Source organism: Anolis carolinensis, chromosome 5 (assembly GCF_035594765.1).
Source record: "Anolis carolinensis isolate JA03-04 chromosome 5, rAnoCar3.1.pri, whole genome shotgun sequence".
In the NCBI taxonomy this organism is placed as follows: Eukaryota; Metazoa; Chordata; class Lepidosauria; order Squamata; family Dactyloidae; genus Anolis; species Anolis carolinensis.
Window position 1 is genome coordinate 27,398,114 of NC_085845.1, and position 288,358 is coordinate 27,686,471.

Here is a 288,358-nt window from a genome sequence, read left to right on the forward strand (position 1 = left end):
ACTACAGATGTCTCACAAGTGCCAGAAAAATGACTGGGTTAATTAAAGACTAAGGATTAACAAAAGGTATTTTAAAGGGTGGGAACTAACCAAATCAAGGGTAGTTTATATGGAGGTGAGTAAGCTGAACCTTCGCAAATTCTTTGGGCTCTACAATAACGTGTGTTCCTATATCCCCCTGGATACTGAAGGATTTGTTATTGTAGTTAATATTCACAATTACCTTCAGAAGAAAGATTTATTGTACTACTTTTGTGCTCCCTGGCGCCAGAGTTATGTTCAAAATCCAGAAACAAGATAAAATTTCTCCCTGAAGTGGTGCATGAGAAAAGGTGGAGCTATGACTCACACTGGAATCAGCTTACTGTGGTAATGCCAGGTAAATACATATTCAGAACAAAAAACTTGTCCTTGACAGCTGATGAAACACGCTTCAGAATACCTAGAGGGTAAAAGGGACTCCCAGCACTCTGTCTATCTCTCCACCCACTGCATATCCATCTCTACGCTTGAGCTTTTTAGGAACTAAGATAAAAAAAACTGAATGGATACCAGGCAACAAATACACAGTGTTGAAAAATGCACTGCAATTCTAGGAACCAACCTTATCTTTTTCAATATTTTTGTCCACAAAAAATTAAAGGTGAATTATGCAATATAATCATGATCATGATAAGATATCCAACTGCTTTCACATGCCGTTTTCCTAAAATTCTGGTTCGGTTGCCAATACATAGATTTAGTTACACTTAGAGTAAGCTATTGAAATCAATGGGATTTAAATCACCCATGACTGACAATCTCATTGATTTCAGGGGTCTATTTCATTATGACTAGGGGCAAACCTTAAGCCAAGGAGCAATTTTTTGGCACCAAACTATTGGGGTTCTAGCTGGTTTTCATAGGAGCTATGTACTTCCTTTTAGCTGCTCTCCTCACCTTCCATTCTCCGTCATTTCTCTATATTGCTTTGGAAGAAGGGATTAGATCAGTGGTTCTCAACTTGTGGGTCCCCAGGTGTTTTGGCCTACAACTCCAAGAAATCCCAACCAGTTTACCAGCTGTTAGGATTTCTTGGAGTTGAAGGCCAAAACATCTGGGGACACACAAGTTGAGAACCATTGGATTAGATAAAGGGAGAATTTAGTTTGTTTTCATTTGAATGCAATAAGGTTATAAGCATGATGAGCTACTGAGTGTTCTATTGGTTAGGTAATGAGCATATGATGATCCAAAAACCTAAACCCATTTGATACATTTTTTAAAATCTTTACAATATTTGGCATGTGGGTAACCTATACACTTTGGAAAAGCATTTCTAAAAATGGGGGAAGAGGAATGTTAAACTAGACTCCAGTTCTGTTGACAAAATACTCCATGCACTATTTTTAATGTAAGCTTTACTTTTAACTTAAGCAGTGGACATTTAGCAGGACCAAATTGCTCCCACACTCTGAGCCATCTACATGTTTGTTTCAATAGGTCTCTAAACTTGTTAACCACAGATACTCTATAGGAGCATTAGTTTGCAAAAGGGCATTTTAATTACATTACCATTCACAATACAAAATCCTAGCCTTTTAATCAGTTACTTAAGTGCACAGGATATACATTTCATCCACATCTTCTAAGTTGCAAAGGTGTTGCAATCTGTACATTATAAGAGAACAAGATATTAATTCTTCACTCATCCTTCATATGAAATAAACTCTAGATGTTTGCTATTTCCACTAAATAGTTGAATATTGCTTGAAGCACTTTGCCTTTAAAAAAACCCAACAAAGCAAAAAAGTGTCAAGCTCTAAATCAATCAATCAATAATGTAAATCAATTATTTGATTGAGACATTTGCACTTCTGTTTTTCTTCATGGCACAATTACATCCCATTATTTTGTTCACTCTGTAACATCTTACCACTGAAATAGTTCATGAAATTTCAAACTGATTAATTTGAACAGAATATATACAAAGTATAAAATCTGCTCAACTTCACTGGTTTATTGCTAGATGGGTGATGTAAAGTGAAGTGGCAAAAGTCTTGATGGGATGACACCTTACCAAAGTTCATGTTCATTGAGTGAAATGGAACCTTTCCCCCCTGCAAAACCATTCTGCAGAAATCATAATGCAAGTACTATAATGCCCTTATCGGTTTTCTCATATAATTAATACAGACTTCAAGTTTCTGGCTCATATTTGTGGAGAAGGAACTGTCAGCAGACCAGTTGGCTTGATTTTGTTTATGCCTCCATCCAAAATGCAGACCCTTGGATATTTGATTTTCACTAGATGAGCTGCAAACTGAAGCAGAAAGATTCAGTCAGAAAATTACATGAAATCAATATATGCACATATATTTTAAATCTTATATTGGAGAAAATATAAAGAAAATAGTGGTTCTGCAAAGTGGTTGAGGGATTTGCTGATAAAGTTTTTTATGGCTATTTTAAGCTCTGTTAAACAAACAACTAAACTAGATCCATTATATCTTTTATTATCTCTACATTTGGAAACTGAAGTTCATGTGTGTTATAAAGATTACATCTTTATTAGCAATTCTTTGTATGCAAATGACAACAACAAGAAAAAGCAAAACCGACTCAGATTTGTAATCTTTTCTGGGATCATGCACAAGCTGAAATGTGTACAAAATTTTCTCAATATGAAAAGGAAAGTTAGCAGCTCAGTTTTCTTAAAACTTGATTCCATTTGGCATTACAGGTAAACAGAATGGTAGAGGCTCTACTCCACTATTATTTCACTTATCTTTCTGCATTAAACATGGGCTATCAAGTTCTTATTATGTTGGGAACAAGATATAGCTAGGTGGCAGGGAGCATGCATTGTGGGCAGAAGGTGCCAGTTTTAATCTTTGTCTCCCTCCCCCCAAAGTGTGTGTGTTTGTGTGTGGGTGTGGGGGGGGGGGGGGGAGATCAGGTGCAACTTGGGAATATGACTGTGAAAAAATATTTGATGGGCAATACCTAACCAAGTAGATACATTTTCTGAACTGAGATTGTAACTACTGCAAGCCACAGTGCATAGAAGTGTAGGGTGATGTTGGCACTGCTAGTTACCATTATGATTTCAACCATGGTTTATCAATATTTTCTCTTCTGAAAATGTAAACAGTCATTCTCCTCTGTTCTTCAGCTCTGAGTATTCCTTGCCTAAGTAAAACTTATAGGGTTGAACTGAGATGACAAGCAACTTGAAGACATACACAATATTCACAGATAAAATGGGGATTTGGATGTACAACTTGAAATATTCATTTTTTTTCTAGTCAGTAAGTTTTGTGAACCTACACAAACCCGTCTTATGTTTTTCATGTTGAAGATAGAAGTTTAGTACATGATCTAGCTTCATTTTATCTGTACAGACAGTAACACTATTTTGTAATGTCATTGTCTATAAAGAATGTTTAAGTCTTACATGAACAATTTTAATGAATACCAAGGTCAAACAAGAATGTGCATGTCTCCCCATCCAAGTTGGTGCCAAATTAATACAAGCTGGAGAGGAAGATCCTGACTAGTGAGACAACTAGAATAGTAGAGTTGGAAGAGACCTCATGGGCCATCCAGTCCAGCTAAGAAGCAGGAAATCGCATTCAAAGCACCCCCGACATATGGCCATCCAGCCTTTATAGTCTTATACAGAAGGAGGCCAATATGTATGGGCAAGGAACATTCTTCTCTTCTCTTTGGGAAAAACTCTACAAACTTTGCCTTCATATTTATGCTTTCCTATCTCCAGAACTTCTCATTCTTACTGGTGTGGCTAAACTATACCTTTTCCTGTCTATTGTTGGATTCCTTGTTCCTACTCTCATAGCTTGCTATGATCATCTTAAAAATATTGTTTCTCGATTTTTCTGTCCTAATGTATCTTGTCCGTGACCCTCGGTCCTCTAGTTCCATCATTATTGGGCATCTCCTTCTCCCTTGCTGGGAGCTGTTTCCAAAAACATCTACATGAAGCCACCTCTTGTCTTTGCCACAAAATTTTTGACAAAAACCATGAATCCTCATATCTCAGCATAATGTATCCTGAAGCATCTATAATTAAAAATAAAATCATTTTTTCAGCCATTAATTTCTTCCCATTCTTCCAGTGTTGCATTAGAGACATAACAGCAAGAGCACATTGCAGGTGGATTGATTCAATGGAGGAAGCCATAACCTTGGGTTTCTAAGATTTGAGCAAAGCTGTTGTTGTTGGGGGCTCCTGCAGGTTACTCATTGATAGGGTCACCATTAAGTCAAAGGTGATTTTATGGCACAAAACAGAAAAACTCCTTCAGGAAGGAAGGGAGCTCTTGCTCTCTGTATAACATCACACACACAGAGGGTGCTAAATAAGTAAATAACATTTGAGTATATCATTTTACCTAATTACCAATGTGATAGGACAGTAAGTAATATGGTACATTTATTGAAAATATTTCTGTAGCAATCCATATCCCCATGTAGTTACAGTACTAATGTCATGAAATAGTAGGGGCATCACTAGGAAGCTGCTGCCAAGTCGCTGCATTTCGGTAGATGAAGATTTCTCCCCCCAGAAACAGAGAGAAAAAGAGATAAGTGCTTATTAATAACCTTCACGTGAAATGCCAACACCCACTCTGCATTGTACTTCAGAAAATATTGTACAACTATGGCTCTGAATTCCATTTATCCAAAAAGCAACATTTTGCTTGTTGCAATATTCACTTCTAACTCAAAAGCTTTAAATCTTGTGCCGCCTTGTTCTGTTGCAATGCCTAAGTCATCACAACATAGTAAAACAAGACTTTCATTTAAACTTTTGACAAATGGCCCCTTTAAACTTCTTGATAGGACTGAGAGGCTATTACTATTGTCATGCAGGGAGAGCCATAGCAACGCAGCTGGAGAGGATCTATGACGACGTCTAAAATAGTAGAGAAATAACAGTGATTTGGATGAATTGTTTCTAGTTTGCTAGCTGGGTGGTCTGGGGCAGCAAAGGATGCTAAAGAGATACCAAATGGCTTAAACTGAAAAGGGACAGAGTAGGAAAAGTGGCATTGAAGTAGGGGGTCTTGTAAATAAAATTTGGGAAGACATTTACTGATAGAAAAAGAAGACAGCTAAAATAAAACACAAAGACATATGCATACCTCCTTCTAACCAGGGAAAGCATTGGATAAAACAAAAGAGGAAGAATGTAAAATATCAATCAACTTTATCCCAGCCCAAATGCAACCACAATTCTGTGTTTCATCTAGTGTATTATGCAATTGCACCAAAATAGATAGGTAAGGTACTATTTGACATATCAAATTTCACAAAATGATCTGTCTTCTGTTTAGGAAATCACCTGCATCCTATGTGCAGCAGCAGTGTGTAAATCCAATGAATGAACAAGCAGACATTTATTACAGCATGCATGCCAGTTATTTAGTGAATATGACATTACTTTGAACTAAGGCATTCTTGAAAGTAAAGTCTGGAAAAAATTACTTTTGGATCAGAACTTCCAGAACCCCCCACTAGTCATGTTTGTTAGGGACTGGGGAGAAAAGGTTCAAACGCTTTGAAATTCTGTTTCAAAATTAAATGCTGATGGAATGAATTTGAACTGATCATACAGCAGATATTAATTATACAACACATACAACACACATTACAGTTTATACAGAAGAACACCTAATCGGCTCCAAGTGTTTTAACAACTTAAAAGTTATCACAGGGAAAACAAAAGCAGAAAGGAAGTTGAGAGAACAATAAACAAGGGAGGAAAAACGTGCTTATTTCAGCTACATGTACTTAAGCTTAGTTACTTTTGGGAATGAAAAATACAGAGTTGTGCCAAAGGCTGTATTTTTTATTTACTTTTTACCCATGATACTAAATTACAGTCACCAGTATTATCTTAATATTTTTGGCAAGTTAAACATCAACAGAAACATGTAATTAACATGCAGAGACTAAAATCGGAACTCAGCTAAGATGTTTTCTAGTGTTGCCTGATTTCTTATCCACAAAGCCACAATCTATGACAGTTACAGCAAGCCTTTTTTAAAAAAAGAAAAAGGTTAAAGGTTACTTTTGGTATGTATATGGCTTGAGGGAAAGAGAAAGAACAGCCACTGCAAATATTTACAAGGATTTCTGAAAGGTTCTTTTGCAATGGGGGTATGCCATGAAATCAGCTTTGGAAAAATGTGCTCTCAGTTTCACCATAAATTGGAAAAATGAAAAATGTTGAAAGAATGATATAGATATAAAATGATTGTGACTAGTGATAATTTTATCGATTTGAATTTTAGAGGCTCATTATACAAAGATATATATATTTTAAGATTATTTTTTCCAGTCAGTATTTCAATTCTACTGAAGACAGAGGCTTTCAAAGTTATTGTGTATTTGATGATGTTAACTACTTGCATGTTTAGTTTGATAGTTTCTCCACGCCATGAACCTCCCATTACCAACTACTATACCTCCAAGATATTATTTCTGAAAATATTCTTAGATAAGAAAGTATCTATTTATTTACAGTGTGTGTGTAGGTTGCCCATGGTGTAATAGAAAGATGAATGTGAGTGCAACATAGAAAAAAAATAAAACAAAGAAAAAATGAGAGTAAAATGAACAAACATTACAAATGAATTATTTTTGTCATCCTTCTCTTATTGTTTCATCCATCAGATGAAAACAGTAGTTTAATTCACACACATGCACACTTCAAACTGAGCAAAAATAAAGTTTATAAGAGTATGGCAGCACAAAATCATTCCAAAACTTCTTGCCTTAAATATACTTGTCTGGCTGTGAATTTATAGCTCAGCTCTGACTATTTATATTATACTCATGTATCAGAAGCTAAAATCCCTTGTTTACAGTTCGACTGTCAGCCTTCATGTTCCTTGAAAGGTGATTTGCCAGATTATGTTTATGCCAGACCACCGACAGCAGCAAAACCCCACATCTTTCAAGTGTGTTAGTATATTACACACATCATGCTCTCAGTTTGTATACAATTGAGATTCCATTAAGAGAGAGAAAAAATCCTGTTCAGCAGTTAATGGACTAAAGCCAAGTCCTTATGTTTAATTTCTCATGCAGACAAGTGTACAGCCATAAAAACAAAAGATCTTGAAAGAGGGCTGGTAAAAATGCATGGACACAACATGCATATATAGCATGCATTTGGCCTTAGGGTTTAATTACTTTTTACATTAATTAACTCAGTAATAATGCATACTGTATGCTGGTGAGATATAATCTTCATGCAAACAGTTCAGAATGAAATCAACACATCTCTCCTTATTGTACCATCATTAAATCCTATCTTTGAAATTCTCAAAAGTTCGCTGAAAAGAGCTGAAAGTAGGAGGTACTTGCTGGATTTTTCCCATTAAAACATTATAAAACCTTATTCCAATTGAATAACTTTAAACGTTGTATTTCCTATTCTGATAGGTAATCCTTTGGTCATGGAGAAAGAACAAATGTCCACAGCTATCATGGTCCAAAATAAAGGATAATTGGCATTGAAGTCCAACTGAAACTGGGAGTCTAAGGATAGCTTGTTAAGATAATGATTACGGTGATGATTATTTTACATAAGACTGTTCAAAAATGTTGGACAGCAAAGCTCCACTGACAAGTAAACATAGAATAATCCCAAAGGTTTTTTTAAACTGTGATTTATTGCTTAGAATAAAACCACCCCTGAAATATCAGAGCAGAGATAGGATAAAGTGCTATGGAACTTTATGGAGTAGGTCAAAAACACATTTCTGTTCACCCAAGATCAAGGGAAAATTCCTTACATACTCAGCTAGTAAGGAATGTACACATTCCACTCCATAATTTCAAGTAGAAATGATAGGTACGAGAGTCTAACACACAAGAAGTTTAAAGATCCCATTAATCTAGGCAGATGGAAAATATAAGAAATAAGGCTACCATGCTCAGCCTGCATCAAGATACAGCTTTCCTATATCAATCATCTTATATTTAATTCACATTATAACCCACATCCATTATTTCTAAATAAAATTATAAAAGGAATTATTAAACATTTTTTCCAGCTGTCTGAAGTGGAAAAAGTCCAAAGACTGCCTAGAAATTGCTACAAGAAATGATGTGTGCATGTAATATTCTGTGTTCCAGCTAGTGAATTTACAGGGTCTTTTTCTAAATCAAACAAAAGATCACTTGTTATCAGAAGGACAAATGTTATATATATGTGAGTGCAACATTAGTACCTGCTTCCTTCTTATCATCTGGCACAAACAATGATCTCTATGTGAAATGTACATCAAAATTATGACAAAAATATTACATCATTTCTAAATCAAAGAAAGACATCCAATTGCAAATGTGTAAAAAGGAATCTGACAATAAAGACCCAAATCTTCTTGAAAATGGAATGATTTATGGGTGCTTCTCTTTCAATATTTCTGTTTGCTTTAGAGGTGGAAGGGGGCTAACTTTTGCCAAAATATAGTCACTTGCCACTAAACAGTAAAAGCACAGTAGAACAAACATTTGATTGGCATTTTCAAATGAAAAGCACCTGTGGCAAGGCACAGGACGGTAATAAAATACCACCCCACTTCTTGATTCCAGAGATAAAGAACAATTTTGGAAAACCTTTTGAGCAGAAAACGATGGCCCCATGGGGCAGAGTTAAGCTGTCTTTGGGGTCTGGTATTCATCTCTTTCTAATCTCAGCTTTCTGAGGTTAACATTCCTGTTGAGAAAGTTGCCTGCATCCCAGAGTGTGATTTCCAGATTAGCCTGCATCTACTGTAATCAGTAATTCAAGTGACTGTGTTGAAAATGTGTTCCAACACTAGTTTCCTGGTGCTGTGAACTAAGATATTTTCTTTCGCTGTCAGCCAGAGGAACAGTTCCCACATGGAAGGGTCACCATGAACGTTTGGAAACATGTCAGTTTCCTAAGGGGAAGAGACACTTTCTCAGGCCAAGAATGTGTCACACTGCTTACTGCTTTGCAAGAAGTCAATGAAATCTCACACGAAATCATGAACTGACTTTTTGTCTGGAGATGACTGGCTATCTTTCTTCTGGCTAATTTCGCATTGTCCATTATGGTACAGTTGCACGCATGGAATATTTTGAATACCTTTCAGACAATGAGACAGTAACATTTCAGTGACTTTCACAAGTCAAAATAATTTGGTGTGATGATACAGAGTTCGCTCGCCCATAACCATGGACAGCTATAAAAACACAATAGGGTAAAAAGTTCATTTAGTGTCATAATCACCTTTTCTGGCCCAAGTTTCCAAAATTATGGCCAAGAAAATGTTTTTCCCCCAGAGTAACTGAGAAGGGAATGTTATTGCTGTCAACAGGTTAATGAAGTTAATAAAAGTTATGCCAGATCTTTTTCTTTCACATTAAGAGGATTGCTTCTGTTTCACAGAAAAACAATGATATCATTTTCATAGAATCATGGAGTTTGAAGAGACCACATGGGCCATCCAGTCCAGCCTCCTGCCATTCAGGAACACACATCCAAAGCACCCCCAAAAGATGGCCATCCAGCTTCTGCTTAAACACTTTCAGGGATAGGGACTCCGGCACATGCAGAGGCAGCATTCTCCACTGCTGAACAGCTCTTACAGTCAGGAAGTTCTTCCTAATGTTTAGGTGGAATCTTTTTTCCTGCAATTTGAATCCATTGCTCTGTGTCCAGAGCAGCAGAAAACAATCTTGCCCTCTCCTCAATGTGACATCATTTCAAATATTTAAACATGTCTCCTCTCATCCTTTTTTTTCTCCAAGCTGAACATACCCAGCTCTCTAAGATGCTCTTATATGGTTTGACTTCCAGATCTTTGACCACTTTGGTCACCCTCTGGACATGCTCTAGCTTGTCAATATCCTTCTTAAATTGTGCTACCCAGAATGGGACATAGTATTCTAGGTGAGATCTGACCAAAGCAGAATAGAGTTGGACTATGACTTTTCTCGATTTTGACATTATACTCCTATTGATGCAGCCTAGAAGCTGCTGCATCCCACTTTTGCTTCAAGTTCAGCTTGTGTTCTACTAAGACTTCAAGATTCCTTTCATATGTACTGTTTTTAAGTCAGGTGTCATTCATTTCAGGTTACATTGTGTCCTCACGTGCACTACACTTATTAAAAGGTGGCAAGGTTTCAGAATAAGCTTGCTTTGTAAATACAATTAAATGAACATGTATTCCAGGTTTGGGGCACCTGTAACCTATTAGCCCTAGTCAGCCAAATCAATGGTGAGTTATAATGGGTTTATTTATACATAGATGGATGAAGTCTTATAATTGCTATAGTCAGTAGTATAGCCAGTTCTAAAAAACTGGCTGTCCACCATATCAATTTCGGCAGTCTCAAAGGCCGAGCTTTCCTTGTGTTTTTGATATTGTGAAAGTTGTTTAACTACTTCAAAAGACATTCTCTTGATAACCGTCCACACACACGCATCAGGCTGTTCTGTACTGCTTTTATCATTATGGAACGTATCCAATTCAATTGTCCTAGTAAATGCAGTGTCCTAACTAGAGAGCATACAGGAAAGAAAAAGGAGATTGGAGACACTGCTCACCATCATAAACTGGCTGTTTGATAGCTATAAAAAACCATGTGCTTTTAGAGAATAGCAAAATAAGTCTAAACATTCTGTAGTTTTAAGTAGGTACCTAAATACAAATCGTGCCAGACAATATTTGAATGCCAATGTTGAAACCACCCTGAGAAATCAATAAAACCTTCACGACCACTGAAACAAGTTAGTCCTACTCATATTGCTGAGTGTTATTGCTGTTGATCTATTTAAGACATACTTACTTAAAAAATTATGCTAAGCCTCAATTAAACATTTCCAGAGCAGTTTACAATATCTCATAAAACACTAATGCTACACAATTAAAAACAGGAGTAATCAATATAGGGTTAATAAGAATGCATTAAAATAACCACAAGAAAAAATTAAAAATGATGCCAGTTGAATATTCTGCTCTGTGTGTTTCAAAGAAGAAGAAGAAAAAAAAGCAGCAGCCAATCTCTCCAACGTATTACTACTAACATCAACTTTAGTATAGTCTTCAGTGTCCATAATGGAGCTGGTTTATATAAATCAGCATTTTAACAGCTTTCCAGGGCTGCAGCTCTGTGTGTGGTGGATCTGTTATGGATGTGCACACATTGTATTTTGTACAAATATTTCAACAGCAGAAAATATTCTACCAGACCTCATCTATGTATTCCAGAGACTATTACTGGGCCTGGTTATCTGCAGAATCATACTCCTTGCATATGTGTTGAGATCTTATGGGGAGACATTTATCTCTGTCCCTCCAACATCAGAGATACACCTAGTTGGAACATAAAATTGACTTCTTGTTGGCTGCTATAGGCTCTGGAACTCATTTCCTAAAAAGGTTAGACTGAAAACATCACTGTTATCCGTAGGCAGATATAGCTATATTTGTTTCAGCCGACATTTGAAGGCTTATTGCTCAGAAGAGAAGGATCATCATGTGTTATCTTATTTATTTGTGGTTTTCTTTTTAATAGCAATGCCTTTAACCATTTCTAATTATATTCTCTGTTCATCACAATTAAAAATGGGCTTTGGGATTATATTAGAACTTGGAAAAGTCCAAAGTTAAAGATACATTCCCAAGCTTTGGGTTGCACATCTTTAGTTTTCCACAATGCAATGTGTTCTGCTTTCATGCTTTGTCCAGAAGATGACAGAGCCCTGTGCTACCTCCTGATTGTTACTGTCCTGAACAAGATGTATGACACCACATGCACTTACCGATGCGGCATTCTTTGCTACGTGTCCAACAATCACCACTACTCTCCCTTTAAAACTCTGAAGCATAGAAGTAGCCGGACACTGGATGAGCTCTCCTTCAGCAGTGAATGCTGATCCAAATGGGATATTGATGCTGCCCGATATATGCCCTCGATTAAAACTGGGCAAGAAGAGGACCAGTTAAGGAAAGTAATTGGAATGTAGGAAAAGGCACATTTCGCACCATCGTAGTGTGATACATGATAGGTTTCTTGCACAATAGGAAACACTGAAGATGTCTCCCTCCCACATTCTGATAAGACACCGTAAAAATCTCCCTTCCATTTACATCACCTTGCTGCCAAAAGTCTATTTTTCTTCAGCCGTATTCACTATCTTCCTAGTACTGATGTTGCCAGAAAAGTATCCAACTAGAGAGAGGATGAGGAGGAAGGATGAGATGGGTAGGCATAAAAAGACTTTGTAAAAAGAACCTCCTTTTCAGAGGCTTTGTTCGTTGATCTATGACTGTATTGTCAATAACTATATGCCTATTAAAATTGGCTTTTCCAAACCTTTAGCTGGTTTTGCTGTGAGCATGGGGATGATTCTTCACAGATAAATACAATAAATGAAAAAAGCATACTGAAAAAAGCATATTTGTTTTTACTATTCAAGGACATGAATTTCAATATCAATTTTGAGGTACATCAGTACACCATACCCAGTTAAATGAGGTTCTGAAGGATAAAGCTCATAGAATAATAGAGTTAGAAGACCTCAAGAGCCATCAAGTCCAACCTTATTCTGCAATGCAAGAATACACTATCAGATTACTCCTGATAGATGGCCATTCAGCCTCTATTTACAAACCTCCAGAGAAGGAGACTCCACCACACTTTGGGGCAGCGTATTCCACTATCAAATAGCTCTTTTCTATGAAATTGGGTTGTCTCATCCGGTGTACATAAAGAGGCGTTCAAGAAACGTCTTGCCCAGAATCAAGTTGTTACGTTTCACTGAAGCTGCTGTGAAGCTAAGATAGATTTTAGGATCTTGTATGAATCACTTCTGAAAGGCTTAAAGCTAATCTAAAAGTAATGCTACCAATTATTTCTTTTGAAATAATTCATGTGAACAATTCCATTTGGATGACAGTCAAAAGTACACTGTGGGAAATATAAGGGCTTGTGCATCTTAAGTTGTGTGCACACATGTTTGTGCACATTCACGTTCTTTTACACACACACACAAACTACCATCGGAAATCGTTCACTAATTTCCTCTAACATGAAAGAACAATTTCTTGTGCTGTAAAACATACAAATCAATAACTCTTATTATGACTTGATTATAAGTATTACAGTATGGCACAGAAACTGTAAAAAAGAGCTCTTTATGACCTCTGCCTGAATGACGTAACGTTAATAAGAAGGAATAAAGGTATTTTTAATTAAATGAGCTGCCTTAGTTATAACTATGAACACTTACATAATCCTTTGTATTCTTTCTAATCTTAAATGACCATCTTAACCATTCTACTGCTGATATGATTATAAGAACTAGACATTTATTCAAGGTCTTAAAGGATGACAGGTTTGCTAAGGTTTTCATTAAAGGATTGAAACACTCCCAGAACCAAGTATTTCCTAGTTACCGTTGAATTGCAAAGCATCACTAGATGTTATTTTTACTTTTTTACTTTTTTTCCTTACAAAATTTCTTGGAGAAAGAAAAGTCACTAGACCTTACACTTTAGTGTGACACCAGACTATACATCAGTATCTCCTTAGCTTGTAAATAGTTTTACATGGAAACTGTCATGAAAAATGAAAGTAAAAGATGAATGAATCAAGCTTTAAAATATTAATGTGTTTCAGGACAAAAAGCCTCAAATGACTGAATAGTGATGAATCGAACGCTTTAGACAATGAAGCCTCTGATTGACTGAAAGCCTCCAATGGTGCATGAAATTAATAAACATACAGAAAAAATAATTATACTTGTTTCTTTAATCACTTTTTGTTTTAGACAGCATAGCATGTTGAGGTTTTGCATTTTTTCAAGCTCTAACAGGTCTGTTTTATAGATGTGTCTATATATGAATAAAATTCTATCTTAAAAATATTTAAATATTAGTTATTTAAATATTAAAGGTATCCTCAAAGATTGATGTAGATAGCTGTTAATTTTTAGGGTTCCTGGACATTTAAGAATAATTTCCAATGTTTACGCTGATAAGAAAATAATGACACAGATCACTTGTAGTTTTGGAGACAGATGTCAGTCAATTCTATAGATTTCGAATGAGTCCTGAGCCAATATTTAGCGATGATAAAAGGTAAAGGTAAAGGTTTGCCCTGACGTTAAGTCCAGTCATGTCTGACTCTGGGGGTTGGTGCTCATCTCCATTTCTAAGCCGAAGAGCCGGCGTTGTCCGTAGACACCTCATGTGGCCGGCATGACTGCATGGAGCGCCTTTACCTTCCCACTGGAGCGGTACCTATTGATCTACTCACATTGGCATGTTTTTTAATTGCTAGGTTGGCAGAAGCTGGAGCTAACAGCGGGTGCTCATTCCGCTCCCGGGATTTGAACCTGGGAACCTGCAATTTCAGCAGCTCAGTGCTTTAACACACTTCACCACCTGGGCTCCTTAGGGAGCCAAGAGCTAAAACTTGATCTAGAAAAGCCCATTCACTTGAATGTCATATAAATTCTCATGCAACTTAATCCAATTAAATAAAAAAGGGCTCCTTAGGAGAATGCAGCTATTGCCAAAAGTATCTTCCATCTTTGGCAACTAGAGACATTTCTGTATTTTCTGCATATGCCTGATCTTGCCTACTCCTTGTCCAAGTTTGTTTTCTATCACATATCTTAATAGGAGTATCCTTGCATTGTTGTGTTATCATTTTAACTATTTCCATCATACTTTGGTTAACAATGTTACTTTCTGTGCTTATCCGTATATGACTGCTATTAAATTGTGTTGTTGGTTTCAAACTGTAGCCACTTTTGGAAATGCTTCAAATACTATTATAATCAATATAAATAATAAACAAACATGCTAAAATTATTGAGTTACTTTCTAACAATATCACTCACAGAATGAAACATTGATCTAATATATGGAGGAGACAAATTTTAAGTTACTATAAAAAGACCATTCACTGGGGAGAAGATATTATTGAAAAATGAACACAGTCTATATCACTTGCTGTACTTTTATATCTGTTAGCAATGCAGCTTGCTTCTTAAATCAGGCAAAGACCAGCCAGTCATGCGTTAACACAGACTATCCCAGGCCATGCTGGACCCTATTGCCTGAACAGGAAGAAGAATTCACAAATACTTGGATGGCCATAGATCCCCCAGCTCTGGTATCAGGAGATGCAAACCCAGGTATAAAGATACCTCCAGATATTTTTGAACTACTACTGCCAATATCTTTAACCACTGGCTAGCATTTAAGAGTCTGATGCAGGCATGGGCAACCTTTGGCCCTCCAGGTTTTCGACTTCAACTCCCACAGTTTCTAATAATTGGTAGGCTATTAGGAATTGTGGGAGTTGAAGTCCAAAACACCTGGATGGCTTGGTCTGATGGACACTGGAAATCTTATCAAGAATCTGTCCTGGTTTGCTCTGAACTATTATTTTCTGCCATACTACTTTGTATGGGAATTTCTACAAAACCATGCAACTTATACCCATTTTCACTTGGGCGCAGTTTAAAACTCCAAACAATCAGCAACTCTTCACAATCCATACTTCTTGCCTTCTTTCTCATCTTTGGAGAAAGCCTAGCCAAGTAATCACAACTGTATTATTACTTCACTACTTATTGGAGGTGTTACACTATTACAAAATCCTGATCCCTCAGTAAATGTAGGCCTTGTTATATCTCAAAAATGTTGTCCCATATTTGAAAAAAGGGAGTGGGCAGACTGAAACATGACAGGTTCCTCTTAAACAAGAGACTGCTGGTTTTTGATAATGAGGAATTAGTTTGGATCAAGTCCTCTTGAAAACGCTATTAATTTTTTTCATGTTTTTAGGACCATGTTCTACTTCAGCCGGTGAATGTCAAATTCTCTGCAGGCAGGGGGTTCAGGAGAATATTTTTTTTCTGCACATAGAAAAGTCAGTCTCAGGTGGATGGCCAATTTTCTACGTGCAGGATTTTAAAAATCAATTTGTATAGATGTGCATATAGTTATGTGTCCCCATCTGAAGTTGTTCATATCAACACAGTTTACATTTCTTTCTATCACTGTAGTACTTGTATCTAAAAGAGAAAATGGCAGAAAAATAAGTAAGTTAAGACTTATTCAATTTTATGGAAACAGAAAATCATAGAGACCACAAGGCCCATCCAGTAAAACCCTCTTTGGAAGGATACTCCTCACTGTTACGGATGTCAACAATAAGCAACTTTGGCTTGCTGGATTTTGTTTTCTTGGTTGGGGTCTTGAAGTGGCTGGGTCCTGACAGGTCACATAGGTCAATCAAATCTTCAGCTGAGATCCTTGGTGACACTTCTGACTTCAGATCATTCAGCTTGATGGAATCCCTAGACTTTTAAATAGAGAGAAAAACAAAGAGATTTTCTTTGTTCCTTGCTATAAATATTAAGATGTCAAAATATATTAATAAAACATTCTTTCCTCAATAAACCTCATTCTTTTTTATATTCACAAAGTTATGCATCATTACAAATCAGTATAAGGCATATGTGTTGATGAATGAGTGCAATATTTGATATTTAAAATTGCCTTGCCCAATTTATATTTCAAAGCAGGTCATATATGTTGATTTGCAAGCTGAAATATACTTTTTAATTGCTTATTGAAATTATGTGGTCTAAACCATGACTTCTATAGCAGCTTCACCAAAACCTCATGTGAAACCTATGCAGTAACCAAACAGACAGGGTCATGGCTAGTGCTGTGTGTTTCCCAAAGGAAGGAAGCAAAAGCATGGCATAAGTAGACATTCTTAGGGCAAAACGTGTCTCCATTCTGAACAGCACATACAGTCACTACCAGTGACTAAGACTGCAATCAGAAATATGCAACTGTGTAGGATCAACATAGTGTACACACAAATACTTTAAACCCCCCAATAATATTGGGCACAAACCATTCTTTGTACAGGAGGTGCACAAACTGTCTCACAAGACTTCTGAGATATGATGGGACAATTTTAAGAACAAAACATTTGGGCATATGTGGAGGAAGCTGTCCTGTAACCTCCAGGATTCATCTTGCTGAAACTTCCTAATCCCTGACAGCTTCCCATTTCCCATTCTCCATACAGTCATACATCATGATGATTGTAGTTGGTTTGTTCTGAGATCCAGGACTGTGAAAAATCACAGCTCTCTTTAGCCGAAGAAGTTTGGTGAGAGAAAAAGCTGTATCTAGTATGTAAAACAAGATTCCAGATCTAAAGTCATTTGAAGTAACTTTATGTGACTACAAACAGAAGTAGCTCTAAATCTCCATACACATGGATAAGCATATTGAGAATCCTCAGTTACTACAGGTTAGCCACTTCTCGGCGCTGTAAGAAATAAAATCCCCAATTGCAAAACTTCAATGGTTCAATTGCTCTTATGCACACACATCCAAAACAGGCCAATAAAGAAAAAGTGGAAAGGGAAATGTGGCAACCAAGGGGATTAGAACAAAACAAATACCTTCATTAGTCTAGCTCAGTTTATACCAGTGGCTAGACTCCTCAGTTTGATATGCATTACTTCCATTGGGAAAAATGAACAATTATCACACAAGGAATAAGGGAAGTCAGAGCATAACCACTACAGAGCTTTACTTGTTCAGTATTGCTAACAGCATAGAGATCTAATATATCTACCTAATAGACAACCCTTGAGGATTATTTCTATTCTAGATATGAAATTTGAGACTCACTCTAAGGCTACTTTTACTCTCCTAAAGATGAAGTATACTTTCTTGGTGGTAAAATATATAGCTTTTTTAGTGAGGCATGACATAAAACAGTAACACTTCTGAAACAACACTATATATAGTTTCCTGCACTATATATAACTTCTTGCTGCCAAAAGATCTGTTTCCACTAGCCACATTTTTCACCTAATACCAATCAAATGTTTAAAGAGAAAGTAAGACTACTAAGGTATATCTTCTACTTTAGATTGTCTCTGAAACAAAAAACAGAGAGCTAGATGATTCGGGCCATTTCAACAACATAGAATTTAATATTTAATAGAGTATTAATAGAATATTCTCCCTACAATTAGGTAGAATCAGCTATCTTTGATGGCTGATGCTAGATACAGGACGAAGCTCTTTGCCATATTTGAATCCCCAACTCGGTTTGCTGAATCCCAAACTGGAGCAGAGACAACCATACTGAAGAACCAAAATAGTTGAATTATATACAAGAAATGGGGGTTGTTGTCATCTTGTTCCTTTGCATCAGATAGTCATTTTAGGGGAGCAAGCTTAAGTCTTTTGCTCCATATTTCATTCACTATCTTTTCAAACTGTTGGTACCAACCTGCAGGTTGGTCCAGATTACTTGTTGAGAAAAATGAGGACTTCCCCTGTCCATTTCTCACCACCCCCTTTTCCTTGTGCTATCAGGACATGATTACTGTCACGTGTCTCCTTCAAGGAATGGCAATCTTCATTTTCTCAATGTATGATGCTTACATTCTACTCATACATTCACTCTTATATGTATTATTATTACTCTTAAAATGAAAATCAAATGTTAACCATGGGTGTGATATTCTTCTAGCTTCTATTTCAACAGACTAAAAAACAGACACATGGATGCTAAAGACCTCACTTAAAAAGTTAAAATATAGTTAAACTATCAAAGAATTGGAACCTTCTAAAACCAGCAATTTAAAAAAAAACAGCAAAAAGAAAATCCAGCACACTATGCAAGACTTATTACTTCTAGACAACTAGTCCTGAAAGGTTTGCTGATATATATAAAAATCTTCATCTGCTTCCTGAAATATGGTAGCCAGGAGTTTTCCAATCTAGCACCTCTAGGAAGGGAGTTCTAGAGCTTAGGAGCAATTACTGAGAAAGTCCTTTCCCATGTTCCATCAGATGTCTCTGGTGGGATTGAGAGAAAATTCCTTTAAGAAGATCCCAAAATAAAGATTCATCAAAGAGAATATGGTACCTCAACTGATCTGGACCTGAGATGTTATAGGTTATAACAAGCACTTTGAGCTGTTTATGGAAATGGACTTGAAGTTATTGCAGCAGTTGCAACAAGGGAATTGTCTGCTTTCTACAGCTAGCCCAAATTAACAACCTGGTTGCATCTTTTTGGATGAGTTTCTGAATACTTTCAAAAGCAGCTAATGTAGAGTGTGCTATGTTAATCCAAAGGTAATACCTATACTACCATATTGTTAGTTATATATATACATGTGTGTGTGTGTGTGTATATATATATGTGTGTGTGTGTGTTTTATATATATAATAATTATAACATATTGTATATACATATAATATTCATAATATTATATTGTAATATGATATAATACTAATAGTACAATATAATAATATTAATTATATATTATATTTTACATGTAATATTACTAATAATATTACAATATATTAATACAGTACAATATAGTAATTTATTACCAGTATTGTACTACGCTAATATAATATTGTATGTAAATTTAATTTGTAAGCCGCTCTGAGTCCCCTATAAATGTAGTAAATAAATAAATAGTTTGCTTAGCGTTTTATAAATCTCGATAGAAGGTTTATGTGCACTTTTAAGGAATGAAAAGAAGAATAGCAGTAAAGTTCTTGCAATATGGTACTCATTTATTTTATATGAAAGCAGTAAACCTGAAAGGCTTTATATCCTGGACTCCCACATTAATTTCAGGAAGTAATGACAGACTGAACTACAAAGGGGTAGAATTCAATATGAAGTACTATCATATTCCTCTCTTTGGAGGGACCATGTCACATATCATCTGATGTTAATTGGTGTGTTTTTTAAAAAATTAATAAAGATTGCTGATTATTTTAAAGAACTATAGCGGTAAGAGGCAAAACACATACTTCGCACGGGCCGTGGTAGAGGCTCCTTCTTTGGAGGCTTTTAAACAGAGGCTGGATGGCCATCTGTCAGGGGTGCTTTGAATGCGATTTCCTGCTTCTTAGCAGGGGGTTGGACTGGATGGCCCATGAGGTCTCTTCCAACTCCACTATTCTATGATTCTATGATTCTATATTCAATTGACAGTGCAGCTAATTTATAAGGAATTTGAACATAAGTTCCTTGAAGATCCTTCAAAATTGTTGCCATTCAGAGTAATAAGTGTAGAAATAGTATCAAAAATGGATGGGAAGTAAGACTGTTGGGATTGTGTCCAACGGACAAAGTAGCCAAAGAAGAGCTATAGCTGCATCAGAATACCAAAGGAACACAGATCAAAATTTTGTACAGGGCTTTTTTTGGCACTGGGGAGAAATAGTTATGTAAATAACTCAGAAGCCCACAGTTTAAGAACAACAGTAAGTCTGTTTATTCTTCCCTACATGTATGTTTTGCCGCAGTAAACTGATAACTTATAGTGGGGCCTCATAAGCCTCAGTTATTTCCCTCTTGAAAAGAAACGAAGCCACTTCAAGCACACTTTTCTAGGTACGGCATGTGCTAGGATGAAAAAAAACACACACTCAATAAAGCAAAACAGAAAAAGAGTCCCATTGCTGGAAGTGTGTTTGTTTTGTATAACATACCACTGACATTTGCTTTGCACTGTGATAATGGGCTTCAGGAGTTTACTTTAGGAAATGACCAGCACACAGAGGGGAAATGCTGCTCATGGCATGAAAAGAATTACAATATATAAATAAGACATCTGATGTCAAGTTGGTCAAATTCAAAGTTTGTTGGGGTGTGAAGGGAACCATGGAATACCAAAGGAGTTCTGCTGATAAGGCGGCTATTTGGCTCAGAAAGTATAAACTTTTCATCTCTGCAATATTTGCAGACTCTTGTTTACTAATTCCACACATTTCTACTGATACTGCAACTCCACAAAGGAATAGCAGTAATTGCTCATAAAAAGAATGTCTTATCCACTTCTTTTTCTGGTAAAAGAATATATGTATATATTCCTTTAAAAAATATCTAAACATTGCATTTTGAAGATCATATCTCAGACCTTTATGTAAAAACACAAGGCAGCGAACATGACAACAATCAAATAAATTTCAAGGGGAGACATAAAATGTCACTGAATTAAAACTCACACAAGAAAACAAATCTGTTAAAGGAACAATTTCTGAATTTTTGTAGTGCTAGCTATATATCTTTCACCAATATTTTATTGTAGGTTCCTCAGGGAAGCTGAAGTTGTGGTTTTCTTTTTTTACATTAAATATAAATTATAGCTTAATGTTCACTTTTGCCAGTGTCAAATAACTACTGAAAACAACATAGACAATAAAGACAAAGTAATTATGCTCTCAGTATGCTATTCCATGCTACTGTTATAAGATCAAGCAAAACCAATTCCAAAGATGACAGTCAGAAAGTACTTTTAAACTTCTTGTCAAAATATTTAAAGTAGTTTTCAAAGTTAATATATTCCTAGGGTAATGTAGATAAAGCTCCAAAATGTTATCTGGTTTCATCTCATTTCCTTGACCATCATCCACAAGAAATTCTTTTTACACATATACAAGCTTTCTTCAAAATATGTTTCTATAAGTACATACAGTACACAGAGATTATGTGCTTATAGAACTGGCATATATTTTTTCTGTGTATGTGATAAGTCTTCCTTTATAGTACATTTCACAAATTTCATGGGAAAGGAAAATTAATTCTTTCCCACTATGATTTTTCAGTGGATAGAAGGTTTACCAAGCAGCTCTGCGACTAGTCTTTCCTAATCTCAGTTACAGAAATAAAAGGCCACGCTCAACAGAAACAGTTGGAGAATAGAATTGGGGAGAAGCCCTGGCACAAGATGAAATACTTCCATTGGCACATTCTTCAGAGCAATTTTAGGATCAAAATAGTATTGGAACACAAATAAAGGTCACGTGGCTATCAAACCACAGAAGAGCTCAAAGTTCAAAATAATTGAGGAGTCAGTGAAGATAGAAAAAAGGTATTATTTCCTAGAGTAGTCAGCTTATTAAAATAGACTGTTCATTCAGGACAAAGAAACAGTTCAAGCTCTAAAGAATTAATACTTGAAAGACATAGACAAAGAAAGTGAGTCATAACCATCCTGCATAAAACTACATATTAAGAGTAACATTAAGAGATAGCAACACTAACAAACACTTCTTAAATAAAGTTTCTCTTGACAATTTAGATCTGTTTACACACATTCTACAGGAGACGAGATGGAAACTGTGATGACCCCCATATTGTTGAACTACAATTTCCAACTACCTTGCTATGATAATTGGTCTGCTGGTAGCTGGAATCCAATATCTAGAAGTTCAATTTTTCCCCATTTCTGTGTTATACACAACTAGAATCCAATAAATCACAAATTGAGTCTAAAGTGCTCCTCAGTGATTATATTCTAAACCAGAATTCTCAACTAGGTATGGGCGTTTTGAGTTTGTCCCTCAACAGCACCCTAAATTAAATGCCTACTCTTGATTGATTGTATGTTAAGGTATCAAATGCACCCTTATGCTGGCAGGACTGCTGACCTGAAGGTTGCCAGTTCGAATCTGGAAGGAGTGAGGATGAGCTCTCTCTGTCAGCTTCAGTTCCCCATGCGGGGACATGAGAGAAGCCTTCCCTAATGATGGTAAAAACCATCAAAACATCCAGGTGTCCCTTGGGTAACGTCCTTGCAGAAGGCCAATTCTCTCACACCAGAAACGACTTTCAGTTTCTCAAGTCACTTCTGGTATGAAAATAAACATGGCAATATCCCATGCAGTGTTTTTCAACCTGTGGGTCCCCAGATGTTTTGGCCTTCAATTCCCAGAAATCCTAACAGCTGGTAAACTGGCTGGGATTTCTGGGAGTTATAGGCCAAAACACCTGGGGAACCACAGGTTAAGAACCACGATCTTATGGAATCCTGGGGTTGGTAGCTCAATGAGGCACTAGAGCTCTCTGGCTGATAACTTTAAATGGTCCTCTCTAAACTGCAAGTTCCAGAATTTCACAAGATGTTGCCATGGCAGTTAACAGGTTCAGTACACCCACTTGTTCCAAGAACTCATTGAATGCTATTTTCTTTACATGGAAAGAGCTTTGAACATCATAGAATTGCAAAGGGGGACCTAATGATACATAGAGAAGTATTCTCTCTAGATCTTCAGTGTGAGTCTATGGCCATCCTCTTCAGGAAGTTCTGCCAGATGTTGACACGGAATTGTACCAGAGGCTGAGAGAGAATACTTCTCTGGGCATTGTAGGTCCCCCAGTGCAGTTCTATGGTATACTTTGGCTGGAAATCCAAAGTATGTTCATCTATATATATAATAAAAGTGAATGTTTGTATGTTTGTATCAGCGTTTTGATTGGTCGGGCGGTGTATGTGCTCGCGTTTTGATTGGCCTGGCAGAATATGGGTCAGCTTTCTGATTGGCTGGGCGGAATGTGCCAGCTTTCTGATTGGCCGCCACTTTCATAGGCCACTGGGATCGCTGAGGGAAAAACTACTACCAACTGGCTTCGTTCGGCCTACTTCTCTCCTCAGAACGACGCTAGCTTTGGGACAGTTAACAGCTTTCGGCCTACACTTTGGTAATCCAAAACACCACTGCCACCACCAGAAAGGCCGGACCTGGACCAAACTTGACACACATCACCCCATGAACCCACTGACAACGGATGGCCCCCTTTGGCCCCTCTGCTGACATGTTTAAGGCCTTCCAGGCTGGCCCCATGCTGCTAGGCCCAAAAGGAGGACGCCATCTTGCCTCAGCTTTCAACTTCTTTGTAAGGCCCTACTTTCCTCAAAAGACAGCAGAGAACATTGTTATTATCTTTTTAACGATATGCTTATGAACACTTCTAGCCCCCAAAGCCCCAATCCAAGCCTCCCTTGATCATTTTGCTAACACGTTTCAGGCCTTGCAGCCTGGCTCCATTGTGCTAGGCCGCCAAAGAGGCAGCCATCTTCCCTGTTCCAAACAGGGCAGCTTTTGCCTGGGTCTTTTGGATACAGCACTCTCCTTCAACAAGGTCAGGAGGCAGTACGTAAATAGGTTGATCTTGGGCTGATGGAAGTAGCACCACATCAAGTAGGAAATAAGGTACCACTTATAAAGTGGGGAGGCAAATTTAACTAATTTACGACATTGGAATGAGGAAGTGCCGTCACAGTGGATGATGAAGCAGCTGTTCTCCCCTGTGGCCAGAATCGAACATCCCCTCAGGAGAAGGTTAAATTGCCTCTGCGTCTGTGTCTATCTCGGTTCTGTGTGTATATGGGCATTGAATGTTTGCCCTATATGTATATAATGTGATCTTTTTATATATACAGTAGAGTCTCACTTATCCAACACTCGCTTATCCAACGTTCTGGATTATCCAATGCATGTTTGTAGTCAATGTTTTCAATATATCGTGATATTTTGATGCTAAATTCATAAATACAGTAATAACTACATAGCATTACTGCGTATTGAACTACTTTTTCTGCCAAATTTGTTGTCTAACATGATGTTTTGGTGCTTCATTTGTAAAATCATAACCTAATTTGATGTTTAATAGGCTTTTCCTTAATGCCTCCTTATTATCCAACATATTCGCTTATCCAACATTCTGCCGGCCCGTTTATGTTGGATAAGTGAGACTCTACTGTATATAAATGGTTCTGTTTATATGGTTATGCATTTTCTAATAGCTTTATTCTTAAAATCCAAAATCCAAAAATGCATATTTCTAATATATATCCTTACCAAATGAACCCAGGCAACATCAGGTACTTAGGCAACATTATTTATTTATTTATTTATTTATTTACAGTATTTATATTCTGCCCTTCTCACCCTGAAGAGGACTCAGGGCAGATCACATTATATACATATACACATAGAACCGAGAGATCATCCACTGTGACGGCACTTCCTCATTCCAATGTCGTAAATTAGTTAAATTTGCCTCCCCATTTTATAAGTGGTACCTTATTTCCTACTTGATAGATGCAACTATCTTTTGGGTTGCTAGGTCCTTTGGCTCTGGGAGTTGTACTTCACCCTTATATAGTTAGCACTGAACCCAGCCAACTTCGGATCTGGACCAAACTTGGCACACTGCCTCATCATGTCCAACTGAGCATACAGGCAGGGTTTCGGGGTGATTCTCCTTTGGCTCTGGGAGTTGTAGTTCACCCTTATATAGTTAGTACTAAACCCAGCCGACTTCGGATCTGGACCAAACTTGGCACACTGCCTCATCATGTCCAACTGAGCATACAGGCAGGGTTTCGGGGTGATTCTCATTTGGCTCTGGGAGTTGTAGTTCACCCTTATATAGACAGCACTGAACCCAGCTGACTTTGGATCTGGACCAAACTTGGCACAATGCCTCATCATGCCCAACTGAGCATACAGGCAGGGTTTCGGGGTGATTCTCCTTTGGCTCTGGGAGTTGTAGTTCACCCTTATATAGTTAGCACTGAACCCAGCTGACTTCGGATCTGGACCAAACTTGGCACACAGCCCTATCATGCCGAACTGTGCATACAGGCATGGTTTTGGGGTGATTGATCTTTGGCTCTGGGAGTTGTAGTTCACCCTTATACAGACAGCACTGAACCCAGCCAACTTCGGATCTGGACCAAACTTAAGTGATATTTCCTCACATCCCCAAACAACTCAATGCCGTCTACTAATAACCCGGGCACCGCCGGGACCCCAAGCTAGTTTCAAATATAGTAGAGTCTCACTTATCCAAGATAAATGGGCCGACAGAATATTGGATATGCGAAAATCTTGGATAATAAGGAGGGATTAAGAAAAAAGCCTATTAAACATAAAATTACATTATGATTTTACAAATTAAGCACCAAAATATTATGTTTTACAAGAAATTGACAGAAAAAAGCAGTTCAATACATAGTAATGTTATGTAGTAATTACTGTATTTATGAATTTAGCACGAAAACATTACAACATTTACTACAAAAACAATGGCTACTAAAAGGCAGACTGCCTTGGATAATACAGAACCTTGGATAAGTGAAGCTTAGATAAGTGAGACTCTACTGTAAGACAAATTGGCTTCCAGGTTATATTGTACTAGCTGTGCCCGGCCATGCGTTGCTGTGGCGTTGTCTGGTGGTGTCTGTATTTTATAGGCAATGTGGAAGAGGCCTAAGTGAGGCCTAACTTTGCCTGTCCCCTGGGCTGAGTGGGTTGCTAGGAGACCAAGTGGGCAAAGCTTAGCCTTCTAACTGGCAGCAATTGGATAAAAACAATTATTCCTCTCCCTCTAATTAGTACTTTATTTTTCTTTTCTTTTTGTTGCATCAACCTAGAAGCGTGAATGAGGGGTTGTGCTGTCAATTTTCGAGGTTGTGGGGTGTTTAGTTTTATTGTTTTGTCAGTCGCCAGGATTCCATCACTCTTATATATATATAGATTTATTATATTTATTTATACCCTGCCTTTCTCCCCACAGGGACTCAAGGTGGCTAACAATCTCACACTAGACATGTTTTAAAAGTGCAATACAAAATTTAAAAAAACCCAATTAAATAGTAACAGTGTGGTAAAATCAGAATTAAAATACAATAAATACCCTTAAAATAGCCTTTAAAACTCATACCCTCCTCTCATGTTAAATCATATTACATAAAGGGTCCTGAAACAGCTTCCTTGCATAATACATGGGCCTATTGTGGTGTGAAAGGATGTTGGGGTTTCTACTAAATAAAAAATCAAGTATTATTTTTTAAAACCACTCACCAGGTCACTTCTTGGTGCATCTTGATAGTCCGATGAGAAACAGGACATTAAGCTTCTTGTACAGGTTGCCTCACTGGTATGCTTAGGATGCTGTGCAAACTGTCTGTAAGTAGCACTTTTAGGGGTCCAACAGAAAAGATTGATTGATTCACGGACACAACGTTCTATGTCAATTTCTGAAGAAAGAAGAGAAGAAGATGGAAATTAGAGAGGTAAAAAAGTGGACATTTGTGAAGTCACAGCTAAATTGTGGTCAAGAGGCAGTATATGTTTTTAGTAAGCACATAACTATAGAAGGAATTAATTTAAATTTAAGTCTACTCTTGTTGGTTTGTAGTTAAGCAATCTATCTGGACATAAACAATACTTCTTTCCTCTACCAATATGCAATCAAGTGGAAATTTCAAATGATAATTACAGAGCAGTAAAAGTCATATTAAGGTTATACAACAAATTCAAGTGAAGGTTATGTTTTCAGCTGCAAACTCTAATTACAGTGTGCAATTTGCAAATGTAAAATGTGGCAAAAAAATCAGGACAAATGGTGATAAAGCCTGAATGTCAGGCATGGTATTTTGTAGCAAGATGAGAGTAGTACATTTGTCATAGTTACAGTTGCTAAAGGAAACTGACAGACTTGGAAAATCAACTAGTGAAACAAAAGTTCATGAATGTGAACTTTAGAGGCCTGCTGCTGCTTTTACCAAAACTTCGCAATTGCTGCTGGAAAACAAGAACAAAATGTGCAAACTATGAAACAATTGATATAAAAAGACTTGAAGCTTTTATCTTCATTTTAGCTGAAATCCCATTCCGAATAGCCAGAAGCTGTTACTCCCATTTTTATGACAAACAATGGCCAAATCCAGAAGTTCTGTTTTAAGAGGCTTAGGTTTCAACTGAACTCCTATTCAAGTGCCCAATTCCTTGGCAATCAATGATCCAGTCCAGTGCTTAACATTATGAAGGACATGTGAAAATTGAAGGTGCTTACTAATAAGAAAGTGCATCCTAAATTAAAATACTCAATTAAATCATCAGTGCTAATTAATTGTATTCAAGCTATGAAACCAGCATGATGCATTTTGGTATTGGACCAAATTCTTGCTCTGCCATGGAAATCCACTGGGTGACCTTCAGCACATCACTCTCTCTCAATCTCAGAGGAAGACAAGTGCTAACCATGACTGCCACAAAACCCCTAGACAGGTTCACCTTAGGGCTGCCTAAGAAATTACTTGCACATGACACAGCAAAACTATGGTCATCCCTTTAGAACAGGGGTTGCCAAACTAAGGCCCGTAGGCCAGATGTGGCCCTCCAAAATCATTTACCTGGCCCCTGTCCTAAACTTTAGACTTAGGGTTGACCTAAGTCTGAAACTATTTGAAGGCACACAACAACAACAATCCTAATTTTGGACTATTTCATCATAGTCCGGCCCTCCAACAGTCTGAGGGACCATGAACCCGCCCTCCACTTAAAAAGTTTGAGGACCCCTGTTTTAGAGCAACGGTTCTCAAACCTTTTCAGCCACTGAGCCTTTTTGAAGCAAAACTTTCTTGTGGAGCACCAAGAAATGTTTATATATTATATTACATATTGTATTATATGTAATGTATATATAAATCAGGCATGGTCCAGGCCAGTGGCAGACGGATGGAAAGTGTTTGTGTGAACTAATTCACAAGGTACAAAAAATAGGAAAGAAAGAACAATACAATATTTAAAATGAAGAACAATTTTCACCAACATAAACTTAACAGTATTTCAGTGGAAGATCCCCAGGGCCATCCAGTCCAACCCCCTGCTGCCATTTTTTTTTCGTGTCAGGAGCAACTTAATCAAAGCACCCCCTAAGCAGTGGGAGGGAAATGGGGTTTTGGAAGCAAAGAAAGCGGGGGGGGGGGGGGGATTGCTGGGTGGCAAGGAATAGAGTTTGGGTGGTGGAGGAGGCGGGGGAGAAAAGGTTTTGCCCAGGCAGAATGTTGCTACTGCTGCTGTTGTGTTGTTTCTGACAGCTCAAAATTTTAAATTCCCCGCATTTCTCAAGAGGAAAGAGGAAGAGGCGGAATGCAGCATGGTGCCCCAATGTGATGTCTCATGGGCCATGTAGTCCCGTTCCTAGTACTATTGTGGCAGACGAAGAGGAAAACTTTGGTTTCCCACCGATTCAGCCAGAATCGGAGCCCCTGCACCTGCAGGATGTTTGCCCTCAAGAAGTCAGCCAAACAAGCCTTGGGCAGAATTCTCCCCCGTTCTCTCGCCGGGATAATTATAATCAAGATAGAGGCGCTAGGGAGGCGAATCGCCGAAGCGCCAGAATCGCTGCCAGACAATTAGCTGATTAAGCCTGTTTTCCTTGGGAAATCTTAAGGAGTCATGCATCTGGACACAGCTTGGGTTTCACTTCTTGTTCCCCAGGGAAAGTGTTCCTTGGCGGGAAAACAAGATCCTATATAGCTGTTTTACCGCAAGGAGATCCTTGCGGAGTCAATTCGTCAGCTTCGGGAGTAAGATCGTGTGTGGACTACGCAACTCCAGTTCCTTGTTTCCAGGACCTTGTTCTAGTTCCAAGCCTGCCTTGTTCTTCGGACCTCGCCACGGACCTTGTTCTTGCTTCTTGCTTCTTGTTGCCTCGTATCAAGTCTTGTTTGCCAAGAATCTAGTTTGTTTTCCAGCCTTGTTGTCAAGCTCCATTGGACTAAAGGACCTTGTCATTTCCCCACACTTTGCTTGGCAAAGTGTGTGTTTCGGTTATTGGATTATAACTTTGAACTCTAATATCACATATTGGACATTGCTTTTCTGGACTATATTTGACCTTTCCTGAAAGGTCTACTTCTGAACTTCATTCTTCACTTGTTTTTATTGACTTTATATATTCCTTTAATAAAGATATTAAATAGAATCTGGCCTCTGCGCATGGTTATTGGTGCTCCGTAGCCTGGGTCTTGACAGTTTGACTCCGCCACCCTAAGCACCAATTAACCTAAGGCCAGGATGTCTACAGGAACCGGGGCGGAAGCCCAACCACTCAGCTACACCATTTCCAAGGATGAATTAGACAGAATCCGTGATACACTCTATACGCAGGAGGGAGAAATACGGGGCTTGAAGGAACGAGGTATCCGGCTCCCTGGCCTGGCACTTCCAACCAAGTTTTCTGGAGAAGCCTCCAAGGTTCATGTTTTCCGTCGCCAATGCCAGGCATACATAGAAGCCCGTCAAGCCGAATTTCCCCAAGAAGATGTCAAGGTGGCGTGGATTTATAGTCTCCTAGAAGGGCCAGCGGCCAATTGGGCGATGGCGCTATTTGATGCGGGCTCCATGCACCTAAGTTCTGCGCAAAACTTCTTGAATCACCTTAAAGCGACCTGGGGGATCGAGGACAACGAGCAGGCGGCCGGCCATAAACTCCGGCGCCTCTTCCAAGGAGACAGGCCGTTGTCCCAGTACATAGCCGAGTTCCGGGTGCTGGCCCAAAACACCGGTTGGAACGATATAGCCCTCAGAGGACAGTTTCGTGAGGGTCTCAACATCGAGATGCAGGAAGAAATCTCCAAGGTGGATCCTCCAAATTCTCTTGAGAGACTTATCAACCATTGTTTACGAGCCGAAGTCCTGCTTGCCAACAAAAAACAGTGGCTCCGAGGCCAAAGTGGAAGAGCAGGAGTGAAACCCCCTGCTTCCGCCAGTATTCAGCCACGTCCAGTGTGGAGACCCCCACCACCAGCCCCATACCCCAGGGGAAGCGAGGAAGAGCCGATGCAGTTGGGCAATGTGCGCCCCAGAATAGATGTAGCTGAAAAGGCCCGCCGCCAACGGTTAAACCTCTGCTGGTACTGCGGGAACGGGGGCCACTTCGCCAGAGAATGTCCAGCCAAGAGAAAGCCCGCCGCTCGCCTGGCGGCGGCGTCCTCCGCGGAGACGGAGACGGCCGAGGCGGCTGGAGCCAAGCCGGCGGGGGAAGCCAGCGACCGGGCGTAGAGAGGCTCGCAAACCCGGTCAAAAACCCCACTCAAGAGCTGCAAACCGGGGTCCTATTTCTCCTAGTGGTCACGTTGTGGTCAGCGAAAAAAGGACCCGTCATGATCCATGCCATGATAGACTCAGGAGCAACAAACAATTTCATCGACAGAGAGTATGCCAACTCTCTGGGATTACAATATCACGATTTCAAGAACGCCCGGGTGGTGCAGACTATAGATGGCCGTCCCCTAAAGACGGGTCCAGTAAGCCAATGGACTGAGCCCACCAGAATGTGGATAAGGGAACACATGGAAGAGATTTCCTTCTTTGTTACCGAGGTCCCCCACTTCCCTGTGATTTTGGGAATTCCATGGCTGACACTCCACGACCCAAACATCTCCTGGACCAACAGAGAACTGCAGTTTGCTTCTAAATATTGCCAAAACCATTGTCTTGTAGCCAAGGTCTGCCATGCCACAGACGCTGAACCCATCATCACCTTGCCCAAGAAATACTCAGACTTTTGGGATGTTTTCAATGAAAAAGAAGCCGAGAAACTACCCCCGCATAGACCCTACGATTGTGCCATTGACTTGGCGGAGGGGGCCCCGATCCCGCGAGGACACCTCTACTCCCTGACTGAACCAGAGCAAGAAGCTCTCAGGGAGTTCATAGAGTCAAATCTTCGCAAGGGATTCATCAGACCCTCTCAATCCCCAGCTGCCTCCCCGGTGATGTTTGTGAAAAAGAAGTCAGGGGACTTACGCTTGGTTGTGGACTATAGAGCATTGAACAATATCACGAAGCGGAACCGCTACCCCCTGCCTTTGATCTCGGACCTATTAGACCGACTTCGAGGGGCCAAGGTTTACACCAAGCTGGATCTCCGGGGGGCTTACAATCTAGTTCGCATCAGGGAGGGGGACGAATGGAAAACCACTTTCCAGACCAAATTCGGATTATTCGAGTCCCTAGTCATGAATTACGGATTATCCGGAGCTCCCGCAACGTTCCAGCATTTTGTCAACGATATCTTCCAGGATTATCTAGATCGGTTCTTGATCATTTACTTGGACGTTTTTTTGGTGTTTTCTAGATCACAATCGGAGCATGAGAAGCACGTCAGGATGGTGCTACAACGATTGCGGGATCATGGACTATATGCCAAGTTGGAAAAGTGCGCTTTTGACCTACAAGAGGTAGACTTCCTGGGATACCGTGTCTCGCCACAAGGGCTCTCCATGGACCCGGCAAAGGTTTCAGCAGTATTGGATTGGCGGGCGCCAACCAACAAGAAAGAAGTGCAACGTTTCTTGGGGTTCGCGAACTACTACCGCAAATTCATCCCAGACTTTGCCCGCTGGTCTGACCCAATCACCAGCTGCATCCGTGGGAAACAGCCTTTCCGCTGGACGGAGCAAGCAGAGAAAGGGTTCCAGCAATTAAAGAAGTTGTTCACGTCCCAACCAATTCTACAGCACCCTGATCCTAAAACCCCTTTCGTTGTGCAGGCTGACGCCTCCGATGTGGCAATTGGGGCTGTACTCATGCAACCAGTGGGAGAACATCTTTATCCTTGTGCCTTTTACTCCCGTCAACTAACAGCCCCAGAGAGAAATTATACTATTTGGGAGAAGGAACTTTTGGCCATAAAGGCAGCCTTTGAAAATTGGAGGCATTGGTTAGAAGGGGCCAAATTTCCCATTTAGGTTCATACTGATCATCGTAATTTGGAACATCTAAGAACTGCCCGCAAGCTAAATCAGAGGCAGCAGCGCTGGGCTTTATTCTTTGAGCGTTTTGACTTCCAGATCCATTATGTAACCCCAGCTCAGACCAAGCAAGCAGATGCTCTATCACGAAAACCAGAGTATGCTGCAGGACGCAGAGAGACCTTCGAATCCCAATTGCTGCAACCCGAGAACTTTGCCACGCTCACAGTGGGAAACACCAAATCCACTCCAATTGAATCAACTCCTTCTAACCCAGAACCCCTTTGCGCTCAAGAGATTAGAGCCAGTCAACAGGCAGATGCCTGGGCTCAAGAACAGATTCGCCAAGGACTACGTTTCCCTTTCTCACTTAAGGATGGGCTACTGTGCTACAGGAATCATGTTTACATCCCTCCAGGCCCCGGCAGAGAAAAGACACTTCGTCTGTGCCATGACAGCAAGCCAGCAGGGCATTTTGGACTTTTCAAAACCATGCATTTGATCCTATGAGATTTCTGGTGGCCCAAGATCCGCAAGGATGTGGAGAAATATGTCAATACCTGCCCGGTATGCCAGCACTCCAAGATAAGAAGGGAGAAGCCCTCAGGGCTACTGCATCCCCTTCCTACTCCATCTCGCCCATGGGAGATAATTTCTGCAGATTTTATCACTGACCTACCACCTTCCCTTGGATATACCACGATCCTAGTGGTGGTGGACCTTTTTACCAAGTTGGCCCATTTCATTCCCTGCAATGGTCTCCCCACGGCCAAAGAGACTGCAGATTTATTCCTTCAGCATGTTTTCAGACTACATGGATTGCCCAAGAGTTTAGTCACGGACCGTGGATCTCAATTCACCTCTCGTTTTTGGAAGGCACTACAGAAACTATTGGGCATAGACTCTCGTTTATCTTCAGCTCATCATCCCCAAACGGATGGGCAAACTGAGCGCACCAATGCCACTTTGGAACAATACCTTCGCTGTTATGTAAACTACCAGCAGGACAATTGGGCTTCCCTGTTATCTCTATCAGAATTTGCTTACAACAATGGTGTCCAGGCTTCAACTAAAGAAACCCCGTTCTTTGCAAACTATGGTTTCCATCCACGTTTCTTCCCTTCTGTCATTGAAACCTCAGAAGTCCCTGCAGCGGAGGACTGGCTGCAAGAACTCACAGCGGTGCAACAACTCTTGCACCAGCAACTGGATCAAGCCAAGGAGGACTATAAACGCCACGCTGACGGCCATCGCCAGCCCGGCCCCGAGATCAAGGTAGGAGATCGGGTCCTATTGTCCACTCGCTTTTTGCCCTCCCACCGTCCCTGCCGGAAGCTAGATGCCCGTTTCATTGGTCCCTACCCAGTGGTGGCGCAGCTTAACCCCGTGACTTTCAAACTCCAACTTCCGCACTCTATGCGCATTCATCCAGTGTTTCATCGTTCCCTGCTCCTTCCGGCGGATGGGGTACGCCCCGATGTGGACCAGCTGGCCCCCGCCCCTGTTTTGGTGGACGGGGAGGAGGAATTCGAGGTTCAGGACATTTTGGATTCTCGCTTTCATCGCCGCTGCCTTCAGTATCTCATTGACTGGGTGGGTTTTGGCCCCGAAGAACGCTCTTGGAAAGACGCTTCCACAGTCCATGCCCCCGACTTAGTCCGCCGCTTCCATCAGGCCTACCCTGCCAAGCCGCGGCCCCGCACCTCGGGAAGAGGGCCCATTTTTGAGCGGGGCCTTGAGGAGGGGGATAGTGTGATGTCTCATGGGCCATGTAGTCCCGTTCCTAGTACTATTGTGGCAGACGAAGAGGAAAACTTTGGTTTCCCACCGATTCAGCCAGAATCGGAGCCCCTGCACCTGCAGGATGTTTGCCCTCAAGAAGTCAGCCAAACAAGCCTTGGGCAGAATTCTCCCCCGTTCTCTCGCCGGGATAATTATAATCGAGATAGAGGCGCTAGGGAGGCGAATCGCCAGAATCGCTGCCAGACAATTAGCTGATTAAGCCTGTTTCCCTTGGGAAATCTTAAGGAGTCATGCATCTGGACACAGCTTGGGTTTCACTTCTTGTTCCCCAGGGAAAGTGTTCCTTGGCGGGAAAACAAGATCCTATATAGCTGTTTTACCGCAAGGAGATCCTTGCGGAGTCAATTCGTCAGCTTCGGGAGTAAGATCGTGTGTGGACTACGCAACTCCAGTTCCTTGTTTCCAGGACCTTGTTCTAGTTCCAAGCCTGCCTTGTTCTTCGGACCTCGCCACGGACCTTCTTCTTGCTTCTTGCTTCTTGTTGCCTCGTATCAAGTCTTGTTTGCCAAGAATCTAGTTTGTTTTCCAGCCTTGTTGTCAAGCTCCATTGGACTAAAGGACCTTGTCATTTCCCCACACTTTGCTTGGCAAAGTGTGTGTTTCGGTTATTGGATTATAACTTTGAACTCTAATATCACATATTGGACATTGCTTTTCTGGACTATATTTGACCTTTCCTGAAAGGTCTACTTCTGAACTTCATTCTTCACTTGTTTTTATTGACTTTATATATTCCTTTAATAAAGATATTAAATAGAATCTGGCCTCTGCGCATGGTTATTGGTGCTCCGTAGCCTGGGTCTTGACAACCAAGGGCTCCACGGAGCACAGTATGAGAACCCCTGGTATAGAGGTGCCTCTATGGCAAAAGGACCAACATTTCTTTTTTGGTACCGAAGTAACCTGTCCTTGTTTTCAGAGCGTTCTTATCTACAATGGATTGTAGTATTGCATGGTATCAATGGGCTGGTAAATTTGCTCTGAGATTCTGTTTGAATTTCCATTGAGGCACCTCAGCTGTTGAAGTATGGATAACTCTTTTAAAGTTTAGACTAAACCATGCAATGATTTCAAACCTCCTGGTATAGGAGTTACCAGATGATGCTTAATTTAGGTTCTCCTAAGACAGACTAAGCCCTCACTTTCCACAACTCCAGTCAATCATAGTTGAGTTCATACCACACACCATAGCTCTAGACACCCTGACAGTTTTCAGTTACTGGAGTATATAGAGTTTCTACAATCAAATCTGTTACACAAACATCTTGCCAGTATGAGAATTGCATGTGTAAAATAGCTGTATCATGTGCAACACCCTGAGCTCTTTGAAAGAAGGACATCATAAAACATGGTAACAGATCATATTATTGGAAAAGGTTTAGAATGAAAGTTCAGTCAAGTCTTTTTCCATTTCTCAAATCACCGCCATCTAGGGAATCATCTAAAGGCTATTCATTAAAATCAAACAAGTCTGGTTAATAAACTTATTTCCTGCAGGCTTAATGACAGGAAAAAGGAATTTGCTATGCAAACGATGGCAAACTGGGTGGCTGTCTTTTTCAACAGAAAACCAATAATTAATCTTCTTGATTTGATAAAATTGTTACACATGGATGGAGAGACTATTAGAGGCAGGAGCAACTGGAAATGCCAGACAGCAACTCACAGTCACGTATTGCATTCCTAAAAGCCTTGTCATAATATAACTGACAAACATCCGTGCCATACTGACTTCAGAGAAATTCCATAATCTCAGCAGCCATTTTAAACATTTAGTCTGTATTTTACAGGGATGGTAGAAAGAGCACATAAAGCACTAAGTTAAGATGACATGCAGGTGACAACCAAGGGGTTATTTCACTGCAAAGTACTTGTGAGAGCCTGTCTGCAAAGACAGTTCAGAAGAAGAAAAAAGTGTGGATGAAATGAATTATTACTGAGTTGAATTTTTTTCTAAAACTTATAGTCAAAAGAATATATGGGTGAGCTCATTTCTGTATCGTTTAATCCATATCAGAAACCTGTTCCTTTCAAACAAACCTGAACCTCAAGAGGAAATGTAATTGCTCTGAATGAATGGGAACAGCATTGGCGTAACCTCTTCCCAACTATCCCATTTACTAACCTATACAACTAGCTTCAGACAAACAATCCAACACTTTCAGGTGTGGTTGGGGAAAAGAGGGAACACACATTCCCTGCAGAAGTTCTTCTTATTTTAACATCTTCTTGCCCATCAAAGAACATCAGAGCTGTGGTTTTTGCTCTACTCTTCCAAAATGTTGATATATTCCTTGAATTTTTAAACCAAATAAGTAAAGTTGTTGGGCTGAGGTAGAATATTTTAAAATACAAACAATAAATAAGTAACTGAACACAATCTGAATAAAACCAGTAGCAAAGAATAAAAATATCACGATTGAAACCACAAGAAACCTTATATTTTCTATACTCTACTTAGGCCTTATCTCTTGTAAAAAAGTAATTTATTCCACATTCAATAATTAAGTGTTCTCTGGGTGGTGTATTAACAAAAACAACAACTTCAAAAACTAAATTATTTATTTATTTTGTGTCAAAAGCATTGCATAATAAACAAGCTTAAAAGTGATAAAATAAAGGACTCACAAGCAGCTAAATAGTTTTAGACCAAAACCGGGCAACAGCGACCGCATTGTCCGTAGCTTTAAACAATTCCTCCTCCGTACATGAGACAAGAAATTGTGGGCAAGCATACATATATGGAGTTGTTTGTTCTGCTCCACAGTCACACAAGGTGGAGGATTCCTCCAGGTAGTGCCATCTTGCCAGGTTGTCTTTTGATCTGCTCACTCTGCTTCTGAGTCTGTTTAGGGACTTCCAAGTTGCCCATTCTTGGTTTGCCCCTGGAGGCAGACCCCTCATGGGGGGCCATCCAATTGGGATTGCCTGGTTTAGCTGCCCAGAGAGATACTTTTGCTGTTGCTGGAGGAACATTAAGAGGAGTGGTAGTTCTCATGAAGCTTTTCCTTGATTTGAGTCTACTGGGAAGAGGCTGATAGTTGTGCAGTGTGTGGCTTTCACAATGTTTGACCTTATTTCTCTCACAGTTAGCAGCAACTTCCTGTCGCACATCACCTAATTTAGAGAGTTTATCAACAGGTGTAGGTTTAAGGCATCCTGTGATTATTCTGCATGTTTTGTTCAGTGCTATGTCCACCTGCTTCGCATGGGCAGACTTGTGCCAGATAGGACAGGCGTACTCAGCAGTTGAGTAAGACAAGGCCAGGGCTGATGTTCTTATTAATTGTGGGTCTGCACCTCATGTACTGTCAGTAAGTTTCTGCAGGATGTTGTTGTGTGCAGCTACTTTGTGCTTGGTGTTCATGCACAAGCTTTAACTGTGTGAAGGCCCTCCCAGCCACTGCCAACCTCTGAGTATCAAGCATTAGCATTGAGTCCAGGAGGATCCCCAGACTGTGGACCTGCGTCCTCAGGGGGAATGTAACCACAATGAGAACAGATTACTACCCTATACCCCCATCAACCTCATGATTGATCAGGGAGACCTCTGTCTTGTCTGGATTAAGCTTCAGCTTGTTAGCCCTCATCCAGTACATCACTGCTATCAGGCACTGGTCAAGGAGCCGGGGGGGGGGGGGGGCTTCCTTGGAATTTGGTGGAAAGGAGTAATAGAGTTGAGTGTCATCTGCATACAGATCTCATCAAACTCCAAAATTCCAGATGACCTTACTCAGCGGTTTCATGTAGATGTTAAAAAGCATGGGAGATAGAATGTAACCTTGCAGGGCTCCACAGGTCAATGACCAGGAGTCCGAGCAGATGTCCTCCAGCTTCACCAACTTTACCATAACTGAAAGCAATAACTGATGTGCTGGCACGCCCGAGCCTTTGGGAAAACTATAGTGTCTGGCTTTACTCAGTATACCTTCTATTAAGAGCGAGACCCTTGACATACAGAGGCACATTAGGCAAGATGAAGAGAGAACCAAAACAAATTTACTGAAAACAGGAAGAACAAAGGGCTAACTCCATCTGGGACTAATGTAAGATAACTTAAAACAATACATTACAAAAGATTTTGCTGATTGCAGTCATCTTTCTGGGATCTTTGAAAGTCTTTTGCCTCTGATGTAAAGCGATGGATTATAAACTGGTGCTTATAAGCTGTCTTGGTCTTCTACTTTGGGAAACTTGGGCTGACAAGCTTCTGTTGTCTCTGGGACTGATGATATATGAATACTGCTAAATGCAGTGTCTATAGTGCTAAGGATGCCTGTTTGGATTGCTAAGCTTAAGACTTCTAGACAAAAACCAGGCCTGTAGTCTCTATAGCTCTACTGCAGAAAAAGGAAGAGTCTAGCAAAGGAGCTCTATACAGGCAAATGGATTAGACCAACTAAGGCTAGCCTCTAGGGGGCTTTTATGCTCCACCCCAAAACTAATACAAATGGAGGCATCATCACTATTGGGGAAACCTAAACAGAGGGAACTAAAGCAAAGGAGCAGAAAAGGCAGAGCCAAGACTTCACAACTGAAGATAGCACAAAGCCAAGATAAAACTAACCTTAAAGAATGAATACATCAAAATGTCTGAGACTGGAATAAAACCAGCAATAAAATAAAACTAATACAATCACTAAAGGCAGTTCTTAAAAATCTTAGAAGAATAAAAGCTGAAATATTATGCCACTCTCCACCTGACATCTGAATGTTTTCCAGAAAATTCTTCAAACTTTTGTCAATCGCATTGCATATACACTTCAGAATTGCATAGAAATTCTAATAAAGTGATTATTTTAAATATGACAATTGTATCTATTTTTCAATCTTTTGCTAGTAATTATATTTAAAATATGTTTTAAGTGCATTCAATTGTCTTTAAAATAGTATTGTTATTTAATTATTTTTTTCAATTTTGTAAACTAATGATTTTGACTAATCTTAAAAGTTGTTTTAAGCTGCCTTGAATTCCATCTTGAGAGAAAGATGAGATACACATTCAGTAAGTAATTAAGTAAATAATAGTGTGCTTTGGGTGATGGTGAAGAAGAGGTAAGAGTTTATTTCTACTAGTTTAACCTGTGGTGCCATCTCCCATGTTGTTCCAATTGGACAATCATCCAAGCATTTTGTCGGGAAAGTGGTAAAATAGCTGGAGGGACATCACTAAATACAAACCTATATAAACAACTGCCAAAGACCAGTAATAAAAACATACAGGAGATCCACTGTGGGTTTCTCATATTTATCATATTAAAAATAATTAATAACTAAGGTAAAGTAAAGGTAAAGGTTTCCCCTGACGTTAAGTCCAGTCATGTCTCACTCTGGGGGGTTGGTGCTTATATCCATTTCTAAGCCGAAGAGCTGGTGTTGTCCGTAGACACCTCCAAGGTCATGTGGCCAGCATGACTGCATGGAGCGCCGTTACCTTCCCGCCGGAGCGGTACCTATTGATCTACTTACATTGGCATGTTTCGAACTGCTAGGTTGGCAGGAGCTGGAGCTAACAGCAGCCACTCCTGCCGCTCCTGGCGTTTGAACCTGGGACCTTTCGGTCTCCAGCTCAGTGCTTTAATGCACTTCGCCACCGGGGCTCCTAACTAAACATTAGGTAAATACAAGTCAATTAAAGGATTCTCAGCTTTAGGTAAAATGACATTAATCCTTTAGAACGTGACATTATAAAACATCATTGGTAAGCAGGTATATGCTAAGAAATCACTTTCCTTCTGTACCAAAGCCAATTCTTGATCCAATTCTTGGCTGAGAACTATTAAATATTGGCAGCTATGCATAGCTTCTGTTTCACAAATACCATTATTCACCTTTGATGAATTTCTGAGAACTGTTTTATAAACACATCTGCCTCTGGTTCCTCAACAAAGTCATCAAACATAAATGATTCGAGACTAGGCAGGGACAAAAAAAGAAATCCTTCCATAAACAGGCAGCTCTTATGTCTTTTTCTTGGAATAGGAAGAGCAATGCACCCACATCCCTGAGAGAGACGAAGCGGGGCAAATCAAGCATTCGACACTCTGCCAGGTTTTCCTGCCTGGAGGGACAATTTCTGGAAAAACTGTCTGTTTTGAAAAGGGTGAACTCCTTCCCATATCATCTGCCTAACATGTAGCTCAGCATCTACTTTTTAGTATGTTTTCTAAAGTTTTCAGATGTGCTGCCATCTGTTGATATTTTCTAATGCAACTACTGATTCCAGATCCTACCTTAGCTGTTTGTTACTGGGACATAGATTGCACCCAATAATAGTTCAATGTTCTGCTCAGAATAACAAAAAGTCTGCATAGCTGTACATTCAAAAACTTCTGAACTCAGCTAGATCTTTTGGTGGAAGCCTTGCTCCCTCCCTAATGCACCTGTTTCTGTCTGCTTCCAGAATATTCTCTTCAGTTCGTCTGCTGCATGTGCAATCAAACTAAACTAAAGTAAGGTGGGATTATATGGTGGGGAGGAAGGTGCAGCTCACAGGTGATCATATTTGATGAACCACAGTTACAGGTAAGCAACTTGCCTTTCTTCATCATGGTCTCCGTGACTCACACATAAGATGAATAGCAAGCTAACACAAAAATAGGAATGGGGCAGTATCAAACATAGTAGAAATAGTTGCCCTAGAATCAATAAATGAATCAGTAAACACTTACTGAATCTTTTGAGGCCAACAGTTTGTTCATTGGACACATGGTTCAACCCAATATGTGACTGTATATATGGACATCACCTTACAGCCAACATAGGAATCAAATACAGGACATAATTGGATGACGAAGAAGGAGAAACACACTTTACAGCCAAAAACAAAAAGGAGTTTCAATGGATAACAGATAAAAGCAAAAAGGATAGAAGATGGCAGAAACAGAGTCAGAACCCTGAATTCAAATGTTGAGTGACTTGTGTGCATGGAATAAAGAGAACTAATATAATTATCAATGTAGAGGCACAGAAGTAGAACACGAAAAAGGAAGAACAAGATTTGAGAAATCAAGGAGAAGTTTAAAGAAATGTCAGAAGTTCAAGCTAGGCTCAGGAAAGGAAGAAGTACTAAGGATCATTTTGCAAACTTATACTGACAGTGGAGCTTCTTTGATTATAGCAAAGCTTTTGATTATATTGATCACATAAAGCTATAGATTGGTTTTCCAAAATATGTGTGTGTCACATCACTTGATTGTCATAATGCATAACCTGTACTCAGGACAAAAGGCTACTGGTGGGACAAAATACAAAAAGATTTAATAATTACAATTGGCAAGGGATCAGGCAGGGCTGCATTTTATCATCTGTTTGATAAAATTGGAGGAAGAGAAAATTGAAGGGACATCAAGAATTTAAGATATGTAGATGACACCATGCTACTAGCAGAGACATATAAGAGCATTCCTAAAGTAATCCCAGTAAGAGCTCATTGGCCAGGATTAATAACTGATTTTATTACTTTTCCTAGGATATATTTCTGAGGTAATAACTTCCTCATATTCATATAGCTTCAAGTCCACATTTCCTTTCATATGTGTGGTTTCTGAGAAACATGTCTTACAGTATTCTGCTGGGCTTATCTCCTTTTGTTTGACTGAAGTCTGAGCTTCAAATAGGAAACACGAGTTATTATGATTTATGAGACACAACAAGCAATTTTTAACATGGGCTGACAGTGACAAAGATAAATGGAAAGCACCAACACAGTTATATGCATAGTTTGGGCCACGAAATTCATTCATTTCAATTTCAAGGAAACAATCTCTATGACAAAGCAAGGCAATTTGTGGCTTCCCTGATGTTAAGCTACAACTCCAATGAGCCAAGCCAATTGAGTCAGTAGCAATGCATGATGAAAGTTGCAGTACAACATATGGAAGGCTATACATTCTTCAGACGTTCACTATAAAAAGTCATAATTACTAGCACTAGGACTATATATTGCTTGAAGATTAGCATTAGCTTTTGCAAGCTTCGTTCAGGAACAAGGTACTGCTAAATTTTAACAGCATATAGAGATCTACATATGTGGAAGGCTTTGTTGCTGGTAAAACATATATGTTTGCTAGAATCTTCCCCAGACCTTGTTTCTCTAAACTCTAGAGAAAAAGCACAAAAAACGATCCGATTCCAGTTTAGAGATTTTGTCCTTGATCTAATATTGAAAATCCAATACATGGAATAAGATTATGATATATCAAAGCAGCTCAAAGAACAACACATGTTGGCCAAACCAAGAGCTACTTCAAGAAGATCCAGAGTTCAGAATGTGTGCTTCTGAATTGTGTGGGGTAAATAGTGTGAGAAAAAGAAACCCCAGTCCTCTTTGGGAACCTGGAGGTCAAAGTGGGCTAAGCAACAGTATCATTGCTTCAGTTGAACTGCACTCTTTGGAGGATCTTAGGGTTATTCAAAAGCCATGCCCAAGACAGATGAGTCCCAGCTGGCTTGTTCAGTTTGGTGCAGGGCAGTGGAATGACGCCTGCTACCACAGTGCACTGCTATAATACTATGAATACCTCCAAATACAGTGCAGCTGATGTGATAATCCACATTCCTCTAACTCAATCTTAAGAAGAAGAATGGGTGTTAAGTTCATCACATTGCATTTCAATATAGTTAGAACATGTCAGAAGTGCAATACAGTTATGTACAGTGGAGATACCCATTCCAGTGTCAATGTCTGCAGGAAAGTTAGGACACATTGTACTTGTCAGATGGCTGGATACTTGCTTCAGCAAGCATAACTGAAGAACTCTGTCAGCAAAGCTTATTCTAATCTCTATTAGAAGTTGTGTGGTCCTATATTTTTGCATGTCCACATTTGATTTAGTTTTCTCGTGTTCTTAAACTTGTATAACTTACCTAATTTGTCTCCCAATGTTTAAATAAATGCCTCCCACAACTAATTTGATATCTTGTCAGAGTAGCAAAACAGCCTATTTGTACCAATTATTTTAATCTCCCTACTGACACCTTATTTATACAAAAACAAAAAAATAAATTCACTTCAGAAAACATTGCGTCCAACATAGAAATGGGAAAAATAAAGATAGATCATAATACCTGGCAAATCAGAAAAGAGCAAAATGCATTCGTTGAACCCATTAGAGAGAAGTCGGTCTCTCAGCTGCTGAAGAATAGCCACTCCAATACAGAATGGGAAGGAAGAATTCCCAAGTAGCAATGTATCCCACAGATGAAAAATTTTGTGCAAAGGAAAGACATCTGCAAGGTGGGAAAAAATAAATTAGAACAGCAATGTCATTTTTAATGATCTGGCAAGACAAAAATCCTTACTATTAGTAGTATAATCAAGAAATCCTATTGATCATATACTTAGAAAGGGTTCTGTGTTCAACTGGATCAGTTGCTGTAGAACAAAGAGTAGTGTGTGCAACAGAGGAAAACATAACAAACAAAACAAAGGAAGTTCAAAAGATAGTGTACTACAACCCAAAAGTCTCCTCTTCTATTGTTCATGGTCAGTTAGTGAGCAAAACATTGCCAGCAGTGGTGAATTGCAATTTGCATAAACCATGTCTGTAAAAATCTTGGTAGCTTCTTTGTATCAAGTATCAACTACCTTCAAATGGATTACACCAGTGGTTCTCAATCTGTGGGTCCTCATATGTTTTGACCTTCACCTCCCAGAAATCCTAACAGTTGGTAAACTGGCTGGGATTTCTGGGAGTGGTAGAGCAAAACACCTGGGGACCCACAGGTTGAGAACCACTGGATTACAGGCATACTTCTGTTAACAATGCCTCTGACAAAAGAAGATCCTCTTTACACATTCCTATCTAACTAGAACATTTTTAGTAGAATCAACATTAGGAGCATAGTGAAAGATAGCTGGAGGAACACATATTTTCAGTGTCTGTAGCAAACAGTGTAATGAAGCTTAATTTTTCAGTTTAGCAGAGACACTATTTTTGCTGCAAAATCAGGCTTATATTTTTAAAACAAAATAAATCCATGTGAACTTTCATGACCACTGTCATGATTAAAGGACTATTGGTCTGAAGTTCAAAGGAAAATGACAGAATAAACAACAACATTTGTGATGTGGACTCTAAGCAGCACAGGTCAGAGCAGAACATAAAATGATTAAGCAGCAGAATGGGCATCTCACGAGGAAAGCAACAAATCATCAACATTCTAAAAAACCCCAAAACCCATGTATTTTTTAATATTGGGTCTCCAAATGTCATTGTGTTTTAGCTCAGATGATAAGAAGCTTTTAGATGTCCATTATCTGAGCTAGATGGTTGAACCAGAATACCATATTGTGGTTCAACTTTCTCCAATCAAGTACTTTCCACATGTGTTGAATTACAGTTAGCATGTTTCACTTTTGTTGTCTCTAAGAGATTATGAGAATATTAACCAAATATGTGTTAGATACAAGGTTAGGAAAGGTCAACTTTGATATCTGACTATCATCATAATCATAATCATCATCTCTTAGATGTTAATCATCTCTTCATCAATTTAGGTAGGGAACAACAACAAACACATCACTAAACGTATCTTAAAATGCTACTAAAATCCATCAATGAATACTTTGAAAATCACAAAATTATCTGAATGGGCCTGCCAGAAAAGACAGGTCTTTAGTGCCGATTTAAATACAGACAACATCTCAAGATGATAAATATCGTCTAGCAGGATATTCCATAGTCTGGAGGGGACCAAAGAAAATGTCCCCTGGGTAACAATCAGCCTAATTTGGGCTGACTGAAGCAGATGTCTCACAGAGGACATAGTGTACAGGGTCTATTATATAACAAAGGCAATTCTGTAGGTAATCTGGACTCAAATCAAAGGTAACAACCAACACTCTGTACTTTCCCAAACCCAACTGGCAACCAGTGGAATAATTTTTATTATTGATGTAATAATGTTATTTTTAGATGTACTAGTAGTCTGGCTGTCATGTCTTGAATTTACTGAAGATTGTCAACTTGGTACAGAGGAAATACAATGTACAGCACATTACAAAAGTCCAGTGTTGAAATTACCAGCCTTGAGGCAGTACCATCTTGAACCCCCTCACAGTCCCTTAACTCTCCTACATTATATGCATGAAATAATATATAGACCTAAACAGTAGGTCAAATAGAAAAATGTACATGATCTAACAATAATTAAATAGAAGCACACTTAATATAGAAAAAAAAGAAAATGTCATACTCACGTGTAAACATTGTCAGAAACCAAGGAATAGCATACAGCTATAAACATAACATAGGGACAGGGTAAAAGAAAAATATTGTTAAAACAAATCCTTGTGCATTTTCATCCACATAGTGTTTTGATTCTCCAGCCTTTCATAGTAATGAGCTTGAGAAATCTGCAGTTAAAATTTTTCCATCATTGTAATTATCTATCAAGACTACAATTTAGGTGCTGGAAACACACAGACTCACACAACCCTGATCAGCTCTACTTCGTAACTATTACACTTTTAAAATGTTATACATTCAATCATATAAGATGCTGGTCAAGGCACTAAAATCAGCAAATCAAGGAAAAGTATGCTCAGGTATGAGAGATAGGTATAATGCTGCTGGCTAGCACAGATACAAGTTACAGTTCTATCTCAATGACAGTTTATGTCTTTTATATATCTGCTCTGACAAAAACAACGTTCCGCAAGTATCTGCCTTCACTAAATTGTAGCCATCGATTTCTACTGCATAAGTAGAAATTGTACTTGTGGAAATAAATAAGTCACCATGGAGACTGCTCATCTAGTCCAGTTACAGATCCAATTGGAAGGGCACACTATACCTTAGGGAAAATTAGTAAATACACTTAAAAGTGGTATATTAATATCAGCAGCACCACCAAGGTCAAACTGGCTTTACCAGGAAAGGACACGATCATTAAGAGGAAAAAGCAAACAGTAAAGTCATCAAAACAAACTGGATTATAATCATTAATGCATCTTATTCCATCTGAAGGAGACAAAAATAGATGCAATTAGATCAAAAGAGAAAACACCAACAAATTTGGCAAAAAAACTGCTTCCCTGATTTATATTGAGGAAGAACCGCAACATGGAGCTGCATCAATGCGTTTCAAATTTATTCTTAGTACACATTGCCCCCACCTGCCTAGCTCGAGTATAACCAAGTAATAATTTCAATTCTTGCTGCAGTATTTCCTCAGTTTTGTTTTAATGGTGGAACATGAACGATGATCTGTGCTTGCTTTTAAAATTGCATATTGCTGTTTTTCTGGAACAATGAACCAAATACAAAGAGTTATGCTGAACACACAACCTCTGAGGATGCCTGCCATAGATGTGGGCAAAATGTCAGGAGAGAATACTTCTAGAACATTGTGATGACTCATGGGCCATGTAGTCCCATTCCTAGTGCTGTTGTGACTGACGAAGAGGAGAACTTGGGTTTTCCTCCATTTCAGCCAGAAAGGGAACCATTTCAGCCAGAAATTGAGCCTTTGCACCTGCAGGAGGCTTGTCTTCCAGAAATCTCCCAAACAAGCCCGGAGTCGAGTTCTCCCCCTTTTTCGCGCCGTAATTACATTCTCCAGCAGAAAGGAGTGCAACAGGCTAATCGCAGGAGTTTGAGAATAGCAGCAAAGCATTCAGATGATTAAGCCTGTTCCCATGAGAAATTTTAGGGAGTCATACATCTGGACACAGAGATTGACTTTCGTTTCTGGTTCCCCAGAGAAGTGTTCTCTGGTGGGGAAAACAAGGCCTATTTAGGTTCCTTGCTCCCGGAGGGATCTTGCGGAGTCAATTCGTCAGCAACTGGAGTAGTGTGTGTGGACAGCTACTCCGCTTCCAAGCCTTTGTTCCTGATTCAAGCCTTCGTTTTCCAGCCTTGTTCTTCCACGGATTTTGCCTTGCTTTCCAAGACCCAGCCTTGCCTTGTTTCCCGGATTTTGCCAAGTAAATACCACGGATCTTGTTCTTGTTCCTCGTTCCTTGCTGCCTTGTATTCAAGCCTTGTTATTCCGAGAGTCAAGTTACTTCCTAGCCTCGTTCAAGTTCATGGACTAAAGGACCTTGTCATCTCCCCTCACTTTGCCTGGCAAAGTGAGTGTTTCGGTTATTGGATTACAACTTTGGACCTTAATATTTCATATTGGACATTGTTTCTTTGGACTAATTTTGACCTTTCCTGAAAGGTCTAACTCTGGACTATTTTCTACACTTGTTTTTATTAACTTTATATACTCCTTCAATAAAGATATTAGATAGATTCTGGCCTCTGTGTATGGTTATTGGTGCCCTGCAGCCTGGGTCCTGACAGTTTGACTCCGCCACCCTAAGCACCAATTAACCTAGGCCAGAATGTCTACCGGAGTCGGACCGGGAGGCCAGCCGCTCAGCTACACCATCGACAAGGAGGAAGTGGACCGCATCCGTGATAAGCTCAATGCGCAGGAGGGAGAAATAAAGGGATTGAAGGAACGCGGAATCCGACTCCCGGCCCTGGCATTGCCAACCAAGTTTTCTGGAGAAGCTTCTAAGGTTCATGTTTTCCGTCGCCAATGCCAAGCTTATCTAGAGGCCCGCAATGCCGAGTTTCCCCAAGAAGACATCAAAGTGGCGTGGATCTATAGCCTTTTAGACGGGCCAGCGGCCAACTGGGCGACGGCACTGTTCGACCAAGTTTCCCCACACCTAAGATCAGCGCAACACTTCTTGGATCACATTAAGGCGACTTGGGGGATCGAAGACAATTTGGAGGCAGCCGGCCATAAACTCCGGCGCCTCTCTCAGGGGGACAGACCCCTGTCCCAGTATATAGCCGAGTTCCGAGTGCTGGCCCACAGCACCGGATGGAATGATATAGCCCTCAGAGGACAATTTCGGGAGGGTCTCAACATCGAGATGTTGGAAGAAATTTCCAAAGTGGATCCCCCTCACTCTCTTGAAGCACTCATTGATCAATGTTTACGGGCTGAAGTCATGCTGGCCAACAGAAAACAATGGGTCCGAGGCCAGAGCGGTAGAGCTGGGGTGAAACCTCCCGCTCCCACCAGCGTCCAGCCGCGTCCAGCATGGAGACCCCCACCACCAGCCCCATACCCCAGAGGGAGCGAGGAGGTGCCGATGCAGTTGGGCAATGTGCGTCCCAGGTTAGACGCCGCCGAGAAGGCCCGCCGCCAACGCCTAAATCTCTGTTGGTACTGCGGAAACGGGGGCCACTTCGCCAGAGAGTGCCCAGCCAAAGGGAAGCCCGCCGCCCGTCTGGCGGCGGCGTCCTCCACGGAGACGAAGACGTCTGAGGCGGCTGGCGCACAGCCGGCGGGGGAAGCCAGCGACCGGGCGTAGAGAGGCTCGCCAACCCGGTCAAAAAACCCATTCAAGAGCCACCAACTGGGGTCCTGTTTCTCCTAGTGGTCACCTTGTGGTCAGCAAAAAAAGGACCCGTCATGGTCCATGCCATGATAGACTCAGGAGCCACAAACAATTTCATTGATAGAGAGTATGCCGACTCTCTGGGATTACAATATCATGACTTCAAGAACGCCCGTGTGGTGCAAGCCATCGATGGCCGCCCCCTCAAGACGGGTCCCGTAAGTCAGTGGTCGGAACCCACCAGAATGTGGATAAGGGAACATATGGAAGAGATTTCCTTCTTTGTTACCGAGGTTCCCCATTTCCCTGTGATTTTGGGTATTCCATGGCTGACACTTCACGACCCAAGCATCTCCTGGTCCAACAGAGAACTGCAGTTTGCTTCAAAATATTGCCAAAACCATTGCCTTGTAGCCAAGATCTGCCATGCCACAGACACTGAACCCATTATCACCTTGCCCAAGAAGTACTCAGAATATTGGGATGTATTCAATGAAAAAGAGGCCGAGAGATTACCCCCACATAGACCTTATGACTGTGCCATTGACTTGGTGGAGGGGCCCCCGATCCCGCGAGGACATCTCTACTCCCTGACTGAACCGGAGCAAGAAGCTCTCAGGGAGTTCATAGAGTCAAACCTTCGCAAGGGATTCATCAGACCCTCTCAATCCCCAGCCGCTTCCCCAGTGATGTTTGTGAAAAAGAAGTCAGGGGAATTACGCTTGGTGGTGGACTATAGAGCATTGAACAATATCACTAAGCGGAACAGCTATCCCCTGCCCTTAATCTCGGACCTACTAGACCGACTTTGAGGAGCCAAGGTCTACACCAAGCTGGATCTTCGGGGAGCGTATAATCTAGTTCGCATCAGAGAAGGGGACGAGTGGAAGACCGCCTTCCAGACTAAATTCGGATTATTCGAGTCCCGAGTTATGAATTATGGATTATGTGGAGCTCCCGCAACGTTCCAGCATTTTGTCAATGACATCTTTCAGGATTATCTAGATCGGTTCTTGATCATCTACCTGGACGATTTTTTGGTGTTTTCTAGATCACAATCAGAACATGAGAACCACGTCAGAATGGTGTTACAACGATTGCGGGATCATGGACTTTATGCCAAGCTGGAAAAATGTGCTTTTGATCTACAAGAGGTAGATTTCCTGGGGTACCGCGTCTCGCCACTAGGGCTCTCCATGGACCCGGCAAAGGTTTCAGCAGTATTGGAATGGCGGGCGCCAACCAACAAAAAAGAGGTGCAACGATTCTTGGGGTTCGCGAACTATTACCGCAAGTTCATTCCAGATTTTGCCCGCTGGTCTGATCCAATCACCAGCTGCATCCGTGGGAAACAGCCCTTCCGCTGGACAGATCAAGCAGAGAAAGGGTTCCAGCAACTAAAGAAATTATTCACGTCCCAGCCAATCCTTCAGCACCCAGATCCTGAAACCCCTTTTGTTGTGCAGGCGGACGCCTCCGATGTAGCAATTGGGGCTGTACTCCTACAACCGGTGGGAGATCATCTTCATCCTTGTGCCTTTTATTCCCGTCAATTGACCGCACCAGAGAGAAACTACACCATTTGGGAAAAGGAACTATTGGCCATAAAGGCAGCCTTTGAAACTTGGAGACATTGGTTAGAAGGGGCCAAATTTCCCATTGAAGTCCATACTGATCATCGGAATCTAGAGCATCTAAGAACTGCCCGCAAGCTAAATCAGAGACAACAACGCTGGGCCTTATTCTTTGAACGTTTTAACTTCCAAATTCATTATGTAACCCCAGCCCAGACCAAGCAAGCAGATGCTCTGTCACGGAAACCGGAATACGCTGCAGGACGCAAGGAGACCTTTGAGTCCCAGCTGCTACAACCCGGGAACTTTGCCACGCTCACAGTGGGGAACACCAAATCCACTCCCATTGAATCAACTCCCTCTACTCCAGGGCCCCTTTGTGCTCAAGAAATCAGGGCTAGTCAGCAAGCAGATGCCTGGGCGCAGGATCAACTTCGCCAAGGACTACATTTCCCCTTTTCGCTTAAGGATGGGCTGCTTTGCTATAGAAATCATGTTTACATCCCCCCAGGACCGGGCAGGGAAAAGGCACTTCGTTTGTGTCATGACTGCAAGCCAGCAGGGCATTTCGGGCTATTCAAAACTATGCATTTGATCCTAAGAGATTTCTGGTGGCCCAAGATCCGCAAGGATGTAGAAAAATATGTCAACACCTGCCCAGTATGCCAGCGCTCCAAGACAAGAAGGGAAAAGCCCTCAGGGCTTCTGCATCCCCTTCCTACCCCATCTCGCCCATGGGAAATAATCTCTGCGGATTTTATAACTGATCTACCACCTTCCTGTGGATTCACCACGATCCTAGTGGTGGTGGACCTTTTTACCAAGTTAGCCCATTTTATTCCCTGTGATGGCCTTCCCACGGCCAAAGAGACTGCAGATCTATTTCTCCAACATGTTTTCAGATTGCATGGATTGCCCAAGAGTTTGGTCACTGACCGTGGGTCCCAATTCACCTCTCGCTTCTGGAAGGCACTACAAAAACTATTGGGCATAGACTCTCGTTTATCTTCGGCTCATCATCCTCAAACAGATGGGCAAACTGAGCGCACCAATGCCACTTTGGAACAGTACCTTCGCTGTTATGTAAACTACCAACAGGACAATTGGGCTTCTCTGTTACCACTGTCGGAGTTTGCCTACAATAATGGGGTCCAGGCTTCAATTAAGGAAACCCCGTTCTTTGCAAACTATGGCTTCCATCCACGTTTCTTTCCTCCTGTCATTGAAACCTCAGAAGTTCCCGCAGCAGAGGACTGGCTGCAGGAACTCACAGCAGTGCAGCAACTTTTGCTCCAGCAACTGGACCAAGCCAAGGAGGACTATAAACGCCACGCTGACAAGCATCGCCAGCCGGGCCCCGAAATCAAGGTAGGAGACCGGGTTCTTCTGTCCACTCGCTTTTTGCCCTCCCACCGTCCCTGCCGGAAGCTAGATGCCCGTTTCATTGGTCCCTATCCAGTGGTGGCGCAACTTAACCCCGTGACTTTCAAACTCCAACTTCCGCGCTCTATGCGCATTCATCCAGTGTTCCATCGCTCCCTGCTCCTTCCGGCGGATGGTGTGCGCCCTGATGCAGACCGGCCGGCCCCCGCCCCTGTTTTGGTGGACGGAGAAGAAGAGTTCGAGGTTCAGGACATTTTGGATTCTCGCTTTCACCGCCGCCGCCTACAATATCTCATTGACTGGGTGGGTTTTGGCCCCGAAGAGCGCTCTTGGGAAGACGCTTCCACGGTTCATGCTCCTGATCTAACCCGCCGCTTCCATCAGACCTATCCCGCCAAGCCGCGGCCTCGCGCCTCGGGGAGAGAGTCCCGGTTTGAGAGGGGGCTTGAGGAGGGGGATAGTGTGATGACTCATGGGCCATGTAGTCCCATTCCTAGTGCTGTTGTGACTGACGAAGAGGAGAACTTGGGTTTTCCTCCATTTCAGCCAGAAAGGGAACCATTTCAGCCAGAAATTGAGCCTTTGCACCTGCAGGAGGCTTGTCTTCCAGAAATCTCCCAAACAAGCCCGGAGTCGAGTTCTCCCCCTTTTTCGCGCCGTAATTACATTCTCCAGCAGAAAGGAGTGCAACAGGCTAATCGCAGGAGTTTGAGAATAGCAGCAAAGCATTCAGATGATTAAGCCTGTTCCCATGAGAAATTTTAGGGAGTCATACATCTGGACACAGAGATTGACTTTCGTTTCTGGTTCCCCAGAGAAGTGTTCTCTGGTGGGGAAAACAAGGCCTATTTAGGTTCCTTGCTCCCGGAGGGATCTTGCGGAGTCAATTCGTCAGCAACTGGAGTAGTGTGTGTGGACAGCTACTCCGCTTCCAAGCCTTTGTTCCTGATTCAAGCCTTCGTTTTCCAGCCTTGTTCTTCCACGGATTTTGCCTTGCTTTCCAAGACCCAGCCTTGCCTTGTTTCCCGGATTTTGCCAAGTAAATACCACGGATCTTGTTCTTGTTCCTCGTTCCTTGCTGCCTTGTATTCAAGCCTTGTTATTCCGAGAGTCAAGTTACTTCCTAGCCTCGTTCAAGTTCATGGACTAAAGGACCTTGTCATCTCCCCTCACTTTGCCTGGCAAAGTGAGTGTTTCGGTTATTGGATTACAACTTTGGACCTTAATATTTCATATTGGACATTGTTTCTTTGGACTAATTTTGACCTTTCCTGAAAGGTCTAACTCTGGACTATTTTCTACACTTGTTTTTATTAACTTTATATACTCCTTCAATAAAGATATTAGATAGATTCTGGCCTCTGTGTATGGTTATTGGTGCCCTGCAGCCTGGGTCCTGACAAACATGGTCATACAGCCTGGAAAACATACAACAACCCTTATGCTGAACTATTTTTCTCCAGTTGTTTCACTTTACGATGGTCATCCTCTTAACAATCATCTTTTTTGTCTTCATGATTTATTTCTTGACATAGTTCATGAAGTATTTGTGAGCTAATAAAATGCAACTGATGTTACTATCACATACAAGTTGTTTTCTATATCTACCTCATAGCACGGCTTACCAGCAATCATCATCATCATCATCATCATCATCATCATCATCTAAGTTTATCCCAGTCTTGGGCTCAAGGCTGCTTACAATGATTTTTTTTTATATCGATAGTTAAAAATGATCAAAACACAGCAGTTAAAGAGCAATTAGTCTACCATACACAAAAAATAAAATCAATTAAGGATTGAAGTTTTGGTGGAAGTGTCTTCATTAGTGTCAATTAGTTGTGGCAGTATTACACAAAAGCAATAATACCATTTATTTGTTTAATGCCTATCTTTAAGATAGGTCCAAAGTTTCCTGTAACAGGTAATAAAGGGTTTATGGTAGGACTGTAATAGCTAAATAGAGGATAAGAATTATAATTAATATGAAGATAGAAAGCTGTGACTTGTTTTCATAAAATGCAGGTGAAAGAAACCAGGAATAATTATAGATACAGCTTCTTCTTCTGGGTGAAAAAGGTCACTTTGTTTAGTGTTGACTTCTTCTCATGTTATAATGCTGACACACGTAGGACACTTTTGTAAGGTACAATAGCTTAAATTCTTAGAATATGCAAATGTATGCTTATTAAGATAGAAATTTCTCGTTCCCTCTCTTTCTGCAAGTTTGTCAAATGGTCCTTGAACATGACAGGAAATATTTTCTTTGTGTAGGAGGGGTGTGTGTTGATCCACTGGTAACATTTACTGCATTGAAGAAGGGCACTGTTTCATATTACTTTCTAATTTTTTATAGAATATAAGAGGATTTCAAAAATTCCATATTTCCCTACCAACCTGTGCTGCATAATATTCAATGCAGGTATTAAGACAACTGACAACACTCGCTGTTCAGTAATGTTCAATATTCTATGAGTTCTTTACTGTAAGAGTAATGGAAAAGTGCCAAGAAATAATCTCTTTCACAGCGGGAACCTGAAAGATTAATCAGCATCCGATTTGATAGGATTAGAACTCAAGCATGAAAATCTGGTCCGTATCATGGCTGAAGTGTGTATCTTTCACCTTGATAGATCCCACAGAGTCACAGGTACCGAAATATAATGCAGATTTTATTTTCCAAGAGACAAGTGGAACTCCTACTTAGATTTTGCATCAAGCTGCAAATCTATTTACATGGACAATACAGCTCTGCATATAACTTGGATTTCATATAGTTATATACTTGCTCATCACCTCTTTGCCAACTTCCAAAGCCCTTGAAAGCAAAGACTGTGTGTCTGAGCAAGTTTCTAAAAAGTTTCTAAAAAAGGAGTATTGATACTAACTTCAATGTATCTAAAGGCAATTCTAGATGGAAAGAGGGCCAGATTATCATTGATGATGTCTTCCATAACACCTATATGGACATATCTAGCTTCTGTTCATAGAAAATTGAACAGTTTTCTGGGCTCAAGAAGCATAGATGTCTGTGTATATAACAAATGGGAAAGGACTCCAAAAGATAACTATTTATGCCATCAAGGAACAGGTAACAGATATTGCTGATTTGATGGTTAGGGATTTCAGTACTATCAGAAAGCAGAGTTAGAAAGCAGGAAGCAGAACAATGGGACTCACTTTATTTTAACCTGCAAATGCATTTTGACTTCCAAAACCCACAAATAACACATTACAGTATACTGTAGCATGAGTGTAAGCTTCATAGGCAAGAAGACCTAACAAAAGAGTGGATCCCTAATCAAATTAATGGGATTTGCCTGTAATTTGCAAGTGAGTCGTCAAACACCAAGTCATCCAAAGGTGTGGGAAGTATGTGTTTGCAGCATACATATTGACTGGAATCCTATTTACTAGTCTCAACTGGAGTAGACTCAATTATTGAGAGATGAGTCAACACATAGGATGATTTCACTGATTCACCAGGTCTATTCTAGCCAGACCCAATAATAGGATATAGGCATGTTTGCAATGACCACAACCGTATGGCTAATTACTAAGATGTAAGGCTCAGTGAACCCAATGAGACTTTTTTCTACGTATACATGTATGGGATTATGCTATATGACAGGTAACAGTAGTAGCCCCATACAGGCAAGAGCAATATCAAGAAAGTTTGCCATATGTACAGTGGGCTTGGTATCTACTGGGGCTTGGTCCCAGAAGCCGCCATTGGTACCAAAATCTATGGATGCTCAAGCCATATTATATACAATGGCGAGTAAAATTGTATGCCTTGTGTAAAATGGCAAGTTCAAGGTTTGCCTTTTGGAATTTGAAAAAATTATGTTCAAACCAGTCATGGATTAATCTGTGACACAGAATCCTTGAAACTATTTGAAATCAATATCATATAAAGTGACACAGCTTTCAACAGATCAGTTTTTGAATTATATCACATTTACTTTAGATTGTGAAACAACACTTTCAACTGACCCTACTTTCTTCTTTTACAATCCAGAAAAAATGTATTAGAAGCATTTTCACTTACATCTGGAATGAAGCCAATTTCATTGAGATGGTTACTCAGCTCAGGGTCATGGAATGCAATCATCTGAGAGAACACTGTCAGGTATTCTGAAGAATGAGGAAAAGGAAGTGTCATTTCAGAACATCTTTCTTTAGGAGTTTCGTCCAAGGAAGAAAAGACAAAGGTATGTTTTCTGATAGTGCCAAAATAATAGTAATAGTAGTATGTAGTAGTAATTGTGATAACAACAACAACAACAACAACAACAATGATAATAACGATGAAATAACCTACAATACTCATTACAATAGATCCACAGCTGTACAAGAATTATGGTTCTTTTATTTTCTAACCCTGGTATATAACTACAAAGGAAACAAAATGAATGTGCTGCCTCACATAAAAATTCTGTTCTCTGAAATGATTTTTTTCTTCAGTTCCCAGATTTTTAACATTACAGTGAGTGAGACATTGAATTGCTTACACTCAAAATTCTTATATTCACAGCCTTACATTTTTCTTGCTAACTTTACCTGTCTTGCTTAACTGGGTGGATAGTGGATGCCCATATAGCTTTTCTAAATGGTCAATTGAAGTTTATGTTGTTTCGATTCTATAAATTTGGGTAATGAAGGAACATTTCATAGTGGTGACATAAGTCATAATAAGGACAATGAGCTTATTATTTTTAGCTAGAGCCTCTTTCTGCAGCTACATGCCTATTCTCAAGCAAATATTTTATTTTATCTATTTAGTTTATTTCCTCCTGATAGAGGCAAGATAGAGTGAAAATATTGTAGGAGATACATTTTTGGATATTTGTCCAGGGGGGCAAGGCAGAGTTGAATACTTTTATATGCCTTTAAACATTTTTTTTTCCAGTTACTAAAGAACAATTCACTTTCAGTGCCCTACCATGTACCATCTGCTGCTTCCATTTACTATCAATAAAATGTTAGGCAAAGGCAATGTGTGACAGAGTCCGGCACAAAAGGAACCCTGAAAGAGCCCAGAAACACAACCATTTCCAGATCAGTGTATCAAATCATATTTGAAATAAACTTTGATAGACCTCAGTCTACATCATACAATGGATCAGACTGTGGATGATCACATTTGAGAAAAAGAAGTTTGCTCCCACCATCAGCTCCCCTTCCAATATTACAACCCTTGCAAATGGACAGCTGGGGGTCCCCTCATTCAGAAACTTAAATCCTGCATAGTGTTCTTGATCCAGATCAAGGTTGAATATGAATGTTCTTGGATATATGAAAAAACAAAGTACAGCAGCAGCTGCACACTCTGTTTTTAATGTAACTTATAATTTGCCCTTTTCTTTCATTTAACAGAAACAGCTTTTGAGCCAGAATTCAGCATATAAGCTTTTAATTGGATATTTTAAATGGTTTTAAATTCTATAGGAAGTTTAATGGTGTTTTAAAGATACCGTTTGTGTTTACCTAATTTTGTTTTTTGTTTCCTTTCTTTTCCCCTTTCGGGAGATAAAGCGAGGTATAAATAATAATAATAATAATAATAATAATAATAATAATAATAATAATAACTACTTCCATCTTCTAAACCACCTTGAATTCCAGCTTTGAGAAAAGGTGTGTATGGAGAAAGCAATGCAATACAATGCAAGCTGCATTGAGAGCAAAGTAGAAGGAATATTAGATAAGTATTCCCTTCTATAATTTTAAATTTTGCCTTAAAGCTTCAACTAGAACTTTTATTCTATTATGAAAAGCCACATGATATTCTAAACTATGAAAAGGATCCATAATTTATTCAGCTTTCTTCACCTGCATTAACATATTTACGTTTCTAATACATTCACCATCCACAGGTAAAGTATTTAAATCCACTAATCACATAAACTCAGTGATGTGCTGATGAAAACAAATTTACAATTAGCGTTTTGAAAGCACATTTCTTTTTAAACAAGAGATTCGTGCTCACAGTGGTTCCACACGGATATGCTACACCTTGTTAAAATGTCATCTTTATTTGAATAGCTAGGCTCATAAAATATAATTGCTATGTGGGATTACATGGTTAATTAAGTGTCTACTGAAAGCACATATCCTCCCATGAAAAGCCTATCCGGTGGATCAGAGACAAACAGCACTGTCTCAGGTGATACAAATTAGTCCTTCATTTAATCTAGTATCCTGTAGGTATAAATCTTTCATTGGTCTTGCATTTTCACATATGAAAAGTTGGATTTCAAAGCCTACATTGTGACTCTTTGGAATGAAGTTTTGAAACTGGAAAAGAGATGGTGATTCCAAACTTAACGATTCCTACTCTATGGCCTGAACATTCAAGAGACTACAATTTCAGGAGTGCTAAAGATATTTCTCATGCATTGTCTTTGGTTCAGCTCCTGTTAAATTTTAACCTTTAAAAGGATCCAAAGTAGCAGATCAGGAAAACAGTTCATGTGCTTGAAAAAAATCTACTGCCAGAGTAGATTCGGAACCTGCAGCTCAGTCACTCCATAAAGCAACCCCAAGGCTTCAATCCAAAGGACTGATACAGGGTTCTTCCAAGAACTTTAGCACAAGATAGTAAACAACTTTTCACCCTGAAATGCCACAACATATGAATTACAATGTAAGAAACACAGATCTGGAGATTTCCTTCTGAACACTGAATAGTGTTCACATTCATGCCTCTATCCCTTTTGTTGACCTCCTTCGGTCTGGATTGAAAGGAGAGCCTTGGGAATGGTATCCTTTATAATACAAGACAGGGATGCCGAATATGGATTAAAGTCTGCATTTGTGGAAGGACACATTTTTCCATATACAAAAAAAATAGAATGTGGGCCACTGTAAATAAGACTGGTACATTCTGCAACAAGGTCTTGAAAAATACCCAGTATAATAATTGTATGTTTTCTGGTATTACCTTAATGTGTATATAATAAATTTAAAATTATATGCACATTAAGGTAAATTCCAATGTAAAGTCCTTTTGTGTTTATTAATTTTTGTGTGATTTGAACAGAAAACCTACCTTGAATCACATGTGAATTGTCTTTTAGAAAGAAATTATACAGGTATTTAGGAATAAAAGCAGACATACAGGCATAGGCCAGAGCTAAAAGAGAAGGAAAAAGAGAGTAATGAGTGCAACATCTATCAGGCTATCTATCTATCTATCTATCTATCTATCTATCTATCTATCTATCTATCTATCTATCTATCTGTCAAACTGCCATCTTCCAAAATACCCAAAGACCAAATATCAACAAATCAGGGTCTTACAGACTGAAGCTCTTTCACAGCAATCTTTTCTTTCTATTTCACTCTTCTCCCACCCCACCATATTTTGAAACAAATGTTTTATATAAAATAGATACAAGAAGCATAATTTCACAGGATTAGCACAAAATCCACTGTAATTAAAATGATTTAAACCAGGGCAGACAACTGTGACTTTTCAGATGTTGCTGGACTACTGCACCAGTTAGCCTAAGTGATAAGAGATACTGGGAAATGTAGTCCAAAAACATCTGGAGGGCCATGTTTGATTACTTCTCATCTAAGGGAAAAGTTTACCTTCATTGTTGAAATTTAAATATAAGAAAGGTGCACAAAGAGAGTCAAGACCTATAGAAAAAAAAACATTAACAACATTGATCAGGCATTAAAATCACAAAAAATTCAGAAGACACTCTGATAACTTGATGTATTATTTCTTCCTTGTAACACACAAACAAGTGTTCTTCACATATATCATACAGATATTTATTTCAGGATTCTAACACATAATTCAGTCCTGGGAAAAGAAAACTATAGGCATATTAAAATCTTAAAATTATAATTTGCATGGCAAATTATATAGAGCGTTCCAAGGAGTAAGACCAGTCCAGTGGGCCTCATTTCTTAATAGAATTGTGTAAGATGAATATATTAATCATAATTTTGTTGAGCTGCCGGTATCTAATTCTACACACCTAACCTAATTAGTTTTTCAAAATACAATAGGGAACAGAGGAGTAACCTTCCAACAATTTTTTAAGGAAGCCAGCAGAAAGAATTTAGAAGTATTATTACTGAATTCAGAACTATCAGAATTAAAATATACAGTAGTATGCCCACTGATATCCACAGATTGACATAGACATGCTACAAAAATATCTCCACCCCAAAATATTTATGGACTTCTCTAGGCCCTCTAGTGTAATTCTATGGTATGCTTCCAGACCAAGTAGTCAAATGATAGGGTTCACTACTATCCACTGTTTCCAATGTTCACTGGAGATCTTATAATATCTCCCTGATGAAAATACATGGCCTTTTATTGTAATAATAATTGTTTCGCACACTAAGCAGCACAACTAACCTTGCCAATATACAAGATCAGGATGGGAAACGACCCATGCTTTCAACACCCGTCTAAATTTTGCATGACCTTCAGGGGATGACAGCAACTCATCATACTGATGGCAGCGAGGAATGTCAACTTCAATCTACAAAACATGCAAGCACAGAGAAAGAGATCAGAATAAGCAAAACAGGAGGACACAGAAATGGACCGGAAGCTCTAGGTTTGTACAGCTCAAATGAGGCAGAAAAGCTCTCTCTTTTAGATGGTTGATTATTATTCCAGGAGGCATTTGTGGGAATCTGTGCAGTGCTTGGAAAAATGACTTTTTGGGACTCTATTTTCCATAGTTTCTCAGCAGTCTGCCCACTAACCATGCTGGTTTTGGGATTCTGGGAGATGTAGTCCAGAAAAGAGTTCTCCTAGCCCCTGAACCCTGATGGGGAAAATAAGGAAATGGGGAATATGGAAGTCCATTAAGAGAGTACTATGATGTTGATTACGGTATATTTCTAAGCTCTGGTTGCAGTGCATAGATGCAAACCAATTATTAGAATTTAATATCTGAAGTGTGCAGTATAATTCTCTCTTGATGGTAATGAGCCAAAAAGCAGTTTTGTTGTCTTTATAGGAACTGATCCAAATTCATGAGTGAGCATGAAGAAATGTTACAGAGGAAAACTATATCATAGAGAATATATGAGTTCTTTTGTCTTTTACATAGAATGCTCTATTTCAGGAAGATTAAAATCATGAGGATGAGGACACCACTACCATGAGCTGAGCTCTTTTTCACTTGTGTTTCCTCAAATCACATGTGGAGTCAACTGTAGATAGTATATGGATATATATTCTTTAATTGCACAAATAATTGTCTATCTCACCACCATGTTGTTAAAATGATGCTGGTAATAGCTTTTTCATGAAAGGTTATGAATCAAAATACAAACTGTGAAGCATTTTTATGCAGTAGAAATTCTATTTGATCATCTATCTGGTAGCTATGAAATCCAAGCAATTACTTCCCCAAAATAAAAGAAGAACCTTACTTGTCTGTCTGTAGGAATTGGAGTGTCCTTATCAATGGCATCATATTTTGCTTGAATGTCACCCTAAAATGCACAAGAAATTATAAATGTTTTGTTGATATACAGTAGAGTCTCACTTATCCAACGTTCTGGATTATCCAACACATTTTTGTAGTCAATGTTTTCAAAACATTGTGATATTTTGGTGCTAACTTCGTAATTACAGTAATTACTACATAGCATTACTGCGTATTGAACTACTGTTTCTGTCAAATTTGTTGTATAACATGATGATTTGGTGCTTAATTTGTAAAATCATAACCTAATTTGATGTTTAATAGGCTTTTCCTTAATCCCTCCTTATTATCCAACATATTCACTTATCCAATCTTCTGTCGGCCCGTTTATGTTGGATAAGTGAGACTCTACTGTATTTGTAAACACCATTGAGGTTGTTGTTGCATAAAGCCAAGCTCTAATATTAGAAATGACAGCAAAACCCATTTTCAGGAGCTCAGACAAGAGTTTTGTTCTGTGGATAGCCTCATGACAGGACAAAATACCCAGGTAAATTTTGGGAAATATAATTTTCTCAAGGACACACACTCAATATTCTACTTTTCTGACCTGGATAGCTCATATTAAAAGGACAAAATCTACCCACACCCCTAGTTCTTTGTGCAAACCACAACACCAAATATAACACCTAATGCATTGAAGTCTTGTATTTTAATAAAATTTGCCAACCAGTTCTGTATCTCTACATTCATGGGCTATATTTATGTGTTTTGACCTTGTGGGTGCCAAAGTTGGGGTTTGTCAAGGAAGTTCTTGCAGTTCTCCATGTGAATGGGGAGCAACTGTGATAAGGCATTAAGCCCTTCATCACATTCTCAGCATGCCAACTGATGGCATGTTGGGAACTTGTGTCTATTTTATTTGGGAGCAGTGATGTTATAAGAGAATAAAATGCTATGATTAATTATGTTTTCACAGACAACAGGGTTCAAGAAGGACAGGAAATGTTGTGGACTTTTCTTCAATTTACTCATGACAGACAGTTACATCTGATGCAGTTTCTTCCACCTATGGAAAACAGAACAATCACTTTTTCTTGGTCATCTTCATTGGCCATCCCTTTCTTCCACTGGAGCCTCTCTGAAAGGATGTGGGGTAGACAAAGATGGCTGAAGCAAAGGGCCCCTAGCTATCTCTTAAGTAAGTGTGACTAAATCAGACTCTAAATAAGGTCCAACAGTCTTTCTCCCCGGCTCCTGAAAGGCCCTTCTCCCCGACTTCAATGGGACTATTTTCACAGACATTCCCAAAGACTTTGCAAGTCAGCTTCACTAGAGTCAGCTCTGTCCTCATATCCTTTTACTGACCTGAAAGATATTTCCCATGAAGTATAGTAATCAATAAGCAACTGATCACCTTCAATACTATTCTCAGCTTCAGAAATGATTGAGACAAAAAGTGGATCACCAGAAGGCTGAAATGACTTAAAGGTACATTGTAAAAGCAAGAAATGACTATCCTTTCTTGTTCAAGAGAAAAAAGAAATCTGACTTACATTATTTGTCTACACTTTACTATATGGTTCTTAGAAAAAGAAACTATCTATTATAATGCAAATTGTCATCAATACCTCCTATTATATGCAATTGAAACTCTCCCTTTTATTCTTACCTCAACTCCAAGTAAGGCTGCCCAAGTTAAACCCCTCATCAGTGGAGGAATGTCAACTCTGGCTTCTTTCCAAATCTGATTTTTTTTATATGGATAGGCCTAAACACATGAAATATTAAGTGCATTAGAAATAGCATATCAGAAGTAATTACAATGAACAGCTAACATTTATATGTTACTTTTGTATGTTTTAAAACATATGTTTTAGTACATAATAATAATAATAATAATATTTATAACCCGCTTCCATCTCCCCGAAGGGACTCGGTTCACATGGGGACCGAGCCCAAGAATCAACAGATAAAAGCAGAACACAATAACAGCATATATAATTAAAACAATTAGCAATAAAATATACATTCATAAAATACATAATATACCATATTATGAAATATAACAAAGTCACTATATATTGATATATAGCTGAAAAAATTAACAAGTAAACCTTAAAAGGGTCCCTATGGATAATCAAGTCCAATTATCCTGCTCAATGCAGGATCTCCTATTAGAGCACTCAGAGAAGATAGCTATCCAGCCTCCTTTTGAAGTTGTTCAGAGAAGAAGACCCCACCAGTTCTCCATGTTATTGAGTCCAATGTGGAAGCCCTCTCATGATCAAGAGGTTCCCTTCTAATATTCAGTCAAAATTTACCTTCCTGTAACTCAAAACCATTATGCCTAGTTCTACCCTCCAAGGCAGCTGAGAACAAGTCAGGGCTCTTTTCTTTGTGTCAGATGTTAGGTATTTAGAGTGTGATTATGTCATCCCTCAGTCATCTCTTCACCAAACAGAACATGCTCAACTCCTTCAACCTCCCCTCATATGCCCCCCCCCCCAATGCCTCCTATCATCCTCACTGCCCTTTTCTGAATTGGCTTCAACTTGTCTATAACATTTTAAAATGGGGCTCCCAGAATTAAAAACAGTACTCCAAATGAAGCCTGACTAGCACAGAATATAGTGGGACTATTACTTCCTTTTACTTGGAAACTATACTTCTATTAATGCAGGCTAAGAAAGCATCAAATTGCTGCTTCATGTCAACTTATGATCAATAATAATCCCAAAGTTCCTTTTCATGTGTAGTAATGATGAGCCAGCTACCCTGCATCGTTTACCTATGCTTTTGGTTTTTTGTGGCTTAACAGTATAGATTTGTATTTGTCTCTATTGAATTTCACGTTATTGATTTCAGATGAATGAAACCTGCACCATATTTAATTGCAGGATTCATTCAGTGGCAAAATAGACAAAAACTTAAGAATCAGGATGCTATGGGAAACTGAACTAGTCTAGCTTTATTAGTGCTACTCACCTTTAGCAGTCTGTCAAACAGGACAATTCTGTTTAGCTGATATTCTGTGTCCCGCTCTCGGATAATAAGAGGAAGATTAGCAGCAGCAGATAATTCATTGCTGCTATTTGAATGGGGTACATTTGACTGGCTGGAACAGAACAAAGGAACTAGGTGTAAATAAGTATTACATTTTATACAGAGTGAAAAACTTTTGTGGATCTGCTCATAACTGCTGTAAAAGGAAGGCTGAAAAAGCTAATGTAACTGAATACTCCTCCTCCTGCAATAGAAACAGTCCTTAAAAAAAAAAGAAAAGCTCAGTTCATTCTAATCTCTTACTCCAAGAGGATTTTGAACAAAAGATAAATGTACAAAGTACTAAGAAGCTTCTGATATAAGGATAATGTTGGTGCTTTGGCTATTATCGAGTCAATTTATATGCCGCTAGTTCTGAACATCTTATCTGCTTACTCAGCCTTTTTGTATAAAACCCCAGAAGAAGAAATGGATGGATTCAGTAAAGCTCACTGATCTGATCCCTGTTCCATGTTAGGTTCATTTCACTTAGAGCCAAAAACAGATTACTGAATGCTACCAAACAGAGCTTTACCGATCATAAGCCTGGCCCATTATAAACAACATAAACATTTCATAAAACAAATTGATTTCCTTAAGTGAAAAACTACTTCTATTAACTTACTCATCTTCAAGCAAGGGATAAAAGGCTTCCCCAGCAACATCTTTCAGCCTCTATGAGAGATTATAAAATACAAAGAATTAGAAAGATAATCTGCATTTATAAAGACTTGTTAGGAAACAGGTAACAAAGTGGCTATAATATGTGTGTCTTCAAGTTGACTGCCAATTCATGGCAACCCCATGAACATCCTAGAGTTTCCTTGGGTAGGGTGGTTTTTCCAGTTCCTTCCTCTGAAATATAGCCTATAGCACCTGGTATTCACTTGCGGTCTCCCATCTAAGCACTAACCAGGGCTGACTCTGCATAGTTTCCAAGATGTGATCTGGTGCTTTTGGACTGGCTATAATCTACTTACTCTGAATTTGGATCAGTTTAGCAAACTGAAATGGTATTTCCATTCAACACTAGTGTAAATTGATTTCCTGTTTCCAGAAGGTAATCCTAAATTATTAAACTAGCGGAAGTCCACTTTACTTCGTCCTCTTATCACTCTTGCAAACAACTCACTTTACTCAAAAGAGAGTTGGGAAGATTATTAAAATAATTTATGCATTGCTTAATTATTACTAAAAGTAACACTATGATTTGTAACATATTATTTTCAAACTCTGATTTGGCTACTTATGTGATGAATCAGGCAGTAATAGCCACTTTCTTTTTGGAACAGTTCATGTTCTAAATTAAAACAATAACCGAAAAGATGTGCATTCCTATCCAAGAGTGGAAACCTTATTTAAATTTATCTTGTTATACGTATATTTATATTATTGGGCTTTTCTGAAGCCAATAATCAGACAGAACAAGAAAAAAATGATAGCCAATATGAAGAGAGATCTTTCAAAGTGTCAATGTTGAGGGCCTCTGAGTAGTTCTGCATCCTATGACTTGAAGGGTGACTTACTACGTCTTACTATTTTGTTGGATTATTCCCAATATGTTCTTAACATAGAAAACTAAGAATGCTAGCAAAAAACAAAACAAAACAAAACAAAACAAAACACTCAAGCACATGCAATCTAGGCTTAGACCCACTTCAAAACAAATAAATGAATGTTTTCTGTTCCAACCAATTAAGAACACCAAAAGCATCAAAGGTTTGTCACAATGTCAACGATCTTCCATTTGCAGTTTACGTACATGGTAAATATACATTTTATAATAGTGTGACATGGTGATTTGAGTGCTGGACTATGACTTTGGATACCCAAGTTCAATTCCCTGCTTAGTTATAGAAACTCACTGGAGGATCTGAAAAAGTTACACACTTTCAGCCTCAGAAAATCATGTGATAGATTTATCTTAGGCTTATCTTAGGGTAGCCATAAGCTGAAAACAAATTAAAGGCACACACAAAAAAATCTACTAAAATGATGAGAAAATTATCATTTTGAAGGCCTAATGTAATGGAAAAGTGGTGGGAGATAAGAGAGACACAATATACTCCAACATTTTGAATAATTAGTAGCTAAATATTTGCCATTAAGCTTTTATTCTCTATCAAAACACACAGTACAACTGTACACGTATATTTATAAATATTTCAGTATGTAGAAATATGTTTCTTCTTACATTTCTCAGCTGGCACAGAGAGAGTGTGACCGTTGTGTCATCCAAAAGGAAGCTTCTATCTCGCCCCTGTCCAAAGCTCTCTCCATCCTCCAACACAAAACTAGAAGAAGCATACAATACTTCAAATTAATGCACAGTATGCACAACTTTATATATTAAATCAGTGAGATGAACAAGCATAAAAGGCAAAACAATGTTGTAATTATTTCAGAGCTGAAATGGCTTTATTTTAATTTTAATAAAGCAGAATTGTTGGCAGGATAGAGAAAGGAGCAGAAGACCGTGTGGACCACTTTCTTCTTTTTGAAGGAAAACAATATAGATATAACAAATGAAGGGAAAAAAACAAAAGAAGTGTATCTGTCTCATATGGAAATAGACAACCTGGTTCTAATAAATAATCTTAAGTGATCCTGATCTCTTATATTAATCTGCCTCCTTAATTAAAAAAAAATAAAGTCAGCTTCTTGTGTTTCTTTCCTTGTAGAGAAACAAGAAGAAATGGATGCAGTATGTACTGACTTGTGGAAAATTGAGGACTTGGAAAGGGTTAAATCCAAAACAATATCAGCAGAGAAAAATCATAGGCTTCTCTAACTGCACAAGCAAAATTCTGCCATACACACTAAAAGTCCATTGGTTCTTCCAGTTGTACCAATGTGACATATTTAATTTTAATATTTCTGGAAATCACATTGTGCAACATCTTTTGCATCGGCATTCTCATACAGAGAACCAGTGAGAATTAACTTGGCTGTTTTCAACGTTTCATAAATTTCAAAAAAATCTGCTCTAGTAACCTGAGAGTTATTAGAAGTGTCTCTCTTGTGACATAAATGTTGTATGTGTGTGCGCGCGCGTATGTATGTATGTATGTGTGTGTGTGTGTGTATGTGTGTGTGTGTATGTGTGTGTGTGTGTGTGTGTGTGTGTGTGTATATATATATATATATATATATATATATATATATATATTCTGCCTTTCTCCCAAAACAGGAATTATGGCAAGATTACATTAAAAACTGAGGTCATAGATTTTGAAATGGCAACATTTAGCACAACACTAACAGTACATTGTCACATGATACTCAAAAGTGTTTTATAGAAAGTAGACATATATTTCCTCCTTTAAAATAGCTGCACAAATTAACTCTTTTCCTCCAGCTTCGATCCCCCAAAGCAGTTTTCCACTCCTTACATGGGAAGGGTACAGATGGGTGGCTTTGAACGAATGATTTCCTTGTTGACAAGCTCTTTTTCCAAGTCCCCTCCAGCCAAGCACCAGAGATAATAAACTTCTTCAATTGACCTTTCTGCTAGGTAATCAGAGTTTTCCTCTATCAACAGAAGCCAACAAATACAGCATTATAGACTTTCCAGAAACTCTTAAGATTTTTCCCAGAATTCAAAACACATATATCATTAGACATAAAATAACAGGAACAATTCCTCAAACAATGTTATTAGAGATAAACGATCTTCCCTTTGGAAGCACGAGAAGCAAAAAGGCAGCTGGACAAACTACAGGATTGCTCCATAGCAAGAGGGCTAACATAGCAACATCTCCATCTTGACTTCGTATTAGAAAAATGAAAATACAATAAATGCAACAGGGAACCATTTAATAAAAGTTTTATTTATTATTTAAAAGATACTTCTCATTTTCAGTTTAATGGGATGTGGTGGCAATAAATAACAGACTGTACGAAGCCCACCAAGTTTGCTTCAAATGCTTTCCCCTTATTCATATTTGAATGGCTAGCAAAATGTATTTTAATTGTCCTTCATTATTCCTGGCAACCTGCAAGTCATTATTATTTCCCATCAGCCTCAATCAGGAAGGTCATGAGCCAAATCCAATGTAGGTTGAAGTTAAGAATATCTAGAAGGCACCAGTTTGGGAAAAGCTTACTACATCACAATAAGTGAGACTCAACATAAAAATCTCTCCTTTGGAAACCATGAAACAACTAAACATGACCCCATCATTGAGTTCTAAGTGAAGGATTTGAATATATTGGTTTATGATTAACATTAACCACTGATGCATCTGCCCCAGTGTCAATTTGGTAGTAACTTACCAAGGCAACATTTCCCAACTTGATGCCTTCTGGAGATGCTAGAATATACCTCCCATAATCTACATTTTCATTATGGGACTTGTAGCCCAACATGTATTTGGATGGCATAAGGCTGGGGAAGCTCTGATTTAAGTTTTTAGCACAAGGTCCTCTTCAGTTCTACTGCATGAAACTCTTTAAGTTGAAAATGGCCTGACTCTTTGATTTTACAGGTCTCTGTTTTGCGGAGTTTACATTCCTAAACCTTCAAGAACTACTCTTATCTTGAAAGGCTAGAAAAATCCCATGTTGTGGCAAAGCAATCCCCCAGCATGAGTCACGGAAGTACAGTAGAGTCTCGCTTATCCAACCTTTGCTTATCCAATGTTCTGGATTATCCAATAGGCAGTCTGCCTATTACTAATCAATGTTTTTGTAGTCAATGGTTTCAATACACTGTGATGTTTTGGTGCTAAAGTCATAAATACAGTAATTACTACATAACATTATCGCGTATTGAACTGTTTTTTCTGTCAATTTGTTGTAAAACATGTTTTGGTGTTTAATTTGTAAAATCAGAACGTAATTTGACATTTCAGTCTTTTCCTTAATCCCTCCTTATTATCCTACATTTTTGCTTATCTAACGTTCTGCCAGCCCGTTTATGTTGGATAAGTGAGATTCTACTGTATAAGCAACAAAAGTCCTATTTCTGATCTTTCAAACTGTTGCTATTTATAAACACCAGTGAACTTTCTAATATGATGATCAATCACAGCTAAACAATCACATGACAAAGATACAAGCAGAAATTCACCAGTATTGTGACAGAAAAAGTCTGCCTAGGATGAAAAACATATGCTTTTGGAATCAGAAACTGGAGATACAGAATTTTAAAGAAACCATTGTCTGTTGTTATAGCTCCAATTCCCCTACCTCAAAGTAGTTATGAACCATTCCAGTTGTAATTTTAAAAATGAGACTTCATACAGTTAGAATTTTAAAACTAACTCTTTGCCTTCCCTGTTTCTCAACAGTAGAGAGAAGAGACTATTTTCAGTACTCAGGAAAAAAATCAGAATGGCATAAAATACTTTCTTTCACTTATCTTGTTGGTGACAGAATACCCATGTCAGAACGCATCAACAAGACACACAGAATGGAGTAAATGTAAAACATGTGATATTCTTCTTCTACCATTTAGTGAGGCCACATCTCCAGAACTATAAAAGTAACTTTGGTCACACCACATAAGGGCTGAAGGTACACCTAATTATAATTGTAATATTTATTCATTATTTATTTATTACAATATTTATATCCCACCCTTCTCATATAACCACCACATGACCTTGGAGGCGTCTACGGACAACGCCAGCTATTTGGCTTAGAAATGGAGATGAGCACCACTCCCCAGAGTCAGACACAACTAGACTTAATGTCAAGGGGAAACCTTTACCTTTACTTACTCCTTTATTACTGTTAAAACTCACCAGTTACTAGTAATGTGTACTTAATTGTTTTAAGCTGTTTTCTGATATTCGTTCTTGTCTCTTTTACCTTCAAACAGTTGACTAATATCCTCAGGAAGAGTTAAGTTGGCACATCTTAGAGTGGGTGAGAAAAGGCTGGCAGGTTTGTGGAAGGTTGGGTATAATGATGATATTTCACTGAAAATGGGATCATTCAGCAGTTTGTCAGGTGTAGGCCTTGAGTAACAGGGAAAAAAAAGATGGAATGTAAAATATCTGACCTTATGTAAAAAGTGAACTGCTTAAAAATGTACACAAAAAACTAGGTACAAAAACCGTATAAGTAACGAACTTTCTACATCTCTATCTATATATATAATAAAAGTGAATGTTTGTATGTTTGTATCAGCGTTTTGATTGGTCGGGTGGTGTATGTGCTCGCGTTTTGATTGGCCTGGCAGAATATGGGTCAGCTTTCTGATTGGCTGGGCGGAATGTGCCAGCTTTCTGATTGGCCGCCACTTTCATAGGCCACTGGGATCGCTGAGGGAAAAACTACTACCAACTGGCTTCGTTCTGCCTACTTCTCTCCTCAGAACGACGCTAGCTTTGGGACAGTTAACAGCTTTCGGCCTACACTTTGGTAATCCAAAACACCACTGCCACCACCAGAAAGGCCGGACCTGGACCAAACTTGACACACATCACCCCATGAACCCACTGACAACGGATGGCCCCCTTTGGCCCCTCTGCTGACATGTTTAAGGCCTTCCAGGCTGACCCCATGCTGCTAGGCCCAAAAGGAGGACGCCATCTTGCCTCAGCTTTCAACTTCTTTGTAAGGCCCTACTTTCCTCAAAAGATAGCAGAGAACATTGTTATTATCTTTTTAACGATATGCTTATGAACACTTCTAGCCCCCAAAGCCCCAATCCAAGCCTCCTTTGATCATTTTGCTAACACGTTTCAGGCCTTGCAGCCTGGCTCCATTGTGCTAGGCCGCCAAAGAGGCAGCTTTTGCCTGGGTCTTTTGGATACAGCACTCTCCTTCAACAAGGTCAGGAGGCAGTACGTAAATAGGTTGATCTTGGGCTGATGGAAGTAGCACCACATCAAGTAGGAAATAAGGTACCACTTATAAAGTGGGGAGGCAAATTTAACTAATTTACGACATTGGAATGAGGAAGTGCCATCACAGTGGATGATGAAGCAGCTGTTCTCCCCTGTGGCCAGAATCGAACATCCCCTCAGGAGAAGGTTAAATTGCTTCTGCGTCTGTGTCTATCTCGGTTCTGTGTGTATATGGGCATTGAATGTTTGCCCTATATGTATATAATGTGATCTTTTTATATATACAGCAGAGTCTCACTTATCCAACGTTCTGGATTATCCAATGCATGTTTGTAGTCAATGTTTTCAATATATCGTGATATTTTGATGCTAAATTCATAAATACAGTAATAACTACATAGCATTACTGCGTATTGAACTACTTTTTCTGCCAAATTTGTTGTCTAACATGATGTTTTGGTGCTTCATTTGTAAAATCATAACCTAATTTGATGTTTAATAGGCTTTTCCTTAATGCCTCCTTATTATCCAACATATTCGCTTATCCAACATTCTGCCGGCCCGTTTATGTTGGATAAGTGAGACTCTACTGTATATAAATGGTTCTGTTTATATGGTTATGCATTTTCTAATAGCTTTATTCTTAAAATCCAAAATCCAAAAATGCATATTTCTAATATATATCCTTACCAAATGAACCCAGGCAACATCAGGTACTTAGGCAACATTATTTATTTATTTATTTATTTACTGTTATGGTTGAGCCTTATGGCTCCGATACTGGGAGACGTGGTCGTAAGACTCCTCGGGAGTCAGACTCTCTTGAGGAGCGAGAAAGGAAACGGCTGCGGGACTTATTTGCAGAACCAACTGACGAAGACTCCTTTGAGGGTTTTACCGAGGGAATGGAGGAAGAGATGGTTAGCTCAGAGGAGGATGACATGGAATGGACTCGTGTGAGGGAGGATTTGGGTGCCACCGGCAATAATAGTGTGGGAGGCGACTGGGGGGTTTCAGGATTAGACCCGTGGACGAGCTGGAGGGATGGGACGGGATCCACAGCTGGGGATGCTGTGGGGCGTAGTCAAAGGTGTTTTAGCTCTGATGAGGAGGATGATGATGAGGCACCTGGAATTAGGGTAACAGCTGATAGCGATGAGGAGTTGTAAACTGGCATAAAATGGGGTCTAGAATCCAGGGCTAATTGCATTGGGCAAGGTAATCTGGACGAACGCTTGGGCTCTTGTTGGGAATTTCCTGAAGACGGGTGTGATTCGTTTGCTGAATACGTAAGTTACCAAGGACACTGGGCATAGACGGCGGGAGGAACTGTGTGGGCTTTTCCTGTGCAACTTGTGTTTAATCTTAATAGCTTGGACCTCCGTCGTCTTTTTGACGGACATTAATTACCTACTCTGGATTGACGCTGGACTGACTGATTGACTACGACCTCGGACTACCCTTTCTGTGGCTATCGGTGGAACTGGTGAACTAATGTCAAGACCCAGGCTGCAGAGCACCAATAACCATACACAGAGGCCAGAATCTATCTAATATCTTTATTGAAGGAATATATAAAGTTAATAAAAACAAGTGTAGAAAATAGTCCAGAATTAGACCTTTCAGGAAAGGTCAGAATTAGTCCAAGAAAGCAATGTCCAATAAGAAATATTAAGGTCCAAAGTTGTAATCCAATAACCGAAACACTCACTTTGCCAAGCAAAGTGAGGGGAGATGACAAGGTCCTTTAGTCCATGAAACTTGAGCGAGGCTAGGAAATAACTTGATACTTGAAACAAGGCTTGAACGTGGAACAAGGTAACTAGGAACAAGAACAAGGTCCGTGGAATAACTTGGTAAAATCCGTGGTACAAGGCAAGGATTGGTCCTGGGAAACAAGGCAAAGTCCGTAGGTAAACAAAGGCTGGGAAGCAAGGCGAAGGCTGGATAGCAAGGCAAGGCTTGAGCGAGAGCGAGGCTTGAATCGGAGCGCGCTGTCCAGACACGACCCGCTCCGTAGGCTGACGAATTGACTCCGCGAAGTTACTACGCGGGTAAAACACCTAAATAGAGTCTAGCTTTCCCGCCGAAGCAGTTCTCTGGGAATCAGAACCGAAAGCTAACTCTGAGACCAGATGTGAGACTCCCCAAAGATTCTCACGAGAAGCAGTCTTAATTGGCCACATTCTTAGCTGCAATCCTTGCACTCCTGCGCGAAGCTGAATCCAAACTTCTCTGTTGTTTACAAAACTCCCGGCGCAAGAATACGGGAGAAGTAGGCTCTGGGCTTGTTTGACATACTTCTGGGAGACAACTTTCTTGCAGGTGCAAGGTTCCCAGATCTGCCTGGGAAAGATCTGGCTGAGAGGAATCCAGTTCAGACTGGGAAGGTAAAAAACCCAAGTTTTCATCTTCATCAGGAATTACAATGTCCTGAGCAGGACTACAAGGCCCATGGGTCATCACACTATCCCCCTCCTCAAGGCCCCTCCCAAACTGGGGCCCTCTCCCCGAGGCGCGAGGTCGTGGTTTGGTGGGATAGGTCTGATGAAAGCGACGGGTTAGATCAGGAGCATGGACTGTGGAGGCGTCTTCCCAGGAGCGTTCCTCAGGGCCAAAACCCACCCAGTCAATGAGATATTGTAGGCGGCGGCGGTGAAAGCGAGAATCCAAAATGTCCTCAACCTCGAACTCCTCCTCCCCATTCATCAAAACAGGAGGGGGGGCCGGTTGGTCTGTATCAGGTCGCACACCATCCGCCGGAAGGAGCAGGGAACGGTGAAACACTGGGTGAATGCGCATTGAACGCGGAAGTTGGAGTTTGAAAGTCACGGGGTTAAGTTGCGCCACCACTGGATAGGGGCCAATGAAACGGGCATCTAACTTCCGGCAGGGGCGGTGGGAGGGCAGGAAGCGAGTGGACAGAAAAACCCGATCTCCTACCTTGATTTCGGGGCCCGGCTGGCGATGTTTGTCAGCGTGGCGTTTATAGTCCTCCTTGGCTTGGTCCAGTTGCTGGAGCAAAAGTTGTTGCACCGCTGTGAGTTCCTGCAGCCAATCCTCTGCTGCGGGAACTTCTGAAGTTTCAATGACAGGGGGAAAGAAACGTGGATGGAAGCCGTAGTTTGCAAAGAACGGCGTTTCTTTTGTAGAAGCTTGAACTCCATTGTTGTAGGCAAACTCAGACAGTGGTAACAGAGAAGCCCAATTGTCCTGTTGGTAGTTTACATAACAGCGAAGATACTGCTCCAAAGTGGCATTGGTGCGCTCCGTTTGCCCATCTGTTTGGGGATGATGAGCTGAAGATAAGCGAGAGTCTATGCCCAATAGTTTTTGTAGTGCCTTCCAAAAACGAGAGGTGAATTGAGATCCACGGTCTGTGACTAAACTCTTGGGCAATCCATGTAGTCTGAAAACATGTTGAAGAAATAGATCCGCAGTTTCTTTGGCCGTGGGGAGGCCTTCACAGGGAATGAAATGGGCTAACTTGGTGAAAAGGTCCACCACCACCAAAATCGTGGTGAATCCACAGGAAGGTGGTAGGTCAGTGATGAAATCCGCGGAAATTATTTCCCATGGGCGAGATGGGGTAGGAAGGGGGTGTAAAAGCCCTGAGGGCTTCTCCCTTCGTATCTTGGAGCGCTGGCATACTGGGCAGGTGTTGACATATTTTTCCACATCCTTGCGGATCTTGGGCCACCAAAAATCCCTTAGGATCAAATGCATAGTTTTAAATAGTCCGAAGTGTCCTGCTGGTTTGCAGTCATGACACAGACGAAGCGCTTTTTCCCTGCCCGGTCCGGGTGGGATATAAACATGATTTCTATAGCAGAGCAGCCCATCTTTAAGCGAAAAGGGAAAGTGCAGACCTTGGCGAAGTTGGTCCTGCGCCCAGGCATCTGCTTGCTGACTAGCCCTGATTTCTTGAGCACAGATGGGTCCTGGAGTAGGGGAAGTTGAACCAATGGGAATGGATTTGGTGTTCCCCACCGTGAGCGTGGCAAAGTTCTCGGGTTGTAGCAGTTGGGATTCAAAGGTCTCCTTGCGTCCTGCAGCGTATTCCGGTTTACGTGACAGGGCGTCTGCTTGCTTGGTTTGGGCTGGGGTCACATAATGGATCTGGAAGTTGAAACGTTCAAAGAATAAAGCCCAACGTTGCTGCCTCTGATTTAGTTTGCGGGCAGTTCTTAGATGTTCTAGATTACGATGATCAGTGTGGACTTCAATGGGAAATTTGGCCCCTTCTAGCCAATGTCTCCAAGTTTCAAAGGCTGCCTTTATGGCCAGTAGTTCTTTTTCCCAAATGGTGTAATTCCTCTCTGGTGTGGTTAGTTGACGAGAATAAAAGGCACAGGGATGGAGGTGATCTCCCACCGGTTGTAAGAGTACAGCCCCAATTGCCACATCAGAGGCGTCCGCCTGCACCACAAAAGGGGTTCCAGGATTTGGGTGCTGTAGAATTGGCTGGGAGGTGAATAGTTTCTTTAGTTGCTGGAACCCTTTCTCTGCTTGATCAGTCCAGCGGAAAGGCTGCTTTCCACGGATGCAGCTAGTGATGGGGTCGGACCAGCGGGCAAAATCTGGAATGAACTTGCGGTAATAGTTCGCGAACCCCAAGAAACGCTGCACCTCTTTCTTGTTAGTTGGCGCCCGCCATTCCAATACTGCTGAAACCTTGGCTGGATCCATGGAAAGCCCTAGAGGCGAGATGCGGTAACCAAGGAAATCTACCTCTTGTAGATCAAAGGCGCATTTTTCCAGCTTGGCATAAAGTCCATGATCCCGCAATCGTTGTAACACCATTTTGACGTGGTTCTCATGTTCTGATTGTGATCTAGAAAACACCAAAAAATCGTCCAGGTAGATTATCAAGAACCTGTCTAGATAGTCCTGAAAAATGTCGTTGACAAAATGCTGGAACGTTGCGGGGGCTCCGCATAAACCGAAATTCATAACTCGGGACTCGAATAATCCGAATTTGGTCTGGAAGGCGGTCTTCCACTCGTCCCCTTCCCTGATGCGAACTAAGTTGTAAGCCCCCCGAAGATCCAGCTTGGTGTAAACCTTGGCTCCTCGAAGCCGATCCAATAGATCCGAGATTAAGGGCAGGGGATAGCTGTTCCGCTTGGTGATATTGTTCAATGCTCTGTAGTCCACCACCAAGCGTAGTTCCCCTGACTTCTTCTTCACAAACATCACTGGGGAGGCGGCTGGGGATTGAGAGGGTCTGATGAATCCCTTGCGAAGGTTTGTCTCTAGGAATTCCCTGAGAGCTTCTTGCTCTGGTTCAGTCAGGGAGTAGAGATGCCCTCGCGGGATCGGGGCCCCCTCCACCAAGTCAATGGCACAGTCATAAGGTCTATGTGGGGGTAATTTTTCGGCTTCTTTCTCATTGAATACATCCCAATACTCGGAGTACTTCTTTGGCAAGGTGATGATGGGCTCGGTGTCCGTGGCGTGGCATACCTTGGCTACGAGGCAATGGTTTTGGCAGTACGGTGAAGCAAACTGCAGTTCTCTGTTGGACCAGGAGATGTTAGGGTCGTGGAGAGTCAGCCATGGAATTCCCAAAATCACAGGGAAATGAGGAACCTCGGTAACAAAGAAGGAAATCTCTTCCATATGTTCCCTTATCCACATCCTGGTGGGTTCCGACCACTGACTTACGGGGCCCGTCTTGAGGGGGCGGCCGTCTATGGCTTGCACCACACGGGCATTCTTGAAATCATGATATTGTAATCCCAGAGAGTCGGCATACTCTCTATCGATGAAATTGTTGGTAGCTCCAGAGTCTATCATGGCGTGGATCATGACGGGTCCCCTTTTTGCTGACCATAATGTGACCACGAGAAGGAACAGGACCCCGGTTGGCGGCTCTTGGATGGATTTTTTGACCGGGTTGGCGAGCCTCTCTACACCCGGTCGTTGGCTTCCCCCGCCGGCTGTGTGCCAGTCGGCTCAGACGTCTTCGTCTCCGTGGAGGACGCCGCCGCAAGACGGGCGGCAGGCTTCCCTTTGGCTGGGCACTCTCTGGCGAAGTGGCCCCCGTTCCCGCAGTACCAGCAGAGGTTTAAGCGTTGACGACGGGCCTTCTCGGCGGCATCTAGTCTGGGACGCACATTGCCCAACTGCATCGGCACCTCCTCGCTCCCTCTGGGGTATGGGGTTGGCGGTGGGGGTCTCCAGACCGGACGTGGCTGAACGCTGGCGGGAGCGGGGGGTTTTGCCCCGGCTCTACCGCCCTGGCCTCGAACCCACTGTTTCCTGTTGGCAATCATGACTTCAGCCCGTAAACATTGATCAATGAGTGCCTCGAGGGTCTGGGGAGGATCCACCTTGGAGATTTCTTCCAGCATTTCAATGTTGAGACCCTCCCGGAATTGTCCCCTGAGGGCTACATCGTTCCAGCCGGTGTTGTGGGCCAGCACTCGGAACTCGGCTATATACTGAGACATAGGTCTGTCTCCTTGGAAAAGGCGACGGAGTTTGTGACCGGCTGCCTCCAAATTGTCCTCGATTCCCCAAGTCTCCTTGAGATGGTCCAAGAAGCGTTGCGCTGATCTTAGGTGTGGAGAGGCTTGGTCGTACAGTGCCGTCGCCCAGCTGGCCGCTGGCCCGTCTAGAAGACTGTAAACCCATGCCACTTTGATGTCTTCTTGGGGAAACTCGGCAGCACGGGCCTCTAGATAAGCTTGACATTGGCGACGGAAGACATGAACCTTAGAAGCTTCTCCAATAAACTTGGTTGGCAACGCCATGGCCGGAAGACGAATTCCGCGTTCCTTCAAACCCCTTATTTCTCCATCCTGTGCATTGAGCTTATCACGGATTCGGTCCACCTCCTCCTTGTCGATGGTGTAGGTAATCGGCTGGCCGCTCGGCCCAGGTACGACTCCGGTAGACATTCTGGCCGAGGTTAATTGGTGCTTAGGTAGGCGGAGTCAAACTGTCAAGACCCAGGCTGCAGAGCACCAATAACCATACACAGAGGCCAGAATCTATCTAATATCTTTATTGAAGGAATATATAAAGTTAATAAAAACAAGTGTAGAAAATAGTCCAGAATTAGACCTTTCAGGAAAGGTCAGAATTAGTCCAAGAAAGCAATGTCCAATAAGAAATATTAAGGTCCAAAGTTGTAATCCAATAACCGAAACACTCACTTTGCCAAGCAAAGTGAGGGGAGATGACAAGGTCCTTTAGTCCATGAAACTTGAGCGAGGCTAGGAAATAACTTGATACTTGAAACAAGGCTTGAACGTGGAACAAGGTAACTAGGAACAAGAACAAGGTCCGTGGAATAACTTGGTAAAATCCGTGGTACAAGGCAAGGATTGGTCCTGGGAAACAAGGCAAAGTCCGTAGGTAAACAAAGGCTGGGAAGCAAGGCGAAGGCTGGATAGCAAGGCAAGGCTTGAGCGAGAGCGAGGCTTGAATCGGAGCGCGCTGTCCAGACACGACCCGCTCCGTAGGCTGACGAATTGACTCCGCGAAGTTACTACGCGGGTAAAACACCTAAATAGAGTCTAGCTTTCCCGCCGAAGCAGTTCTCTGGGAATCAGAACCGAAAGCTAACTCTGAGACCAGATGTGAGACTCCCCAAAGATTCTCACGAGAAGCAGTCTTAATTGGCCACATTCTTAGCTGCAATCCTTGCACTCCTGCGCGAAGCTGAATCCAAACTTCTCTGTTGTTTACAAAACTCCCGGCGCAAGAATACGGGAGAAGTAGGCTCTGGGCTTGTTTGACATACTTCTGGGAGACAACTTTCTTGCAGGTGCAAGGTTCCCAGATCTGCCTGGGAAAGATCTGGCTGAGAGGAATCCAGTTCAGACTGGGAAGGTAAAAAACCCAAGTTTTCATCTTCATCAGGAATTACAATGTCCTGAGCAGGACTACAAGGCCCATGGGTCATCACAACTAAAGACATCTGTACCTGGCTTTCGACCTTGGACCGGATTGGGACCCCGCTGACCGCTGCTGCCCTGATTGATGTGTTTGGACCCGGAGTTCGCTTGCTGCACGGAGGAGTAACAACTTAGTTATTCAACCACAGCTGCTGAGTAGCAGAGAGGAATCTGCTGCCAGTTATTTACGTTTCATTGAATCTTTGTTTACCAGCTTTTATTTGTTTAAAGTGCCAGGCTGAAGTAAGCATTTTTGGTTTAACCCGGATTAAACTCCTGTTTAATCCGGTTAATCTTTTGAACCGTTTTTTGTGTCTTTTCATATTGAAGGCGAGTGTTTGCCTAGCCCTTTGTTTTTTACGGGCATTTTTGGTTCTGTATCCTTAATAAACTGTGTTGAATCTTATCTGGTGGCGTTCTGTCTTTGACATTTACAGTATTTATATTCTGCCCTTCTCACCCCGAAGAGGACTCAGGGCAGATCACATTATATACATATACACATAGAACCGAGAGATCATCCACTGTGACGGCACTTCCTCATTCCAATGTCGTAAATTAGTTAAATTTGCCTCCCCATTTTATAAGTGGTACCTTATTTCCTACTTGATAGATGCAACTATCTTTTGGGTTGCTAGGTCCTTTGGCTCTGGGAGTTGTAGTTCACCCTTATATAGTTAGCACTGAACCCAGCCAACTTCGGATCTGGACCAAACTTGGCACACTGCCTCATCATGTCCAACTGAGCATACAGGCAGGGTTTTGGGGTGATTCTCCTTTGGCTCTGGGAGTTGTAGTTCACCCTTATATAGTTAGCACTGAACCCAGCCAACTTCGGATCTGGACCAAACTTGGCACACTGCCTCATCATGCCCAACTGAGCATACAGGCAGGGTTTCGGGGTGATTCTCCTTTGGCTCTGGGAGTTGTAGTTCACCCTTATATAGTTAGCACTGAACCCAGCTGACTTCGGATCTGGACCAAACTTGGCACACAGCCCTATCATGCCGAACTGTGCATACAGGCATGGTTTTGGGGTGATTGATCTTTGGCTCTGGGAGTTGTAGTTCACCCTTACACAGACAGCACTGAACCCAGCCAACTTCGGATCTGGACCAAACTTAAGTGATATTTCCTCACATCCCCAAACAACTCAATGCCGTCTACTAATAACCCGGGCACCGCCGGGACCCCAAGCTAATATATAATAAAAGTGAATGTTTGTATGTATGTATCTGGGTATGTGGCAGCTTTCTGATTGGCCGACCCTTCCACAGGCCACTGAGACCACCAGAAATGACGGATCTGGCCCAAACTTGACACATTTAACCCCCATGAGGCACTTTATGGCCTGGTGCCGTTTGAGGGAGGATGGACCACAGATGATGGGATTTGCAGTACTTTCAAACACTTTAACTCCCACAGACTACTGCAATGCCCACCAATGATGGAAATGGACCAAACTTGGCACACAGAACCCCTGTGGCCCCCTTTACGTCCTGATGTATATTGGGGCAGGATGGACCAAGGATGATGGAATTTGCAGTACCTTCCCTCACTTCTTGAGACCACAGCAACTGCCACAAATCACAGAACTGAACCAAACCAGGCACACATATCCCAAATGACACACTTCACATGCAGCAGTTTAACGGAGGATGGACCAAGGATTATGGGATTTGCAGTACCTTCATCCAATTCACCTCCCACCAACCACTGTGATGCCCATAAATGACAAAACTGTATCAAACTTGACACGCACGTGCAGGGTAGCCCACTTTACATCCTGGTGCAGTTTGGGAGAGGAGAGACCATGGATGATGGGACTTCCACTATCTTCACTCACTTCCTGGGACTATTGTGACCCCCACCAATGACTGATCAAGACCAAACTTGGCACATAGAACCACCATGGCCCACTCTACATCTTGGTGAGGTTTGAAAGAGCTTGGACTTTGGATGATGGGACTTGCAGTATGTTCACTCACTTCCTGAGACCACTGTCACCCCCATCAATGTCTCATCAAGACCAAACTTGACACACACAACACCCAGGACTCACTCTACAACCAGGTGCAGTTTGGAGGACGATTGACCATGCACGATGGGACTTCCAATACCTTCACTCACTTCCTGAGAGCACTGCGACCCACACAAATGACTGATCAAGACCAAACATGGTACATGGACCCCCCCATGACCTACTCTACATACTGGCTCCGTTTGGAGAGGGATGGACACTGGATGATAGGACTTGCATATGGGAGTTGGAACTCACCCGCACCCACTGAACCCAGCTGACATTGGATATAGGCTCCACTTGGAACACAGGCAAACAATGTCTTTCTCAAATGACCCGGGCACCGCCGGGTCTCCAAGCTAGTAGTATATATTTCCTACGTAAACTCATTCCACAGTTCAAGTCCTATGCAACTTTATCCAAGACCTAATCATTTCCAACACTACAATCGTCTTGCTTTTCCTATTTGATAGCAAGTTCTGTCATTATAGTGTATGTTTTATATTCAAAGTACAAAGAAAATTTAAAAGTATACTACATAGTTTAATCTTTTGTAACTGGATTTACATTTACAACTTACTGCTGATTTCCAAGTGACAAAAAGTTGCTCATTTGGACATGAAATTGCTCATTTGAGTGTTCTACTTATGCAGAGAGTGAAGAAAGTTGTATCTGAACTGAAATGCCTCCTATACACTGATATATGGTGATGTTTAAAGCTAAATAGTGAAAGCTGTGGTAGCAGATTTCACTTATTTTAGAAATGATTCGCTTAATTTTATAATAATTGTTCAATGTATCTCCAGTGTACACTCACCTCTTTGAAGGGTAGAATGTGAGACACTTTCTCAGCAGAGTTAAAACATTTTCAGAAACCTCCTGGTGGAGAAATGTATAAATCTCATTGTCAAAATCCGCATGGTGTATTAGATGGAGTAAACTATGCCCAGTTTATGTAGAATTAATTCCTAATGAAGAAGAACGATGCTCTTTGTTGAGCTCTAGGAACATTAAATCACATTACAAAAGCCACACCTTCTATGTCAGATTTTTATCAAGTGGAGATTCTAAGAGACCAAGACAAATTTCTACACAGAAATTTCTTCTATAAAATTTAAACTACATTAAATTTATAGAATATCAAGCTGATGATATAAACTCCATAATTTTAGTAAAATCTGTACAGCTTTTCTGTAGAGTTTTGCTGAATCTGTCACTATCTCAGATTCATATTAACAGAAAAGGGAGAGAGCGAGCAAGCGAGCAAGCGAGCAAGAGAGAGAGATGCTTAGAACATCCTAACTAAACCCTAAATGTGTGCTACACTGCAGGAAAAAAGATAAAGTGACTGAAAGTAAGATGCTTGAAACTGGGAAGACAGAATAACTTTTTTTGCGTCAGCTTCTTCCATAGGCAGATGCTACATATAGTTAAGGGACCCTGTTAAATGAAGGGAACACTCTCCAAAATCAGAAAGAAGCAACTTCAGGCAATAGAACATCACCAATGGAAGACACTTCCATCCTTTTCTCTTCTCATCTCCTGTACGGCAGACAGTTTTACCATCCCCAGACTATTTGTGTAGCCTTCGTGGAAAGACTACTATGTGGAGACGAAGGAGAGAAAGTCTGCTTTTGCCAGTTCCATTGTAGGTACCTAAATCTGGATTTAACCCACCAAACAAATCACTTTGGGATTTGTTACAACACTTTTTGTTGTATTCTACATCTTGTACAATACCAATTAATCTATGGCAATTTCAAGAAAATATTACAATACTATTACAATTAGCTATAATTATACCATGGATCCCGTGGACTGCTAAAAAGGCAAAGAAATGGATCCTAGAACAAATCATGAACTATTTCTAGAAGCCAAAATGACTAAACTGAGACTGTTGTACATTACCATATCATGAGAAGACATAACTCACTAAAAAGATTTGCTTGGCAAGATAGAAGACAATAGAAAAAGAGGAAGACCATATTTCAGACAACTAGATTCAATCAAGGAAGCCACAACCCTGATTCTGCAAGGCCTGAGCCTGATAAGGTTTAGAGGTCCTTCATTTATAGGGTGGCTATAAGTCGAAGTTGACTTGTTGACTATTAACAACATTATACCACAGAAAGAAAGATAGGTATTCTGACCTTAATAATGTCCAAACATCCATGTTCCTCAGCTAGTACTGTTAGAATATCATCCACACAACCTGCCAATGAAAATGGGATAAGTTTGTTGCATCATATATGGGTCATGGTCTAAAGTGAAGGACATATTGGACTTCTGCCTCCCTGTTTCATGGACTTACATGCTCCAGTAAGCAGAAATGTGATTTTAAAATACATATAATAAATAGTAATAAACCAATCGATGCTCCATGTACAGCAATCAATTGAACTGATAGTAATCTCATTATAACTTCTCATCACGGTTAAGGCTATCTTAAGTATATTTGTTGTATTTTAATCTGTTTTTACCATATTGTTATTATTTAATTTTTTCTAACTTTTGTATTGTATTTTTTAAATTTGACTAAGTGTGACATTGTAAGCTGCCTTGAGTTCCCGCAGGAAGAAAGGCAGGGTATAAATAAAATTATTATTATTATTATTATTATTATTATTATTATTATTATTATTATTAATTTGATTTAATTATATCCTACTTTTCTCTTAGCAAGGGACCCATGGTAGAGCCCATCCAGTTAAATGGTTTATGTAGCAAGGATTGGAGCATGATTGTTTACCTTACAGGAGACTGAAAATGATCTAATGACACCAAATGTAACTTACTGACACCAAATGTGAATTCTATCAAATTTATTAGCATTGTGGAATTTTCTCTGTTCATGCACTTTGTAGCTGTGACTTGACAACTTTGGAAAGCTATATTATAGTGTAAGAATCTATGGCTTAGAGCTTCCATTATTTTTGGATACGTCTATTAGGATTGGGGACACAAAGGCATTTTTTCCCTCTAAATAGAGTTGGATCATTGATTCACAAGCATGGCAAGCTAATCCTTCCAGCTAGGAGAAGCAATTCCACTTTGATCGTTACCGCACAAAAATAGGCTGCTCTCTCCCTATCTAGAATATTTGAAGTAAGTAAAATAACTCTGGTGAAATTTTACTCCAATGCCCTCTCATAGTAAAGTGATGATCTCATGTTCTTATCTCCTGGAATACTGGTGATCTTATCTCCTCATCTTTTGCAATTCCAAGGCAAGGTGAATAATGAGCTTAGTTAGTGTTTTGGATTAAGCATAAAGTAACCATTCCCTGTTGAGAGCTCTGCACTAGTGTTTTGTGAACTGTACAAATGCTCAGGGTAAGTTCCCCTGGTAATGTGAACAACACTATGTACAACCTAACAGTATGGTCAGCCTTTAAGCAACTACATATTTTTTGTGTTTGCGAACGCTCTCTTGGATTATGGACATAACTGAAAAATAAAATAACTACAATAAGCAATAACTTTTCCAGCTTTTCATCCATTTATATCTTTTGCATTTTCATTTAACAGTACTACTAACCATATTCATCTGCTGTTTATGAGCACTGCTGTTCTAATATAAGTTTAACTTTTCAACTTTCATGCATTCAGAAAACACTCTGTTTTCTACATTTTGAAAACACTGCATTTCAAAAACAATATTATAAGCTCTGATTCATCTGGGATTTTATAGTTCACATTACTCACCAAGGTTAAGTATAAGTTCGAGCTTTTCAGCTACATCCAAACTCTGGAATAGTTTTCTGCCCTGAAGGCAACAGTAAGATAAGTGATTAATGAAGCATCATTATGAAATGCATAGCCACAATAGACTCTTAAATCTTCTGTTAACACAGACATCAATGATAATAAAAAAAATTGTTTTGCACAAATCATTTTACTGACTTAAGAAACAGATGCATGCCCATTAGAAACTGCAGTACTAACTTCAGGGACATTATGAAAAACAGCAATTCACATTTGGATGTGCTAGTTGGGTAATTTCTTAATTAAGATCTGGCCTGTTTTAAGGTGTAATGCTGTCCCAGATGACTTTGACGGGGATATATATATATATATATATATATATATATATATATATTCAAAATTAACTTTTTGGAGGTTCTCAGGACCTAGAGAGCAACCTCATAATTTGGGAGAACAAAAAATTCAAGCCAAAAGAGACATTTACTAAATGATAGCCTAATGCTGTGAATATATTTCAACAAATCTTTACCACATAGGTTTGTACTAGGTACTATATTATTTATTTATTTATTTGTGATATTTATATACCACCCTTCTCAACCCCGAAGCGGACTCAGGGCAGTTCACAGTGTTGGCAACAATTGAGTGCCCTCGACATAAACAGTGTGAAACATCAAAATTGACTCTCCCCTGATAAAATATTAAACATTATTAAACACATCACACAAAGACATGTAGTAGAGTCTCACTTATCCAACCTTCGTTCATCCAGCGTTCAGTATTATCCAACACAGTCTGCCTCCTGTCTGGATCCACATCTGTATCTCTAGGCAGCAACGTGCAGCGGGCCAACATGCCCAACAACAAAACAAGTGCAGCCACGGTCCCAAACAAGTGGCAGACTTGTAAAACATGCTGTTTTGGTGCTTAATTTGTAAATCATAACATAATTTGGCGTTTAATTGGCTTTTCCTTAATCCCTCCTTATTAACCAACATTCTCATTTATCCAATATTCTGCTGGCCCGTTTATGTTGGATAAGCGAGACTCTACTGTACAAGATAACAACCCTGGTGAGGTGAAGAGTGTACAAAACATGCTTGCCTATATTAGAAAAACAAAATTTGGAGACAACCATGTAATATATCGTACTGACTTATTTTCTTTCAGTAATTTTTTTTCCAAAAAATTAAATCCTTCTCTGACTCTATGACACCCCAGTGATTCTTATTTGTACGTTATGGTATTTTAACTTTGCAGCCCTTTTTCCTTTTATGTGCTACTCTTGTAAAATGAGTCACTACTTGAAATTGTATACTTCATATTGTGAAGATTCCTTGAAAACACATTTGTATAAACACGTTTAGTCAGAAGTGAATCCATAACGTTGTAGCTTAAATATGTAAAGTCACATAAATTACTTACTATACAAAGCTCAAACAATATAATACCAAGGGACCACACATCAGATTTAGGCCCTGAGGGCTTTTCACTTTGTGTATGTTCACTACGTTTGATAATGCCTTGCGCAATTACTTCTGGTGCCAAATATGAGGGATATCTATAGAAATAAAAATATAATTAAAACACTGGCAAGTCTAAAGATGAGTATTTGGCATTTATTCTAATGAAAAGTTACCTCATTACATAATGTATATTTTAAAGTTATAAATAAAACTTTAAGAGATAATGGCGAGATTTTAAAAAATGCTCTTATCTTCCCACTTTCACACACATATGCAAAAGACACATTGGTTACCTATAGCCAACAAGCAAGTAACTGTACTTTACTGTGTAAAGTTAACATTGATTAAATATTTGAGTAGGAGTTCCATTTATAATTATATCAGCATCTAGAAAGGTGTTTCAAAAAGTGCACAAATGATGTGCAAAATTTAAGATTTCACAATGTACAACTTACCCTATAGGAAAATCAACATCAGCACCATAAGCTGTCATGTGATAAAGACCAAATTTAGCCAATTTAATGTGTCCCTGTTAAAAATATATCAAATGTATACATTAGTTTCCAAATTATTTTCATTTCCCATTTTTACGAATGTGTCTATTCTTGCTTTCTTTCTTTTCCTTTATAACATTTTTTTTGAAAATAAAATACATAAAAAACATATATGATAGCAGGAATGACTTTGAAAAGAAATAGACAAACACATTTTTATACCAGAGGAACAAAGGAGAAATTTGCTATTGACATTTCCATTAAATCATCATCACAATCTTCATTATGCTTCTGCTTTGTAAAATATACTAAAAGCCTACATCATAATTTACTATCTTTTTATGAACGCACAGTACATTATCATCATCATCATCACTCTGTGGCCCCCCAGTGGCACAGCGGGTTAAACCGTTGGGCTGCTGAACTTGCTGATCAAAAGGTCGGTGGTTCGGATCCAGGGAGCGGGGTGAGCTCCTGCTGTTAGCCCCAGTTTCTGCTGACTTAGCAGTTCGAAAACATGCAAATGTGAGTAGATCAATAGATACTGCTCTGGCGGGAAGGTAATGGCACTCCATGCAGTCATGCCAGCCACATGACCTTGGAGGTACCTATGGACAATGCCAGCTCTTCTGCTTAGAAATGGAGATGTCAGGGGAAACCTTTACTTATCTACTACTCTGTTTTCTTCTAGCACTGAACCCAAAAATGGCCAAATGTTAATGTTAACAATGCTTAAAGGATAACAGTGGTGAAAATGTTGAAAAAAGCAATTTTATAACCTCTGAAGACTTCTGAAGATGCCAGCCACAGATGCAGGTGAAACACTAGGAGACAATGCTCCTGGAACATGGCCATACAGTTCGAAAAACTCACAGCAACCCAATTTTATAATCCATGGTTTGAAACTTGCTTGTTTCAAACAAAGAGAAGTTAATTGGGAGAAGGGGAAACAGAAAACTGTATTTTAAAAAATAAAAGGCTACCAAGTTCTTCTTCATGGCTCTGCCAGAGATGTGAGTAGAGAGTATAAGCCTCAAAATTATATAGATAAATTTCATGGACTGAAATATATATTGTAGGGTTACCTCTTGATCCAGGAGGATGTTTCGAGGTGCAAGAGCTCGGTGGACGATTCCATGCTTGTTCATATATTTCAAGCCTTGCAATACTTCAAAGGCAATACATGACACCTTAAAAGAGCTGTAAGAGAAGATTAAGAAAATGACTTATGTTGGTGTTTTAGGATAAAGAAGTATTTTCAATTGACATTGTTCAGAACATTGGTAAAACTTTAATTAAATAAATCATTAATTTGTTAAAAGAGTTTTGCCAGTATGGTCAATTTTGTGAATGGGCTTATTTTTTTAACTTATCAAAACTCACTGGAGTGATGAGGCTTTCTTTCTGTCAGACCGGTGGGGCTTAAAAAAGGATTAGGGTTGAAGGGAAAGCATCACATAGTTTTGTGCTGGCTAGTTCATTGTGAAGGAAGGAAATAGTGAAGGTGATCTGAAACAGAATTCGTGTGATTTTTTTGTTCAGTAAGAGGACTCAAGGCAGTCTCTTTAGAAGGGTAGACCCTTTAGAACTGTAGATTGGCCTTTTTATGCCCTACCCCCATGGACCTATCTGAACATTTAGGGATGGTGGTAAATTTAATTTCGTCACTCCCCCTAATTTTCCTCTATTTTTTATTTATTTTATTTTGTGGGTTTGCCTATTATTATTTGGATGAGCTGCAATGAATTCCTTATTGCAACTGGATGATTAGGTTTTCTTCAGCTGTTCACATCCCCATTTTTATGTCTCTTTCTCTCTGTGTCCATCCATTACACTTTCCATCCTTCCTTGCCAAGGTGGGTTACATACTTCGAGGAATTTGGTAAGGAAGAAGAAATGGGTTTGGAGTCAAAACGCTTACCTTCAACATCTACAAAAATATGTCCCATTCAGTTCAATGAAACTTACTGAACTGCAGCATCCACATTTAATAAATCCATTCTACTTAGGTGAAATAAAGAGCAGTGTGAGACGTGAGCGTTGATGACAAAGGACCATGGAGAGAGTATCTATTTTGAGCTCAACAATCATATTAAATATGTGTGGGTATATTACAAAAAGATTAACCAATTCTGAGAACATATTGTAAACCTTTCACTGATGAGTGGTTCACATATACGATATTGTAGGGTCTATTATCATTCATTCTCTGTTCTAGGAATAGCTGTATCTGTTGAATTTGGCCAGTGCAGACCACTGAGAAATTTGCTTGGTTCTAATATGAGAACCTTTCCTTAAATTTGATGTCAAAAACTTTCCTTTAAAATTGTGGGAGGAAAGTAAAACTTAATTAGACTCTAATAAGCAAGGATTGTGGACTATCTATGCAGACATTGACAGCTCTATCCATTATCCCATATAGAGCTTGCAGTGTGATTTCAAGAACCAAGAGCCCGGAAAATTATATGTAAGCAATAGTATTTCATTGAGACACTAGAGGGCATCCTTGTATACTTAATCGCAAAACAGGCAAGGTACAAAACCAAAGTATTTTGAGGATTAATACATTGCTAAAGCTTTTAAACAGCCAGTTATATACACAGTTTGAAATTATAGCCATTACATTAAGTACAATATGTTACAGATCTCTTAAATGAAAATTTTTCTGCAGTGCAGGCAACACCACTATTATTTGTCATACAAAGACTTCCATAGGCAGTTGTACCTACTTTATGCAGGCTGCTGAAGAGCAATCACCACTTTTGACTCTGTCCTGTTCCATGTACATATAAGTTGAGAACTCTATCAGTAATTGTTGGGAGGAAAATATGGGATGACATAAGCAGACAAGACGACTCTGAAAGCTTCCTTTTTAAAAAAATGCGTCTAGCTATTTTGTTTTCACAAGACTCCAAAACATGAAACAAGTCTAATTGGATACAGAGTTTTCTGCTCTGTATACATCAGCGGATGCTTACTGGCTGAGAACACTTAACAAATGAACTTTTTAATTATTCTCAGTGATCATAATTGCACCCACTCTATATAGGATTCATACAGATATCCATTTTATGGATGTATCAAAAGTTAAGATCCTCCCATTGCAAAGAGGATAGTATGGATTGTGCTTGTCAGGATAAGTTAACTATATGTAGCAACCAGAAGACACAAGGTACATCTACACTGTATAATTAATGCAGTTTGACACCCCTTTCACTGCCATGGTTCAATGCTATGGAATCATGGGAGCTGTAGTTTGGTGAGGTACTAGTATTCTTTGGCAGAGAATGATAAAGATCTTGGAAAAGTACAAATCCCAGGATGCCATACCAATGACCCATGGCAGCCAAAGTGGTGTCAAACTATATTAATTCTACAGTGTTGATATACCACAGTCACTGTGATGTACTGGTTTGAGTTAGTGGGAGATTAGCTCAGCCTTGGAAACCAACTGGATGGCTATGCTTTCTCAGTCTAATAAAAAGGCAAATCCTGTCTGGATAAATCTTGCCAAGAAATCCCTTTAACAGAGTCGCCATAAATCAGACAAAATAGGAATGAAGACACAAGACCCGTCAAGATTTCCCTTCAAAATTACATAATTTGTTTTCAACTTTCCGAGGGAGAAACCTCAGCCATTTAGAAAATGTACTGAACTCCCTAATCAAAGGCATTTTTATTCTAGAAAGCTAAATGAATCCACAATGTTTCTGACCATTTCTAATTAATATTACAGTACAGTCCAAATGGGATGCATGCAAACACGTCTCTCTTAACAGTGGCAAAAAGGCTAAGAATCAAGGACGGCTTTGAACACAACAGGCTGCTGTAACGTATCTGTTCATCTACTCCAGGAAGGGAGGAATTTTGTAGGGACTAAGCGTTCGTCCCTTCAAAACGCTCGCAGCACTCGTCCAAGAAATCAGAGGTGGTCAGAGTTGGGGGTTTCAAAAAACTTTTTTAAACAAGTCACAGTAGGAAGCACAAGACATGGTTAAAAGTTAAATTGCATTTAATGGAGGCTTCAAGAACTGTGATTCTCCATTTTCTCTGTTATAAAAAATGGGATGGGGTTTTTAAAGGACATCTCAGCTGAAAAATACAGGCACCAGAGCTGCAGGTAGTTTACTTAAGTCTTATCTAACTAGCAGGAGCTTTTCAGGGTATCAACAGAAGAATTTTCTATCACTTTTATGCTTAGGGTAAGTGAGGTGCAGACCTTCTCTTGCTGTTATATTGTAACTCTCACCATCCCTAGACCAATAGTGTTGGCAGTTGCCTTCCAAACAAGATCTGGAGGGCTACACTTTGGGCAACTATGGCCCAGCTGATCCTTTCAGAAGAAAAGACTAAGGCTATGACTTTCTCATTTATGTCGCTCATATTATAAAACCCTGTTTTGTACTTCTATTTAAGGATTTCTCCAGATGGGAAAAACCTGCCAGAACATTGTCTGTCACATTTGTTCTGTGGTTCTCAGTTTGTTTATTTAAAAAGTACCCAAATGTTTTCTTGGGCAACAGTTTTCTAGGAATTCCTGTCACCGACATAATATATTGCTCCTACACCAGAGTGGGTTTCTTTTTAATTCCAATACATGTTGAAACAACATGTTTCCTTCTCTTCTTCACCTTGATTTGTTTTTTAGTACTAAAGAATTGGCCTTTCAAACCATAGGACAATCTCAATAAACCACACCCTACTTTTTAGAAAGAGCAGACCAGTCTAAAGATGTTCCTGGTTTTGCCAGATGTTGTTACTTTTGCATATATTTGTTATATTCTTTCGGAAGGCTGTTTGCAGCAATATCTTGGATTTGCCCTGCAAAAGAATGGAACAAGCAGATGATGTAAGAAGAACTAGCAAAAACCAAGGATTAAGAACTCATGCTTCTTTAGACCAATCTGGAAGACTCCATAAAAAGGTTTACTTGGAAGAAAGTCTGATTCCTGTTAATAGGCCTTACGCACATTCATATTATAGGCACAACCTTAGCAGGCTCCCTTTTGATTCCTCAGGTTGAGCTTGGTATGGAATCCATTATCTTATTGTTTGATTCCTGTGGTCAAATATCCATTACTTCCTCTAGATCCTTGAGTTATGTCATAAGGAATATATTTGAAATATTCTGAATACAAACAAACAAACAAAAGGGGGTGGCACATTTGTGCACTGATACAGAAGCACAAAGAAAGAGAAGGTCTATCTATTTAACCTGCTTTTTAATACGTTGTAAAAATGTCTCCATCCAACACCAAGATATTTAAAGCAACTTTTTATAAAAGATTGGGATTCTCCACAGTCCAGCAGGAGGCTGTAGTCCACACAAAGCTGTTGGAGAATGGACATATTGCTGGATGCCTTTGTATTACGCACAGTTCACTCCTGACTTATGAGATATGACCCTGCGTATTTCAGATTTAAAGTTCTACTTGGATACACTCAGGTTTGGTCTCAGGTTAGACATAAAGCTGCAATCAGTGAACAGAATCCAAAGAATATATTAAATCACTAGGGAGAAATCTATATTTGTTTCTAAAGCAATTTCCACAGCCAAACCAACAAGCAGTTTAAAAGAGACGAAAAAGTATATGCAGAGATCTGGCGGCTTGAGCAGTTCTCTCAGTTCTTTATGTGCATAAAGCACACGCACATAGAAAACTAGCCAGAACTTTTACCTGTTTTTTTTAATGCTTACACATACAAAAATAGACTATTTTACGTTTACTATATACTAGCTAGTCTACTCAGAAGAATCAAGAAATCTGATTCTATAGCTAGAATGTTTTTGACACTTTGAACAATGCTACCACTTTCTCAACACTTGGCATAGTTTTCTTTCTACATTAAATATTACTTAATCCTTTTGATGGTCATTGTAGTCCTGTTCTAAATGTCACAGAAATCGTTCCCTTTGCTATGTTACTGGAAGAACAAAAATCCTCCAAAGACATCAAATCCTGTCTGATCTTGGAAACTGTGTCATCCCTAATTAGTACTTGTGTGGGTGACCACCAATGAATACCAGGTATTTCAAAAGAAAGAACTGGCAAAACCACCTCTGAGCAAACTTTGCCTAAGAAAACCCTATAAAATTAATGGGATTACCATAAACCAGTGGTTCTCAACCTTCCTAATGCCACGAGCCCCATAAAATTATTTTTGTTACTACTTAATTTTGGTACTGTTATGAACTGTAATGTAAGTATCTGATATGCAGGATGCATTTTCATTCACTGGACCAAATTTGGTGCAAATACCTGATACGCACAAATTTGAATACTTTTGGTGGGAGAATTTGCCGCCTGTTTCCAAAAAGGAAGAGAAGGACAGCTGGAAAAATATTCAGCCTTCACTGCCAAAGGGGCCATCAGAAATATGTGCTCCTCGTGACCCCCCCGCCCAGTGGTCCCGACCCTCAGGTTGAGAAACACTGCCATAAACCATCATGTGACTTGAAGGAACGTGCACACACAGAGGTTCCTGGAAAGATCAATTAAGTATTGGAGAATTTATTTTATTTTACATTTAACAAAATATACCACAAAAACTATAATTTAAATAGAAATCCAATGTCACAACTATATCGCAATTTGTGTGTGTGTGTGTGTGTGTGTGTGTGTGTGTATGTATGTATGTATACACACACACACACACACAAACATACTAGCCAACCTTGATAAAATAGTGAAGAGCAGAGACATCACACTGGCAACGAAGGCCCGCATAGTGAAAGCAATAGTATTCCCCATAGTAGCCTATGGATGTGAGAGCTGGACCATAAGGAAGGCTGAGGAAAGGAAGATCGGTGCTTTCCAACTTTGGTGCTGGAGGAAAATCTTGAGAGTGCCTTGGACTGCAAGAAGATCCAACCAGTCCATCCTCCAGGAAATAATGCCCGGCTGCTCACTGGAGAGAAGGATATTAGAGGCAAAGATGAAGTACTGTGGCCACATCATGAGAAGACAGGAAACCTTGGAGAAGATCACGATGATGGGGAAAATGGAAGGAAAAAGGAAGAGAGGCCGACCAAGTGCGAGATGGATGGATGATATCCTTGAAGTGACTGGCTTGACCTTGAAGGAACTGGGGTTAGCGATGGCCAACAGGGAGCTCTGGCATGGACTGGTCCATGAGGTGATGAAGAGTCGGAAACGACTGAACGAATAAAGAAGAAAGTTGTGCCCGGCCACGCACAGCTGTGGCTTATGGGAATCATTTGTTGACCAGGTGGAATAACAGTGAATAGCCTTGCAGCCTCAAAGCCTGGCCATTTTCTTCTTATGTGAATCCTTGTTTGGTGAGCTGGAATACAATGGAATAGGCTTGCTGCTTGGAAGGCTGGGTACTTGCATTCTAGGGGAATGGTTTTTTGGCCAATTTGAATTGCACTGAATAGCCTCGCTGCTTCAAAGCCGGGCCGCTTTCTACATAGAGCCATCCTTCGTTGGCCAGGTTGAATGGGATGGAATAGCCTCATGGCTTCAAAGCCTAGGCGTTTTCTATCTAGGGGAAATTTTGGTTGGCCAGGTTGAACAACACTGAATAGCCTTGCTGCTTCCAAGCCTGGCCACTTTCTACCGCGTGGAATTCTTGGTTGGCCAGGTTGAATAACAATTAATAGTCTTGGTGTGGCAAGTATGAATGCTGCAATTAGCCACCTTGATTAACATTTAATGGCCTTGCAACTTCAAAGCCTTCCTGCTTCCTGCCTGGGGGAATTCTTTGTTGGGAGGTGTTAGCTGGCTCTGGTTGTTTCCTTTCTGGAATTTCCCTGTTTTCAGAGTGTTGCTCTTTATTTACTGTCCTGATTTTTGAGATTATATTGTTCTGTATTATTATACCACAGTAATTACTATATATTATATTTATAATCTTATATTATCTGCTTAGAACTGGATTATATGAGGCCCCTTCTACACAGCTGTGTAAAATCCACACTGAACTGGGTTATATGGCAATGTGGACTCAAGATAATCCAGTTCAAAGCAGATGCTTTGGATTATCTGCCTTGGCATTCTGGGTTATATAGGTGTGTGGAAGGGCCTTGAGTCTACACTGCCATATAATGCAGTTCAAATCAGATAATCTGTATTTTATAGGCAATGTGGAAGAAGCCTAAATTAAGAAGCCCTGAGCTCCATTGTTGCTGAGTGGGTTGCTAGGAGACCAAGTGGGCGAGGCATAGCCTTCTAACTGGCATTTAGGGGGGGAAACGGCTTTTCCTCGTCCTCTAATTTGGACTTTATTTTTCTAGATTTTTTTTTGTTTGAAATACATATTTTGGATGACTATGTCTTTTGTGGCCAAATTTGGTGTGATTTGGTTCAGTGGTTTTGTTGTTTACTCCATAATAAAACACACATTATATATATATACACACACACACACACACACATATATATAGAAGATATGCATATGACACTGAATTTTTAAGATCTTTGAGGAAAAGCTTTCTCTCAGTCCTGCTACCATCACAGCCTCACTTGGTGACGACATAATAAACAGCTTTTCAGTGGCTACTCCCACTCTCCAGAACACCCTTCCATGGAAGGCTAGACTGGCCCCTTCCCTGCTTTCCTTTTTTTTTAGCAATCAAAGATATTTTTGGCTAAGCAGATATTTAATATAAAATTACTGTACTGTACTTTCAGGAAGGCTTTCCAATGTTCAGAGATGTTTTTAACTTTTGTATCCCTTTATAATTATTTTATAGTCGTTACATGAGTTTTTAATTAATTAGGTTTTACCTAATTTCACCCCCGAATTACCTTGGATCCTACTCTGGGAGAAAGGCAGCATATAAACAATATAGATACAGATAAATAAATAAAAATGAAAATATGCATCCTTCCTTTCTAATGATCCTTTTTGTCTTAACAAACAATGCTTAAACGAACAATGCTTAAACAGCCACTCTATTCGGCTCTCTAATGCTGAGTTGCCATCTTTCCACGAGAGTTAATCCTTTTTTACCCCTTTCCATCTCTTGTTTAATGCAGGTACTCACTGTGGTAATTTACTTAGCTGAGTGATAAGGCACAGTGAGCACTAGACACCAGTACCCTAAGGTCAATAAGATCAGAGTATAAGCCAGGGATTGAAACCAGATGGTATATGTGTGCTGAAGTACAGCCAAAATTGCTCATCTCTATCTGTGAAGATAATCAAAACAAGGTTTCAGACACAGTAAGGATATTTTTCACCATGAATGCGCATCAAGCACTTAAAATGTGTGTTGTGGCTTGCTGTTTCTATAGGGGGTGATTGTTGAGTAAGGAATGAGCAGCAGATATCTTCAGCTTGCCCATGTACTAGGTCAGTCTCCAAATATTCTCATGCTTAGCCAATCTGTGTCTCAACATCCGCTGGCCAACAGAAATTCTCAATATTCATACTTCTTAAGAACCCCCATAACATGGTGTTTGCTATGTAAAGAGAAAGCCAAATGCTTTCACAACTCTGCCCTAAGGACTCTTCTGCTGGAGGCTGACCATATAAAATGTGCTGGGAACCTATACATTTGCAAGGTTCTCCAGAGTGATTCCATGGTATACTTACTGTAAGTTGGAAGCCTGACACATATTTCATTTCAGATAAGAAAAATAGGACTCAAGATTATATGAAAATCACATTATGCCAATGGCCTTAGCATGGATTTCTCACATAATATAGAAGTCTTCTGTATGACTAGTGAGACTTAAAGTCAAATATTCATACAACCATGAAACTTTTTGTGCAACCTTTGGTCAATCATATGTATCCTCATCTAACTAAAAAAAAAAGGCTATATTTTGAGCTCCTTAGAGGATGGGTGGGATACTGAACACAGCAAGCTGCTTTAAGACTGCTTGTCTCAGTACTGATTGCACTAACTTGATAGCACAATCCTCCAGAGTTGGGTTTTGGGATGCAGAATAAGATGAAGAGGGAAGAAAAGATTGTTCCCCTCCCAATTCCACTGCTCCATGAGTGGAAATTTAATGCTGGATATCAACTATAGATCTGATCATTATTCTCCAGGATTTATTATCTAAGTCTTCAATGTCTGGCATTTTCAGCAACAGCTTGCCAGGAAAGCCCCATATCTAGAACCCAGGAGAGTTGCTGTCAAGTTCATGTAGACAATACTAGTCAACTCTTGCACACATGGAATACTGCAAGAAGCCATTTCTCTTTGCCTCACAAACCTTTGGATCATAGTTTAAAAAAACCCAGTCAAAAATGTAATTTAATCTTCCAATTAACATAACTGTGATATTTATCAGGAACTGTTATTTAAAAAAGAACGACACACACCTTTTTCAAGCAGGAAAAGACCTGTGGAGAATACAAATTACTCTCCAGAGTCCTTTTGAGATATTTAAAATATTTGGAAGTGAGTTGTTGGGTTTCCTTGTGCTATTTCAGCTGCAATTATTTTAAAACAGCAAGCAATTCATATTATTAGCATCATCCTCTCGAAGTATTTTCCCCCCCTGAAGAGTTCCTGACAGGAAATTACTAATTAATTTCATCATTATTTTGCTTTCCTTCAGAATATACATAATATTGTGTAGAGTGACCTTGTATACTATTTTCCAACTTAAGATTGTGCAAATCATAAAATGTGTGTTGGGGTGTCCTGAATGGTCTACCACAGCTTCCTCCTTTCTAGCAAAGCCAAAAGGATTATATTGATTTAATAAAATGCAAAGCCACGAAAAAGTGCTGACATAGCAGGCTGCCAGAATTAGACTCTTGGTTTCAACACAACATAATTTTAACACATGAAAATTATTTAATGAAAATTTATTAAAACATTCCCTTTCAAATTCCTTCTGCTACACTTTTAAGCTAGTCAAATTCAATTTGTTTTGCAGAGCAAACTCCAAAGTAGAACTGGAGTTGCCAGCATAGATCATCAATGGGGATAGAATCCTGACTTTAGAGAATCTCACTATTACCAGATTTAGTTTAAAGCTTCAGCACTAATCCAACAGGCAAAGGCAACTTCACACTTCAGTAAACTGACCTTCATGGCAGTCCTCTTCCCACTTTCTATAGCTGTGAATGTTTTTATTCAGACAGGCCCTTGGTGTTAATTCTTCTCTGCTCATTAACTTACTTTATTCCATTTTAGTACAGGTTGAATATCCCTTATCCAAAATGTTTGGGCCCAGAAGTGTTTTGGATTCCGCCCTGCTTTTGGAATACCTCTATTTGCATATATGTACATAATGAGACATCTTACAGATGGGACCCAAGTCTAAACATAAAATTCATTTATGGATCAAACACCAAAGCTTTCCAAACTGTGTATTGTGACACTTTATTGTGTTGGCTATAGTATGTAGGTGTATCATGCAATTGTAAAGTGAAACCTCTGAGACTACATGAAATAAAATATAAAAAATATATAAATGAAAGGTTTTCACGAGATATTTTGTGTCCCCATACATTTCACTCTTACAATGTATGTATGTTTCTGCATCTCTTATATGGGATTGGTTTAATTTTAGCTAGTCAAGCTGAATTACTGTGTCATGAAATGATGCATATCTAAAAAGTATATCACCAACAAAAATGTTTGGAAAGCTCTGCTTTATGCACATAGCCTGAAGGTAATTTTATACATTGTTTTTAATAATTTAGTGCACCTTTGCTTTATAATAGTTCAGAAAGCAAAGGTGTCACTATCTCAGCCATAAATGTGGGTGATTTTGGAGTATTTTGCATTTCCGGATTAGCGATGCTCAACCTGTAGTGATGTTTTAAAACTTCCTCCACTAGGTCTTAGTCTACTATCTCATTGCGGGAATAATCCTCAATTCCCCACAAGGCTAGGTAGATCCTATCCCGCTCGTAAGGCTTCAAATACAGCCCTGAAAGAAGAGTAATCTGAGTTCAGAAAGGCTTATCACCAGAAGCGTTACAATTACAATCATTTGGCCACAACAATTATCAATACAATAATTTTGTAAAATATTGCAATCTGGTATCAACCTGCACTAACAAAATTGTGGGTCCTCAAGGTGACTTACTGTTTACTTTTTTATATCATTAAAACACATATATTAATATTTCTGTATGTCATTTTAAACATATTCCACAAAAATGAAGAAAAATGGGATAAAGATCACACATCGTTTCCTTTTGAAAACACGACTTCTCCACTGAAAATTATCCATTATATTGCCACTTTATCCTGGTGAAGTAGTGGTCAAAACAACAGCTTCAAATACATTTCATGTACATTTTGGAGCACTCTCTGGCTCACTTTTAACTCATATTGGTAAGCAATCCTGAAGCCGACAAGAAGGACAGGAATTTGTTGAACTTGTCAAGAAGGTCCCACAGATCACTCCCAGTCCCAAAGCACTGGTTAAGCTGTACATATTTGCACAAGGCTATTTCATATAAAGTCTTCCAAAATGCAGGGAAAGTAATGCAAGAAATGAATGCACATCAATCTGAACTTCTTTGAGAGGTGATCTGTTTATGTTTGTTTCAGTAAAATACTTAAATTAAATTATTTTTCAAAGTAGAAAAAACCAGTATCAGCTATTTGATATCCTGGTTTATCTGCTTCCTTACAAGACATGTTTTTGTGGGCAGGCTTGGGTTCAGACATCAAAATAACCCTGATTTAGCTAAATTCATCCTGATTTTATATTTCCTCTGACCCTAGCTGCTGACACTCATAATCTACCTCTCAAGCCCCTCCAAATAATACCTTCTGTTTTAGTTTTAAGTTATTTTGCAATCCAGTTTCAATTCCAACTTCATATTTACTAAACATTCAACTAATTAAAAAAAGCATATTGGATACTACATAAACAAGACATGACTAATTGATTTTCTTGCATCATGACTTCATTTCAATAAATTTTGTTTTGGAAATGGAATTTCTGGAAAAGGATTAGAAGGGAAAACTATATGTTTTGTCATACTTAGGTTAAAAAAGAGTTTTTAAAAATAGATTTATTTTTCTCCTGCCACTCACGCAGGTAAACTAGCATTTCCGACAGCAACAGATTCAGCAATGTAGTCCAGGTTTGCCTCTGGTTAATGTTAACCTGAATGAAAATGAAGGAATTAGTTCCAAAAATCCTATTTTTAGTTTTGAAAGACTCTGTTTTGAACTATAAAGAGTTTCCTTAAGTTTATTTTTAATTTCTTCAGTTCTTCCAATGGAAGTTCTTCCTTTTTGAACAATAAAAGCATTCTTTTTCAAAGAGTTATATTTAAAATCCATTTATTCAATCTATTTTTATCCCAAAATTTTCTTCCTGTATTTCACTTAAATTTGCAGTTTTCTTTTCACAGACTGATATCTCACATTAGTACATTTATGCCACATATTGGATTATGTGGATTAAGTGCATTTTGCTTTAATTCTACACTACAAGTCACACTGATTTCTATTTCAGGGGAAAGTTGGGGTATAACTTAAATAAGTAATAAACAAATACTCAATTTAAAAACTGAAACCATGTCATTTATTGCTTCTCAACCAGAATTGTACACTTCTAAGACTGGAAAATGTACCTCCTTTATTCCATTTTTCATTAATACACATTCCCCACCTGGACATGGAAAGTGCCTTAAATGTATATTTAAATGTATAATTATGTATATTTTAATGTATATTCTTAATTTTATTGTAATTTTTAATCTTGATAGATTTTTAAATTTGATGAAAACTGTTTTTTGATGTGTATGTTTATATTGTAAGCCGCCCTGAGTCCCCTGATGGGTGAGAAGGGCGGGGTAGAAGTGATGTAATAAAATAATAAAATAAATTCTATATTCATGCAAACTACAGTAGAGTCTTGTTTATCCAATCTTCACTTATCCAATGTTCTGTATTATCCAACGCAGTCTGCCTCCTGCCCAGATCCACAGCTGTTTTTCTAGGCAGCAATGCGCAGCGGACCAACACGCTCATTAACAACACAATGCAGCCACACTCCCAAACAAGTGGCAGTCTTGTTGTAAAACATAATGTTTTGGTGCATAATTTGTAAAATCTTAATATAATTTGACGTTTTATAGGCTTTTCCTTAATCCCACCTTATTATACAACATTTTCGCATATCCAACTTTCTGCCAGCCCATTTACGTTGTATAAGCGAGACTCTACTGTACATGTTTATCAGGAACCCCTGGTAACACAGTGGATTAAAACCCTGAGCTGCTGAAGTTGCTGACCGAAAGGTAGGCAGTTTGAATCCAGGGAGCAGGGTGAGCTCTCACTGTTAGCTCCAGATTCTGTCAGCCTAGTAGTTAGAAAACATGCAAATGTGAGTAGATTAATAGGTATTGCTCCGATGGGAAGGTAACAGTGCTCTGTGCAATCATGCCAGCCACATGACCTTGGAAGTGTCTACGCACAATGCTGGCTCTTTGGCTTAGAAATGGAGATGAGCGCCAACCCGCAGAGTTGGACACAACTAGACTTAATTTAATGTCAGCGGAAAACCTTTACCTTTACCTTACAATGTTTATCTTTTGAAAAACGTTTCTCCAATTTGATTTTTGCAGCATAATTCAACAGTAAGAATACACTTAGTGAAGGGTGGAACAAGGACCTCTAATCCAGACAGCAGACAATAGTTTAATAAGAGCAAATAAAACCTACTCAACCAAGTCCGATCATGTTTTCAACTGAGCTAGTAAACAGCTGCAGACACAGTCTGCTTCCGATCAAAGACTCTATGTATAACATATACCTCTGTATCTCTCTGATGGTTCACTGGTAATTTTTCAAAACCATAACCTCCGAAACATATGACAACTATATTTTATTGAAGACATATTATGACCACTCTACTCACAAATTTAGAGTCATCCAGCATGCTCAATGCAGGTGCCAAAAGTCACTTAAGCATTTCTGTCTTGCATTTGCTTGCCTTTTAAATTAAAAGATGGCAAAAAAAGCCACCACCCCCCCAAAAGTGTGTTTTAAAGAATAGTATGAAAAGAGAATAAAATGCAGATGTACTACTTTTTAGATGCTCACAACTGTAACAGCTGTACATGCTTTCTGAAATTTCTGTACCACTAGATTATACAACCAGCGACAAAAGAGAGGTGATTTACTATGTTCAAAAACAGCTAAGAGTCTAATCCTACACATACTTTTTGGGAATTAAACACCACTGAACACAGTCAGGTTTACTCTAAGCCTGCATGAATGAGATATATGAACCCAGCTAGAGGCAACCAACCAAAACCAGACAAATTAAACAAACATTGATGAATTTTAAACACTATTTCATAGTTAAAATGAAGAATCCAGTATGTGTATTTACATGTACTTAAACAATTACTTTTTCCTATCCAAACAGTTCATTTTTAAACTACTGACTCATAAGAAAAAGCTTTATAATTCTATTCCAATGAAAAAGCAGTCAAGATTTTTATTAGACTGTCTTACTATATATCTATTAATACCAACTTTATATTTCAGATTCAAATGACTAATCCACAGCTAACATTTATCCATTTATTTTCAAACATTTATTATATCTTGATTACTAATTATTAAGCTAAATTTCCATTAGTCTTTGTTAATTACACAACAGAAATGAAATTATCCAGAATTTACAGTGCAATCTAACACACGTTAACCCAGTGAACCTCACTGTGGTCTATAAGGTTTACACTCAAGTGCACAAAGGATTGCAGTCTTTCAAAGCAATCCTACAGATAGGCAATTTCAGCTTGAAGGTTCCTATCACTATCAGTTATAAGATACGTTACAGTATCAATGAATTTTGTGGATAGGGAAAAACGATAACACAGAACCAATGATGAGAAAATACAGGCAAATCATAAGCCTAACATGATAATGTCTAGGTTCTCTGAAGTTGGGGACAGACTGAAGTGACAGAACTGTGAGCCAAATAATTTGTGTGCTGACACTAAGGACACACACACACACACACCAGGGACCTTTGTTAAGAGAAGAATGCGAAGGCTCCAAATGACAGTCTGAAGGAAAGGACTAGAGAGAGGTAAAGTTATTGGACTCATCCACAGCTAGCATCCTATTCCATATCACCAAAATATAGACAAAAGTGAGCCAAAATGACTTATACTCATGAACCACACAAACATTTTAAAAAATCTAGCAGGGTTTAGACCCTCAACCTGAGGGTCCCCAGATGTTTTTGGCCTTCAACTCCCAAAAATCCTAACAGTTGGTAAACTGGCTGGGATTTCTGGGAGTTGTAGGCCAAAACACTTGGGGACCCACAGGTTGAGAACCACTGGTTTAGAAGGACAAACAATATGATGAAAAATTGAACACAAGAGGGTGGTTGCTCAAAATCAACCTGGTCTGGGTGATGAGCACTTACTATCTCAGATGGTATCTATATACTCTTACCCAGATAATTTTAACAAGAAAAGGAGAGCAGAAGGAATAATATGATTTCCAGAAGCTTTGGAGATCATGACATCTAGCAAAGGTTTTCAATTATCCATGCTGGATGCATTTGGGGATACACAGATCATAAAAGAAAAGTGTGTTCTAATGTTTCAAGCGGAATGCTTAGCTTCCTGATGAGCTACAATAAACCAGGGCAATTTAGGCTGAAACCAGCCCAATATTTCAAGCCTGCAACTACTTTAGATATCTAAAGTTCTGATTTAAACTTATGATACGTTCTTCTAAGCATCATTTAATGAAGTAATGAAATATCACCTCTAAAAGAAAAGGACAGGAAAAGACGGATCTTCTTGTGGACCTAAATCAAGACTGTGCAGAAACACCTATGTAAACGTTAGCTCATATGTAATGTGTATAATGATGCATGACTTCATAAGATTAACTGCAAATAACTATTAGACAGCTGGAGAGCCTGCTGTTTTGCAATATGCATGGAAAGACGGACCATCCACTATGCTATATCTTCAGTTTCAGTAACAGGCTAACAGAAGATTTCCTGCTGACTTGACATCAGCCTGTGATACAGGTGCAAAGGACTTATTTCCTGGCAAGTGTAAGAGGAATTAATCTATAAACCATAAGGACAGCTTCTCCCATTCCATAACAGTTTATGAAATTAATTACAATAACATGCATATCAACTTTGGGGTATAAGACTAGTGCTCCTATCATGAACTAAAGCAATCGAAACATGTGGGGAGGGGGCTAGGGAGATTGAAAGAGAGGGAGAATGAACCCAAATATTTCTCTGAAAAGCTAATTGACAAAAAATGGATTGAATGGCATAACTGGGAATTACTTTTTTGTAAATTATTTCTGTCTCTTGAAAGGTCTTATGAAAGAAACCAAAAGATGTCCATGTTAATTAACTGAAAAGCAATGGGAAATATTTTAGTTGCTCTCCCTGGATGTCTCTTTAAGGTGAAGCAGTTACTCTTTTAGCTGCTATAAAGATGAAATTGTGTTGCATAGGTTAGCTTGTGGATGGCAAAAATCATTATTACATTTAATGATCTCAACACCCAATTATTTTTTTTAAAGGCAGGAAACAGTGTTTTGGCATGTTTTCTTTTAGTTTGGTGTTTTCCTTCATATACTTGCAAATTTAGTCCAATCTTTCTGCTTTCTCATGAAGGAGGGAATTGAAGAATGTGAAGATGTAATTGATGTTGCAGTTAGTATTTAGTTAAAATAACTGTTGTCAAACTATAACTCCCATCATTCGTTACCATCTACTATGCAAGAAATTCTTATGGGAGTGAGGGTCCATAGAAACTTGAAGAACCACAAGTTTGGATTAATCATTTGAGACCAGAGAAGAGAGAGCTACAGCTTGCCTTTTGGGCTTAATAGCACTTCTGGGAGCCAAAAGTCTGGCCTATAGCACCCACTTAAAATCCCACTTCCATCAGTTGCTATCTCTCAACTTCACCTCCTCCCCTCCCACTCTAGCAACACAGAGATAATATTCATCTACCTTACATGGTTGTTAAAATTACAAGGAATAGTGTATTCACTCTTCAAGCTTCTGAAAAGACAGTATTTCTTGGTCTTGAATTAGTAACTTTTAAAGTTTGTAGCTTTCAAATTTTCCTTAGGCAGGAAAAAAGAAAGGGACCATGTAGTAGTAAGTCTAGGAATAAGCACATAATGAAACCTATGATGGTTGATCTGAGTCCACAACAGGGGTAGAGAACATTTGCCTTCCAAATGTTTCAGACTACAATTCCCATATTCTTTTACCATTGACTATGCTTGCTTGCCTAAAACATATAGTTGGCCAAATATTTCTACCCTGGAATACAAAGTGAAAAAGAGATACAACCACATGATATAGAAAAGATATCTCTGAGGTCACAGATCATTAGCTGTCTATGAGTTCTATAAGTTCAACTCAGATGGTCAACAGAAAGGTTGCAGAACAATAAAAATCTCTACATTTTATCTTGTGTTTGTTTTGTTTTGTTTTTTTTTTTTTTCAAATGATGGCTCTTGAGGCTCTTTTGACCAAGGCTTATATATATCTGTTGGAGATAAAAATTTGCACTACTTGTAACCCTGAAGTGTAGATACAGAAGGAAGATGAAACGTGAACCTGAAGTGAGGCTAAAGCTGACAACGATTTGCACCCAGAGTCACAAAACCAGATAAAGCCAAAACTATTGCTATGAAAATTGTTATGCAACAGCTTTCATTTTAAGAACTAACCCTTCCCTGATTTATTAAGTAGTCCTAGCAATTTTTATTTAGTACATGGGAAACAAGCATCAGACATGAAGTGCAACAAGGAGAAAAGATCAGAGAACAAAAAAATCTGAGGAAATGAACACCATTCACCTAAAGGTAATACGTTCTAGTTTCCACATAACAAATAAATAACATGGGACTTACATTTTCCAGTGACAGGGCTTAGAAGTCTTTAATACTAGCTTAGCATACTGTTGGAAGTAAAGGAATCAGACTCTACTATCCAGCTCTGAGATCCATCATGAAGAGATATGTGCTTGCTACTCAATATATTCCAGTGGTGGCTTGCAATGTCAGTGGGAATTGTGAATCCATTTTGAGATCTGATCTGAACCTGTTTCCCTAAATAAGTTTTCAACCATAAACAAGTCCTCTAAAATTTAGAATAACATCCAGAATGGGGCCGGGCTGTGGCACAGGCTGGTGAGCAGCCTGTTGCAATAAATCACTCTGACCATGAGGTCATGGGTTCGAGGCCAGCCCGTGGCGGGGTGAGCACCCATCAATTAAAAAAATTAAAAATAGCCCCTCCTCTTTGCTGACCCAGCAACCCGAAAGATAGTTGCATCTATCAAGTAGGAAATAAGGTACCACTTATAAAGTGGGGAGGCAAATTTAACTAATTTACGACATTGGAATGAGGAAGTGCCGTCACAGTGGATGATGAAGCAGCTGCTCCCCCCTGCGGCCAGAATCGAACATCCCCTCTGGAGAAGGTTAAATTGCCTCTGTGTCTGTCTCGGTTCTATGTGTATATGGGCATTGAATGTTTGCCCTATATGTATATAATGTGATCTGCCCTGAGTCCCCTTCGGGGTGAGAAGGGCAAAATATAAATACTGTAAATAAATACATTGTCTCACTGACAAGGCAGGGTATACCATCACCCTTTTGTATACAGTGTTCCCTCACTATTTCGCGGTTTACTTTTCGTGGATTCACTGTTTTGCGGTTTTTCAATAAACTCTAAAAGACTATTATAAATTACAAAAAAATACAATCTTTAGCCTTCTTTGCCAAAGAGTGCTACTGCCTCACCAAACTACAAATTCTATGATTCCATAGCATTGGCAGTTATAGTGGCGTCAAACTGCATTCATTCTAAAGTGTAGATGCTCCCCTAGATCTCTTTCATATGACAAACCAGGTATCACTCATGCTATATCTGTGCATTTTATGTTTTCTGGCTAAGCGTAATTCCTTGCATTTATCCTTGTTGATTTTGTCCCAGATCTCTAATCTGTTAAAGTCATTTTGAATCCTGATCCCGTCCTTTGTTTCCCCTCCTAATTTAGTGTCATCTGCAAATTATGTAAAGAGGCTCTCTATTTCATCATCCAAGTCATTCAAGAAAATGATGAAGAGCACTGGGCACAGGGCAGAACCAAGATGTGGAGGAGCCATTGGGGAGCACTCTTTGGGTTCAACTGATCAACTAATTATTATGAATTCTGTAATTTTATTGAGTTGTTTGCATGAATATAATGGGGACTCCTGGTAGCAAAGTTCCCAACTGCAGTGTCATAGGATACTTCAAGCACAAATCTGCCCAGTTTATGTAACTGGAGTGGAGGAGGAAGAAATTTCCCATTCCCCTCAGAAAATGTCCCAGGCTATTTCCAATGCTTTAATTTCTGTTCTGCACAACATTTGTCATTTTGTCCAAACAAAAGTTGTAAGAAAACCTTATAATGCACAGTCTTCTTTTTTTTAGTCAAAGTTAAATTCACTATTGATTATAGAAGCATGAAAGATTTCACAAAGAACATGCAAAGAACTGTATCTGTATTCTCCAGTATGTTTCAGGGGCCTTCCACTTTTGATGAAAAAAAATATTTGAAACAGAAACAAGATATATGAGGAGCAATGGTTGGCAGTTTTCAGAACCTTCACGATAAAACCTTAAACATCTCTTCTCTCTTTCTTTTCTTCCAGAACTAAATATATACTTCATCTTAAGCATGTGTTTATCTGGTTGCCAGAAGGATAAAGCAGCACTGGAAGATGTCAGTTTTGAATCCATATAGACCTGTAAAGGTAGTTAATGTTTTAAAAGAAAAAGTGTGTCTGGAGTATGTCAGTTAAAGTAGATAAACCTTTCAGCTTGCATGTTTCTAAGCTATGTTTTTCTTGATACCATACCTCACTGGTTTCCTGTCTCGAAGCAAGTCTTCCAGGCTTCTTCCACAGTGTTCAGCAACAACCACTAGCCTCTCTGATGAAAAAAAGAGAGATACAGACAGGTTTAGTATCTCGGTACTCATACACACGAAACACTTTCTCTCACACATTGCTTTAAATTAAAACCACATCATACAACACCTAAGATCAGTAAGACAAGGATATCTACTTATTTGACTTTGACATAAAATCAGACCATTATATTATATAATACGTGGGGAAAAAATGAGTTGAAACATAGGTTGAAATTTCTTTTCGCTAGCATAATGTACCTCGAATGTGCAGTATCATGAAAAAAGGGAGTCTGATTCGTCTAAGGGGCCACGGTGATGCAATGGGTTAAATCCTTGTTCTGCTGAACTGCTTACCTGAAGGTCGGCAGTTCAAATCCGTGGGATGGTGTGTTCTCCCGCTGTTAACCCTAGCTCCTGCCAAACTAGAGGTTGAAAACATGCAAATTTGAGTAGATAAATAGGTACGGCTTTGGCAGGAAAAGGCATAAAGACGCACCAACAGCCATGCCGCCCACACAACCAGGAGGTGACGATGCAGGCTCCTCAGCTTGGAAATGGAAAAAGAGCACCTCTCCCAGAGCCAGAGAAAAGCACCGCCTCCAGAAGCCAGAAATGAAAGGAGAAGCCTTTGCCTTTGTCTGTGTTTGTGTGTCTCACTGTATTTTCTGCAGAGTCCACTATAAACACTACACTTTGTCACTAACAGGTTTGTGCTGCCAAATTTTTCATGATCCCAGAACTGAGCTCAGGGGCCACATTTGGGGCCAGGACCCACAGCTTAAGAAGCAGTGGCATACAGAAGGTGATTAATTTTCCCTTTGCTACTTTAGAATCTGTAGTACTGCATTTAAAAAACACAAAGACAATGTGTTGTCGAAGGCTTTAATGGCCGGAATCACAGGGTTGTTGTGAATTTTCCGGGCTGAATGGCCATGTTCCAGAAGCATTCTCTTCTGACGCTTCGCCCACATCTGTGGCAGGCATCCTCAGAGGTTGTGAGGCAGGGGTCCCCAAACTAAGGCCCGTGGGCCAGATGTGGCCCTCCAAGGTCATTTACCTGGGCTCCGCCCTCGGTTTTAGGCTTAGGCTTGCCCAAAGTCTGAAATGACTTGAAGGCACACAACAACAATCCTGATTAACTTGATTATCTTATTGTCCAAAAGCAGGCCCACACTTCCCATTGAAATCATGATAGGCTTATGTTGGTTAAAATTGTTCTCATTTTTAAATATTGTATTGTTCTTCCATTTTTTTGGTTTTGTTGTTGTTTTTTGCACTACAAATAAGACATGTGCAAGGTGCAGAGGAATTGGTTTGTATTTTGTTTCAAACTATAGTCCAGCCCCCCAACACTCTGAGGGACCATGGACCAGCCCAGCCCTCTGCTTAAAACGTTGGGAGGACCCCTGTTTTGAGGTATATTGAAAAAACTAAGCAAGGAAGGTTTATATATCTGTGGAAGGTCCAGGGTGGGAGAAAGAACTCTTGTCTATTGGAGACCAGTGTGAATGTAAATGTTCAGTTGTGTCCATTTTAATGTATGAGTCCCAGACCAGGGAAAGGGTGGAATATACTCGTAAATACAGTGGGCCCTCATTACCCATGGGTTTGTTGGTTCCAGAACCTCATGCTGATACAAAATGCAGATGATTGAGTCCAATATTATTACATCACAGTCACCTGGAAGATTTTCTGAAAATGTTATCTTGTTACTATATATATTTTATTTGCAATGTGATGAATCTGTGAGCACAAAGATAAATTCTTCTCATTTCCCAGCTATGAAATGCTTTACTATCTTCAGATGTGATGTACTTCATGCTCAAAACAGCACAATGCTATACCCTGAGAATTATAACCATTGGGCTTTGCTGATTTAAAAAACCTCCAAAGAAACAAGCTCAATGTTTTCTTTTATCTGCTATATCATAACACACTGTGCAGTTGCAAGAATATTGCCATTTTTCATATAACCCTCACTCCTTGAAAATAGATTTACAATGTGAAGCTTATTTGTTGCATTCCACTTTGCCAGACATTCTGCTGAACTATAGAGCTAAAGCTGGTTTAACAAAACTCTCAGTGTGTGCACACACATACACTCACTCACTTTAAACTAACAAAACCGATCCCAGGTGTAATAGCCATTTTCTTTCTCTTTTGGAGCTGATGCCAAAATACAAAAGAAGAACAATCATCTTGAATCAGTTTCAAATAGCATATAGAAAACAGGCAAAACCTGACTTCTGATCTGATTTTCTACATAAAAACATAACATTCCTAAGAGACCAGCCACATGCGATATCCAACATCAGAACCAAATGAAGGGGGAAGAGAACGATGTAAACAGAACAAGGAACGGAAAGTATGGGGGAAACCGAACACTTGTGTATTAGGAAAACACATATCTAAGAATATGGTAGCTAATTGTAATAGGTAAGTTGTGTACAGAGGAAGGATTGCTCTTTTTGCACACAAATCTCTCAGCACACATACCCCTGAATATGAATGGTAGCCATGACCTTCTATCTTCCCTTCACCAATTTTTGGATTAAACTCACTATGGTAGTTTTTCAGGAACTACCTTTATACAGAACTGATGTGTAAAGACAGAAAGTTTCACAACTTTGACAGATTTAAGATTCTCTCAAATCAGTAGAGGGGAGCCTTGAGCTCACGTTGTTTTGAACTAGAATTCTGATACTCCATGTCCACTATCTGTGCTCACTGGGATTTCTGGGAGCTAAAGTCCACAATTTCTTGAGAACCAAAGTCTCTTTATCTCTGGATGGGAAAACTGTCATCTGCTTGGAAAACCTAAATAAGCATCTTTCCTACAACAACTGTAAATTGATGACCTTCACAACTGATAACAGAAAACACATTAACCTCTTTTATGGACAATATGGGTGATCTATATTGTCATTTGCCTTCTACCAGTTTGGCATAAATATTTGAACTAGTCAATGTAAAACTGTGCAAATGGCCAGAAGTCACCACTGATCATATACTGCGGTTCAGGATGACACTATTATTTCTGAAGGTATGTGGGAAACTGGTTTGGTGAGAAGCAAATCTACCAGAAGGTTATGATACTAATTGTCAGGTGGATGCTTTGGTCCCGTATGATTTATCTTCCTTGCTGTTTTCCTTTCTTTTGTCCTATAAAGTCAAATTGAAGCCAAACTAAAGACAAATTCCCTCTCAATTAATGTTAGATATATATTTTTTGAACTAAGGGTATATAAAGAAGAGAAAAAGGAGATCTACATTCATTTTCCCAATTTCAAAGAATGTTAAGGGAAAACTAGACAAGATACAGCCCTCTGAGGCAGCCTTGATACTTTTGTCTCTCTGCAGAATGATCCTTGACTTATCATCCATGGGTCCCCAGTGGTGCAATGCGTAAAACCCTTGTGCCGGCAGGACTGCTGACTTGAAGGTTGGGTTGCTGACTTGAAGGCTGCCAGTTCAAATCCGGGGAGAGCGTGGATGAGCTCCCTTTGTCAGCTTCAGCTCCCCATGCGGGGGCATGAAAGAAGCTTCCCACAAGGATAGTAAACATCAAACATCTGGGCATCCTCTGGGCAATGTCCTTGCAGGTGGCCAATTCTCTCACACCAGAAGCGACTTGCAGTTTCTCAAGTCACTCCTGACACGAAAAAAATCCATGGGTCAAATCAAAATCCTTAATTTTGGCTGCAAACCTGCTCACACATGAGAATATATGGTAAAGCATTCAGTAATTTGCAGCATTCAATGGGGTACAAGATATATATCAAAAGATGTAAATTACAGTTTATATTACATCTTTACCATAAAATATGATTCAATGATAAGTTCCAAAATATAAGAACTGAGAGAGAATTGTTGAGACTGTCTTCTGTGGAGCACATTTCTTTTAAACTCCAAACATCAAAAGGGAGATTTAAGGATTTAAAGAAAAAGAAAGACAGATTGATGAATTACAGGGATCTATGAAACAAATGGAATGAAAGATGCCTGTAGGTTTAAAAGAAAACCAAGCTGCCCCCCACTAAAAAAAAAGAAGAAAAAAGAAGCAGAAGAAAATGGGCAGTCGGGGTGGAAAAGAAGAAAGAAAGAAAGAGTGTGAAAAAGAAAAGGAAACATCCCAAAATTATGAGTGTGATCTGAACTACAGGATACCCAAAGCTTTGCAATCTAGCAACACCCTACATCTGTGTCTGTTATGTGTAACAATAAAGAGACAAGACTGAAGAATGCTACAACGGAGTCAGTATGGAGAAAAGCAAACTGCTGTTAGCCTTTGAAGTCTACAATGTCCCGAAACATATGTATAGAATAATAGCTGTAACACGCTTAAATGTACACTCAATGGTTGGGGGAAGGGGGAGAGCAGTGAGGAGAAAGAGTCAAGTCTCACCATGTTTTCCTCGAGAAATGTCCACATACTGGCACAGTCTTGGGTGCGTAATTGTCTTCAGAATCTGAAAGCGCCCCAGGATCTTTATGGAGTTTGGTGTCAAAGGAAGGCCATTGCTCCCACAAACATCATTGGGAAGAGCTGAAGCAAAGAAGGTGAAAGCTCCGAGTTCTGCATCTTTTAATGGAAACATCTCAGCATTTGGTGAGACCAGTCATCAGGTACAATACCCTTAAAAGAGAAACAAAAATACTAAAAAAGCTCCAGATCAGTCAATGGGGTACCTGTAAAACAAGTTGTTTACTTAGATATTTACCTATAAGGCTAGTCAAGGAAAAACATGATATTAATATTAACACTGGTTATGATAGAACAACAAAAGAGCTTTTCATTAGTTGAAATACTGAAGTACAAGTAACAATCTAAGCCTATTGCTCCTAATCTTTAGGGTACGGGAAAGATATTTAGGGAGCCAGCACGGTGCAATGGTTTCATGATTGAACTATGACTCTTGAGACCAGGGTTCAAACCCAATGGGTGACCTTAGGCAAAGACACACACTCTCAGCATCCCAACATGAGAGAGGCCTCCTAGCAGGATGGTAACACATCCGGCCGTCCCCTGGGCAACGTCTCTGTAGACAGCCAATTCTATCACATCAGAAGCGACTTGCAGTATGTTCTCAAGTCACTTCTGACATACACACACACAAAAAGCCTCAGAAAGATGCAAAACCTTTCTGAATAAATCTGGCTAAGAAAAACATCCCCATAAGTTTGGGGGGGGGGGACAACTTGAAGACAAACCACCAACGCCACAACAGAGACATTTGCTGTCTTGAACAGAAGTGATTGGCTTCAGTTACTATGCACCTGAATATGGGGAAACATTTGAGGCATCGCTTCAAACAAATGTTGTGACTTGATATGATTTCTGCCATGGATGTCAAAAACATTTTAGGGAGTCATGTTAACACTGCTCTTTCTATTCACTTGGGATACATACCTATCTTCTAAGATCAGACCAGATTGGGCTGTATTGCCTGAAATGCAAACAGGATGCTGCCACCTGACTGCTTTTGGCTTTTTTTAAAGACCAAGAGCAATCTACATTCTGTAAGTGCCAGCTCCATCAAATTCTATGAGATTTACTTTATGTGCATACATTGCTAAAGTATGGCTATACTCTAAATGACTTTTTCATTTTATAATGATTTAAATTTCCAAGTGAGCAATAGGTCAGATAAAGATCAACTAGCTATGTAATGAATTGGGTAAGTTAGCCATATGTCCTATTTGACACAGGACAGTTCCTTTTAAAAGGCTAGTCAGTTTAAAAGTAAAAGACAATGGGAAGGGAGAGCAGAAGTCATGAAACTTCCCATTGACAATGAACTATTGGGCAACATATATAGCAGGCACACATGTCACCTGGTCACAAAACTCCTCCAGGATGATGAACTGTAGTGCACTGCTTCTACTTCAATTATTTTGTCTGAACATCATTCAGTGCGGTTCTTCTATCTATAAAAGCAACATCCCCTAGAAATCTCCTTCGAATGGCTTTCTGGAACGTATTTTTGGAATCAGAGAAGGCTGGTGGTGATGGCTTACATCATGTAGTGAGGAATCAAACACATATGATCTTTTCCTGCCCCATGGAGGACAATGAAAGAAAAAGACTTCTTCCATTTATAACACCTTAGTTCACAGAAAATGACAGAAAACAACACTATAATATCAATACAGATCAGGAAGAAACAGGTTCTCAACGGGACTCAAACAAACCTAATATTAAGAACTTGGTTGTTAGCATCTAGCTGCAACATCTCACTGTATCATACATCATAAGCATGCCTGAATAAAATTATCTTTTGCTGCTTTTATATCTTAGTTTTTAATTGTAAAGCAAAAAAAAAAATCCAATGATAATATTTCAACAGCAGGTTAAAGCCAAAGACCACTGATCTGAAGAGTTGGGACTGAAATATCTCATTAGATCTTTCAACTTAAGAAAAAAGAAAGATACCTTATACAGTTAGACAAGTGGTTCTCAACCTGTGGGTCCCCAGATGTTTTGGCCTACAACTCCCAGAAATCCCAGCCAGTTTGCCAGCTATTAGGATTATTGGGAGTTGATCTGGGGGACCAACAGCTTGAGAACCACTGAGTTAGACCACTGATCCACCCAGCTGCATGCTAGGAACATTAACTGGCTGTGGCCCTCCAAGGTTTCAGGTAGAAGTCATTTCCAGTATAACCTTGTGGCAAAAAGGGCATAGTAAGCACAGCAATTGAAGCAACAAGGGTGCTTTGTAGCTCTTGAAAATCAATGTGTGCTAACCTGTGTTTGACAATTGATTTAGCCCCATCTAGGTCCATGGGCAAGAGACAGTAGGAGAGATGCCTTCTAAGGAAATTTTACACACCACTTCCCTTCATCCAATGTGACTGGAAGGAATTGGACGATGTCTTGGACACTAGGGAGTTGAAATTCAGTGTAAGGCAACAGTAGGGCCAGAAAGTGATAAAGCCCCTGCCAGACATCTTAGTACAAAATGTAGAAGAACCAACCAGGCAGAGGTCAACAGTGGAGTGATATGCTTTAAAACCAATCTGTTTTTCATCCGGAATTAAATCCTCACTTCTCCATACTCTTAATTTAAGTCTAAGACAACATTCCTGTGGAGAGATAACCAAGTCATGAGGATCACCTTGAGGACTCTTCTTGTAGATAAAGATAACAAAAGCTTTTAACCAAGCTGCAGGATCGTGAGAGAGCAAATGTGACATAGTGGATTGAGCACTGGACTTTGACTCTTTGACCAGGATTTCAATCTCTTTGCTCAGCCACAGAAACCTGATGTGGTTTGATGCCACATCAACTGCCGTAGCTCACTGCTATGGAATCATAGCTTTGAGTTACGTCAGTTAAAGTGGAATCAATTGGCATTAATTCCACAGTGAAGATGCACCCTTTGTGTATGAGGTGTCTATGAAACACACATGAATTTAGTGTTCTCCAAGATGTGCAAATCTTCCAAAATTCAAAATCCAAAACATTAATATTGGGAGTACTGTTCCCTCACTTATTGCAGGGGTTATGTTCCAGGACCACCCGCAATAAGTGAAAATCCGCGAAGTAGGGACACTATGTTTATTTTAATATACATTATTTTAGTAGTTATACACTATTTTAAGTCTTTATCAACCAATTGTGTGTTGATAAATCGCCTCCTTCTCCTCCTGTTGCCACTTGGGCTCCTTTTCTCTCCCTTCAGCTTATCCTTCCCTCCCTTCCTTAGGCTGTAAATTGTAATTTTTTCATTATTTATAGTATTATTTTAGAGTTTATCGAAAAACTGCGAAACAGCGAATCCACGAAAAGTGAACCGCGAAGTAGTGAGGGAACACTGTATATCAATATTCTAGATCAGGAATGGACAAACTTTGGGCCTCCAGGTATTTTGGACTTCAACTCCTAAAGGATGTTAGGAATTGTGGGAGTTGAAGTCCAAAACATCTGGAGGGCCAAAGTTTGCCCATTCCTGCATTAAACAATATTGAGCCTGTGTTGTCAAAGGCTTTCATGGCTGGAATCACTGGGTTGCTGTGACTTTTCCAGGATGCGTGGTCATGTTCCAGAAGAATTCTCTCCTGACGTTTGGCCGGCATCTACATCAGGCATCCTCAGAGGCTGTGAGGTATGCTGAAAACTAGGGGTTTATATATCTGTGGAAGGTCCAGGGTGGGAGAAAGAATGCTTGCCTGCTTGAGGTAAGTGTGAATGTTGCAATTGGCCACCTTGATTAGCATTTAATGTCCTTGTAGCTTCAAAGCCTGTCTGATTGCTGTCTGGGGAATCCTTTGTTTAGAGGTGTTAGCTGGCCCTGATTGATTCATGTCTGCAATTCTCCTGTTTTTTGAGTGTTGCTGTTTATTTTCTGTCCTGATTTTAGAGCTTTTTTAAAAAAAATATTGGTAGCCAAATTTTGTTCATTTACATGGTTTCCTCTTTTCTGTTGAAGCCATTGAAATTAACAAGCATGTGGACAATTTCAACAGAAAAGAGGAAACCATGAAAATGAAGAAAATCTGGCTACCAGTATTAAAAAAAACCCTCTAAAATCAGGACAATAAATAAAGAACAACACTCAGAAGACAGGGGAATTCCTGACATGAATCTCAATCAGGGCCAGCTAACATCTCAGAACAAAGGATTTCCCTAGGTAGTAAACAGCCAGACCTTGAAGCTGAAAGGCTATTCAATGCTAACCAAGGTGGCCGATTAGAACATTCACACTTGCCTCTCCCACCCTGGGCATTCCAGATATATAAACCCCACTTGCCTAGTTTCCAACATACCTCACATAGATGCAGGCGAAACGTCAGAAGAGAATGCTTCTAGAGCATGGCCATACAGCCCGGAAAACTCACAGCAGCCCAATATTGAGACTTCTCTCTTTAATTCTACCCCTTTCACACAAAGCAGGTAAAAGCTCTCCTTTCCTGCAAAAGGAGCTTCCACAAAAAGCCCACCAATAAGTACCTGCAGATCAGGCCAGTCTTTCCGCCTGTGACTCCGCCCACTCTGCTTCCCGGCCCCTCACCCCATTGGCTAGAGCCGGCCTCGGCGCAACGCGCATGCGCGGCGCACGGTCCTCTTTCTTTCTGGAGGAGGAGAAACGCGCGCATGCGCATCGGCTGCCGGTTCGTGTTTCCGTGGCTTCTGAGGCAAGGCGACGTGAGGCGGGTAAGTTTTGGGTTTTTTTTAAAGGGCCTCGCAGTTTGTGGAACCGAACCGTCCCCATATGGAAGGAGGTTGTTTTGTTGTTTCTGTTTGTTTCGAAGGGATGTGGGATCAGCTTCTCTTTCGCCTGAGAGGAGGCTGGTTCAAGGCAAGGCCTGTAAAAGGCAGGTGGCTTTAAAGCAGGCATGGGCAAACTAGGGCCCTTCGGGTGTTTGGACTTCAACTCCCACAATTCCTAACAGCCGGTAGGCTGTTAAGAATTGTGGGAGTTGAAGTTCAAAACACCCGGAGGGCCCAAGTTTGCCCAAGCCTGCAAAAAGAAGAGAGAAAAAGCAAGGCCACAACCTTTGAGGCAGCCCTTGCTTGGGTGTATCCACACTGGAAAATTGATGCGGCTTGACAGCACTTTCATTTTTTTATTTATTTATTTACAGTATTTATATTCCGCCCTTCTCACCCCGAAGGGGACTCAGGGCGGATCACATTACATATATAAGGCAAACATTCAATGCCTTAACATAGAACAGAGACAGACAAACACAGGCTCCGAGCTGGCCTTGAACTCATGACCTCTTGGTCAGAGTGGTTTGTTGCAGCTGGCTACTCACCAGCCTGCGCCACAGCCCGGCCTGTTTCCTTGCATGCTTTTAAAAAACTGTATTTCCCTGATGAACAAACATATGGTTTTGTATACCTGCAAAGGCATATGTGGCTTTTTCTAGGTCTAATAGAGCAATCACTGCAATATGAACATGGAATTTGTCATATGGTCAACATAGTTGCACCATTATGAAATATATGACATCCTTTTTAAATATTGTCTTGAAAATTGATTCTATACCATACAAAGTTTAAAAATAAAAGCAACTGATTTCATATCAAACTGATGAAAGTATTCATCAAAACTGAAGTCTAACAGCATGTTATTTATTACTGGTCTTTGGAACGACACCAGGGTGCTTTGTCAGAGGCCAAAAAGACATGGTAAAGCTACACATCCCATGGTTCCATGGGAGTTCAAGTGATTCAAACTGCATCAGTTCTACTGTGTAAATGCCCCCTCTTCCATTGCACAGGCCTGCTATGTTTTATAATACATTTTGGGGGTCTTGAATTTGAAAAGACCCCCAAAATTGTACTACAACTTATGATATAGTACAATATATTGTACAATACTAATAGTATAATACATTGATTCTGTATTGGTATAATATAGTGAAAGGTAAAGGTTTCCCCGCGACATTAAGTCTAGTTGTTTCCGTTTCTGGGAGTTGATACTCATCTCCATTTCTAAGCCAAAGAGCCGGCCTTGTCAGTAGACACCTCCAAGGTCATGTGACCAGCATGACTGCATGGAGCGCCGTTACCCTCTCACCAGAGCAGTGCCTATTGATCTACTCACATTTGCATGTTTTCAAAATGCTAGCTTGGCAGAAGCTGGGGCTAACAGCGGGAACTCACCCCGCTCCCTGGATTTGAACTGCTGACCTTTTGGTCAGCAAGTTCAGCAGCTCGGCGGTTTAATCTGCTGTGCCAACGGGCGATCCAATAATATAGTATGGTATAATAATACAATAATTATATATGATATAGAACATCAATGTTACTAATAATGCTGCAGTTTTTTAATCATGTCAGAAGCGACTTGAGAACATACTGCAAGTCACTTCTGGTGTGAGAGAACTGGCTGTCTACAGAGATGTGGCCCAAGGGACACCTGGATGTGTTACCATCCTGCTGGGAGGCTTCTCTCATGTTCCTGCAAGCTAGAGCTGACAGACGGGAGCGCACCCCATTTCACAGATTCAAACTGGCAACCTTCAGGTCAGCAACCTAACCTTCAGGTCAGCAGTCCAGCTGGCACAAGTGTTTAACTTAGTGCACCACCACGGCTCCAATATTGCAGTGTGGTGGTAAAGTACAATATAGTAATATATAATGTTAATATTGTGCTATGCTAATTATATAATAGATTGTATATACTGTACTCACATCCAGGATTTAAAGTACCTGATGTGTTGTTGTTTTATGTTTTTATCTTGTTTATCTTATATATTGTTATACTGTTTTAATGAACGGATTGTGTTTTAACTTATGTTGATACTGGACTCGTCCCCATGTGAGCCGCCCCAAGTCCCTTCAGTAATAAAGTTATTATTATTATATTGTAAATACATGTAATATTGATAATTATTTTATAATGTTATACAATATAATAATAGTGCAACATAATAATAGTATATAATAATATTGTAATATAATGATACTAATATATTAAATACAATTACTACTGATAATATATAATAATATATAATTATACACTAGGAGCCCCCAGTGGCACAATTGGTTAAACCCTTGTGCCGGCAGGACTGTTGACTGAAAGGTTGGTGTTTCAAATCCGGGGAGTAGGGTGAGATCCAGTCTGTCAGCTCTAGCTCCCCATGTGGGGACGTGAGAGAAGCCTCCCACAAGATGGTAAAACATCAAACATCCGGACGTCCCCTGGGCAATGTTCTTGCAGGCGTCCAATTTTCTTACACCAGAATCAACTTGCAGTTTCTCAAGTTGATCCTCCTTTGGAGGCTTTTAAGCACAGGCTGGATGGCCATTGTTCGGGGGTGCTTTGAATGCAATTTTCCTGCTTTTTGGCAGGGGGTTGGACTGGATGGCCCACGAGGTCTCTTCCAACTCTATGATTCTTTGATTCCTGACACAAAAATAAATGAATAAATAAATAAAAGCCAGTTTTTTAAAAATTACCACAGTTCTTTCACGAATTTCATTTAGTCAGATATTATAAACAGGTAAAGCAGCAGATGGTCAGAAAAGCATAGGTTTATGTTTTATATATGTTTTAAGTGCTACTGTTTTGTACTACATTTAGTATGTTGGAAGCTACTTTGTGTCCCTTCGTGGGAGAAAAGTGGGATATAAATAAAAATGATTTTTTTAATTATTATTATTATTATTAGTGATGGAACAAATCTGAAGTTAATTTTTGGATTGGGAATACCAAATTCTTACAGAACTAGCATGCATTATTTTAATTAAAATGTTATATTTATCAATGTACCACCTTTTCTCTCTTGAAAGGGAACCAAGGCAGTGGGAAAAAAGGTTTGTTTTACCTTCAGCTTTGCAGGATTGTGAATTTAGTTTTAACAGGTTCTTAATTTGTCATTTGGCACTTTGCTCTGCTTTTTTTTTTTTTTACAAACATAGCTTTAGTAATTTCCAAAAGTGTTGTGGAGGGAGACATATTCATGGAAAGTAGGGATTGTAAAGTGTTTCAGATGGACACAGTAAAAGTATAATGATTGCTCATTAGTACATAATAAAGAAGCAGAGAGCACTCATTTTAGCATCCCGACAAATAACTTTTACTTCACAGTGGTTACAATATGATCTTATCCTGGTGCACTTTGAATGGTTATTTGGATCTCTCATGTATGCTATGTTAGGTGTGTGGGGGCAAAGAGAGTACAGGCAGTCCCCAAGTAACAAACAAGATGGGTTTTGTAGGTTTGTTCTTAAGTTGAATTTGTATGTAAGTTGGAACAGGTACAATTTGAAAGTGTAACACCAGTCATATATATACATATACACACACAAAAGCTTTGGATAGCATAGGGAAGATTTAACACCACTGTGGTGTTTGTTTTGCTGTCTGTGCCCCAGTTTAGAAGATTTCACCTCACTTTCTGTCCCTGTAATTATTGGATTGTGAAAAATTTGTGTTGTCGTGGAAACAAGGATTAGTGATAAAGCTTCAATGCAGACACCTTTTCCCCATGATAACTCTTTCAAGAGTGAATTCCGAGGGGTAGATTTCTCTCATTTCCTGTTGTCTCATCCCTGTTCTAAACTATGAGTTGTTTGTAAATCTGATGTTCGTAACTCGGGGACTGCCTGTATATATATATATATATATACACACATGATGTTCAAGGGTGCACATTCATGTATATAGAGGCAAAGCATGTGTATTTATGCAGATGGTTTCAAGCTCAGTCCCTGAAATCTCCAGTTAAAGAAATATGCCCATTGAGCGTCGACTGGTCCATGATGGATAAGACTTTTACTTGAGACCATACTGTCAGAGTAAATGAAATTGGATAAATAGTAAACCTGGCTATACATAATTTCATATGTTGCTGCTAGCTGAGGATAAGATATTATGCAAGGTGCATGGATTAAATATACATGGTTTTATTTACCCATGTGCCAAAAAAACTACCGGGAAGTTTGTGAGCCCCTGCAGATAAAGTCCAAGTTCAAGTATGTTCAAGGGTTCAGTATTATCCATGTTGTTAGATATCCATGGGAGGAATGTATCCCCTATATGTGTGTCTAATTCATGAATGTTTGTATCAAAATAAGGGTTTAAAATATCATGCTACTCTATTGTTTTTACTGTAACTGATTCATAAAAAGTGTGTCTGTATTTATTTCATCCAGTGCATTGTCCAGGCACAGAGGTGTTTATGCTCTTGCTAGCTATAGATTTCAAGTTTAAGCACTGCTTGACCCTGTTCTAATTACAGAAAGAAGCAATAAACAAGATGTTCTTCCATATTCCCATGCTGTAACAAGTTATGAGGACCTTTGAAACTGAAAATATTAAATAGTATATAAGGGGTTAGTTCTTCACATAATATGGCTCTTAAAGGGGAGTAGAAAGACTGCAGACAGAAAGAAACTACTGGAAGTGGATGGCTTGTCAACTGATTCCAGGAGATGTCAGTGTCTTTGAATTGCAAGAGTAGTTTGTTACTCATGATCTTTAGAAATGTGTAAATTGTTAGTCATAATCTTGTCTAATTATGTCTGTTTTGATTCTGCTCAGTATATGCTGTATGTATTCCCCTCCCACATCTATTTGTTCTTTTTCATTATTCTGGAATACACTATAATTCTTATTTCCTTTTACCTCTTAAGTCATAATAGTGGCTTATTCTGATGTGCCATTGCAGAAGTTTTATGCAGATTTTAAAATTCTTATTGGAAACTGATATTATAGTGTGTTTTTAAATAATCAATAATATCTCAACTGTGCTTGGAGACATTACTATGCTTAATATTGCCTCTCCTGATCAGGTTCTTACAAAGGATATATTTGACGGGGTCCTGTCTTCCTCTGAGGATCTCTGCTCTGGCTGTGCCTGTTAAATGTGAGTTTGTCTCAACATGTGCTGCTGTGAAGCATTCCTTTGGATCATAGAAGATCATAATATAGGCATTGCAGGAGGCAGAATGACATGCTAAAATCTAAAAAGGGGACTTCTGTCCCCGTGTGTACTTCATAATGTTCATTAGGACATAATGTTCATTCGTTCATCCGGGGAGGCCCTCCTTTCGCCACTGCCTTTATCCCAGGCCCGTCTTGTGGGAACGAGGGAGAGGGCCTTTTCTGCTGTGGCCCCCCCGACTGTGGAATTCACTACCCACTGAGATCAGGCAAGCCCCCACCTTGTTAGCCTTTAAGAAGGATCTAAAAACATGGCTTTTCCGATGTGCCTTTGGGGAGTAAATGTTATATTCCTCTTTGGTTATTCCCCTTGGATTCTATCCTTTAGACTGCTCCACCATTTTATATCCCTGTTCCCTTTATTCGTATGCCTCTCTCTCCCGAGTTTTTAATTAAGTGTTCATGTGGCCCGCCCTGTTTTTTACTGTTTTTTCTGATTTGTGCTGTAATGTATCTGATTATTTTTGCACTGTTATATTGTGTTATGATATGTTGTTTTATTTTGTTATATTGTATGGTGTCTGGGCATGGCCCCATGTAAGCCGCCCCGAGTCCCCATTGGGGAGATGGTGGCGGGGTATAAATAAAGTATTATTATTATTATTATCAACACAACAACGTTGTATGGCACAGCAAACAAGATAGATATGCTGGATTTCGTTTCGCAAAACCACAAGTCGAACACTTCCCAAGTGTCTAGGACTGTGTGATGTATTTTCTGATGATGTGTGCAGATCCCAGTAGGGTGGCCTTTTGCAGTTGGCAGATGGTGATTTTGTCAATGTCTATTGTTTCCAAATGCCGGCTGAGATCTTTTGGCACAGCACCCAGTGTGCCCATCACCACCGGGACCACCTGTACTGGTTTCTGCCAGAGTCTTTGAAGTTCAATCTTGAGGTCCTGATAGCGGCTGAGTTTTTTCTGTTGTTTTTCATCAATGCGACTGTCACCTGGGATGGCAACATCAATGATCCAAACCTTGTTCTTTTCCACAACTGTGATGTCTGGTGTGTTGTGTTCCAGAACTTTGTCAGTCTGGATTCGGAAGTCCCACAGTATCTTTGCGTGCTCATTTTCCAATACTTTTGCAGGTTTGTGATCCCACCAGTTCTTTGCTGCTGGCAGGTGGTACTTGAGGCATAAGTTCCAATGGATCATTTGGGCCACATAGTTGTGCCTCTGTTTGTAGTCTGTCTGTGCGATTTTCTTACAGCAGCTGAGGATATGATCAATGGTTTCGTCGGTTTCCTTGCACAGTCTGCATTTTGGGTCATCAGCTGATTTTTCAATCTTGGCCTTAATTGCATTTGTTCTGATGGCTTGCTCCTGGGCTGCAAGGATCAGGCCTTCTGTCTCCTTCTTCAGGGTCCCATTCGTGAGCCAGAGCCAGGTCTTCTCCTTATCAGCTTTTCCTTCAATTTTGTCAAGGAACTTTCCATGCAGTGTTTTGTTGTGCCAGCTGTCAGCTCTAGTTTGTAGTGCGGTTTTCTTGTACTGGTTTTTTGTCTGCTGTGTTTTGAGGAGTTTCTGATTTTTGACTTCAATCAAAGCAGGTTCTTCACTTTGCTTGACATATTCTGCCAGGGCATGTTCTTCTTCTTTGACTGCTTGCTTTACTTGTAAGAGTCCTCTGCCCCCTGATCTTCTAGGCAGATATAGCCGGTCAACATCACTGCGAGGGTGCAGTGAATGATGAATGGTCATGAGTTTTCTTGTTTTTCTGTCCAAATTGTCCAGTTCCACCTGTGTCCAATTTATAATGCCAGCAGTATATCTTATGACAGGTATGGCCCAGGTGTTTATGGCCTTGATGGTGTTGCCTCCATTGAGCTTGCTTTTGAGAATTTTTCTGACCCTTTGTGTGTATTCTTTGCTGACCACAGTTTTCACATGTTCATGCTTGATGTTGTCCAGCTGTAGTATGCCCAGATATTTATAGGACTCTGGCTAGTGAGACTTTATTGTTTGGCCATTGGGCATATTTATGCCCTCACTTTCAATGATTTTTCCCTTCTTCAATGCCACTGTCAAACATTTGTCCAAACCAAACTCCATGTTGATATCAGTGCTAAAAATTCGGACAGTGTTGGTCAGAGACTGGATTTCAGTTTCTGTTTTCCCATATAGCTTCAGGTCATCCATGTACATCAAATGTGAAATTTTGTGAGAATTCTTAGATATTTGATAGCCGAGATTTGTTTTTTGTAAGATTGTTGACAGAGGGATCATGGCAATAATGAAAAGCAGAGGGGACAATGAGTCTCCCTGGAAAATTCCTCTCCTGATGTTGACAAGTCCATAGCTTTCATTTCCAACAAACAGTTCAGTTTTCCAGTGCTCCATTATGTTTTCAATGAAGGTGCCAACTGTTTTACAAATCCCGATGGCGTCCAGGCACTTGATGATCCAGCTGTGTGGGAGTGAGTCAAAGGCCTTTTTGTAGTCAATCCACGTCATGTGAAGATTAGCTTTTCGGCTCTTACAGTTCTCCAGAATCATTTTGTCAATCAATAACTGGTCTTTTGTGCCCCTGCTTTTCCGTTTGTTGCCTTTCTATTCATCTGGCAAGATGTTTTTTTCTTCAAGATAGTCTTGAATTCTGTCAGCTATGATGCCAGTCAGTAGTTTAAACATAGTGGGCAGACACGTTATTGGCCTGTAGTTTCCTGGTGCTGCTCCTTTTGCTGGATCCTTTTGTATCAGGTATGTTCTTCCAGTTGTTAGCCATTCACTGATACTTCCTTTCTGCAGCATCTCATTGGATTGTTGGGCCATTTTTCCATGTAAACTAATCAGATGTTTGAGCCAAAATCCATGAAGTTGATCACTACCAGGCGATGTCCAGTTCTTGACTTTTTGCACTCGTTTGCTGATCATTTCAGTTGTTATTTCCATCAGTTCCATTTTGTTCTGTGAGAATTTTCCTTCAAACTCCTTTATCCACCCAGCGTTTTTGTTGTAGTTTTTATTATTTTCCCAAAGTTCTTTCCAGAACTTTGTTGTTGCAGTTTTCTCTGGCTTTATGGTTTTATGTCTGTTGTTTGGTTCAGACTCTGGTAGAACCGTCTTTGGTCTGATTGAAACAGTTGATTTTGTCTGTACTGGATGATTCTGGCTTCATACCTTTCAATTTTTCTGGCTGTTGCTGTAATTTGTTCTTTCACGATTTCCAAAGCTTCTTCAATTTTTCTGGTGTTCAGCCAGTACTTTCGGATCAGGTATTGCTTGATTTTGTCATTCTTCAGTTTCCTCTCTTTCATATTTTTCAGGTTACTTGCATCTGATCTAAGTTTCTTGATTTTCAACTCTAGCCTGACCTTCCACTTTGGTTTTCCAGTCGATTTTCTTTGGGGCTGCCTTGGTTGTAGGAGCCCAAGTTCTTCTGTTACTATCACTGCTGCACTGTAGGCAAACTGGTTTGTTTGTTCAATTATTATTATTATTATTATTATTATTATTATAGAGAAAAACTAATGAGGAGGAAAGGACATTAAACTTACGTATGTGTACTATTCTCTTTATTACTAGACCATCCCCAATAGATACTTTTTTCCTACTGTTGCCTGACATTTTAATGCTAAAGAGAGCCTTTGCAAGGAGAAGTGGCAAATAGGATTCTCATAAGGTGCCCTATTGTAGTCCTGAGATCATTAACATTACTCAGTTGCTTTATCCTTTTATACTGCTAACACTCTGCGGGCACTGGGTTTTTGGGATTAATATATCAAAGAAAAGGCATGTTAAAATGTGCTATTTTCTCATATTTTTGAAATAAAAATATAGCAAAACTTGAATAATCAAAACTGTTTTGTGGAATTGGCAAATACAATGCTTGAAATGCATTCCGATCATTAAATACATCATATAGAAATATTGGGCTTCACAGTTCAATTTTATGGCAGTTTACCAAAAATGAAACAACTATGTATTAGTGCAACTTCCTGAGTCTTATGCCAAAGAGTGTTTAGTATGCCGTAACATGCCTTCTCAAAGTTAATGTAAGATCAAATATTTGGGAAAACTCAGGTGCACAGCAGAGAGAAAAGTATGTTTTGTGCCTTAGTAATAATTTGTTCATTTCCTTTTTTTGTTAACTGCCATGAAGTCAACTTTGACTTCTAGTAACACAATGAATAGAAAGTTCTATGTCATCCTATCAGCAACAGTCTTGCAAACTCGGGGCTGTGACTTCCTCAATAGAGGGGGTCTTTCTCTTTTCATACTGACTTCTTATACCTCCGACTTCTATCTTACGAAATGTTTGTATCCAGCAGTATTTTCTTAAAGTGTCATATGTTCTCATGATATGCCAAAGTATAACAGTTTCAGTTTCGTCATCTTGGCTTCTAGTTTGACTTGCTCTAGAACACATTTTACTTTTTAGTAGCCTAGCCCACTGTATCCATATATAGTAATTCTTCTCTAGTACCACATTTCAAATGAGTTGATCATCTTGTCAGCTTTCATCACTGTCTAGTTTTCACAACCATGCATAGAACATAAACAATCTTAAATTTATGTCTTTAGAATCTTTAGGATTTTGTTTAGTACCTTAATAGTTGCCCATCCAAGTCCGAGTCATCTTCTGATTTGACTGCAGACTCCATTCTGATTAATGACTGAGCCAAAGTATGAAATTTTTTACCTACTTCAATATTGTTATTGTTTTCTTTAAAGCTGTTTAAATCGTTTATGATCATTATTTTTGTTTTCAGCTGTTAGTGATCTAGCAACTGTCAGCTTCTGAAGCAGCAGGGAAATGGTAGCCATTCACATGAATTCCTCTCTTCCCACCTGTTCTCCCACTATTCTATTTTTGGGCCAATACTGAATTTTCCTTGGAATTCTACAACCCTAATGACTTAGCCACCTACTATCAGAAATTTTAAATGTTGTTTTCCATAAGCTCTCCCAAGTTCTACACTTTCTTTAGATTTCCATTTTGATAAATATTTTAGTGGTACTTAGCAACTGCTTGGACAGAAGCTTTAAAAATTGAAATAGCACATGAAAACAATTTAAACTGCAAATTGGCTATGCTTGGCAAGCAGGTCTATTCTCCCTTTGGGTGTTGAATGCAGATGATCTAAAAGCAACAATTGCCTAAAAGAAAGTCAGTTTCTGCCCATACCCCTCTAGTGAAATTGGACTGAATAAGGATTTTCATTGTCACTTGTGTTCACAGGGAACCCGTGGGCTGTGGTTAGTAATGTGTTACAACATTGGTCCAAGTGAAGGATCAGAAATCTTTGCTTTCTATTAGAGCCATGTGGAAACTATTTAGAAAATATATTGTATAAGTGCTATTGCTGAGTGGAATCTAGAATGCCTTATGTGTGTCCAGCATACTACTTGTGGGACCTTAAAGGAATCCTTATAAAATGGGAGGATTTCCACTAATTGTATAAATAAGTTCTGACCCTTCAAGGATGAAGATCTAAATGCTGAGCAAGAAGATTCTTCTGTGAATATTTTTGGCAAAACGGCATTGTAGTTTCCTCTTGACAATTCAAGTTTGGCTGTTGTGATACAGACTGAATTTGTAAATCACATATGTCGTTTAGCAAATGAAACTTATTTTGTAAATAGGTTGACTAATAAATCTAAAGAGCCAGAGTAACCTATTGTGTGTTCATTTATCTTCTAGTGCAGTCAAGCATTAATATATTGTGTTTAAATACTAGTTTGATTCAGTAATTATTTGAGCTCCAAAGATGGTCATTGTACCACTTTTTAGGATTATGGGGGAAAGCAGTTTTTGAACCCAATACTGCTTCTTTGGGACGGAAAGAGAAATTCTGTTTGTGAGTTTCTTTAGGCCAAGACTGCACTTGGATCATTTGTGTTCAGCACCTGGAAAGAGAAAAGGTCCACTTGCCAAGCAGAGGCAATGTAAAATTTAAATTACTTTCATGTGCAACTTCAGTTTTAAGGAAGCAACTGGTGGGGTAGGATGCTGCCTCCCATTTAAAAGGTTATATAAATAAAATTCAGGCCAGCTGTCATAATTTGCCCATTCGTGACTGTATAATTAACAAAATGATTATGTGATGGTAGCTCTGCAGTGGTCTATAAAATTGAATTATTAAGGGTTTTTATGACAAGGTTTTAAAATATTCTTCCATACAAATTGATGTTCATGCTTTTTGTTCATTCTTTGTAACGTGTAAAGAAATATAATACTGCTATATTTCTGTTTTTGTTAAATTTTTATTTAAGGTTGCCATAGAGCTTTTAAAGAAGTAGAACATATTGTAAAGCTACCTTGAATACAGAACAATATAAAACATAGTCTGATATTTTGTACTTTTAGAATAGGAGCATAATAAGCTGCCTTGTACAGCTTCATAACATTGATATGTCCTGCATAGTATTGACAGCTTTGCAATAGCTATCTGGGGTTTCAGTCAATATATATATATATGTGGAACCTGCAAAACCTGTTTTGTGATGACCCTTGTCTCAAGTTCTAGCCAGGACTGATCCAGTTTTGCATCCACAGTCTGACAGAATTTGGTGGGTTTAGAGCAAGACATGGGCAAACTTCGGCCTTCCGGTTATTTTGGATTTCAATTTGTTGAAGTCCAAAACATCCAAAGGGGCGAAGTTTGTCCATGCCTGGAGATGGTTAGTACTTACATGTTTTTGTTCTGCTTATTATAAGATCATTAAGGAGAAATATGTTCTGTGGCGGCAAGCAAAATATGGGCCACAACACTGACCAAGCAATGCAGGTCAAAAGTGAGAGAGGCAGAAGAGAAGCAAACATGCAACTGATCACATGTAAAATCCAGGAACTGGGTTGAAGCCTGGGTGGTGCTTCTACACACTGGAAAGTTTGGCTCCAATCCAGTTCTAGGACCTGCAGTGTCTGAAGCTTCACAGCTGTGGACAATTTGGGTTTTTTTCCCTGCACTCCCCACCCTCTATCCCAGTGTGTGTAGATGACTGGGGTGCCCATAATCAGTTTCACTATGCAGTGTGGTTTACATCTAAGCTTGCTGATGTACATTACAGGGCCTATTTCGAGTATCCTGCAATTTTGTTTATCCCAGTTTGAGACCTCTAAAGTGTGATCTTACATGCATTTGTGCTGCACATCATTTTAAGACTGTTTTGAGATGCTTTCGGTCCATGTTAAGTGGTCATTGTAGTTGTGCCCGGTGATAAGAGAGAGTAATAATTCTATCTGGGAGATACTTTGAAAACCTTTGTAGCTAAAGAGGAGAGTATATAGAGTAATATTTCTGCTTACGTTAGATTAGTAACAACTATTTCCAGTCTTCTGAACTCTTCTAAATACATAAGACAGAAATACTACTCTGATAGCTTATTCAAGCAGTGTGTAACTATAAATAACTGACAAGAACCAGTTGCTGCCAAGCACTGTGACTGAGTGCCTTAGAAAGTGGTGTTCCCTCTCAATTTCAAAACTACCAAATTATTTAGTCAGGTAATGTAGAAAGTAAATGAATATTAAAGACTTCTTCTGATTTTAATCATTCTGTTTACTTGTATGCCTGATAAGGCCAATTTATTATAAAGTTAGTTGATTTTGAAATATCTGATGTACTTAACTCTATAACTTGTAAGTATGAAGCTGGGGAAAGCTGCTGTAGTTTTCTGTAGATTGTTCAGTAGTTTCTTTGACCTACAGCTACTGCTCTAATTTTGGATATTTAAATTTTGCTGCCACCTTAAATTCTTTCAGCTTGTTAAAAAGATAATTCTTTAAAATTTATTTTATGTTTGTGATTGTGTACTTGTTGGCTGCATGCTTTTTGGATGTGCAATATATATTTTTGGAACTCTAAATATAGCTTCACTAATAGGAAGCCTTTATTTTTTAGGGGTTAGCAATTGTACATTTAAGTCGGATGCATCAGTAATACATTTAAACAATATTTAGTAGTATATTATCAACACAAGGTATGTATATGAAACATACAGAATTTAAAATAATTTGGCTTGGGTTTTTCATGCTCTGAATAATCTCAGTGAAATCACTGTGTTAAGTGAATCATAACTAATCATTTTGATTTCATAGTTTGAATCTGTTCCTTTTTATTGATTTTTTTCTGAAAGAAATCAAAAGAAACAAGGTGATGTGGGTTATTTTGGTAATAAGGAATCAAGAGATCATTTTTGCTGAATATGATCCATCCAGTTTTATGAATGAAATTACAGAATTGAGAATATTCTCATAATAGTCATGTTTATATTAAGTATGTCATCTAAATTCTATCCTTCCTAAATTAGCAAAACTTGGAAATCTTGTTACTTCGTGACTTTAATATTTATATAAAGAAAATACTGTATTTTATATTTAGCTAATGAAATGTCAGGTATTATATGAATATAATTGGAAAGATCCTAAATATGGAACAACAGCAAAGACTAGAATTTAATCAACATGATTTGTTGAAGCTATAGTAGTCTTGGATAAGTTAGACAAGATGTAAGTGTTCGCTAGATATTTTTTTGGGGGGGGGGGCAGGGGTGGGGAGAAATTCTCACCAGCTTCAGCTAAGATGGCCTGTGATCAGGAAAGCTGGAATTTGTAGTCCAAGGCATTTGGTGTCACCAAGTTGAGAGAAACTACTGCAGCAGACTTTGATTTATTCTTTGTTTCTATTAACTTCGGTACTAGAAAATACAGAAAACATATCTAGCAATCTCTCAACATATGTTTGTTGCTATATGTTACAGATATTAACAGTTTCTGCATTCGACACTGGGATCTAAAGACGTACTGTACTTGAAGAATCTCCCCATTCTTGTCAGCGTCCAGTTACTTCTTTAAAAAGTTATTTAAGTAGCAACCATTGTATTTTATTTGCTAAGTTAATGTGGCAGAAATCTACAAAATAAAAATTATGTTCTTAAAAATTAGAAACAAGAGATTAACATTAGAAAAGCAGACATCAATTTATTTTATAAATGGTACATAATCCACATTCCTTGTTCTCTCATACACACACACTCACACTCTCTCTGATCATGCCCAGTAATTTTCATTTTTAAACTCTTATTTTGGAGGGAGCATAAATACAGGATATATTACATAGACTCTGTATTGATTTTTATTTAAAAATTACAAGTAATTCCCTTGACGTTTACATTCAATTGCGTCATTTTGATCTTTTTATGGCAATTTTGGCACTGTGAATTGATGGCAGTTATCTACTGTTGTTTTCAAATTGTATTATTCTACTTTTATGCTATATGTGTTGACGGGGGTTTGTTATTACAATTTTATGTGACTTGCTTTATACTTTTGTACTGTTTTTACCTTTTGTACTGTATGTTATATGTGCACCCTGGAGTGCCTTGTAAGCCGCCCCGAGTCCCTTTGAGGAGATGGTACCAGGATATAAATAAAGATGATTATGATGATTATTATTATTTCTCATTATTTAAAATTATTATTATTTCTTTTGATGTTATCCATCCATTTATCCACATTTTCTGAAATTAACCTTTATGATTATGTTGGCTAAAATCTAAAATATATGTTCCTCTATTATGATAAAGATTTGTAGAAACTTCTTTGACAAGTGCAAAATCTGTCAAATTCAATTGCATATTTTTCCTAAGCCTTGGTTCATTAGTAGATTTCAGAAACCCGTGCATCAGCTCAATTCACTTTGAAATTGCAGCATAAATACTATTGTTTTTGGCTAAGGTTATATTAACATTTTTGACCCATGATAAAATGTGCTTTTTAATTTTAAAAAGTTGATTTCATTTGGCTATTAATATCATTATTGTTTGTTTCTCCATTCAATCCCTCCTCGGGGTATGGAACAATATTAAAGACTTCAATTGTAAATTTTGTAATGAATATATTTGGCAGGGTACACTCTTAACAAAGACAGTGGTTTCGAGCTTGTTAATTGGCTTTTACAGATGTTTTCCCAGCTATCATTGTAAATCTGTTTTTCTTTTAAAACGTTGACTTTGTAGGATATGTAAATATTTTTCTTACTGATAGATTGATTTTAACATGAACAATCTCATCCATAAACAAAGTAATATACTTTCAAAAAACAAACAAACAGAACCCTGAAGGAAGAAAAAATTAAAAAAGAAGATATTAAACTAAAACACAATACTAAGAGACCCTGTTATAGGGACTTACTCAGATTCTGCAAACTATGAGCCATGGTTTCCTTGATTGGTCCATTCAGTTTGTAATGATTTAATCATTACAATATCTTTTCTAGCGAGTTATCATCTGTTACGTCCAAAGATTGAAATCTTCACTGTAGTCATTTTAGTATGAGAGAACATAAAGAGAATTTTTACATTCTATATATGCTATGTATTCTCAAAGATGACCACTAGTTCAGTATAATAAGCCAGTTCATTCAGGACAACAAATAATTGCCTTAATAAAATGCTTACATTGTTCTGTTTATTTTTTTATTTAGGATTTTAGTTCGTTCTTTGATGAAAATGGCAGCCAACAATGCAGTCCTAAACAGACTGGAGCAGAAAGGTGCAGAGGCAGATCAAGTTATTGAATACCTCAAGCAGCAAGTTGCTCTTCTAAAGGAAAAAGCTAGTAAGACATAAATCCTTTTCTCGGTTGTTAAATGTCTATACGAAATCAAGATGTACTCTGATGTCTCTGGTTTTGAATCAAGTGTGTAAAATCTCATGTGTTGAGCCACACATTTCCTCCATCTCAAAATAAAATCAAAAGAATATGATTTAGGTGTTACTTGACAATACAGTCTATAATGGGAGAACACTGAATTTTAACTCTGTAATAGATGATGAATGGAAATATATATAGACGAGAAAGTGTGCTAAGACATTGAAGATTTTGTAATAAGTAACCAATAACTACTACTGATGAGAAAGTATCTGGTTCCCAATGCAAATTATCTTCCAGAGTGCATGGCTGCATCATTGTAACAGATGTTAGGGCAGTGCATGAATAACAGTGGTCAAGTTCAGTGGTGATTAACCCAACAACTGTTCTCAGCTAGAAAGGGCCCATTGAATCAGCGGGATTTACCATTCTGGAGTTCAATTTTTTAATCCAGTTTGAACTAGGAATTGTGTTTAAGCTATGGAAGTGGTGTATCAAATACTGTTAATAAACATCTTTAACTACTGTTGCTATCTGGTCATCTTCAAAGAGTGGAAAGTACAGAAACATACTGATGCTCTAGAAAATTATGTCAACATTATAATAATACCAAATATAAAAAGTAACATGTTTTTAGAATTTTCTGTATTGCACAACGATACAGTCAATATATAATTTCTCCATACTATCTTAAAATAATTTCCAGTCATGTGTTGCTTATCTTATTTACTGAACAAAATAGTAGATTTTCACTCAATTTGAAAATTAAGAGATGGTGTGCTTATTTGTCACTGTTGTATTAGACATGATTAAAATTATAACTTGAATGGCCATGTACAATCCATAATCCGAACCTTGAAAGCATGAATGGGTTGGCTCGCTATGTGCAAACACAGCTCTTTCGTTTTATTAAAATTAAAGTTTTGATCTCATATTATGTGGCTGATTATTGCCTGCTTTTATTTATTATTTGATAGCAGTTTTCCACTGTTGTACTATTTTAATTAATACAGTGATTTGTGGATCTGAAAAACACCTGCCAAAAGAATTGAAATATAACTTTTTCTCAGAAGATGGCCAGACAGCAGAAATATAAGCTATTTAAAAATAAACGTACTAATCCACTGTTGGAGTTCTGTTTAACAAGTATAGTAAATTAAGAGTTGCTCCATTATCTATTTACAGAATGTAGGTGATACTATATCTTAGAAATACTATTCTTCTGGTCAGATAGAAAGAGTGAGTGTGAACCATACAAAAGTCAGTAGAAAAACAGCATTTCCCTTTACACTCCTTTTTACTCTGACATGATTAAAATCTGTCATATGACGTTCCTTTAGAAAAATCACATAAATGATCAATCTAATCTAGCATTAAGTTGGCTAATTAAAAGTGTTGCTTGCAAATCTTACCTAGAAGCTTTTCCTAGCCCAGCATAAAAATGTGAGATTATAATGATTGCTCTAGCGATCCTTCAACTTAGGGGTGTTAGAAATTTAACCTGTGACTTTGTACATCTAAAACATGTGATGTGTTGCCCTTTCCTTGTGACCTCTGCTCTTTTCAGGATCTCCTGAATGTAGTACCTTAGTTACTTAACAGTTTTTTTATGATAGGAATTGTATTTTGACTTGCTCAATATTGAACAAATCATTTTTTCATGATCTAGAAATACCATTAGAGCTATTCAAATACTGCTGTTATGTGTCCTATGTCAGTTACACTTAGATGTTTTATACAGAACAATATACAGCTCTGTTTACTGGGAGCCAGAAGATCTGGACTGAAACCAAGGACATTGTCAAGGAGGAATGAAAAAGGCACTATCTATAGCCAAAAAGAAAGAGGAGACTCAATTCATGACAGATAAAACTTCTCAGGCAGAAATAAAGTTAGAACTTTGAATGCTAGTGTTCAGCTATTCAGAGACAAGGTGAACTGCAATAGTAATGAAATAGGAGAAATAGAAAATAACAACAAAACAAAAGAAAGAAAGAGTAAGAGACCTGTTGCATAAAATTTGAGAAATCATAGAAATTTAAACACAGGGGCAGGAGCACATTACTTGAACAAGTAGAAATAAAAAGACAATGAAAACAATACACATAGTAACTATATAAAAGGACAAAAGGGTAAGAAGTTCATTCAAAGAAGAACCATGTGAAGATGGACCTCCAATTTTAGAAAGTAAGGTGGAATCTGGGCGAAATAAATCACCAGGAACAGGTAGCATACCAGTAGAACTGCTTCAATATATAGAACTACTCTATTTCTAACTAAAATCTGACAATAAGTATGGAAAACAGAAAGTCTCAAGTAAGCCATGGCCCTGATTCTGCAAGATTTGAGTAGAGCTGTTGGTGATGATGGGGTGATTTGGAGATTGACTTGATAATAATATAGAAAAATACTTGTAGGTTGCAATAATAAATATTTAGCCATTATAGAACCAATATAAAATATCTAGAGTTCATTTCACTACAGTTTACATGAAATGGTCTGTCATCTTTCTTCCATCCCAGCTTTCTTCATGTAGTAAGAAGGAAGGTTTTAAAGAATAAACAGTTTGGCTATGCATTCCATTGTAATAGGCATATAATACTGTTCCAAATTGTATTCCCACAAGAACCTTAGAGCAACAGTTCTTTCTTAGAACAGGTGCCAAGTTACAGGGAAGGGTTGGAGAGTCAGTCTGATTAAGAAAGCCTATTTCTATTTATGCCATGGAATTAATTACAAAATACCTTTGACATAGAAGGTATTACTGTGGTGTTTTGACATTAGTATGGGTGGTAAAATACTGAAATATGTAGGAAAACTAAGGTGCTAAGTTCTAATAGAGTCATTTTATGGAAGAGCAATAAAGTCATTCTATGAAAGATGAAGTACTTTGGCTACATAATGAGAAGACAGGAAAGCTTGGAGAAGATAATGATGCTGGGGAAAATGGAAGGAAAAAGGAAGAGGGCCCACCAAGATGGATGGATGTAATCCTTGAAGTGACAGGCTTGACCTTGAAAGAGCTGGGGGTAGCAACGGCTGATGGAGCTCTGGCGTGGGCTGGTCTATGAGGTCACGAAGAGTCGGAAGTGACTGAACAAATAAAGAACATAACTTGGAACAGTAGGCAATAATACTAAGATCTTCGTATTGCAGACCTTTCATGGAATGACGACTTTTCCTTCCAATTGCTGTGTTGAAACCTCCTCCATTGTCATGGCAGCTCCTCTTGGTTTTTCCCCCCATTCTTCCATATTTTTCAAATCAGAATAAATCTAGAATTTGAGCATTGCAAGAAGTAATTTTGTGTACTTATTTTTCTATTAGTTTGACAATTATTACCCTATGATCTTAAGGAAAGGCCATTAGCAAAATGCAAAAGGAATAGTGTACCTACTTATATGAATCAACATTGTTTCTGTCTTTTAAGAACAAGTGAGCTTTGTGTCAATCTGATACTTGTTAACTAACATAGCTCAGATTTTTACTAAAAAACAAAAGGAAAATAACCATATTGTTTAATGCAGCCTGTCATTAGTAATTTTTAATGAGATGTCTGTACCCTGTAGTCTTGCAGGCATCTCTGAGGGAAGAGAAGAAACTCCGAGTTGAAAATGCTAAACTGAAGAAAGAAATTGAGGTGCTGAAACAGGAATTGATCCAGGCAGAAATTCGAAATGGAGGTAACTGAATTTGTACTGGAAGGGCAGTGTTGTATTATAATAATCACCATCATTGACATCTTCATTACCCACCTTGCCATTCTGCTCGATTATGCCAGCATAGATTTTCCTTTCAGCCTTAAGTATCCTTTTTTCAACTGAGACATTTAAAAATATACTGTGTATATTTTTTACATTATAAACCATTCCAAATGTTTCTATGCCTGAAAGTATTAATTCACTAGTTTTATTAAAAACATGCGGGCCTCAGATTTGGCATTAGGCAACTGTCAATTTTTCAAAATATTAACTTTAACCTCTTTATGTTGGTGTTTTGTTCTATTTTCTTGGTATAGTTTGAGTGTGTATCAGTTACACTGTTAATTTATATTTCTCCAATTGCAAAAACCTATTGGACTATAGAAATAAATCAGAGTCTGCGATATCAAATAGAAATAAGACTTGGTTAATTATGGTTAAGATATAATCTTATTGCTGTTTGCTTTATAAATAGCTATCATTTTAAATAAAACTTGACAGTAAAAGTCAGAAGGGTATATAGGTTTATGTGTATGTGTAAGTAATCATAAAACTGGATACATAAAAGAAAGTTTTCAATTTACATCTCATTTTATTTTGATACAGTAGAGTCCCACTTATCCAACTTTCACTCACACTACACACCGTATTATACAATGAAAGGGAGGGAGGGTGGGTGGGCAGCAAAGGCGCAGCGGCAGCAGAAGCTTCCTCCTCTTCCTCAATGGCCAGCCTGCCGAGGAGGAGGAGGATCTCCAGCAACAGCGAAGGGGGCTGCATGCAAGCCTCGCTTGGGGGCTGCACTACCCCCACCACTTGTCCTCTTCTTCCTCCTCTTCCTCGATGGCCAGCCTGCCGAGGAGGAGAAGGATCGCCAGCAACAGCGAAGGGGGCTGCATGCAAGCCTCGCTTGGGGGCTGCACTACCCCCACCGCTTGTCCTCTTCTTCCTCCTCTTCCTCGATAGCCAGCCTGCCGAGGAGGAGGAGGATCTCCAGCAACAGCGAAGGGGGCTGCATGCAAGCCTCGCTTGGGGGCTGCACTACCCCCACCGCTTGTCCTCTTCTTCCTCCTCTTCCTCGATAGCCAGCCTGCCGAGGAGGAGGAGGATCTCCAGCAACAGCGAAGGGGGCTGCATGCAAGCCTCGCTTGGGGGCTGCACTACCCCCACCGCTTGTCCTCTTCTTCCTCCTCTTCCTTGATGGCCAGCCTGCCGAGGAGGAGAAGGATCACCAGCAACAGCGGAAGAGGCTCCTTCTTCTGCCACCCTCCCTTTTATCCAACAGTTTTGCTTATCCAGCATTCTGTCATTTATGTGGGATAACTGAGACTCTATTGTACATATTTCACCAAATAATCTTAACTAGTAGAACAGAATTTTGTATTGACTATATTTTTGTAGCTAAAATCTATAACATTGTTGCATTCAAAATAGCATGACTCTTATTTTGTGTTTGCATTTAGTGAAGCAAATCTCAGTACCAACCAGCGAAACACCTTCTACAGCATCTTTTTCAGAAGGTTTTTCTCAGCCAGCATCTGCTGCAATAACCCCATCTGCTCCCAAGGACCAGCCCAAAGGAGCAAGTGAAGAAAAGAAGAAAAAAGATAAAGCGGAAAAGAAAGGTAATGCTGTTTTGTCAATAAATGTAGGGGGAAAATGTTAAAATTAAAATTAAAATGTCAAAATTAAAAATGTATATACAAATTAGTATCCTGTATCCAAAATGTTTGAAAGCAGAAAGTTTTGGATTTCATATTTTTTTGGATTTTGGAATATATATATTTGCACATGCATACAAAATAGACCTAAATCAAAACATAAAATTCATGTATGTTTCATATACATCTTATACAAATAGTCCGAAGGCAGCTTTTAATACTTTTGTATATGAAACAAAATTTGTGCACATCAAGCTATAAGAAAACAAAGGTGTTACTATTACAGCCATTCAAGTAGACAACTCTGGATTTTAGTATTTTAAATTTTGAACTTCTGGATAAAGGATGCTGTATCTGTAATACTTTTCATATTAGTACAAGAGTGTTTCCAGTTAAAAAATGCTGGCTCTTGTAAAGATATAGAAAAGATAAATACACCTCAGTCCTTCACATAACATCATTTCTCACACACCTACTTTTCCTCTCCTTATCTCTAATTCTCTGGGAAAAGTGAATCTGTCTTTGTTGCATTCTCTGTCTCCACAATTCCACACCTCTTGACCTGGACAAACATTCATATCTCACATTTCTCTCAGCCTGCACTTCTGGCAGGTTCTCATTAGAACTGATATTGCTTTTTCCAGTCTCATGGGAACTGCCAGGAGATTCCAAAACAACTTTCTAGGCCACTTCTATCCTCCTCTGGGCCCTCTGAATCTATCCCAGCATTCCCTTCCTCATCTTCTGAACACTCAGAATCTGACCAGACTACATCAATCCCAATTATAGAACAATTCCAGATTTTCTGATTTGCAAATTAGCAAAGTTATACGATTCAAAGAATTATCTTTTCTATGCTGAAAATAGTATCTTGGTTTTTTTAGTTGCTCTGCTATGTTTCCACGTGATTATCTGTAGTTATAAATGTTTAAGGAAACCTGTTAATGCAGAACTGTAGCATTTAATGTCTTATTTAAAATAAGTAAAAAAATGTACAGTACTCACACTCATCAAAATCTGCTTGTTAGTTTCAACTGGAGTGGACCTAAAGAATCAGTGAAATGTACTGTACATTAAGTATTAGCTTAAGTTTTCATTGATTCAGTTGGTCTACTTTAGTTAGGACGAATTGCTGATAGACCATAATGTTATTTCATTTCAGGAAAAATGGAAATGCTTAATATTACTAATTTGCTTAAATTGCATTGCATTGAGAGATCCAATCTGTCTTACTAGGGGAAAAGAAGGAGAAGAAGCAGCAGTCAGCAGCAAGTGATGACTCAAAGCCTTTGGATGTTTCCCGGCTTGATTTTCGTATTGGTTGCATCACAACAGCAAAGAAACACCCTGATGCAGATACTCTATATGTTGAGGAGGTTGATGTTGGAGAAGCAAGTCCTAGAACTGTTGTCAGTGGTTTAGTGAAACATGTTCCTTTAGAAGAGGTACAGATGGAATTTCTTATTTGGAAAAATAAGTTTTATGTTTAGATTTTTTTTTCAATTTTAATAAAATTGAGCATTTACTTTGGCATGTCAAATATGTGCTATGTACATGCTAAGGGAAAATTTCTCAGAATTCCAGATTTATAATTTTAGAAATGGATTAAAGGCAGATCTCAAGACAAATTTTCTGCTTATATCAGCACTATAAGCTGATTCGCTCCCACAAATTTTACTGGTTCTGTGATTTAGCCAATATTCCTGTGTGTGTTCATTCACTCAGTGTCAGACCTCTGGCAGCTGGGCACCAAGAACCACACACGGAGGCCAGTCTCTATCTAATATCTTTATTAAGGAAATATATAAAAGCAATAAAAACAAATGAAGAATATAGTTCAGAAGCAGACCTTTCAAATGAGGTCAAATATAGTCCAAAAATGTATAGTCCAATAAATGATATTAGAGTTCAAAGTTCTTTATCCAATACCGAAACACACACTATTGCCAAGCAATAGCCGTGGGGAAAGTCAGAGTCTTAAGAGTTCAAGGTAGCTTGACAACAAGGCTGGAACAAGGCTGGATATAACTTGGTTCTTTAACAAGGTCCGTGACTAGGTACAAGGTAATCCGTGGATCCTGGAACAAGGTCCGTGGTTGAAAGCAAAGCGATGCATAAACTTGAATACTTGATCCGGGAGGCAAGGAACTGGGGTTACGAAGTCCACACACGATCTCACTCCTGAAGCTGATCTGTTGACTCCGCAAAGAATCTCCCGCGCCAAACACCTATATTGGGTCTCGTTTTCCCGCCAACAATCTCTTTCCTTAGAGAACGAGAAGCGAAACCCAACTCTGTCCAGATGCATGACTCCTTAGAATTTCCCAAGGGAAGCAGGCCTAATCAGCCTGTTGTTTGGCAGCGATCCGTAAACTCCTCCGATTTGCTTCTCTGACTCCTCTGTCTCTAGAGTAAGATTCCCTCCTGGGAAACGGAGGGGAGGAATGCCCAAGGCCTGTTTTACTGAATTCTTGAGGACAAACATCAACATCCGGCAGGTGAAAGGACTCCGGCTCTTGTTGAACCGGCGAAAACCCCATGTTTTCATCTTCATCTGCCACGATAGTACTAGGAACAGGACTACAAGGCCCATGAGGCATCACACTCAGTCATCTCTGACTCTTTGTGATCTCATGGATCAGTCCACGCCAGAGCTCCCTGTTGGCCGTCGTTGCCCCCAGTTCCTTCAAGGTCAAGCCAGTCACTTCAAGAATACCATCCATCCATCTTGCCCTTGGTCGGCCTCTCTTCTTTTTTCCTTCCATTTTCCCCAGCATCAAGATCTTTTCCAAGCTTTTCTGTCTTCTCATGATGTGGCCAAAATACTTAATCTTTGCCTCTAATATCCTTCCCTCCAGTGAGCAGCTGAGCATTATTTCCTGGGGATGGACTGGTTGGATCTTCTTGCGGTCCAAGGCACTTTCAGGATTTTCCTCCAACACCAAAGTCCAAAAGCATCTATCTTCCTTCACTCAGCCTTCCTTATGGTCCAGCTCTCACATCCATAGGTTACTATGGGGAATACAATTGCTTTAACTATGCGGACCTTTGTTGCCAGTGTGATGTCTCTGCTTTTCATTATTTTATCAAGGTTGGCCATTGCTCTCCTCCCAAGAAGTAAACGTCTTCTGATTTCCTGGCTGCAGTTTGCATCTGCAGTGATCTTCGCACCTAGAAATATAAAGTCTGTTACTGCCTCCACGTTTTCTCCTTCTATTTGCCAGTTATCATTAGGTGTGGTTGCCATAATCTTGGTTTTCTTGATGTTTAACTGCAACCCAGCTTTTGCACTTTCTTTTTTTCTCCTTGGTGATAGGTCTCGTCAGCTCCTCCTCACTTTCAGACTTCAGAATGGTATCATATGCATACCTAAGGTTGTTAATGTTTCTTCCAACAATTTTGACTCTGACCTTGGATTCGTCAAGTCCCACACGTCACATGATGTGTTCTGCGTACAGGTTGAATAGGTGGGGTGAAAGTATACAACCCTGCTGTACTCCTTTCCCAATCTTGAACCAATCTGTTGTTCCGTGGTCTGTTCTTACTGTGGCTACTTGGTCTTTATACAGATTTCTCAGGAGACAGACGAGGTGACTTGGTATCCCCATATAACCAAGAACTTGCCACAGTTTATTATAATCCACACAGTCAAAGGCTTTAGAATAGTCAATAAAGCAGAAATAGATGTTTTTCTGAAACTCCCTAGCTTTCTTCATTATCCAGGAGATATTGGCAATTTGGTCTCTGGTTCCTGTGCCTTTTCTAAACCCAGCTTGTACATCTGGCAACTCTCGCTCCATGTATTGCTGAAGTCTGCCTTGCAGGATCTTTAACATTACCTTACTGGCTTGGGAAATAAGTGCCACTGTATGGAAATTTGAGCATTCTTTAGCATTTCCCTTTTTTGGTATGGAGATATAAATTGATTTTTTCCAATCTGATGGCCATTCTTGTGTTTTCCATATTTGTTGGCATATGGCATGCATCACCTTGACAGCATCATCTTTCAATATTTTAAACAACTCAGCTGGGATCCCGTTGTCTCCTGCTGCCTTGTTATTAGCAATGCTTCTTAAGGCCCATTCAACCTCGCTCCTCAGGATGTCTGTCTCAAATGTTCTAGACATGGAAAATTTTGAATATTATGGCAAGTGGCTTCCGCGTGTTGTCCTTCTTAACTGATGCCATTTAAGCAGTACAGCCTATCAGCTAAGGAATTAATATATTCCCATCAGTATAATGGGAACGTGCCTCCCGCTATGACCTACCACGTAATTTAAGATCTTCAGGGGAGGCCCTACTCTCGGTACTGCCAGCCTCACAGGTGCAGCTGGCGGGGACGAGAGACAGGGCCTTCTCAGTGGTGGCTCCTTGGCTGTGGAACTCCCTCCCTAGTGACATCCGGCAGGCTCCATACCTTTTGAGTTTTAGAAAGAAAGTGAAGACCTGGCAATGCGAGCAAGCATTCAAAGAATAAGTTTCGTTGGCTTCGACTCTGTCTGGACTAAGGTTTATGTACAATGTTTTGTGGATGAATGGCTCAAGTATATTGTGTGGATATGATAGATAAACTATAGTATTTTGCTAACCAAAATATTAATAGTATTTTGTTGTGTGCGTTCTCAACTTATAATAAGTAGTAAAATGAAGATATGTATTTTCACATAATTGCATAGAATATCAGAAGCTGTGTTTTGGATAACAGCAGACTTAAGTTATCACAGCAGTGTGAACATTCATATTGCATTTCTTTTATATTCACATCTTTTATCAGTTTCCCAAATACACCTGTGCACTTACATGTCTGTCAGTAACTGTTAAATATAGTTTTTTGTTCCTTCATTAATTGTGAATCCCAATTTTAATACACTCTTATATTTAGAATTTACAGTATAAGGCCCTACATTTTATCATACCATTCCCTTTTCTTTTCCCAGAGAAAAACACATATTTTGTAAAGCTAGTTCTATGTATGTGTACTTTGTAAGTTTGATTATTCCAGAATTGTATAAAAATATGAAAGACCTTTTGTTGTTGGCCATCCGTATCTCAGCATATTTTAAAGCATAGAGGGTAATTTTTGTCAGCTACATAAAATAATTGAATCCTCGTGATCCAGACAGTTTGGAGGACACCCACACTAGCTAGAGCTGCATTGAGAAAAATCCCTCTCTGGCTGAATATATGCCTAAATGCTACAAGAAAACTAATCCAGAATCATATTTTGTGGGGCAGGAAAGGATTATATTTAATATTCTACTTTACAGTCCATGGTGTTCCAGAAGAAAAAAAATATTTTACTGGATTTCTTTCCTAGCAAGAAAAAGCAGAAACATTATGGCATTAAATGAATTAATTGCAATGCACATTATTTGTAACCATTTTAATTTTATTTGTTCCAAAATATTCATCTTGTCTTTGGCATGTGGGGCCAGTAAGTGTATTATACCTAAATTACATCCTGAATGGTAAACCACCTGAACAAATTTGTTCTGCTTTCCTTAACTAGTTAAGAAGTATATTTTAGCCAGATTCTGCCTATAAATGGTAAACATTGAATTTCTAGACCACAATGAATGGAAAGCTGGTAAAACATTGTTTAGGCCATTATTGCAGCCTGTCAGGGTTCAGTGTCTTTATTGCACCCCATTGTGTCTGTATGTTAAACGATGATTCTTCTCAGTTGACTATTTCCTGGCTCTTACTCTTGAATTAGTCTTGAAAGAATTTTAATTGTTGCTAGCTTATTAGTAACTGCATACTTTTTCTACACTGTGAAATAAATTCAGAAAGATCTAACCAAATTCTGTTTTTATGTTCATTTCCAGATGCAAAACCGGATGGGAATATTTCTCTGTAACCTGAAGCCAGTAAAAATGAGAGGGGTGATATCCCAGGCGATGGTGATGTGTGCTAACACACCAGAGAAGGTGGAAATTCTAGTTCCTCCTAGTGGGGTTGTTCCTGGGGAGAGAATCACATTTGAAGGCTATTCTGGTAAGCAAAAGCATCATAGAAATTGAGATGTAAGTGGAAAAGAAGTGTAGGTTGATTCTCAGAATTAAAAATTTCACTCTGATTTATATAAGATTTTTCATTAAACATGGAACAAATATGGCTTGGTTCTTATCATTTAGTGATAATCAGTAGGAGCAGATTTTTTTTTTTTTGGTTTTCATTTGACAGACAGTTCTGATTAATTCACTGAATATTAAAGATGCTCTTCATACTATAGGAGAAACAAAATTTTAAACAGTTGTGTTATAGTCAAGACAAGAAATGGGAACATTGATAGATGTGTAGATCATTCGTGATCTTCCAGGGTCTGCTGAGGGTTGTCCCCATTCCAGAACAGATATGTGTTTGTGTAGGTACTTTCCATAATGGAAGTGACAGGAATTTTGCTTGTGGTTTTGAAAATATACAATAAATTCTTTCGAAAGTAGCCACTCTTGGGTCTTCTCAGAAGGAAGAAAATATTTTTAATGCCCAAACTATCTTTCTGTGCTGCAAAATTTATAACATTACCAGTATGTAGCAATGTGTAGTATGATCAGTGTCTATAGCATTACTCAGTGTTTACAATAGGATAATTATGGGAGAAAGGGGCAGCTCTTGAAGACTGATTATATAATTTTTCAATTATACATGTCACTTGCATTTCTTTTTCTCCTTTAATGTTTATTTATTTTAATTCATTCAAATATACAGTAGAGTCTCACTTATCCAACACTCGCTTATCCAACATTCTGGATTATCCAACACATTTTTGTAGTCAATGTTTTCAATATATCGTGATATTTTGGTGATAAATTCATAAATACAGTAATTACTACATAGCATTACTGCATATTGAACTACTTTTTCTGCCAAATTTGTTGTCTAACATGATGTTTTGGTGCTTAATTTGTAAAATCATACCCTAATTTGATGTTTAATAGGCTTTTCCTTAATGCCTCCTTATTATCCAACATATTCGCTTATCCAACATTCTGCCGGCCCGTTTATGTTGGATAAGTGAGACTCTACTGTACATATATTGCAAGTGTTTGTTGCATACAGTGCAATACTTTCATCTATTAGTCATTCATTATCATTTCTCAGACAATATATTTTCAATAAGGGGTCACAATCTTCTATTTGAATAGTACATATAAAAATATTGTAAGTTCCAAATTAATATCCATTTCCTCCTTGCCTTTAGTCTGTTAGCTTCCTCTATGTACATTTTTAGATGAATTTTACATTGAGATATTGGATCATTGGTTTCCATTCATTAACAAAGTTCTCTAAAGGTTCTCCTCTTAAGTGTATCGTTATTTTGTCCATTATCAGCAACTCTGTAATATATTGTTCCAGTTCTGCTAAGGGAGGTACCTCTGAGGTTTTCCAATATCTAGCGAATATCTAGCGTATACTAACCGAGCTGCCACTGTCACGTAAAACAAAATTCTTCCGTACTTCCTTTCCAATTCTTCTTCAGGCATGTTCAAAAGGTACATTTGTGGTGTCAGTTTAAAATTTGTATGTAATATCTTTTCTAGATGTACGTGAATCTGTTTACAGTAGTTGTTTACTTTGTTGCATGACCACCACAGGTGGTAAAATGTGCCTTTTTCTTTCCCACATTTCCAGCACTTATCGGTGCAGTTGTACATCTTTGCTAATCTCTCTGGAGGGTTATACCACCACAAGTGCATTTTGTAAATGTTTTCTTTTAGGTTTTGACATTCTGTGTACTTCATTCTTCTATTCCATGTTTTTTTCCATTGGGCCTTTTTATCTCTTGGCAGATGTTTTGAGCCCATCTAACCATTGAGTCCTTTACTACTTCCTCTTCTGTGTGCCAAGTCAGTAAGTTTTTGTATATATAAGATATAAGTCCTTTTGGTTTCTGGAACATCGCCACATCAAACCATGTTTTTGCAGTCTGGAAACCCGAGGTTTTAAGTTCTTTAAATTTCTCACGCAGTTGTCTATATAAAAGCCAATTGCATTTAAGGCCTGTTAGGTTCAGTTCTTCTAGGGATTTCATTTATGAGTTTTCCAAACTGGTATGGACCAATTCCCTGTAAGTTAACCATTTCCCTTGTAAGATGTTCTCCCTTTTGTAGTGTGCCTCATGTGGGGACATCCACTCTGGTGTCTTTGTATATATTCTTTTTTTGTATCTGTTCCAGGTGTTTAGAATTGGTCTTCGTATGTAATGATCATTAAATATGCCTGTTGGTTTGGCCTTTTATATATCTAAATATGCATGCCATCCAAATGGGAGATATATGCCTTCTAAATCTAATAGCTCATTGTCTTCTAGGGTCACCCATTCTTTAATCCAGTCCAAACAGCATGCATGAAAGTAGAGTTGTAAATTTGGAAGGGATAAGCCGCCTCTTGTTTTATCATCATTAAGAATCTACATTTTTACTCTTGGTTTTTTCCCAGCCCAAATAAATTTTGAGATATCTTTTTGCCAAATTTTGAAGATTTTTTCGTTGTTAATAATTGGTATGGTTTGAAACAAAAATAACATTTTTGGCAGTGTTGTCATTTTGATAGATGATATCCTCCCCAATAGGGAGAGCCCTCGTTTGTCCCATTCCGCTAGTTCTTTCTTTATTTCTCTCCACACCCTTTCATAATTATTTTTAATAGTTCTGAATTTTTCTTTGTAATGTATATTCCTATGTATTTCGCTTTCTGTACAATATTATATTCTGTGTTTTGTTTTAGTTCTTGTTTTTCCGATTCTGTGAGGTTCTTTGTTAAAAATTGACTTTTTTCTTTGTTTACCTTTAACCCGGCTAATTCCGAGAAGTTTGTTAGGATATTAATTAATTCTTTCTTTGAGTCATTGTGGTTTTCCAGAGTCAGGACAATATCATCGGCAAAGGCGCGAATCTTGTATTCTTTTCCTGCTGCCCGAACACCTTTTATCTCCTTGTTTCCATTTATTTGTTTTATAACCATCTCTATGCACATAATAAACAGGAGTGGTGATAGTGGAAAACCTTGCCTGGTGCCACGTCTTATTCTGATTCTTTGTATTTTCTCCCCATGTCACTTGCATTTCAAAATATACCTTGTCCTTAAGGATAATTATTAAAAAGAATTGCATATTACTACCAGATTACGTGATCAGAAATAGATATGTCTACAGCACTATTACAATTAGACAAATGTTGAAATAAAATTCTACAATGGCTCCTTTGGTTTATATCAGGCATGGGCTGTTTCAAATTGTGAGAGTTGAAGTCCAAAACATCTGGAGGGCCAAGTTTGCCCATGCCCAGTTTATATACATTAGATATACATGAACGTTAATGAGATTATTATCCTTCAAACCATCGTTTCTTGGCCTCCATCCTTTTAAGTAGTGGGCTTAAGATTATTTTTGAAAGCTTAACATTATTACCAATTTGAGTGAAAAATTGCCTTTTCCCACTTCTTCTATTACTATTCTTTTGTCTCTTTCAGTATAGAAAAATAGCATTTTTCATGACACAATTGATCTAGTCTAGTTAGGTTATCTGATGGACCAGATGGGTAAACAGTGATCCATAAATATATTGTTGTTTAGATCTCAGTGGCAAAGTTTGTGTTCATCGATTATATTGCATTTCATGTCATCTATAAATCATCTTGTAATAATCCCTGATAACATTGCCCAGGGTTGTACTGATTTTTTCTTTGGTAAATTCCTGTTTCATTTTCATCTCCCACAATTGGCCTACGTATTCATAACTGACTCTTGAATAAGCTTCACTAATTTCCTGTCCTGCTTTTGTACAAGTAAAGCAAATTTTTGGAATATTCAGTTGTTGTCATCACCTTTCCAAATAAACATTAGTAGATTTTTGTTAAACCCACACAATGAAGTAGACTTTGAAAACTGGTGCTGACAAACAAATCAGCCATCCCTCTGGGAATGATTATGGGTCTGTTATAATCAGATCTATATCTATATCCATAATAAAAGTGAAAACCCATATCTGTGTATGTGGCATGGGTGTCTGTTCACACAGACAGCCTCCGGCCTCCACAAACAGGCTACAGTTCTCAGTGCTGAGGAGCAAGCAAGTCACTCTTTTCCACTGATATTGCGGTAACAGCGAACTCCATAAACATGTAGCCCAAACCCTTCCAATGTCCTTCCCAAACACTATGGTCCACGACCCAAGGAATGCTTTTGTTTGGGGACCATTTCATCCTAGATTTTGCGTTTCCTCCACCACAGGGAGGCATCCCAGGGTTCTCCATTGGTGTGAAATTTGCATGACCCCCACCTACTGCCCTTCCCTTTCAAATCTGTCTGCAGAACAAACACAACACAACTACACTACCTGGAGGAGTTTGGGGGATTGACTCCACATGGTGGAAGTTGTAGTTCACTCTGCATCAAGTCAGAGCACTGTGACTCCTACTGGGAAATGTAAAGGAGTTGTAGTTCACCTACATCCAGAATGCTATGAACCCAAACAATGATGGCTCTGGGCCAAACTTGCCATGCATTATCTGATATGCCCAGATTTGAATACTGTGGGTTTTGAGGGGAATTGGCCTGGACATTTGGGAGTAGTAGGTACTGGGATTTATAGTTCGCCTGCAATGAATGAGCACTCCAAACCCCTCCGATGATGGACCAGGACCAAAGTTGGAACACAGAGCCCCCATAACCAAAAGAGCATATTGGACAGGTTTGGGGGAAAGGGAGTTATAGTTCACCTGCATCCAGAGAAACTGACCCCTACCGACAATGGACCGGGACCAAACTTTGCACAGAGAAGCCTCATGACCAACTGAACATACTGCAGGGGTTTGTGGGAATGGGCCTTGATTTTGGGAGTTGTAGTTCACCTGCATCCAAAGAGCACTGAACCCAGCCAACGATGGATCTGGATCAAACTTGGCACACAGACTCAAGATAGCCTGCTGTGGATACTGACAGATGTTTTGGGACAATTGCCCCTGGAATCTGGGAGTTGTAGCAGTTCACCCCCATCCAGAGAGCACTGCAGCCAGGCGGATGACCAGCCAACGACAGATCTGGACCACACTTGATACACAGACCCAAAATGGCCCACTTTGAATACTGGCAGGATTTGGGGAGGATTGACCCATGACTCTGGGAACCGTAGTTCACCTACTCCAAACTGAGAATACCTAACAATCAAAGACAAATAATGCCTTTATCAAATAGCCCGGGCATCGCTGGGTTCCCAAGCTAGTAAATTATAATTGTGACTTTGTTGTAACTTGTTACAGTTTCATTTCATTCAGTGTGGTTGTTCTCTTTTGTTTTGTAAGACATTTCAAACAAAAGAGCAATGGTGTTTTTAAAAAGTCCCATATTTTTATCAGGAATGAGAAGGGCATGGCCCTCAAAATATTGGGCTATACCTTTGAACATTTTTTGTCACTGGCTGTGCTGATTACAGCTTCTGAGCATTAAAGTTCAACCACTCTGGAGAACTGCATATAATGTTCTGAACTTTTGTATGTTTTGTGTTTATATTTTAAAAAATAAGGTGGTGTGTTGTTATATAAATGGTATGTATAATAGATGCACTAAAGTAAATAATCCATTGGAGAAGATGAGAGCATAGTATCTTGAAGTTGACTGGGTTAGAGGTTTTAATGTGCTTCTAAAATGTGTTTTAGTCAGCAGGAGTTAAGATGTTAAGCAGTTAGATTCGGCTGAGATTATAAGGAGATGGAAAAAGAGAGTTGAGGTTAGGTGACGGAGACTAAGAGAGCTCAGTTTAGGCCAGCCTTTTTCAATCTTTTTACCCAGGAGCAACCATTGAAATCAGGTTTCAGGATACCCCTACATAAAATTTACCCCCCCCCCCCCAAGTTATGTTTTTTTACTATCACAATCTCCCAAAGAACCCATTGAATCCTGGTGAGAAATCTGGTTTAAAGTAATGGTGGGTTTTGTTTGACAAGATCTGTGTTATGATTTGATTTATATAATCTTGTGCTTAGCTTTTAACTGAGAATGGTACCTTGCTTTCAGAGCATTTTGTCACAAAAGAGCATGTAAAGACGAATATAGCGAATATAGACTTTTATTATTTGAATTATTTGCATCATCTGCATTTCATTTCTGTATGTTGGCACATTTTGTCATAAGTTAATTAGCCAGTTCACTTGCATTTAAACAGTTGGGAACAAACAGAATCTATCTACAGTTTATCTGGGAAAACCTGCATTGTCCCTCAAATTCATTTGCTTGGTGTGATAAAACAGTGGTTGAGAGAGAGAGTGCACAGGATTAGCAGTCAGGTTTTTAGTCATTTTAATTTTGACTAGAGAGGAACATTGTGCGTGATTGTTATATATTGTTAAATACATAATTCTAATCTAAACCATTGAACTTTGTAACAGAATACCTTAGCACACTTAATCTTGACTTGTATATTTATCTTCTATTTAATAAATCTTTCTGCACACATTCCTCTTTAAAAGGTCCTATAGTATTATTTGGGTGGCAAATTAGACACAGGCTTTCTGTGGTGGTAGTGGATGTTTAAAGGTAGTTGGTGTGCTTGGTGACTGGTTGTATGTTGGGATAAAGGAATCTATACAAAACAAGTCACAGAGTATGACAACAGCAGTGATTAATTGACAGTGTGGTCTTTTAGATATTTGGTGGTACAGTAGAGTCTCACTAATCCAAGCCTCGCTTATCCAAGCCTCTGGATAATCCAAGCCATTTTTGTAGTCAATGTTTTCAATACATCATGATATTTTGGTGCTAAATTCGTAAATACAGTAATTACAACATAACATTACTGCGTATTGAACTACTTTTTCTGTCAAATTTGTTGTATAATATGAAGTTTTGGTGCTTAATTTGTAAAATCATAACCTAATTTGATGTTTAATAGGCTTTTCCTTAATCCCTCCTTATTATCCAAGTTATTCGCTTATCCAAGCTTCTGTCGGCCCATTTAGCTTGGATAAGTGAGACTCTACTGTATTTGGAAGGATTAAAGGAAGGGTTGTCACAACTGGTGTTGATTGCACTTGCACAAGTCGATGTCCCAACCTGTCACGTTTTACACAAATCATAGAATCATAGAATCGTAGAGTTGGAAGAGACCTCACAGGCCATCCAGTCCAACCCCCTACAAGAAACAGGAAAATCTCATTCAAAGCACCCCCAACAGATGGCCATCCAGCTTCTGCTTAAAAGCCTCCAAAGAAGGAGCCTCCACCACACTCCGGGGCAGAGAGTTTCACTGCCGAACAGCTCTCACATTGAGGAAGTTCTTCCTAATGTTCAGGTGGAATGTCCTTTCCTGTAGTTTGAAGCCATTGTTTCGCGTCCTAGTCTGCAGGGCAGCAGAAAACAAGCTTGCTCCCTCCTCCCTATGACTTCCACTCACGTGTTTGTACATGGCAATCATGTTTCCTCTCAGCCTTCTCTTCTGCAGGCTAAACATGCCCAGTTCTTTAAGCCGCTCCTCATAGGGCTTGTTCTCCAGAACCTTAAATCATTTTAGTCACCCTCCTCTGGATGCTTTCCAGCTTGTCAATATCTCCCTTCAACTGTGGTGCCCAGAATTGGGCACAGTATTCCAGGTGTGGTCTGACCAAGGCATGACTTCCCTGGATCTAGATGTTATATCCCTATTTATGCAGGCCAAAATCCCATTGGCTTTTTTTGCCGCCGCATTACATTGTAAGCTGATGTTTAACTTGTTGTCTACAAGGACTCCAAGATCTTTTTCACATGTACTGGTGTCGAGCCAGGCGTTCTCCATTCTGTATCTGCATTTCATTTTTTCTGCCTAAGTGAAGTATTTTGCATTTGTCTCTGTTGAACTTCATTTTGTTAGTTTCAGCCCATCTCTCTAATCTGTCAAAATCGTTTTGAATTCTGCTCCTGTCTTCTGGAGTGTTAGCTATCCCTCCCAGTTTGCAAGTTGTCTGCAAACTTGATGATCGTGCCTTCTAACCCTTCATCTAAATCTTTAATAAAGAAGTTGAACAGAACCGGGTCCAGGACGGAACCCTGCGGCACTCCACTCGTGACTTCTTTCCAAGATGAAGACAACGCATTGGTGAGCACCCTTTGGGTTGGTTTGCTTAACCAATTACAGATCCACCTAACCGTAGTTTTGCATATCTCACATTTGACTAGCTTGTTTGCCAGAAGGTCATGGGGGACCTCGTCAAAGGCCTTACTGAAATCGAGATAGGCTACATCCACGGCATTCCCCGCATCTACCCAGCTTGTAACTCTATCGAAAAAAGAGATCAGATTAGTCTGGCATGATTTAATGATTTCCCCCTTTTTCCACTTCTTGTGCATGTCTTTTTTGAGTCTTAAACCAGTTAGAAGTTCTTTGGACATCCATTCTGGCTTCTTTGCACTTAGCTTATTTATTTTCTTTGTTAGCACTGTTTGCATTTGTGCCTTGAGTATTTCACTTTTGAAAAACTCCCTTCCATCCTTAACTCCCTTGTCTTTTAGTATTGACGTCCATGGAATGCCGCTCAGTTTTTCCTTCATTTTTTGGAAGTCTGCTCTCCTAAAGTCCAGAATGCGGGTTTGACTTGTCTTCATTTCAGCCTTCCTTTTTATCGCAAACTGCAGGAGCACATGGTCACTTGCCCCTAAGGATCCGACTACTTCAACTGCATTGATCTGGTCCTCTGTGTTTGTTAGGATGAGATCAAGAGTAGCCAATCCCCTTGTTGCCTCTTCTACCTTCTGGACCATAAAATTGCCTGCAAGGCAAGCGAGGAATTTGTTGGACTTTGTACTCTTGGCTGAGTTTGTTTTCCAGCAGATATCAGGTTAGTTGAAATCGTCTATGACTACTATATCTCTTCTTTGTGCCTATTTGGTCAGCTGCTGACAGAAGGCTTCATCAAGTTCTTCATCCTGGTTCGCAGGTCTGTAGTAGAAACCCACGACGAGATCTTTTTGAGTCCCATTTCCCTTGAATCTTGTCCAGATGCTTTCAAGCTGGTTTCCCGGATTGCCGTCTTACATCTCTTCTGCAACGTAAATGTTTTTGACATATAGGGCTACTTCCCTTCCTCTCCCCTTTGTTCTGTTTCTGTGAAAGAGATTATAGCCTTCAATGGCTACATTCCAGGGATGGGAGTCATCCCACTACGTTTCAGTGATGCCTATGGCATCGTAAGTGTGGTGTTGTGCTAAAAGTTGGAGTTCGTCTTGTTTATTCCCCATGCTTTGTGCATTAGAGTAAAGACATATAAGTCCCTGGGACCTTCCCCTGAGCTGTTCCTTTGGGATTATTGTGTTCTTGGTAATTGGTCCTTGTTGTGTTTGTGCAACCCTCCATTTAGCCTTATGGCGATTCCCTGTGGTCGTGGGGAAAAAACTGTTCGCAAGGCTATTGTCCCCCTCCCCTGGCTGACCTAGTTTAAAATGCACCTGATGAAGTTTGCTAGTCTGTGAGCAAAAAGGCATTTTCCTACTTGTGTGAGATGTACCCCATCCCTTGCCAGTAGGCCTTCCTCCTTGAAATGAAGGCCATGGTCGAGGAAGCCAAAGCATTCCTCCTGACACCATTTTCTGAGCCAGTTATTGACCTGTACTATTTTTCTGGCCCTTGCGGGGAGAAGGGATAAAAGACCACATGTACATTACTTTGTTTTAGCTTTGTTCCAAGAGCTCGAAAATCATTTGTGACCTTTTGAAAGATATGCCTAGCCGTATCATTGGTTCCTACATGAATCAACATTGGGGGGGGGGGGGGGGGATGGGGCTTTAGGAGCCTGGTGAGCCTCTGAGTAACATGGTGTAGTTTTGCCCCCAGGAGGCAGCATGTTTCTCAAGCCATCCCATCTTCTCTGGAAATGATGGCAAATATACATGAGTGAAAGAGAACAAGGCACACGCCAGCAAGACTCCCCAGCAAGACTACACAAAAAGTCACATACGATGTAGTGGTTGTAATAATAATAATAATAATAATAATAATAATAATAATAATAATAATAAAGTTTTATTTATATCCTGCCCCCTCTTCTGGAAGGGACTCAGAGTGGCAAGTAACAGTAAAAACAATACAAAAAACAATAGTATGTAGGTCAAATTAACATGTATGTATGTTCTGGTGTGCAGCTTCCATCAAAGTTTACTTCATTCTTCTCTCTTGAGTGAATATCCTACTTTATGTGGAGTGCATGTCCTGTAAAGTTTAATTCAATGACTTGAATTGCTAAATCTTACAGATAACCTAGTGACTAGAAAGCACTGTAAGTCTGGTAATTTACTGTTACTTTTCCCTTTTCTTTGGGCTGGCCATTCCTCATAATAAACTCATGAGAGGGAAGAGGAGAAAGACTGAACATTTTCTCCTGTCAAAAAAAAAAAAGATACCACCTGCCCTTTCCTGCTCTTATTAACACTTGAAATTAACTGGGGAGGATGTAAGATCCATATCCCTCTTATATCTGAGAACAGTTTTTTTCTCTTCCCTCTTAGCATTTTGCAAATTAATGATCATTTTGTTTGGTTGGGCCCCAAATTTGGATTTATAACTTCACCCTTTTGTGTTCAACTTCCACTGATAGTGGGCTGAGTTTGGCAGAGTGTGTTCAAATGTTTGCTTGGTTTGATCTTCTGCTTTGTTTTTAACTGACAATTGTATCTGGCTTTCAGGACCTTCTCTCAAAAAAAGAGCATGTAGGTATTAAGACAACTATATTGAATGTGAGTTTGTGCTATTTAAATTATTTTATATAATCTGCATTTCATTTCCATGCTCTGGCACATTTTTGTCATATGTTAATGAGGCAGTTCACTTGCGTTTATACAGATGGGATCAACAAAATCGGTCTACATTTATCTCTGGGAATTACTTAAAATGCATTGTCCCTCAAATTAATTTGTTTGGAGTGATGAAGTTGTGGCGTATTTTGAAGGTATATTTAATCAAGTTGCATTGATCGAATTAATCACGGTCATGTAGGCCCTTCTGGAAATATACGTTATATCATATTTTCTTTTAACCTTCCTTATTAGTAAATTAAACAAAAATACATAGGGACCACCAAACGCAGCGCCCAAACACAAATCAAGGAACATGAAAGGCACTGCAGACTAATTCAGCCAGAGAAATCAGCCATAGCAGAGCACTTGATGAACCAACCTGGACACAGTATATTATTTGAGAAGACAGAAATGCTTCACAACTCCAACAACTATCATGTCAGATTACACAGAGAAGCCATTGAAATCCACAAGCATGTGGACAACTTCAACAGAAAGGAGGAAACCATGAAAATGAACAAAATCCGGCTCCCAGTATTAAAAAACTCAGAAATCAGAACAGTAAATAAGAAGCAACACTCTGAAAACAGAGGAGTTCCAGACATGAATCAACCAAGGGCAGCTAACGACTCTGAACAAAAGATGCCCCCAGGCAGGAAGAAGCCAGGAGACAAAGCTATTCAATGCTAATTAAGGTGATTAACTACAACATTCACACTGGCCTCCAACTGACGAGTTCTCTCGCCCTGGACTTTCCACAGATATATATAAACCTTCCTTGTTTAGTTTCTCCATACCTCACTATCTCTGAGGATGCTTGCCATAGATGTGGGTGAAACGTTAGGAGAGAATACTTCTGGAACATGGCCATACCAGCCCGGAAAACATACAACAACCCTAAACAAAAATAGTTTATTTTGTAATGCAAATCAAAGTATTGTAGTTGAGGAATCATTTTTTCTGTTTACAATTAGAAAGCCAGAAATAGGCAATTTAGACTCCTTTTGTTGCAAGTATGAGTCCAATGTAATTAAAGTATGCTGGGAAGAAATTTTCTGTGGGTTTGTCTCAATCTGCAGGGAATACCCTTTCTTAATTTTGATTCTTTTTCTCAGTGGTCCATTGCATGTTCTGCACTGTGTTTCGGTATGGATTCATTATATGAGTTGCTTTGACTTGTACAGTTTACTTGTCATTTAACTCATCTTACATATTTAGAAAATATGAATTGTATCTGAAGAGTAAGACTCATTAGTTTTCTCTATTTTTATTTATAGATGTTCTTCATAATGGTTGTTGTTTCTTTTCAAAAGGGATGAGAGGAGGAGGTTATTGTGGTACATACAACTTGCTGCTCTGGTAACATTTAAGAGTGGTGCCTGTGCTAATCTAATACAAATCCACCACAGATCCCAGGGGAGCTTGCTTGGTTATTCCAAAGCAAATTTTAATAAGATCCAGAAGGTGTTTATATAATAAAAACCAGATTTTAGTTTATTATTAAAACTAAATTTGCTTTTATAAATGTTTGCATTTTGGAAGAAGTGCCTTCACCTTTGTGGTGATTTAGTTCTTGTTCTGTTTAGATTTGCTTTATTTCAGCATTTAAAAACCTCGTCTTATCCTAAAATTGTTGTGGGCATTGGGTTTGAGGCTTTCCGTATCTGTTTTTTGCTGTTGAAGCAGATAATCTCTTACGTCCCATGTTATATCTCCAAATGTAAGTTGTTGCATTATGCACTGAAGGTTTTTTTTCTGGCCTATTTTAAAGAGAGGCATGGTAGGTTAGTTATAATTGTGTAGTGACTGCTTTAGGGGCAAGTTGATACCTAGCCATCTGATAGTATATCTGAATTATCATTAGATTTTCACAAACCTCATGAGAAAATTATTAGCCATAATTTCAAGTCAGTTCTGGTGTATGCTGAATATTATCCTGTCTGATCTTAGAAGCTGAGTAGGACCAGCCCTTGCCGCAATGAGTTTAACCCTGCAGTCTGTATATCCTAGAAAGAGTTGTACTAAAGAAGTAAGATTGTGTTTTTTAAAGTTGAAAGTCTTGTTCTAACTGTATTGCATTACTAGAATTATAAATTGCCTGCTTTTACAAACTAAATAGTACAATTTGTTAACATGCTCTGTTTTAGGTTTTTGATATACATACCATTCAATGCTTGCTACTTTAAGATGATACAGGAAAATATGTGTTAGATTGTTCCTTATTTTTCAAATGGACTATAAATATAACCTGAATACCACTTTTCATTTCATTAGGACTTACTCCTTATCTCACTCCTTAAACTATAGTTGCAGTACAGGTGCACCATTAATGTGCTGACAAAGTCTTGTGTTTTAAAAAGCATGTGGTCTTAGCAAGTGCATTAATGCAGACACTAATTGCTAATTCTAAAGGATTAAGGAATAAAGCATTTCTGCTGCTCTGCATGATCTCTCATATTTGTGATGAGAACCAGAACACCTTGCTCACTTAAACTGTTTTGATAATCCTACTCGTGGGCTTTCTGTTATTCCACTGTTGTTACCCCCTTAACTGTTCACCTAGTAGTGCGGAAAGGTCATTATTCTTTCTTTTCCCTAGTGTTAGGTTTACATGGAAAAGTCCACCGTGAACATGTTTGAGTTACGTGATCTTTTCAAATAGCAGTTAATATATTTTATCTGGTTGTCTTTGTGTTTTTGCTATTCTAGAACATGATTTATAGTTCTGAAGAATTTAGCAGTGCCTTGTTCAGCTGTGATCTGGACACACATTGATCAATATTAATGCTTGCCATCTTTAAACCAAGCCCTGTTTTAGAAGGAATGCTTGGTGAGTGTTAGCTCTGATTAACATTAATGGTGGAGGAACAAAGGGATTTTCATGCAGGCGAAAAGATAATGAAGGATGAGAGTACATAATCCCATGGTCCAGTCCTTATTCCTTAACCATTGCTTTAAAATGGGCTTTGCATCTCAGTGCATTTTTCCAAGTTTTTCCATTCTTCATTTTAACTGGAAATACCTGTTACACTTAAATCCTTTCCCTGTTGGTATTTTTCTCAAAGTCGGATAAAACTGGGTTTGTTTGTTTGTTTAAAAAAAAGAGATATGAAAGAAAATATTTTGGGCAGATTATTCCATTTCTGGTATATTTTAGAAGGAAATAATGTCTCCCCACTCCAACTTTTCATATCTACTGTTTGTTCTTAATAGGTGAACCTGAGAGAGAACTGAATCCCAAGAAGAAAATCTGGGAACAGATCCAGCCTGACCTTCATACCAATGATGAGTGTGTTGCTACCTACAAAGGAGTGCCATTTGAAGTGAAAGGGAAAGGTGTATGCAAGGCTCCTACGATGGCCAACAGTGGAATCAAATAAACATAATCAGTTATGGAACAGTTTGAGGATCATTTTTAATGAAAAATAACATTTCCTCACCTCAAACCTGAAATTTGTTCATTTTGTTACATCTGCTACTAAAGGTGTGACTAACAGCTTCATGGCTAACAACTTCAAAACTCTTTTATTGCCTCCTTTCTTGCATATAAATAGAAGCATTAATTATATTAGGGTAAGTCTTGGTTTCACACTGAACAAGAGGCCATTACATTGATCTGGAAGTAGTTTGAAGAATTTGCATACAATACTAGCTAATGTAGCCATCCACCTGGTACATAACAGTGAACTTGTTTGAGAGCTGAAGCACTGATGAGCTTTATTTTTGAGGTTATATATGCTGTATGTTTATTGTTCTACTATTCATGTCAAAAATGAGATTTGTCATCTTAATTTCACAAAGACCATGCATGTAGACTATTGCACACATTTCCAAAGGTTTCTGTATAGTGCATTAAATCATATTGGAATATTATTGTTATGACAACTGTCAATCATTTTAAAATGAAAATTCCTAGTTTTGCTGATTTATTTGACAATTTATTTGGATTTGTAACCCACCCTATTTTAAGTCACTAGTGGATCTCTCAGAATAAACAGGGTTGAGGACCATGCAGTCCTCTAGATATTGTTGCATTGCAACGTCAGGTATGGTAATAAATGCTGGAGTTGCAGTCAAATGACATTTAGAGTGCTACATGATTTCTATCCCTGTTGTAAAGACGGAGAAAAATAATGAAGTGATTACATTTCACAATGATTGAATCTCAGAACACTTGTACAAGAACACTAAAATATATTACTGTTATCAGTATATAATCTATGTATGGCTTATAATGTTACCCTTGAACTGTTGTCTACCAGATCCTGCAAAACTTTGAAGCCGCAAATTGGGTTAAGTAATAGGTTATAATACAGGGGATTTTAAAATGATCGGCCCAAATTCAAAGCAGTATGTTTCACAATGGCAACATGTTAAAATTACACAAAAAGTTACACACTGCTTAACTTTATCAAGTTAACATTATCAAGTTTCACTAACTATTTTGAGCTAGGAACAAATCTTTAAAAATAACTTGACAAATGTAGAATACCTCATTATGCCTTAAGTTTTGGGGTTGCCATCTTGCAAATGACAGGCTAGGGGCTGTTTGTGCACTGGGAAAAGCATCTAGCAGTAATTGTTTGGAACTCTATGCCCCAGCCTTTCAAGTGCTAAGAGTTTCAACCATGGCAGAAATACTCCAAATCAGGTTAAACGTTTTGAAACTCTTTGTAATTTAGTTTGTGAGAGCTAGCATGGTGACGTGGTTTGAGTGTTGAACTACGACTCTGAAAACCTGGATTTGAATCCCGGCTTCTCCATGAAAAACCCACTGAGTAATCCCTAGGCAAATCACACACTTGTGGACCAAAAAAGGTGATGGTTTGCCTCAGGATCACCATAAGTCAAAAACAACTTGAAGGCACACAACAACATGTAAGATTACTGTCATTTGCCCAATGATGTCCAAGTGTTATCTAAGGTTTTTTGTATTACTCCCGGAAAGGCAACTTCCAAGGTCTGGGTGCCATTTTTCAAGCACTAGGACCTTTAGCTGTATCAACCCCTTCAAATGAATCTGTTCCACTTTTTAAAAACTACACTTTTGCTATTAAAGCTATAAGGAGAAGGTTACATTGTTTTAGCATACTAATTCTTCTCAAGGTAGGATTCTTCCATTTTTAAAGCAACATTTTGTTTCTTTGGGAAGTCTGGGGATTTATCAAACAAAGCATGATAGGCTTCATGGCTTTCATTTCCCCATTTGTAAATTAATATACATTCAGTGCAAGGGCAGAAACACAGTTTTGCAGAGCAAATCATGCACATGTGTATGCTGTTTCTCACACATGACTACTGCATAGTGTTTAAATCCAGATCCACTAAACAAGCAGTGTTTTTTTTTTCATGTTGGACTTAGGCCATTACTAGGAAATAAACAAAATTTCATTCCCAGTTTAATCATAGCCTGATGCCTGCAAGAGTATGTTTAATGAATTTTTATTTAGAGAGTTTAATGAAATTTTATGCCATACCTAAGATAATAAAACTGACTTTTATATAACATACTATGTGCTGTAAAATATCCAGTGTAATGGTTTCAGATCTGTTTATCTCTTAAATTTAAACTACTTTTCTGTATGATATAATTTGTAGCTCCAAATAGAAAAACTCAGATGGCAATATACAAAAATGACGCAAGCGAACAGTTTCAATGGTTTTTAATTATTAACTGTCATTTACTGTGCTAGGAGTTGCCCACAGTGTTGATTCCTAGAATTTTTAAAGATAACATATATTTTCTTTAGAAATCGCATAAATTGCAGTTATGAACAAGTGAAATAACCCAATATTCCTATTGTCTCATAAACTAAAGAAATCTGTTGTACCAATTTTGCAAGAACAGAACTGCATTTATTTTAAGCACCTGAACCAAACAGCATTTAAGCATTCTGAACCAAACAGACCTCGTTCAAAATAGTGCGGAGGAATTTCATGCACTTTGATAAGATAAGTCAGCTATATTGCTTGCCCTCATTTAATAAATTTTGAAATACAAATGTATGCCAAGTCTAATAACAAAGACGAAAATGAGTGACTTGTTAAAATAGATCTAGTTACATATGATCCTAGAGACATTTTGAGAAATAAGACATTTAATGTAATTATCAGAACCACTGTGCAAAAGTGGTGAAGTGGACTCAAATTCCTTTGAATATAAGAGATCTGAATATATTAGTTTGTGTTTCATCATTCCTACCATTCTGTGCATGACACCTTTGCTCTGATGTCTTGCTAAGTTCAAATATGTATTTATTATATGGTTTCTCATTAACTTTGAATATATTATTATTTTATGATAAATGCAACACTGACGTTAGCAAATGATCAAATTGGCAGGCATCCAGTCTGAGGGAAGTGTAAAGGAAAAATAGGAACAAGCAACTGAGAATTTGGAAGTTATATGTACACTCTTTACTTAAATTGAAGGGCCTGGTAATGGTTTTGCCTTATAAACTCTGAAGTTTTTCTTAAAGCTTTTAATTTTTCTTGTTTTAGCATTATTGCATGATTGTCTACAAAAATGTGTTTTTCCTGTACATACTGCATGAGCTTATGTAGTGTATTGGAAGCAGAATGCAAATATTGTTCTTTACTAAACTTAGCCTTTTCAACCATATCTGCATGAGTAAATAAGATGGCAGTGTAGCTCTTCCAGTTAGGACCCATGAGTTTCTGCAAAACAAACAGAGTTATATTACTATAGTTTTAATATATGCCTTTTGTGTTCCTTATTTCATCTTCACTAATCAAGCATAATATTATAAGGGATCTACCTTAGGGAATAACCAACACTGGGAACTGGATAGGGAGAGTGAGTCCTTGTTGGCTCTATTGAACCTCTCCACTGCTTTCAATGCTGTTGACCATGATGTCCTTCTGGATATCCTTTCTAAAATGGAAGTTGATGGCACTGTCCTACAGTGGCTCCATTCTTTTCTAGCGAGCTGTTCTCAGCGGGTGGAGCTTGAGGGTTCTTCTTTGACTCCTTGGCCATTGGCCTATGAAGTCTCCCTAAGCATTCTGTTTTGTCACTTGTGCATATCAAATAGGGAGAAATTATCTGAAGATGGGGTGTGCTGATTATTCCAGATCAATGATTCCTTTCCACCAAATTCCAAGAAATAGGTTCCTGTGCTAAACCAGGGCCTGGTAGTTGTAATTGAATGTATGAAGGCATACACATTGAAATTTAATCCAGGCAACACAGAAGTGTTCCTTGTCTGTCAAATGATTTGAGAATTGAGTTTCAGCCTGTATCACCCTCCCCCTTGAAACTCGGGTTTGCAATTTAGGGCTATTTCTGGATTCAGGCATACAATTTAGACATATTCTTGAATTGGAGATCCAAGTTTTGGGAGTGTTACATTTATATCTAGTGTGTCAAACTGTACCTGATACTACAGAAGTAATATTTGACCATGGCAACATATGCCTTGGTTATATTCTGTTTGGATTGCTGTAATACAAGCAATCCAAACAGAATATAACATTCTATGAGAAGCTGCTTTTGAAAGTACTGAGAAACTTCAGTTAATTCAAAGAGCTGCAGCCAGATTGTTAACTTGGGCTGGCTACGGGGAGCAGCTCAACTAACTGCCAGTCTGTTTCCGGACACAGGTCTAGTTATGATCTATAAAGCCCTATATAGGTCAGACCCAGGCTATTTGAAGGACCATAGCTCTCTTTATGAGCCAATTACAGTTCTAAGATTGTTGAGAGGCACTTCTCTGAGGTGGAAATACAGATAGAAATACTTATGCTGGGGCCAATTTTCTATCCTGGAACTCTGCAGAGGCTGTACTGATTACCCTGACTGCCAAAAACGGAAACATAAAAAACAAAGCCAGAACTATCTATAAATCAGTTTCTGGTTTTGGAAAACCAGCATTTTATTGAATATTAAAGGAGACAGTGCCACCAATTTAAATTATGAAATGTAGCTCCTGAATGCTTTTAAAAGAGGTAGTGCATGTCTTTTGTGGATCAAAAAAGATCAGTTTGGAGCCTGGATGAATCGTGAATTACAAAAACAATTGTGGCTCACTCCTAAATCAAAATATTAAATTGGGACTTGGGAAGTCACTGTAGTCTCCACTGGGTGACACACCCTGCCCCCTATGATTTTGTTGGGAGGATTAAGCAAATTAGATCAGTGTTTGTTGTCTTGAGTTCATTGGAGTAAAGATGACTGATAAATGTAACATACAAATAAATGTAGCCTATTCCCAGGTATACCTGCTGATTCACTGTTTACCTGGATGAATTGGATTGTGGAATCCTCTTCGCCCTCACATAATGGAACGTCGGCTCTCAGGACCCAAAATGCCAAGTGTAGACCTGTCTCTCCAAAGTGCTGAACTAAAGCGGTTTTTATTTCTTGCTCGACCTGCTCCTTCCTCAAGCTGCAGTGAGGATACCCAGGAGTATCTAGCACACGGACCTGTATCGTCAGCTCACACCCCTGACGACGTGCAAAATTAGAAATGCGACAGCTATGCCCCAAGCTGCAGACTGTGGTCACAGATCCTGGAGAAAGACGGCTGAAAAAATCTGTACTGCCAAGAAAGGTGTTTCCTGTAGCACTTTTTCCACTTTGTGTCCTTCCGAGCAAGAGGAGATTTATGGTCATATTGCTGTTATCAGACATGATGCTTTTTCCTCAGAGTTCCTTAGAAATGAAATATTAATATATTAATAATATATTAATTATATTAATTGCTTAATATTCTATTACTGCAGCAATAGTGTGCAGCAGTAACATGACACATATAAGATCTGTTTGAAGTGTCCATCTTTCAAATGCTTTGAAACAAAAATACAACACACAATCTGGCTGTGAGCTGAGACTACTGCTGAATCTAATATATTACAGTTGACATGTAGCATTAAATCATTTTATGGTGTTAAGAATTGCCTTTTAAAAATGAGTTTGAGATGAGGTACGAAGTTTCACTTACCTTATGAGGTCTTAAAGATCCTCCATTCACTTTCTGTCTTTCCCCAAGCTCCTGTGTGATAGATTCCAGTATGTACTAGTTTGAAGCGGATATTGCTAATGTACCAACATGAGACTGATACGGACACTTTACATAGGTTAATTGGTTACAGAGTTATTCTCATTTATAGCCGATAAGATACCCGAGTCACCTGATAACTTCCTTCAAGCTTGTCAGCCAGATTCCAGTTTTCAGTTTTTTCTCACCCAAAGTCTGAATATTACTGTGAATTTTTTTAAATGCTCAGTTGTGTGCAAGCGCTATTATCTTGAATGAATTTGATGTCTACTCTTTGTCTTTTCCTGCAGCTTCAATCAATGAAAGTCAGTATAACCAAATCTTAGGAAAAAACATGATGGGCTTATTAAGTTGATAGGCAGAACTTTGAACAACAACACATCTTCAGGTTCTTATAAAGAATGTGTGAGGAGGGTTGAGTATGCTAGGTGTAAACCCTTCATTGATTTCCTTCTTGCTTGGGAAGTGGTATCAAGAAGAGTAATGTTTGTTCTATACATGGAGACTTTCAACATAATCCAAAACCATCAAACTTCCTGATTGTGTAGAGCAGTGGTTCTCAACCTGGGGTTCTCAGATGTTTTTGGCCTACAACTCCCAGAAATCCCAGCCAATTTACCAGCTGTTAGGATTTCTGGGAGTTGAAGGCCAAAAACATCTGGGGATCCCAGGTTGAGAACCACTGGTGTAGAGGCTCTCAACGCATCAAATAAGCCTTCACTTTCTAGTTATCACTATCTACATGGGGAGATCCATACAGATTATCAAAGGACCAGCATGCTCAACTCTTCAAGTTGTCATTATGGACACCTAAATAAGACTGACATGTATCTGTATAAGCTGCTAAGATTGAGCCTCCTTTGCTAACATTTTTGTTTGAATGACCATCTATTTTGAGGCTGGCCTGATGCCTGGAATAGGCTCCACCCCAGATCTGTCCCTGAGTTCATCATCTTATATGTGAAATGAGAACTGAATGCCTACCATCAGTTCCTGGACAGAAATGCAAAATACTGCACTCAAGCCTGCTTTCCATTTCTAACAGTAGCTGTCAGATATCTGCATTTACCTCTTTTCTCTCTTCATAGAGGAATTATTGTTATTATTACTTTCTATCTACCTAGCATGATAGGCATTTGCTAATGAATTAATACAATTTGTTTCAATTAATAATCATAGAAGTTAATATTAATCTCCCGAATTGTGTTATGTTATTTCTAGAGAAATCCCTGTCAAACTGGAATGTTCTGAAAGCAAAATATAACATGGTGCAACTGCTATGTCTTCGTCATAAAAAGCTGTGACAGCCAAGGCAATTTGTTCTGAAACCATTCAGAATATGTAAATTTATATATAAAAGTGCTATACCTGGACAGAGCTAAAGTTACTTTTTGGACTACAGGTTCCAAAATATCCTAGTCAAAATTGGTAGTGACCACGCTTGTATTTCTGAGTGTTGGATCCAATAAAGATTTGGATAAATTCCGTTATCTCTTTTGCATGAGGCAAGTTGAGCTTCATGCAAGAGAGAGCCTTAACAGTTGAGCCATTCAATTTATTGGTTTGGATGCAGTGCGATACTAAGTTAAAGCAGGCTTGTGAAATTTCACATTAAGTTGTGCTTCTCTTGATTTAGAACAATGGCAGTTCTCCACAATGCAAATCACAATGTGAAGGATGCTAGGAGACATCTGGAAGATCTTATAACTGCATGAGTATAAGAGTTTAAGAAACTTCTCTTCCTGTGGGGATATGACAAGCAAAACATGAATTTGATTTATGTTGCAATACTCAGCTTCAGGGAAGGAGTCTACCCCAAGGTGGCAGCATATGCCTATTTCACAGGTATTGATGTATCTAGCTGGAAATTTCCATTTATAGTACATTATAAATTATTGAGAGTTATGTCTTAACATAAAAGCTGCATAAGGAGAGAAGGGCTTTTTGAGAAAATCAACAACGGAACATTGGGAAATATCCTAAATCTAACAAACCATTTTTAGTATAAGCTGGTTCTGAAAAATTAAAGAAAGGTACCAGTGCAATTTAGAAGCAAAGGCCTGTAGAGCTTATGTTTGACAGTATAAAAATATTGTTTATTGATCTGTCCTATAGAACCGACTATGCTTTTCACCTGCAGCAAGTTTCTTCAACACTATATTCTTATAATTTCCCTTCTGGTTGACTTGAGTTTTGCTCTGGTCTCCAGAAAAGAAAGAGAAGTCATTCTCTTTCTTTACTCCCAGTTCTAGAGTAAGCAAAATGGCTGCTCTAACCAATGACCGAGCTCTAGCAAACTGTTTTGACTCCCATTTTTTCTTTAAATTAGAAGCTCCACCAAAAGCTTGAAAAAGTACCTTTTAAGCTACATCCCCAGCTGTCAATGATCAGACTGGCTGGGAATTCTGAATACTGTTGCTCCAAAAGGTGACTTTCTAAACTGTTCTCAAACAAATGCCCTGTAACAACCTTTTGTACAATGTCATTCTACTTAACTTCAATTGCATTCTCCTCTTTCATTTGTCTGATCTGGGGAATCCACACACTTTTTTCATTGGCAATGCCAGGTAATATGTTGATATAAGAATCTGAGTCAAAACAACAGTCCATCTGGACCAATGCTGTCAATAGTACCACTACCTGTGTATAATTTCAGATAGGCTTCTTTGCTATACCTACATGGAGATCTCTGGTATTCCCTGTTCATATTTCATGTACTAACCAGCCTGATCCAACTTATCTTCTAAAATCAGACAAAGCTCTGTTGTGATCAGTATGGCATCATTGTGATATATAATCATGAATTCAGTTGATATACTATTGAGGGTTTGGATTTTGTGGATTTGATTATTCACAGATTTGATTAAAATGTTCACCCTTGAATCTCTAGTGTGATTCAAGGACCACATTATCTGGACATTGACCAGAAAGTCATGCTGGGGGACCTAGAGATTCTTAGAGATATATTCTCTGAGGTTAAAAAAAGCAATTATTTTTATTTGTGGTTTTTCACTTCCAAGGGCACCCTGGGTCCCTAATCCCAGTGAATGTGGAAAGCTGACTGTCCACTCTGGAATAAACACACTTTGATATTTAAAGTCATTTTTTTTCTTTAAAAGGTTGATAAAAGCCCCTTACAGGGTAGGGTAGTATGGTAAGGATTAAACATGCCATTTTGCTGTTATTTTTCAAACAAAACTACCTCCCCTCACCAGGAACAACTACTAAAAATGGAAGATACTATATTGCAATAAGATTTGAACTAATATCTCTGTTCAGATTCATATTGTACTCTTATGTGCACCAGTAGGGTGAATCCAAGTTAATTTAAATAGGGTCACACAATAAACAAACTTTATATCTGCTATAAATTATTGACCTCTATATTCTAATATTCATTGGAGATTTAGAACATGATGTGTGACCCAGATGCCTTAAAATATTTTTATACTTGAAACCTTCCAATGACCCAAATATGAGGATGTTTTCCCTATACAGTTCCAAGCCATTGCAAACGTAACATTTAAAAATGGAAATTGCTTTAAAACCAACATGGATTTCTTTGGCAATAATAAATGTTTTGAAAGCATGAAATTGCTAGAACTGGAATGTAAAAATATGATACAATGCCTGTAAATTGGAATGGATGGATCAGAGGTCCAAGTGCAAGTCTTGGAGTTCAAGACTCCTTGCACGCATATGTCTAAATCCCAGCATGTTCATTCTAGACTTCTATGTTAGAGTAGGCTGATAAATTGAGCAGCAAAGTTATTTGTTGAGAAAGCTATTTCCCTAAAGGCAGAACAGTTTTATTCTTGGATTTAAAAGCACACTGTTCTGAGCAGACTTACAGTCCAAAACTGCAACTTTAGCATTGCTTTGTTGAAAGCAAATGCCAGTGTAGCATGGCGCAGCTGACAAGATATTGGCCAGGATTTTATCCTGCTCAACTATAAATCTCAAGGGATGGATTCAGGCAAGAGATAATAATATACTAGTTTATTCTGTGTTCTTGGGGTACAGGATAAAAGTAACAGATGTTATTTAAACAATGAAATGTTGGAAGACATTTTTCATACTTGGTTGCAATAGAGTCATTTCAGAATCTGTGGTGGACTAAAGCTGGTTTATTACACTGGTATGCCAATGGAAAATGTTATCCTTGAATTTTGAACAGATGTTCAAATAAGATAGAGGAAACTTGTGTAAATTCACACAGTCTAGTGGGGGAAATACTATTTTCCTTATGCAATCACATATATAAACATTTTACCATACTATTGACATGGTGAGTAGATTTCATTGTGAATTTACTGTCTCCCAAAGTAAAGAAAATGGAAAAGGAAGATGAATACATCAAGTTAATGCATTTATCATTGCAACCCACTTTGTTTAATCCTTAGGGATACCTGTTTGTTCTTTCCACATTATTTCAGCATCTAGAACCCTGAAAAAACTGCATATATGAGTATCTACAATCAGTCCTCCACATTCATTGAGGGTAGGATGCAGGAGAAATCACTTCTATAGAATCATAGAATCATTTTGTTAGAAGAGACCATAAGGGCCATACAGTCCAACCACTGTCATGTAGGAAAACAGAATCAAAGCACACCTGACAGATGATCATCCAGCCTCTGCTTAAAAACTTCCAGAAAAGGAAACTCCACCACATTCCGAGGCTGCTGCTGCTGCTCAGTCACATAGTCATTTCCGACTCTTTGTGACCTCATGGACCAGTCCACACCAGAGCTCCCTGCCGGCTGTTGCCGCCCCCAGTTCCTTCAAGGTAAAGCCAGTCACTTCAAGGATACTGTCCATCCATCTCGCCCTTGGTTGGCCTCTCTTCCTTTTTCCTTCCATTTTCCCCAGCATCATGATCTTTTCCAAGCTTTCCTGTCTCCTCACGATGTGGCCAAAATACTTCAACTTTGCCTCCAGTGAGCAGCTGGGCATTATTTCCTGGAGGATGGACTGGTTGGATCTTCTTGCAGTCCAAGGCACTCTCAGGATTTTCTTCCAGCACCAAAGTTCAAAAACATCTATCTTCCTTTTGCTCGGCCTTCTTTATGGTCCAGCTCTCACATCCATAGGTTACTATGGGGAATACCATTGCTTTGACTATGCGGACCTTTGTTGCCAGTGTGATGTCTCTGCTCTTCACTATTTTATCAAGGTTGGCCATTGCTCTTCTCCCAAGAAGTAAACTTCTGATTTCCTGGCTGCAGTCTGCATCTGCAGTGACCTTTGCGCCTAGAAATATAAAGTCTGTCACTGCCTCCATGTTTTCTCCTTCTATTTGCCAGTTATCAATAGGTGTAGTTGCCATGATCTTGGTTTTCTTGATGTTTAACTGCAACCCAGCTTTTGCACTTTCTTCTTTCACCTTGGTGATAAGGCTCCTCAGCTCCTCCTCGCTTTCGGCCAACAGAGTGATATCATCTGCATACCTAAGGTTGTTAATGTTTCTTCCAGCAACTTTAACTCTGGCCTTGGAATCGTCAAGCCCCACACGTCGCATGATGTTTTCTGCGTACAAGTTGAATAGGTAGAGTGAAAGTATGCAGCCCTGCCGTACTCCTTTCCCAATCTTGAACCAGTCTGTTGTTCCGTGATCTGTTCTTACTGTGGCTACTTGGTCTTTATACAGATTTCTCAGGAGACAGACAAGGTGACTTGGTATCCCCAATACCACCAAGAACATGCCACAGTTTATTATGATCCACATAGTCGAAGGCTTTAGAATAGTCAATAAAGCAGAAATAGATGTTTTTCTGAAACTCCCTGGCTTCCTCTATTATCCAGCAGATATTGGCATATTCCATTTTTGAAGAGTTCTCACCATCAGGAAGTTCTTCCTAATGTTTAGGTGGAATTTGAATCCATTGCTCCCTATAGTCTCCAGAGCAGCAGAAAAGAAGCTTTTCCTCTCCTCAATGTGACATCCTTTCAAATATTTAAACATGACAATTATGTCCCCTCTCAGACTTCTTTTTCTCCAAGCATCCCCAGTCATTCTTCATAGGGCTTAATTTCCAAACTGTTGGTTATTTTTGTTGCCCTTCTCTGAAGACATTCTAGCTTGACAGTATCCTTCTTGACAAGCAAGGATGCCAAGAAGCTAGAATCTACATTTTCAGGTAAAATTCTATGGTTAGCATCCAGTGAAAGTTGATCATAGAATTGTGCTGGAGGACCTAAAGTTGCATAGAGAAACCATATTAATCAAATCTGTGAATAATCAAATCCACAAAAATTAAATTCACAAATGTGGACAACTGATTGTATTTCAGTATATAGCTTTGACTGGATTATCTCACAAAATATGCACATAGTTTATATGTATTTTATCATAAAATGCAATTTTAAAATGCATCTCCTGGTACATTTGTTTTCAAAATGTATATCCTTCAGATCCTCAAATCAATGTATGAAATGTAGGTTAGGAGAGGTTGTCTAGGAACCCCAATGAATAAATCTCTGAAACATCTTTATTTCCCTGTCATAGAATGTGGTGCATTACACCATATTATTTCTTTATATGAAAGTCTTCCCAATGACCTTTTTCTAGTATTTCCTCCATACACCCCTGGTTTTTTAAGGTTACTTAACATCATTACTTTCCAGAATTGTGAAGAACAAATTATATGAACCATGAACACATGTCACAAAATGAGGAATATGTGATCCATGTTGAGACCTCAGATAAAGAGGTCAAGATAATTTTATATGGATTTTAAAACTTATAATGTTACAGAGAGTTTAATTTCATTTTAGTATTAAACATTGGTATGTTTTAACTGTAGAGAGAGGGTTGTTTTGTTTTGTTTTGTTAGCCCTTTGATTCCCATCTGGGAGGAAAAGATGGGATGTATATAAATTAACAAAATTAAAAATTCCCATCATCCTTGGCAGTGATAGCTTTGTTAATGGGAGTTGCAGTCCAACAACACCTGGAGAGTCACTTGTTTCCTATCCTCATGTGCATCATAAAATAATTATACCAAAGCTGTTGAACAGATACACAAAGCCAAACTAGTCTTACAATCCAAAATAGCAATCTTTTCATCAGAGCATAATCTCAGTGGAAAAGTATCATCAGCTTGTTCACCTTGTCTAGGCACCAGAGGATTGGGTTTCCCCCCAAAGTTTAAATTTTTGACTTGGTTCTAACAGAAGGAATCCAAATCAAGTAAAGCTGATAGACAGGTTTTATAAACAAAGTCATCAGCCAATCAAACCTTGGCACCAGTTCATGGAAACAGTGAGGTAGATTGATTTTGGATGATTTACTAGACATGACTGATCAGGATATCCGTTTTAGTCACTGGATGCTTTACTAAATGGGATTGAATAGGTTGCCAGCTTTTCTCACTTTCTCTTTCGTTGCATCCAGTATGCTCTCATGTCATCCTTTACTACAAAAAACCTACAATAGTGATTCCAGACTTCAGTCTTCTAGATGTTTTGGACTTCAAACTGCCAGAAGCACCAGCCAATTTGGCGAAAGTCAGGACTTCTGGAAGCAGATGTCCAAAACCTCTGGAAGAACAAAGACTGATAACCACTGCTGTAAACTATGTTCACCATAGTTATGGCAGAGGAATAACAAATATATCACACATTACTCTAAACTGCGTCAGTATACAGTAAGGGAAGCTTCAGTAATCCATACAAGTTCCAAAAGAAGACCACCCCAACACCCAATATTGATGCTTCTAGTTTTGGAGACATTGAGTTGCTAGCTAAAGATTCAAAGAAATACTCTGTAATTGAAAATGATTTGTTTTAATCCTTGAAAAGCATGTTGGATAACTTCACTGATTACTGGAAAGGAGATGCTTAACAAACCCCTTTATACACAGGATGTTTGCCCTTGTCAACCACGCCTGGTCAAAACTGTTGATCATGTTTTGCTATATTTCTGGCATTGTGAGAATATTAGTTTCCAATACATACATCTAATTCTGGAAAACACCATGCAATTCCCCCTTTTCTTTCAGATTCCTTTAAAAATGTATTTTTTTTTAGTTTTTTGTTTTTCAGAGTTTTATATATAAGCTTAATTGACTAGGAGCAAGTTAGACAAATTCCATCACAAACCACCCTAACCCTAGCAAATGCTATTTAGTAATTACTTAGAAGCTGATTGAACTGCCACTTATGTATGTATACAGGAATTCTTGTACATGGGAGCCATATTTTTAATTCTTGATTTTCTGTTATGTTCTGTTTCATCCTTTTTATGACTGCCTGTGATCATAATAAAGTTGTTTGATGGATTCACATGAATCTGTCTATCCCAAGAGAACAGCCACAGTACTTTGCCATTTAGGGCTGTGCAAAATGATTATTAGTCCTTTTAAGTCAGATCAATTTTGTTAAATTCATACTTCATTATTCTGTCTTGATATTCTGGGTTATATGGCTGTGTGGATCTGATCCCAGATTATCACCTTATCCCAGATTATCTGGCAGTGTAGACTCATCTAATCCAGTTCAAAGCTAATAATCTGTGATCGGGTTCTGGTATTGAGGGTAGTGCAGATACAGCCTTAACTGGAGCACTCACAGGGTTGAATTCTTGAAAAGAACAAGTGGGAAACTGAAAGTATTATTGCCCTGTCTTATGTTGCTTGATAAAGCTCTGTATTGAAATTGGTGCTTAAAGAAGCAGGGTCATAGATCTCCTGTAATTAATTTATACCCCACCTTTAAATTTAATTAAAAATAATCTTGCTCATCTTTATAGTAAAGGTAAAGGTAAATGTTTTCCCCTGACATTAAGTTTAGTCATGTCTGACTCTGTGAGTTGGTGCTCATTTCCATTTCTAAGCAGAAGAGCTGCCATTGTCTATAGACATCTCCAAGGTCATGTGGCTGGCATGACAGCATGGAGCGCTGTTACCTTCCAGCCAGAGCGGTACCTAGTGATTACTCACATTTGCATGTTTTTGAACTGCTAGGTTGGCAGAAGCTAAGGCTAACAGCAGGTGCTCATTCTGCTCCCCGGATTCGAACCGCCAACCTTTCAGTCAGCGTCAGCAAGTTCAACAGCTCAGTGGTTTAAACCACTCCGCCACTGGAGGCCTCGCTCATCTTTATACTTGCATTGTATTCTATTCATTATGATTTCAATTTTTCTTCCAATTAATGTATTACAGATTTTTGAACAAAACCACTATTTTGTTTCTTGGAAACAATTTCAGGTGTTTCACTAAAAATTTGAATTTGTTTCCAAGAAACAGTAGTGGTTCCACCATGACCTTTCGTCCATTGACTTTCTAGGTTTATTTGTATTCTTCCTTCACACTCAACCCCCTATTTCTGCTTTTCTCTAGAGCTTTTGTATTCAGGTGTAAACCTCCTCTAATAAAAAAGAAAGAATCAAGCCAACTATCCCAACCCCAATCATTCCAGTGGAATGATTTTTTTTCTACAGGATTTTATTACATAGGGTTGTTGTTGAATATGGCAAGAGTTAGTAAAGTACTAAGGAGATTTGTCCTCATGGGAAAGGACCTTTAGTTGGAAAACCTGCAGAAGAAAATGTTTGGGTTACTGAGCTCTTATACCAAAAAAAATATTACCAGGTTAAAAAAAGCTCTTATAATGCATGTTCTTATGGAAACTTGTCCCCTTTCAGACGTGAGTTTCACCTCAAGTTTTTATGTGGCTCTCTAGAGAAAGCAGGTATTGTTGTCTTAAACAATACTGACTGACTGACTGATTGTTCGTGCCTTCATAAACATTTAGAAACTTGCTTGACAACATTTGGGTTTTTAAAAATTCTAGACTTCTTTTGCTTTATGAACGCATGCCCCCTTTTTAAAGTCCACCGAGAGAGACATACAGATTTTTATATTTCCTACAAGTCACGTTTTCATTTCTCCCACTCTCGTGAGAGGATTTTTCCTCAGATATGCCAAATAGAAAACATGTGGTCAAGGCAAATGGTACTGCTGTTAGGACAGACAATTCCAAAGTCTTAATGGAATTGCTTTGCTAATTTAGAGTGAAATAAAAGCAGCTGGTGTAAAGAATGTGAGGTATAAACTCTTGCTGCCTGTTGTATTATGTTTCACTTATATTCTTAATATATCAAACTTAGCCAAAGGAAAATAGTTATTGATAAAACACAGTTCTTTTCCCCCTCCAGAAATCATGTTTTTCAGCACTTATCAGTGAAAGATGGCCAGTTTTAATGAAGTACTGTTTATCGAGGGATACATAATGTACCATAGCTAATTTAACATAGGCCGTGGAGGTGCAATAAATGTCTTGCTATTTGATTTTTCCATTTGAGCCCAGTATTCAAACAACCTTTCATGCATGCATATAATAAAAGCATGACAATAAATGAGCACTATCAAGATACAACCTAGTTAAATTATATTTACTGTCTGCAAGAGTGTAACCATGGAGAGGGAAATGTCCCCAAATAAGAATTATGCCCCCATGATATTTTCCTTCAGTCTCCCATTTTCTAGCATTAAAGGTAGCATTGAAAACTCTTCTTATATTTTTTGGACTGAATTAAAATTTCATTTGGGGGAAAGAAATCATATTTTGGGGACAACATCTCCATTTTGTCCCTTCCAGATATACTCACACATTCCATTATGTTATTTTCAAAAATGCTGTTTTGTGTGGGGAAAAATATATCTGCATTATTTCATACTACACACTGATTGTGTGTAGTATTAGAAAATTGTAACGTTTCTGGTGGCTTTCTCAGAACAACAAGAAAAATTATGTCTTTCCTCCATTGCTTTTCAAGAATTAAATTTTGAAAAATTTACATCACTAGCAATGTCTTTATTAACAACTGCTATAAGGAATTTATATATACAGTAGAGTCTCACTTATCCAACACTCGCTTATCCAACGTTCTGGATTATCCAACACATTTTTGTAGTCAATGTTTTCAATATGTCGTGATATTTCAGTGCTAAATTTGTAAATACAGTAATTACTCCATAGCATTACTGCTTATTGAACTACTTTTTCTGACAAATTTGTTGTATAACATGATGTTTTGGTGCTTAATTTGTAAAATCATAACCTAATTTGATGTTTAATAGGCTTTTCCTTAATGCCTCTTTATTATCCAACATATTTGCTTATCCAACGTTCTGCCGGCCCGTTTATGTTGGATAAGTGAGACTCTACTGTATTTTTGTGTCAGGAGTGACTTGAGAAACTGCAAGTTGCTTCTGGTTTGAGAGAATTGGCCTTCAGCAAGAACAATGTTTCTGTGGGAGGCTTCTCTCATGTCTCGCAAGGGAAGCTGGAGCTGATAGACTGGAGCTCACCTCTCTTCCCAGATTCAGACTGCCGACCTTTCTGTCAAGGGTTTAATCCATTTTGTCACTGGGGCTTCCTATAAGGAATATTTAGAATTTATTAAAGTTATTCGTAGATTGTTTTCCATGCATCCAAGTATGAGTTTAAGATTAGTTTGTGCAGTAATATTGGATATTCCCCATGTTGTTTCTCATCTTTCTTTTCCAAATGAAGTCTTTCTGGATATTAAGAAAAGCAGAATTTGTTATTTTGTGAAACTATTCTTTGTCAAAATGATGAATACTGGCACTTTTCTGACTACATATCAAACTCTTAGTTCCTTGGAAAGTACGTTATTACCAAAATATCTGATGACTTACCACCTCTACCCTACCTCACACCTCCCAGTTTCCATTAAAATTAATAGACTTTATAGATAGAGTCAGAACAACTTCAGTTTCAATATCATTCAGGCCAAAAGGCTTTTGGCCTGGATGTCATTGTGGATAAGAACTGGAGAAAGTGTTGGTCTAGTATTATCAGAGGACACCAGCTCCTGGCATAAAACAAAAATACGCTCAGATTCATATATTCTCCAAGGCATAACTGGTTACCACAAGACCAAAGTAATGTTGTCATCTCCTTATTAATTTACTGTTACTTCAACTCAGCTCACAGAATTCATAATATTGTGATAATCCACAGGGTTCTTTTGTAAAGGCTTTTTGAGGAAATATCAGGAAGGAAAACCCCAGTGCAATTGAAGTGTATACATTAGCTATTATTCCCTTTGAAAAGGGAATCTTTTATGCAAAAATTAATACTGTAGAATTGGCTGCAGCATTATTAAAATGTGTGTTTAATTGCTTAATTTTGCAATTGCTTTTTTGTGGTTCCCTTATTTCTCCCCATTGTGGAAGAGATGAGTTCTTGCTCTCACTTTACCTGGATTAATGTAATTCCAAGATGCTGATATTTATTCATGTAGTTTTCTTTCCTGCCTTATTCCCAGGACTCTCAGAAGTTTAGTCAAGTAGCATGCCTCCAACAGCTCAGAACGTATAGCTTTCCAACATCTTAGGTTTAGAGATTGCAACTTTACTTGGCTAATACCCTCTGGCAAATTTCATAGAAGGCCAATATTTGAATCTGAAGATTCTTTCACACTGCATACTTTGATACCACTTAATTGTCATAGCTATTTCCCTCAGACTCCTGAAATGTGTTTGTTTGAGTCACTACAGCTATCTGGTACTGAAGTTTATCTTGTGCAGATATTTGATATCCTCCATTAGAAGTTTAAGGGTTTATTCTTAGTTACTAATTATATAATATTTTGCCTTTCATACGCTTTTTTTTTTTACTTGCCTTGAATTTTTGGTGTAAAGAGCAAGAATTTGGCCTAATTGGGAGTTCTTTAAAAACCAGGTTTCCATCTATCTAAAAAGAACTCCAAATGTGCAGTGCTTTTCTGCTTTCTGAATTCACCCCCTGTCCTTTTTCCTTTGATAATGCTGACATTTTTTAAAATAAAAAAACCCCAAACAATACTATGATTTCCAAGGAAAGGGCCTACTATTGCTTAGATCAGTGGTTCTCAATCTGTGGCTCCCCAGATGTTTTGGCCTTCAACTCCCAGAAATCCTAACAGCTAGTAAACTGGCTGGGGTTTCTGAGAGTTGTAGGCCATAAACACTTCAGGAACCAGGTTGAGAACCACCAGCTTAGATGAACAATCCACAAATATTTTGATAATGAAGAATGAGGACTTCCCCAAGTGTGGACCTTACACTGACTTTCTTTTCTTTATAAAATAGTGCTTTCATATTTGTAACACAGCAAAGAATTCAGTCGTACTTTGCATTCACAGCCCAATCAAATTAGCTCAGTTTTGACACCTGAAAATTCAGAAGATCCCTCACCAGATAATCATCACTTGAGAGAGCTTTAAAAACTTTTACATCTTGCTGGGAGAGAGGGAATTGGTTGGCAGACGTTATTGAAACCCACTCTGTGGATTACTCCTGGTTCTCAGTTGCTAAGGCAAATTAGCAGAGAAAGATTAAAAACAACAAACTAAACCTATGTTAGGGTCCTCTTGTCTTAGCATATTGTCCAACCAAATACAACCAAGTGTTCTTAAAGTGTTGACTGCTGAGTTCTCAAAAGTCAGAGCCTGGGTGGCTACTTATCATATGGCCTCATATTTTTCATTTCTATTCCCTTCCGACCATTGTCATTCAGGAAGGGAAGGGGAGAGATACATTCCAGCCACATCATCCTGTGACATTACATAATTTGTTAAATATTTTGATGTTATCTTAATAGGTATAGTATGACATCAGCAGCCATCTGGTTAGTGAGTTATGCATGCATAACTTTTCCTGCAAAAGCAACTGGATATTTTTGTCCACATGTAGAAGTTCATATTCAGTTGAAAGTTGTGAAAACAGTGGCATCATTTCATTTGTGGCGCTATTGCCAATGTGTACGATGCATTGTAGTCATGCATTTCTGCAGTTTAATTACACAGTGTTGAATTCACCAATGCCTGATGCAGAAGTCTATATGCAGTTGAAGGCTGTGGAAGCAGATGGCTAAATGTGCTATTGCACTTGTGATACTGCTGCACATTTCATATAAAGATGTGCATTGTGCATTACAACCATGCATTTGTTTGCACATTAAGTTGCACAGTTGTAAATTCATTAATACAAAGCATCATATGATTTCATGGGTGAAAAACCTCCTTGATGTAAGATTTTGCTCAACATGTGTGATATCATATCATATTGAATGAATCCTGGGATTTCCTTTTTGGTAAGGCATTCTTTGACATAGAAAGCTAAAGACTTTGTAAAACTTCAATTGCCATGATTACATAGCATTGAGGCAAGACAGATAAAGTGGATCAAGCTGCATCAATTCAACAGTTTAGATGCACCCTGAGTGAATCAATGAGATTCATTTAAATGTTGCGTATCAAAATACTTTTGATTCTGAGAAACTGCTCCATTTGGACCTGGAGTGCCACAGCTCACAGTCTGCCAACAAAACACTAAAGGGAGTGAAAAAGAAGTCCCTTATTCTCACACTCTGCTGTAGAATCATAGAATCATAGAATCATAGAGTTGGAAGAGACCTCATGGGCCATTCAGTCCAACCCCATGCCAAGAAGCAGGAAATCGCATTCAAAGCACCCACGACAGATGGCCATCCAACCTCTGCTTAAAAGCTGTTATAGGTTCTTATGAAAGAGGCAAGATACATTCAAAAGGGTTATGTTGGTAAAGAACAGAAAGAAAGCAGGAAAAAGAGAAGAAAAAAATATTTCACTTTTTGTGTACATTTGATGATGATTTCCTTCAGTTTTGTTAGTCACAAAAGTAGCGGCAAACACAATTCTCATCTTAGTACAGACTACAGCAACCTTGAGTTCTCCTATCTTTGTTCAAAGGGGTGTGCATCTCATGCACTAGCCCTCAATTTCTTATATATCAATGAGAATCATTACAAATCTAGCAATGATGTTGACTTGGATTCACAGTGGTGGTGGTTTATAGCAGGATGCTGCTCCTCAGAGAAAGCTGTGGTGCTGCTATAGCAACAAGTTGTTAAGGCTAAATCCAATGGAGGAAGACAGTGAAACAAAACGGGGAAAATTTTCAACTGACATAGAGGCCTTGGAGGGAAACAAAGGCCACTGCTGCATCCATAAAAGAGGACACCTGTGTTTTCATACTGTCAGAATTTCATTGAAGGACAGCTCCCATGCCAAACCCAAGTGCCTTCATAGGCGCCATCACCTCTCACTCCAAGTGGAAGGTGAAATGTCTTTGGTCTCCCATGGCTTGTGTGGATTCTTAACAGCATGCACATTCCTACTGAAAGCCAACCAAAACAAACAAACCCACACCTACTAAATAAGGCCTTCCCCCCACCTGCTGTTCACACAACTCTCAACTGAAATAAAAATGAGTCACGCATGACAGATGTTAGTCACATCACTCAAGACCCTTTCAGAAGGTGCTCTGGTGAAGAAGACTCCAGGGACCATGGATAGGAGATTACAGTACACAGCAGAAACTGAAGAACTGCATTTGTTTGGAGTTATGAACAATACAGTCAACCCTCATTTTCAATTGCACTTAATACTTTCCTTTTGGCAAATCCAGTACCATTTTTGTATGAGTTCTACACACAGATACAAACACATACACGTACCCTTCCCTAGTTTTGATTGCTGCTGTCTCTCTCCTTATCACATTAGCAAGGTTAGCCCAAGGTTAAAGTCCTCAAAACACCAAGATTCATCTGCAGATAATTTTTATTCAAGTGTGATTTTATGACTGTGTATAAAACCTCCCCTTTTAAGTGTCAGATTCTAAGTGCTTTGTATAAAAGCCATATCACTTTTATTACACACATCTTGAGATACTCTCAAAATAGGGGCTGAAACATTTGGTGGACTGAAACTAAACTCAAATCTCTTTTATAAGCCTTTTTGGATAATCTCTGGATAGTTGTTGTTTCTCTTACTGTATTCTTTGGAAACAATCTGTTATAGCCATGATCATACTTCTTGAAACATTCAGAAACTTGGTGGGCTTGCAGTGGCAAATGGGGCTTACAACTGATGCAAGTTTCATTCTGATAGGTCTAAAAATGACAGAGAAATGAGCCTCTAAGATTTCTCCATTGGCACCAATGGATCGAATCTTACTTCACCAAAACCAGCACCCCGCCTCCCGATTTCGGGAATTTCCTGGTAAATGGAACCGGGGGGGGGAGGGGAGAGCCAAACACGGGACCAAAAATGGCAGGGGTTTTTTTTTTTTGCCAAATCATGCACCTCTAATGATTAGTAAATGCAAAACTCATGATCCTTGCATATGTTTAAACCACAACTTTTGTTGTATGTATTCTTTCGTATGCTAAAATTGATTAGTTGAGACATGAGCTTTCTTTCTTTTTAACCTTACAAGAACATCAAGGGCATTTACTCCTGTTTCTATCACAAGACCAAATTGCATTAGCCATGCTGCATTCTGCTTAATGTTGTGACCATAATCCTATAATCTGAATTTTGTTTTACATTTATTGTAAACTAATTTAAATCCTGTGCTAGGAAAAACATGGAGCGTACAATAAAGAAAGAAAGATATGTAGATTGTAACAGATATCAGTTCTTTCAGATCATTTGTCTTTATCTAACACTCACTAATATTTATGTTAATGATATGCTCATGGACATCTAATTTCACAGTAGAATTACATAAACTAAGTGCATTGGCCTGAATCCTAAAATCCCAGCTAGAATATATAAATTGATAAATGTTGAGATCATCAGTCTATTCTTGATAGGCCAATCTATAGGTTTAAGATCATAGAAACCAATGGGATATCAGTCATTTATGATTAAAAAATCCTTTTCATTTTGACAATCTACTTTTCTAGGTAGTATTAACATTAATTTTACTAGGTAGTATTGGATCCAGAATATAATTGTATCAAAATTCTTTTTATGTGACCTCTAAATGTCATACTGTGTTTCCGGGAGGTCTTATTTCACTCTCTTCTCCTCCACCACGGCAGCGATGTGTAGGAGAAGGAGCGAAAGGCGTGCACCTTTCCCTTTCTCCTTTACCTTGGCGAAAGAGAGCCATCGCCAGCCAAGAAGGAGAAGAAGGGCTTCTCCTTCAAGGGTGGCAAAGGGGGCCGCCGCCACCACTGCCGCCTGGGAAGGAGAGGAAGGGACCCCTCCTATCCTTCCCGGGCGGCGAAAGAGAGAGCCTTCGCCACCTGGGAAGGAGAAGAAGGGCTCCTCCTTCTCCTTCACAGGTGGGAAAAGATGCCATCGCCATTGGGGAAAGCAAAGGAGGGCTCTTCCTTTGCCTTCCCATCGCCGCTAGGGAAGGCACACCTTCCCTTCCTCTTCGGCTCCCTCTTCCTAGGTCTTACTTTCGGGGGGTGTCTTATATTAGACAATCCCTCCAAATCTCTACTAGGTCTTATTTTATGGGGATGTCTTATTTTCGGGGAAACACGGTAGTTCTGATTCCACAAAATAATCACTTGTGCTATGTAGGAGGTTTGTCAGCAAACCACTCTCTCTCCAAAAACAAACCTCTCTCTTTACCCTCAGAGGAGGGAATCCAACAAAATCCCATGGACCCTGGGACATTATTCCATGGAATTTAGGAGTGGAGCATTCAGCAGCATTTTATTGGAATTCTAGAATTTGGCTGTCCAAGAGATGATTTACACTTGGCATCATTTTACTATTTTCCCATGTTATAAAATACTTTACAGCTTGTTTTCCAAGTGGTAAAAACTCTTTTGGTTGACCAATAAATTAGAGAAACAGATTTGAAATGCCTCTTAGAATCAGTTTTCCATCAGTGAGATGTACTTTCCTACTGAAGGTAAAGGGTAAGAGGAATAAGAATTGTAAAACAGTTTGTCCACTTGATGTGCTATATTATAAATGGACAGAAAAGTAATTGTATTAAGCTGTTTTGCTTTGTGTTGCATTGTTGCCAGCAGGTTAAATATGAGTGGAAAATTTGTATGAATTTGCTGTTTATTTCAACATATTTTTACAGTATTTTCTGTATACTTTATATCATTGAGGTCTTGTACAATTTAAATTCATATGAGCACCAATATTGAATTTTAGCAAGGGAAATCCTATTTGTTTTCTGTAAATTAAGTTAGTTTTTAATATAGTTTAGGAAAGAACAATTTCCCTGAATATTTGTGTCTATTAATTTTTTAAATTGTTTATGTTCAATGCTTTTAACAATAACCCTTTGTCCAAATGTTATATAGATCTTACTCATACTTCTCATACTTCTTAAATCAGTTTCCTAAATCAGTTTCTTATGAAACCACTAAGAATAAAGTTTAATCCAGAATATTCCTTAATGCAAAGCCATCTTGTACATGGTGAAATTGCCTAGCCATGAAATGAAGAACCACGAACCTAAAAAATATTCAGTATGTATATATAATAGTCATAAAATTTAATATGCCAGAACAGCAAATAAAATATTTCATCTGGGTTGATTTTATATATCATTTCTACAAATGCTATAATTAAATAGAACATTTATAAAAAATACTGGAAATAAACAGGTTTATGATGTTTTATGCACTAAATCATGACAATTTCATCTTTTTGTAACCTAGCAATGTGTTGTAGCAGGTGACTGGTGTAGGAGCTAATGTTTGCATGACATATCACAAAAACTGCAACTTACTTTGCAAATGTTGCAAAGTTTACACCAGGGGTCCCCAAACTAAGGCCCGGAGGCCACATGCGGCCTACTGAAGCCATTTATCCGACCCCCGCGGCAGCGGTGGCTCCCTTGCCTGGTGCGCGCCTTCCAAAGCTTTGTTTGTTCATAATGGTATTTTAATTATTATTTTATTAATAATTAATTATTAAGGGGTGCTTTGCTAGTGCTTTTGATGCACAAAGGCAGAAGGGGGTTGGACTAAATGGCCCAAGGGGTCTCTTCCAACCCTCTTTATTATTATTATTATTATTATTATTATTATTATTATTATTATTATTATTATTTACACAAAGACACAGTATAATACAGCAAACAAGATATATATGCAAAGTTGAACACTTCCCAAGCGTTTAGGACTGTGTGATGATGATGATGATGATTATTATTATTATTAACAACATTGAGGCTGGGTAGCCATCTGTCAGGGGTGCTTTGCTTGTGCTTTTGGTGCACAAAAGTAGAAGGGGATTGGACTAAATGGCCCAAAGGGTCACTTCCCACCCTCTATTATTTTTATTATGATTATGATTATTATTAACATTGAGGCTGTATTTGTTCCCATTTGTTTTGTGTTTTTTACTTCAAAATAAGAGATGTGCAGTGTGCATAGGAATTTGTTTATAGATTTTTTTTTCAACTATAGTCAGGCCCTCCAATGGTCTGATGGACCGTGAACTGGCCCCCTGTTTTAAAAGTTTGGGGACCCCTGGTTTACACCAACCTTTCCTGGTATGCTTTCTAGATGTATTGAACTAAAGTTCCCACCCCCTGACAAGTGGGGATGATGGCAATTGTACGCCAACATCTCTGAACAGTGTTGAGTTGGAAAGGCCGTCTTCTGTTTTTTGTTTTTGTTTTGGTCCTCTAATGTCATATCGCTTTCAGACTTATGTATTGCATCATGTTGTCAGGTACAAAGTAAGACAGAACTCCTGTATCTATAATGAATTTCCCTACTATTCCTATATTTATTTGTACCCTGTTTTTGCTTTCTGGATTGATGACAGTAAACTTAGGATCTCTTCACATGTACAACCGGAATCACCATGGATCATGGCGATTCTGATGGTGCCCATACGGGAGCATAGAGAACCCATTGCCTCTCACCCCGCATTGCCTGAATTACTCATGTACCCATACCACAAGGGGAAGCATCCAGTGCCCGTCTACCCCCCATTGATCCAAGTCAAAACTGGAAGCCTCTTGTGTTGCCGTCATGGTGGCATGCACCAGTTTGCCTTCTCCTTTACAATGGAGCCCCACTGGAAGTTGCAGTCCATCGTGTGATGGAAGAAGGCGGGCTCCATTGTAAAAGAAAAGGCAAACCTCACCCTCATTTGGTGAGGTCGCAAGAGACATAATTGAACAGATATCAATAGGATGGGAGAAATCAAAGTTTTCAGTAGTATAAAGCCACTGCCATCCATTGGCTCATATTAATAAAACTAAGCAAATATTAAAAATGCCCAGAAATCCAAAACCAAATGAACAAAAAATCTATTTAGTGAATCATCAATGTATTTAAAATCAAAATAAGTAAGTGTTTAAATAAAGTGCTTAAATAAAATGAATATGTGAATTGGACAAAAATATTTTCCCTTCCACTCATTCCTATGCATGAGGAATTCTGTGCTCCCAGGTAATGATGGCACAGCAGCAGCCTCAGTGTGTCTGATAGGCATGCTACCAAAACAGCAGAAAAATGCTCTTGGTGGGTCTTCGGCGTAAAACACTTTGGACTTTCTTGATTAAAGTATTCTGATATAAATTTAAAAAATGGATTGTGTGGTCTTTGAACCAGTGGGTCACATTCATTTTGGGAGGCACAGGATCAGCTGGTAACAGTTAGTCCAAATCTTTGCCTCCAGCTGGCTTGCTGCCTGCCACACGACTGTACTGTAACAAAAGACAGACAAGATTTAAGACACATGGCTCAACTCTGAAGTATGTGTGTGAGCCTGGAGATAAAACAAAGAATTTTTTCTTTAGGTACGTGAATGTTACAAAGGTAGTTTTCCATGTGACTCCATCCATTTAAAAAAACAATTATTGTGTTATCGGGGAGTTGTTTTCCCCTCTAATTTCTAGGAAATGCATGATTAGTTCCCAAAGAATAGCTGTACAAACCAAGATATGAATGTTATGGCAGTTCCATTACTCTGGTTGACAGCCGACTCCTCCAGCTTTAAGGAAACTGATTGGGCAACTCTGGTTTGATCAGTTTCAGCTAAAGAGCTAAATAGTGTCTGTTAAAAGGACTCCAGTTGAGTATTATTAGAAAAAAGCTTAGCTTTCCAAGAACAAAGTTCTCTCTTCAAGCTAATTAATATAATCCTTGAGGAATTTGACCTAGTAGATGAAAGCAAACGCTGGAGGATCTCAGCTCTTTTCACAGTTTGATAAAATGTTACTAAAAGTAAACCTAAACTGAGATAGGGAGACTAAATCTCCAAACTTTTTGGAATACAGGTTCCATGGTGCCTGATTATATTGCCTGACTACATTTGACAAGATCTCAAGAAATCTGACTAAAGACTTTGTCACATTGATGAGGTCCCACAGGACAATTTGCCAGTCTCTGTGGCAAATTGGTGGGGCAGCAGGACAATCCTGGTGCCCTGTGCCCCACTGGCAGTGAAGCTTCTCTATCACATGTCGGGAAGCATCACCACATGGCTCCCCCCGTGCTGGCCCCATGGTTCCTAATGGAACATGGGAATCCTTCCATGTTCTGGGCACAGCATTGTAGGATGCTTGCGCCTCAGTTCATCAACAGAGACTCGCCGGAAGCGAGCCTGGGTCATGTGATGGGTGGCAAGGGGCTCTGTTGATCAGCTGTGCTGCAAGCATCCTAGGACGCTTGTAGCCAACCATGTGATAAAGTCCTAAGATCTCATAAGCTTATGAAGTAGAAAACAGTTGTCAAACATACTCCAATAGTATGTTCTCTGTCTCAAAAGCATGGCAACATGAAGCACCTTTCTTCCAGCATACCTTTAGAGATGTAAAGTGAGGAAATGTTCATATGAGAATAAGAAAATATGAGGAAAATATGTACTGGTTATGCTTTCACCCCATTGTGGTGGAGGCATGTAGGACCATATATACTCATATATAAGTCAACCTTATGTATAAGTCAAGGGAAGGTTTTGGGGTCAAAACTATGCATTTTGATATGATGCATGGATAAGTCAATGGCCATTCCATGGAGATACAAAAGCACTGTCGCCTAAGTAGAAGAGTTGGATTCGGCCAATGCGATTATTTCTCCATCCAGGCATTCAAAAAGGCAAGAAGCAGTGCCATGACAGAGAGAGTAGAGTGGGGTTGGTGCTTCTTTTATGTCCTCCTAGAACAAAGTAAGGTCTTTCCTTTCACCACTCAACTTAGAGGAGGGGATAATTCCTTTTTTGACAAGAGTTAAGTTATAGTACTCACGCGGACCCATGAATAAGTCAATCCAGCTTTTTTGTTTTGACTTCTTGACTCAACGTTTTATGCTTATACATAGGCATATAGTGTAGGTAGGTTCTGTTGTTGTTGTTGTTGTTGTTGTTTGGCTCCACAGTGAAACTGTATCAAGTCTACATGCAGGACATAAATTGTAAGCAAAGGTCAGATAAAGCAATTATCTGACACCTTCCCTGAAGCAATGCAACGGCAGCCAATGCTGGATAGGGAAAACTTGACCAACATTTCAAGAATTAATCCAGGACTGGTTTGTGTGTGTGTAATCCCTGGGCCACAGAGCTGTGAAAAGACTGGCCTAATGGGAGCTTCAGAGTGAAAAATCAAAAATACATTTCCAGATAAGTTATAGTATCTCAGTTGGTGAGAAAATGACAACGTGTTGCTAAATTAAATATTACTACTAGCTTGATATATAATGTTGATTAAAGTAGTGTTCCCAAACTGCAGAAAATAACAACAGTTCTTAAAACAATTTTTGAGTTAGCTTTAAAATACATTTAAAAGACTGTAGTAGAATACTTATCTCTATCACTGTTCTGTTTTATTAAGCATAAGTATTCTTGGCTCAGGCAAACTTCAATATTTTCTTAGTGTTAATTGAGAACGCTATGAAGAAATCAAATCATAAAAGAAAAAGGACCCGTGGTAGGCTTTTCCCCAGAAATAATACTGAAGAGTTGTAGAATGTAATAATTTTCCAATAAAAGCATCACAGTAATGTTCTAATTACTCATGTGTGCAAAATTTCGTGACATAACAAGGTTAATTTTTCTGAATGGCTGAATTTGCCAAAAAGCATCTAATATGCTTATGACATGTAGCTGTATGAAGCTGTTTCAGGAAAATCTTGTCCTTAGTTAATATGGTAATGCATTGGTGCTCTCCAAAGTGGCTTTGTATATTTTCACAAGAAAAGTCAATCATAAGGATATAGCTGATGATGTTGAAGCCTGAGTCAAAAGCAGGCAGAATTTGTAGCACTGTATAATTACATGACTCTGAGTTTGTACCATTTCTCCTGCCTCTGCTCACTCTCATCCCATTCTCCAACCTCTTCCACGAAATCCTTCTTTTTATGCTTTCTGTGCTGCCCCACCTTTCTTTTCCTTTTGATGTCATCCCATCTCTGCATGGTAGAGGAAATTAGAGCAACTCAAAATCAGTCTGAGGGCTATGGACAAGTCTTGGCCCACAGATTTCCCACATTGAATGATAAGGTAGATGATATACAATGGCATTTCATTAAGGGAATAAAATATATCTGCCATATGTTATGTAGTAGAATACTGTTGGCTCTTCACATTTGTGGGCCTGACATATGATTATTTGCAAATTTGACTAGAAAGTTATCTCCAGGAATCTCTAGGTCCTGCAGTGTGACTCTATGATCAACATCCAGGAGAAATTGATCATAAAGTCTTACTGGAGAAGAGATTCCTAGAGAAAAGTTCTCTTGGGTGAGTAACATTTTACTCACAGTTTTTCCACCTTCATGGAGGTCCTGTGCCCCTAATCCCAACAAATGTAGAGGGCCAACTGTGTTACAGATTGATGATGATAAATGGAAGCTCTTACTTGTGCCTGCAATCCAGAGTCACCCGCAGAACAATAACATGCCACTCGGTTTTGCAAAACAAAACATGCAGGAACTTTACTGATTCCAAAAGATCAAAATAGTAGTATTGACAATGGTCCCTCTGACCATTTACAGAAGTCCACAGTCATAAATAGTCCTTTCTCAGTCCACAAATTTGCTTCAAAGAATACAGTCCTGGTTCTTCTCCCTCTTTTCTCAGCAGCAAACAGGTTTCAAAAAGGCAAGGCCCCTCTGAGTACACTGCTCTATTCATCAGCAGTACTCAGTCAGCTATGAAAACTTAACCAAACTGGTTCTGCAGCAGCAGAACAGAAACAGTATCAAATCAATTCCCAGGTCTTTGCAGGCTCAGCCAATCAGATTCATGCACTTCATTTTCCAGTTAACACACACAGCACAGTGCCTTTGCAAACCATGACAAACTGTATCTTGTAAATCTAAACCATCAGAACAGCCTTCTTGTACAGTATGATAAATTGATGTATTTTAGGAAGAGCAACATGATGGATGAATGAATGAAACATCAAATTTTAAACCAGATAATGCAAAAAGTTTTTTTAAAGGGTTGGTCAGCCAGATGCATGTGCCTGTACTATTTGCTTTAGAAAACAAATTTCCCAGCAGTACTGCTCAACCTGAATAAAGATAGCTGCTTCCCACTATAGAATCTGATATAAATAGACTGAATAACATTAAGCAGCAGGGTATTATTCTGCTTGCTTATCACAAGGGTGAACAACTTCTTTGCACCCAGGGGCCAGTTTTCACTTGCTGGGATGCAGGAGGCAAAGGCCTAAGAGAGCCCCAGCTCATCTGAATTCAATTTGAGAACTAGAAAGTCAATAATACATCCCAATAATGTTCTTTGAAAGCCTAGCTTTTGGGGGAGTGAAGTGATGGGGGTGAGAAATTCATAGTGAAAGCAGTACAGAAATAAAAGGTTAAATCCTGTCCAAGAAGAAAGGTGGGATATACATTCAACAAACAAATAGATGATTCCCCACTCATTTCCCACAGACTAGTACTGGTCTCAAAAAAGAGATTCCTGCGGTTCTTGAACTTTGTTTCTTTAGACATTCAGCTTTAAAGAGTCCCAATGGTGAAGAATTTTAATGATAAATAATTATGGAATTATTGGGAATCGAAGTCCAAAATATGTGGTGCGTTAAGGTTAGAAACCGATGATCTAATATTCAGTTCTAGGCACAGAGAAGTAAGAACAAAGTTTACAGATGACATCCAATGTGTTAAAAATTAGGATAGTTCCTATTATTTTCCTCTATTCGACATCACAGATATTTTTAGGTACAAGCTTCAACTTGCATTAGTTTGATCAACACTAAGAACTCTTTATGAGTTAATTATGCAGAGCTATTAGCTGGATAGAATGTAGAACTTAATGACTTCCTGAAACATGTTGTGGGGAAAATATTCCCCTTTAATTTTAGCTTGCTGTGTTCTCTTTCATAAGGAATGGATAACAATAATAAACCCACAGTATTAGTTGGGGGGGAAAATCAAGAGAATGGGAAACTGCTGTCTGAGCCAATCAAGCAATAACCAAGTCGATGAATAGTTTTGACCAGAATCAAAACAAACTTTCTTCTTTTAATATACATTTTTATTTCTAGCATAGCTTTCTTCATCTGCTGGGAGCTCATTGAATATTGATGGGAGCATTGTAGCAAATGCCAAAATCTGCAGATGTTTTGTTTTTCTGCTTATCTGGGAAAGAAATGCTAGAATGGTTTTGATAATACACCTAGTTTATTTTTCCATGTGCTCTTATAGTGATAAATCCCTCACAGAACTGTTCTTAAAACTGATGGATGCAAATGATAGACTGCACACTTGTTGGATTAATCATGCTTGTTACACATTATTGGTTTATCCAGTGAATAAGTGAAGGGAAATAACCGACACCCACCCAGTGTATTGGTGGATATTCAAACATTATTTTGCCCTTCCTTCTGCCCTAGCTGAATTCATAAGCTAGAATCTATTTTTATGAGAGAGTCTGGAAGAGTTAGCAATAGAAGGTATTCATTGTCTGCTACATTACCAAAGGAAAATATTCTTCTGTGCTTTGTTGCTTCACAGTGCCATTGCTGAAAATGGCTTGAGGGTAGTTTAGCACCTATCACTTTAGTGGGGATTAGGGATCTTATCGGACAGCAGTATTGAGAAGCATTGTTAAGTTAAAGCTAATTGTACCTTCCAGTCTTCCCTCGCTCATTTTCATTTGTTTTTCTTTCATTAGACTTTTAGTAATTTTTAGTACTGTCTTCCTCATCACACATAGGCAATAAGTCTCTGCCCCCCAGCTTTTTTTTCTTCACGCAAATCTGCCAGAATCCCTTTCCATGGGAATGAGGGATGACAGCTCACTGCTAAGGACAGCTTGCTGTTAAGGACTGCCCATCAGAATGTCTCCTTTCACCATGGCAAGCTCAGAAACAAAACTGAGACTGTCATGGACCCCATCACATGTTGGTTTGAGCCAAAATAACAGCTCCTTATAACAGCTCCTATTTTAATATTTATACATTTTTTAGCAGTTATACACTATTTTAGGCCTTTATCAACCAATCGTGGGTTGATAAATCACCTTTCTCCTCTTGTTGCTGCTTGGGCTCCTTTTTTCTCCCTTTGGCTCCTCCTTCCTCCATTCCTTAGGCTGTAAATTGTAATATTTTATGATTTATGTCTTTTAGAGTTTATTAAAAACCACGAAACAGCGAATCCACAAAAAGTGAACTGCGAAGTAGTGAGGGAACACTGTATTCATTCCCTTGATTTGGAAACTATGCACCAGTGAGGTCTCATCTGGAGTGCTATGTTCAGTTCTGGACAACTCATTTTAAGAAGAATATAAACAAGTTGGAGCAGATTCACAGAGGGGCAACAATGATGATAAGAAGTATGGAGAATAACATGTTATTCAGAGGAGATTGGTCTTTTAAGAGGCTGAGTTTGTTCAGTTTGGTGAAGAGATGACTGAGGGATGACAATATTGTATTCTTTAAACATCTCAAGGGTTGCCATGAGAGGAGGGAAGGAACAGGTTTTAAGTTACAGTAGAATAGATTTCAATTGAACATTAGAAGGAACGTCCTGATGGTAAGAGAGGTTTGGCAATTGAAACAATTGCCCCTTCTCTGGACATCTTCAGCTTCTTTCTGTATGTAGTTGAAGATCCTGCTTTGAGCAGCAGGCAGAACTTGATGGCCTACAAAGTCCCTTGCAAGCTTATGATTTTTTGATTGCATTCTTCCATAAAATTGATGGATCTCTAAGTGTGATTTCTGTTGGTCATTGAAATGAGAGTCAGAGTGTGGATGCAAAAACACATTTTTCTCCCAGACATTTTCCTTCATGCAATGAATTCTATGAACTCCCGATGAAGTCCATACTCAAAAATTCCAAATGGATTAGGGGGAGGGAGCTTTTTTCAAGAAGTGTTCCAAATGCAGCAGTACCTGTGACATAATAGTTGTCTGTAATACAAAATGCCTCAGGGCCATATTCAAATGAAAAGATAAAAGACTGGGTTCAATTGGCTACTTTAGTGGCTTTAGGAAAGACATAGGTATCATAAAATCACAAGCCTGCAATTTCCTGCTTTCCCATTGCTTATTTGAAGGTATTTTTTTTAGCAAACCTGCACCACACATGGAATTGGTTCATTTATAAGCTCATTTTCCTCATGGATCATCAGCTCAGAGTGAAATAGATTGCAGAGTTAGAAATGCATTCAAAAGACATCCAGTCCCTTGAGAATGGATTGTATCTGGGTTTGGGGCAGAGCTTGGAGAAATTCCTTTTCTGGGCTTTGACTCCCAGAATCCCTTGGCTAGCAAGGCCATTTCTGTTGGAGCAGGAAAGAAATGATTTCACATTGTGTCAAAATACAAATGTACATGAAGTCAGCCCTCCATATTTGCAAGTCTAACTTTTTGGGGAGTTAATTTGTGGATTTGATTCATACAGTCTCTCTAGGGCTCTCTAGAACCTCCAGCACATATCTGTAGTACACCTCTCTAGGAATCTTTTGGACTGCCAGCACAATTCTATGGTTAATATCTGCACTGGAGGACCTAGAGGAAAATAGGCGTTTTTTCTTAATTTATAGTTTCTACTTTCGCAGGGGTCTTGTGTCCCCAACTCTAGTGAATGTGGAGGGATAACTGTAGTTTGGTGCAGTCAAGCCAATAGGTGAACTAAAATGAAATTCTTCTTTAAAATTCACATGGCTTGAAATTTTACAATGCTGTTCTCCACTGTACAATGTTTCTAAAATTGCATATGTTAAAGTACACAGAAATGCACATACATATGTTTTAAAACAATCAACATTTTGTATATATTATGATAAATATATATGAGGAAAAAATACATAAAATATAAAAATAATATTTAAATGATATTCTGCTAATATTTTTTAAATATATAATTGTACATATTTTGGAGAAAATACATTGGAAAACCTATTCTCATTTTTTCATAATACTAGAATACTGAATTACTCCACACACTGTTGCATCAAATGACAATTCTGCTCTCATAAAAATTTCCTTCAGATCCCAAACTTGCAAAGAGCAAGACACTGAAAGCTATGCACGACTATATTTATTGTTCACATTTCCTTGGTGCCTTTGCTTGCCACTTTGCTTTGGATGCCAAATTGCAGTACTTAATGTTAAGTTGAATTTTAAAGTTTTTGAAATGCTAGAACACTGAAGGGAAATTTTATGGGGGACAGTATTGTTATTATTTGGGGTGAAATTGTTAATTCCCCTTCTCATCTTCAACTTGTTATTCTGTGAAGTTGAATGGCGTGGGATTCAGGACAGAGGATTGTAAATTAGCTGTCATAAGTGTATCATGGCTGCTTTGCTTAGGAACACCTTCCATCATTAATTTTTCAAATGAATCTACTTGGTAATTGTACACACAGACATTAATAACAAAAGACATAGAATTTTTTGAGTGATGTATAAGGCTTGCTTGCACTGTGTAATTAAAACAGTATGAATTCAGAAATGCAAGGACTATGGCTGATAGGGTTAATTTGCTCTAAAATATGTTGGAAATGGCTGATGAAAGAATGAATAGAGATAGCTCATTGTAATGCCTCATGGGCCTTGTAGTCCTGCTCCCAGTGTCACCGTGGCTGACGAAGATGAAAACATGGGGTTTTCGCTGGCTCAGCAAGAGCCGGAATCTTTCCAGATGCCTGATGTTGATGTTTTTGCCCAAGAACCCATCAAAACAGACCTTGAGCAGCTCTCACCCCCTTTTGCTAGGAGACAGTCCTATGCTGAGAGCAGGGGAGTGAAGGAGCAGGTTCGCAGGAGTTTGAGAATTGCAGCTAAACAAGACACTGATTGGCCATGTTCCCCTGGGAAAATCTAGGGAGTCTCACATCTGGAGAGAGCTGTGTTTCGTTTCCTGTTCTTTAGGGAAAGAGAACGCTGGACATCTGCTTTGCAGGAAAACGAGACCCAGTTAAATGTGCCTGGCATGGTAGGTTCCGTGTGGAGTCAACAGAGCAGCTCCAGGAGTGATTTCGTGTTTCCAGCCTAGTGTGGACTTCGTAAAGTCCGCAAACCCAGTCTCCTTGCTTTGCCTAACCAAGTATTCAAGAATCGCCTTGCCTTGTTCCTAGTCACGGAACTTGTTCATAGAACCAAGTCTTGTTTCCAGCCTTGTTGTGGAATTACCTTGGACCTTGAAAGACTCTGGACATTTCCCCACACTATTGCTTGGCAATAGTGTGTGTTTCGGTTTGTTGGATTCTACTTTGAACTCTAATATCATTTATTGGACAAAACATTTCTGGACTATATTTGACCTCATCTGATAGGTCTGCTTCTGGACTATATTTTCTACTTGTTTTTATTATTCTTATATATTTCTTTAATAAAGATATTAGATAGTTATTGGCCTCTGTGTTCAGTTCTTAGTGCTCCGTTGCCTTGGGCATGACACTCATCCAGCAGACACATAATATATTTGCTCTGGTTGCCAGGCCTTTAGGGGGGGGGGGGTCTTGATCAGCCAGCACTAAGGTGAAAGCTTAGGGTTAGATGGTCAAGGATGAAGAAACAAGGAAAAGAGTATGAGAGACATATGGAACAGGAAGAGAGTGGGAATATTGTAGACTACAGTGGAGCACAGATATTAAAAAGAGATTTCCAAATCAATGTGAATTGCATGTTATGTCTATAATGTTTATAGTTATGTACCACCCACATGGCAGCACATTTAGGAGGTCACAATTAGCAGCTTTTCTGTGATATATTCCACCAGCTGAGCACACTTCATAGCCACTCCTGTGTATCAGTCATTATATCTATCTAGCCTGGACATGATCACAGTATACATAACTGTGTCAAGATTATGTGTTTTTTGCTTTCCTGTATTAAGGCATACCAGTTGTTTTTGGGGAAAAGTTCTTTGAGATACAGATAGCACTTGGGTTCTAATGTGCAAGGATGAAATAAATAGCACTCAAAAGCTGTACTATCAAGTACACGCCAAATATACATTTCTAATTTCTAATCGAACTGGAACTTGTATCTTGTTAAGATATTTGCCAAGTTTATTTGCCCATGTATCTTTCCCATATCTGACTCAGACATATTTTAGGATATCTATAACTGTCCTGAATTCGATATGAAGTAGTGTGTGTGTGTGGCATTTTGCTCCAAAGTTCATGGAAACTTACTACAAGGGGTTCATATAGATACTAAATAGACAAGGGAACTATGTGGCATGTCACAGCACAAATATTATGAAGCTTTCAGCAAACTCCAATATTGCTTCCTTGAATAAAACTACAAGAACAAGACATCTTCATCTCCCCATATCACATGAGAAGAATACTATGACCAGTGGTTTCCAAAACAGTTGAAAGAATCAAAACAGTTGTACTCCAGGTCTTTCTTTCAATGAAAACTTCCACCTTGGAGGTCAATGCAATCCCAAAATTGGGTTGGAAGCAAACTGAAATCAGTTGAGACCATCCATTTCACTTAGGGATGTCTTGAGCTGAGTAGCCAATGTAACTGTGCTGGTACAGCTGTACCAGAACCTTCTACTTTACTTTATTGCTGCAAATGTTTGCATTCATAGGACAGGCCACCTGTCAATCACCATTAAGTTTGGTTCCGCCCCTTGTTCAGGGCTCTGGGAGGGAAGGAGCCATTTTTAAGTTAATCTTACTTAGGAAGCTCATCTATAGGACGTAGACCAGCTCGTCCCGTAAAAGGCTTCATATTTCAAGACCGTCTGGGGATAAAGACCACCAGGGTTAAAGAACACCAGGGATATTGACCGTCCGAGGATACAGAACAACAGCACAGAAACGTCTGAAAGCCTTGGCTGGTAGGTCCACTCAACAACCAGATGCACTTGGGAGTTGGCAGTGGGTCCCAGACCAGCTAGGCCCAGATAAGAGATAGCCTGGGAGGGGTTATAAGAAGGTTTTCACAGTTATTCAAAGCCAATCGCATGTCCTGTGGGACAAGACTCCTTGAAGATTTATTATTAGTTCATCAATAAAGACTTTGTTATTTCTTTAAAGACTTCAAGGCCATCTTTTCAGGAAAATTCCTCAACGACCCTTCTTTAGGCACCCTGGCTTCCCGCTGGGCATAAAGCGTACGTCCTATATAATAGACAATCAGTCACAGGCCCAGCGCGTGACAGAACAGTAACTAATGAAAAAATGTAATGATAACTATATCACTATTTGGATAATTAACTAGGTTTTTTATGTTGTTATGTTTTATCTTCAGCTATATTGGTCTGAAAGCAAGCAAGAAGTGGATTTATTCTTGTGAGTGTTTATTACTTAAATATGAAAGAATTCAGAAAGTCTTCCAAAAGATACAAAAGTTGCACACACACCAAAAAAGTTATTCTCAGGCATAGAAGTTCAGAGTAAAAAAATAATGTGAATGTCCCCCTTTGATGAATAGATGAGTACTTGAAAGTTTTCAAAGATGAAAGGCTTCTTCTGGATCAGGCTGTCAACATCAATGGTGTTGTGCCCTCAATCAGTTTTGTTCAAAGTGTGAGTGACATGCTGAGAACAAAGGATATGGAGTGATCAACCCAGAGCCTTAGACATGATGTCATAGATCCATTTCTACAGTTGCAGCATGAAGGGTTTATAATCTGCCTCTAGTGAAAGATTAAGATATCATCTGTTACCTCTTCCAGCAGAGCTTACAACTTTATTTCCGCCCTTTGGGCTCGAACGTTCAAAAAGTCAGCACTTCAGTCTTCCATCCAGTGGTTCCAGCCAAGTATCTATTGTTGAAAGCACTCATGAGTGAGAAAAGGCAAAAGGATCAAGGATTGCTGCCAAATGGGGAAGAAATAAATTAATAAATGAGGTAACAACCATATGTATTATTCCTCTTGACCGACACTAAGCAGTCCAAAAACCCACAACAAACTTGGACTGAAAGCAAGTTAAGGGAGAATGGCAAAGCACTCAGAGATCAGGAAATGCCAAAGACCAGATGGACAACTTGGGTCCAAAAATATGTGCATTATATTTTAAAAATTGCTTTGCTACATATATCCCAGTAATCCATATGGGAACATGGGAAATGTTTTTAGACCTTTAGTCTGCAATAGAAACAGTTTGACGATGTAAATTGTATGGAATTCAGGTGTCATATTTTGAATGAATGCAGTTAGACCAATGTTCCCCCATCCCTAAAATAATGAATGAGTTCAACATTGGGTTGCCCTCTGACAGTCTTTAATCTGGAAGACTCGTTTCTAAAGTAGGACACATGGCAACTGTATTTTTTTCCAGGTTTGATATATGGTTAAGCTCTCCTGGTTCCGAATTTTACAGCCATCTGTGTGCTGCCAGATCTTGAAGCAATTCTGTAAGTCAAAATTATTACAAGTCACAGTTATCAGTACTGTTGTTGGTACATGGCAGTCTAGCTTATTAAATGATAATGCTAATCATCATGCCGTTGCATTTTCTCAAAGTTTGCTGCAGTTCACGTAAAACATTTTCTTTGCCAGCAAGAGGAATTATAGTTTGGGTATTACTTTTGATTAACTTGGAGTGCATTAACACTGTAGAATTAATGCAGTTTGACATCACTTTAACTGCCATGGCTCAATGGTATGGAATCATGGGAGTTGTCACTTTGCAGTCTATTGTCTTCTCTGCCAAAGGGTGTTTGTGGCTCATGAAACAATATATTACATGATTCCATAGCATCTAGCAATTGCAGTTAAAGCTGTGTCAAACTGCATTAAATTCTAAAGTGTAGGAGCACACTTGGTCTCTACCAAACCATACCCATCATTTCCTAGGAATGGGCTTGAGGGATTATTATTCAAAGTAGTAACATTTTCTTATAGAAAAACATAGAATTATAGAGCTGGAAGAGAACACATGGGTCATCCTGTCCAATGCCCTACCATGCAGAAAAAACACAAAGTACCCCAACAGATGGCCAACCAGCCTCTGTTTAAAAGCCTCCACAGAAGGAGCTTCCACTATGCTCAGAAGCAGAGTTCCACTGCTGAACAACTCTTACAGTTAGGTAATTCTTCCTAATGTTCAGATGAAATTGCCTTTCCTGTAATTTGAACCCATTGCTATGAGTTCTAAGTGCCCAGTTTTGCCACTTTTATTCACAACAGTTTTGCCACTTTTATTCACGGGGCTTGTCATGCACCATCACAGGGCACATGGCAGGCCCCACCCACTTTCCTTCCAAAAAGGTGCTTTCTCCTCCATGACAGGGAGGAAAGTGTACTTTGGGTAGCTCCAATGGAGCTGCCCACACTTTCTGGCCCATTTTGCCATGTGATGGCAGAAAGGGCAGCGGGGCAACTCATGTTGCTGCTCATTGCTGCCCTTTCTGCCATGTGATGGGTGGAGGTAAGGTGCCAAAGCACCCTCTCCCACCCCTCTGTGTGATGAGGGAAGGAGGAAGGGCATGTGGAGTGCCATGAACCATCCCGCATGCCTTCCCTTTTGGCAGCGATTGCTGGCACAACAGCATGGCTCGAAAGGGCTGTGTGAAGAGGTCCCTCGTCTCCAGGGCACCAGAAAGCAAGCCTGCTCCCTCTTCCTTATTCCTTATTCCTTTCAAATATTTAAGCATGGTGATCATGTTTCTGCTCAACCTTCTCTTCTGCAAGCTAAACATACCCAACTCTTTAAGCCACTCCTCAGAGGGCATTGTCTTCATACCTTTGATCGTTTTAGTCACCCTCCCCTGGACACTTTCCAACTTGTCAATATCTCCCAAATTGTGGTGCCTAGAATTGCACACAGTATTCCAGGTGATGTCTGACCAAAGCAGATTAGAGAGGCACGATTACTTCATCATTTCTGTAAATCAAAATTGTGCCAAAATTCTGTCCTCCATCAATTTTCATTAAGACAATTTAATCACACACACATTTAGCATGGCTATTCTTAGCTGCACATTTTACAATCTTGGTGAAAAATCCACACAATAGATGTGAGGCATGAGCCAAGTGTAAGTTAAAAGAACACATTTAAACTGAAAGCCATTTCCCCTGGAACACAAAGGCATTTTCCCCATGGAAGACAATTTCCACTTTTTAGAAACCACAATAATTTTGGCTTAAAGATGCTTTGGAAATAATCCTTAGAATTTTATATGGGGATATCCGAGTGCTTCAAACTCCCGAAAAATCAGCCACTTATTGCAGTGGTTAAAGGTGGCTATATAAGCCAACTTTATTTTAACACTTGAGTTTTAAGGAAACATAAATGCCTTTATTTGCAAGCAATGCTCACAACTGATCCAACAGCAGAAATTCACATCACAATACCACTTTGTATATACTTTGTACAATGTTTGTATACTGCAATGCTGCTGGTATAAACAGTATGGGCATGGGAAATGAAAACAGTATTTTTCTTGCAAAGAAAGGCCTCCTTGGTGGCCTGAAATAATCTGTGTTTTGAAAATATTTTTGGGTGGTGTTATAGGAGAGTGCCCTCCTGGAGAGCATTTTGCCTGCACTGCCAAAGAGAGAACTCTGGAATCACATTAGATACTCTGAAATAGGTGGTACATTATTTTGTGTGATTCCAATGTAAAGGACAACTTCAAAAGTATATTTTAAAGCAAGAGGCATCTGGCATCTTTTCAGCTGCCAGTCAGCCACTCTCAACAGACACACAACTTCACTTCACAGAAGAGGGTTTGTTAAAATGTGGCAAAAATATAAATAAGTACAGGCTAATGTGATAGTAAAACTGGAAAGAAAGGGAGAGGGAGAGAGGACTGCGGAAACAATCATCCTGTTTCTGGGAGGTAATCAACGTCTTGGAAATGTTTTTCCTCTGCAGTGCTGTTGGCACCCATACATCTCTAAATTAAAAATAACAGTTTATCATTTTTTAGTTTAGTGATACAAATGCATTCTCCATATATTCTAATAAAATGTTTTTAGCACTCAAGCCTGCATCCATGGAGACAATGAACGAATCCAGGGAGGCAATGAATGCTTCATTAATAGACTGTTCAACAAAATGCATTTTAAGAAAAATAGAGCACTTGACATTTTTTTCAGGATGGATTTTATTTTGTGATGTAGTGCAATCACCTAATAGTCAATCCATTTTAGTTATAAACCAGGTAGGTTATCATTAAAATATCCTAATAGCATCTAGAAGGAGCCAGTGTGGTGCAGTGGTTTGAGTGTTACTACCTCATCACATGGGGAAATTGAGGTATCCTAGGATGCATCTGCTCTGGTTTGGCCATGGAGCCCCACACTGCCCATCAAACGATGTATGGTGACTTTCAGCGGGGCTCCATGGGTGAACTGGCATGGCAGCATGATGGGATACTGCCACCACCAACACAAATTTTCCCCATGTTCCATAAGGAACAACAGGGCTATGGTGCAGTGGTGACGCTTCCCTATGTGGGATGAGGAAATATCAGCTGGCAGCCGGGGCACTGGGATTGCCCCACTGCCTCTCCACTGCCATCATAATTTGCCATGGAGGCTGGCAAATCACAGCACTGGACTTCATGTGATGAGCTCCATAGACTTCAAATATGGAGACCAAGGTTTGAATCTTGCTAAGCCATGGAAACACACTGGGCGACCATGAGCCCCAGATTCCCACAAAGGCAAAACCCCCTCTGAAAAAATCTTCCAATGTCAGTGGTGATCCCTTGTGTCTGAGTATGATTGCTTTCCAAGTATAAGGTCTTGACGGTGGGTCAGTAGATGCCTGTAGAGACCTATTCTTGATCCATATGTTCTTCCACAGTAAGGACATCGATTTTTAGGTGGAAGGCGGTCAAGGTTGGGGTTGGTTTGACGCGTCTTCCTCTTGACACATTTCTCCCTTTTTCCCGCCATTCGTGCACAAGTATATGGACACACAACAAGAGAAAGGTTGAGAGCAGATTGGTAGCAGATAAGTAGAGGGACTCTTCCCAGATACAGCACACATTATATCCAAGCCTTGTAAGCAGGAAGTCAACTTCTGGCCTAAGCATACCATCTAGCTGAAGTAAGTTGAGTGTAAACTAGTTTTGCAGCAACTGAAGTAAGTGGAGGATAAAGGGGGAAAGTGGAAAGAGGAGAGAGAAACTAGGGCATTTGAAAGGCAACTGAAAATGTGAGATGACAGAGGATTAACTGAAACTGGATCTGTGGAATCAGAACAATTTGGAGGATATGGCATCTTTAGAATTAGCCCAGAGAATGAGAAACGGATTTTAAAATAAGCTTTGTTGCATTTTGGCACTTTTTAGACAAATGAATTTTCATATTGTAAAATTCGAAGAAGTATAAAATCTGAGGAATAATTGCATTCCAATCTGTGTATTAGTCCAGGAAGTGTGAATCCCTTTGTTTGTTTTACACACATGGACTAAATAAACTCCTGAAGCAACCCTACACTGACCATAATGCATGTTGCCTATTTCAGAGACCCCACAGATCCTTCACTCTTCATTGTTCTATGAAAACTCTGGCAACACTGGACTTAACAGTGGTTTTGCTGTATAAGGATAACCATTGTAAGCAATGTTCTGGCCTGCAGCATTCTGAAATTATAAAAACCAGTCATTTTTTGCTTTTCAAAGGGACTTGTAAAGCTCTGCTTGGGGCCTAAGAAACACACAAAAATGCTTCATTTTATTTATATATATGCATTTTATGAGGACAGCTTAAAGTTGTTTTAAAGGTTTTAGGAACCAAATGAAAAAGGATGTATTTCTTTACAAGTGGTGGTTTAATCCTGCTGGTAATGTGGTTAGACTCCAGATGACTCTCCTATGGGACGGGGAGGAGCCCAGCCAAATGTGCCTTGTGTTGAAAGGTTTACAAAGAAGAAACAGGTCACATTTATCTGGCTGATAAATGGTTTCATTTCCACAGCCAGAAGGAAGAGCATTCATATGAAGCTATTTGTTTGGTTTGTTTTCTTTTGAGGAAAAGAAAAGCTGTGTCCTCCCCATTACCTCTCGATTGAGGTTCTCCAGGGATAATTGTTTTCCCCAAAAGCTCCTAAAGGTAATGTATAAATTTCATCAGGACCCTCTGGATTCCATTATGACTCCTTTCTTTCTTTCAGTAATGATTTGATCCAAATGAAGTTAGCAGTTTTAAGAGGATGAAAGCACTGTTGATTTTGATGAAATGCAGGCCTACAAGGGAGCTCAGGCTATTGAAATTATTGCCGCAGTCTTAATAGCGACTTAATGACATTAAAACATTCTAAAGACTGTGGCACCTTAAAGTCTAAGAAATTTATTGCGGCATGAGCTTTCATAAAGCCAGACCCCCAGGAAGTGTATGCTGCAACAAATTTGACAGTCCATCATGCCACATTTCCTTGTTTGAAATAGGACAAACATAATTTCTTTTTTGGAAGTTCTGCTGGGGTCCATGTGACACCAGCTGAGATGGTAAGTTTCTTTGGGAGTGAATCACTGCAGGTTGGAGATGGTTGTGGCAAAGATCTCCTTTGTCAACAGTAAAATATTATTACACATAGAAAAATTGGGGAAGTGGTAGAATATAACTGGTATCTTAGACACCATTTTATCTAAGTGTAATGAAGTTTTTACAAAATATGGAGGAAGTCATGTGATGCTATCCCTATATCCAAGATTCAAGAAGAATATAAGCTTAAGGTTATGAGGATATTTTGATAATATCTTAGAATTAATTTTATATAGTTTTAAAACATCTAAATCAGCGCATTACCTCAGCCAGCCACAAACTATTTCCCTCCAGACTACAATTTCCATTACACTTTGTATTGAGGTAGGAATTGACATCCCAACCCAACTGGACAGCACCATCTTTGAAAAAAGTATATTTTATTCTGATAACTGCAGAGTACAACCATACAGCTCAGGTCCGTTCTGACTTGCATGCTGTTATTGATACAGTTTCAATGGATGTACCTTTGGTTCCTGCTTGTCCAGTGTTGATGGATACCTTTCAACTCGTGCAGCCTGAGGATGTAGACAAGATCCTTGTAGAGGTGAGAGCTACCACATATATTTTTCGATCCTTGCCCTTCCTGGCTGATCAAACAGGCCAGAGGGGGACTGGCAGAGTGGGTGAAGGTGGTGACTCTCCTTAGAACAAGGCAAAGTTCTAGCTTGCCCAAAGGAGGCAGTTGTGAGACCTATATTTTAAAAGCCATTCCTGAACCTCTCTATAATGAACAATTATTGACCAGTGTCCAACCTCCCCCTTCTGAGCAAGGTTTTGTAGCATGTGGTGGCCTCCCAACTCCAGGGACTTCTGTATGAAACCAATTATCTACATCCATTTCAATCTGGTTTCAGGCTTAGCTGTGAAACAGAGACAGCTTTGGTCACCATGGTGGATGACCTATGAAGAGAACTGGACAGAGGGAATGTGTTCCTGTTGGTTCTCCTGGATCTCTCAGTAGCTATCAATACTATTGACCATGGTATCCTTCTGTGTCATCTCACTGAGGTGGGACTGGAAGGCACTGTCTTATAGTGGCTCTGCTCCTTCCTGGAGGGCTGGACCCAGAAGGTGGTCCTAGGGGACTCCTATTTGATTCCCTGGTTGTTGACCTGTGTGGTTCCTAAGGGTTCCATTTTATCCCCCATGCTGTTTAGCACATACATGAAACTGTTGAGAGAGGCCATCCAGAGTTTTGGAGTACAGTGCCACATATATTCAGATGACACTCAGCTCTACTAGTACTTTCCACCTAAGGCCAAGGAAGCTGTCCTGACCCTAAACCAGTGTCTGCCATCAGTAATGGACTGGATGAGGGAAGGCAAACTTAATCTAGAGAAGACAGAAGTAATCCTGGTCAGTTGTAAGACAGATCAGGGAATAGGACCCCAGCGGTACTGGATGGGGTCTCGTTCCCCTGAAGACACAGGTTCGCTGGATGGCCACCTGTCGAGGGTGCTTTTAATGAGATTTTCCTACTTCTTGCAAGGGGTTGGACTGGATGGCCCTCGAGGTCTCTTCCAACTCTACTATTCTATGATTCTATGATTCTATGTCTGAACAGTATCTCTTCTTTGAACTGCTGTTGGGAGAAATAGTTTTCAGGGCCGGCCCCACCATAGAGGCCACGTGACGCCACCGCCTCGGGCGCAGGTCCCGGGGGGCGCCGTCAGGCTGGGAGGGAGGCGGGGCACCGCTCTGACGGTGCCCCGCCGCCCGACCAGTGCGCCCTGGCCTTGTGGCTCCGTCTTTCGCCGCCCGGGAAGGGGAGGAGGGATCCCCTCCTTCCCTCCCCGGGCGGTGAAGCCTGCTTCTTTCGCCGCCCGGGGAGGGGAGGAGGGATCGGCTCCTTCCCTCCCCGGGCGGTGAAGCCTGTTTCTTTCGCCGCCCGGGGAGGGGAGGAGGGATCGGCTCCTTCCCTCCCCGGGCGGTGAAGCCTGCTTCTTTCGCCGCCCGGGGAGGGGAGGAGGGATCGCCTCCTTCCCTCCCCGGGCGGTGAAGCCTGTTTCTTTCGCCGCCCGGGGAGGGGAGGAGGGATCGCCTCCTTCCCTCCCCGGGCGGTGAAGCCTGCTTCTTTCGCCGCCCGGGGAGGGGAGGAGGGATCCCCTCCTCCACTCCCCGGGCGGCGAAGCCTCCCTCTTTCCAACCCTGGCCGCGCCTCCCACGCTGCGTGGCAGCAGGAGGACATTTTTGCTTCCTGGCTTCAGGTAGGATTTGGCTAAGATTTTAAACTGAGTGTGGGCTTGGCTCCTGTGGTCAAAGTCTAACTGTTGTGTGACTGTTGTGTTGAAAGAGAGCCAGGTACTTAAGTTGATTGACAGCAGGCATTGTCCCCTGTTAATTGAGTTTCTGGGAAAGCTTTATTTGCCAGTGTGAGTTTCTGCCAGAGCCTGATCCCAGAAGGGCAGTTGGTTCTCGCAGAAGCAGAGGCAGTGTCACGACCCAGGCGGCAGAGGCACCAATAACCATACACAGAGGCCAGAATCTAACTAATATCTTTATTGAAGGAATATATAAAGTTAATAAAAACAAGTATAGAAAATAGTCCAGAATTAGACCCTTCAGGAAAGGTCAGAATTAGTCCAAAAAAGCAATGTCCAATAAGAAATATTAAGGTCCAAAGTTGTAATCCAATAACCGAAACACTCACTTTGCCAAGCAAAGTGAGGGGAGATGACAAGGTCCTTAGTCCATAAAACTTGAGCGTGGCAGGGAAATAACTTGATACTTGAAACAAGGCTTGAACGTGGAACAAGGTAACTAAGAACAAGAACAAGGTCCGTGGAATAACTTGGTAAAATCCGTGAAACAAGGCAAGGATTAGTCCTGGGAAACAAGGCAAAGTCCGTAGGTAAACAAAGGCTGGGAAGCAAGGCGAAGGCTGGATAGCAAGGCAAGGCTTGAGCTGAAACGAGGCTTGAATCGGAGCGCGCTGTCCAGACACAACTCGCTCCGTAGGCTGACGAATTGACTCCGCGAAGTTGCTACGCGGGCAAAACACCTATATAGAGTCCAACTTTCTCACCAAAGCGGTTCTCTGGGAATCAGAAACGAAAGCTAAACTCTGAGACCAGATGTTAAACTCCTTAAAGATTCTCACGAGAACCAATGTTAATTGGCAACATTCTTAGCTGCTATCCTCGCACTCCTGCGCGAAGCTGAATCCAAACTTCTCTGTTGTTTACAAAACTCCCGGCGCAAGAACACGGGAGAAGTAGGCTCTGGGGTTGTTTGACATACTTCTGGGGCACAACTTTCTTGCAGGTGCAAGGTTTCCAGATCTGCCTGGGAAGGATCTGGCTGAGAGGAATCCAGTTCAGACTGGGAAGGTAAAAAACCCAAGTTTTCATCTTCATCAGGGATTACAATGTCCTGAGCAGGACTACAAGGCCCATGGTTCATCACACTATCCCCCTCCTCAGGGCCCCTCCCAAACTGGGGTCCTCTCCCCGAGGCGCGAGGTCGCGGTTTGGTGGGATAGGTCAGATGGAAGCGACGGGTTAGATCAGGAGCATGGACTGTGGAGGCGTCTTCCCAAGAGCGTTCCTCAGGCCCAAAACCCACCCAGTCAATGAGATATTGTAGGCGGCGGCGGTGAAAGCGAGAATCCAAAATGTCCTCAACCTCGAACTCCTCCTCCCCATTCATCAAAACAGGAGGGGGGGCCGGTTGGTCTGTATCAGGACGCACACCATCCGCCGGAAGGAGCAGGGAACGGTGAAACACTGGGTGAATGCGCATTGAACGCGGAAGTTGGAGTTTGAAAGTCACGGGGTTTAATTGCGCCACCACTGGATAGGGGCCAATGAAGCGGGCATCTAACTTCCGGCATGGGCGGTGGGAGGGCAGAAAGCGAGTGGACAGAAAAACCCGATCTCCTACCTTGATTTCGGGGCCCGGCTGGCGGTGTTTGTCAGCGTGGCGTTTATAGTCCTCCTTGGCTTGGTCCAGTTGCTGGAGCAAAAGTTGTTGCACCGCTGTGAGTTCCTGCAGCCAATCCTCTGCTGCGGGAACTTCTGAAGTTTCAATGACAGGGGGAAAGAAACGTGGATGGAAACCGTAGTTTGCAAAGAACGGCGTTTCTTTTGTAGAAGCTTGGACTCCATTATTGTAGGCAAACTCAGACAGTGGTAACAGAGAAGCCCAATTGTCCTGTTGGTAGTTTACATAACAGCGAAGATACTGCTCCAAAGTGGCATTGGTGCGCTCCGTTTGCCCATCTGTTTGGGGATGATGAGCTGAAGATAAGCGAGAGTCTATGCCCAGTAGTTTTTGTAGTGCCTTCCAAAAACGAGAGGTGAATTGAGATCCACGGTCTGTGACTAAACTCTTGGGCAATCCATGTAGTCTGAAAACATGCTGAAGAAATAGATCCGCAGTTTCTTTGGCCGTGGGGAGGCCTTCGCAGGGAATGAAATGGGCTAACTTGGTGAATAGGTCCACCACCACTAAGATCGTGGTGAATCCACAGGAAGGTGGTAGGTCAGTGATGAAATCCGCGGAAATTATTTCCCATGGGCGAGATGGGGTAGGAAGGGGGTGCAAAAGCCCTGAGGGCTTCTCCCTTCGTATCTTGGAGCGCTGGCATACTGGGCAGGTGTTGACATATTTTTCCACATCCTTGCGGATCTTGGGCCACCAAAAATCTCTTAGGATCAAATGCATGGTTTTAAATAGTCCGAAGTGTCCTGCTGGTTTGCAGTCATGACACAGACGAAGCGCTTTTTCCCTGCCCGGTCCGGGTGGGATATAAACATGATTTCTGTAGCAGAGCAGCCCATCTTTAAGCGAAAAGGGAAAATGCAGACCTTGGCGAAGTTGGTCCTGCGCCCAGGCATCTGCTTGCTGACTAGCCCTGATTTCTTGAGCACAGATGGGTCCTGGAGTAGGGGAAGTTGAACCAATGGGACTGGATTTGGTGTTCCCCACTGTGAGCGTGGCAAAGTTCTCAGGTTGTAGCAGTTGGGATTCAAAGGTCTCCTTGCGTCCTGCAGCGTATTCCGGTTTACGTGACAGGGCGTCTGCTTGCTTGGTTTGAGCTGGGGTCACATAATGGATCTGGAAGTTGAAACGTTCAAAGAATAAAGCCCAACGTTGCTGCCTCTGATTTAGTTTGCGGGCAGTTCTTAGATGTTCTAGATTACGATGATCAGTGTGGACTTCAATGGGGAATTTGGCCCCTTCTAGCCAATGTCTCCAAGTTTCAAAGGCTGCCTTTATGGCCAGTAGTTCTTTTTCCCAAATGGTGTAATTCCTCTCTGGTGTGGTTAGTTGACGAGAATAAAAGGCACAGGGGTGGAGGTGATCTCCCACCGGTTGTAAGAGTACAGCCCCAATTGCCACATCAGAGGCGTCCGCTTGCACCACAAAAGGGGTTCCAGGATTTGGGTGCTGTAGGATTGGCTGGGAGGTGAATAGTTTCTTCAGTTGCTGGAACCCTTTCTCTGCTTGATCAGTCCAGCGGAAAGGCTGCTTTCCACGGATGCAGCTAGTGATGGGGTCGGACCAGCGGGCAAAATCTGGAATGAACTTGCGGTAGTAGTTCGCGAACCCCAAGAAACGCTGCACCTCTTTCTTGTTAGTTGGCGCCCGCCATTCCAATACTGCTGAAACTTTGGCTGGATCCATGGAAAGCCCTAGAGGCGAGATGCGGTAGCCAAGGAAATCTACCTCTTGTAGATCAAAAGCGCATTTTTCTAGCTTGGCATAAAGTCCATGATCCCGCAGTCGTTGCAACACCATTTTGACGTGGTTCTCATGTTCTGATTGTGATCTGGAAAACACCAAAAAATCGTCCAGGTAGATTATCAAGAATCTGTCTAGATAGTCCTGAAAAATATCGTTGACAAAATGCTGGAACGTTGCGGGAGCTCCGCATAAACCGAAATTCATAACTCGGGACTCGAATAATCCGAATTTAGTCTGGAAGGCGGTCTTCCACTCGTCCCCTTCTCTGATGCGAACTAGATTATAAGCCCCCCGAAGATCCAGCTTGGTGTAGACCTTGGCTCCTCGAAGTCGGTCCAGTAGATCCGAGATTAAGGGCAGGGGATAGCTGTTCCGCTTGGTGATATTGTTCAATGCTCTGTAGTCCACCACCAAGCGTAATTCCCCTGACTTCTTCTTCACAAACATCACTGGGGAGGCGGCTGGGGATTGAGAGGGTCTGATGAACCCCTTGCGAAGGTTTGTCTCTAAGAATTCCCTGAGAGCTTCTTGCTCTGGTTCAGTCAGGGAGTAGAGATGCCCTCGCGGGATCGGGGCCCCCTCCACCAAGTCAATGGCACAGTCATAAGGTCTATGTGGGGGTAATTTTTCGGCTTCTTTCTCATTGAATACATCCCAATACTCGGAGTACTTCTTTGGCAAGGTGATGATGGGCTCGGAGTCTGTGGCATGGCATACCTTGGCTACGAGGCAATGGTTTTGGCAGTACGGTGAAGCAAACTGCAGTTCTCTGTTGGACCAGGAGATGTTAGGGTCGTGGAGTGTCAGCCATGGAATTCCCAAAATCACAGGGAAATGGGGAACCTCGGTAACAAAGAAGGAAATCTCTTCCATATGTTCCCTTATCCACATCCTGGTGGGTTCCGACCACTGGCTTACGGGGCCCGTCTTGAGGGGACGGCCGTCTATGGCTTGCACCACACGGGCATTCTTGAAATCATGATATTGTAATCCCAGAGAGTCGGCATACTCTCTATCGATGAAATTGTTGGTAGCTCCAGAGTCTATCATGGCGTGGATCATGACGGGTCCCCTTTTTGCTGACCATAATGTGACCACGAGAAGGAACAGGACCCCGGTTGGCGGCTCTTGGATGGATTTTTTGACCGGGTTGGCGAGCCTCTCTACACCCGGTCGTTGGCTTCCCCCGCCGGCTGTGTGCCAGTCGGCTCAGACGCCTTCGACTCCGTGGAGGACGCTGCCGCAAGACGGGCGGCAGGCTTCCCTTTGGCTGGGCACTCTCTGGCGAAGTGGCCCCCGTTCCCGCAGTACCAGCAGAGGTTCAAGCGTTGACGACGGGCCTTCTCGGCGGCATCTAGTCTGGGACGCACATTGCCCAACTGCATCGGCACCTCCTCGCCTCCTCTGGGGTATGGGGTTGGCGGCGGGGGTCTCCACACCGGACGTGGCTGAACACTGGCGGGAGCGGGGGGTTTTGCCCCGGCTCTACCGCCCTGGCCTCGAACCCATTGTTTCCTGTTGGCAATCATGACTTCAGCCCGTAAACATTGATCAATGAGTGCCTCGAGGGTCTGGGGAGGATCCACCTTGGAGATTTCTTCCAGCATTTCAATGTTGAGACCCTCCCGAAATTGTCCTCTGAGGGCTACATCGTTCCAGCCGGTGTTGTGGGCCAGCACGCGGAACTCGGCTATGTACTGAGACATGGGTCTGTCTCCTTGAAGGAGGCGCCGGAGTTTGTGACCGGCTGCCTCCAAATTGTCCTCGATTCCCCAGGTCTCCTTAAGGTGATCCAAGAAGCGTTGTGCTGAACTTAGGTGGGGGGAGGCTTGATCAAACAGGGCCGTCGCCCAGCTAGCCGCTGGTCCGTCTAGAAGACTGTAGACCCACGCCACCTTGATGTCTTCTTGGGGAAACTCGGCATCACGGGCCTCTAGATAAGCTTGACATTGGCGGCGGAAAACATGAACCTTAGCAGCTTCTCCAGAAAACTTGGTAGGCAACGCCATGGCCGGGAGGCGAACTCCGCGCTCCCTCAACCCTTTTATTTCTCCATCCTGCGCGTTGAGTCTGTCACGGATGCGGTCCACTTCGTCCTTGCTGATGGTGTAGCTGAGCGGCTGTCCAGCCGGCGCGGCTCCGGTAGACATCCTGGCCTCGGTTAGTTGGTGCTTATGGGTGGCGGAGTCAAACTGTCACGACCCAGGCGGCAGAGGCACCAATAACCATACACAGAGGCCAGAATCTAACTAATATCTTTATTGAAGGAATATATAAAGTTAATAAAAACAAGTATAGAAAATAGTCCAGAATTAGACCCTTCAGGAAAGGTCAGAATTAGTCCAAAAAAGCAATGTCCAATAAGAAATATTAAGGTCCAAAGTTGTAATCCAATAACCGAAACACTCACTTTGCCAAGCAAAGTGAGGGGAGATGACAAGGTCCTTAGTCCATAAAACTTGAGCGTGGCAGGGAAATAACTTGATACTTGAAACAAGGCTTGAACGTGGAACAAGGTAACTAAGAACAAGAACAAGGTCCGTGGAATAACTTGGTAAAATCCGTGAAACAAGGCAAGGATTAGTCCTGGGAAACAAGGCAAAGTCCGTAGGTAAACAAAGGCTGGGAAGCAAGGCGAAGGCTGGATAGCAAGGCAAGGCTTGAGCTGAAACGAGGCTTGAATCGGAGCGCGCTGTCCAGACACAACTCGCTCCGTAGGCTGACGAATTGACTCCGCGAAGTTGCTACGCGGGCAAAACACCTATATAGAGTCCAACTTTCTCACCAAAGCGGTTCTCTGGGAATCAGAAACGAAAGCTAAACTCTGAGACCAGATGTTAAACTCCTTAAAGATTCTCACGAGAACCAATGTTAATTGGCAACATTCTTAGCTGCTATCCTCGCACTCCTGCGCGAAGCTGAATCCAAACTTCTCTGTTGTTTACAAAACTCCCGGCGCAAGAACACGGGAGAAGTAGGCTCTGGGGTTGTTTGACATACTTCTGGGGCACAACTTTCTTGCAGGTGCAAGGTTTCCAGATCTGCCTGGGAAGGATCTGGCTGAGAGGAATCCAGTTCAGACTGGGAAGGTAAAAAACCCAAGTTTTCATCTTCATCAGGGATTACAATGTCCTGAGCAGGACTACAAGGCCCATGGTTCATCACAGGCAGCAGGAGGACATTTTTGCTCCCTGGCTTCAGGTAGGCACCTTTACTAACTATCCTTCGCAGTACATACAGGAAACAAAGCAACATAAACAAATACACAAAGAGGTGGTTTGTTGCAGTTTGCACATAAAGTGCGTGCATATTACTTAACTGTACAAAGATCCCACTTGGCCACCACGCTCACCAAGAGATGCAACAAAAGCAAAACATTCCCATCACATGCACCAGCTGTGGCATGTTCCGCTTTTTCACACAAAAACTAGACAACTACATCTGCTCCAAATGCAAACAGATGACTCTGATGGAGCAGAGGATCCAACAGCTCGAGCACCGTATTAAGACCCTTAAGGACATTCAGGCACTTGAGCTCTTCTTGGACACTGCACAACATGCTGCTGTAGATCAGCAGCCTGCATCACACCAACACCACCAAGACCATGATCAGGAACCTTATGGGGAGATCAACTCAAAAGTAGACAACCCTCAGGCTTGGAAGGAGGTCACCCATAGAAGGAGACGCAGGACCAGGCAGCCTCCGCAGAACTCCTCTGCTCAGCTGCATTTACACAACAGATTTGAAATTCTTACATCATTAACATACAATCAGGAAACACATCTTGTGGAGGACCACAGTTTCTTAGATACCACTCAGTGGACCACCCTGGATCAATGCGCAGGGGATAGCCCTGATGGGGACAGTGCATCACCACAGTCACACTTATGTAATCATGCAAATGCTCCATCCCCAATCATAGACCAGGAGCAACAGGAACATCCTTGGGAGAGTAATGGGCTCTCGGATGTATCTCAATAGATTGTCATTGATGAATGCACTGGGGATGTTGAGGAGGAGGACAACACTTTACACCTACATGATTCACTTCAACAGGAACACTCTTCAGGGGACATACACACTGTCTTGCACAAAAGGGACCCTGTCAATCCTCAAAGGAAACAGGTCTTGGTAGTAGGTGACTCCCTCCTTAGAGGAACGGAAGCCATCATTTCCAGACCGGATGGGATGGCTCGAGAAACATGCTGCCTCCCGGGGGCAAAAATACACCATATCACTCAGAGGCTCAGCAGGCTCCTAAAGCCCCATCACCCTCCCCACCTTATGTTGATTCATGTAGGTACCAATGACACCGCTAGGCATACTTTTCAAAAGATCACAAATGATTTTCGAGCTCTGGGAACAAAGCTAAAACTGTATAATGTACATGTGATCTTTTCATCCCTCCTCCCTGTTGTAGGACACGGCTCTACAAGGGCCGGAAAAATAGTACAGGTCAATAACTGGCTCAGAAAATGGTGTCAAGAGGAGCATTTTGGCTTCCTTGACCATGGTCTACTCTTCCAAGAGGATGGACTACTGGCAAGCGATGGGGTGCATCTCACACAAGTAGGAAAACATCTTTTTGCACACAGACTCACAAACCTCATCAGGCGCACTTTAAACTAGATCCACTGGGGGAGGGGAACAACAGCCTGGCGAACACTATATTACCCACGACCACAGGGAACCGCCGAAAGGCTAAACGGAGGGCTGCACAAACACAGCAAGGACCAAGTACAGAGAGCACAATAATCCCAAATAAACAGTTCGAGGGGAGGTCACAGGGGCTTACATGTCTTTACACTAATGCTCAGAGCATGGGAAATAAGCAAGACGAACTCCAACTCCTAGCACAGCACCACACATACGATGTCATAGGCATCACTGAAACCTGGTGGGATGACTCCCATCACTGGAATTTAACCATTGAGGGCTATAACCTCTTTCACAGAAATAGAACAAAGGGGAGAGGAGGGGGAGTAGCTTTATATGTCAAAAACAGTTACGTTGCAGAAGAAATGCAAGACTGTAATCCGGGAAACCAGCTTGAAAGCATCTGGATAAGAATCAAGGGAACCGGGACTCAAAAAGATCTTGTCGTGGGTGTCTACTACAGACCTCCGAGTCAGGATGAAGGACTTGATGAAGCCTTCTGTCAACAGCTGACCAAACAGGCACAAAGAAGAGATATAGTAGTCATGGGCGATTTCAATTATCCCGATATCTGCTGGAAAACAAACTCAGCCAAGAGTACAAAGTCCAACAAATTCCTCACTTGCCTTGCAGATAATTTTATGGTCCAGAAGGTAGAAGAGGCAACAAGGGGATCAGCAACTCTTGATCTAATATTAACAAATGTGGAGGACCTGATCAATACAGTTGAAGTGGTTGGATCCTTAGGGGCAAGTGACCATGTGCTCCTGCAGTTTGCAATACAAAGGAATGCTGAAACTAAGACAAGTCAAACACGCATTCTGGACTTTAAGAGAGCTGACTTCCAAAAAATGAAGGAATTACTGAGCGGCATTCCATGGACGCCGATATTAAAAAACAAGGGAGTTAAGGATGGATGGGAGTTTTTCAAAAGTGAAATACTCAAGGCACAAATGCAAACAGTGCCAACAAAGAAGAAAAATAAGACAAGTGCAAAGAAGCCAGAATGGATGTCCAAAGAACTTCTAACTGAGCTAAAGCTCAAAAGTGACATGCACAAGAAGTGGAAAAGGGGAGAAATCACCAAAGAAGAATTCAAACGTATAGCCAACACCTGTAGGGAAAAGGTTCGCAAGGCTAAAGCGCAAAATGAGCTCAGGCTTGCCAGGGACATAAAAAACAACAAAAAAGGCTTTTTTGCTTACGTTGGTAGAAAAAGGAAGAAAAAGGAGGCGATAGGGCCATTGCAAGGAGAAGATGGGGTGATGGCGACAGGGGACAGGGAAAAGGCAGAAATGCTCAATGCCTTCTTTGCCTCGGTCTTCTCAGAAAAAGAAAGCCATCTTCAACCTCAGCAACACGGAATGGACGAAGGATTGGGGGAAATCCAACCCCAAATAGGGAAACAAGTTGTCCAGGAACACTTGGCCTCTCTAAACGAATTCAAGTCCCCAGGGCCAGATCAGCTACACCCAAGAGTACTGAAGGAACTAGCGGAAGTTATTTCAGAACCACTGGCAATTATCTTCGAGAGTTCTTGGAGAACGGGAGAAGTCCCAGCAGATTGGAGGAGGGCGAATGTGGTCCCTATCTTCAAGAAGGGAAAAAAGAACGACCCAAACAATTACCGTCCGGTCAGCCTCACATCAATACCAGGCAAAATTCTGGAAAAGATCATTAAGGAAGTGGTCTGCGAACACTTAGAAACAAATGCGGTCATTGCTAATAGTCAACACGGATTTACCAAAAACAAGTCATGCCAGACTAATCTGATCTCTTTTTTCGATAGAGTTACGAGTTGGGTCAATACAGGGAATGCTGTGGATGTAGCCTACCTGGATTTCAGTAAGGCCTTCGACAAAGTCCCCCACGACCTTCTGGCAAACAAACTAGTAAAATGTGGGCTAGACAAAACTACGGTTAGGTGGATCTGTAATTGGCTAAGCGAACGAACCCAAAGGGTGCTCACCAATGCGTCGTCTTCATCATGGAAAGAAGTGACAAGTGGAGTGCCGCAGGGCTCCGTCCTGGGCCCGGTTCTGTTCAACATCTTTATTAACGACTTAGACGAAGGGTTAGAAGGCACGATCATCAAGTTTGCAGACGACACAAAACTGGGAGGGATAGCTAACACTCCAGAAGACAGGAGCAGAATTCAAAACGATCTTGACAGACTAGAGAGATGGGCCAAAACTAACAAAATGAAGTTCAACAGGGACAAATGCAAGATACTTCACTTCGGCAGAAAAAATGGAAATCAAAGATACAGAATGGGGGACGCCTGGCTTGACAGCAGTGTGTGCGAAAAAGACCTTGGAGTCCTCGTGGACAACAAGTTAAACATGAGCCAACAATGTGATGCGGCTGCTAAAAAAGCCAATGGGATTCTGGCCTGCATCAATAGGGGAATAGCGTCTAGATCCAGGGAAGTTATGCTCCCCCTCTATTCTGCCTTGGTCAGACCACACCTGGAATACTGTGTCCAATTTTGGGCACCACAGTTGAAGGGAGATGTTGACAAGCTGGAAAGCATCCAGAGGAGGGCGACTAAAATGATTAAGGGTCTGGAGAACAAGCCCTATGAGGAGCGGCTTAAAGAGCTGGGCATGTTTAGCCTGCAGAAGAGAAGGCTGAGAGGAGACATGATAGCCATGTACAAATATGTGAAGGGAAGTCATAGGGAAGAGGGAGCAAGCTTGTTTTCTGCTGCCCTGCAGACTAGGACACGGAACAATGGCTTCAAACTACAGGAAAGGAGATTCCACCTGAACATCAGGAAGAACTTCCTCACTGTGAGAGCTGTTCGACAGTGGAACTCTCTCCCCGGGGCCGTGGTGGAGGCTCCTTCCTTGGAGGCTTTTAAGCAGAGGCTGGATGGCCATCTGTCGGGGGTGCTTTGAATGCGATTTCCTGCTTCTTGGCAGGGGGTTGGACTAGATGGCCCATGTGGTCTCTTCCAACTCTACTATTCTATGATTCTATGATTCTAGGGCGAATCGCATGGGAGGCAGGGCCAACCCTGGCCCCGCCTTCCACCCAGCGTGCCCTGGCCCCGCCTCCCACGCAGCGCGGGAGGCGTGGCCAGGGCAAGCTGGTTGGGAGGCGGGGCCAGGGCGCAGGAGGCGGGGCCGGCGGGGGGCGCTTTTCAGCGCCCCCGCTTAATATTTAAATTTATCTCCGACCGGCCCTGATAGTTTTATTGCAAAAGTACGGCTTTTATCCAATCATTCGATTTATAACAAGTGTGGAGAACCCGTGGCTCTGTGGATGCTATTGCGCCATAACTTCTATCATCCCAGTCACATGGCTCAGGCTGTAGGAAGTTAGGGGTCTGACAACTTCCCTACTCCTGGTTTACAACAAAAATATGCAGATGTACAATGAATATTAAAATGAATATTAAACATTCAGTGATATTTCCCAGTTGCAAATTTTACCAAAATAAGTTAAGTTTACAGATTAAATATAATTTGACATTTTCTGAAAACTGAAAGTAAAACATTCGATGAAAGCAAGCAATAAGTGACCTGGCATTCATTACGTTATATGGATATATGGCACAATACTTTGAAGACAGACAGAAAGGATTAGGATGCGAGAGAAAAGAAGATATTTCATACATTTTATTTTGTCCTTTTTGCTGTTTTGTATTAAACAAGGCTCTCAATATACATTCTTAACAGTGGAAAAATGTGTCTCATGGGGATTTGTTTTATTATTGCATTTTTCTCTATTGATGGAAAAACTTTTGGTAATGATATGAAGTGGAAAATGTCAAAAAAAATTAGCCGAAGAAGTTGAAATTGTAAACTGAAATGGGAAACACATTTAGTTATATGTCACTTTCCTTTGCCAAAGGCTTATAGTACAGGTGAGCTGAAATATTAAAATATAACGAGTTACTTTTATTTTCTGCATGATTGTTCTCTTCTTTTAGATGTTTCTCCGGTCTCAGTTCAGAAAATTCATATTACACCTGGTTAAGTTCATTTCTATTAATGATGTCACCTACTTAAAGATTCCTCTGAAACTATTTGGTATGGAAAACCTCTTTGTGTTGAATCCATGTGCTTAGTTAACATCTCCCTGCCCCCCCCAAACTGTTGTTTTTCTAGACAGTGTCTGGCCATTGTGTAAATTGAGCTATAGAGTAACATGTATAGCCACTCCTTGGCCCACTACTTTTGGACAGACAAGCTGCTCCAGTTCTAAGTGAGTTTAAACCAATGAACTTTATTGCTCAAGTCAGGTAAATTGGCATTGAAGCCCTATCACATAATGCTATGGATGTCCTACTGCCTGCCTGCCTCCTCCAGGCAATTAACCTATAATTCTCTATTGACTGGCAAAACCCCTCAAACCCCTCAATTGCTGCTGATCCCACAATGTTCCCATCACTTACTGTGTAAGATAAAGCCATTCTGGCTCCATGCTGAAAGTGACATCCAAGGCAGGATTCTCCTCTTCTCTCCCTCTCCTCTCTCCACCTCACTATTACTGATTTGTTTATTTAATATTGTATAGTATTAATTACCCATTGCTGGAATTGTGAAAATGTTTTTTTTTTAAATAATAGAAATAAATCACGGAGCAATGAGAATGCAGGAAGGCAGAGTAACAAGGGCAAGTGGAAGACTTGGTGTGGCCAATACACCAGTTGTCCACATCTACAGAAAAAGACACTGTTACAGTTCATCCAAAGAAATCTGAAACATTTCAAGAGTGATTGAAGAACCTATTCAAATTGTGAGTCAGTGATAGAAAAACCAAGAATGCAGCTAGGGATGCTGGAGAAAGCCAAATGGAATCAATTTGATACCAAAATTATAATCTTCCAACAGAATGGATTCTCTGTATGGTTGGACATAATGAACAGCCACAGAATACATGGGCAGATGGAAAGAATCACCAGTCAGCAAATGTTTCTGCAAACATTTTTCAGTACTAGCATCCTCTCAGCTCTCTCAGGCCTCATCTTCTCTCGCTTCTCTCAATTTTCCTTAACCACCCAGCTGGAAACAAGGTAAGTGGTTAGTAGTAAACCTACTGTAATACATGTCATCTTTCTATGACCCAATAGTTATCATGTAACTATGTTGACAATCTAATCCTTCCACTTATTTATTGATTTTTACACCAAGGGCTTTGTCTTACAAGGATGACAAAGTGGAATTTTGAAGAGTAATAGCCTTTGGCTATAATTGCACAATATTGTGTCCATTCTGCTGCTTTATATTCCATATGTTAGCATAGTGAACCTTTTCTTTGATATGTAAAACCAGTCAACAACCACCTTATCACACTAAGATATTTTCCAGTCATAGGATACTTCAGCCTCTTTTCAAGTATGGAGAGGCACTGAGCTCATCACATGAGTTAAGCTACTTCTGGCTGTCATGCATAGCCCTCTGTAGTTGAAAAGAGGCAGAAGTGTCCTGAAAGGAGAGAACTCTGTCAATCAACCTCATCACATTGGGAAATTTCCCCCTCGTAGGACACTTCAGCCTCTTTTCAAGCATGGAGAGTCATGGAGCTCAACACAGGATTGAAAAGAGGCAAAAATGTCCTGAAAGGAGGGAACACGGGCCAGCGATCATGTTCAGAGTTCCTATCTCCTATCGCACTTTACTCCCATGTTTGTAACTGAAAAACAGGTGTGATGGGAATAATAGTTTCCCATCCTGTTTCATTGCCCAAACATCATCAGTCTGTTGTATCCTATAGGGTTTGATGCAGAACCACATGATCCCATGGAAAGAAATGGTTTTAACCTGGACCACTATCTTGTGTATCCTATGAAGTTTGATGCAGAATCATAGGAATCCATGGAAAGAAATGGTTTTAACCAGGATCCCTATCTCGTGTATCCTATGGGGTTTGATGCAGAATCATAGGAATCCATGGAAAGAAATGGTTTTAACTGAGATCACTGTCTCTTGTATCTTATGGTGTTTGAGGCAGGACAATAGGCAAGAAAAAGTATGGCAAGTTAAATACTAACTGTATTTACTTATGTTAAAAGGCATACATTTCCATAGGCTAGCACCTACTTCTTCATATGCAAGAATGAAGAATCATTCAGGGTGGATATATAGCCAACAATCTGGCCATTTGGTTATAGGTCTTAAAGTCATTAAAACACACACAAACAAAATCTTTATAATAATTTCAAGACAGCATATGACTCCAGTTAGATGAAAAATAATAACAAAAACCAATTGTTTTGTGATTCTTTGTTTATTCTAAAATCTGTTGTTGCTATAAAACCCTAAAACTCTTATATCTGTGTGTGTAGGCTCTGGTCCACAAAACCTCATGTCAAATAAAAACAGTCATTAAAGTTCCATGGACTCTTTCTTTCTTTTTTTTACCCTAGGGGCTTAGCGACAATCCGCAATGGTGACAAAGTGGTTATTATGCTCATAAAATAAGTTAAAGTTTTCATTTATGTTTAATCTTATGGCAGCTTTGAACGTACCTAGTTCAAACAATCTCTACAATTTGTTGGGTCCAAATAAAGTCTTATAACACTATGACCCCTTCCACACAACTGAATAAAATCACACATTATCTGCTTTGAACTGGAATATATGGCAGTGTGAACTTAGACAACCCAGTTCAGATCTATCTTTCTGCAGAGTAGCCTCTTTTCAATTCAAATGGGCTATATATATATTTCATTTTCATTTCAATTGTGCTTTCATAACAGTAACTGCAAGAATCTTTCAGACTAGGCAATAGAAGAAAATTGGTCTTTGTAATGTAATGTGAAATGGACAGGAAATACCTTATTTTAGGCTTAGAGTATCCTTACACATTTTCAGAAGGGAACCCTAAGACCTTAATATGATCCACATTAAAAAATAACTCATAAAATTAATCAGCTGTTTCCCATATGGTCTTAAAATATCTTCCAATAAGGTAAATATGTGCAAATGTGATTTTTTGATTGAACAGATTATTTAATGTTTTCTTACTTTTTGGAAAGATGGAAAGTAAGATGGTTATCGGAACAGGGGAAAAAAGGGGATTTTAATTCAAAGTGACGTTGCCAGGTTCAAATAACATTCTTAGCTTTTGATATTTTGCTCAAAGATGTAAGATTTAGGACTATTTCCTAGCTTCAGCTGCAATGAATGCGGTGGTGGTCGTGACTTCAAGAGAAGTTTGCCCTGGTTAAAAATTAAGGGCTGGAGGGTTTGGGCTTTATTGAAAAATAAGCCATAATGATCAATTTGGATAAATTAAGCTTCTGTAATTACTTGCAAGTGATGCATTTTAAGAGCCTCAAGGGCTTTATGAAATCATGAGTATAAGAATCAGTATTGAATGTATAATCGAATAATCTGAGATATCTCCATGCTGTCCAGGCGCATAGCTCTTTCCATGTGGGAGATTCTCAGCAGCAAAAAGCTTAGGTCACATCTTGAGAAGGTATTGGTACTTTTGCCTGAGCCCTTAGAAAATATTGACAATTGGTGTAATAATATTTTACCAGCTATACATACCACGTAGAGTGCATTGCAGTAGTCCAATCTAGATGTAACAAAGGCGTGGATCACCATGGCCAAGTCAGACTTCTCAAGATATGGTTGCAGCTGGCACACAAGTTTTAACTGTGCAAAGGCCCTTCCAGCTACCGCCAACACCTGTGCATCAGGCATCAGCGCTGAGTCCAGGAGGATCCCCAGACTGTGGACCTGTGTCCTCAGGGTCAATGTAACCCCACTGAGCACAGGTAGCTACCCTATACCCCGATCAGCCCCATGATTGACCAGGAGGACCTCTGTTTTGTCTGGATTAAGCTTCATCTTGTCAGCCCTCATCCAATTCATTGCAGCGGCCAGGCACTGGTCCAAGATCCAGGAGGTGGAAACGAGTAATAGAGTTGTGTCTCATCTGCACAGAGATGGTACCAAACTCCAGAACTCCAGATGACCTTGCCCAGTGGTTTCATTTAGATGTTGAAAAGCATGGGAGAAAGAATGGAACCTTGTGGGACCCCACAGGTCAAAGGCCAGGGGTCCGAGTAGGTGTCTCCCAGCTTCACCAACTGGGTGCGATCTTCAGTAGGAGCGGGGCCACTGCAAATCCATGCCTCCAAGTCACATTTTGGAGAGCCGCCCCAGAAGGATACCATGGTCGAAGGTATCGAAAGCTGCTGAGATGTCCAAGAGAACCAATAAGGAAACACTCCCCTTGTCTAGTTCTCTGCAGTCATCTACAAGTTTCTGTGCCACAGAGTTTTGGTGCTTCAACAAACTACACATTCCAGAATTCCATAGCATTTTTGGTGGGCATGGCCAGCCGTGCGTCATGTGAAGGGATGCGTTGGTGGTGATAACATTGCATAAAAGAAGTGGAGACCAGAGTAAAATTGCTTTAACCCCTCCCACCCTGTCTGATGAGGTCCTTAGACTGATGAATATGTTACCTCTGTAAGTTGAGGGGCAGCTCAACAAAGCACAGGTGGGAATGATGGAGAATGCATGAGTTTTGGTAATGTTAATAATGAACAATCCACTGGCCTACTTTTTGAACTTTAATAAAAGGGACTTATTGGATTACTAAAGTGATGACTTCCAGTGGAGGCCATGTCCCCAACCAGAGTCAAAGCGTCCTTGGACGCTTCTACCCAAGCACACTTCTGCCCTGTTTGCGTGACACTCCCCCATGTGATGGGGGAAGCATCACCACGCCAAAGCAACATGTGGGGTGACCGAGTCATGCCTCGCCCCTGCTATTTCACTACACTTGCTCGCGAAATGGTATGGGGAGGGCTCCCCGTGTGATAAGGTTGTTATTAGTCAACTAGTAAGAATGGGAATGCTAGAAGCAAATAAGTTTCATATATAGAAGTGAAGATTTAGTGGGTAATGGGAAAGACAATATGTTCCCCTGAGATGGGAGATGGTTTTGCCCATCTGTATGCTGTGAAAAACAATAGGTTAAAAAATACTGGATTGCGAAACCTGGTATGTGGATAACGAGATCCGATATGCGGATAATGAGACCCAGTAGCGAGCAGCTGAGAATCAGTGCCTGGTGAGACAAAAAGCATTCCCTGCTTCTAATGCAGATTCTCACTCTCCAATGGCTGACAGGGTAGGTGGACCAGTGGAACAAAAAGAGACATAGTTTTATGAATGGATTACTGTGTCTCAACCTGAAGACAAAGAGGGGACTTTTGGTCCCATGGATTTTACTGCTTGTATAATGGTCCTGTGAGTCCTCAATGAGTGAGTCTAGTGCCCATGGTACTATTGTCCATTGTGTCTTGTCTTAGTATATTGTCCAGGATGATAGGATTAGATGATCCATCCCTGGGAAAGGAGTATGACAGTCAGGAAGAACAGTATCAGAGCTTCCCCAAATTCCAGGAAAGATGCCTCTGTCCATGTGGCTGGCACAAAAGAAGATTGGCCCAATTCAGGGTCCAGTAATCCCTTGCTCAGCCAGTTCTGTTGATCCTGGAGATGCTGGGTGATTGAGTCCATTGTTGAAGTGATGACCCAGAGGAAACAGGAGTGTGTCGGTGAAAGGTTACCAAGATAGCTTCATAGTCCAAAGTGTTATATATAAAATTATAAAACACAAAAATATTAAACACACACACATAAGGGTTCTGATATCAACTGACCAGAGATTGGGGCTTTAGTTGGGGTGGGGGGAGGAAAAGAGGCTTGTTCAGGAGTGGCAAGGCAGGAAACCTCAATCAGGGATGATGGGGTCAGGAAGCCCTAGTTCAGGCATGATGGGATATGGAAAGGCAGAAGCTGTCCGGGGCAGCAAAGAGAAAGGAAAAAGCGAGTCAAGAAGGATACAGAGAGGCAAACATAGATTAAAAGGATACTTTTTATTGGGGGATAGTTTTACAATTCAAGGGAGAAAGGGGGTTTATAATTTTCCACAGTGTGTGTGGGTGTGTGTGTGTGTGGGGGGGGAGTTGTGGTCTGACATCAATAATAGAGTATATCTTTTGTTCTGAGATGGGTCCTTGGCATCTATGATTAGAAGATCAAGTAGCAGTTACTATAAAACATTTTTGATGGACAAACTGAATAACGGCTGCCAGACAGAATAGATAATATTGGATGGACCAGACAAATATGTCTTCTGTTTAATTCTGTGACTTTAAAAACAGTTTCTTATTTGTTATGTTTCCCAGGGAGTTCAGGAAGGAACACTTTACCTCAAAAATTCAACCATTTTTCAAGTGGCAATGAAATGAAAACATCATTTGAAAACAAAGTTTTGCAAACTTCCTGTTTTGACCATTGTATTTTTATACAAGAGTTAAATCTATTGATGGAGTATAGCTACCTGGTCCAATCCCATCAAAACATAATTAACAACAAAGAACAACAGGATTATTTTTTTTAAGTGTCACCAGACTGAAAGGCTCAAAGATTTGAGGGGAGGGCATGTGTTAGTAAAACCTTCATCCAGGTAACCTTTTCCTGAATTTTGGTAGATCATTTATATGGTTTATAACACTCTACATTTCTTTAAAACTACAAAGAGGTGGGTTTGTTAAAATTGACAAAATGGAAGAACAAAAGCAGAGTTCATACTATAAAACAATGCCAACGTTAATGCATTCCACGAACCTCTTTCAAGAGAGGCGTTCTAATGGTGGGGACAAATTGTTTTAAAATTTCAGAGAATTTATAGCTTGCTTTTTTGCTTGGCAGGAGACTCCCAAGGAGGCTGCTAAGACAGGAATTTCTTCTTTGGTGAATCTGGATAAGTATACAAGAGCTATAGTTCAACAACATCTAAAGAGTGATATGATTTCTATCTTAAAGCCTTGCTTTAGAGGATAATCAGTTCTTCTGAAAGCTTCCAGGAATAGTAATTCCCCTTTTAAAGTGCCCTTTCACATACCCATATAACTCAGAACATCAAAGCAGATAATCCACAATATCTGCTTTGAACTGGGTTATCTGAGTCCACACTGCCATATAATCAAATTCAGTGTGGATTTTATACAGCTGTGTGGAAGGGCCCAAATATGATTTTGAATGGTGTATCAGGAGCTGGAGGAGTCTGGGAGCTGCAAAACTGGGGAAGGCAAAGCCTTATTGCTATGTGGCAAATAATTTCTGCCTCTGCTATGAGGGTCAATAAAAGAAAATGCCCATTGTCTATATCATAGCTCTGGAACATAGAGACATTGGTGATAAGTCCAGTTGCAGAGACTTATATACAGAGTTCGAGGCAATGGATGGGCATAGTAATTGTTCACCATCTTTGCAAAAAGGGTGACAAAAATACAAAATGAATGACATTGCTCCTCCATCCCACACTCACCTATTTCCTGCCCTCCCAAGCCTAGAGAGTGTGGGCAGATCAATATTGTGGGCTGCATTCCAATCGCTACTGCATGATAACATCTCTATCATCATGGATCAACTAACAGTGCACACTTGGCAAGATTATAGCCTTCCTAATACTCACCTGTTTCTTTTTGTTTTGGCTGCTGCAGAAGAGGGAAAGAGACACAAGGGGAGAAAAAGAGTAGGGCTGCTTCCAGTTAGTATAACAACTTTGGAAATCCCAGTTTTTGTTCCTATAGAAACTCATTTTATTTTAGAAATCTGTCCATGTGATAGTTTCCTTCTCCCAAAGTATTTCTCGGGAACTCCAAGCATTACCAAATACTTTTTTTTATCTCCAGCTCCCCATTGCCAGATTAAATTTACCTAGTATTGGTGGAAATAAAACATATCAGTTACTTTGTTGTGTGTTCCCTCTGCCTCAGACTCTGTAAAGATGGCAACAAAATATTCATAGATTTCAGCATCCATGCCTTGAAAATATTTTTTTTTAAATATCCAAAAAACAAACCTTGATTTTGCCATCTTATATAAAGGACACCCTTTTATTTCACCTTTGCACAAAACGTGACTTGAGCACCCACAGCTCTCTACTTTGGGGGAGAGGAGGGAAGTAGGGGCTGACATCAAACAACCAGCAAATAAATACAGCAATTGCTTCCATAACACAGATTCAATACAGCTCAAGTGAGGGGAAAAGGAGAGCATTGTAACAAAATGATTCTAATGCATAACTAGTATATTATTGCTAAAGCACTTTAGCACTTTGAATACGACTACTGAATAACAATATAGTGGGAAGGGAAAGGGACCTGGGTCCCATTGGACTTCCTTAACAACAACAATAACAACAACAACACTTTATTTATATTCCACCCTATCTCCCCAAGGGGACTCAGGGTGGATCACAGTACACATATACGGCAAACATTCAATGCTGTTTGGACAGACAGGACAGAACAGAACAGAACAGACAGAAAGGAGGTATGTTGTCTCATAGTCCAATTTCGGTGCCTTGGAGATTGATTTCGGATTCAGTCACAGGGGGGTGCTGTTGCTCCATTCTCTATGATGAAGAGCCATCAGGACTTCCTCCTTCCACCTTTCTTTTGTTCACCGCATTTCTGGTCTTGTTCTTTTATGGTGTCTTAAAATACCTCCCCTGCTAATTAGCAGCACCTAATTTCTCTACTTACAGCTCTAAGCTGTTTTTGAACTGCTTAGGTGAACAGTTAGCTGGGCTTGACAGTCGGGTGCTCCTCCCGACCAAGCTTTGAACTGGTCACTTTTCGGTTGGTAGATCTTATTACTGCTGGTGATTTACTATCTGTGCTAAAGACCAGCCATAAATGACCATTTATTTTTCACATAGCAAAATCGTTTGATGATTTCCCAAATTTTATTCAATTTTAACTCACATTCTGAATGGCTGAAACCTCCTTGTAGATCTCAGGGCCTGGACTTCCTTCTCCAGGCAGCAGAAAAAGAGGAAGCAATCTAAGGGGGAGAGCACTGCCCTGAAATGTGTGTGCTGCTCATTTGTTGTCTCGTCTTCTCTGGATAACACATTCTATGCACCTGTGGTTGATACTTAAGGTATCATGCTAAATGACATCATGAGGGTTCATCATGTTACATTGTTTCAAATTTGTTATGAAATTTCAGGGCCTGGGATACTCCAGTCCTGGCAGCTTTTATATGCTTCTGCTAATGCTGATTTAACTTGTTTTATCCTGTGATTGAAACAGAGTTTATTCTTATGTATATCCATACAACTTTGTTTTACATTGGAGTTGGAAGTTGTTGGAATGCTCCACAAAATTTGAATCACGAAAAACAACAGCGAGACTTAATTCCCATAAATGTGACTATTTAAAAATATAAATGTTTCATGATGCTTCAGGATAGCACCCAGTCCTCAAAATGTTGCAAAGCTGAAACAGGAATCATATGTCAAATGAAGGAAATGTAACTATGGCTTCAGTTTCTCCAGGGGAACAACTTGGTATGGCAGCGTTTACATGGTCTGTGAGATAAGCTAGTTGCTTAGCAAAGTAACGTAACCTACATATTGGCTCCAAAAATCCCAAGAACAGCACTACAGATTCACAGGAAATGCAGAATCATGAACGCCAGGTGTTGCTCTTCTACCCCAGGAGATTCTATTATGCATAGAATGACTTTCTTTCGTCTCTGAGAACAATTTGCTACATGCAAGTAATCTGCTATCCCTATCCCTATGTAATTCCAAATCGCCAGGAAGTACCAAACATCTTTTTGTTCAGAAGACTTCATATGGGAAAAGAAAAGAAACCATGTCTCATGAAAGGATTGTTGACTCTTATGAGTCCCGGCCTCCCTAACCAGACATGTAAGCTTAATGGACAAAAGTAATATAAATGCATGTATTTTTGTTGATAGGGTCAAGTTTGTATCACTAGGTTCATAGGTACAGGACACTATTGGCCAATGGTTATTGGTTTGAGAGATATTAATATGGTACTTGGGTTGAGGAAATCTGATAGGTTAATTTTAATTGTGCTTTTCGGAATCACAACAGCATTCTCATATCATATAAATTCTCCATGTTTTGGATTATAAGCCTTTTAAAATTCCTTTGTAGACATTCATATATACTGTCTTTTAATACAGCGTTCCCATGTAAATACATGGAAGTATGGCTGTGTACATTTTTCACTGGTATTCCTTAAGCAGGCATTGTGTACACTTTGAAAAAGGAAAATGAATCTGATGATGTAAAACCTACACACACACACACGAGAGAGAGAGAGAGAGAGAGAGAGAGAGAGAGGATAAATTATTTACATATCTAAGTTTATAAACATTTCTTTCCCAACTCCTATTAGGAGCCGTATAAAATCCACATTGACTTGGATTATATGGCAGTGTGGACTCAGATAATCCAGTTCAAAGCAGATATTGGGGTTTATCTGCCTTGATATTCTGGTTTATATGGCTGTGTGGAAAGGCCCTTAGTTACACATTATATCTTCCTGATTGGGCAAGTCTCTGCACTGACAGATATATCTGCTTTCTTGCAGCTACATACCTGTTACCTGGATTTGCATTCTGTTTTCCCATTTTTTGGCTACAGTAGAGTCTCACTTATCCAACATTCTGGATTATCCAATACATTTTTGCAGTCAATGTTTTCAATACATCGTGATATTTTGGTGTTAAATTCATAAATACAGTAATTGCTACATAGCATTACTACGTATTGAACTACTTTTTCTGTCAAACTTGTTGTATAACATGATGTTTTGGTGCTTAATTTGTAAAATCATAACCTAATTTGATGTTTAATAGACTTTTCCTTATTATCCAACATATTCACTTATCCAACGTTCTGCCGGCCCGTTTATGTTGGATAAGTGAGACTCTACTGTATTTAGTCCATTGTTTCCCTTCACCCCCCTTGCGTTAATTGTACTTCTTGACCTGTATCTTTCATGAAATTCAATAAATATGTTTTTAAAAACACCAGGAAGTTCCAAACGTTTAGTTCAAATCAATGCCATTCCATGCCTTTGTAAGTCACAAAGCTGCTAGGAAAGGAACAGAATTGGCTATTCACCCTCTCTCCGCCCCCCTATTTTGTTTATTGTCCACAGAATCCACCCACCTGGGATGAACAGGAAAGATTAGAAACATATATAGCAGTTAGCCAGCAAGTTTAAAGATGCAAGACAATTGGCAGCCCAGAGACAGACCGCAATTTAATTTACACCGTAACTATTGGTTTGAATCATATCCCCAGAGAGTTGATTCATTATGGACAATCTCCTCCAGCAGGACCTCACGCTAAGGATTTTCCCCCTATTTGGCAACTCTTCTTGACACAGCATTCCAGTTCATGATGTAAAGATAATCAATTTTGTCATTGTTACCTAAAAAGAGCTCTTTAGTAAGGTTCAATGTATTCACAGATACTACCCAACAGTTTGGGGGTGAGCTTGACAAACCCAATAACATTTTCTTAGATGAAAAAATGATGCTAGAACATTTGTAATCTGCTTCAGAAATAAAACTAAGAACACCCGCACCCCAATTTGTCTGAGAACATCAGGAAATTATCTCCACATTATGTTTTTTTTCTTCAAAGAAGACTGCAGTCAGGGCTAATTGGACCATATCAGTACTTGAGGAGGAGAATTATGATAAGCTTGCTCTCCTTCTGGCAGCTTTAACATATTGCTGAGCCATGTGCATGCTCTTGATTTACAAGTTTTGCTTCACATATAAGAAATAGCTGGACCGTAATATTATAAATGGTTCATAGGAGATGGTCACATCTCAGTGGCTATGACCTTGCAGATTTCCCAGCACCATGTCTAGTATATTTAGGCTTGTTGCAATATAGTGTGATGTAATTCTAGTCTATTTGACTCTTCAGTTACTGCTGAAGTCCTGCATTACCCTATATAAAAGGGTAATGAAATTTCGGCCTAGGACAAAACAACAAAACTACACATCCCAGAAACACTAAACTTGGCAGCACAACCCCTCATCCATGCCTCTACGTTCATACAACAAAAAGAAAAGAAAAAATAAAGTCCTAATTACAGGGAGAGGAATAATTGTTTTTATCCAATTGCTGCCAGTTAGAAGGCTAAGCTCTGCCCACTTGGTCTCCTAGCAACCCACTCAGCCCAGGGGACAGGCAGAGTTAGGCCTCACTTAGGCCTCTTCCACACTGCCTATAAAATACAGATTATCTGATTTGAACTGGATTATATGGCAGTGTAGACTCAAGGCCCTTCCACACAGTTATATAACCCATTTAGAATCTTATATTATCTGTTTTGAACTGGATTATCTTGACTCAACACTGCCATATAATCCACTTCAGTGTGCATTTTATCCAGCTTTTATCATACTTCGCCACAGCAATGTGTGGCCGGGCACAGCTAGTTTATTATTTAAATTGTTATGTTTATTCATATCATGATCTGATCACCATGCTCAATATATCCCATATGCATGGGGGTATTGGGATAACCATGAGTCTCCCACCCAGACTCAGCCCCCCCCCCCCCCGAAGCAAAATCCCAGTTCAATGCAAAATGAATGACATTACTCCTCTCTCCCAGACTCACCTATTTCCTGCCCTCCTAAGCCGGGGGGGGGGGGGGGCAGATCAATGCTGTGGGTTGTATTCTGATTGCTACTGCATGATAACATCTTTATCATTATGGACCAACTAACAGTGCACACTTGGCAAGATTATAGCCTTCCCAATTAGTGGTGTGCATTTGGGACTTACCTTGTTCCGTTTTATGTTCCGTCTTTCAGTGGGGTCCTGTTCTGTTTTCATCTGGCCTCCTGAAATTGTCAGATATTTGTTTAGTTTTGTCTTCTGAGCTGAAAGATCTGTTTTCTTTCAGCCCAGAGCACCTGAGCCTACAGGAGCGGGCTTTGGGCCTAGGCACCTGGGCTTTGCAGGGTCTACAGCTGAGTGCCAAGTAAGGAGTGCTGCAGGCCCTGCGAGGCCTGGATGCATAGGTCCTGCACCTTTAGGCCCGGGAGCTTTGGACCTATGGGTGCAGGCCTTGAGCCTATGCACCCGGGCCTTGCAGGGCCTTCAGCCGATCGATCTGAAAAGCAGGCTTGGCGCCGATACCAGCTCCCACCTGCCTTTAATTTAGATTGCATTTTGTTTCGGGGGGGGGGGGGGCTTTCCGTTTCATGCCATCTGAATGGACAGTACGAAACGGAAATACAAATGTAACAAATGCAACAAATACTGCACAAATCTCTATTCCCAGTATTTGTTTCCCTTTGTATTGATATTGCATGATGGGTCAGCAGGCGGAATTCGGAAGATGATCATGGAAAGCTATAGCTTTTTGATCCTCGCTTGGCTCCTATCCATGCTGCGCAAAATGGGAGCCAACAGGGCTATAGCCAAGAAAGAAGAGGCCACAGCCTCATGATCTTCTTCTGGCTGTTGCATTATGGACAAATGGGAAAGAAGCAAAAGAAGATCTGAAAGTTTGTTGCCTCCTGATCCTTGGCTAGTTCTTCCTTGTCTGTTACTTCTTTTCCCAAAATCATGCAAAGTGCAAGCTAGGGATCTATGGCCCTCACGAGACTTCATTAAGAACCATAGTTTTCATAGACATCTGGCAGTGTAGAGAAAACCGATTACATTATTCATTATCCCCTGCAGGAATAGATAAGTTAATCTAGCACATCCCTATTCCAGGCCACGGTTTCTGGTGAACTTCTAAATACTGTTCTCCCCAAAATATATTCAGTACATTGTACACTTGGATGACAACAACCTGAAAATGATGCATTGCCCCACAGATATAGGAATTACCTGCTACCACAGCCTGAGGAAGACCACCAAATAATTAATCATTTCTCAACATTATAAAAAAATAGTACCCATGGGCAGCAAAGTTATTTTTTGCAACCAGAGGTAAAAAAAAACAAACCCTTGGCAAAAAAGGTAATAATAATAATAATAATAATAATAATAATAATAATAATAATAATAATAATAATAATAATGCCATTTGGTGACTTTGCCCATTAGCCCCATCCATATATAATGCTTGAAGCGGCTACCTCATTTTGCCCAATAATAGGTTTGGCTTTACATATTTTGGTGTTCCTCATCAAAATCCCTTTAGACTGATCACTATTTCCCCCCTTTGAGTGTGAGATAATCACTTGTCTGAGGCCACACAATGAGCCTATTACACTGAAGGTTTTACCCACTGGAACAGATTTTTATACATGTCTTACTCAGACTATGGGGTTTATATTGCTCCCATTGGGAGAATATTCCACATTCAAATGGATCTCATACTTGTGGGGAAGGGGATTGTATATATTTCATGGCAGCCAGCCTAAATTCTTTGTTCCGTTCCATCCCTATCTGTTCTAATTACATCCTTTGGACCACCAAAAACTATTCTTCTTCTCTTTTTGTTTCTTAAACACTTCAAATACTCCTCAACAATTTGTCATTATTTAGCCATGCTATGCACATTTCCTTCCTTTCATCTTTCTTCATAAGTCAGGAAAGTCTATGGAGCCACCATAGAGATGTAAAGCTTGATGAATAAATCCCTTAGTGAGTGCGATTGATACAGCAAGATTGTGGTGGCTCAGAAGAAGCTGCCAAAATGAGAGAAGAAAAGAAAGAAATATTAAAGAGTATTTGCTTACATTTTGCTCTTCCCTTTACCATTCAATTATACTTCCCAGTTGTAGTTGTTTATGTTTTGGAAATGTTGAATGGGACTGCCTTTGAATGGCTCACAGTTTGAAAAGAGACATTTTTTTTAGTTTTGTAAACACTTTAAACTTTTCGCAGCACATACTGTGAGCTAACTATTGAAGTGCACAAAGAGCAAAGTGCATTTAAAATGCAGCTAGTCGATATAAAATCATTCTTAAATGAAGTTCACTTCATGTAGGATGAAAATTATTATCCATAGCTGAGATTTTGCATAGTCAAAGGTCCACATGATGATGGAGCTCTGTTGTTGTAGTTACCTGTCTCAGTTGCCCAATTTTCTTAATTTCAGCCCTCTCCCCAACCCACCTTAGAAGCCAGGCAACCACACCAAACAAAGGGCAAAGTCCTTGCAGACAGCCAATTCTCTTACACTAGAAGCAACTTGCAGTTTCTCAAGTCACTCCTGACACACACAAAAAACCCAAACAAAGGAATTAGAATGCACCGGAGAGTGGGATGTTGAGCAATGATACATCTAGCCTTCTCCTGTCAGCAAGGGGTGATGCTACAAGCAGCAGTAGAGACCCTGTATTCACTGCAATGGTGCCATAACTGTGAATGTGAACTACAGTATTTACGATGTTGTAAGTTTGCTTTGTGTGATATAGTAGTTTGAGTGTTGGGCTAGGATCCTGAGAGATCAGGGTTCAAATCCCCATTCAACCATGGAAATCCACTGGGTGATCTAGAGCAAGATACATTCTCTCCACCTCAGTGGGAGGCAATGGCAACCCCACTCTGAGTAAATCTTGTCAAGAATACCCTGTGATAGATTTACCTTAGGGACACTAGGAGTTTAAAACAACTTAAAGGTGCACAACAACAACAGCAACACAGACTGGCTTTTGACATTAATGATACTGAACAGAATTTCAGTCCTTGTAAAAAGGTGATATTCACTGTGGATTTTGTAATTATTCCATACTCTGCCCTTATATTTATCTAGGAGAGCTTCTGCACATATAACTGGACACAGAGCTGTTGCAGATCTATAACTCTAGGTTATAAATCTGTTAAGTGCAATACAGGATGCCAGACCCTGTGTTTATTATGGATGTGATACCAGTTTCATGCCATTGCAATCCATGCATAATAAAGATACATAAACAAAAGCACATTAAAATTATAAATACATGAACACCATCTAGGGGAGTGGTTCTCAGCCTATGGGTCCCCAGATGTTTTGGCCTTCAACTCTCAGAAATCCTAACAGGTGGTAAACTGGCTGGGATTTCTGGGAATTGTAGGCCAAAACACAGGGGACCCACAGGTTGAGAATCACTGATCTAGAGACTTTGTGTAATAAAGCAGGCAAGCCAGCATTGAAGCATCAAAGGTGATGATACATATTACATGACACTCTGTGCACCCTTCTGCTGGTACACTCTTCCCCCGCTCCCCATCCCTAGCTATTACTGGGAAAAAGTCACCAATCACTCCCAGTTCTGTAACATTCCCATCATCTTCTTTGTGCAATATGTTCTCTCTTCTTCGGTACGGACATGTCAGTGGAAAATGAGATCAGGGGCAGGATTCTCCTCTCTCCCTCTCTCCTCCCCCCAACTATTAACAAGTTGGCTTTTTCCTTTTATTTTATATTGATATTTGCCTTTTTTGTTTTTTGTTTTGTTTTTAAATGCTGGAATTGTACAATTGCACTAAAATAAAAGGCAATAAAAGGCAGGAAGGCAAGGTTTTGAGGGTGTGTGGAAGTATGATCATGGGCTCACAAGTTGGAGAATAAGATACTGAAGTGAGGGGCGATATTGAGGGTGCTCAATGCGGTATGTACCTGCTATCAACAACAACAACAACAACAACAACAACAACAACAATAATAATAATAATTTTATTCTTATACCCCGCCCCATCTCCCCGAAGGGACTTGGGGCGGCTTACATGGTTTACACAATAGTGTGTCAGTAGTGAAATAGCAGTTCATGTGCCAATAAAAAAGAAATACAAGAAGATGAAATCATTTAAAATGTTCATCTAATTCTTTTTTCCTTAAGATCTTTAGAAGCTTTCTGGCTGCAAGGCCAAAGCAGACTTCAGTATAAGAAACCCTGCTATTGACGTCCCTCAGTAGTGTCGTAGTGCTTATTTATTTGTGGAATTAAGGGTTTTTTAAACGTGGTTTTCATATTGTTAATGTCCCTGAGTATTTTTTTAAATGGACGAGCAGGGTGCTATAAATGTAAGAAAAATGCACATTTAATATGTGAGGAGGCAAGACACAAATCAACTGAAGGAACATAAAGCTGTAACAAACTGCATCTATGTTGCACTCTACATTTTTTCTACAGAAAAGGAAGAAAGGGGGATTCATTATTAATCAGTTCAACTTCAGAAACAAAGCCAAGCAATTTGAAATAAGAATTCCCTTTTCTGAATTCGGAATCATGAGAGGGATACTTTTTATGAAAAGCATAGACCTCTTTTGGCTTCATTTTCTCTTTGGGGCAATTATTCTCTTTTCCTCTATTCCAAGCTTTGTTTTGAAGATTTACAAGCAGGAAAGATTGTAAACCTTGTCCATCAGATAGAGACTTTTCCCCCTAATTGGGACAAGCATGATTCCTTGCATTCCAAGTGGCCTTTACATATTCTCTGGCAACCAGGTTTGTTCCCCCTTAGCATCAAATAGCAAAACATTGTTTTCATACATGGACCACAACTACATATAAATAGAAAGCAACAATAATTGACTTAAGAAATATGAAGAATTCCTTATAAACTTTCAGGACAAAATGGCTATAATGAAGAAGGGAATGGCAGATGTTTTTTCCTAAAGGGTCACAGGCTGCTTGCTTTGGGAAATGTTTCATAAGATACTTTCTGATGTTCTGTATACCCAGAATGAGCAAAGGTCATCTTGCTGGATTTTGTTGACTGCAATTTTTAAAATATATTTGACATTGAGGAACTTGGAAGACATGTGAGTCCAGAGAGGGAGGATTCGGATGCATGTGGGTCACACTTTCCCCATCCCTGGTATAGTTCATTATAGTTAGCTCCATTTAACAATGAAAGAAGTCTGTTTTCCACAGTACGGCACTTTTCTCATTCCCTTATTCTGTATTTTAGCATGTTTTTCTGACAGATCACCGGATGCTAAACACAGGGTTACTGCTGACACCCCTATCACTGAGGGAATATTTTGTAGAAGGGTTGATTGTGACAATTAAATAATTCCTTTAAAGTTCATTTTGATCCACAGGTAGGAATAATGTTGACTGAATGAAAGTTGATTCAACATGTCAAGGACAGAACGCCACAAGGTTCAAGATAACAGAGTTTATTGGATTACAGAACTCAAAAATGCCCGTAAAATACAAGGGCCAGGCAGTATTAGCCTTTAGGAGCAAAAAGGGACAAGGAAAAACGTTCAAAAGATAAACCGGATTAAACCGGAGTTTAATCCGGGTAAAAACAAACTGCTTGCTTCAGCCTGGGGATAAACAAAACAAAAGCCGAGGAACAAAAGATACAAAAGAATGCAACTAATTGGCAGAAGATTCCTCTCTGCTGCCAACACTGTGCTTAGAGTAACTTGCGTCGCTCCCACACACACAGCAGACAGGATTTCCAACACGAACAGATCAGCCAAGGATTGTAGCAGAAGTAGAGTAGACCCAGTTCCTTTCCGTAGATCAAAGCCAGAAGCAGACGTTTGTAGATTCCAAGTCCAAGAAGGGGGAAGACAAGCCGTGGTCAGTTCAGTCCGAGTTTTCAAAGCAGGAGATGGCGTCCGTCAAGAAGACGACGGAAGGTCAAGCTAATAAGAGTAAGCACAGGTTTGCACAAACAAATGCCCACACAATTCCTCCCGCCGTCTGACCCTGAATTCCAAAACAACTTACGTATCAGCACACGAAAACACACCAGTCTTCAGGAAAGCGTCCCACACAGATCCCAAGCGTTCGTCCAGATTACCTTGCCCAACGCAATTTGCAATTGCTCCCAAACCCCATTTTATGCCAGTTACAAATCCTCATCACTGTCAGCTGTCCTCCTTAACCCGGGCGTTTCCTCATCACTTTCCTCATCAGAGCTGGAACACCTCTGACTACGCCCCACAGCATCTCCAGCTGTGGATCCCGTCCCATCCCTCCAGCTATACCATGGGTCTAATCCTGAAGGTCCCCATTCATCTTCTATCCCATCATGGCCAGTGGCACCCAATTCCTCCCTCACCCGAGTCCAATCCATCTCATCCTCCTCTGAGCTAACCAGCCCCTCCTCCATTCTCTCCGTAAACCCCTCAAAAGACTCTTCGTCAGATGGTGCTGCAAAAATGTCTCGCAGTCTTTTTCTTTCTTGCTCCTCGAGAGTATCTGACTCTCGAGGAGTCTTACGCCCACGTCTGTCAGTAACAGAGCCATGAGGCTCAATCATAACACAACAAGTGTGTGCGGCTGGCTAGAATTTCAGTCCACATGATTAAAGACAGCGGCTGTTTGTTCCTCAGCTTAAGTATACTATTTACATTTCTGTGTCTGAACACCCAGAAGCAAATAAGTAGAATACAAAGAAAAGAGGCCCCCAAAATACATTGTACAATTCTATGTGCACAAGTCTTTCTTTGTGCGGTGCTGTGGAAAGAATTGCAGTAACCCAGAGACAGGGAAAATGCAGCCAGCAAGCACAAAGTTTCAAGGAAATTTCAAAGACCAGGTTCCTTGCCTAGAGGCTGAAAATAAATATGCACATTTCTTCAGCTGGCATAACCCCTGTTGACGTAATGGAGCTTGGGCTGGTGTGCTGTATAAGGAACGTGAGCCAGCTCCTTTAATTGATCTGATCCTCTTTCATCAAGGGGAGCACTAATTTTACATTCTTCACATAGCTGTTGGATGTGCGTATGTGTGCATGTACTCACGGTTAATCCCCGCCGAGTAGAAGAAGTCCTTTTCGATTCCAGAGTGTAAGAATTTCCTGTCTTCTTCTTCCTGTCAACTGGAAAGCAAAACATTTTTAAATGAATGTTATTTAGCATTTTTCTTGCAAGGTCAAGCTGGATGTTATGAAGGATTTCTGTGGCTGGAACATACCATGTTTCTTCCTTTTCTTTCTTAACAAAGCATCCAGGTGTTCGGGAACATTTGGCCCAGTAACTTGGTATACTGGAAAAGGGAATATAAGTCTTTGCTTAAGCACCAATTCCTCTGCTTAATTCGCCAACACAAGCCAAGAGAAGTTAAAATGTTTAGACCAAGGCTTCTTAAACCTTTCTGCTCATGACCCCTTTCGGCCTGAGAAATTTGGATATATGGGCATATAAAATAGATATAAAAATAAAATATTTACTAATAACAAACCAGCATTTGCAAGGCTTACTAAAGGCGGATTTTCCTTTGAAGAAGTACAGCTGAAGCATCTTCTGTAGAGTCTGTTACAAACACTGCACAACAGATTTGTACAAATGACGAAAACAGCCACTAGTTGTTATTCAGAAAACGTTTACTGGTGCCAAATTTTTCACGACCCCATTATTTAGCTAAGGAGAATCCATTTGTGGTCAGTACCTACAATTTAAGAAGCAGTGATTTAGGCTGTAGTCATATGCAGGATTGTCTGTGCTTCAAAGAATCAGGAGAGAAATAGCAATATGTCAGGCATGGGCAAACTTCAGCCCTCCAGGTGTTTTGGACTTCAATTCCCACCATTCCTAACAGCTTCGGGCCCTTTCCTTTTCTCCCTTCAGCTGCTTAAGCACCTGGAGGACCAACGTTTGCCCATGCCTGACATATGTGCTAACAGACTAGTCAACAGGCATATATATTTTGTGGCAAGAAAATTTAACATTGCTTTCTCTGACTACAGGACTAACAAGAAGTTAATGCTAGGAATGGGAAAAAATGTTGGATTCAATAAGCTTAATGAACATAGTCTTTTTGCAGCTCTGAAAACTTGTTGCAAGAAGAAACATACCTTGCCTCAGCACAGGACAATATGTACATTTTAAAATACAAATAATCAAAATGTACAAACTTGAAATATGCACAGGCATACTTTAGTCAATGAGGAAAATGTTTTAATTGTTCTGGAATAAAAAACATCTAGGTGAGATCTAGGTATATTGTGGATACTGAGAATGGCCTTCCGGGATACTCTTTTGTAATATATATATATCTTCAGATTTCTAGGTAAGGAAAGATTCAAGTCATCATGATCAGTAGAAAAATTACATGTCATTTGAGTACATAAATTACATGTCATTTAAGTAACATATTCAGGGGAGAAAGTTGGGGTATAAATAATAATAATAATAATAATAATAATAATAATAATTATTATTATTATTATTATTATTATTATGAATTCAAACAGAGTTTTGGAGCACAATATTCCTGACCTCATGATAGTGTTAAAAAACAAAGTATGGATTGTCGATGTAGCAATCCCAGGTGACAGCAGGATTGAAGAGAAATAACTGTAAAAGCTGACACGATATGAGGATTTAAAGATCAAATTGCAAAGACTCTGGCACAAGCCAGTCAAGGTGGTCCCAGTGGTGATCGGCATACTGGGTGCAGTGCCTAAAAACTTTGGCCTACACTTAAACACAATCGCCGCTGACAAAATTACTATCTGCCAGCTGCAGAAGGCCACCTTACTGGGATCTGCTCGCATTATTCACCAATACATCACACAGTCCTAGACACTTGGGAAGTGTTTGACGTGTGATCCAATTCAACAGCCAGCAGAGTGTCTGCTGTGGACTCAACTTGTTGTGTTTCTAATAATAATAATACACTGCATTCACTTTTCAGCTGTTGTGAACAGAATTAATGGGTTTTGTAGCACTAACTCATAGCAAGGACAATTTTTGTGTAATTACCTGCTAGCATCCTTTTTTGATTTGGCAGAATCAATGTTTTTTGGGAGAGAGTTATTGAAACTATAAATTACACATTAGCATACAGAAACGTTTCCATTAGGGAATGCTGTGTGGGTCACAATGCATGATCAGAAATAAATTCCAGTCATTTCTCACTTGCAATGTAGAACTCATTATTTGCCTTTGGCTATGATAGGGTTTCCACATCTGCAGTGCTCTAATGCACAGTGCCAAATCTTGCTGGAATCCCTCATATAAGTAGACCTACTGACTTAAATGGAATAACTCCTGTGTGCACAATGGATGTGTTTTGGCCTGATGACAGCATGAAAACAAATACCTAGCCTCATATCTGGGTTTGGGATTATCCTAATGTTAATGGTTAAAGCGTTTTGTTTTGGTTCCCAAACAGAATTGTTAGTCTAACTTGGACTGATATTCCCTGAAATACATTTGTTTTAAGCCTGGAAGAATAAACAGCAGATTTCAATGTTTTTTAAAATATTATTTTACACAATAGTTTTTAAAGGTTTTTTTAAACATATTATATTACCAAAGGTTAACCCCCACTAATTTCATTTGTATTTGGAACACAGCTTGCTAAAACTAATTATTTTTCATAAAACAAAAAATCATATCATTCTGGGGGTTTAAATTGCAGCATGAAAAGGTGTGAATGCATTCATCTGGGGAAATCCTCAGTCCCCCAATACTATATCCCTCAACATTTCAGAGATGAAAGATTTCACCAGCTTGGCAGTGCTGATTAATCTTCTGACATACCCTTTCTTCATCCACCTTTCAAATGTCCCAGTTTGCACTCAATAATGTTAGCAGGAGGCAGATGAGAGGAAAGCATGGGGTTTGCCCTTCCCTGTAGATTCAGGCAAAAGCATGCTGCTGCAGCCTCCCCTAACTTGTGTGTTATTCCTTATTCATGTTTATCATATTGACCACACTTTGATGTTACTTATGTCCTGATTTTCAACTCTGAAATGGTGGAAGGGTATGCAATTGCTGTCAAGATGCTTTTCAGGATCCTTTTCATCGTGTCATGGTAAAGAAACAGTATAGGATTTTCCTAGGCTATATGAAAGAGTCCCATTTTGTGAGAGACCTGGTAAAAGATACTATTTACCATGCAATACTATACATGTTTACTTGGACATATGTCTTGTTCTGTATGGACTTGTTCTGTATGGACTTACGAGCAGGTATAAGGACATATTTCATTTAGAGGTGTTTGGGGGTTGGTTTCAATTTACAAACACCAATTAAACCTAATCCACTGAAATCCCATATTAATAAAACAATTTCATTGTAGTATTCATGCTGTCTGGAGTGGTTGATTTGTAAAATCGTTTTCTCCTTATTAAGGAGAAAATTGGCCAAAGATGTGAATGTGACTATTTGTAACTAACTAGCTATTTCCAGTCCAATATAAGGATTTCTTCAGAAACCCAACAGACTTATGAATGAACTCTTGGATATTTGCCTGCCTTTGAGTCTGAAGTACCAATTAAAAATTGGCTCAGAGTGGAAGTGCGGGGACTAGAAATGCCCATGTTAAGTTAGTTTGCCATTCTAGAGTAACTTGCACGTTGTTCTGCATAGTCAAAAGAGTTGCTCAGAAATTAATGAATTCAGTATTGTCATTTGGGTTGTTGCGGGAGTGCAATTATAAACAAGCTTAAGCAATTTATGGAGGTCAACATCTGATGTAACATTTTCCACACTCAAAATGCACACATAGTACCAGCAGCATTTAAAAAATTTGTACATCCAGTTCACATCCACAGAGAGAAGCAAATGCCAGGACGGAGAAAACTCCACACCAACAAGACATTTAAGGAGAACACAATATGTTTTTGTGCTAGAGCTAAAAGAAAAATTGTCTTCAGTCATATTATCCACCAAGCCCATGCACTGAAGAAGAGAGTAGAAATGAATCCATTGGTACTGTCTGTTTCATCATCTCCCTTTTGTCAGTTTCAGGTGTGGTTTGAGAGGAAAACGTAACATCTAAAAGTGATTTGAGTCATATAAGCTTCCAGTCTGATTTAGAAGCCTTCACAAATAGGATTCTACATCATTCAGGCAGCCAGAGCCAACTGTTCCAGATCTGATCTCTTTCCAGTCATGCACTGGACTGCCTGTCATCCCTTTACTATAAATGATGGTCTTTGCTTGAGGTCCAGAAAGCTTATGCCTTATAGAACATAAGCTTTCTGGACTGGGCTATGCCTTAACTGGTTAGTAGCCAGCTGCAATAAGTCACTACTGACCGAGAGGTCATAAGATCTAAGCCTGGGTCAGTTTAAGGCCCCAACCATTAATAGCCTAGCTCGCTGTGTACCTAAGCAGCCCGAAAGACAGTTGCATCTGTCAAGTAGGAAATTTAGGTACACTTTATGTGGGAGGCTAATTTAACTAATTTAAAACACTATAAAATTGCCAGCAGCGCGTGGAAAGAATGGGGAACTAATACCATCAAGGACTCGGTGTCATAAGTGGACGGTGAAGCAGCAGCTCCCCTGTGGCCGGAATCAAGCATATCCTCATGAAGCCAGAAGCTGGAAAATGTTAAATTGTTTCTCTGTGTGTCTATATGTTGGATGTCTAATGGCATTGAATGTTTGCCATGTATATGTGCATTGTAATCTGTGCTGAGTTCCCTTCGGGGTCAGAAGGGCGGTATATAAATACTGTAAGTAAGTAAGTAAGTAAGTAAGTAAATAAATAAATAAAACTGGAAGATGTCTCATATTATAATGAATGTTCCTCGTTTAGGATTGGAAAGGTTTCCCTTTTATAAATATATAATAAGATGCTCTCCCAATCTTGGAATGTAGTTCTTCATAAAGACAGAAGTGTATGCGTCATGTAAGTTATGAATGTGGATAATACATTACTTTTAGGGAGAAATGCATATATTCTAGGTTAACTGAATTCAGTGCTTTAATCTGGTATTTTGGTAGAACATAAATTTATTAATAACTACTTCCTGACTATCAACTTGTATGTCATGAATTTTATCATTTACTGAAAATCTGCCAAGGTCAGCCAGTGGTCCTCAGGGACCACACTCCTGTTATGAGCACAGTCAGAAGCAAATGGGTGAGAACAAAAATACTCCTTTTTTGCTGAAAGCCATTACTGCCAGTAACAAAATCATAGTGCAGGCATTTGACCTGACCTATGAAATCTGTTCTGGCATATCCAAAAAAAATGATGGAAATCTGTCTGATTCAGATCAATCTACACAACCTACAGATTCAATCCAGTTATGTTCTAGAGCAGGCATGGGCAAACTTTGGCCCTCCAAGTGTTTTGGACTTCAACTCCCACAATTCCTAACAGCGCTGTTAGGCATTGTAGAAGTTGAAGTCCAAAACACTTGGAGGGTCAAAGTTTGCCCATGCTTGTTCTAGAGTGTAATCACACAGCACAAAGCACTTCAAACTGATCTAGAATCCCGGACATTAACAATAAACTTGAAAAAGCCAAATAGGGTGTTGTCAATAATAAGTCCACATAAGTTAAATATCATGGTGCTATGATATGGAGATGAAAGAATCTGGGTGTTTCGCATTGATAACTCTACCATGCAGGACAAGAAGTTCACCAGAACTCTCCAACTGCAGTGTTTAGAGAGAGGGATCATAGAAGATCACTAAAGTTAGGTTTTTGTTTGCTAGATTTTTTCATCTTGCATAGTTGGGTATATGGGTTGGTAATTGTTATCTTCATTGGAGTCCATGTGTCTTTTTCTTTTTAGTTTCTTTTTTATTTCTTGAATAAATTAGCTTTATGATTTGTTTCCACATTGCTGAACGGAGCCAAACTGCACCTTGGCCGTTGCCTGGGCCTGCCTTAATGTCTTTCAGTGGTTTTCTGCCAACTTTCAGTAGCAGGGGATGCAAAAATGGCTATGTTCTGAAAGCTATAATGAACCTATTCCTGCTCTAGGCCTAAAGCCAGCATTCTCCACCCTCATGCCTTCCAGATGGTTTCGGATGCAACTCCCAACATAGCCAACTCTGAATGGTGCAGTGTGGAGTCCAATACAATCTGGAGGCCATCAAGTTGGGAAAGCATGAATTCAGGTATGCCTGGTTTAGATAGTGTTTACCTGAAAGTTCTTTAAAAAGTAAAAGACAAAGTTCATGGTACCAAAAAGACATCCCCTCCTTCGGTTTCTCATCATTTCCTCTACAGATATGTAACATAATCATAATACTATACTTTCAAGTACTTCCAAAAATATGCTAAATTTCAACTAGCTCTTTCCTCTGAAACTATAGCATATGCTTCAGTGTCACATTGTTAAAGGCTGATCTGCTGAATGGTATTTTATGAGACAGAAAACAGGCAGGAGAAAAGTATTAAGAGCTAAACATGCTCCCCTCTGGTCTTGATGCAGCTCCTCTCGGCAGGAGGCTACTGCGCTCTAGCTGTCATGTTCATAAAAGCACTCCTCCTGCTTGCAAGCACGTCCTTGGCTATGTCACACAGAAAATGGGTTGGCTCCTCTGCTTGTTAACAGAGAAAACGGAACTGGAACAGGCCTTCTGCATTTTCTTATAATACATTTCCAACATTCTGCCCCAGGGTTGACCTTTAAGCTTGGAGTTTTGTACACATCGTTCTCTTTCTGGCAAATGTCTTGGTAAGATAGAATGGTCAGGTGGTTTACTGGCTGAAGCCGGTATTATTAATTGGACACATAGAGTGAAATGAAATGAGTTTTCATGGTGATGTCATTGCACTATTGCGCTGTAATCAACCTCTACAGCCCTCCATCCCCCTTGAGTTTGATACTCAGTGTCTTCATCTTCATCCAAAAGCCAAGGATCCCACAAGCCTATCAGTTTTTTTTATTAGAAGTCAGGTGAGAAGTAGCCTATTTTTTGATTGACTGCTGAGCGTCAGATATGTTTTAGAAGCAGTTATCACACCTGGATCTTAGGATGCAATTAAGTCATGCATCTTAAAGGAATATTGTCCATCTCAAGCTACAAACTGCCTGAAGCAGAATCTGCATTCATTTCAGATAGCACCTGCTCAAGCCTGCAAGGAATGGATGCAGCAGAGGAAGGCGTAACAGCCACCGTTGTCACCAGAAAGAAGGCTGAAAGAAAGGTCCTGTGGGGCTTGGGATTTGGGGCAAATTGGAAAAGGTGACTGTATGGGCAAATGAGAAGCAGCTCCTACTGTCTTATCAAATGGGAAGCTGACCTGAGCCCATTTGTTGCCTGACTTTGGTTACGCCTTACGTGGCGTTAAGCAGGCAGTGCAGTCTTGCAGTCCTCAGAGTGGTGGATGTAATATAATATGCAAAAACAAAGTGACTGACCAGCACGATATTGAGTTATTGAAACAAATAAAAAAACCCAACAAAAAGTGTTGTGGGAAAGTAACTTTTGTAGCTTCTCAATTCTTGGAGGATTTAATTTTAATCTCATGGGTGGTGCAAAATTTAGGGGTAACTTCTGCAAACTAGAGCCCTCAGTGGTGAGCAGCTTACACTGCTGAGCTGGTGAACTTGCTAACCGAAAAGTCGGCAGCTTGAATTCAGGGAGTGGGGTGAGCTCCCGCTGTTAGCCCCAGCTTCTGCCAGCCTAGCAGTTCGAAAACATGCAAATGTGAGTAGATCAGGAAGGTAACTGCGCTCCATGCACTCATGCCGGCCACATGACCTTGGAGATGTCTACGGACTCTTCGGCTTAAAAATGGAGATGAGCATCAACCCTTAGAGTCGGACACGACTAGACGTAATGACAGGGAAAAACCTTTACCTTTTTACCTCTGCAAACTAGCCATTGCTATTCATACTTGCCATAAGGAGAAAACTGCAAGCAGATTGCCTGTTCAAAATTTGGAAAGTTAAAATGAATAAAATGACATGCCTCTGCCATACACAACTAGGACCCAGAATGTCAACCAAGATAACAATATACTTTAGTAACATTCTAAGATAACAATATACTTTAGTAACATCTTGCTTATTGGTCTTTTAACTCACTAGAAAATAAATCTAGAGCATGAAACTGAACTTCAAACATCCAAAGGCCACAAAATATCTGCAAAAACCACCCTTTCTATCAGATGAAAAATAAAAACATAACAAAAGATTACCCCTAATTCATGCTGATGCCATCAAGAGTCATAACTACATACTTAAAGAATCTAGTTGTGGAAACAGAGGAATCAATGATCAGGAAATGGCTATAAAACTACAAAAGCCCTTGTTTGCAATTTAATTGTGATATATAATGATCCCTCTAAAGTAGTTCACATCTGTAGATACTCCACATACATGGCTTGTTGTGAGTCAGATCTGTGCTATATAGATCACCACCTGTGAAGTGCAGTACAAGTTTTCATTTTCCTATAAATATATGATGTGAACTTTATATCGGAAAAATGCTGCGGGTAAAGTGGTCTCTGTAAGGGAAAAACTGAGGATGTGATAATCTTTAAAGTCCAGAGTATGGTTAGCAAATGGAGTGATTCCACATATGGGACCCATTTCAAACTGGCCTTCCTTTTACATGGGCTGAAAACACTGATAATGGAATGAATGAATGCAAGCCAGACTGCATATCCTTAGGTATTTACTTTGGGCTTTTATTTGTTGGAAGCTGGAGGGACATCTGTTAGGGATGCTTTAGCTGTGGATTCATGCATCAGTAGAGAAATCCTCAACTAGATGACACTTGATATCCTTCAATCTCTCCAAGTTTACAATTCTATAAGGCCCCCACAACCTCATACTCGCACTGCTTCTTGTTTTTGTTGCCTATTTGCCTTCTTTCTCTTAGGGTGCATCCATACTGTAGAATTAATGCAGTTTGACACCACTTTTAACTACAAAAGCAAACAGGCATCCACTTCCATGGAGGTGTAAAGCAGACTGAATACAAAATGGAGTCCTGAGTCTGAACATGCTTAGTACAAGCACATGTCTATAACCCCTCCCACACCAAAGAGGTCAGTCAAACTGGCAAAACAACATACACATAGAATTCAGGTTAACAAATATATACAATAACAAATAAACAGTGAAAGGCTTGGAAAGTTGCTATTTCCAATAAGGGGGAATGAAATAAGAGAGATATGGATGACAGAAGGGTTGGCAGCGGGGGAAAAGAAATATAAAGGAAAGGTGTTGTCGAATGTGTTGTATAAAGGAAAGGATTTTTTCTAAGCTGTGCTTGACAGATTACAGTAACCAGTGTGTACTGATTGTTTCAGAAAAGGCCATTCAGTAGCACACATATATTTAAAAGACAACAGAGAAATGCAATTAAGTTTTGAAACTTCATGAAATTAATGTTTGCTGGAACTTTATTTATGCTTAATTATTGCTTAATGTAGCATCATTTATGACGGGGGAGTGGTGGTCATTTTTTTGTGGCCCTCCAGATCCCCCAGGGCAGATTTTTCTTTGTCATATAAATAAGATGTTAGTTGGCAGATCTGTTGGCAGATCTGTGAGATCAGCTGGTGGAAGAGAGTTCTGCCAGGAACTTGGTTCACATTGAACAGCAGACTGCCTGAAACCCCAAATATACAGTACACCTTTTTGTGCAAAGCCTTTGAACCAAGAAAGGATGTTGTAAGATTAAGAAAAGTAAACAGTCCAAAAAATGGTCCGACTATTCCTTTGTCCTTATAGGTTGCATATCTTTGAATCATGATTTCACAATTAGTCAACGTATTTAAAATGGCTTGTGCTTCTATCTGGGATGCATGCATTGTGATGAAACACAAGCTTTTCTTTAGTTTTCATTGTAACCTGGGAAGATGACCATCAACAGGGGTTAGAGATGATTTCATTTCCATCCACACAGACATCTGTTTTGCTTTGGCATCAAGGCAGCAGATAGGTGTCAAATTCTGCAAAATCAGGCATTTGGGTTTGGGGGTTTAGACAACTTCCCCAGTGGGTCTAAACAGACCACCAAGGTTAATTTACATCTGTGGAACTAAAATTCCAAGATTGATTTTGCTCTTTTGTTGTTACTGAGTTGTTGTTTTTTTCAAATTGCTACATAACATTTCCATTCCCAAGTTATAGTTTGTTTTTATGAAGTTTACTACATTCATGAAAGTATTTGTGAAGCGTGCTTCATGGGAGGTAATTAGTGTACCATTCAGAAACTGTAGTTGTTCATTTCAAGTGTAAAGTAAATAGTTAAACCCATTTGTCTGGAACACTGAAATCTTAGAACTGGAGTCAGTTCACAAATATCACACTCCTAGCACTTCTGGAAAAACAGTCAATAAATAAATTACCTGCTACCCCCTGTACAGCTTTCACGCTGTATTTTAATAAATATGATATGTGGAGGATAGATAGCCTAGTGCAGAATGTAAGAAGCTGTGGAGCTTTGATTGACCTTTTTAGTTATACAAATTATGTATCTCCCCATATAGATTCTGTATGCATGGTGCAAGGAATGAATTGTGTTTTGTCTTTTCAAGCATTTCATTTCATTTGGTTATAATAACATGAAGAGGTGTGCCCCTGATCTGCATAGCTTTACATCAGAAGAAAGCTCCATACTATACATCCATGGACTCTCTCTTCATGTGTTGCAATGAAATGTAGAGATTGTGGGCGGAAACTAACTCCCGACATGCCATCCTCATCCATGCACATTCACTGTATCCAAAGTAAAAAATCCTAAAGAACAACAAACAGACTATGTGAAGACCATAAAGCTGCCAACTTTTGAAATTAGTGTTCTGGTATGTGTACAAAAGCCAAGGTTTGAGCTTGGTTGAGCTTGAAAGTTCTGTAACTCATCAAGAAACAAGAGAGGAACTCATTGGTGTGTGGTAGGCTAAGAGGATGGTCCAATTCTGGCCCTTTCTATTTATAAGACAGAGATAGGTAGAATGTAACCTTTGGATTATTTGTTGCCTCCAAATCTGTTTTTGTGGCCTGCTGCTACTCTTTTAGATTTCAGACTGGATGGCTGGAGGAGTGTCGAACCAACTTATAAAGGCTGTGAACCTTTATTATGCAGTATGTACGGGTGCATGATGCACATTGGTCCCAATGAACATACGATGCCCAGTTACACATTTTCACAAGTCAGCAAAAGGGTTTTTTAAATACTTCTGCTACATAGCTAGATACAGAGAGAGTGATGTAGCACAACAGGTCATATAGGATTCTGGCTTCTTCTACTCCAATAGTGGAAGAAGACTTTCAGTCATTTCCACTTTTTGTTGTTTTTGGCATTTGGGGCCCTGGATGGTCACAGGGGAAGAAAAGTGACCAGCAGACTCTTCACAGTTGCCTATTTCTGACCTCAGTTCCCCCCCAAAAAATTAAAACAAGAAACCCAAAGCACGTCATCACTATTTTGCTGGATGGCTGGCAGTCATAGAAGCAGAAAATGTCTCTTTCATTCTTCTTCTAGTGAACCCTAATCCTTTCATTATAACAAGGTTTGACAATGTTGCCTTGTAAATGTTTATGCTTACAGTGGGAATTTGGTAAGATATTAGCATACCCATGACTGAGTAGTACAGTTTCTTATTCAATACTATACTAATGTAGTTGTAAGATCCTCCCCCCCCCCTTAATGGTTTGTATCCAATCCCAATCTCTTTGCTTTCACTATTTACCTTCTTGATTATCATAATCCTAATATCTGGATTTTATGGGAATTTAAAAACTAGAATCACAAGCCTATTCTCCTTTCCCTAGTAACTCTCAAAACCTCCTGAAAACTATCTCTAGAAGGCATGCCAGCCCTGTGGGTTCCATTTTTTCCCTTTCATACAGTCTGCAAACAAACCTCCATCTGCTGTGCACAATTTATGTTATCTATAAAGGACTTTAAATAAATACTTGGTCTTTTGTATGTCATAAATTCTGATTGCTTCATCAGCCATAACCCTTCCTTTATTAATGTCAGTGGAATTAGGATTTCTCCCTGTGTGTACAGATGGTTTCATTGTCTTTTTGATTATCTGGACTCTATTTCCCAGCCTCAACAAAAAGGTGTTTATAGCTTACAGCAGCTGCAAAGCTTCTGCAGAATTATTGTGGAAGCAGACAACACCATTTGCAGGCACAAAGTGAAATTCATAAGGCCTAGGGTCTGTGCTTTTCTGTTGTTGAAAGTTTTCAGATGAATCTTCCTTCACTGTCAGACAACATGTCTGCCCTGTGGTCACATCAGTTTTCCTCTGTATGTAAAGTCTATTGAAGTTTTATAGGATTGCCACAGAAACTCCTAGGACACAGATAGTGCAACAGCTATTAGAAGTATAGAAAGACTTGGCAGACTCCATTATCACTGAGAAACAGCATGGAGTGCAGGCCAGTCTTGCAATTAGTGTATTGCAGTCAGTGGAATAGAATTGACTCTCTAGGATCCTCTGAGTTTTTTATTGACTCCAGAATTGAACCTTGCCTGCCCTAATCTACTCTAAGCATGACAGATGATGCAATCCTAACTCAAAGATGTACCAACTCTTGCAGATTTTGATTTCACACAGTTACGTAGTATGTTATCATAGATCACTAGGGTATTGAATTAAGACAAGGAAAAACAGTATGACTGAAAGAACAAGCAGACAAGGCTGCCCGCCAAAACCACCAAATTATACCAGGTGCAGTAGTTATGAACACTTCAAAGACCATTCATAAAAATGAAACCCAAGTTTGGAATATTTATCTGGTGTATTAACACTTCTATATATTAGTTAAACTATCTCAGGAGAAGTAGTAAATGATGGCCAAGAAGTTGCATCAGAAAACATTTCATAAAGTTCTACATAGATGTAACTACATTGGGGGTCATCCAGACAGCCCAATAACCTGGGTACATTTGCGTTTAAAAACACGAATGTTCCCAGTTCATAATCTATACATGCCCAAGAAAGTGGGTGTCCAGATGTGTTCCCAGATGTTTCCAGGAGAACACCCGGACACCCAAACCCCCTCCCCAGCCCCCAGCCCCCCTTTAAAAGTAAAAGAACTTACCCAGACTCCATTAGAGTGGTGCCAGAGCTCTCCTGGTGAGTAGGAATGACATCCCAAGAGAGTGGGGGGGGGGAGAAAATCACTCCCCCCCCCCCCCGCTCTCCTGGTGCATCATTCCTATGTGCCAGGAGAGCTCCGGTACCACTCTAATGGAGGCTGGGTAAGTTCTTTTACTTTTAAAAGGGCTTCTGGGGAGAGGGTTTGTGTTCTCATGGTTACTACTGTCTGGACTGCCCCCTCAGAAGCCCAGAGTTTTTGTAGGAGCAGTCCAGAAAGTGGAAGTAGTGGGTTTATCCCATGCCGTGAAGAATAAACCCACTAACAAATTAATTCGCCAGCGATAAACCCACTACTTCTGCTGTCTGGACTGCTCCCACAAAAGTTCAGGGCTTTTGAGGGGGCAGTCCAGACAGTAGTCCCATGGTTTTCCAGGCTAAATTAGCCCGGAAAACCATGAGAACACAAACTCTCTCCCCAAAAGCATTGAAGGGGCTGTTCATATGGTCCCTAGGTCTCCTCTTTCACAAACTACTGCAACTTCCTCCCTTTTGGATGAGTTCCTATGGACACCGATATCATCCCCCGGGGACATTTGCCAGTCACTAAATGGCCATAGAATGAAGGCTATATCACCTGAAATATGAGTCCTGGATAGATTTTGGTCATTGTTTGAATTTGTAGAGAATTCTGACTTCCACAGTGACAGGGTACCAGGCCATGTAAGTTCTCTTCAGACCGCTGGAAATATAAGGCAACAATCGGTACTTATAAAAAGAAAAAATGCAGTTAAAATCTGACACTTTTTAACATCTTGAATACATTGCATACATCTATTTGATTATTATTTTTTTTGTTATTCCAGAAGTCATTAAAAAGCATCCATTTTGCCTCGCATGCATCAGCTTTCTGTTTTTCTTTCTTTAACCACACATAATTAGTCAATTGAACTTTTGGAGCATATTCATGTATTATTTATTTTTTTTCTTGCTATATTTGCCAATTTCCAAATACATTGCTTAAAGAACGCTTGGTTCTAAGAAGATCATATGAAATCATTTCCCAGTGTTGTTGCTTGTTGCTACTAATTTTTTTGTCAATGTGAACAAACATTCTAATTTTAGATTCAAGTTGCTGAGATGACTAATTTTCCAGGAGATAAAAGCACTTAACCTTTTTTTTCTACTGCTATGGCATTGGAAGAGTTGTCAAATAGAGGTTTTCTGCAGAACCAGATAAAAGAGCAATATCTAATGGCTTAATTTATAGAATGATAAATTTTGATTTAAGAGAAACATATTGAGCAGTTTAGTATAAGGGCAATGCAACTAAGTACCTGGGGAAGTATGCTTGCACAACTATAAAAACCTACTTTTCTGGATTACAGCCCTTCTTCTTTTGGGGTTTTCTGGGAGTCCTAAAAAGTAACTTTTCAAAACTCCGACTTTTCTTGCACGAGTGTCCTAATTAGTTAACGGACAGGAAACTCTTGTTCTCTATTCCTGTGTCAAGTAAAGGATTGGATTACCGTTAACCAAAACATCTAGAGAAGAACATTATTTCCGCCACTGAGAAGAATGGTTTGCCCCTCGAAATCTTTCTGACAATATTAATAGTTTTGTTTCTTAATAGATTATTTTCACCTATTACCTTCTGCAGTTCCATCATTCTGTTTAAAATGCCATTGTCTCTTTGCTTTTACACATGATTAGATTATTTGCCCTTGGTGAAGGAAACTTGATTTATGACTGAAATTTGAAAATGAATGTTCAGAGGGGAAAGCAATAGCTTTATTCCTTTCCCCCTTATGCATGTTGTTATTTTTTTTAAAAAAACTCATTTTAAAAAAATGAAATGAAATGAAAAAGCTCTTTTGCTTCAATGAGAAATTTTGCTTTAATTACATTTGGTTAACCATGGTTCAGTTTTGATAGAGTTGTGTTTCACTGCTGCAAAGTAGTCTGCAGGGAACAGTACCTTGAGAGCTTGTGTCACATCTCTGGCTGCATCTGATCATGACAGCATACATGAAAAGGCATGTGAATCCTTGCAGGACGGTGGGTCAAGCACCATACGTTGCAGACTTTTGATCCAGGAGTCAATGTAAGGTTTGACAGTTAATGTGCTGCATTCCAAGAGGATTCTTTGCAGATGTTGCTGTGGTGTTTATGACATAATATCTCTTCCCACTACAGTCAGATAACTGAAAGTGACCATCAATAAAGAAGGAAAGCGAAGTGCTCGCATGTGTTATTTCATGGGGGAAGTAAGTCAAGCGTCACATGTTCAAGGAACTTGGCCAAATAATACACATTAAACCTGACTGTGTCTCGGTACTCTCCCCGGAGGGTCCATGTACAGATGTTACTAGGGCATTTACAATACCATATACTATATACACACACAAAGTCTCCCCCTTTTCTGTGAACTAAATCGGAGCTGGGCCATGGAGACCTAAGCTCAAGACTTTGTGGCACAGGTTCCTTAAGCAATTTTTATAAACACTTCCTCAACACTTTATGAGCTATGAAAACAGTTGGGGAAACTGTGCAGCCATGTAAAGGTCACACGTTGGAAAACTATCAGGAAGGATTTGGGGGAACAGGAGTTCACAATGACAAATGTTGCAGACCTAAGACAAGCGACCCTACCTTGACATTTCCTGCTGTGGTTCTTAACATCTGTGTTATACTCTACAGTACTTCCCTCACCCTCCACCAGTGCAAACAGATACATGCAGAGCTATGGAGTAAGTGTTTCAGTCACCAAACACGTGTCTTAATTCACATTCTTTACATTTAGGGCTATAAATCACCAGGGCTGGAAATAAAAGGGAATGGGCCTGGATAATTTTGAAATCTGCAATTCTAACCACCCACCCTTCCCCCACAGTTTCTGGTCTAGATTACATACATGCTGTTGCTGAAAAACAATTCTTTAAATAAACGATGCTTGCTGAATATGCTGATTTATGGCTTGCAATTTCCGTAAATGCCATCAGCTATAATGTCCAGGAACTGATGGGTTGTGTCCTGCTTTGTTTTGCATTGCATATGAATACTCCTAGATACATCCATTCAAGAGTGATGACATGGCAGAAGAGGCTGTTGGGTATCAGATATAAAATGTACTGCTCAAAGTTCAAATACAATGGAGTGATTCCAATTCAGAAATGACCTGATTCTGCAAGGTGTTGAGCTTCACCACTACACTGCTGAGTGCCTTATTTCTAGCTGAGATCTGTGATGATGAAAGTGCTTAGCACTACATTGGGGGCTTTCAGCATATAGTGGCCTTTAACTAAACTCAATTCTTGGAAACCCTCTTCACTATTGCAAATAAGCTCTCAGCTAGGTCATATGATCTTGTGATGGCATAGCTGGCTTTGTAGTGACTCAAATATCAGTAGGATAGCTGGGGCCATTCCAAGACACCCTAAAATGCTGCCCACTTTTGTCTACAGTTTATTGAACTGATGGTTTAAATTTATTTGAGCACTTGTGATCAGCCTGCATATATATTTACATATGCACGTCAGTGGTCCAGATAAACAAAGCCAGCAAGGAGTGAAAAAGACTTATAAATTATAGTGAGTCCAAGGTGGAAAAAAACCAGTAGTTGTCAGGAAGGAGAGTTGAAAGCAAAAAAACTTCCAGAATTCGGATGGAAGATTAATAGGCTGGGAGATTGATAGGCTGTTGTCTCGAGACCCCAGGTGCCTAATTAGATCACTCTCTCCACCACAATTTCTCCTTGTCTCTTCATTGCTTAATGAATAATAGCAAGGGGTCATACACATCTCCTTCTGGAAAGTAGGTCCCTCTCTACCTCAACCTCCAGCTTCTCAGACATACTACTGTCACCAAGAGGTCATATTCTGACTTTTTCCTTTCCATCTGAAATGTCCAAGTCATCACATACACACTCACACACATGCACACACACAAACTTTGCATATTTAATTTTCCTATTAAAGAATTAAACATTTTTTAAAAAATCTCATTGGATGAAGTTATTTCACATCTTATTTATTTTTCACATTTTGAAATTTTTTTGTGAAATGTTCATTTGCATAGAAAAATGTACATTGCAAAAAAAATACATTTTAATGTTACCAGATGCTGATTCTCAAGGATAAAAATATCATATAGTGAATGAACATGCCATCATATCAAGATATTTCTGTCTGAGAACATGAACAATATTGACCTGTAGACCATCATCATTATCATCTAGAACAAATCCCTTAAATTCATTGAAAGCTACTCAGGATAGAAACCAGGAAGCACAAACAAAGAGGAGGGGAAAAAAATTAAATGAAGTCAGTAGTCTATTGCAGTTATTCTCACAATGTGAATTGTTGTTGATTCTGAGAGTGCAACTCACCCTGAATGATCTTTTGCTGAAACTCTAAATGTATGTAGAATCATAGAATCATAGAATCATAGAATAGTAGAGTTGGAAGAGACCTCAAGGGCCATCTAGTCCAACCCCCCGCTAAGAAGCAGGAAATCGCATTCAAAGCACCCCCGACAGATGGCCATCCAGCCTCTGCTTAAAAGCTTCCAAAGAAGGTGCCTCCACCACATTCCGGGGGAGAGAGTTCCACTGCCGAACAGCCCTCACAGTGAGGAAGTTCTTCCTGATGTTCAGGTGGAATCTCCTTTCCTGTAGTTTGAAGCCATTGTTCCGTGTCCTAGTCTGCAGGGCAGCAGAAAATAAGCTTGCTCCCTCCTCCCTATGACTTCCCCTCACATATTTGTACATGGCTATCATGTCTCCTCTCAGCCTTCTCTTCTGCAGGCTAAACATGCCCAGCTCTTTAAGCCTCTCCTCATAGGGCTTGTTCTCCAGACCCTTAATCATTTTAGTTGCCCTCCTCTGGACGCTTTCCAGCTTGTCAGCATCTCCCTTCATCTGCGGTGCCCAAAACTGGACACAGTATTCCAGGTGTGGTCTGACCAAGGCAGAATAGAGGGGGAGCATGACTTCCCTGGATCTAGACGTTATTCCCCTATTGATGCAGGCCAAAATCCCATTGGCTTTTTTAGCTGCCGCATCACATTGTAGGCTCATGTTTAACTTGTTGTCCACGAGGACTCCAAGATCTTTTTCGCACACACTGCTGTCAAGCCAGGCGTCCCCCATTCTGTATCTTTGATTTCCATTTTTTCTGCCGAAGTGAAGTATTTTGCATTTGTCCCTGTTGAACTTCATTTTGTTAGTTTCGGCCCATCTCTCTAGTCTGTCAAGATCGTTTTGAATTCTGCTCCTGTCTTCTGGAGTGTTAGCTATCCCTCCGAGTTTTGTGTCATCTGCAAACTTGATGATCGTGCCTTCTAACCCTTCGTCTAAGTCGTTAATAAAGATGTTGAACAGAACCGGGCCCAGGACGGAGCCCTGCGGCACTCCACTTGTCACTTCTTTCCATGATGAAGACGACGCATTGGTGAGCACCCTTTGGGTTCGTTCGCTTAGCCAATTACAGATCCACCTAACCGTAGTTTTGTCTAGCCCACATTTTACTAGTTTGTTTGCCAGAAGGTCGTGGGGGACTTTGTCGAAGGCCTTACTGAAATCTAGATATGCTACATCCACGGCATTCCCTGTATCGACCCAACTCGTAACTCTATCGAAAAAAGAGATCAGATTAGTCTGGCATGACTTGTTTTTGGTAAATCCGTGTTGACTATTAGCAATGACCGCATTTGTTTCTAAGTGTTTGCAGACCACTTCCTTAATGATCTTTTCCAGAATCTTGCCTGGTATTGATGTGAGGCTGACCGGACGGTAATTGTTTGGGTCGTTCTTTTTTCCCTTCTTGAAGATAGGGACCACATTCGCCCTCCTCCAATCTGCTGGGACTTCTCCTGTTCTCCAAGAACTCTCGAAGATGATTGCCAGTGGTTCTGAAATAACTTCCGCTAGTTCCTTCAATACTCTTGGATGTAGCTGATCTGGCCCTGGGGACTTGAATTCGTTTAGAGTGGCCAGGTGTTCCTGGACAACTTGTTTCCCTATTTGGGGTTGGATTTCCCCCAATCCTTCGTCCATTCCATGTTGCTGAGGTTGAAGATGGCTTTCTTTTTGTGAGAAGACCGAGGCAAAGAAGGCATTAAGCAGTTCTGCCTTTTCCCTATCCCCTGTCACCATCACCCCATCTACTCCTTGCAGTGGCCCTATCGCCTCCTTTTTCTTCCTTTTTCTACCAACATAAGCAAAAAAACCTTTTTTGTTGTTTTTTATGTCCCTGGCAAGCCTGAGCTCATTTTGCGCTTTAGCCTTGCGAACCTTTTCCCTACAGGAGTTGGCTATACGTTTGAATTCTTCTTTGGTGATTTCTCCCCTTTTCCACTTCTTGTGCATGTCACTTTTGAGCTTTAGCTCAGTTAGAAGTTCTTTGGACATCCATTCTGGCTTCTTTGCACTTGTCTTATTTTTCTTCTTTGTTGGCACTGTTTGCATTTGCGCCTTGAGTATTTCACTTTTGAAAAACTCCCATCCATGCTTAACTCCCTTGTTTTTTAATATCGGCGTCCATGGAATGCCGCTCAGTAATTCCTTCATTTTTTGGAAGTCAGCTCTCTTAAAGTCCAGAATGCGTGTTTGACTTGTCTTAGTTTCAGCATTCCTTTGTATTGCAAACTGCAGGAGCACATGGTCACTTGCCCCTAAGGATCCAACCACTTCAACTGTATTGATCAGGTCTTCCACATTTGTTAAGATTAGATCAAGAGTTGCTGATCCCCTTGTTGCCTCTTCTACCTTCTGGACCATAAAATTATCTGCAAGGCAAGTGAGGAATTTGTTGGACTTTGTACTCTTGGCTGAGTTTGTTTTCCAGCAGATATCGGGATAATTGAAATCGCCCATGACTACTATATCTCTTCTTTGTGCCTGTTTGGTCAGCTGTTGACAGAAGGCTTCATCAAGTCCTTCATCCTGACTCGGAGGTCTGTAGTAGACACCCACGACAAGATCTTTTTGAGTCCCGGTTCCCTTGATTCTTATCCAGATGCTTTCAAGCTGGTTTCCCGGATTACAGTCTTGCATTTCTTCTGCAACGTAACTGTTTTTGACATATAAAGCTACTCCCCCTCCTCTCCCCTTTGTTCTATTTATGTGAAAGAGGTTATAGCCCTCAATGGTTAAATTCCAGTGATGGGAGTCATCCCACCAGGTTTCAGTGATGCCTATGACATCGTATGTGTGGTGCTGTGCTAGGAGTTGGAGTTCGTCTTGCTTATTTCCCATGCTCTGAGCATTAGTGTAAAGACATGTAAGCCCCTGTGACCTCCCCTCGAACTGTTTATTTGGGATTATTGTGCTCTCTGTACTTGGTCCTTGCTGTGTTTGTGCAGCCCTCCTTTTAGCCTTTCGGCGGTTCCCTGTGGTCGTGGGTAATATAGTGTTCGCCAGGCTGTTGTTCCCCTCCCCCAGTGGATTTAGTTTAAAGTGCGCCTGATGAGGTTTGTGAGTCTGTGTGCAAAAAGATGTTTTCCTACTTGTGTGAGATGCACCCCATCGCTTGCCAGTAGTCCATCCTCTTGGAAGAGTAGACCATGGTCAAGGAAGCCAAAATGCTCCTCTTGACACCATTTTCTGAGCCAGTTATTGACCTGTACTATTTTTCCGGCCCTTGTAGAGCCATGTCCTACAACGGGGAGGAGGGATGAAAAGATCACATGTACATTATACAGTTTTAGCTTTGTTCCCAGAGCTCGAAAATCATTTGTGATCTTTTGAAAAGTATGCCTAGCGGTGTCATTGGTACCTACATGAATCAACATAAGGTGGGGAGGGTGATGGGGCTTTAGGAGCCTGCTGAGCCTCTGAGTGATATGGTGTATTTTTGCCCCCGGGAGGCAGCATGTTTCTCGAGCCATCCCATCCGGTCTGGAAATGATGGCTTCCGTTCCTCTAAGGAGGGAGTCACCTACTACCAAGACCTGTTTCCTTTGAGGATTGACAGGGTCCCTTTTGTGCAAGACAGTGTGTATGTCCCCTGAAGAGTGTTCCTGTTGAAGTGAATCATGTAGGTGTAAAGTGTTGTCCTCCTCCTCAACATCCCCAGTGCATTCATCAATGACAATCCATTGAGATACATCCGAGAGCCCATTACTCTCCCAAGGATGTTCCTGTTGCTCCTGGTCTATGATTGGGGATGGAGCATTTGCATGATTACATAAGTGTGACTGTGGTGATGCACTGTCCCTGTCAGGGCTATCCCCTGCGCATTGATCCAGGATGGTCCACTGAGTGGTATCTAAGAAACTGTGGTCCTCCACAAGATGTGTTTCCTGATTGTATGTTAATGATGTAAGAATTTCAAATCTGTTGTGTAAATGCAGCTGAGCAGAGGAGTTCTGCGGAGGCTGCCTGGTCCTGCGTCTCCTTCTATGGGTGACCTCCTTCCAAGCCTGAGGGTTGTCTACCTTTGAGTTGATCTCCCCATAAGGTTCCTGATCATGGTCTTGGTGGTGTTGGTGTGATGCAGGCTGCTGATCTACAGCAGCGTGTTGTGCAGTGTCCAAGAAGAGCTCGAGTGCCTGAATGTCCTTAAGGGTCTTAATACGGTGCTCGAGCTGTTGGATCCTCTGCTCCATCAGAGTCATCTGTTTGCATTTGGAGCAGATGTAGTTGTCTAGTTTTTGTGTGAAAAAGCGGAACATGCGACAGCTGGTGCATGTGATGGGAATGTTTTGCTTTTGTTGCATCTCTTGGTGAGCGTGGTGGCCAAGTGGGATCTTTGTACAGTTAAGTAATATGCACGCACTTTATGTGCAGACTGCAACAAACCACGTCTTTGTGTATTTGTTTATGTTGCTTTGTTTCCTGTATGTACTGCAAAGGATAGTTAGTAAAGGTGCCTTTTTCGTGCACGCCGTGAGGCGCGCGCGACACTGGCAAATAAAGCTTTCCCAGAAACTCAATTAACAGGGGACAATGCCTGCTGTCAATCAACTTAAGTACCTGGCTCTCTTTCAACACACAGTCACACAACAGTTAGACTTTGACCACAGGAGCCAAGCCCAAACTCAGTTTAAAATCTTAGCCAAATCTTAGCCAAATCCTACCTGAAGCCAGGGAGCAAAAATGTCCTCCTGCTTCCTCTGCTTCTGCGAGAACCAACTGCCCTTCTGGGATCAGGCTCTGGCAGAAACTCACACTGGCAAATAAAGCTTTCCCAGAAACTCAATTAACAGGGGACAATGCCTGCTGTCAATCAACTTAAGTACCTGGCTCTCTTTCAGCACACAGTCACACAACAGTTAGACTTTGACCACAGGAGCCAAGCCCAAACTCAGTTTAAAATCTTAGCCAAATCTTAGCCAAATCCTACCTGAAGCCAGGGAGCAAAAATGTCCTCCTGCTTCCTCTGCTTCTGCGAGAACCAACTGCCCTTCTGGGATCAGGCTCTGGCAGAAACTCACACTGGCAAATAAAGCTTTCCCAGAAACTCAATTAACAGGGGACAATGGAAACTCAATTAACAGGGGACAATGTGAGTGTATGTTGGGAGGTTAGTGTGTAAGAGAAAATATGTGTGTTTGTCCATCTGGTCCAACATGCTCTAGCATCTATCAGCTTGCTTCAATCATCAATAACTAGGCGAGCAGGGGAGGGAGAGTTAGATATATTTATAGTTGGGAAGCTATTACACAGGAAGTGTCAGATCCAGGCAAGATTGGTTTCCTCCAAGTGTTCTATGTTCAAGTAATGCCAAAAAATGTTGTTATATGATACACCTGTCTGAAAGCAGCCCTCTCTTTGCACAGCTGCAGCATCACTAGCCACCAAGACGTCTTTTGATGGTGCCATGTGGGAATAGACTTCATGCACACAAATGGATTCAATTGGACTTGCTTTTCATTGATTTAGCTATGATTCGACACACAAATCCATCTGTCAGCAAACAATGAGAGATAGTTGATAAATGTTGCTTGGAGGGGCAGTGTTGCCTGTTGTATCATGATGCTGTATTTGTCTTGGCCCTTCGAAACATAACTCAGGTCATTTGAAAAGCAACAAATGTAACAGAGATGGAGACAAATGCAGCGGGATTTCAAAGATCCAAAAGTTTTGTCGTAACATTCTCTTTGTTGTCTGGAATTTTATTATTTCTTGAGGGAAAGAGCATGAACACAGATGATAGGATTTGGCTTTGCATGATGGACATATTTTAAAGGATGCCAGGCTCAACTCTTGCCTGGAAACCATTCCCTCTACTCTGAGGATAATCAGACAGCTACAGGGCTGACTGAAGGATGTTTGAAACTACAATCCCCTCACTCCCAAGTAACTTTCCAAACTCTATTCTTATCAACAAAGGATAATGAGGAGCCCCCGGAGGCACAATGGGTTAAACTCTTGTGCCGGCAGGACTGCTGACTGAAAGGTCGGTGGTTTGAACCTGGGAAGCAGGATGAGCTCCCGTCTGCCAGCTCCAGCTCCCCATGTGGGGCCATGAGAGAAGCCTCCCACAGTCGGGCATCTCCTGGGCAACGTCCTTGCAGATGGCCAATTCTCTCACACTAGAAGTGACTTGCAGTTTCTCAAGTCACTCCTGACACACACACACACACACACACACACACACAAAACCAAAACAAAAAAGCAAAAACAAAAGAGAAGGAGAAAATAGAACTCTGCAGTGAATACAATGAGAAATGAATACAAATGAAGTCCCCACGGAACCTGTTCATGGCATTTGAGGTAGCAAATTCCAGGTATCTCTGGAATTGTCAGAAGATAAGCTCATGGTGGGAAAAGTGACTATTTGTTTTTGTTTCTGACACCTGCTTATCCCCCCCCCCCCCATATCCTTGATTCCTGAAATGGTGGTCCAATATCATAAACAGTTTCATATCCCTAAGGGAAGAATTTAGGGCTACTTTTAGGATGGCACAAAGTACAAAATACAAAATAAAACTGACTTGCAGCCTGGAACTGCTGGAATGAAATACAGCTCAACAGCTGTATTTCCCTGAATGATCTTTTGCTGAAACTCTAAATGAATGGGTTCTGCATCATTCCTGCTTACATGCACAGTTCTGGGTGCTGATTCTTTTAAGCTCTAAGGGAAGATTTTTTTTTTTACCCAAACTTGTCCATGTTCTTTGATAAAGTGGATGTATCCTTTGGCTTCATTTCCCCCTACACCTTGACATTTATATGTAGATAGTGATACATATCTTCTCAGATATTGTCCATGCAGGCATGTAGCTGGGGGGGGGGGGCTTGAGGGGCTTCAGCCTCCCCCCCCCCCCCCGAAATTTTCAGGGTGGTTCGCGAGAAGGCCTTACATTTATTATTTAAACTGTTTTGTTTATTCATATCATGATCTGATCACCATGCTTAATATATCCCATATGCATGGGGGTATTGGGATAATGATACAAAAGGTTTGCTAGGGTAGATTCTCTCTCACTCAGACTCAGCCCCCTCCGAATCAAAATCCTGGTTTTGGGCCTGTGTCCATGTATTCTTGATGACTAAATTCAGAATGTATTTTCTCCTTCCTTGTGGTTGTTTCAACCAGATCCAATCTGAAGAGCACTTCAAACTAAGAAAGAAATTGATGGCTACTGATTGTTTCCATCTCAATAAATTAGTTATGGGGTGAATTTACACTCTAGAATTAATGCAATTTGACATGACTAAATGCCATGACTCAATGACAGGGAATCATGGGAGTTGAGGTGTTGCAAGGACTTCAGCCTACTCTACCAAAGAATGCTGGTGCTTCAGCATGCTACAACTCACATGATTTTATAGTGTTGAGCCATGGTAATGAAATTGGTGTCAAACTGCACTAATTCTGCAGTGTAGATGTTTCCTAGATCGCATTCTACTTCTATAACAACCAGTTCCATGTTGATTTCATACAACCTGGTCTCATAAGCATTGCAAATTACATCCTATTTTCCATATGCTTTATATACTTGATAGACATTTCAAAAAGATCCCCTTTCCCAGAGTATTAAACTAAACAAATATATTTGTGGGTCTTCTCTGTACCATGTGTCCTACGCTTGGCTTATTTTGTGGGCTGCACAGTTAGCATTGCATCTAATAATTTTTGATGGGGAGTTTCCGTTGTTGTTTCTAATATGGTGCCATTGCTTTGGCAAATTGTTTCTGAGAAGACAAGGAACAAGGGAAAATGTTTGGGTAAAATCCTTCTGCACAGCAAGCCACCTTCTGGCAAGTGTTAAAACTAATTTCTCTAGAGTTAGATAAAATTAGTAACATTTGTATGCTTTTGCTTCCATCTATAAACATCTTGGCTGTGTGAATAGCCCTATTGCTGGAAAGTGACATGCACAGGGATGATTTATGAGAAACAAAATTGTTTTGTAAGGCTAAAAAGAAAAACAAAGTTGATTGTTTCATAGTATAGCATGCCTTGAAATTTGCATTCAGAGTTTGGGGCTGCTTCCATTAAAGTTGGCAGGATGTAACTATCAACTTCAGTGGAATTAAGCAAATATTCTTCCAGATCTAGCCAGATGGTGGAAATAGTTGTGGGCCAGGATCCAAAGGACTGTGTTGGGAATCCAATACATACAGTGGGATTTCTGAAGCCCCATGACCACAGCACCCTGAAACCTGTAAACCTGGTCCTTTAAGAGCAGCTTCTAGCACACTGTAAAGACCTGAGGTTGTACAGTGTCCTCAAGGAATTGTGTGAATCGCACGTGCAAGCATTGTGCGTGCCTATGGTGCTTTTTAGATTCTAGTCATGATTTTCTTCATTTAAGCATTTAAGTCATAAACCTTTAAGAAACTTCCTTTTAAAAAAGCTATAGTCAAGAGGTGTAAGTGAAAGAGGGACCAGAGAAGAAGGCTGAAGCCCTAGGTCCTGTCAGCAGGCAAACATTAATTTCCTTCCATCCCAATGGAAGGCAAAATCTGCCCTGAATCCCATTGCTAGAACCATAGTCCACAGCTTCTGTTCAAAGCTAAATCATTCAGCTCAGTTGAGGGAATAGATCTGAATGTGCTGATGAATGATTGTATGGATCTGCTACTTCCAATGAAATGAATGAGACAGTGACATTTTAACAGTCACCTACAGAGTTCTAATTTATAAAGGGCATTTGGTAAGTAATCCATAAGTATTACTTATTAAGTATTCACAAGTAATCCATTTGTGTCCAGACTTCTTCTAATTTCTCCTTTCCAAAGACAACACTGCAATAGCACTGCGTACTTCGTATCCACTGGGTTTGGTTCCAGGATCCCCTCTGGATATCAAAATCTATGGATGCTCAAGTCCCATTACTGGGTCTTGATTCAACCTGGACTGATCTGGATACTGAATCTGAAGTGAGATTTGGAAGTCTTAGTGTTGCCTTTCCCTATTACCCTTCACTAGGAAACCAAACCAGAAACAAACAACTTTTCATTTTAAAAATATACAATTTGGAGATATGAAAACATTTTCACAGCAAATAATAACTCCTAAATTTTAGACATGTTTGTGCTAGTTGACTTTAATCATTTCCCAATATCAAAATATATTCAAATAAATCTGCTGCTTCCAATGAAGTTATAAATACCACAAAACTGTAGGAAAAACATTGAATGTCTATAGTTCAGTGACCTCATACCATTTCTTTCCATCATGTAAAAACTGTGATTTAAAAATATTAGTTAGATTTTGATTCTGATTGGAACCAAAACCTGTCACCATGGAAAGCTCAGATCATCTCATCTTCCTCCCTCACAACATTTTCTTACATGTTGTTGAAGGCTTTCATGGCCAGAATCAGTGGGTTGTTGTGAGTTTTCTGGGCTGTATGGCCATGTTCCAGAAGCATATAGTATGTTTTTTTTGGGGGGGGGTGTTTGTGTCAGGAGCAACTTGAGTCACTTCTGGAGTGAGAGAATTGGCCATCTGCAAGGACGTTGCCCAGGGGATGCCCAGATGTTTGGATGTTTTACCATCCTTGTGGGAGGCTTCTCTCATGTCCCCGCATATAGTATGGTGAGATCCATACTGTTTGGCTTTTCCTCTCCACTTCAGAAATGTTCTGAATCAGTATCAGCCCCAACATATTGGCCCAGTCTTTATATTTGCCACTAACTTCTCAGTTTTGGGGAAAAGCCATCACACGAAGCCAGAAGCCTTCCCCTGTGCCAGATTTCTCAGATTACACTGGGTGAGTTATGACGGTTCCTGTCATCTCCTCTAAATGTCTTCTCCCTAACTCTTCTAACTGACGATTTCAGCAGATTCTACTTGCCACAAGGGCCATCTCAAAATATTTTGCTATCTGAGGCAAAGTAACAGATCCACCAACACCTGCTCAAATGAAGCCAGTTAGTACTTAAAGAAAGATACATTATATTGGAACATGAAGCAGGAAATCCTTGACAGTAAACATACAATAATAAAAATGTAAATAATTAACATTTTCTGTGCTTTTATGGTGCCCCAAAACTGCTACCTGAAGAGCTTTTCTCGATCTGCCTCCCTAGGAGGTTGATCTGGTTTGTTATTCAGTTCAGTGCACTATTTCATTCTGTTCATTGGTTTTGAGTCATCCTTTCATTAATTCCTTTTTAAAAATAAGAGGTAGATTAGTTTGGCATATCTGGGAGGGAAGCTGTTCCCATTCAGAACTCAGTGTAAGCCACTGAATTTTGATGTTAAATTAGAAATACTGTTTTGAAAGTTAGGAAGGACAGTGGCATCCATAGGAGATGCAGAGGCTGCCAACTGCACCATGTGACACCATTAGATTGGATCATAACCAAATGACTGTTTATAAAAATATATCTGCAGTTAAATATAACTACAAAATCTTGTTTCTTAAGCCCAGCCTACATGTACAGTATCAATAAAGTTCCAAGGCTACAGCTGGACACTAGTTCGCTTTTTGAACCTTCTAATATGTGTGAGCTCCAATCAGAGTTATCATTATGACCCACTTACAATAATGCTTCCGATCTCATGGTTTTATCTATAAACATGAGCTGTTGTTTTTATTGAGGTTGATCTTTTAATAGTCACTGATTTTGTTAAATTTTCTGATATTTGAGGAATAATATTGTGGTTTGTTCAGGTACAGGAGCAGGTCCATGGAAGTGACACTATGAATTACTGAGGGATACACTGGGGATAGGAATTATGTGACCCTCCAGATATTTGTGGATTGCAACTTCTTGTCTTCCACATCACTGGCTATGCTGGCTATGGCCAATATTTTGTAAAAAAAAAACAAAACAAAACAAAAAACAAAACAAAAACAAAACAGCAATGTTGCAAAAAAAACAAAAAACAAAAAAACATTGTGCAAAATCACAAATGTTGCACAATCAACCCACAATTGTTTGCAGCTCCAAATCAGCCTGAGTTTCTTTTCCTAGAGCATAATATTTGTGTTGCACAACTTTGGGAAAGGCTGCAGTTATACCGAAATGCTTCACCAGGTTGTTTGTACAGCGGTGCAGTGAGGAATTTTAGTTTTTCATTTTCTGCAGTGAAAAACAGGGTTCTTTTTCCATTGGGAAGTTGTGGAGTGTTCTCTGTGTGGTTAAAAAACCCCTGTAAAGGTAGGGTTTGACTGCAAAGCTGCGTTATTTTTCTGACTTGTGCAGACCTCAGAAAACACATGATTTATGTTGTGTCAGGAACAAAAGAAAGAGTTCTCACAATTTGTGGGAACTTTTGACATACCATTTTTCTTCCCAACTAAGTTTCTCAAGGGGTCAGAAACTTCAAATTTGATCCTAGTTGGAAAACTGATGCATTTCCATTCTATCTCTATCCTGCATTATAGCATTTTTCATGGTTCACCACTACATTTTAGGAGTATGATTTATGGGCTCGATTACTAGTGGCATCTCTTCTGTCTGTTTTGTAAAATAATAACCTGTACTGGTTTTTACTCATGAGCTTTACTTAGTCCCCTGGCATTGGGGCCACACGTGACCCTCAAATTGCAAGTTGTTCCATCTGTACATTTCAAGGATGTTTTGGGGTGAATGGAGACAATAGCTGGGATACTACATCAATTATGGTTAAGTGGTGGTTGTGTTACACTACCCTTCTGTTAATCAACTGCAAATCTTCAAATGTTTCTGCTGTTTCCACAGTCCTAGAAAATCAAGTGGCACATTGAAGGCACTGACAATTAGTCTCCCTCCATCCAAGAATGCATAACTAGATGTACAACAATTTCACCTGAGGAGCTGTGAATTGAATATGACTATTATGCTGTGGCCAAAAAAGTATAACTTCAGACACAAGGGAACTTATATGTGTTTGGAACACCTAACAACATGCCAACCTTTGTATTTCTAAAATAACGATGTCCCTTATGATTTTACCGAATTCCCATGGTTTTGGTGGCTTGAATTTTGTTTCAGAACCTAACATTTCCCAAGGCCGAAAGGAATGACAATTCCTACTGAAATGATCAAGTTGTAGTAGCTGAATGTTTGTTTGTTAACTGAAAATAAGATCCTTTTGGCACATATAATTTAATGTATGCAGCCAAAGATTTGAAGAGAAGGATAAAAAAACATAAAAGAAAGTCCGAGCCTGAAGGTGAAGTCACATCTGAAATGAAGGTGGTAGGATCCATCTGGTGACAACAATGTCATATGGAAGAGCCCAAAACATTTTTTAAAAAAATCATGGAGTAATAACTGGAATTGGCTCACACAATTTTCATTTCTATTCATTTATTATTTGATGTTGAGATATGCAAGAAGTGAAAGTTCTATGTAATGCTGAGCTGTCTTTTTGGGCAAGAAAGTTTTCCTCTATACTGAACAGAACCGATTCACACCTTTGACAATTCACCATCAGTCACACTTTCTTGGTCCTAGGGTAGCAAGGGAGTCATTCTTCACCTTGTAGGTTATGTCAGTCTGGAGTTTATTCAAAGGCCATCAGGCCTGTGGGAGAGTCTAACATTTTGAACTTGGACTGCCTCCTAAGAACTTTTGAATCTTTACATGCTTATTGCTGTTACACTATTCTCAAGTATGCTTCTAATGAAACACCGTTAATTTTTGTAAGTTGGGATGCACTGCATACATTCTTTTGGAAATTCAGTGGCTGAGGACCAGATCTTGGCAAAAGAAGAAATGTTCCCTTATTTTTCTGGGTATCTACTGTGAGAATATGTTGCTGAGATACCAGAGATGCATATTGCATGTCCTTTATGTTATTCCAGGTGACAAACAGGTAGTTGGATGATGTGCGTATACGAGGTTATAATTAGCACAGCATTGTCTGTGTGCCGTCCGCCGGACAATAAAAAACTATAAAACTGAAACGTGCTGTCCTTTATCCGGGCGAACTGCAAATCCCTATAAGCTGTCCTATAGATATTGAACGACTGAGTCTGGATAACTTCAAAAAAGGATGTTTATTCATACAAGGTTGTAAACCTGGCACAGATCTTAAAGTTGCAGAAAATGAAACAAATTTCTATAGGTTTTAGGTACAGAATTATCCCTGGTTCCAGAAAGCAAAGGTGATTATAAAACCACTATACCCTAATCACGCTGCCTATATTAGAAGGAGAAACTCTTTCCTTCCCTATCTTTACAGCAAAGATTAGTTCTAGAAGCGACAGAATAACCCTGCTCCTCCAACTAGATTTCCTATTCCAGATCAATATAATTCAATACTTATCTAATTTGGATAGGCTTAGATTGGCCTGGTTTTGAGGATGATTTGTCCCAGTTAGCCTTGCACAGCTCCAGCACGTTGGAAGACTATAGCCAGAATGAAGCTCCAAAATGGAGACTAGACCCTGGTAAAAAGGGCGGTCCTAAGATGTTGCATTCTTTGACCAATCACTGCAAAGAAAACTGCAGCCAGCTCTTGCAGATTCCAAGCCATTTTTCCTAGGCTTTTGCAGCCAGAGGCTCAAACAAAATGTAAAGGAGGGAAAACAAACAAACGACCAATAGGTAAGGCAAACCATCGTCCTGGGGGACGGAACACTCCCCGCTAAATTCCCAGGATGTGGGAATTTACCACTCAAAAACATACAAACACCTTTGCACATATGACAATACAAACACTAGAACTTTAAACATCTCCAATAAGCAACACAAGGTCACTAATTGGTCTGTCCAAAATGGACACTTTGTCTCTGTTGCAAGTCTTTAATTGAACTTTCCTGACCTTACCATCCGGGCAAGGAAAGGTCTTTAATACAATGCCCATGGGCCATGCATGGCGGGGCAAGTCTTTGTCCTTTAACAACACAACGTTGTTAACCTCAATGTTGTCCTGTGGGCTTTGCCAGATTCTTCTAGCTTGAAGCTGGCTTAAGTACTCAGCTTTCCACCTTTTCCAAAAGTGGTTGGCCAAGGACTGCACCTGTTTCCACAGGGCACGGTGAGTTCCGTCTGGAACTGGCAACATGATGTCCTTCCATCCTGGCACCTTTTGTGTCAAAATAAGTGCAGGAGTCAGTGGTTGTAAGTTCTCAGGGTCACTGGTAAGGGGAACCAGCGGCCGGTTGTTGATAATTGCGGTAACTTCCGCCATAAGTGTCACCAAAACATCATGCGTCAATGACCTATGACTCAAAAGCATGGCATTAAGGATTTTGCGACTAATACCAATCATCCTCTCCCAAACACCACCCATGTGGGAGGCGTGAGGAACATTGAAAGTCCACATAATTTGTTCAGTATTCGTAAAGTTCTGAACCTTTGGGTCTCTCCCAAACCTAGACACACAATTGAGTTCTTTGGTCGCACCTACAAAATTGGTGCCACAGTCCGACCGAATTGACTTAATTGGCCCTCTGAGGGCTATGAACCTTTTTAATGCGTTTAAAAATGATGAAGTGTCCATCCCTTCTATGACTTCTATATGGACAGCTCGTATTACTAAACAAGTAAACAAAACTGCCCACCTCTTGTTATTTACAACACCACCCCTGGTTTTCCTAGTGACAACCTCCCAAGGACCAAACACATCGATTCCCACATGGGAAAAGGGTGGGTCTGTCAAAGTCCTATCCTGAGGTAGTTCTGCCATCAACTGACTTTGACAGTTTCGCCTAAGGCGCCTGCATTTAACACATTTGAAAATACAACTGTTGACCAACCTTTTGGCATTAACTACCCACAGACCTTCATTTCTAAGGGCTGCCTCAGTTAGAGTTCTACCCTGATGATGGATCCTTTCATGGTGATGCCGAACGAGCAGCAATGCAGTGTGACTATTAGGGGGTATGATGATGGGGTTTTTTATGCACGCCTTGAGTTTAGCTTTGGCTAACCTTCCTCCAACTCTCAAAATACCCTCCTTGTCTAGAAATGGGTTTAACTCATTTAGAAGACTTTGATTAGGGATGTTGAGCCCTTGCTCTAGCCTAGCTATTTCCTGCTTGAAAACAGATCTCTGCACTGACTTGAATATGATGCTCTTAGCCTTTATCATATCCTGGACCTGTAAAGGCTCACTATCTTTGCAAGCTAAACGATGTATAAGCCTAGCAACTGCTCTAAGAAGACTGTGCCACTCCGAAAAACATTCAAAACGGTGTGGTTCCAGGCAAGATCTTTGGCCCATCTTGATTTCTGTGGTTGATTTGCAGGCTTTCACCTCTGCACTTCGTGAGACTTGAGCATTCATAATGTCCGAAAACCTTTGCTCATCTTTCGAGAGCGCTGTGGCTTCGTCTCTCTCAGAGACTTTGAAAATGGAGGAATACTCTGGAGTTATTGCTTGGCAGTAGACTGAGATGTGACTTAGGCAACTGCGCACAAGTGTAGGACGTCCACCTTTAAGCACCTGTGCTTGATTGGAGTCCAACGACGATGGTGGGTGCATCTTGTTTATGCACACTGGGCCTGTAACTGTCCAGCCTAGTGGTAGCAGCTGAGCAATGGGCGCCCCTGGAGGTCCCTTAACTTGGTCGTTCACATAGAACAAGTTCGGACAGTCCGCACCAAGCAGAAGGGCAATGTCCACATCTGGACGGAAAGCAGGTATGGCATTCTTTAATCGTCGCAAATGTGGATGAGCCTCCACAACTTCTCTAGTTACAATTTGTTTTTTGTTCCGAGGGATGGAGGAACACTCAATCAGGTCTGGCAACTTGAACTGCCTCTTCTGGTCGCAAGAGGAGACAACAAAGCCAGATGCTATGCGACCCTGCAACTTCTTTTTTCCTGCACACGTAGTCATAGTGTAGTCAACCATCTTGGTTTTAAGGTCAAACATGCGGAAGAACTCTGGAGTAGCCAGGGAGGCGTCGCTCTGTGAATCCAGGGCCACATAGAGTCTCTTTCTAAGCCAAGGGCTCTTGGCTGGATATACATCCGCTAGGCAGATAGGATGACAAACTCTGTACTGGTGCGAGTCAGAACACAGCTCTGTACAGGCGACTGCTGAAACCTCCACCTGCATCTCTGGTACGACTGGCTTGTCGGTGTCTTCGACTGCTGACTTTTCTTTTGGTGAAACGTTCCCTTTGGGGTGGGAGATGACACTGGAGTTGTGCATTGCGGTGCAATGCTTGAGGCTGTTGCATTTCTCACACTTGACGTTTTCTTTGCAGTTGGACGCAAAGTGTGGAGTTGCTCCACAGCATCTAAAGCAGATTCCCTGCTTTTGAACTAGCTGTTGCCTTTCTTTGTATGACTTTCTACTAAACTCCCTGCAGTTGGCCAAGCTGTGAGGCTTTTGGTGGATAGGGCAAAGCAACTCTTTTACCTCCGACCTGGGTTCATCAGTCTTGTGTTGAGTTTCGACTGCCTTTACGCTGACAGGTCTATTGGCTTCTCTAGGTGGTTTCTTGTCCACTTCAGATGCCTTCCCTGGATGGGTCCCTTGGTATAAGGTGGGGAGGCCCGTCTGCGGATCATTCCTTTCTCTGGCTGCCCTGGTGATGAACTGGACCAAATGAGAAAATGGAGGGTATGCCTGGGAGTGGGCCTCCTTGTAGTTGAAGACCTCCTGTCCCCAGCGTTCTTGCAAAGTGAAGGGCAGCTTGGTCAAGATCTGCCTCTGGGACAGGTGCTGATCGAGGCACTTCAAACCGGGCAGTTCTGGATTTTCCTTGGCCGACTCTAATTCCGTAAGGAGATCGCTAAGGTCCCACAAGAGTTTGAAGTCTTTGAGTTTTAAAGCTGGGAACCTTTGGAGCTTGTCCATAAGAGATGCTTCAATCTCTGTGCTGGCCCCATACCTCTGCTGCAACCTGGCCCAGGCCTTTTCCAGGGCTTTGTCGGGATCGGCTACGTGGGCTGCGTAGATCTTCTTAACTTGTGAGGATGAGGCTGGGCCCAACCATGCAGCCAGAAGAGTCAGTTCTTCCTCAGGCAATAACTTTAAGTCTCTGATTGCTCTCTGGAAGGTGGCCTTCCAGAGAAGAAATTCCTCAGGCTTGTCCGAAAACTTTTCGACACCCTTGTCCTTAAGATCTCTTCTGGGGCTTCTGATGATGGAGACAAGCTGGGACTCTGGCGTCGAAGGGAACAATTGAGGAGTTTGCTGTTGTGGAGTGGACTCCCACCGTGCACCTTGCGTCAACCTTTGGCCTCTTGGAGGGATGATATCGACCACTGACGAATCGGTGGCTCCCTGTGCAGCTGTCTGTAAGGGCCAACTAGCACTCGGCCTTGAGGCCCTGATTGACTGACCTAGGGATTTAGCAGGAGGCACAGGTAGCTCGGGCAAGGGTGAGCTCCCCGCTATGACGCTCTGCTCTGCAGGAAACTCAAAAGTGACTTTGGGGCCCTGCTCTGGGTAAGGAGAGAAGTCTTCCTGTTCCTCATCCGAAAACTGGCTGTTTAAGCTATTAAGATGCACAAGCACCTTGGAAGAAGGGTCCTGCTTCGGCAACTGACTTACATTTTCTTCTGTGAGTGGCTCAATTAGGGCCTTGGCCAAAGTCTCAGCCCTTACCTTTTTGGCAGTAGCATCCATCCTTATTCTAAGCATTTCTATTTCACCTTGCCTTTGGGCCTGTTCCATTTGCATTTCGCTTTGTCTACGGGCCTGTTCTATTTGCATTTCGCTTTGTCTACGGGCCTGTTCTATTTGCAGTCGTTGCTCTTCTTCTTTAAAGGGAAGGGTGAGATCAGCTGCCTTAGCATCAGCCTCCGCCCCCGCTACCTTGCTCTTTAGCTCTAGACGTGCAGCCTCCTTAATGTGCAAGGCAGCTAGGGAAGAGATGGCACTCCCAGCAGCAGAAGACTTGCTAGAGTGGCTATGTTTAGATGATGCACACTCCCTTAGCTTAGATACCTGGCTAGAGCGGTTGGACTTAAGACTAAGTGCCACAGCAGGTGATTTTAAAAGATTGGTCTCATGGCTGCATAAGGAAGACTGATTTCCTTTTGGCTCAGACCTTAGATTAACAGATGGAGAACTAAATTCCAAGGCATCTAGAATTGCCCTCACCTTATTTTCTTTCTCATTAGTGTCAGCTAAGACACTCACTATTTCTAACTCTGAATCCTTGGCGTTAATGCGCTCGAGGACCTGGACTATCTTAGACACCAAACCCCTCCAGAGACCGAAGGTCTCTTCAAGGTCGGTCTGTAATATGGATGGCACCCTTGTAATACCCAAGCTCTCAATTCTGTCCATCAATGTTACAATTCGCTCCCATGCCGAACCTAACCTCACATGGAGGAGCTCCTTTTCACCTATTAGATGGGCTAGCATCTTGGCTGAAGGGTGCTTTATCCTTTGGGGCCTTTCATTCCTACTTTCAGCCTCAGAAGGAGGTATACCATCTGTATCATCTTGAAATTGCATAGACATTATGTATTCTTAATAGCAAGTAAATTTACAACAAAAGCAAATACAACATACCAGCAAGTAAATTTACAATAAAAGCAAATGCAATATATAATACAATGCACAACACTTAACCATAGCAATATATATCACTAAGTAACTATACTTTACAAAGATTGTGACCTTTGGCGCCAGATTTTAGTGGGCAAGCTGCAAAATGCCAACTGACAGCAACTTGCCACTTGATACCTCCCTTGCCCGAGTGACGTAAACTGCCAAAATGGCGACTTCGCCAAATTTTCAAGCACCTCGTGCTCTGCGGCTCGAGGCCTGCCGCCGAAGGAGCACCGAGGCTGGCTTTGGAAAGGAGGAGAGAAAAGACGCCTCCTCCCCGCTGTGAAAGGAGGTCACCACCGCAGGACGATGAAGCAGGTCACCACCGCAGGACGATGAGGCAGGTCACCACCGCAGGACGATGAGGCAGGTCACCACCGCAGGACGATGAGGCAGGTCACCACCGCCAGGCGATGAGGCAGGTCACCACCGCAGGACGATGAGGCAGGTCACCACCGCAGGACGATGAGGTAGGTCGAAGCCGGCCGAGTGCTCCGGCCGAACTCGCAGCAGCGTTGCCAGGCCTGTCCAGGTTCTAGCCTGGTTCTGGTGGGCTTCACGCCTCAGAGCCAGCCAAAGAACTGTCGCTGGTGCTCCGCGGCTCGAGGTCTACCGCCGAGGGAGCCCTGGACGTTGCTGGGAACTGCACAGCCTGTGCAAACCCAGAAAGCCACTGGGCCACGTGCGCACACGCGAGCCAAATAGCAAGGAAATAGAGCCCCACTATTTGACTCCTTCAGGTCTGAGAGCGGGCTCCACTGCCTCAGACGCTGGTAGAGTCTTTAGGTATGCAGACTGAGCTCAGGCGGAAAAGGCCTAAACTAAACTTCCTAAACTATAAAAAACTATAAGCCGTGCAAGCTAGCTCAAGCGGAAAAACCGCTGATCTACCTCAAAACTGTGCCGTCCGCCGGACAATAAAAAACTATAAAACTGAAACGTGCTGTCCTTTATCCGGGCGAACTGCAAATCCCTATAAGCTGTCCTATAGATATTGAACGACTGAGTCTGGATAACTTCAAAAAAGGATGTTTATTCATACAAGGTTGTAAACCTGGCACAGATCTTAAAGTTGCAGAAAATGAAACAAATTTCTATAGGTTTTAGGTACAGAATTATCCCTGGTTCCAGAAAGCAAAGGTGATTATAAAACCACTATACCCTAATCACGCTGCCTATATTAGAAGGAGAAACTCTTTCCTTCCCTATCTTTACAGCAAAGATTAGTTCTAGAAGCGACAGAATAACCCTGCTCCTCCAACTAGATTTCCTATTCCAGATCAATATAATTCAATACTTATCTAATTTGGATAGGCTTAGATTGGCCTGGTTTTGAGGATGATTTGTCCCAGTTAGCCTTGCACAGCTCCAGCACGTTGGAAGATTATAGCCAGAATGAAGCTCCAAAATGGAGACTAGACCCTGGTAAAAAGGGCGGTCCTAAGATGTTGCATTCTTTGACCAATCACTGCAAAGAAAACTGCAGCCAGCTCTTGCAGATTCCAAGCCATTTTTCCTAGGCTTTTGCAGCCAGAGGCTCAAACAAAATGTAAAGGAGGGAAAACAAACAAACGACCAATAGGTAAGGCAAACCATCGTCCTGGGGGACGGAACAGTCTGTAACTTGACTCACTTGTACACATCACCTGTGTCTATTTGTGTTGAAGTATATTTTCAGAGATGGCATCCTTAATGCAAGAACCATGCCAGAGGGTTACATGTCCTTGGAAAATATCTCTTGGCTCCATCCTATGGCTTTATCCTATATCACGGACCATCTTATGAAATTCTGAAATATGCATTTTAGGCATGTGTTTGAAATTTTCAGTTGGACATCTCTAGTGCCTGTTTACAGAGTATTCTAAGAACAAATGCCATGAAAAAATGGCAGGAAACTAACTCTGAATCTACATGTGTAGAATGAGGTGGTAGAATGCCAAGGTGATATAATGGAATGAATTTGTTAAGTAAATAATATAACTTTTGAATTATTTTCCATGTACAATTGGACATGGGAGGTGCTTCCTGATAAATAAGACTTTTTGTGTGTCAGGAGCAACTTGAGAAACTGCAAATCACTTCTGATGTGAGAGAATTGGCTATCTGCAAGGACGTTACCCAGGGGACATCCAAATGTTTTGATGTTTTTACCATCCTTGTAGGAGGCTTTTCTCATGTTCCTGCATGGAGATAGAGCTGCTAGAGGGAGCTCATCTGCGCTCTCCATGGGTTGGATTCAAACTGGCAACCTTCAGGTCAGCAACCCAACCTTCAAGTCAGCAGTCCTGCCAGCACAAGGGTTTATCCCACTGCACCACCAGGATAAATAAGATGCCATGAGTTCAGTGGGATTTGCAAACAGCTTATCAATTTGAACTCCATGGTTTTGCATTGATGTGGCATTTTGGGCTTTGTGGTGCTGGTTGGAGTGTAGAGAGATGTGTGTGTTGTTTTTGTGATGTGTGCTGGGTAAAGCATTGGTTTTGTTGTACAATATACAATGACAATAAAGTTATTCTATTCTATTTTATCCCTAATGAACAATTTTAAGCATAAATCAACAACAATATTTTAAACCAATAAAATAGAAAGGCCAACAATCAACAAATAATTGTTCCTCCAGGTTCAACAAGGTCTGGTCAGAAAGAAAAAAAATGTGTGTGTGTGTGTGTGTGTGTGTGTGTGTGTGTGTTTTTTAAAAAAGTAGACCAAAACCATTCATTGGATTGTGATATACAGTATTATCTTTGGTTTCCAACAGAAATCATCGTTTGACATTAGGTCAGCTTCAACATCAACAGCATTGTTCAGTTATTAGAGGTTCAGGACCATAGTTTCCTTCAAGAAATCAATCCATTTGTAAAGTGGTATTCCTCTTTTCTTTCTGCCTTCCACCGTAATTGTTTGGGCTTATGATATCTCCAACTATCTATAGAAGGGCTTCAAGTTGCTCACCCAGCTCCACATGGTTATGCTCATGATTATTGAAGTTAAATAAGAAATATTCTTAAAAGTTGGAAATAAGATGCATTACAAAATGAGTTATAAAAAAGAGAATATCTTAATGGGTAGATAATTCCATGTGTGTATCTCAGGAGTGTCAATGGAGTTAAAACACACTAGTTGATGTCATTCCCAAAATAAACACTAGAACATGATGAAATATATCCTGAATATGGTAAAATATTGTGAAATCACTACAAGAATCCCCAAAGAGTGAAAATTCTGTCATTCCAGCTGCTGTTAAAGTCTTCTAAAATAATGGGAAAGGAGGATTTATTGGTGGGTGAATGCTTTGTGGATTTGGTTCCGGAAGATAAGCAGTTGGCTGAGATCAATGATTGAAATCTCTGAGCATTCAGGGTACAGATGTTCCAGGTACATGCTGAATATTGCAGGGATATTTTTTTTCTTGGTTGTTGTCTACCTTTGAGACTGTCTATAGTTAGAGTGAGTCCATTAAAAGCTATATCCATCACTGGAAACACTCAAGGGTAAGGCTGAATAAAACTGCAGGAAGGAAATGCTTCAGATTAACATTTTGGCGAAATGCCTCACAAAGAAGGCATTAGATGAAATATTAGTCTATAGGATTTCCTTCCTCTAGTGGTTCTCAATAAGCAAAAGACCCATTTCTATACAGAACTAGAAGTTTGGAGGTAGGAGTGAGGAAGACCCTGGTGATACATTAGATGATACATCAAAGCACAAGGGGTACACATCTGGCAGATCCTTCCATGACATTTCAGTTAAAAATAAAACTATGCTAAGATCACATGAGAAGAAACAGGCAGCTCCTACCAGATATGAGAAACTAGAAATCAGATAAGTTGATGTAACAAGCTAACATGTTTGTATACACATGGAAGTGTTCTAGTGCAGTAGTTCTCAACCTGTGGGTCCCCAGGTGTTTTGGCCTACAATGAGGTGACTTCACTTATCTCAAGGATTCCAGCTCGTTTTCCTCTTATGAGTGACATACATAGAAGAAAGCTAACCTTAGGTCTCTGGATGCTTCTTTTTTGTTTTGTGGAGGTTAGCATTCCTGTCCTGTTTCTGCAGTGGTCAAATTAAATATCTAGACCTACTGTAGAGCTCCTTATGTTCCCCAACTATGCTTTGCCTGGAGAAGAGTTGGGGTGCGTGCATGCATGTGCAGAAGCATCTGGCTAAATCTCCATAGAATGCATCATCTGCTGGACTTTGGGATGAATCACTTTTTGTCTGGCCAAAGTGACATAGCCAGATGCTCCTGTAGTGCCTCTACTCTCCTCCAAGCATAGCATCACTGAGGAATGGCTGTTTTCTCTTTGTGTGTATATAGGATTGGCTGACTGAAACTTCAAATCACTGTGAATATTTGTATTTCCTTCAGTCTGGCACTCTATCTTGAGTTTATTACTTCTATTAGCTACAATAAAATTGTGTTTTGTTTATGAAATGGAAATGCATTTGGAGTTTATATAGCCTACACGCCCAGAAATTATCTCATGTACATTGAAAGGATAGTATGGAAGCTGGAGTTATTAAAGGTAATTTGAAGAAAATGTTAACCAAAAGGATGACTTGGTTGCTGTGAGTTTTTCGGGCTATATGTCCATGTTCCAGTAGAATGCTATTGGAACATGGCCATACAGCTCGAAAAATTCACAGCAACCCAGTGATTCCGGTCATGAAAGCTTTCAACAACACATCAAAAGTATGACTGCTGAAAAAAGAGAGAAAAGCAAATTTCATTTGGGCAGAAATAGGAATGGAATCAAACATAAACCTATGACATCATTTTGTTGCCCTGATTCAAATTCATTATGAGACTGCATCTAGTATCCTGTGTACAGTTCTGCTGAGGGGAGGACTGGGAGGGGACATAACTCACTGCACTCTTTAAATATTTCAAATGTTGCCACAGAGAAGAGGGGGCAGGCTTAGTCTCTGCTGCCCCAGAAGTAGGAAAGGGTCTAATGGTTTGAAGTTACCAGAGGACAGATTTTAGTTGAGCATTGGAAGGAACTTTTTGAGTCCAAAGAGCCCGCAACTGTGAGGGCTTGCAGCTGAGAGCCAAGTGCTTAATAAGAGGTGTTCTGTGCTCTGCTCAGGAAGAGCTGAAGAAGAGCTGAGGAGCCTTATCACCAAAGTGAAAGAAGAAAGTGCAAAAGCTGGGTTGCAGTTAAACATCAAGAAAACCAAGATCATGGCAACTACACCTATTGATAACTGGCAAATAGAAGGAGAAAATGTGGAGGCAGTGACAGACTTTATATTTCTAGGCGCGAAGATCACTGCAGATTCAGATTGCAGCCAGGAAATCAGAAGACGTTTACTTCTTGGGAGAAGAGCAATGGCCAACCTTGACAAAATAGTGAAGAGCAGAGACATCACACTGGCAACGAAGGTCCGCATAGTCAAAGCAATGGTATTCCCCATAGTAACCTATGGTTGCGAGAGCTGGACCATCAAGAAGGCTGAGCGAAGGAAGATAGACGCTTTTGAACTCTGGTGCTGGAGGAAAATCCTGAGAGTGCCTTGGACCGCAAGAAGATCCAACCAGTCCATCCTCCAGGAAATAATGCCCGGCTGCTCACTGGAGGGAAGGATATTAGAGACAAAGTTGAAGTATTTTGGCCACATCATGAGAAGACAGGAAAGCTTGGAGAAGATAATGATGCTGGGGAAAATGGAAGGAAAAAAGAAGAGAGGCCGCCCAAGGGCAAGATGGATGGACGGTATCCTTGAAGTGACTGGCTTGACCTTGAAGGAACTGGGGGCAGCGACGGCCGACAGGGAGCTCTGGTGTGGATTGGTCCATGAGGTCATGAAGAGGCGGAAACGACTATACGACTGATTGAGAGAGAGAGCTCTGCTCAGCGCTCAGCTGCAAGCCCTGGCAGTCACGAGCGCTTTGGGCCTGCAGGCCACACACACTCTTAAAGAGAGTCTTTTTCCAAGTTACTGTGTGTTGAAAAATACAGAGGGGCTTGCTACTCATTTAAAAAGATAATGGAACCTGAAGAAGAATCAAGGGCTGCAAAAACAACATCACAGACTGCATTTAACCTACTCAGATTCAGAGACAGGGGTTTATCCCACAAACCCTAACAACTGAAATGAATGCTGGAGAGAGCCTGAGGATCAGTGAAATGGTGAGACCCTCTAGCCCTAATACTGAAGGAAGGGGAGCATAGGAAGCCTGCCCATTGCCGCCAATAGGACGAAAATAAGGCAACCCTATGGTTACTGTTCCCACTTTTCTTTCTTTTCACTGCTTTTTCTGTTTGGCAAGGGGTCTCCCGTATTGTGCCAAATGAATGAGCAGCACAAAACAAAAACACGGATGAAACAAATGAGACAAATTTCGGGCTCATGACTAGCTTTAATTAGAGATTCTGCTCTAAGCAAGAGGTTGAACCAGATGGTTTCTTCCAGATCTATCATTCTGTAATTCTACGTAGCCTCTACTATGGATTGGTTGGTGTGATGTCAGTACTGCTTGCAGCTGTGATGGATTCCTCACAAGTGAAGAAATTTCAGATGAGGATAATCTTTCAATGAAATTAACAATTAATTATTGGGTAAGCTTCCAGTATTTTAGGTTACAACAGCGCATTTTATTTTAACTCACTTAATTTATTCTTAGCAGGATGCATTTAGCTGATGTACTTGCTAGTTTGCTACATTCTGCATAACATTATCACTTCCTTAAAATGTGCTAACAGGTTTAAAGGTGAAAAATTGAACAGCTTAAAAGGATCAAATGGTGCTCACAAGAAAAGTTGTAGGCCTGTTCCAGAGTAAGTTAACATGCTCCTTCTTAAGTATACAAATCTTGATTGCTGCAGATGCCTGTTCTTTGGTCAGACCAAGCAAGAGCAATATAAACTTGCTAGAAATGCTCAACGTCTTTTCAGATGTATTCCTTGCTTCTAAGCAGGACACATTTCTAAAGCTGTCTGAGTTTTGTTATTCTGAACTTTCAATTCCATCTACTGTTGTATGAGAAGATCACACCATCCCATCCCAGGCTTTCTTTTCAGAAGTGGCACACGTTTCCTAAAATAATTAATTTGTATATCTTTCAGTTTGTATCAATAGTGGTCTGTACTGTGGTTTCCCTCTGTTTTTAAGGTACTGTCCACTCGAAAAGTTCGCTAGTCCAAATCCAATTAACAGATGGAAAAACATGGGACAACATCAGGGGCCTTGAAGCTGTCCATCTGTCCACAGGTGAAACTTGATCGCAGAAGGATGTCACAGAATGAAAGTATATTTAAATAAATGATTAGTAACATGTATTTGTATGTATAAATCCTCAGACTGATATAGGATGAACACTGATTTGGATTAAGATTTGTGAAATCCAAGCTCTCCTCCCAAAAGTAAATAATGATTTTACAAGACATAAAAATATTAAATATCATACAGCTCCATGTTATTGTGGAATGTTTATGTGATACCAAAAGCCTCAAGACAGCTTAGTTCCAGACAGAATGCCAACAGAGGTATAAACAAAGATATGAGAATGTAAACAGCAAGACTTGACTGACAATAGACTTATAGCAGGTACTACATAGGTGGTAGGTGGGATTAATAAGGACTGAAGTGGAAAATAATGTGTTAAAAACCAGGAAGTATTAAATCATGTTGATTTTATGTGAAAGAGCATTCTGCCAAGTAGGTGTCTGCTTCAAATGATGATTAAACAAACCCCGGGAGTATGTGGCAGTACAAATAGGACCTTTCCAGATAACCTGAAAGACCAAATGGGGTTACCAGAGGCAAATTGATCCCTCAGTTAACAAGGTTCCCAGTTGTTTAAAGCTTTATAAACAAATACCAAATCATTATATTTGGCTCAGTAGCAAATAATCTTTGCAATCACTCATCTAAAAGGCTCATGGCTTGGCAGAGTTCAGCATCAGTTCATTGACTTTCATTCGGCACCCGACACTATTCAAGAGCTGGCCAAGAATTTGGACAATTGTATCAGATTCAGATGATCATCTGCATTTTGATGACAAACTGCTCCCAACAGCCTCATATTTATATTAAACACATTGGGAATAAGATGGTAGCTCAAAAACATCATAGCACAGTTTTCATGAAGCTGGAAACAATGTTCTAATGCTTGCTCTGTAGATGGGATAACAATGGAACCACCAACAGACATCAACCTCATCTTTTTTATTTATTGAATATATACCCTACCTTTCTCCTTTAGTGGGCTCTCATCCCACTAAAATAAGCCCATCCTACTGAGTCAGTCCAAAAGGATATTATCGCCAATATTAATAAACATTTCTAAAAAATAAAGAAAGATGAATAAGGTTGAAAAAGTCATCTATTAGGATTACCAAGGCCAATTAATTCCCAAGATTAAGCCTGAATAGTTAGCAGGAGGCTTTTCTTTTTCTCACCCACAAGAGACTGGAAGAATTATACAGAACACCTTAGGATCAATGCCAGAATGGCTGCAATCTGGAAAGTGGCTGCTTTCTACTCTCTGCTGGAGACAGATTGACCAAGACAAGTGTTTGATCTTTGAGAATGGCTTGTCAGGATAGCAAGTCTGACATAGGCTGGTGAAGCCTGAAGTAAATGCCATCTGATTTATAGTCGAAGTAACTTTACCACCATATTCCAGAGCTGATGGATAATGTATTTTCTCCGTGCTGCTTTTGGTCCCTTCACAAGTGTAATACAAAATACAGTGCTCCTCCTCCTCCTCCTCCTCCACCGCCACCAACTCAGCAATGCATTTACCTCGCCAGGCAAATTCAAGGTGACATCTTATTTTTCATTTTTATCGTTTACAGGTGGTAGTCTCATTTTGAAGGTTAAGACACATCAGTCCTGAAATAGCAAAGCATCATTTCCAAGAAGATCTTTTATTGCCGTTAGTGTTCCTGCCCACAATATTTGTGTCTCAGGACATTTCCATAATATATTAATTAATAGAGTACAGGGATGTGACATTTCTGGCATACATCACCGGTTCACCACACTCCCTAATTTTGTGTAAATCTTGGTGTTTTATAACTGCAGAGAATTAAATCTGCTATCAAAACAGACCTCTCTTTATCCTGGGAGTGTCATAAAATTTTAATGCTTTTATTATTTAGTGTGCCGTGTATGTCAGAAACTATTTTCTATTCTTTTTGTCCTTTCCCTCTACAATCATGGAGCAACTTTTGTTACTGAAAAAAAAAAAAGCTTTGCAGGATGAATTTTCTCCCATGAGGTATTTTTCTGTTGCCTAAATAAACTTCTGTGGGGTCACAAATGGAGCTAGGAACCCATTCTTTGGGATGCTGCTGACAATATATTCTCAGATGCTGGTGCATGATTGGCTAGTTAATAGCCATGGTTCACTATTTCGCCTATAATGTTCCATTAAAGTACGCATCTTAATTTCACCATAGTAATTTTCACAGACACTATCCAGTTTCTCTCCTCCGCAGTTCTTGCCATCGGGGATTCCTTTTCTGTTTCATTCCATTAGTTTGTTGAATAATATATTTAGGGAAAATATGCAAAGACAAACCTCTGTTGTAGTTGGGTGGCCAATATTTCCACCCAAATGAATATTCAATTACCATAGCTACTATTTCCTTAGTTTCAATAATATCTACAGTTCAGATAAATACAGGTCATTCTGGTCCATATGCACTCTTGTTGAGTCGAGGAAAGGGAACAGTGGGATATGCTCCAGTTTCTTAGTTTACTGAGGATAGTTCTCATTTTCTACCAAAGTCTTAGTAATACTGATGTCTCTGTAGTAATCAATTACATGGTTAGGAACTACAGATTTATTTTGATGTGTTGTTGTTGATTTACCATCAAGTCAGATTTATCTAATGAATGAAGGATTTCCATTAATTCTGGCCATCAACTTATGTCTTATGAACTCAGGCTCATGGATTTTGTCTGTGTTAATATATTTAGATATATTGAAAACTGAAGGCAATGCTAGGAAATGTTAATATTTTTTGAAGTGCAATTTCAAGAAAATCTTTTCCACAGTTGGTTCTGGCTGCTAGAAAAGAAATGGAAGCTTCACTGGGAAAATCCCTGGTCTTTCTTTCAAAGTCTTGCAAAGAACTTTATTGAGCCTATTATGTCTGGGAATCATTTCACAAGGCCTGATGTAAACCTTCTCAGGTAAAGCCAGCCATTTGAGAGAAATAATTAAGCACAGATATTTCAACAAATTTAGTCAAGTTTGGCCAGAAAAAAGAAGGTGAGGGGAAGTTAGCTGTTTTGCTTCTCATTAGAGTTCTTGGACCATTCCAAAACACAGCAGAATTGGCTCAACTCTTTTCTTAAGAACCTCTAGCCAATGCTAAGATCCCAAATAATGGTTGCATCCAGGGAGTTCAAAGATGTACTGTTTAATAATTAGAACCTACCCTGGATATAATTGAGCTGCAAACTAGCCAGAAAGTTACCAGATGGAAATAGACCTTAATCAAAGAATTACTGACTTTTTCATTGCATCTGTGCATTGTATCTTGTTTATTAAAAAAAACCCCACTGCAATTCCAGTTATTTGAGAGACAGTTGCTAAAGTTCTCACCTGTCATCATTCTTTATTTGTAGACAATCCCATTCATCATGTGCCATATGTCAGGACTTTACACTTGGAACACTGTTCGTTCCTCTGGTCCAAATACAGCAAAAATGACAGGTTCTGTTACCTGCCAGCCTATATAATCTAATTCTCCCAACCACTGTTTAGCAAAATGACATTATCATGCACTTGTAGCTACCCATTAGCTGTAGTGCCTCTGCTGATTTCATCATGGCGATGAAATGTGCTAGAACTGCTTTGTTGATAATGATCAAGATAAGTGCTTATATTTTCTACTCTTCTCAGAGTAAAAAATGGCCCTGGAGATTTGCTCTGGGGACTATCATAACGAACACCTGCAATAACTTAACAGTCACATCCCACAATGCTTCTTTGTTTAATTATTTTAACTTAATTAGGATGGTAACCCAATATCTAGAGGGGCACATTTTACTTGGGTAATAAGCAAAAACGTACAGTTCAGAAACATTTCTGTGGCTTTGCTTGATTCTGGCTAAAGCTACTGTTATCAGTTCTCTGTATTCAGTCCTTCTGTCCCTAGATGCAATCTAGAGACACAGAGTATATTTTGGGGGAGAGGAGTAGGAAACAAATCCTTTAGCTTAAATTATCACTTCTAACTAGTAACACAAATCTCAGTTCTTCTTATCAGTGTCAAGTTCCACCAATTTTCATTTAGTAGCATAGTCTTGGATTTCCACTTTTGCCTGACCACTAAACTTTCTCGAATAATCCACAACCTGGTTTCATTCTCCGGAACAATAACATTAGCGGGTTTTGTTCACATTCTAAATTAAATTATAGGTTCTTGTTTCCTTCTTGTGTTCTCTCTTGGGTGCTTTAGTAAAGTTCCTTGCTTCTAGTGGCAGAAGTCCAAGGAAGATACATATATGTTGGGATAGTTATGGTAAACTTGCATTAGCCTTCTTGGCCTTAGCTCTGCATTACGTAAAAGAATGAAGCAACCAATTATGTGTACGTTGACCACTTTTTACAAGAAACATTATTATAAACTAAAGCTTCAAAAACTTTATCCAATTTGCCACATATCTGGAGGCTTAACCAAAACTATTATTGCATAAAAGAACAAAGAAAATTGAGAACAGGGCTTTGCAGATTGTTAGCAAAACATGACCCACGGACACACAATATACAGATTGCCAAATGCCAGCAAGAATTCCTTTTGAATCTTTGTGTGTGTCAGAAGTTCAAATTAGGAATTCAAAAGGACAAGGGGAGAAAGGAAGAAGAGGGCATTGCCTAATTCCTCAGTATATAAATATTTCCGTCTTGTGCTGCAGGACTTCATCAGACTTAAAAGAGCATCATCAAGGTAGTTTTCACAATGTTTTAAAATCTTTCCTATTCAAAAGTTCTCTTGTTGCAGCTAATCAGCCATTGGAAGTATGATGCTGAAACCCATTTCCTCCTGACATTTAAGATAGTATGCTCAATTTCCCATGCAGTTACAATGGTGCAATGTTATGCATATTTTTATATACACATAGCAGTGAAGTCTACAGTATTATGAAACTGAGCTTGTGTAATGTCATAGAACAGTGATTCCCAACCCATGGGCCGCGGCCCAGCAGTGGGCCATGAGAACGAAAATCTGGTCTGCAAATCTCCTCCCTCTTTATTTTATTTTATTTTATTTTATTTTATTTTATTTCTACTACTTTCTGAATCAGCACCCCAAATAACCAAACAGAATCTAAAGTTGATTCGTAACCCTTTTGATCCTAATGTTGGAGAGTGGTCCCTGGTCAAAGTGTTCCCTGATCAAGTTGTCCCTGGTCACAGTGGTCCCTGGTCAAAAAAAGGTTGGGAACCACTGTCATATAATGTTCACAAATATCATGATGCTTCAACGGGAAAATTTGCTAGCAGTAAATGTTAATTTGGTTTCTAAAAGAAATGAAAGCTGTGCTTTGTTTCCTTCATGCAGATGATATGAACAGGACAGCTATGAAAAGTAGGCTACGAAACTATGAAACCAGAAAAACTAGAAAACTGACTTGTACTCCAGGAAAAAAAGGTAGAGAGAAGTTAAGAGAGGGGAAATGGAGATAAGTATGTGAAGGAAGAATAGGAAAGATTCTGAAGCCTAGAGAAAATACTTGATAGATGGGAAAGAGGTAGTAAAAAGTGTGGAAATTAATTTTTAAAGTAATTAACTGTATAACATGTTCCAGTGCAGAAATAAATAGGTCCCTGTTAGCACTACGAAAAACGTGGTTTGATGAATTGCTTGTGTAACAAACTTTCCTTTTTTGTGTTTTTAAACATTGAAAAATAATGATATAAAAATTAAAGTTGTCTATCCAAAATATGAGAAAAATTCTAAAATATATTTCTAAAATGACTACTATTTGGTGTAATGTTTTAAATGATGGAGTATTGAGGAGACACAGGTACCATGGAAACTGAAAAATCCTGCAAATCTCTTCGGAAGACAGGTGGACAAATGTGCTGGAAGAAGCAAAGATTACCAGCACTGAAGCATGCTTCTACACCATCAACTCCTCTGGATTGGCTATGTCGTCCGAATGCCCGATCACCGTCTCCTAAAGCAGTTACTATACTCCCAACTCAAGAATGGAAAATGTAATGTTGGTGGATAACAAAAGAGATTTAAAGATAGGTTTAAAGCTAACCTTAGAAACTGTGGCATAGACACCGAGAACTGGGAAGCCTTGGCCCTTGAGTGCTCTAACTGCTGTGGAATTTGAAGAGGCACAAATGTAGAGTGAAATGGAGAAAGGTGTCAAGAGGAAGGCGAGTCAAGCCAACCCTGACTGGGACCTCCTTCCACCTGGAAACTGATGTCCTCACTGTGGAAGAACATGTGGGTCAAGAATAGAGCTCCACAGTCACCTACATATCCACTGCCAGAACACTACATCTGGAAGACAATCAGACTCGGACAATGTGGGATCACCTAAGTAAGCATGGAAACACATTGAGTCACCTTGGACAAATCACACTCTGTTCACCTAAGAAGAAAATCAGTGTCAAATCTTCTCTAAACAACTCTTGCCAAGAAATACCCCAGTGAAGGGTTGCAGTATCAGTGTCAACTTGAAGGCACATAAAAACAAAGACAACATTGCATAGACAGCATTCCCTAACTAGCTTCGCTTAGAGCGTACTTCATTGTGTCTTAATTACCTAAAAGATAAAAAGTAACCAGGTACATGCAGATACATTATGTATAACTCATTATTTTAGATCAGATTGGAGTGCAGTGCAGGGGAGATGAGGATAGATCTTTAGCTAAACTATATTGGCACCAAGCAGGCAGACACCTGGTATATCTGTATTTTATTTTAAGTGAACCAGATGTATGTTGTATGTTGTTTTTGTATTGTCTGTCTTTGATAAGGCCAACTGACTAATTAATAAATTTTTGATAATGATAATGATAATATAACTCATTATTTCATCTTTAGCAAAAGTGCTTGAGCATAAGGTTGTTGTTTTATTTTAAAAGGCAGAGTGGGGGAATTCAGTGACAGTGAAATGGATTGGGATTTGAAACTAGAGATTTTTATTTTAATTAACCAGAATCCTTTTAGCAGAGAGGAATGTTCTACATTCATTACTCCAATGAAATTAGGGGACTGAAGGAAGGAAATCTTTAGAACCATTTTTTTTATGTCCACTAAACCTGGTTTGGCTAAAATGGATGAGTATCAGAAGATGTGGTCTATGGGTTTCATTGATGAAACACTGAACTTTTTTTGCTGTAATGCATCGTCCTTAGGCCCACCACTTTGGCTTTCACTTGTAAAACTGCTACAAAGATAGCATGGCCAGTAGGCTTGTCCGATCGATGGAAAAAATGTTTCAATTCTCATTTCTAAAGTAGGGGGTGCTGGCTCTTCTATATAGAAATTATTTCTTAATTTTTCACCCAAAATTTTCGGATATTTCCGAAAATTCGTAATGTTTCTAAAATGTTTCTAAAATGGCGGACACGCATGCGCAATTGCCAAAAAACAGGAAACCGGGGGGGACGTTTCTGGGGGTCTCCCGCCCTCATTTCTTGAGCTATTCTCATCAAATTTGGTACAGTGGGAGAACACATTCCACAAATTTGCTCAACAAATTGCAGAATGTTTCCTGTCTCCTTTGATTTTTGGCGAATTTTCATAACTTTTTATAATACACTATTTTTCAATATTTGAAGAAACCTGTTCCTGGTTTGAAAGTCTTATTTCCTGTTCAATTGGGTTCTTATCACTGTAAAAGTCCCTCTTCTATTTGTGTAGACTTTGGATTAGAAATGCAGCACACGCCAAACAATGCCTTGACAGGATTGGCAACATCCTTTGGAAACTATAAATTGCTGTGGACCCTCTATTGAATCAAATCAATGTCTGACTTTGTGATTGAAGAAATAAAACTCAGCCCAAGGCTTGGGAATAGAAATGGAGCTTGAGGGAAGCAATGCTTTGGCGGGTGCCCCACGTCCTTTGGAAACTATTTCTTCCAATGTACTCTTTAGGTTTGAAAACAATGTGTGTCTTTGTGATTGCTGCAATAACACTCAGCCCGGGGGCTTGGGATTACAAACGGAGCGGGAGGGAAGCAATGCACTTGCAGGAACGCAGACATCCTTTGGAAACTATTATTTTCAAGTTCCCCCCCTTTCAGGATTGCAAAGAAGGGCTGATGTGGTGATTGCTAAATTCCAAAAAAGAAAACAGAATGGCAAAAGGTCTCCCTCAGGAGTAGATGGAAAGCACCCCAAGCTCAGCACTAGCAGGGACGCAGACGTCCTTTGGAAAAAAAAAGTTCCCTAAAGCCAGCCACAGCAAGGACTCTGCCCCAAGCCCCCAGCCAATTTTTCCCCAAAAAAACACAATATCGAACCAGCAACAACAGAAACACTCTACCCCCAGTTAGCCCTCTCTCCCCCAAACAAGCAAGCAGCAGCTTCCCAGCACGCGCCAAACACCCTCTCTCCTCAGTATCCCAACCCAGAATGGCTTGGGTCGGCTGCGGTTGGGGATTTTTATAGAGATCCTCCACGTGGACACAGAGGACGCTAGCCCCCACCTTTGGCAGCCATCGTGGAAGACTCTGATTGGCCAGGGAGCGGCCATGTTAGGCTGCGCTAGGCTCCCATTCATGTGAGGTTGCAGAAACAAAAAAATAAAAATAATTTTAAAAAAATATTTTAAAAAAATTTTGGAAGGAAAAAAATTAACGAAAATTTTAAGAAACAATTAGAGAATGGGCCAACGATGGTTTGAATTACATTGCCAGTTGCACCCAGGGAAAACGTTTCAATACTCGTTTCAAAAAACGAGGACATAACGAATATTTGGACAACCCTAATGGCCAGATATACTAAAATTATAAAGTGTAGAACATCCATTGCTACAGCTACAGGTTAAAGTAATAATCATCCATCTTGGAAAGGTATTCAGTTAAGTAGAACACAGGAATGCCAGTTGTGCAAATTTCCAGGTGTTGTTGAACTGCAGCTCCAGCATACCTCAACGTTAGCTGTGTTGCCTAAACCCCTTGGGAACTGCAATCTGACAAAATCTTACAATTCCCACTCCTACTCTAGAAGTTTCTCAGATTATTCTTCCCTCTTCAAATTATGGCAGGCCTCCATTTGACATGTATAGTGGCTCAGGGCTATGGTACATACATATAACAAATATCACATTGAACTTACTGGAATGATCTCGATAGGGTGAAGTACAACTTTTTTACTACAGTAATCATGTACAGCACCTGCTATCAAGTTATTTGAGCATCTAGCAAAGAGTACCTAGCTACGTACTACTTAAAAAGCGGGTGTCACAACTGGGAACATGCCAAGTCCCCTGAACATGTTGCAGCTGTTACAGGAAAGACACCATATAGATGACATCACCTGTAAAAAGGTTGTCACATTTTCCCTCTGATTTGTAGTTGTATATGGTTTTTTTTCCAGAATATTTAGCAGTAATATGTTAAGCAAAGTTTGCAACAGGCCCAATGTTTCACCATAAAGGTAGCAAGAAAAATATCAAGAACAGTGAGAGTTTCTTATTGAGCTGCTTTGGGTTTGCCAAATGAAGAAGACAGAGGAGTTCAAACAGCTGCTGTTAAGCTACTCCATTTCCTTTAGGTATACATTTCTACAAAATCACAAATCATCTCTGCTGGGAGGATTTAAATTGCCACTTAATGCATTTACTGAAGCTGGATAATATGGTATCTTGCCTTTCTTTGGCAGCCGTGCAGTACCCAACATGACATCAGATTAAAGAACTGGAAGTGCCTTGTGCAGCATTGCTTCCGCTCTGGATAAAATCACCCTTTCTGCAATAATCATCAAGGACTGCATATATGTTCCATTTTGGTTTATAGGCAGATCCTACTCCTACTAATGACTAAGCTCAAATGACCAGTGGCCTTGACGGAATCAGACTTAAACTAAAGGTTCATCATTCACATTATGTTAGGGAATGTAAATATTTTTCATGGAAGGAAAAAAAGAGAGCATTACCATGAGTATATGATGGCTGTGAACTGGTGACTGTTTCAGGATGATGATGATATCATCATCATCATCATCATCATCATCATCATCATCATCATCATCCTGAAATAGCCATCAGTTCAGACACATGCTGATGCTCTAGGATGTTGTGCAGAATGTTATGACCCCCCTCCCCATTGTGGTCCTCCCATAAAGATCATAATTAAGAGGAAATACTTGACGTAGCATATATGAAGGAGTATCGCTGTAAAATGACAATGCATGTATGTCAACTACCAGATATGAAAATTGTATTTGATGGAAATTAGAGTGCTGTTAGATTGTGAGAACATCCAAAAGTTTGCTATGCACATGGACTGACAATGAGAGAATTTGGGAGGAGGGAGTTGAGGAGAGATGGTACCAAGATCAGTGTCCCAAGAGAAACTGTGAATATCCATGATATAATATTTTGATTAAAGAACCAATTGCTGAACAGGCAGGCAAAAGTAATGGTAGAAATGTTGCTAACTAATGAATGTGGCAGTCACCACAATACAAACATCTG

General features: G+C 39.9%; 3 protein-coding genes across 7 annotated transcripts; 1 reads left to right on the forward strand and 2 right to left on the reverse strand.

The window, feature by feature from the left end:
- Nucleotides 1-1,521: 1,521 nt before the first annotated feature.
- tbck (TBC1 domain containing kinase) lies at nt 1,522-116,312 on the reverse strand. Of its 3 annotated transcripts, none has more exons than XM_003226388.4 (26): nt 116,206-116,312; nt 111,658-111,888; nt 107,200-107,272; nt 87,458-87,572; nt 86,334-86,407; nt 85,838-85,973; nt 84,413-84,473; nt 82,859-82,920; nt 81,526-81,587; nt 69,799-69,947; nt 67,377-67,515; nt 66,179-66,278; nt 64,610-64,659; nt 63,928-64,057; nt 62,612-62,710; nt 60,944-61,006; nt 59,913-60,039; nt 59,126-59,176; nt 58,581-58,664; nt 55,578-55,663; nt 45,423-45,459; nt 43,289-43,450; nt 26,733-26,908; nt 16,199-16,374; nt 11,816-11,975; nt 1,522-2,302 (listed from the first exon to the last, which is right to left on the reverse strand). In XM_003226388.4, the coding sequence occupies exons 2-26, from the start codon at nt 111,848-111,850 to the stop codon at nt 2,192-2,194; spliced, it is 2,676 nt and encodes an 891-aa protein (XP_003226436.2). In that variant the 5' UTR covers nt 111,851-111,888; nt 116,206-116,312; the 3' UTR covers nt 1,522-2,191. The 3 variants fall into 3 exon arrangements, with proteins under 3 accessions (XP_003226436.2, XP_062838692.1, XP_062838691.1); XM_062982622.1 differs by lacking the exon at nt 116,206-116,312 and adding an exon at nt 116,022-116,154; XM_062982621.1 differs by lacking the exon at nt 116,206-116,312 and adding an exon at nt 114,001-114,136.
- Nucleotides 116,264-158,248, forward strand: aimp1 (aminoacyl tRNA synthetase complex interacting multifunctional protein 1). Of its 3 annotated transcripts, XM_062982623.1 has the most exons (8): nt 116,331-116,409; nt 121,504-121,577; nt 132,088-132,221; nt 135,824-135,937; nt 137,419-137,580; nt 138,853-139,061; nt 143,445-143,613; nt 157,589-158,248. In XM_062982623.1, coding segments are annotated over exons 2-8 (957 nt in total). In that variant the 5' UTR covers nt 116,331-116,409; nt 121,504-121,575; the 3' UTR covers nt 157,756-158,248. The 3 variants fall into 3 exon arrangements, with proteins under 3 accessions (XP_062838695.1, XP_062838693.1, XP_062838694.1); XM_062982625.1 differs by lacking the exon at nt 121,504-121,577 and having other exon boundaries at nt 116,264-116,409; XM_062982624.1 differs by lacking the exons at nt 116,331-116,409; nt 121,504-121,577 and adding an exon at nt 129,010-129,107.
- A 2,207-nt stretch (nt 158,249-160,455) lies between these two features.
- On the reverse strand, nt 160,456-163,565 carry gimd1 (GIMAP family P-loop NTPase domain containing 1). The gene is made up of 3 exons (XM_003226511.4): nt 163,339-163,565; nt 162,636-163,049; nt 160,456-161,053 (listed from the first exon to the last, which is right to left on the reverse strand). The coding sequence occupies exons 2-3, from the start codon at nt 163,026-163,028 to the stop codon at nt 160,793-160,795; spliced, it is 654 nt and encodes a 217-aa protein (XP_003226559.1). The 5' UTR covers nt 163,029-163,049; nt 163,339-163,565; the 3' UTR covers nt 160,456-160,792.
- Between the last annotated feature and the right edge of the window lie 124,793 nt (nt 163,566-288,358).

Bases quoted from the DNA above. Each gene is read 5' to 3' on its own strand.
- gimd1 (XM_003226511.4), bottom strand. From the start codon at position 163,028: ATGTCTGATAACAGCAATATGACCATAAATCTCCTCTTGCTCGGAAGG. The intron at 161,054-162,635 runs GTAAACAGTGAA...TTTGTTTTGCAG, and splicing joins CCACAATCCAATTCATCCAG to AAACTCATGGGTCCTAACTG.
- tbck (XM_003226388.4), bottom strand. From the start codon at position 111,850: ATGTTTCCATTAAAAGATGCAGAACTCGGAGCTTTCACCTTCTTTGCT. The intron at 62,711-63,927 runs GTGAGTAGCACT...TCATGTGTTTAG, and splicing joins TGTTTGACAGACTGCTAAAG to GCCTATCCATATAAAAAAAA. The intron at 16,375-26,732 runs GTGAGTGGTTTT...TCTATTTAAAAG, and splicing joins ATGCACCAAGAAGTGACCTG to TCTAGGGATTCCATCAAGCT.
- aimp1 (XM_062982623.1), top strand. The intron at 139,062-143,444 runs GTACAGATGGAA...GTTCATTTCCAG, and splicing joins AACATGTTCCTTTAGAAGAG to ATGCAAAACCGGATGGGAAT. The intron at 143,614-157,588 runs GTAAGCAAAAGC...TGTTCTTAATAG, and splicing joins CACATTTGAAGGCTATTCTG to GTGAACCTGAGAGAGAACTG.